Source organism: Cnephaeus nilssonii (genome assembly GCF_951640355.1).
Source record: "Cnephaeus nilssonii genome assembly, chromosome: 19".
Lineage (NCBI taxonomy): Eukaryota > Metazoa > Chordata > Mammalia > Chiroptera > Vespertilionidae > Cnephaeus > Cnephaeus nilssonii.
Window position 1 is genome coordinate 8,365,868 of NC_137090.1, and position 278,651 is coordinate 8,644,518.

General features: G+C 49.7%; 15 protein-coding genes across 27 annotated transcripts in view; 4 read left to right on the forward strand and 11 right to left on the reverse strand.

The window, feature by feature from the left end:
* Positions 1-662: 662 nt before the first annotated feature.
* CDC6 (cell division cycle 6) lies at positions 663-12,274 on the reverse strand. 3 transcript variants are annotated; one of them, XM_079798235.1, is made up of 12 exons: positions 12,145-12,274; positions 11,263-11,452; positions 10,070-10,351; positions 9,747-9,946; positions 9,328-9,503; positions 8,511-8,617; positions 7,921-8,060; positions 6,479-6,579; positions 5,243-5,307; positions 2,270-2,472; positions 1,691-1,831; positions 663-1,381 (listed from the first exon to the last, which is right to left on the reverse strand). In XM_079798235.1, exons 2-12 carry the CDS (start codon positions 11,438-11,440, stop codon positions 1,292-1,294), a joined length of 1,683 nt encoding a protein of 560 aa, XP_079654361.1. In that variant the 5' UTR covers positions 11,441-11,452; positions 12,145-12,274; the 3' UTR covers positions 663-1,291. The 3 variants fall into 3 exon arrangements, with proteins under 3 accessions (XP_079654361.1, XP_079654362.1, XP_079654363.1); XM_079798236.1 differs by lacking the exon at positions 12,145-12,274 and adding an exon at positions 11,967-11,982; XM_079798237.1 differs by lacking the exon at positions 12,145-12,274 and adding an exon at positions 11,810-11,916.
* Positions 12,275-14,790: 2,516 nt separating this feature from the next.
* On the reverse strand, positions 14,791-47,749 carry WIPF2 (WAS/WASL interacting protein family member 2). The gene is made up of 8 exons (XM_079798239.1): positions 47,606-47,749; positions 31,828-31,959; positions 27,951-28,083; positions 27,164-27,280; positions 26,176-26,832; positions 22,715-22,921; positions 20,540-20,641; positions 14,791-20,291 (listed from the first exon to the last, which is right to left on the reverse strand). The coding sequence occupies exons 2-8, from the start codon at positions 31,888-31,890 to the stop codon at positions 20,251-20,253; spliced, it is 1,320 nt and encodes a 439-aa protein (XP_079654365.1). The 5' UTR covers positions 31,891-31,959; positions 47,606-47,749; the 3' UTR covers positions 14,791-20,250.
* Positions 47,750-56,263: 8,514 nt separating this feature from the next.
* On the reverse strand, positions 56,264-70,477 carry RAPGEFL1 (Rap guanine nucleotide exchange factor like 1). The gene is made up of 15 exons (XM_079797094.1): positions 69,589-70,477; positions 66,764-66,839; positions 65,697-65,832; positions 65,405-65,502; positions 62,897-63,009; positions 62,476-62,643; positions 61,452-61,549; positions 61,215-61,337; positions 60,290-60,468; positions 60,067-60,157; positions 59,537-59,587; positions 59,110-59,197; positions 58,871-58,935; positions 58,447-58,501; positions 56,264-58,184 (listed from the first exon to the last, which is right to left on the reverse strand). Exons 1-15 carry the CDS (start codon positions 70,109-70,111, stop codon positions 58,060-58,062), a joined length of 1,989 nt encoding a protein of 662 aa, XP_079653220.1. The 5' UTR covers positions 70,112-70,477; the 3' UTR covers positions 56,264-58,059.
* Positions 70,478-73,674: 3,197 nt separating this feature from the next.
* Positions 73,675-91,937, reverse strand: CASC3 (CASC3 exon junction complex subunit). 2 transcript variants are annotated; one of them, XM_079796840.1, is made up of 14 exons: positions 91,692-91,937; positions 91,243-91,270; positions 90,881-90,918; positions 82,716-82,874; positions 82,491-82,630; positions 81,814-81,990; positions 80,974-81,665; positions 79,117-79,181; positions 78,521-78,635; positions 78,183-78,281; positions 77,742-77,956; positions 76,760-76,882; positions 76,512-76,576; positions 73,675-75,578 (listed from the first exon to the last, which is right to left on the reverse strand). In XM_079796840.1, exons 1-13 carry the CDS (start codon positions 91,920-91,922, stop codon positions 76,553-76,555), a joined length of 2,106 nt encoding a protein of 701 aa, XP_079652966.1. In that variant the 5' UTR covers positions 91,923-91,937; the 3' UTR covers positions 73,675-75,578; positions 76,512-76,552. The 2 variants fall into 2 exon arrangements, with proteins under 2 accessions (XP_079652966.1, XP_079652965.1); XM_079796839.1 differs by having other exon boundaries at positions 73,676-75,583.
* A 2,937-nt stretch (positions 91,938-94,874) lies between these two features.
* On the reverse strand, positions 94,875-106,324 carry MSL1 (MSL complex subunit 1). Of its 2 annotated transcripts, XM_079797332.1 has the most exons (9): positions 104,936-106,324; positions 102,047-102,270; positions 100,617-100,999; positions 98,659-98,706; positions 98,137-98,201; positions 97,444-97,511; positions 96,901-97,025; positions 96,661-96,733; positions 94,875-96,026 (listed from the first exon to the last, which is right to left on the reverse strand). In XM_079797332.1, exons 1-9 carry the CDS (start codon positions 105,701-105,703, stop codon positions 95,936-95,938), a joined length of 1,845 nt encoding a protein of 614 aa, XP_079653458.1. In that variant the 5' UTR covers positions 105,704-106,324; the 3' UTR covers positions 94,875-95,935. The 2 variants fall into 2 exon arrangements, with proteins under 2 accessions (XP_079653458.1, XP_079653459.1); XM_079797333.1 differs by lacking the exon at positions 98,659-98,706.
* An 18,014-nt stretch (positions 106,325-124,338) lies between these two features.
* NR1D1 (nuclear receptor subfamily 1 group D member 1) lies at positions 124,339-132,009 on the forward strand. The gene is made up of 8 exons (XM_079799171.1): positions 124,339-125,002; positions 127,635-127,970; positions 128,247-128,335; positions 128,439-128,583; positions 128,912-129,549; positions 129,858-130,043; positions 130,562-130,772; positions 131,525-132,009. The coding sequence occupies exons 1-8, from the start codon at positions 124,972-124,974 to the stop codon at positions 131,722-131,724; spliced, it is 1,836 nt and encodes a 611-aa protein (XP_079655297.1). The 5' UTR covers positions 124,339-124,971; the 3' UTR covers positions 131,725-132,009.
* Positions 132,010-132,175: 166 nt separating this feature from the next.
* On the reverse strand, positions 132,176-154,901 carry THRA (thyroid hormone receptor alpha). The gene is made up of 9 exons (XM_079799172.1): positions 154,694-154,901; positions 144,053-144,400; positions 141,529-141,596; positions 140,843-140,943; positions 138,888-139,035; positions 138,072-138,277; positions 136,987-137,133; positions 136,128-136,386; positions 132,176-135,629 (listed from the first exon to the last, which is right to left on the reverse strand). The coding sequence occupies exons 2-9, from the start codon at positions 144,103-144,105 to the stop codon at positions 135,379-135,381; spliced, it is 1,233 nt and encodes a 410-aa protein (XP_079655298.1). The 5' UTR covers positions 144,106-144,400; positions 154,694-154,901; the 3' UTR covers positions 132,176-135,378.
* Positions 154,187-185,299, forward strand: MED24 (mediator complex subunit 24). 6 transcript variants are annotated; one of them, XM_079799166.1, is made up of 27 exons: positions 154,187-154,511; positions 163,792-163,981; positions 164,070-164,152; positions 170,613-170,651; positions 170,958-171,031; positions 171,366-171,598; positions 171,743-171,799; positions 173,188-173,299; positions 173,455-173,605; positions 173,881-173,994; positions 174,536-174,583; positions 174,995-175,077; positions 175,366-175,452; positions 175,894-176,005; positions 176,708-176,886; positions 177,412-177,449; positions 177,867-177,949; positions 178,457-178,635; positions 178,755-178,854; positions 179,187-179,362; positions 181,769-182,033; positions 182,363-182,544; positions 182,721-182,811; positions 183,094-183,193; positions 184,044-184,124; positions 184,456-184,604; positions 184,792-185,299. In XM_079799166.1, exons 2-27 carry the CDS (start codon positions 163,852-163,854, stop codon positions 184,906-184,908), a joined length of 3,063 nt encoding a protein of 1,020 aa, XP_079655292.1. In that variant the 5' UTR covers positions 154,187-154,511; positions 163,792-163,851; the 3' UTR covers positions 184,909-185,299. The 6 variants fall into 6 exon arrangements, with proteins under 6 accessions (XP_079655292.1, XP_079655293.1, XP_079655291.1 ...); XM_079799167.1 differs by lacking the exon at positions 154,187-154,511 and adding an exon at positions 163,170-163,306; XM_079799165.1 differs by lacking the exon at positions 154,187-154,511 and adding an exon at positions 163,339-163,390.
* A 2,597-nt stretch (positions 185,300-187,896) lies between these two features.
* Positions 187,897-189,538, reverse strand: CSF3 (colony stimulating factor 3; the record flags this gene model as incomplete). Its single annotated transcript, XM_079798646.1, has 5 exons — positions 187,897-188,067; positions 188,365-188,511; positions 188,653-188,760; positions 189,123-189,277; positions 189,433-189,538. 5 exons carry the CDS (start codon positions 189,536-189,538, stop codon positions 187,897-187,899), a joined length of 687 nt encoding a protein of 228 aa, XP_079654772.1.
* Positions 189,539-196,053: 6,515 nt separating this feature from the next.
* Positions 196,054-208,149, reverse strand: PSMD3 (proteasome 26S subunit, non-ATPase 3). Its single transcript, XM_079798049.1, has 12 exons — positions 207,764-208,149; positions 205,401-205,591; positions 203,693-203,830; positions 202,129-202,265; positions 201,135-201,325; positions 200,870-200,973; positions 198,537-198,651; positions 198,317-198,436; positions 198,091-198,194; positions 197,678-197,833; positions 196,403-196,453; positions 196,054-196,232 (listed from the first exon to the last, which is right to left on the reverse strand). Exons 1-12 carry the CDS (start codon positions 207,978-207,980, stop codon positions 196,155-196,157), a joined length of 1,602 nt encoding a protein of 533 aa, XP_079654175.1. The 5' UTR covers positions 207,981-208,149; the 3' UTR covers positions 196,054-196,154.
* Positions 208,150-211,676: 3,527 nt separating this feature from the next.
* On the reverse strand, positions 211,677-224,698 carry GSDMA (gasdermin A). 2 transcript variants are annotated; one of them, XM_079798734.1, is made up of 13 exons: positions 224,636-224,698; positions 224,096-224,246; positions 221,575-221,793; positions 221,207-221,387; positions 218,085-218,250; positions 217,206-217,302; positions 216,648-216,695; positions 215,912-215,938; positions 215,313-215,333; positions 214,455-214,609; positions 213,863-213,977; positions 212,851-212,924; positions 211,677-212,188 (listed from the first exon to the last, which is right to left on the reverse strand). In XM_079798734.1, exons 3-13 carry the CDS (start codon positions 221,786-221,788, stop codon positions 211,946-211,948), a joined length of 1,341 nt encoding a protein of 446 aa, XP_079654860.1. In that variant the 5' UTR covers positions 221,789-221,793; positions 224,096-224,246; positions 224,636-224,698; the 3' UTR covers positions 211,677-211,945. The 2 variants fall into 2 exon arrangements, with proteins under 2 accessions (XP_079654860.1, XP_079654861.1); XM_079798735.1 differs by lacking the exons at positions 215,313-215,333; positions 215,912-215,938; positions 224,096-224,246; positions 224,636-224,698 and adding an exon at positions 223,213-223,231 and having other exon boundaries at positions 214,455-214,657.
* Positions 224,699-234,114: 9,416 nt separating this feature from the next.
* On the reverse strand, positions 234,115-234,918 carry LRRC3C (leucine rich repeat containing 3C; the record flags this gene model as incomplete). The annotated part of the gene is made up of 1 exon (XM_079798727.1): positions 234,115-234,918. The coding sequence occupies exon 1, from the start codon at positions 234,877-234,879 to the stop codon at positions 234,115-234,117; it is 765 nt and encodes a 254-aa protein (XP_079654853.1). The 5' UTR covers positions 234,880-234,918.
* Positions 234,919-246,231: 11,313 nt separating this feature from the next.
* ORMDL3 (ORMDL sphingolipid biosynthesis regulator 3) lies at positions 246,232-252,727 on the forward strand. Of its 3 annotated transcripts, none has more exons than XM_079797004.1 (4): positions 246,232-246,363; positions 249,587-249,785; positions 250,529-250,680; positions 251,092-252,727. In XM_079797004.1, the coding sequence occupies exons 2-4, from the start codon at positions 249,612-249,614 to the stop codon at positions 251,225-251,227; spliced, it is 462 nt and encodes a 153-aa protein (XP_079653130.1). In that variant the 5' UTR covers positions 246,232-246,363; positions 249,587-249,611; the 3' UTR covers positions 251,228-252,727. The 3 variants fall into 3 exon arrangements, with proteins under 3 accessions (XP_079653130.1, XP_079653132.1, XP_079653131.1); XM_079797006.1 differs by having other exon boundaries at positions 246,241-246,363; positions 249,592-249,785; XM_079797005.1 differs by lacking the exon at positions 246,232-246,363 and adding an exon at positions 246,605-246,921.
* Positions 252,728-257,092: 4,365 nt separating this feature from the next.
* GSDMB (gasdermin B) lies at positions 257,093-268,075 on the forward strand (the record flags this gene model as incomplete). The annotated part of the gene is given in 12 exon segments (XM_079798647.1): positions 257,093-257,161; positions 257,836-258,089; positions 259,033-259,142; positions 261,127-261,226; positions 261,228-261,290; positions 261,893-262,002; positions 262,671-262,693; positions 264,624-264,784; positions 264,906-264,977; positions 264,980-265,076; positions 265,446-265,516; positions 268,043-268,075. Coding segments are annotated over 11 exon segments (1,080 nt in total). The 5' UTR covers positions 257,093-257,161; positions 257,836-257,849.
* A 4,149-nt stretch (positions 268,076-272,224) lies between these two features.
* ZPBP2 (zona pellucida binding protein 2) overlaps positions 272,225-278,651 on the reverse strand; it is a gene marked incomplete at both ends in the record, with an annotated part of 6,838 nt that continues 411 nt past the window's right edge. The window contains 6 exons of the mRNA XM_079798695.1: positions 272,225-272,319; positions 272,908-273,088; positions 274,225-274,307; positions 274,855-275,073; positions 275,830-275,991; positions 277,290-277,415. Coding sequence (XP_079654821.1) covers positions 272,225-272,319; positions 272,908-273,088; positions 274,225-274,307; positions 274,855-275,073; positions 275,830-275,991; positions 277,290-277,415 — 866 coding nt within the window. The remainder of the gene's footprint in view (positions 272,320-272,907; positions 273,089-274,224; positions 274,308-274,854; positions 275,074-275,829; positions 275,992-277,289; positions 277,416-278,651) is intronic.

A 278,651-nucleotide genomic window follows, 5' to 3' on the forward strand; every position in this document is an offset into this window, starting at 1 on the left:
CCGAAGAGCTCAGGGAACAGACTTGGTCACTGGTTCTCAGACCATCCATGTCACATATGGTTTGCATTCCAAGGATTTGCTCAAGTTATAAAACTACAGCATCTCCCAAATGAATCCAACGTAAGCCTCCCCTTTTCTCAAAACGGCAGCCCCATGCCTGCACTCTCAGGGCAGTCAGTGCTGTAATGGTGCCCTCTGGTGTTCCCATCTCAAATTGCCATTTTATGTCACCAGAAAACAAACCAAGAGAGGAGTCTAGAGCAGTGGTCGGCAAACTCATTAGTCAACAGAGCCAAATATCAACAGTACAACCATTGAAATTTCTTTTGAGAGCTGAAAACCGACTTCTGCGCATGGGCCACGAAGTTTCAATCGCACTGTACGTGCGCGCCCGCGCGTGGTATTTTGTGGAAGAGCCACACTCAAGGGGCCAAAGAGCCGCGGTTTGCCGACCACTGGTCTAGAGTAACCATATGAACTAATTTATCTAACAAGACTAGAAGAAGGAAGGTTAGATAAAAATCCAACCCCAAACGAAGGCGTCTTGAGACAAACAGCTTCATCGGTGGGCAACAAGACTGTTGGGACAGTTTAGGGAGGAATTTCCACTACGAAAGCCTGAGTTCTCTGGAAATGTGATTGCTTAAAAAGACAAAGAAGGCAACTTGAAAATAAATATATTCACAATCTGTAGAGTTACATTCTGCTTACTACCCCCACTCCCTGGGGAGGGCCTAAGAAACTCAGTGAGTCTTTAAAATGTCACAATGTGGAAGTATCTGCAACGCGAACACAGGAAGCTCCAAAAAGAAAGAAATCCTTTGATCACGAAGTGTCCTCCACATCGCCACGAGGACTTGCTTATTTTGCTGGATCACCCTTTTTCATTCTTCCGATTTTAGTGCCAAAGTTCTTTCAAATACACCAATGTTTGAGGGAACAAAGAGGTAAATATATGCACATTCCACAACATAAATCTATATCCTTGCAAGCTTACTAAGGTAGTAAATATAATTTAAAAGGGGCTACTTGGTCATTTTTAATGCATAAGAATAGTAAGACCCTCATTTTTAATGCATAAAAAAATAACACTCCCCCCAAAATAAGACCCAAAGATGTTATATTCTGTGTAAACATTCTTGAATCTATAAATTAAAATGGATCACTTTCAAGTAAAAAAAGGATTGTTTTCAGACCTGAATATATTAAAGTACTAACACGAAGACTTTATAACGGTCTAAATAACACTGGATACTTTCAGGTGGGATATTAGTGTGAAAAATAAAAGAACTTAAGGCAATCCAGTAGCTAAGATATTTCCAATTAAAGTTCTGTCTTTCAGAGCATGCTCTATTTCCTTCTCTTCGATCTTCAAAGACACCTGGAAAGAAGAGAAAAAAGCTTTTCACAGTGGAGAACTCACAAAAGCGAAGTTTGTAGTACAGAAAGGTCTGCCATGTTAAACCGTTCTCACAAGAGACAAGCAGGTTCAACGCTGCTTTTTCAATGCCCCCCCCCACAAAAACCTCCCTCAGCCCCAGTCCCATCCTCACAGATCTTAAACTCTACGTAACCAGAAACAAACTGTTTATCTAATCCCGGTCATTTTAAACTCTTTCCTCTAGCAAAACACAAGTTCTCCAAAACAGGACAACTGAAAGGAATGCCACAAAGAAGCAGTTGGCTGTACCTTTGTGAGGCGGGCTTCCTTGTTTTTCTTTAGTTCTAGAATGCCCCTGGCCTCCAAGAGCCCCGCGAGGGACAAACACTCTGACTGGTCCACAGCTGCCACCTGCTGTTTGCGACAGACGTTACCGTAGGCTTCGTGTAACTGGGAGGAAACAAGGGAGAACAAGTGTTGTTTATGAGTCCTATCTCTTGTAGCCTATTTATAATCTTTTAAAAAATGTGAGTCTGGGTTTGCAAACAAAAGTTATCTCGATACCCGATCCTCCCTCTTTTCAACAGGATCCTTGAACGGGCGTCCTGTAGATACTGCCAAAAACTTCCACTGTCATGCAGGAAAGGGGCTTTATATTTCGTTGAGGCAGACATGGAAGGGGAGAAGATTAATGGTGAATTCTCAACCACAACCCAAGGGAAATAAAGTCAGCTGCCTTTTACATGGTTCCGGTGTTTATTCTTACGGTTAAAAATCCATTTTTAATTCCTATCAGCTGGAGCGCGATAGGCCTTTTGGAAAATATCTGCTCTGCAAAGCAGATTCTCACCTCTCCCCCAGCTCCATCTGCCGACATCCCCAACTAACCTTCCCCAGAGTGACCTCTTTGGTTTTCAACTGCCTGGTCAAGAGCAGCAAAGAGCAGACCAAGATCTTCTGCTGGAGAGGGAAGGAATCTTGTGCTCCTTCTTGGATCAACGTCATCCGGTCTCCATCAACTTCTGAAATGACTTGGGATATGTGACTAAGGCCAACCCGCTTCGGAACCAGTGACTCAGAGGATGACTTACCTATAAACAAATACATCGAGCGTAATTAGATTTAAAATGGAGTGCATTACGACAGATGATGCTAAGTTTTAGCTGAAGAAAACTCAAGTGCAGTCATGTAGGGGCAAAGCAGAGGTTCCAGTTCTGTAACTAGAAACGAAAGAATGAGACAATGCTGTCCTCACAAAGAGACCAGGATAACGTGGGTGACTTCAAAGGAGGCTTATCCTTTTCCTGGGCAGAATGGTGAGCTCTTTTGCCCTGCAGAACACAATTTATTCTCAGAGGGACAAAAACCCACCTCCTAAAAGAATAAGGACCAGACAAAGAACTACTGCATCCTGCCTTGGGGGTTCCTAATATCTCAAAGGTGAAGACGAACAGAACCTTGAAGCAGAGATGGCCATGCCCAGTTATTAAGGAAGAAAAAAGTTGGGAAAATTACCTAATACGTTGAATCAAACAAGGGGCTAGATGTGGGCAGGATAGTCAAGCCTATGTACGTCTTTGAGAGAGCCTCCACAAGTGACCTTTGAGGTTTGGTTCACTTGCCCAAGCTGATCTCTCCACTTGAGAAAATCTCATTGGATATCTTAGCAGATAGCACCATCTCAGAGGCCGGAGGTTGGGAAACAGCCAACAAGCTGCATGGGACTATGGCCTCATTGTTTGGAGATGCATGAATTGCAGGACAGGAGGGATTTGCTCGGTAACAACCTTTGCCTAAAGTTACTTCCTGAGATCGTGTGCAGTTGTCCCACAACCATTTGCTTCTATTTTATTACAACCAACGGGATGTTGCAGAGGGCAAACAGTAGTGGAGAAACCGGAGATCACTGATCAAGTAGCAGAATCGTAAGGCTGAAAGAATTTAGAGGCCTCGTTTTGCTCCTTGACCCCATGGCTGAGCCCACTCTAAAGCAATCCCAACAAGCGGTCATCTATTCAGCTTTTGTTTGAGTATCTTCAATGCTGGGGAACCCACGATGTGTCAAAAAAGCTCAGTCAGCCCTAGCTGGTTTGGCTCAGTGGATAGAGTGTTAGCCTGTGGACTGGGGGATCCCGGGTTCGATTCCGGCCAGGGTCACGTGCCTGGGTTGCAGGCTCAATCCCCAGTGGGGTACGTGCTGGAGGCAGCCAATCAATGATTTTCTCATCATTGATGTTTCTCTCTCTCTCCCCCTCTCCCTTCCTCTCTGAAATCAATAAAAGAACCATATTAAAAAAAAAAAAAAAGCTCAGTCAGTGCTACTTATTAGAAAGCGTCTTCTTATACATGGTGGGGCTAAAGTAAGTTTACAGTTGTGAGAACCCAAAACAGCGTTTATTCTTGTATTATTTTTGTATTAATTATTGTGTTATTTTATCTTTTTTATTGATTTTTAGAGAGAGAAAAAGGGAGGAGAGGGAAAAGGAGACAGAGAAAAACATCAATTTGTTGTTTCACTTATTTATGCATTCATTTGTTGATTCTTTTCTTCTTTAAATATGTTTTTGTTGGTTTCAGAGAAGAAAGAAGAGGGAGAGAAATAGAAATATCAATGATGAGAGAGAATCATTGATCGGCTGCCTCCTGCATGCCCCCTACTGGGGATCGAGACTGCAACCTAGGCATGTGCCCTGACCAGGAATCGAACTGGGACCGCCTACTTCATGGGTCAGCACTCAACCACTGAGCTACACCGGCCAGTACTGGTTGCTTCTTGTATGTGCCCTGACCAGGGATCAAACCCGCAACCTTGGCATATTGGAACAATGCTCCAACCAAGCCACTTGGCTAGGGCTGTAGTATTTTTCCATATGAACAACTGTAAACCTATTTTTGCCGCACCCTGTATATAGCTGAAGTCAGTCTCCTTATAGCTTTCTAGAGCCATTAAGAGCTAATCACAGATACCAGAGGTCAAGGAATTAGACTAGTCTAACAATTTACGCCAGGAACTTATAACCTATTTTAGCTCTGTGTGGGCCAGCAGTGCTCACAGGGGGTCACTGACACGTTTGGTAGCGAGAAGAAAAAAAAAGGAGATAATCCTAAGCACTAAGTTTGGCTACTTTTGAAGTATTTTTATTAATTTTCTTTCAACAAGGTGATGAAAAATAGAAAGTGTTCTCTGTGGCACTACAGTGCTAGAAACAATTTTAATAACTTTCAACCAGTGCAGGAATGAAGGGAGAAACAATCAAATCAGGGTGTTGGGCTTCTAAAGATTAACCCTGGATAACAAACACTGCCAGGTATGTAGTTCACGGCTGTTTTATATCTGCCACCGCTAAGGAAAAGGAAAATTAATTTTTCCGTTTTTGTAATAGCTTGCCGTTTCCTGCAGCAGTATCATCTTTACACCTCCACCCTCCTAGAATTGTTTAAAGGCTTGAGATATCCCAAGTTGAACTCAATTCTTTCACTGTCTGACTCTTATTTACCAGGCTCTGCTTTTACCTTCGCGGAGACCTAAACTGCATACAACTTAAGCTCCCAGAAGAGAAGCTGACCCAACCTTACTGTCTACAGTTCCCACTCTTAGAGCTTGAAAAGAAAATTTACTCTGTCCCAACCATTTATGTAACACTGTAACTCATTTCCAGTAATGCACAAAATTTAGTTCTGCAGGCAAGACTGAAATAAAGCTGACACACAGACACACACACACACAAAAATGGGTGTAGATTTAACCATGCTCATTACACCTTTCTAGCTCTTTCCTCAGAAAAGTTAAGCAAGCTTAAAAAAAAAAAAAAAGTTAAGCTTCTATTACAAAGGAAGATGGGAAGGAGATAAACTACTTACATTCAGACAGTGGTTTGAGGATAGTCTGGCTTTTGACATCCGACTCTACAATTTCAATAGCTCTCCTATAAAAAAATATTTCTAAAATTAATTTAGGCTGAGCCAAACCAAACACCACACCAAACCACTCAGCTCGAAAACAGACATATTAACAAAAAAAACCAAACACGTTTTATAATCTTAAAGCCCCCAAACAAAACTAGGCTAGGTCTCAGCTAAAGGAGACTTGTTGTCCTGAAATAATTCATAGACCAGGCAATTCGAGAACTTCAACACTACCGTTGCCTCTTATAGATGCCAAGTAGGCCATCATACGTTGAGCCAATGATAACATCTTCGATGAGGAGAAACGTCACGGATAGGAGAGAGAATACAGAGTGTGGGCAGTGGACTAAAGACGGCCAGTACCAGCCATCCACACCAGACCTGAAAGGGGAGTCCTCCGTTTTAGACACTGCCGTACGTGTAGGCTAAACCACACCAGCCGACAGGACTATTGCTCAGAGCTGGTTTTTACCCAAGCAGTTTGCTGACTAGGGGAAACTTTCAGATCCAGCCAGGATCATGCCATCTAGCAGTAGGAAGAGCCTCCTCTCCCACTGCTCTCTCCAAACTGCTTTGCCCACAGGAAGCCATAAGCCAGACCTGGATCTTCTGTATGGCAGTAGGGGGAGGTAGGACCAGCGGGCCAGCACAGCAAGTATCATTTTAATGGACCCAGTGCCCCTGCTGGGAAGGAAGAAATTTCATCAGTCAGCACAGAGGCTTTCCCCAGCAGGAGGGACGGGGGGATGGGGAGGGAGAGAGGTCTGGAGTACAACTGTGGGGACCCCTGACGGAAGGAAGGGGTGCTCACAAAAAAAGCAAAGGAAGGAAAAAAAATGTCTAAAGGCAAAGATGGTTCAGGTCCATAAATAAACCTGCTTGAGACCAGCTAATGGAAAAGTAAACTGGAGTCTTTTTTAATACAAGTGTAATTAACCAATCTATAATCACCACAGGGAGTGCCAGCAACATCTCATTTGTTCCTCCCTCGGTAGGTAATGGACTGATAATGTTTCAGACATTAACACGGTAGAAATGCAGAACTCCCCACTGAGAAACAAGTCCTCTTTTCTGAGCATAAAAAAGTGGCAGAACGGAGCCTCTTAAACCACATTCACTTGAGTTACACGAGAGACGATTAAACAGCATTTCTTTTTTTTAATAAAAGCAGCCACTAGAGCCATAACTCACCTGCAAACATCTAGTGCTTTGCGAACGTCTCCCGAAACAGCAGAGACCTTTCGGGCACAGAACTGAATTGCAGCACTGTCCAGGATCTGATCTCTGGATACCTTTGGACAAGAAACAGACGGGGACAGTTTGAACTACAAGAGCCCCCCACTTCGTAAGTTAGATCCCAGGCATAAATATTTTCACATTTAAGTCTATGTTTGATTGGCCACCATGTAGGGTCTAAGAGATGCCTTTTCTGCTTTAAAGTAAATGGAGATTTGCCCTGGCTGGTTCGGCTCAGTGGATAGAGCATCGGCCTGTAGAATGAAGGGTCCCAGGTTCGATTCCGGTCAAGGGCATGTACCTTGGTTGCAGGCACATTCCCAGTAGGGGGTGTGCAGGAGGCAGTTGATCGATGTTTCTCTCTCATCGATGTTTCTCTCTCATCGATGTTTCTCTCTATCCCTCTCCCTTCCTCTCTGTAAAAAATCAATAATATATATATATATTTTTTTTTAAAAAGTAAATGGAGATTTACTTATGAGACTGGTATATCCTATATAATAAAGAGGTAATATGCAAATTAACCCCCACGCCATCACAAGATGGCTGCGCCCACAGCGGAGGTGGGGTTCCCGTAACAAGCGATCAGCAGGGACCTGAGGCTGCGTGGCGCCGGGCTGGGGGACCTGAGGCTTGACGGGGGATCTCAAGGCACACCCCCCGCCCTGGGCTGGGGGACCTCAGGGTGTGCCCCACGCCCCGGTGCCGGGCCGGGGGACCCCTGGCCGCGCTCTTCGCCCTGGGCCGGGGGACCTGAGGGTGCACTCCCCGCCTGGCGGGGCTTGACGGTGTTGGGGGTGGGGCTGGCCAGGTCTGGATCTCGCCCAATGGGAGTGGGGCCAGTCAGGTCTGGGTCTCGCGCAATTTCAAGGCATGCGCGGGTGGGCGGGGACTTGACTCTGGGTCCCATGGTGCACCCCAGACTCTGACAGGAGGGAGATTTTCATATACATTTTACTAATTTTCTTTCCTCTCTGACACTTCTATTAATAGAGAAAAGGCAAATAGCAATATTAAAATATTTCCTCTAATTAATTCCCTTTTAATGTGCACGAATTTCATGCACTGAGCCACTAGTATGTTCATAAATGGAAAAAAGAAAGCAATCAGACCTTAAATTAGCAAAACTAAAATAAAACCTATTTGGTCATTTTCCAAAGAGAACGTTTTTGAAAGAGAAGCATTTGAGTGATTCCTCTCTTACTTTTATTTCAACACTGAGGCACCCAATAAATGGAGCCATGGGTGAAATTCTTATAAAAATGTTCTCCCTATGGCCCATAGGAACTCCATGGTTAGTAATGCCATCCAAACAAAATATTTTAGCGCTATTGTTAGATTTTTCCAACACTGGTGATCCAAAGAACACACAATTTGGTACAATGGTTGTCACTCACCTGATTAAGTCGATCCTGCAAGATAGTGGCTATCTGACTTCTGGTATAAGGTGGGAAGTTCAAAAGCCGTGGCCTACATTTTTCTCTAGCTTGAAGCCGTGGCAGAATTCTGTCTGTGAGATCCAAGGTATTAGCAATGCCTGTGGAGGAGATAAATAACACTAACCATCAAATCATCCTACAAGGAAAAATAAACCATCTGAAAGCTGAATAAAATTTCTAGTTATAATCCAGCGTTCCAATGGTTGCTTCCCACTTGCTGTCCCCTTGTCCCCACCCAATACTCATTAGGTAAGATGTATATAGTCAGCACAGAATGCACTTTTCAAGTTAGGATTGTTCACCGATAAGCAGAATCAGATACTCCAAAAATCAACACTGCACGGCTCTGAAATGTAGTATTATGTCATTTCTATTCAGACTTAACAAAACTGACTTTCCTTAGATGAAAATTACTATTATTTTAGAGTAATGTTCTTATTTTGATAAGAAAGCTGGTTTAAAATAAAATAATAGGTGATAAATAAACTAAAGAGATTAAAAAAGAATTCTTAAGAATCACCATGTAACAGTAACAACTGAGCACTAACCAATCAGCACCAATCGAGAATTGCTTAGCCATGGCCATTCAAACAGTGTGTACAACACATCCTGCCCTTTGCTGTCCAGCTGGTCCATCTCGTCCAACACCAACACACTACACAGAAAGAGAAACAATTAGTACCCGTGTCCACTTTCCTAACTCTCCAATCTGTTTGGTCTGGGCTGGCTCTAGGTCACATTCCTACAGCAGAGATCAGTTTGAAGATCATAATTTGTCCTGTCTCTAGTCACTGTTACAAATGATCCCACCTCCACCATCATGAGAAAGTATCATTATAGGTTTTTCAAGCACTTAGTTTAAAAACATTTTTCCAATTTAAAATTAGGTGTCATTTTCCTTTCTTCTTTCCCTTTAAGCTTATGTAACTACCATTGATAGAGCAAATATAGGGAAACTAGAGGCCCGGTACATGGGTGGGGTCCCTTGGCCTGGCCTGTGCGGATTGGGTCGAAACTGGCTCTCCGACATCCCCCAAGGGGTCCCAGATTGCAAGAGGGCGTAGGCCAGGCCAAGGGACCCCACAGGTGCATGATCGGGGCCAGGGAGGGCTCTAGGGCATGTCCGGCTCATCTCACCCAGTCCCTATTGGCCGGATCCCAGCAGCAAGCTAACCTACTGGTCAGAGCGTGTCATAGTGACTGGTCGAACAAACGGTTGGATACTTGGCATATTAGGCTTTTATTATATAGGATGTCTTTTTATGAACAAACCGATAAATTCAATTCAAGAGATTAGCATGTGAGTTTGTGTGTGAGAGACCTTGCAGATTTATAGAGAGCAACACGCAGCAGAGCCATACTTACACCATGGGGCCCTTCTCTGCAGTAAAATGGTTTTCCAGTTTCTTCATCATGTCCTTCCCAGCTGGCCTGGATACTCCTTCCTGACAAATTTCCTGAGCAATAGCTGGGAATACAGCCTGGGCCCTCCTCAAGGACATGCAATTCAGCATGATAGTTTTAAAACTTTTCAGCTCCTTCTAGAAAAATGCAAACATAGGAGTAATTTTAGCCTTGGACAAAGACTTGATGGAACCTGAAGTGTCTGAGGAGTTAACAGCGTACGAAAGACTAAGCTCTACTTTCATTTGAAAGATTTAGACAATGAAACTGAAAATGTCTTTTTTTGGGGAAAATTTCACGTAAGACTTCTACTTTTTCTTAACCTTTCATAACAAAGTGCCATTTTAGCAAGAGCATCATAATTCAGACTCTCAAAGTACCTTGAGGTCTTGCAGAATTCGGCTTAAGCAGGCAGTTTTTCCAGTCCCAGGAGCACCAGAAAGATAAAGACTTCCAGCTTTTTTCCCACAGATGTGCTCCCTCAGGAAATTCCTGATGACATCCATCTCCTTTTCCCTGGCAGGCAGCCGATCGGGGACAGCTGTATTCAGGACCAGCTTTGCTTGCTGGTAGCAAGTGCCTGTGCCAGACATGAAAGGACAATTAGATACAACAGAGGCGACTGAGAAGACCCGATGGGTTTCATCTGGGTTTCCCAGCCTCGTTTAAAGGCTGCACGAACAGCTGCTGTGAAAGAACGAACCTTCTTGCTTAAACAGCCTCACACACGCAGATTCCTTCTCTGGTGGACGTCTCTGCTCAGAATGTGTTGTGATCTCTTGACCTTTGCGAACAGAGGAACATATTTTGTTTTGGTGAACTCTGGCTTGTCTTCTTTTGCCTGGAGACTTAACTGTCAGCTGATTGTCAAATACCAGTTTGCGTCCCCTAGGTGTGTGTGAGTGAGGGGGACCATTCTCTTTCTTGCCCAGCTTTGGTGGAGAACAGGGTGATATACGGGGAGTATTGCATTGGTTGTCATCACCTGAAACACATGAAAATCAAAGCATGATCATTCGTGGCAGTGATTAGTAAAGGACTTGCAAAGATCCCTGCCTCCCCCAGAAAGAGGTGAACTCCTACCTCAGCCAAAGCCACCAAAATAAAACGCCTCTCATTTTAGAAGCAAATACTGGCCACCAGATGGCGACACTGAGTCTTACTATTGTTGGGTAGAAACCAAATGGGTTTTAGTGGGATGGTTCTAAAACAGGGTTTCTCAACTTCAGCACCACTAATACACAAGGCCAAATAATCCTTGGGTGTGTCCCCTGTTCATTGCAGAATATTTAGCAGCATCCCTGGTCTTTATCCATTATGCCAGTAGCACACCCCAGTTTCAACAACCAAGAATGTCTCCAGATACTACTATCCAATCACCCCTCATTAAAAACAAACTCTCTAAAACAAGAAAGGATTACCAACTACCTTTCTAAAACGAGAGCATCACCCCTGTCTCTTAATTTCACCACCATTAAGGCAAGTTTCAAAAATACTATACAGTACAGTCAATGGCAAGGTCACTTTTTTAAAAAGTTTTATTTTTTTATTGTTGACAGTATTACAGCTGTCCCCAATTTTTCCCCCACTTCCCGTCTCCACCCTGCCCCACCCCAAGCCCTCACCCCACCATTGTCTGGGTCCATGGACTATGCGTGCAAGGTCATTTAAAATACCGACAGAACTACGTTCAATGAAGACACTGACGATCAGGCCTATTAAATACTTGGGAAAGTGATCTTAACTCTGAAATTCAGTGAGAACGTAGCAACCGTCCTGAAAAAAACCCCAAAGTAAACGAGTGGTCTTCACAGAACTTCCCTGCTTCAAAGGACGAGGCATTCTTATTACTGAGTCAGGAGAGGCCACAGAGGGCGCACAGAGAGGGTCGCTTACCCAGACGTTTCCTGGGGCTGAGAGGCAGACTTTTTGCACACGGAGTAAGGGGTACGGCCTGGACCTTGGTCAGCTCTACTTTGGTGTCACTCGAGTCTTTAGCTTTGTCCAATGTCCGAGACGGCTTCTTTTTGGGAAAGCCGATGGTAGCCTGTGACTGGGATCGGGTTTGAGGCATGATGGCAACACACTGGGCACGGAAAAGAGAACAGGAAAGAAAGCCAGTCAACAAGTAAAACTGAAGGGAAAATACCTCACATGGAATTCACACCGATGGCCAGCCCTTATTTCAGACGTAAATGATAACAATATTTGAGCATCCAGTTCTGCTTCCCATCCAAATCTATGCAATAATAGCAAAGACTAGTCCACCAACTATGTGTACGAAGCTGTTAAGAACAGTTTGGGTATCGCCTCATCAAAGTTTCACAAATATAACTACCTTAGGGGTAGGTACCATTATTAAAATGACCCTGAAGACGAGAAAACTGAGAGCACAGAGGCCCGAAGTCACAGCGAACCGGGCACTCTGGCTCCCAGTGCTTACCCGGGGGAGCGATGCAAGAGGTTTATCTTGATTGATCTCGATCTCACTTCTAATCCCCTCACCCCAGCGCACCACCTTCCAGACTTACAGTCTCGCCCCACCCCACCCCCAGACCCCACTCAGCACCCAGTCTCCACCCGGCACATCTCCCTCCTACCTCATCTACGCACAACTGCCAGACTGCTCCGACAGCGCCTATCCCCGACCTATCTCCCGCGATCTGGGCTCCGCTCCGCTCACTGCACCCTCGGGCCTTGTCACTCAACGCCCCTAGTTCCCTGCCCCCAGGCCTCCCGGGGCAATCCTCTCCTCTCCACCCCGCAGGGCTGCGTCACCTCAATGCCGGATCCTTCTCTCCTCTCTCGCACAAGGCTCCAGGGATTCTTCACCAGCTCCTGAATAAACCGGCGGCAGCGAAGTCCAGACACATTCGCGCCAAATGTGCACAGCCGTAGCTTTCCGTCCTCCCGCCAAAGTCCGGACAGGTTTCTAATTGGCTGTCGCCTGAATGCCGCGCGCCTAGGCCAACGCCCACCCTCCCCACGCGTCCAATGCACAACCAATGAGAGAGTCCCAGGTCTCGGAGCCCTCTTAAGGCCACGCCTACTGAGCGGAGGGTACCCATCTACATCCGGGACCTCGGCCGGAAAGACGTGAAGGGAGCGACACTGGGTAAGGCGAACTGGTCACGCCGCAAAGCTCGGCGGGAGATGTAGTCTTTGCCGCACGCGACTCTATTTCTATGCCTTTCTCTCGATGGGAAGTACAAAGATGTGGTTGCTCCTTCTCAGGGCTGCACTTAACCCATTTTCGTTATCCTAATGGGCTACATTTTTAGAGAGCTACTATATAATACCTATCATTTTGGGGACGGTAGATGCTAGGAGCTTTTCTCAACCCTGCAAGGCACAAAACAAATGTGCATAGGGTTAATTAGGGGTCACAGCATCTTGTTGAAGGCTCTAGGATCCAGATTTCCTGACACCCAAACCAATTTTTTTGTAAAGTTCTACGCATGCATAACGAAATACACTACCCCTCATTATAATATCCCCCTGATTTGTATTTCAAAGGTGAGAAATAAAGCCAGGCATTTGCTTTTATTTTGTTAAAGGTAAGAATATATTGTGTACCTTCTTATCATTAATCCCGTTAATCAACAGGGAGTGGAGAGAATTATGACCCCTTCATTTAAAAAAATTTTTTTATAGCTAAACACTAGGGTTTCAGGGCCAGAGAAGACGACTATAGAAGAGGCAAGCTGAGCTTTTAATGAAAAATATAAATTAGAGCAGCAATTTATAGGCCAGCTTCCAAAGCTAATAACATAGCTAAGCCCCAGATTCTGTTAAAGGCCAAAACCCAATTCTAGGTGATGGTAAGCATTTATCTTTCATCCTTCAATATCAAATAAAATAGAGCAATAAAGCCGAGAAACAGGAAAGCAATATTACAATCGTCAGTTAATTGTAGTTAGTTCATATAGTAGATAAGAGCCAATACCAAGTGCTTAAGTGTATGCCAAGGACTGAGTTCAAGCATTTTACCTATGTCACCTTACTAATTCTCACAAGCACCCCATGAAGTTGGCATTATTTCCATTTTACAAATGAGGAAAGGGAAATAGAAGGGGTTGAGTACATTTTACCCAGGGCACACATTACTAAGTGGAAGAGCTGGAATTTGAACTGGGAAAGTCTGACAGGAAATCAAACTCTCAACCACTCAAACATGGGGGAGGATTAGACCAATGCAGGTTCTACAGTGGCCTTCTAAATAGGGAGAGATGGTTAAGGAGCACGTTTTGGGAAGGCTTTCCAGGAGCCGAAAACTGTAAGAGTGAAGAGATTAGGCAGCCATGACTATAAAGTGTTATACTAAAATGGAGGCTTTTAAAAATATATATTTTTTATTGGTTTCAGAGAGGAAGCAACAGCACGAGATAGGAACATCAATGCTGAGAATCACTGATCAGCTGCCTCCTGCACGCCCCCTACTGGGGGCCGAGCCTGCAACCCGGGCATGTGCTCTTGATGGGAATCGAACCTGGGACCCTTCAGTCAGCAGGCTGAGGTTCTATCCACCGAACCAAACCAAACCATTAAGGACCTAAAATGGAGACTTTTTGCCCAACTGGCATAACTCAGTGATTGAGCATGGACCTATGAACCAGGAGATCACGGTTCGATTCCTGGTCAGGGCACAGGCCTGAGTTGCTCTCGATCCCCAGTGTGGGGCGTGCAGGAGGCAGCCAATCAAAGATTCTCTCATCACTGTTTTTTTTCTCTCTCCCTCTCCCTTTCTCTCTGAAATTAATAAAAATATATTTAAAATGAAATAAAATAAAATGGAGGCTTTTGACCAGATGATATTTTTGATATCTTAATAGGGCAATAGAACCTAAAAAGCAACCTTCACTGCTCATATTTATTTTTATAACTGGGCACCTGAAAATTGTCCTTAGTAACTTGAAATGGTAACATGTGCCCAGCCAGCCTTAAGGGATAGTGAACAACCTCCCTCCGTTACATGGGAGAGGGAGCAGAGGTAGCTGTAAGTACTTAGCATACATATTGGAGCCTTGAAAACCCCAGGAAGGATAGCACTGGTCTATAAAAAAGCTTGCATGAGTGAATGACCACTGTAGCAGCAGGCAGAGAATCACAGGATGTCAGATTGAAAGGTCTCTAAAAGCTTACCGACTTGAGGCATTCCCTTTCCAATATTCCAGTAGCATGCTGCACACACCACCATGCGGTTTCTTGCTTCTGTGCCTCTGTCCTTGTTATTTCCTGTCTGGAATACTGCTCGCCATCTTCCTTCCCTGGCTAATTACCATGAAGCTTTTTTAAAATATATATATATTTTTTATTGATTTCAGAGAGGAGGGGAGAGGTAGAGATAGAAACATCAATGATGAGAGAGTCATTGACTGGCTGCCTCCTGCACGCCCCACACTGGGGATCGAGCCCACAATCCAGGCATGTGCCCTGACCGGAATCGAACTGTGACCTCCTGGTTCATAGGTCGACGCTCAACCACTGAGCCACTCTGGCCGGGCCCATGAAGCCTTTTAATAGCCTGCAGAGGTTTCTCTTGGTAGCTGTCCTGAAGTCTTCTACTAGATTCTGAGCTCCCTGGAGGCAAAGGCCCTGTCCTCTTCATCTTCATATTAGATGCCTGGCACAGAGTAAAGTATGCAATAAATGCTTGCTGAATGGAAAGGACATGCCTGCCAAGTGAGGCATCCACCTTTCTCATGAAGATTTTTGTGGACAGATACCATATAGTCCTTTAAATCTCACACACCTAAACCTAGAAGTGGAGAATAATCCAATTATATGTATAATACAATCCAGACTGGGCTCCAGTGATGTCAGAGGTGAAGTATTTTCCCCTCCAGTTACCCTCTAGGGTAGTTAGGATCCTGAGGTTGACATTTTAGTTCTCTTACCTCTGCAGAGTAATAGGAAGTCAGAGACAAGCAGCTTTCTTTACAGTGAGCCACACAGTTTGTGGCTGGGTTGGGGCAGGAAATACTTAAGAGGCACATTCACAGTGAGCAGCGGTGTCCCAGCAGTCATTAGACTGGGCAAACTACTGCCCTTATCAACTAATTCATACACAGTATCATGAGGGAAGGAATCAGATCACACTGGAAGGACCTGTCCGGCATCCTGTTGTACAAGTACATATACACATACACACACATTAGCAGTACCATCCCAATAGGATGGAGAAAGCTTATAGCATTAGGAAGTTGAGTGTCATTTAGGCAAGCTCCATTTGAGGGCTACTGAAAGTTACAAGAGTAACAAATCAAAATAGGTAGTTTATTAATCATATTAATAACGATGGGTCAAATAATCAGGAATTAGACCAATTTGGCAAGTATGGATGAAAATGAGCCTCATAGATTTTGATATCTAAAGTATGTGAGAGTGATTCATATACACACCCATTCTGAAATCAGTATGGGAAACAATTGCAAGACCTTTGCTCATGATGAGAGTGCAAGTTAAGCTCAATAATCCAGTGGTGATTATGTCAGCTGACCATAGTAAGCAGAGAATGTCTGGTTTAATTTTTACACCTGAAGTCAAAGTTCAAGAAAGCCTGCTAAGATTTCAACTTAAACAGTTGTGAAGAAAAACAGCCAACACCCACATAAAAACAGACACACACACACAATCTACAGGCTCTGCCCCCACCTTTGCTTCCATGCCTCAGTGTGAGAATCTGGCGTGCAACACAGGCAGAAAGAATCACAAGGGATACAAAGAAAGGACACAAGGCCAGGAGGCGTCCTGGGTTTCCTGAAATCATAAGCAAAAGGGAGTTAGGTGGCAAATATAAATAATGGCCAACTCTATCAGAACCACCCATTCAGAATGGCTACCCAGACTATGCTTTCCAAAACATAACAGGAGGGGAGGATAGAAAACCCTTAAGGAGCTGCAGATGCTTCTGCCCAAGTCAGTGTACCTACTTCCGGAGAGGACCTGGGGTCAACGACCACACAACCTGGAACATGAGGTCACAGGTCTCCTCCCCTCTCTATGCCACCACAGGAGGCGGGATTCCAGACAAGAGTACACAGTTCTCAGTTGTTGTTGTTTTGTAAGCAACATTTAATTAAACTGCACGGCATCCAGGAGAAACAAATGTACCAAAGAATCCAACCTGAGACCAGATTATACATTTTAGAGGGGGTTGGAAAAAAATCAACGCTAATTGGGAGAGGGAGCACTGTAATCAGAATACAACTCCAAAATAAATCATACAATAAATTATTTTTTAAAAGAAAACTGACACACATATACACACTCACACTCTTCACACATGCATTCTAGTCTTTTATTCAGTGTTGACTGACTTCCATGCTGGTAGTGTTGGGAAATGACGAAAGATAGATGTGAGAAAAGTAGGCATGGCCCCTCTGCCATCAGTAAAATGAGATTTAAGACATGTAGGGAACCCACTGATGTTAGAAACAAGAGTAGAAAGAAGGAAACAGCAGTTATCAAGGAAGATTTTAATTGCTTCAAAGAGGGAGAGAGGAAGAAAGCACAGAAATCTAACACAAGTAAAGGCACAATGAACGTGGAGTCGAATGGAACCAAACCCTTCCTTCAGTTAAACAGTTATTATTTTCTTTTTTTGTATGTTTTGAAGGTGGTTGTAGTTTAGTTTCATTTTGATGAGTCTTGAAGGCAGAGTTGTAATGCCTTCCACTCCCTAAGTGTAGGGTGGCCCAGAAAGCTACCCTAACTACACAGCCAGGGACTGAGATTTAATAGGGAAAGAAACTACAACTGGAATGTGAAGAATTTGATCTCTGGTTGATTGTAGGTTGGGTTTCCAGAAGGACAGACAGCTCAGTGTAGTGCCATCAAAGGGCCTCAGATGTCCTATACTCCACCCCCAGAGCTTTGCAGCAGACCCTGGAGTCACCCTTCTCCCCCACTCCCATAAGCACTCAGCCTACAGATTATTTCAAGTGACCAGGAGAATTAAAACACACCGCAACCTGAGTTGCTCTGTAGCAAGTCTATTTACAATTTTCCTCACCTCTCCCTGGAGGTAAATCTGGGTTTCAAGTTGGGAAACTGTGGGGTGAGGGGGTGCCCCCAGTGCAATGGCCAGTGGCTAGTCTCTGCCTTTGCCAGCTGGGAGGACTGGGATGAATTTCTGGAGACAGCAGCTTCACATCCACTGGGTGGGGTAGCCCTCGACCCTCTCTCTGTGCACCCAGGCTGGGAAAATAATAGGGCTCTGTTGCTGGAGAAAATCCCCATGACAGAGAAAACCACACCTGGAATATCGAAATGCTTTGATCCAGGTTTGGTGACCAGAGAAGAGGGGGGAAGGAGGGCATCTAAGCTCATTTAAAAACCTGGAGGCCACTGCCCTACTTCCCAGAAAGGGCGGTAAGAAACAACTATAGTATTAAGTTTTCCCCACTAGAGAAAAACATCATGAAACCAAACCCACACAAGGGCTTTTAACACAGTTTCCTGCTTAGTTGGGCAATGTCTCCTCCTTCTGGGAGGGGAGAAGGGGGTTAATGGGACTGGGCAATAGCCTCAACATGAGACCAGCCATCTCCCTCGGAAGAGACGACATTCCCATAAGCAGATAAAAAGCCATTTAAAAGGTGAGAAGTTGTAGTGCTCTTGCAGCCAGCCCACCTTCAATCTATATTACAAGCTTTTTACAACATACAAAATAGATCAATAACTATGAGGATCACATTCCCATTCTTCAATAGTAAATATACATGATAATAAATCTGTTATTAACAGAGGGACCAAATATGGATAAGGCAAAAGACATTTAAATAAGTACTGTGTCACCAACATGCGCTGAAGAAAATGCATCCAACTAGATCTAGACTGAGGCCTTTTCCCATGAGGCCAAGAAAATGAAAATACACCAATACCCACGTGACACAGTCCAAATGCTGGGGAATCTGAGCAGCAGGTCAAGGGGAGGAAGGTATCAGCCCCAATGAAAAGCTGTGGTTTGGCTTTTACTTGTGATACTTATTTTGATGTTCTATGTTTGAGGAAAGGGGGAAAAAATACATTTCTATAACATTATACAAAAGGCATCAACTCCCATTTCAAAAATAAATGGGAAGACTTCACAGTCCAAGTTGAGTGCTGATCAGCATCTACCCTGGAACTCTGCTGCAGTAGCCACTCTTGTTCTCCCTCCATTAGTGTCCCCTCTCTCAGCTCTATTCACTTCAGGATGCCAGGGACATTGCTGGGAGGTAACTACTAACAGGTTTGAAAATAAGAATGATAATGATTAGAGAAGTGAGATGACAGACCTAATCACTGTTTGTCAATATGGTCCAGGAGATGATCAAGGATAGCAGACCCCATACAAATAACCCAAGTTGAGCCCTCTCTCTTCTGGCACTGGGAAGACTTGGGTTTCATCCGGCACCACGCACAGATCCTCAGTCTATGATCCAATAGGCTGGAAAGGTCCCTAAAATAGTTCAAACCTGTGATGTAATTTTTTAACAGACTTTCCCCAACCATTCCAAAAAATCACCTTGGCCTCATTGCTCTTACTTCAAGCTTTGAGTAGCCTCTGCAGTTGGCAGCAGCAAACCAAACACCTGTGTGTGGAGCCCAGGAGCCCTATTCTGCTGTTCTGTAACTAGGACCTGGAAGACGAAGAAACAACATATTGCTGGCTGCCAAAGAAGGTAACTGGGCTGAGAGTCATCTCACCAAAGTCTTTGTGCTTCTTGGCACAGAGGAATCTTTGACTCAGGAGCCTCCTCACTGTTCTCTACTCTGCTGTTCACCCCTGCGGTCTTGGAAAGGCAAGGATGGAGAGAAAAGAAGAGGAAGCTCCTTTTCAGTCAGTGGGCTGTGAACTCTACACAAGCTTCACCTTCCCTTCTTTGTCACCATGGCGTACCCATCAAGGGGTGTAGTTTCTAGACAGGACTGAGTGGACCCCTGTCCTTCAGGGCCAGCCAGAAAAGACTGAGGTGGACGCAAGGTCTTACATAAGACCAAGACCCCAGCCCTATCTTCCTATCTCCCACCAGAAGTTTTTGGAATTTGTGAACATGGAATGAACAAAAGTGACTTTACTCTTGAGCGCCTGGGTGGTGGTGGGAGGAAACAGCATCCCTCAGCCTCAGCACCCTGAGGAAATGGAGAGGGGGGGAGGAGGGAGAGTCCCAGAGGACTCAAATGGCTCCAGGTCCCTTTGCTGCAGAGAAACTGACTAACACTAAAAGGCTCGCCAGTTTATTTACCCTCCCTTTTTATTAGATGTTTAGTTCAACTGATTAGTATTTAGTGTTTATATCCAACTTATCTCTGGAGTGAGGGTATGGGGTAGGGTAAGAGCAAAACCAAAATACCCCCGAAAATAAAGCAGACCCATTCCCTTGTCCTTTCTCAAACTTGACCTTTAAAACAGATCACTTCTCTGCAAACTCCTTTCTTGTTTCACTAAAAATGTCCCCAACCCCCAAGTCCTGGCCATGTCAGCCTCCTAAATGATAAAATATACCCGCCAAGCTTCCCCCAAAGTGGGTAGGAGGAGGTAGGAGTACCATTCTCCGCCCTGCCCCAACAATGAGTTAATTCATCACAACAAGGCACCTTTCCCCACAAGGAAAGCAGGCGACAAGAAGCTGTTTCCTCATCTGGCTAGCAGGGATTGCTAGAGGAGGGATGGACGCAGGGTTTGAGACCCTACTGTCAATATAGAGTCCAATCACCAAGTCCAGAAGACGAGATGCATAGATGGAGGCGAGCTGGGAGGACGCTTGGAGTCTAGAGGTTGGTTGCACTGGAGAAACACGTTAGGAGTTCTCATGCAGGTTTCAGGGGAATGGGAGGGACCATCTGAGAGGAGGAGAGGGTCCATCCTTTTCCTGAGGAACAGGACCAACCCAGGCTTCACCTGAGAATGGGTGGCAGAGGTGGGGCTCCACGGGCGGCTGAAAAACATTAACAATAAAAACCACATACACAAGACTACCCACCAGATCCTGAATAACCCAAACATTCCTAAAATGAGAGACAGGCTCTATAAGCTAACCTTTAACACTGAGGGATTAGGTTTCGTTTTTGTTTTTAAAGAAAATGGAGATGAGGAGAAACAAATTTTAAGAAAATTTCTAAGAAAAGCACACTGATTCTATTTTTTATGCAATTATGAAAAAACTTTCATGACTACTCGTCTCACCTCGGTTTGTTTTGCTGGGATATACTCTCTGAAAGTGTTTATATTCTTCTGGAGCAGGAAAGTCTTCTACTGGATGGAAAGAATACTTTGACTCAAAATCATCTACAAAAGAAACAGAATATTAATTCATTTCACCCTTCTGACCCTTCTTTGTACCACTTCTGACCCTCTGTGCCACTTCTGACCCTCCCCTTTTTGGTCTCCATTCATTCTGATGTACGTGAGGGCCTGCCTTGCCCACTAAACCAAGGTTTCTAAGGACAGCAATAGCATCGCTCTATGTGCCTTGTATGCCCAGATGTGCTCAAAGGCTCTCTACATTAAGGGATTAGTCTTTGGCCTGGTTGTTTTTGTTTGTTTGTTTTGTTAATCCTCACTCGAGGATATTTTTCCATTTATTTTTAGAGAGAGTGGGAGAGGGAAAGATAGAACCATCGATGTGAGAGAAACACGTTGATTGGTTGCCTCCTGCCGGGCCCAGCCGGGGAGGAGCCTGTAATCGAGGTATGTGCCTTTGACTGGATTCGAACCCGGGACCCTTCAGTCCCCAGGTCGATGATCCATCCACTGACCCAAACCGGCTAGGGCTTGACCTGGTTTTTAAAAATATTTCCACCAAAAATCAGGCATGTAACAAGAAAGGAGCACAGCTGTTTGAATGGGAGGAGAAAAAAATATAATTCTTTAACACAGCTACCTTAGAGACTATCACCATGGGATACCAACTGAACTGAATCTACGAATTGGTAGAAATTAACCTAAAATGGGAATATTTGTCACCAACGAGTGAGAGTTCTGACCAGATAATTCCCTTTTGGCCCAGGTTACCCTCATGTAATTCTGCAACACAGTGGGGATAGCCATCTCATGGCCCCGTGCCCTCTTTCCATGGCCCCTCTATAAGAAGGCTCAAATGCTCTATGGGTGTGGCTTGATGACATTCCAAAGGACTTGAAGCAAAAACCCTGGTCCACCTAGTCAGAATACACTAGAGAGCAAGGGTAGACAAGAGTGTTAGGTCTGAAAGGGATTGTACAGATCTTCCCAGGAGTCTAATGATACCTTTGGATAACCCATGAACACAGACAATAGGGTGGTGAAGGCGAGGGGCAGGCTAGAAGGGATCAATGGGGGTTAAGGGGGACATATTTAATACTTTCAACAATAAAGATTTTAAGAATAAATAACTAAAGAAGTTAAGGAGAAGAAATACGAGTTAGAGAGGTAGGTTAAAAAAATTATCTTAGGTGGGGCCTAAGATTCATTGATAACCTTGGAAAAGTTAATCTGACACACTCCTGATTTAGTCAACCTCCTCATTTCACAGATAAGGGAGGCCCAGAGACGTGAAGCAACTTCCTTAAAGTAACACAGCTAGTTAGTGGCTTTGGATTACTAGGTAAATATTTTCTACATAGTGGGATGTTTTTTGTGTGGCAGTTTTATAACTTTCTTCAACAATCAGCAGTTAGTTCTCATGCACATTAACTGTAGATTTTTAAAAGTGGTATGTAGGTAACCAACATACAGAGACTGCTTGGTGAATCTTCATCCTCACTATGGTATGGGACATTCCTTATTCCTTTGGCCCAGACAGCTTTGTTGAGTCTGGTGTCACTGTGTACATCCGGAGTTCCCATCTCCTTCATGGCAAATTTTTGCATCTCTTCGAGTGCTTCCTGAAACTCACTTCATGGATGTGCTTGTGAATGCTGATGGTCACTAACTCTTTGATGGCAGAAGGGGCCCTCTTCTTGCCACCCTTCTTTGTGGGAGCCATTATGCCAGGCCCAAGTTGGAAAGAAAAGTTTATTTTGTTTTTAAAGGGCCAGAAAGGAGCTCTCCTTCCTAGAGGAATACTCACTTCCTGTCTGAGTAATCCTGAAGAAGATGAAGTCTCTGACTTAAAGGTAACCACAGCTAATGATCCTTAGGGAGCAAGAGAATGGCTTTAGAGTTAGCATGACACCTGCTGATTTTACTTCAATCTATCCCAAAGCAACCCATGCTTAGAATTTACAAAAGGGAAGGAACATCAATGGATAGGGATTAGAAGTCAGATGTAAAGTCAGGAGAGGAACTGCTGTGAACAACAGATATAAGTGACCATTCCCATTCTACTGGAATTAGTAAGTCACCACAGGAACTATGAGACTACAACAGCTAGCTACTCACCCAAGAAAGATCGAACAGTGGTAATAGAATCTCTGTGGCCATTCCTCAAGGGTGGAGGAGGAGGAGGTGGTGGCCCAGCTGGCGTCCTTGAGGGTGGAGGTGGGGGCTTTCCTCGGCTCAGAGGTTCTGACCCGTGTCGGTATGGTGGTGGGGGAGGGGGAGCATCCCTGGCACCATTTCGGATCATGGGTGGCGGGGGTGGAGGAGCTGCAATTAAAATCCAAAGCAGTTAGGTTTGGCTGTAGAGGCTGTGTGAGCCTCTGAGCACCATGTTAAATATCATATTCACCCTCCTCCCATCCCTGCTCTACCAAAGTTCAGAATAAATGTGTGACTCTTTTTCATTTCCCATGACAAGTCAGTTAAGAACTCTCTGTATTCTTGATTTTTGTCCTGCTTTTCCATGTCTTCCTCCACAATTCTAATTCAGGACTGTCTCATACTTAGTCTGTTCTACTACAAAAAGCCTCCCAAATGTTATTTTTGCTTCTAATCTCTTATACCAATCCATTGTGTGCACCATCAACTCACTCATCTCCCCAAACTTGGCTCAAACTTTTTCAAGAGCTTTGCAGTTCCTACATCATAAAGTTTCAAACTCTTAGCTTCCAATCCAATTGGGTTTCCCCCAATTATCCTCTTTTTTTATACAGTAACCCATTACCTCAGTGAGTCTGATCTCACCTTGTACTCTTGCTTTTTTTTTTTTGGTTAATCCTCACCCGAGGATATTTTTTTCATTGCTTTTCAGAGAGTAGAAGGGAGTGAGGTAGAGAGAGAGAAAGTGAAACACTGATGTGAGAGAGACACATCCACTGGTTGCCTCCCTCCTGCAGGCACTCGGACACAGGTATGTGCCCTTGACCTGGAATCAAACCCACAACCTTGTGGTATGTGGGCCAATGCTCTAACCATTGAGCAATGCCAGCCAGTTCTCCTCTTCCTTTCTTGATTCCTAGGCTGGGTTAAGTACCCCTCGTCTGCACTCCCACCTCTGTATCTCAACCATTCTACTATATTGTACTATACTTATTCGTTAGATGTGCCACCTCCCAGTATACTGTATGTTCATTAAAGTCAGAGCATTGTCCATTCATCTAAGTACCCAACCACAACCAAATGTACAGCAGATGGCAGGCATTCAATCAACCTTTGCTGAATACACCAAATTACATATGCTTTGCTCTCGTGACTCCTCCACAACACTCGGGAATGCCATCCCTCTCCCCTTACTACCAAACCCTAGCTCTCCTTTAAGGTTCAACTCCAGTTTCTCTTCTCAAGGCTTTCCCAAAGCAATCTACTCTATTCCGAACTCCTCCTTCTTTGGTCTCCCAAAGCACTTATAGGGATGTCACTTTTTAAAAATAAATATTTTTATTGATTTCAGAGAGGAAGGGAGAGGGAGAGAAAGATAGAAACATCAATGATGAAAAAGAATCATTGATCGGCTGCCTCCTGCACACACACACCCTCCCCCCGCCACTGGGGATCGAGCCCACAACCCGGGCATGTGCCCTGACCTGGAAACAAACCATGACCTCCTGGTTCATAGGTCGATGCCCCCCAACTCCCTTAAGGGATTTCCATATTTTTATCTCCAAGTCCTCTCTTATTCCTGCATTTGTGAACTCATTCCAATTAGACTTTTACTTTCACCTTCCCTCCACCACTCCACTAATACCCAAAAAGATCCCATGTTGTTTGGAGTCCCCCAGAATGACTCCCATATTGTTGAGACCAATGTCATCTCGGGCTTCAACTTAACTGACCTAGCTGTAGGATTGGACACAACCCTAGAAGAGGTAGATGAGATTGTGTATTCTCTTTACAAAATAGCATGAAAGCACATAGTGAGGGAGACCAGGACAGCTGTCTGGGGCTTTCTCATATCCAGGAATTTGGGCTCACTCAGTCTTGGACTTTCTCCATCACTCTTTCTTCCTTTCCCTCCTTCCTTCCTCACTAGAGGATCTTTCGCAGCTTGCCCTGCTTGGCAGTCTTCATCTCTCTGACCTCTAATCTAGGAGGGCCCCCAGGCTTAGACATCTTCTCTATACTCTCTCCCTGGGTGATCTCACTCAGCACGTTGTTTTCAATATCGTTCAAGTTTCTCTCTCTAGCCCAGACCTCTCCCCTGAACTTCTGAGTTGATAGCCAATCACCAATTATTTCCTCTTGAAAGTCTAACAGGCATCTCAAACTTGAGTTGTCCAAAACCGAGTATCTTCCCCCAAACCCGCTGTGGTCCTACCCACCTGCCCAGTTTCTTGCAATAGCTTCATAAGTGGCATCTTTTTGCCACCTTCTTCCTGCAGTCTGTTCTCAACATAAAAGCTGATATTTTTATTTTTTTAACGTATGTTTTTATTGACTTCAGAGTGAGGAAGGGAGAGGGAAGAGAGGGATAGAAATTCAATGATGAGAGAGAATAATTTATTGGCTGCCTTCTGCCCACTGGGGATCAAGCCACAACCCGGGCATGTGCCCTGACCGGGAAACAAACCATGACTGCTCCTGGTTCACAGGTCAATGCTCAACCACTGAACCACACCAGCTTGACTAAGCTGTCCTTTTAAAGGTAAATATATGCTACTTCTCTGTTCCAACCCCTCCAGTGGCTTCCAATATTAAACAAAGTAAAACCCTAAGTCTTTACAAAGTCTTACAATGTTCTCCCGTGGAAATCTAGCTTTCTGATCCTATGTTCTGCCACTCTTCCCCTCACTCATTCTAGTCCTGTCTCAAGGTCTTTGCATTTGCTGTTGTCAGTGCCTGCTTAGTTTATTCCCATACTGTCTTCAGTCTTTACCAAATTGTTGCTTTATTAGTAAGGCCTTCCCTGACCCTAACCTCATCCCCACCCCTGCAATTGGAAATATCATCACCCTACCCCACCCCAGTTTATCCTATCCCCCTTCTCTGCTTTGTATTTCTCTAAAGCACCTACATACTATGTATTTACAGACTAATATATGTATTTTAAAATATATATATATATTAATATATTTTTATTGATTTCATAGATGAAGGGAGAGGGGGAGAGAGATAGAAACATCAATGATGAGAGAGAATCATTGATTGGCTGCCTCCTGCACACCCCCTCCTGAGGATCGAGCCCACAACCCGGGCATATGCCCTTGACTGGAATTGAACCTGGGATCTTTCAGTCCGGAGGCTGACACTCTACCCATTGAGCCAAACCGGCTAGGGCTTAAATATATTTTACTAATTTATTTGACTATATCGTAGAACAGGATTTTTTTTACATTTTCTATTTATTGCTGTTTCCCTAACAATAAAGTCTGACTCATAAAAAGGCATTCAATAAACCTGTTGAATGAGTAAGTGAATTCTTATCTTCAATCACTAAAGGAGAGCTCTGGGGGAAAGAGTGAAGAGAAAAGAGAAGCTCAACTCCCAGTGTGTTAGGAAAAAGAAAGGTGTTTGCAGGCACTTACCTGCTCCCCGACTGGGAGGCTCTCGGGCTGGGGGAGGTGGCCTATTACTCTGTAAAGAAGGAGAGACTGAAGTAGGTGGAGGAGGTGCTAGGCCTCTGACAGGCCCGGGTGTCTTCCTATGCAAAGAATTGTGTCTCTGTGGCAGCTCAGGGGCCGACTCATTAGTGGGACTAGAGGGTCCATTGGGGACCCCTGGAGGCTGACGGTAAGGCGGCGGAGGAGGAGCCAGAGACTGGCCACTTGGTCCCGTTCTGATATTCACAGGGGAAGGAGGTGGTTTGACTGGGGGTGGAGCAGGAGGTCCATCTCGACTAGGGTGAAGCCTTTGTCCGGGTGTGGGTGGCAAGGGTTTCTCTCTGTTGTAGGCTGGGGTTTTGTTGCTGTGCATAGGCAGAGGTGTAGGGGGTGCGTTGGCACGCCGCCCTGGTGGTGGCGGAGGAGGGGCAGAGGAGCTGTGCTTCATGCCCGTACTGCTGGTGGTGATAGGCCGAGAGAGGTCCGGTAATGAAGGTCTCTGCATCCGGGGCAGTTCTGGGAGTGAGGCTCGGCCGCTGTCTGTATCATCTTGAGGGCGCCCACTGGCTGTAGACACTGGAGGCCTTGGGGCAGCAGCTCGAGAACTGGGAACGTGCAGGGCTGGCTTACCAGCTAGGTTCTCTACAAACAGACCAGACAGCACACTGGGTCAATAGAGCTAGAGATCTGTTGCTTAGTATCTCTAAGTCACCCAGCCTCATTTCCTTGCACAGCAGCAGGGGAAGTATTTGTATAGCACTGGGTTTTAATCTGGCCCATTAAAAAATATTGCTGATATAAGTTGAATACATTTTTATGTAATGCCTTTGCTTTAATATACTCTCTAACTCCACTTCTGCTCCCTTTCCTTCCTCCCACCTCTACCACATTCCTCAACCCCAGATGAACCACTTGGGACCAGAAGGAAATGAATGCACTTGGGAAATATTGTAAGAAAGTACTTATCAGATACCTGAAACGTCCTTAGCTCCCACAGGGCGGAGCTTCGGCACTCCTCCTTGGAAGAGACCTCCCTTGGGCTGCAGGGCACCTGCTCCGGAGCCATAACCACCACCGCTTCCTTTGGGTTCTGGAAAGCATACCAATAGAGCTGTCATTTCATATGCTCCAAGCTGGTGACCAAGTTAATCCCGAGGAGAAACTCCTCCTCTATTTGGGTTCTAATTTGCAAACAAACCAATCTTGCTTTTGCCTTTCCATTAAAAAAATAAAAGTGAAGCCTCTCTGCTCCACAGCTTTATGAAGGGACGCAAGTCTTTGCTCTGATGAAAGAAAAACGAAAGGAACAAGGAGCCAACCTCCCCTTATTTGGTTGGGCCGGAGGGATAACCTGGATAAAGACATGTTCAACAGAGTCCTTTGGGCTCTGCTCTCATAGTCTGGGATTATAAGGGGCTAATGGCCAGGAACATGGGTGTGAACAAACTCTCCAGTGGCCTTTCAGAATGGACACTTGCAGCAATTATGAAATCATCATTGGCTTCAGCTGAGCGGTTTTTAGGCCTGTAGTGGTCTCCTCAGAGAACAGCCAAGGATGTGCCCTAACAAGCATAAGCAGCACTAGTGAGAGTAGGAGATGGAAGTCTTACTGAGAATGCTTCCCAAAGGTCAAAAAGATATTCCTAAGGGACGGGAAGACACTCAAGGGACATCCCAGGAAAAAACTCGCCCACTCAAGACCCAGCAATAAAAATGACAGCCCCGCCAAGTTTCCAAATCAGTCCTAGGCTTAGACTCACTCTCAATGACGGGAGCGCTCCGATCATTAATGTTGGTCACCTTCTTCAGCTTGGTCCCTTTGCAGATGTCCTGTAAGAGGGCGCCTCGACCCCGCTGCTCATCTCTACTCAGCTTGATCTGCTCTGTGTTTCCCTAGAGGAAGAGGAATATATAAGAAGTTCACCATAAACAGTCCCCTTCATCACAAGCTTGGGATAATGCCTTAAGCCGAACTGAGGGTTCCATGAGACGCCTATCTAACTTAATCAGATATATATGCCACACCTCACGCAATGGTAATGTACATTACCATTCTTGTTAGTCCTTTTGCTCCTATTGTACCTCTTATTCAGATGTCTCTGACTGGAGGCCTGCAACTAATACTTACTGAATACCTAATGCACTAGGCTTGTGTGTTAGATGCTTTAGATGTATCAGCATCATCAAGCAAACATCTACTGAACCCCTGCTAGGCTTTAGGTATTGTGCTAAGCACGTTACTTTCATTATCTCATTTAAATGTTGAAACATGCTATGACGAACTACAACAGGAGCACAGGGATAGGCAGCAAGATAAATGGCCCAGGTCTATATAAGAAATAACAAAAAGAATAGATTATTAAATACAAGATGTTAATAACAACTGGTAATTTTGGGGGGAAAAATAAAGTTAAATACATTCCTACCTCACAGCTTATTCTCAAACAATTCTAGCTGAATTATAATATTTAAGTGTAAAAACTACAGAAGTACTATATTAAAAAATTGCTAAGGGCAGAACATTCTAAACATGACAACTAAAATACAGGAAAAGAAAAGAAAAATAAATAAATAAAAAATACAGGAAAAGATCAACAGATTTGTTTACTACAAATTACTTATTAGGAATATAAGCAAATAAACAGGTGATATACTGGAAGGAAAAATCATCTGTGACAAATGTAACATATGATAGACACAAAGATAGTGTCCTAAATCTATAGAGCATTAACATAAAAAGATGACTTAGGAATCAACAGGATAATAAACAAAGAATATGAACAACACTATGTAAAAGAAATCAAAGAACCCAGCTGGTATGGCTCCATGGTTGAGTGTCGACCTATGAACCAGGAGATCACAGCTCGATTCCCAGTCAGGGCACATGCCTGGGTTGCTGGCTCAATCCCCAGTGAGGAGCTTGCAAGAAGCAGCCGGTCAATGATTCTCTCTCATCATTGATGTTTCTATCTCTCTCTCCCTCTCCCTTCCTCTCTGAAATCAATAAAAATATATTTAAAACAAAAGAAATAAAAAAGCCAGCAAAAATGAAAAAAAAAAATCAACAACAATAAAAAAGTACAAGGTAAAACACATTATCATTATCTACCTATGACACTGGTGAAGGTTAAAATTGTAACTAAAAAGGATGCTAGCTTTGCCCTAGCCGGTTTGGCTCAGTGGACAGAATGTCAGCCTGAGGACTGAGGATCCTGGGTTCGATTCTAGTCAAGGGCACGTACCTTGGTTGCAGGTTCCCTGGCCCTGATTGAGGTGCATGCAGGAGGCAACCAAACAATGTGTCTCTCTCACAATGATGTTTCTCTGTCTCTCCCTCTCCTTTCCACTCTCTAAAAAAATCAATGGAAAAATATCCTTGGGTGAGGATTAACAAACAAACAAAAAAATGCTAGTTTTTTGAAGGCAGGAACCACAGTGAGCAATGATATACAGTGCCTGGCACCTGGCAAATGTTCAAAAAATGTGTAGTATAACTAACTGCCCAATGGTGGTCATAAGGATTCAGGGAAACAGGCACTCTTTTGTACTACCTGCAGTTAGATAAATTGGTATGATCTTTCTAGAAAGTGGTTTGTGTGTTAAACACCTTTTAAAAGTCTAGCACAGGAATTCTACTTCTAGGAAATGACTTTAAGAAAACAATTGAGCCAAAACCGGTTTGGCTCAGTGGATAGAGCGTCAGCCTGCGGACTGAAAGGTCCCAGGTTCGATTCCGGTCAAGGGCACGTATCTTGGTTGCGGGCACATCCCCAGTAGGGGGCGTGCAAGAGGCAGCTGATCGATGTTTCTCTCTCATCGATGTTTCTAACTCTCTCTCTCTCTCCATTCCTCTCTGTAAAAAAAATCAATAAAATATATTTAAAAGAAAACAATTAAGTGCACAAACATGTTAATACTATAGCAAAAACACAGTTTATAATAGCACAAAACTGAAAATAATCTAGAAGTTAAACCAAAAAGAACTATGATAACCATACAATGGGATGCCAGATAAGCTCTTAAAGAAGTAAATATCTTTTCATGATAGTAAATGTTTACCACAATCAAGTAAAAAACATTATAAAACAATATATATAGCGTGATTCCAGTGTTCTCTTCTATATTAACCTAAGAACTTATCTCATAAGGTAGTTTTTAGAAATGACAATACTTTTCAAGAGCCTAGCAGTGTCTGGTGCATAATAAAAGCTCAATGGCCTTAGCTGGTTTTGCTCAGTGGATAGAGCGTAGGCCCTTGGACTAAAGGGTCGAGGGCTCGTACCTCGGTTGTAGACTTGTTCTCAGATCCCCAGCCCTGGTCAGGGAGCATATGGGAGGCAACCAATTGATATGTCTCTCTCACATCAATGTTTCTCTCTCTGTCTCTCCCCTCCCTACCACTCTAAAAGTCAATGGAAAAATATCCTCAGGTGAGGATTAACAAAACAAAACAAAACAAAAAAGTTCAATGCATAGTAGCTAGATTTCATTTAGAAGAGAAACCCACACACAGCAAATTTCTGGAAGGATACACACTGATACTAGCAAAAGTTAACTTCTGGTAAGAATTATTTATGTTTATCTGTATTTTCTAGTTTTCCCATAATCTCCTATATAATAAAAAGCTAATATGCAAATAGACTGAATGGAGGAACAACCGAACAACCGGTCACTACGATGTGCACTGACCACCAGGGGGCGTGCGCAAAACATGGCGGGCATCAGCATCAGATGACAGAGCACGGAACATGGCGGGCATCAGCAGCGGTGGGATGGTGGAGCAGATGGCGGGGGAGGGAGGGGACAGGGGGCCAGACCAGGGGCGAGCCTCTGGTGGTTACTGAAAATTCTTTGCTCCCGTGTGCTGCAGTCCCACCGGTGTTCACACCCGCTGCTGGCCCCGATCACTTGACGCCGTCAGTGGGTGCAAGCGTCAGTGGGTGCAAGCGGTGGCTGCTGGCCCTGATCACCCCTCAAGGCTTCTCCACCTCACCCAGCTCCTGAAGGGCGATCGGGGCTGGCAGCCACTTCTCACACCTGCTGCCAGCACCAGCCCCACTTGCACCCGCAGCTGGCACCGGAGCTGCCACTCACACCCGCTGCGGGTACCCGGCTGCCACCCCGATCAGCCCTGAGGGCTTCTTCGCCTCTCCCTGCTCCACTGGTTTTAAACATCCCATTACTGACACTTTAAGTCTTCTTGCTAATACATTCCATAAACTCCTTTCTTTCTTGATGGGGTGTTAGACTTGATGGATTTGGTTTTAAAATGAACTGATTTGGAGAAGATGAAATGGTAGCAAAGAATCATCCACCAGAAATTGCTACTCCTTTTCTCAAAGATGCCAAAGAAATGATGTACTGACCTTTAAGAACTAAGTTTTAGGAGGGAAACATCAGTTCCTACTCTGATGCCACCTGTCCAAATATCCACTTAGACTGACCCAGGACAAGAAAACAAGAAGCTATTATGGTCCTCAGAAGACTTCTCAAAAATCAGAACTAATTGATAAGACTTGACTTGTTTATTCTCCATCTTCCTGCACCACAAGTCTTTGAGAGTACGGTATGGCTTATACCAGGAAGCCTTAAATATCCATTAAGGTTTTGAGATAGCTGAGTGGAAGGATTACCCACCTGATTAAAAGTGGGAGGTGGAGGAGGACCAGGAGGGGGTGGAGGGGGAGGAGGAATTGGCATCCTTGCCCAGCTCGCAGTTGGCACTGCTCTCTCTCCGTTTTAATTTGCAGCTTTAGGTCACTCATATACCTGCAAATGAAATAAAAATTCATGAGAACTTTGCCATTACAGACACTGAGTACCAAGAGAACGAGGGGAATGGGCCTGACACCAGGGAAACTAAGCACCTCATTTACTAGTTCCACTGTGATATAGTCCAGGGCTTGGCAAACTTTTTCTATAAAAGGCCAGATAATAAATATTTTAGGTTTTGTAAGGCACATACAGTCTCTGATGCCTATTATTCTTTTTGTTTTTAATAAATTTTATTTTTTTAGGTTCAAAGCAAAACTGAACAGAAAGTACAAACAGCACTCATATACCCCTGCACCCTCCCCCCGCCACCCAACACACACACAAGCCTCTCCAACTATCTACACCTTGCAGTGGTCCCTTTGTTACAATAGAATCTATATTGACACCTCATTATCACCCAACGTACATAGTTCACATTGGAGTCCCCTCCTGGTGTACATTCTATGGGTTGTGACAAATGTACAATGACAACTACCCACCACTGTAGTATCATACAGAAGAGTTTCACTGCCCTAAAATAATGTGATCTATCTATTCCTCTGGCAACCACTTATCTATTGTCTCTATAGAATTGCCTTTTCCAAAATGTCATATAGTTGGAATCATAATAGGTAGCCTTTTCAGATTGGCTTCCTTTACTTAGGCATTTAAGTTTCTTCCATGTATTTTCAGGACTGGATAGCTGATTTGTTTTTAGCGCTGAGTAATATTCCACTGTCTGGGTGTACCACAATTTATTTATCCATTCACCTACTGAAGGATATTTTGGTTGCTTCCAATTTTAGCAATTATGAATAAAGCAGCTATAAACATACTTGTGTGGACATAAGTTTTCAACTCATTTGAGTAAATACTTAGGAGCAGGATTGCTGGATCACAGGGTAATAAACTGCCCAACTGCCTTCCAAAGTGGCTGTACCATTCTGCATTCCCAAGAACAATGAAGAGAGTTCCTGCTGCTCCACATTCTTGTCAGTATTTGGTGTTGTCAGTGTTTTAGATTTTGGCCATTTTAATAGGTGTGTAGTGGATCAATGTGCCAGAAACAGAAAAGACAGAAGAATTGGTATCTAGAGAAATATGAGGCTATGCACACAGCTCAGTGTTCTAAAATTTGTTAACTTCCTGAATTCATTCATTCATGAATTCACCTACCATCCAATAAATATTTATTGAGCACCCATCAGATGCCAAAGCATCTATCTATATAATATAAGCTGGAGCGACCTTTACAGCGTAACAACCAGAACGACCGGTCACTATGATGCGCACTGACCACCAGGGGGCAGACGCTCAATGCAGGAGCTGCCCCTGGTGGTCAGTGTGCTCCCATAGGGGGAGCACCACTCAGCCAAAAGCCAGATTCACGACTGGCGAGTGCAGCAGCGGTGGCGGGAGCCTCTCCTGCCTCTGCGGCAGCACTAAGGAGCAGCGAGCCAAGCAGTAAAGAGCAGCAAGCAGGTGGGCAGTAAGGAACGAGGGTTCCCGGACTGCGAGAGGGCGCAGACTGTGCTGAGGGAAGACCCCACCCCCACCCCGTGCACAAATTTCATGCACCGGGCCTCTAGTTGTTCTGTAACAGTGGTTCTCAGCTGGGTGATTTTGTCCCCCAGGAGACATTTAGCAATGTCTGCAGACAGTTTTTTTTGTTTGTTTGTTTTTTTGCAGACAGTTTTGATTGACACCAATGAGGGATGCTACTGGCATCTAGTGAACAGAAAATAGGATGCTGCTAAACATTCTATAACACATAGGACAGCCCCCTCCCCACAACAAAGAATTATCCAGGCTAAAATGTCAATAATGCTTAGGTTGCCCAGCTAGTGTGGCTCAGTGGATGAGTGTCAATCTATAAACCAGCAGGTCATGGTTCAATTCCCAGTCAGGGCACATGCCTGGGTTGTGGGCTCGATCCCCAGTGTGGGGTGTACAGGAGGCAGCCAATCAATGTTAACAAAAGTTATACTTGTAACATTTTCTATGTTTATTGGTATTCTCTATTTTTTCCCACAGTTTTAGTACAGTAAAAATATTTTAATATCATTAACCATTTAATGAAATGATAAGCTATTCACAATGTATTAGTAATATCAGATTAGAAATCAGTAGATATATTTAAAAAAAAAAAGAGGTTGTGCTCTCATCATTGATGTTTCTATCTCTCTCTCCCACTCCCTTCCTCTCTGAAATCAATAAAAATATTTAATACTAGTAATAATGCTAAGGTGAATAAACCCTGTTCTAGAAGCTGAACAAGTTTCTACAATCTTGGGCTTACAATCTAGTGGAAGAGAGAAACAAGAAACAAATATAATCTCATTATCCCAGTTACTGATAAGTAAAACACACACACCAGAAAACCACAAAGGGAGAATGTAGGGATAAGGTGAAGTATAGTGTTCTTTTAGATAGAAGTGCAGGGAGAGGAGGCCAGAGATGAGTGGATGGCTCATCAAAGAAGTGTCTCCATGAGCAGAGCAAGCTCTATGACCATTTGAGAGAAGAGCATTCCAAAAAGAATTAACAGCAAGTGAAAAGCCACTGAGATGGGGATGAGCTTGGTGTGTTAGAGAACTAGTAAGAAGGCCAGGGTAGCTAGAATACAGTGAAAAGAGTGGCAGGAAATGAAATCTGAGGCCTTACAGGTCATCCTCCAAATCCAAAAGTAGTATCCTTCTCTATTTAACATGCCTACAATACGCCGAAGTCTAAACGAACCAACAGCTTCACACCTATAGGAAACCATAAATTCAATCAGTGATTTCATTAATCCCAGACTGCTCTTGATCTTTTGGTTTAAGCACAACTAGGGACCTATGTACCAACTGGAAGCTTTCCAGGGTTAAAAGTTACCTGATGATAATCTGCCTTCCTGTTGACCTGCCCTTCAACTTTGCTCCTGGGAAGCAGTATAGCATGGGGAGGCAGAAGCTCATTACCACAGAGGCATAATGGCATCCAGCTCCTAAGCTAAAGAACCGCAACATGGGAGAAGAGCCAGAGGTACCTAAGAGTATTCACATGCCACTCCAGGAGACGAACCAACAGCAGGAGCCAAACAGATCCCTATAATTACATGGGAACTGATGTCAACACAGAATTATGAACACTCCTCCATGTGTTCTACGGCAGAATGCAGTAGAGGGTCTCCACTAAAGCATTTTTGGTTTAAAACACAAGGAAACAGACTAGAATAACTTCCATGTTATACAAAGTTTACTACCCTCCCCACCCCCAAAGGCTTTGTATAATGTGAAAATAATCCTCAGCACTCTTCTCTCAATGGAGAAGGTGCTACCTCCCCTTGAAATTCAATTCAGTCAAACCTCTGGTGAAAAAGATTTCTATCATGATGGAATTAATTAAAATTTCAAGGTTACTCCATGAAGGGGGGTGGGGGGGGAGTCGTATTTCCAACTGCAGGCATTTTTCAATCATGGACAATTCAACTATGCAGCAAATCTGATTGATCCAACAAGTAATAAAAAATCACATACCCACTGTGAATATTTAAACTGAAAATCCTAGGACTTCTACAACTAAACCTGGATGTTTTACTCTTTAGATCAATGATTTTTCAGTTACTAGCAGCACATAACCCTGGAAGACAAAAGGAAGGAAGCCGAACAATGATATATAACTACATGATGAAATCCTTTCACATATAATTTCTCTAATAAAAACATAAGTATACATCCCAATAATGCAGCTTTTTCTCCATGACTCTTTCCTCTCGTCCCAAATTACTTTTTAAAAGCCCTAAAAATGTAAAGTCAGGAATCTACTTATTCACATACTACTTGATGTGGTAAATATTAGGTACCACAGGTTATCCCCAAATACAGGGTAACCCAGGAGCCAAATCCTCTTATCTAAAGTGATGGCAGCCCTAGCCAGTTTGGCTCAATGGATAGAGCATCGGCCTGCAGACTGAAGGGTGGATTCTGGTCAAGGGCACGTATTTTAGTTGCAGGCTTAATCCCCAGCCTCGGTTGGCCTGTGTGGGAGAAAACCAATCTATGTTTCTCTCTCACCAATGTTTCTCTCTCTCTGTGTCTCCCTTCCACTCTCTCTAAAAATCAATGAAAAAATATTCTCGGGTGAAGATTAACAACAACAACAAAATCTTTAAGTGTTAAAAAAAAAAAAAGATTCCTGGATTTGGACAGTGAAATGATGCAGAAAGTAGCTCAATGTTCATAACTAATATTTCCTCCCCACCCACACATCCCAGGAACCAGTGGATTTAGAAATGTTGGCTAAAAAATGGAGTCACACAAGGCCAAAGTTACTACCATCAGCCAGCACTTAACTAGAGAAGAGAGGAATTAATCAGATGAAGAACACACATGCTAATTTAGAAATCCAGACCAAAGCTAGACAGACTAAAACATAGTCTGAATACAAAAGCAAAATTAGGGGAAGCATAAGGAGTTTGCCTTGGAGATTTAAGATAGCAATAAATGGTTTAGAAGTACCTTCTAAAACAATTTCCAAACTTGTCTGAAGTCAACACACAACCTAAGGCATTTGTTAAAAACAAAACAAAACACAAAGAGATTCCTGTGCCCTAATCCTTGACCTTCTAAAGTCATAAGTTTCCCAGAAGGGAGAATTGATATTCAACAATTCTTGATGGTAGGGAAGTCTGGAAAATACTAAAGGAGTATTAGTAATCAACTGCACAGACACTATCTGAATAGCTATCAGCAAGAAAAGGCTAATGAGTATATTGGCTAAACATGAATATGCTGCATGAATTTTTATCATAAAACACCATTAAAATTATGCTGAGAGATATTTTTCTTAAAGACATAAACAAACCAACAAACAAAACCCACACATAAAAACAAAGAAAGTAGGAAAGGAGAAACACCAGAAAGAGAGATGTCAACAAAATTTTGAAGCTGGAAAGCAGAAGCACTAGTAATAAATAACTTTACAGAAAGAAAAATGCTAAACACTTGCAGTGGGAAGAAGCAGATTCCTATCACAGAATTTCAGAAAAGGCTCAGAAATTGGAGGCACCTAGTACCTCTGGATGGAGGAAAAGAGGAGGGGCTAGAACAGGAGAACTGGCCGAAAATCTATATAAGAAATAGATTCCTCCATCCTCTTTCCCTTGCCCATACTGCCAGGCAGAAGACTGGAGAAGTTCAATCAGAAGGCCTCGGAACCAAGGCACAAGTCACAGCTAAGGGCAGGAGTGCCAAGTTGAAAATAGGGGGATCAAATAAAAATCTACCTTTTACTCTCCTCTCCCCCATCTCTCTTTTCTGCCTTGGCTCCAAAAACACCCGCTGCTGAGCTTATACTCTCTAGGCAAGAGTGGAGGATCCTCTCTGGGGAAATTGACCCACCACCAATTCACTCTGAAGTGGCGCCCACCACTTGATGAGCCAGGGCTCCATACTCAGAACAAGCGCCTCACTTTAAAAAATGAACAGGTAGACAAGAATTACCAGGCATATGAAGAAAACCTCTGACATAGAAGTAGGAATCAAAGTAAACAAAACAGAATTTGTGACAACATACAAAAATATGTATATACAAAATTCTGAGCTTCTCAGCTTTTGGCTCAGAGGAGGCTTAGGTGCAACTTTCTTTAGTCATCCTGAGTCCGGGTTCATCCAACACAAGCCACCTCCACTATCCATGCCACTAAAGTTCCGCCCCAACAGGATCAAAGTCATATACCTGAGGTGCACTGGTGGGGAAGTTGGTGCCACGTCTGCCCTGACCCCTAAGAATGGCCCCCTGGGCCTGTCTCCAAGAAAAGATTAGTGATGACATCGCCAAAGCAACCCATGAATGGAAGGGTGTAAGGATTACAGTGAAACTGACCATTCAGAACAGACCGAGGTTGAGGAAGAGCCTTCTGCCTCTGCCCTAATCATCAAAGCCCTCAAAGAACTGCCAGGAGACAGAAGCACAAAAACATTAAGCACAGTGGAAATATTCACTTTTGATGAGATTCCCCACACTGCATGACAGATGCAGTACCAATATTTAGCTAGAAACTCCTGGAACCATTAAAGAGATCCTGGGCTATAACACTTGATTCAATGCTAATGGAAGCAGACTGCCTAATGTGACCTGAATCTCTGCCACGTGGGTGTAACCAAACAATGTTTACCACACCAGAGCTTTACCCTACACCATAGGTCAAATATCTGAGGAACTTCCAGGTCATGACCAGAATTAATTGTAAAGGTAAGCACAAAAATAGAGGGGTAAATCTTAAAATAAGTTACCTTAGATCCTTATTAGGACTTGTTTTCAAATTAATGCACTAACTAAAAAACAGAAAATAACCAATACCTGTTAGCAAACGTCTTTAGAAGTTCTAAGAAACTATTAATTAGGTTAAAAAGTGATTACAAGCCCTGGCTGATTAGGCTCAGTGGATGGAGCGTCAGCCTGCGGACTGAAGGGTCCTGGGTTCGATTCCAGTCAGGGGCACATGCCTGGGTTGCAGGCTTGATCCCAGGTGGGAGGTATGCAGGAGGCAGCCAGTCAATGATTCTCTCTCATCACTGATGTTTCTCTCTCTCTCCCCCTGTCCCTTCCTCTCTAAAATCAATAAAAATATGGTTTAAAAAAAAGGGGGAAAAAAAGGTGATTGCAAGATGAGCTGACACCTAGTTATTGATGACAAAAAAAAATTCTTCTCACTCTAGGCTAGCCAAATCTCATCATATTACTAGCCCTCAACTTCAATGTGCCATTCTTCATTAGCACACCCCAAATATCTAGCTATACATATAAAAGCCTAAGTGACTGGATGACCAGCTGATAGCTCTGACACACAATGACCACCAGGGGGCAGATGCTCAACACAGGAGCTGTCCCCTGGTAGTCAGTGCGCTCCCACAACGGGAGTGCCGCTCAGCTGACAGAAGGGCGCCAGGCGCCAGGCTCATGGCTGGTGAGTGCAGCTGCGGCAGCACAAGCCTCTCCTGCGGACACTCCCCCTGCATGCCTGAGCAGCAGCAGGCGCAGCAGGGCTGGGATGAGCGGGAGCAGCATGGCACCCAGCCTGGGCTCGGGTTCCTCCCCAGCCACCTGCCACTTTGTGCACTATGTAGTGCTGTGCGGGATCGACGTGGACAGTGGGCTGGAGCCCAATGAGTTGGCAGATAAGGCTGGGCTGCAGTGGCATGAAGGTCCCCTGATCCCTGCAGGCCAGGCCGAGGGACCCTACCGGTGCACAAATCCATGCACCGGGCCTCTAATCTATATATATAAAAGCCTAATCGACGGTTCAACCGGTAGCTATGACGCACACTGACCACCAGGGGGCTGACATTCAACACACAGGTCTGGAAACATGGAACAGACTGATGAATCTCAGAGGGAAGGGGGAGGGGAGAGGGTGGGAAGAGATTAACTGAAGATCTTATATGCATACTAGAAGCCCTGCGCCCTCTCGCAGGGGGATGTTGGAGAGCCGGTTTCAGCCGATCCCCACAGGCCAGGCCAAGGGAACCCACTGGTACACAAATCCGTGCACCGGGCCTCTAGTAAAAGTAGGAAAGTATACACCGAGAGCAGTCAGAAGTAAGGCAAATCCAGTGATGACAGTCTCCAGTATGAAAAGGCCTAAAAGAAAACTTAAACAGATGTTCCATGAAATGTTGATCCAGACTTCACATGGAGAGAAGTGTCATGCCTTGTTTCAAAGATAATATATTAAGTCCCAACTCACCACAGATAATCTACTAACAAAGCTGTGACTTTTATTGTTGAGGAGTCTCTTCTCTCTCACTCTAATACCCTTAAGCCATCAAATACACAGATGTTCCTGGCTGAAATGCTAGAAAAATTTGCACATTTTTCATTCCTTGATCACTAGTGATGGGCAGCTAAACCAAGAGTCTAATTTAAGTTATGAAAATAGGGCAAGCTGATCCAATTACATAATAAAGGTACTAAATCAAACAGACCCATCTGGGCTTTAAGGAAGAGTACTGTGATTTCTGAAAAAAAGTCAATATACTTGCAGATAAAAATGCTTTCACGCTTTTTCATAATGGCCCTTGGGCTACTGATTCATTTGTATGTCCAACAAGAGCCATGTGTCATGTTAAGACATATGGTCTAGATGAAGGGTATGACAGACTATTATATTCACCAGTTCATAATAAGAACATCTGTGCTCTTTCTCTAGTCCCATAAGGCTTACCAAAAAAATACTCAGTATTCCCTAGAAGTAGGTTTTGTTTCCTAAATAGTAGCTTTAGCAAACTAACACTCCATCATCCCCATAATCTAAGAATTGCTCCCCAGGCCCTAGCCTAGTAGCTCAGTTGAGTGTCGTCCCCATACACCAAGGTTGCAGGTTCGATCCCTGGTCAGGACACATAGGAGAATCAACCAATGAATGCAAAATAAGTGAAACAACAAATCAACATCTCTCTCTCTCCCACACTTCTTCTATCTCTCTAAAAATAAAAATAAAAGAATTGTTCCCCAATAATCACTAATATCTAAACCAATTTCTAAGATCCTAAAATCTTAAGACCTAATCCAGCCACACAAGTTTAATTTGCAGGACCTAAAAAAAAAATCAACACTAAAACAGGATTTATCCAGGAAAATTCTTATAGAAAACTTGTTCCACTATATAAGCATCAAGTTTATTTATATTGATGGTTTAACATTAACACCAGTAAATTAATATCTGTGGGAAGAATTGACAGAAAGAAATCTCTACCATAAAGGTTGCACTCAAAATTCACTAAGCTGTTCATTCATTTTTGGAGAGCTCACACTCTCTGAAGCCTTGCCTCCTACCGCTCTGCTTTTCACTCCCTAAGCTCCCGACACACTGGAACTTCCTTCAATTCTTCAAAACAGCCATGTTCTTTCCCCCTTCAGAATCTTCACCTATGCCATGTCCACTACCTAAAACAGTCTTTTGTTCTCCCCTCATCCTTTAGGTTTCAGCCTTAAAAATCAATTCCTGCCCAGCTGGCATGACTCAGTGGTTGAGTATCGACCTATGAACCAGGAGGTCACGATTCAATTCCCAGCAGCACAAGCCTGGGCTGCTGGCTGGATCCCCAGTGTGGGGTATGCAGGAGGCAGCCGATCAATATTCTCTCTCATCATTGATGTTTCTATCTCTCTCTCCTTCTCCCTTCCTCTCTGAACTCAAAAAAAAAAAAAATCAATTCCTCACAGACCTTCCCTACCTACCCTCTTTCCCAATCAATCTGGGTTAGACTTCCAATTAGCTGTCTCCAAAGTCTTTTGTTGTTGTTGTTAATCCTCAATCAAGGATAATTTTTCCATTGATTTTTAGAGAGAGTGGAAGGGAGGGAGGGAGATGGAAGGGGCGGGGGAAGAGGCGGAGACAGAAACAGCCATGTGAAAGAGACATTGATTGGTTGCCTCCTGCATGCCCCAACTGGAGGGGTGGGGGGAAGGAATCAAATGTGCAACCCTTCAGTGTGCCAGCCAACACTCTAACCACTGAGAAACACCAGCGAGGGCTCCAAAGCATTCATAGCAAAAGTAGTTATTTGTTTAATGGATCTTCCCCACTAGACCATAATTGCATGAGTGCAGGGGCTGAGTCAGTTTTGTTCACTGCTATAACTACAGCACCTAGCCCGGTGCTTGGCACATAGCAGCTCAAAAATTCCTGTCAAGCCTTACCCGGTTTGGCTCAGTGGATAGAGCATCGGCCTGCGGACTGAAGGGTCCCAAGTTCGATTCTGGTCAAGGGCACATGCCCAGGTTGTGGGCTCAATCCCCAGTGGGGTGGTGCAGGAGGCAGCCAATCAATGACTCTCATCATTGATGTTTCTATATCTCTCTCCCTCTTCCTTTCTCTCTGAAATCAATAAAAATATATTTTTAAAAAATTCTTGTCAATTAAGTAAATAACAAGTCCCCCTCCCAAAAAAATCAGCTTCAGCAACTCTACTTATATGGGGTGGGCAAAAGTAGGGTGCCAAGGCCCATATAGCTTAGTTGGTTGGAGCATCATCCCGTGCAGCAAAGGGTCCTCAGTTCAATTCCCAGTCAGGGCACATACTCAGTTTGTGGGTTCACAGTAAGAGGGATTATTGGGAGAAAAAAGGGATTATGGAATTCAGTGTTCCCTATAAGCATAGAAAGTAGGTTGATGAATTTGTACTAATGACATAAGCACTGACTAAAGATAAATTATTTCCACTGAGGGGCCTCAAAAATCTAAATGGAGCTTAACTTGAATGCACAAATTCAAAAAACTAAAAAAAATTTTTTTAATCAATTATAAGAATGGGAGGAAAGCTACACACATTCCTTAAAATACAGATTTGCCCATTTGTGGAATATAATGAACATAAACTGATGAACAAAAATAGAACCAGAGACTTAGAAGCATCAGATTGTCCAATCTATGAGGGAAGGCGGGTGTGGCGGGGGGGGGGGGTGGGGGGTAAGAGATCAACCAAAGGACTTGTATGCATGCATATGAGCATAACCAATGGACACAGAGAGTAGGGGGGTGAGTTCATGTGCTGGGGCGTGGGAGCGGCCAGGGAGAGGCCAATGGGGGGGAAAAGGAGACTCATGTAATACTTTAAACAATAAAGAATTTAAATTAAAATAAATACAGCCGAAACCGGTTTGGCTCAGTGGATAGAGCGTCAGCCTGCGGACTGAAAGATCTCAGGTTCGATTTCGGTCAAGGGCATGTACGTGGGTTGCGGGCACATCTCCAGTATGGGTTGTGCAGGAGGCAGCTGATCGATGTTGCTCTCTCATCGATGTTTCTCTCTATCTCTCTCCCTTCCTCTCTGTAAAAAATCAATAAAATATATATTTTTTAAAATAAATAAATAAAAATACAGATTCGCCAAACTTCAAGATACCCTCAGGAAAGAAAGATCTGAGACTTGTTTAAACACAACTCTAATAATCACATTTGTTACCACAATCAAAGCCCTGGACCAGAGTTAAAGCCTTTGAATCTGGCCCCAGCTGGGTGGTTCAGTTGGTTAGACCAGTGGTCAGCAAACTGCGGCTCGCGAGCCACATGCGGCACTTTGGCCCCTTGAGTGTGGCTCTTCCACAAAATACCACGGCCTGGGCGAGTCTATTTTGAAGAAGTGGCATTAGAAGAAGTTTAAAAAATTTGGCTCTCAAAATAAATTTCAATCGTTGTCCTGTTGATATTTGGCTCTGTTGACTAATGAGTTTGCCGACCACTGGATTAGAGCATCGTCCAGTACACCAAAAAGGTTACAGGTTCGATTCCCAGTCAGGGCACATACCTAGATTGTAGATTCAGTCTCTGGTTGGGGGGGCATACGGGAGGCAACTAATTGATATTTATCTCTCACATCAATGTTTCTCTCTCCCTTTCTCTCTAAAAATCAATAAACATATCCTCGGGTGAGGATTTTAAAAAAACACACACACAAAAATAAAACCTTTGGATCCGAACCTGTTGAGTTTCCCAAACCTGCATATCAGGAACAGAATACACTGGACTAATGATGGCATGAGAAAGCCAAATCCAGGGCCACCAACAAGAGGATTTATCTTGGGGTCGCCAATGTTACAAGAACCACTGTCATATAGTACAAGAAATGATCATAATAATCCATCCCAAGGCCTATCAGAGGCACTGTTATCTTCAAAGGGTATTTACTAAGTAGATAATACTGAAAAGGGCATTTACTAAGTAGAACAAAGTATTTAGTACAGCCATTCTAAATTGTTATAACTTTGCCAAGCCTAAGTGGCAAGTTAGAAGCCAGTTCCTGGCTCTATTTGATAACTTATTTGCCTCCACAGGCTCTTTCCACATGTTAAGTCAAAATCTAAGACTGACACAGACATTAGCAAATATATCACCTTTTTTTCCTACTAACATTGTTTTTCTCCATAAAGTTCTATGCAGTATTTTAAATACCCTTCTGTAATATACCAAGCAGTGCCTGTGAGGTTAGCCTGTGGCTCCCCAAATTCAAAGGCTTGGGAGGGAGAGTGGACGAAAAACAAGTCGGAAATCTCTTTTTCTCTCTCTTCCTCAATACCCTGGTCTTTCAAAGCTAGACAAAGGCAATGATTCTGCATTTAATCACCAGATGAATAAGAAACAGATTTGAATTTAGGAAAAACATAAAGGAGCACAAAAACATTCAGTGAAGGGTACTGCCTCTATTTCCTTGCAGAGCAGGTCTCAGGATCTGCCAATGAGCCTCATTTTGACATGGAACACTCCATCTACTCTAATCCGGGGCATATCCCTCAAGAGACAGTCAGCTGGAACTCCGCCAACTTCTGCTGGGAGTTGTGTGAAGAACAGTAGCAACAAGAGCCTACTTTGAGCAGGAGATCAACAATCACACTCAAGAAGAAAAGAAGTTATTTGGCAAAGGGAAGTATGTTGCCAAAATGTTAGTCACAGCTTCAAGATGCCGGTTTGTGTTTCTGCAACTATTCTCTGCTTTGACATAATCCATTCTCTGGCCGGGAAACCCGCTCAGCTTCTGTCACCCATCCCATTTGAAGAAATCAAGAATCCTTTCAATTTGGTGGTATCAAACTGTGACACAGACAAGATGTCCACCGAAGACTAAAAAGGAGGGGGAAAATATGTAATTTGCCATTTCCACTTAGGACTGGCTCAAGTGGAGCGATGGAAAAACATAACAGGACAGGAAAAAATGGGAAATCATTATGTTAAACAAGCAGGCTATATTAAAAGCCTTCTGCCCCAGCCAGTTTGGCTCAGTGGATAGAGCGTTGGCCTGTGGCCTGAAGAGTCCCGGGTTCGATTCCAGTCAAGGACACAAACCCAGGTTGAGGGCTTGATCCCCGGTGGCAGCTGGTCAATGATTCTCTCTCATCATTGATGTTTCTATCTCTCTCTTCCTCTCCTTTCCACTCTGAAATTAATAAAAATGTATTTCTTTTAAAAAGCCTTCCCAGCCCTAACCGATTTGGCTCAGTGGACAGAGCGTCGTCGGCCTGTGGACTGAGAGGTCCCAGGTTTGATTCCGATCAGGGGCATATACCTTGGTTGCGGGCACATCCCTAGTAGGGGGCGTGCAGGAGGCAACTGATTGATGTTTCTCTCTCATCGATGTTTCTAACTCTCTATCCCTCTCCCTGCCTCCCTGTAAAAAATCAATAAAATATATTTAAAAATAAATAATAAAATAAAATAAAAAGCCTTCCCATAACTCTGAGCCTCTGTAATTTACTTCAAAACCTTCCTAAAAACAAACCAAAAGACACACTATAGGTTGAAATGACAGCAAAATATTAAGCAGGTTTTTACTCCCAAATAAGTGTACATACTTCATAGCATGCAGCTCTTCCTGGAGTTATTATGAAGACTATGGTTTGCTGAACAGCCTGAACCAGCAAGCCACAAATTTCAGAATTACTTCAAGAGCAATAGGAAAAAAGACTCAAGTACACCTGGTGACTATCAAAGAGCTCAAGAGGTCAAGAAAGAACATCTAACAATTTTCTCCTTAACAGGAACAGGATTCCTCTCTTCCCTTCTTAAAAGTAAAATCTGAAAATTCCACTGTTCTCAACACCTTCCGCCTTCCCCGGCATTTCCCCTTTGTGCTGACATGACATAACTAATCAGTATTAACTAAGTAAACACTGATATCAGGTGTACAGCAGAATTGGAAACTGCCCACCCTTAAGCAAATCCACGTCAGACCTCAGAAATGCCAAGACTTTCAGGAACACTTCTACACCAAACAAGTTCACCTATGGGCAAAGTATTTAGGGTATTATGCCCAAAGGAAAAGCTAAAACAGTCAAGATTTCAGAGGATTAACAATAAAGTTCAAATTGTCCATGAGCACACTGGTCTCCACCAACTGGTAACAGGGCCAAAGAGAATGGACCAAAACAAAAGGCTCAACTGTCTAAAACATGACACTTCAGTGAATTTTCAAAGCGATCATGAGGAAAATCAGTGTTTGTCAAGAGTAAAGTAATTAAGAAATGGGGGAAAATTTTTTTTTAAAGAGTAAACTATTCTGGGTGGCTAGACTGCATTCTCCCCTATTCTCCATCAACAGACCTCATTCACCCCAACTCTAACTTCCTTATCTCTATCTTGATGGCAGCCAATACAATGTAATACAATAATATGAAATTTATGGCTACTAAAAGTTGAGGATGAGAAAAGTTAAAAAAAAAAGGGGGGGGGGGATGAGGGGGACATGTATCAAATCACCAACTCTTCCCTAGCATAGAAATGCAGGAGGGCTGAGAGGAAGAAACCGAGAAAGACATGTCTTCTAAATAGCAGTCTCTCTCAATCTTGTTTTCAGAGATCACTTCTTTATAACCACTTAAGGATCCCATTTGGGAGCCCTGACCTGGTAGCTCGGTTGGTTAGCGCGTCATACCACGATGCCAAGGTTGGGGGTTCAAGCCCTGGTCAGGGCGACATACAAGAATAGCAACCACTGAATGCATAAATAAGTGGAATCCGTGTTTTTCTCTCTCTCCTTGCTCTCTTTCTAAAATCAGTAACTAAAATTTAAAAAATAAAGATCTCATTTGGTTAACACAACCTTGTAGGAGCCGTGAGGGACCAAACCTATATTTCAAAGGGGGGAAAAAATGAGACAGTTTAACAATTTGCCTCAAAGTTACTGAGTAAATCCATAGGTGTGCTAGAACAGTCCTTATTCCCTGCGGTTCTTTTGCGGTTTGTAAAAGGAGAAAAAGAAAAAAAATCACCGAAAGCACTCAGTAAATCATTCAGAAACAGAAACTGTAAGGCAAAAAAAAAAAAAAATAATAATAATAATAATAATAACAGCATGAAAAAGGAGGTGGATCTTGGGAGAGCCCAAAGCAGTAACAGATTATTCCAATCCCTTTAAAATTACGAACTGCAGTACACACCAGTTCTTCCAGTTTGTCACCCCAGTGTTATCTTTTAAGACTGTTCCTTCCTGATCAGTATAACTCAACCGCACACACTGCCCACGGTTAACGCTTCAAGCTTCCTACCTTCCCTCATGGCACCCCCTCCGAGCTGAACACGCCACTCCAGGTCGCGGCCAGGTCCATCTCAACATTGCCCATCCCAACCTGGACTCGACTGTGATTCCTGCTAAACTAACGCCCTCAGCGTTCCCTCTGGGGTCCACCGTTTCCCGAGTCAAACCTCTCAACCATTAGTTTTCACTCGACTCAATCCCAAAATGTCACACTGACCTCCCGACATCCGGAGCATCCTGCTAATTACCGCTTCCCAACAGGTCTTCCCTCCCCGGCTCCCTAATTTTGCGCACGGTTAGGTCGTTCCTCACCCAGAACTGCCGTCTTCCTCACCTTACCCAAAACTCAGGACACCCCCCCCCCCCTTAATTCCTGCCTCTCAATAACCTCCCTCCCCGTCTTCACGGTCAGCGTCCGCCCCACACCCATTCCCGACCACTCCCCCCACCAGGACTCCCCACGCCCCCTCTCCCCCAGGTCCTTCGGCCCCGCCCCCAGGCCCCTCTCTCTCCTTCAGGCCCCTCCTCCAATGCCCCTCTCTCTCTCTCTCTTGAAGCCACGCCCCAATCCCCCTCCCCCGGCTCTCCCTCCCACTCAGGTCCGCAGGTCATCTCAGCGGCAGACCCAGCCTCTCCGGCCCGCTTCCGACCTGGCCACAGCGGCTCCGGGAGCAGATCTTCCGCCGCCTCCTCTCCGACCTGGTCCCGTTCTGCTCGACCCCCGCCCGGCGAGCTCCCTTTCTCGCCGCCGCCGCCCCTTTTGCCAACCCGGAAATAGATCCGCTCCCACTGTCCCCAGCGTCCGCGAACAAAATGGAGGCGGGGGAACGGGAGCTCGGCTCCGGGGGCGAAGTGACGCTACGCGCGTGCGCGCCCGGAAAGCCCTCCTCCTGCCGGCGCACGTCCAAGCGGAAGCGGCCCGGTAGCCGCCATCTTGGGAAGGTCGCAGGAATCTCACCTACCACCAAAGAGCAGGGTTTGCAACTTTGGGTTCGGTTGTAATCACCTGGGAGCACAAACGTATAGTGATGCCCGAGTTGCCCTCCCAGAGATGGAATTAACTGGTCCGGGGGACGCTGTAGGCATCGGGATTTTTTAAAACTGCGCAGATGGATTCTCATATTTCCGAGGTGGATAAATCAGTGAGCTAAACAGGGTCTTGAACATACCTCTGTTTTGTCTTTATTCCACGGCGCGCATCCACATACACACCACATAATGTCCTTCCCTAATTTCGAGTTAACAACCAAGACCCCGCCTCGGTCAACCTTGCAAGGCCCCAGTAGTCAAGCTTCGGTTGCCATAGCAACGGAGAAGCAGGCCCCTGCTAACATGTCATCATTAGCGTCATCTTAGCCACCTGACCCGAACACCCGTGAACACCCGTCTCCTCTTCCCAGGGTCAGAGGTTCCCTGGCTCCAGGGCTGGGGGATGGTGCTTGCAATCTATTCCAGCTGCTTGAGTCCGGGAGAGGAATACTGTGCCCTCCCTGCTGGGGCTGCTAACTCCACCCCAGCCGACAGGATCCCTCCCTCGTCCACCCACTAAAGTACCATTCCACTGCAGCCGAGCCCATTGCCTTACGCCCTATATCTTCAAAATGCTCTCCGTCATCTTTCCCCTCCGGCCCCCCACTCTGAATCCGAAGTAAGGAGACAGGAGTAGGATTTAGTTCCCACTATACACTACCTGTGTGCCCTTGGAGCTCAGCTAATATCTATAAAATGGAGCTAACAGTGCCTGTCTCAACTGTTTCATAGGCTCCAATCAGGTAATGAATGGGAAAGCATGTGATAAGCCAGAAGTTGTTATTGTTTTTGTTTTCCTCGTGTTCTGTCATTAGTAGTGCTAAGCACCACCCACTAGTCAAGTAAATGTCCCAGCATTCATTGAGCACCTGCTGTGGGCGAGGCACCCGGAGATGGCTGCAGCGGAGGCTGAGACAGAGCCTCTGCCTCAGGGAACTCACCGTGGTGGGGCAGACTGGCATGTAAACAGCTACCTGAAATACAAGTCAGCATGTGATTAGTACTATGGGGACATATGGGCTCTGGGACATGTGAGGCAAGGGAGTGATTACTTCCCGCTAAAGAATGGAAGAAGGTTTCGTAAACAGTTTTAAACTCAGCTTTGAAGGATGAGTCGAATTTTATTATTAATCAGAGATGGCAAGGATCACATTCCAGACATAGGGATCGGTAGGTGCAAAGGTAAAGATTTTCAGGTATGTAGTCCTGCATGCCTGAAATCAGGGTGACTGGGCCAGGGAGATGGTGGATCTAAACTCCCAGCTCTTCAGCCTCATTTTTGTTCTGTTCTGTCTTTGCTCACTATACACTGTGCTTCCTATTACAACAATGCACCAAGTGGTTTCTCAAGGCTTGTGTGTGTGTGTGTGTGTGTGTGTGTGTGTGTGTGTGTGTGTTGGCTTTACTCTGCCTCATCCTCATTTTTCAGGCCTTAGCTCAAATGCTCCCCCTTCAGAGGGTCTTCCCTACCCACCACAGCTAATGTAAGCTTCCATTCTCTATAACATCACTCTATGATAACGGCAGCCACTGGGGTGGAATACAGGGACATCTCACCCAGATTTAGGGAGATATGTGTGGGCTTCATAAAGAAAGTAACTTCCAAGTGAGGCCTGATGGGTAAGTGGGAATTGGCCAGGGGCAGAGGGGAGGGAAAGCATTTCAAGGCAGAGGAAGAGTATGTGCAAAGAAGAATCATGGCATACTCTAAAAACAAAGCATTTTGGCCCTGATCAGCATACTCAGAGGTTAGAGTGTTGGCCCACACGCCAAAGGGTCTTGGGTTCGATTCCCATCAGAGCACATACCTAGGCTGAGGGTTAGATACCCAGCTGGAGCACATACAGGAGGCAACTGATCAATGTCTCTTTCTCTCATTCTCTCTCTCCTCCCTTCCTCTCTCTAAAGTCAATAAAAAGAGCCCTAGCTGGTTTGGCTCAGTGGATAGAGCAATGGCCTTCGGACTGAAGGGTCCCGGGTTCAATTCTGGTCAAGGGCACATGCCCAGGTTGCGGGCTGAGTCCCCAGTAGGGGGTGGGCAGGAGGCAGCCAATCAATGATTCTCTCTTATCATTCATGTTTCTATCGCTCTCTTCCTCACTCTGAATTCAATAAAAAGGTAAAAAAAATAAAAATAATAAATAAATAATAAAATCAATAAAAACATATCTTTGGGTGAGGATTAAAACATTTTTTGAAGAAAATAAAATAAAAACAGCATTTTGATGTGGTTAGAGCTAGAACTATGGGAGAGGCAAAAAGTTAGGTCAAAGAAGTAATCATAACTGTTTCACAGTACTTACCGTGTGCTAGACACCGTCATAACTTCACGTGTCTTAACATTTAATTCGGATCTTGCAGTGGGTTGAATAATGTCCTCCAAAAATTCACATTCATTCAGAATTTGACCTTATTTGGAACTAAGTTCTTTGCAGATGTAATTAGTTAAATTGAGGTCAGATTGAGATTAGGTCACATTAGATTAGGGTGAGCCCTAAATTCACATACAAGAGAGAACACAATGTGAAGATGGAGACAGAGATTGGAGTGATATGTCTACAAGTCAAGTAAATAAAATCTACATAACATGAACTCATTTTAATCACTTTAAAGTGCACAATTGAGTGGTTTTTAGTATAGTCACAACATTATGCAACCATTACTACTAATTCTGGGACATTTCCACCACCCTAAAAAGAAACCCTGTACTCATTACCAGTCTCCTCCAATTCTGCCCTCCTTCCATCCCCTAGCAATCACAATCCACTCTCTGTCTCTATAGTGGACATTTCATGTAAATGGAATCATACAATATGTCATCTTTTTTCATTCAGCTTTCACTTAGTATAATGTTTCTAAGGTGTATCCATGTTACAGCATGTATTCGTACTGTATTCCTTTTTATGGCCAAATAACATACCATTTTATGGGTATACCGCATTTTAGTTTATCATTAATCAGTTGACACACATTGAGTTGTCCCACTTTCTGGCTATTTTGAATAATGCTACTATGAACATTCTTGCACAGTGAGTTTCCTTTGGAGTGATGAAAATATTCAAAAATTGGTTGTGGTGATGATCGCAAACTGTGTGAATATACTAAAGGTCATTGACCTGTATACTTTAACAGGTGAATTACATGGTATGTGAATTATATCTCAATAAAACTGTTACTCAAAAATATGCAAAACACTATATTGTTTTGAAATGTATACATATGTAGTAAAAATTCACAAAAATGCATGGAAATGATACCACAGTCCGGAAAGTGGTTGCCTCTGGAGAGAAACGAAGAAGATGTGATCAAGGACAGGTACCAGGGGCCTGAGCTATAGGGTCATTTTTCATTTCTTAGGTTAAGTGGTGGAGAAACAGGTCTTCATTATGTTAGTCTTTAAACTTTTTGTACGATCAAAATATTACACAACACATTTAAAAATAATGTTTTTAAAAGAGTGAATGATTGGGATACACAGTATACAGGGTATCCTCCCCAAAATGTATACACACTTTAACAGCTGATAGCTCAATTTTGAAAATGAAATGTACTTTAATAAGCACTGCCTTTATAACTATTCGAAGTGTGTGTATACATTTTTGGGGACATGCTATATTTTCAAGATGCAAAAATTACCAGATACTAACTGCAAAGGGAAAAAAAAGTATATTTTTAATGGAGAGATCTGGTAGTAGCCCCTTAACCAGGAGTCAAGCTCAGATATCACTAATATAGGCCAACCTCTGGCTATTAACAGCATCACCTATAAAGTATTCTTCTCTAGAATATTAATGCTCCAGAAAACCACTAGAACTATGTTGTCCAACTGGGAGCTGCTAGCCACTTGTGGCTATTGAACAGCTAAAATGTAACTAGTCCAGCACTGGCTCAGTTGGTTGGCACATCATCCTGATGTGCCAAGGTTTCAGGTTTGATTCCCAGTCAGGGCATACATAGGAGTCAACCAATAAGTGCATAAATGGGTGGAGCTACAGATCTCTCTCTCTCTCTCTCTCTCTCTCTCTCTCTCTCTCTCTCTCTCTCCTCAATAAATTTTTAAAAATTGAAAAAGAAAGAAAATGAACTATTTTAGATTAAAAGAGAGTAAAGTGATATAACAACCAAATGCAATACATGGAACTAGATTGGATCAGGAAGGGTTTTTTAACGTTTTTTGAAGATATTTTTTGAGACAACCTGGGGAAAATAAATATAGACTAGAAATTAGATATCATAGAAATATATTGATTTTCTCAAGGTATGACAATGGTGTGGTGGATATGTAGAAGAATGTCATTCTTAGGAGATTCCCACTGAGGCAACTTACTTTCAAATAGCTTGGCAAAGGAAAAAGTGTGTGTGTGTGTGTGTGTGTGTGTGTGTGTGTGTGTGTGTGGAGAGACACACACCGAGAACAAAAGCAAAATGTTAATTATAGAACCTAGAAAGGTTTAAGAGTATTCATTGTACTAATCTTTCAACATTTCTATGTTTGAAATTTTTCATGATGAAAAGTTGGGGAAACAAGACAAAATAAAAAAGGAATGAATGGGAGACGAGGAAGTGGAGACAATAAGTGGAGTCAAGCCTTTGAAGAAGTTTGGCCATGAACTAAAGTGAGAGAGGGGACAGTGACTACAGCAGGCATGGTGGGTCAAGGAACATGTTTTTACAAATAGAGACTTGAGAGGGTTTAAATGCTAATGGCAAAGAGCCAGTAGAGATGGAGAGAATAAATGATACAAGTTATTCTGGTCAAATTTATTTCTCATCTTTGGGGATAGACTCTTTCAGACAGATTCAAGAGATCCCCAAGAAATGCTCTAGCGTCTAGCCCATTCTCCCTGTCCCACTCCTCCTCCCTGTTCCCAAGCCTGGTGAGAAAGTAGTCTTGGTGGCGACACCTACTGGATTCAAAGGGTATTGCTTAAATTCTTCACTCTTCTTTACCTTCACACCTGATCAGGAGGGCAGGCATCTTATTACACTGGTCTTCTCACCGCTCCAAATTATTGTCACCATTGCTAGACCAGCCTAGAAGGTGCAATGCTACTTAATAAGCTCATTCTCTCCCCCACCCCGCCCACAGAACCCTTGGACCACCTACTGAGTCTCTCGGCCACTCTCCCCACAAGGAAGCAGAACACAGGTAGGAAAGAGACCAGAAAGGATAGTCCCCTCAGCTATAGTCAGGTCACCACTGCAGCCTGGTGAGCACCAGGTGGGCGTTTCTCAGATACTCAAGATCCCAGGACTGTGCAGAGCTTAAACTGGGGCTCTGGAGTCAGAATAACTAGGTTCAAATCCCTACTAGCCATGAAACTCAGGGCTAGGGACTTAGCCTCTCTGTGCCTCTGATGAGAAACCTCTCCAGACCTTAGTTCTCATCTGGAAAATAGAGCGGAGAGAGCCAACCTCCAGAGTTTGTTGAGAAGATTAAATGAGAGAATGCACATAATGCCCAGCATAGCGAGTGGCCAAGGACTTTCCTCCAAATGTCAACTTTTATCATCACCCCTGCAAGGTGTTGGGTCTGATGATCGCTGAGATGGGGTGAGAGGAATAACCCACACCACTCCTTCTGCCCTCCTGATTCCCACTTCCACACTTTGGCCATCAGATCCTCTGCTGCTTCAAGACCCGGGTCATCTCTTCGAAAATTTTTTCTCTAATTGCGCCCCACCACCATCCCCAGATCAGTAGTGAATATCCTTGGCTTAATCCCCAGAGCACTTATCATCTTGTGTTTTATGGCTCCTATTTCAACCAACCTAATTTATTCATTCAGCAAATATGTATTGAGTGTCTTCTCTGTGCCAGGTACTGTTCTCGGCACTGAATAGTGACTGAATGTCAGACTCATGGAGCTGACGTTCTGGTGGAGGAGTGACCACGAAGCAAATACACAAAGAAGTATATATGATGTCAGGAAGCGATAACATACAGGAGGCTAAGGGGACAGAGAGTAAGGGCTGAGAGGGGGTGGGATCAGAGTGGTCAGGAAAGACTCAGGGAAGGGCAAAGATAAAATCCCTGAGACAAGAATGAATGTCATGTGTTTTAGGAACAGTAAGGTGGTCAGTGTGGCTGGAGTGGAGTGAGTGAGGGGACAGGGGGTAGGAGATGGGCAGGAGATTTTGATTTTTAATCTAAGGATTATCGGAAATGGGTGTTATGATCCGAATTGTTTCAGCTGAGGTATAAAATAACCACAGTGAAATGTATAAATCTCACATGAACAACTCAATGAAAACACACACACACACAAACACGTGCGCATACCATCCCCAGGTCAAAATACAGAACATTTCTATCACCACAGAGGGCTTCTCCATGCCCTTCCCAGCCAATGCTCTCCCATCCCATCGAATAACCATTCTTCTTACTTCTATCTGCATAGGTTAATTTTGCCCAATCTTGAACTTCTCTTAAATGGACTAACACAGCATGTAGTCTTATGTGTCTGGCTCCTTTCATTCAATATTATGTCTATGAGATTCACTCGTGCCAATAGTAGTCGTTTGTTCCTTTTTATTGCCATGTAGTATTCCATTGTAAGAATATACCGTGCACTAGCTCATTGGCTCAATGGATAGAGTGTCAGCCCTCAGACTGAAGGGTCTCAGGTTCAATTCTGGTCAAGGGCACATACCTCAGTTGCAGGCTGGATCTCCAGCCCCAGTCGATTCCCAGCCCTGGTCAGACCCATGTGGGAGGCAACCAATCAATGTGTCTCTCTCACATCGATGCTTCTCTCGCTCTCTCTGTCTCTCCCCTTCCCTTCCACTCTCTCTAAATATATATATCTCACAACTGGCTTGTCCATTCAACCATTCACCTATTGAAGGACACTTTTTTCCCCCCAATTTCTTTATCATGAATAAAACCACTCTGATCATTGGTGTACATGTCTTTTGGTGGACAGAAGCACTAATTTCTCTTGGATACACACTAGGTCAGAGTTGAGATGCATTTCGCTTCAGCAGATACTGCCAGACAATTTTCTAAAGAGGTTGTGCCACTTTGAATCCCACCAGCAATGTCTGAAAGTCCCAGCTGCTCCACATCTTCACTGACCCTTGGCAGGCTTCTCTTTTTCATTTTAGCCATAATGATCTGATTTAGGTTTTTAAAAGGGCACCCTGGCTGCAGCATGGAGAACTAACTGGCGGGGTTAGGGGAGGAGTGAGAGAGAAAGCTGAGAGGGCAGTAAGAGGCTAGTGTAGTCGTCCTGGGAAGCCATGAAGGTGGTTTGGACTAGGTGGTAATAGAGAAGTCATCGCCATGGTAATAGCGGGCCAATCTGGGATATACTAGTATTCTGGGACTGGCCGATGAGGTGAACAAGGTATGAGAGAAAGAGCCATTCAGGGTGAGTCCTATATTCTTTCTTGCCTGGAGAACCTGGGTGGCTGAGAGGAGCATTTTCTGACATCCAGAAGATCAAGAAAATAACATGTAGGACGAGGGAAGGTCAAGGGCTCCAGCACAGCTGTTTGCATATACAGTATCTCCTGGAGCGTAGGTTCTAGCTGCTCGTGCCTTAACTAACATAACTGGCAAATACTGGTTGTGTGAATGGTGCATGCTGTCTGCAGGGGACAGGTCTGGGTTAGAGGCCCAGGCCTGCCCTCTCGCTCGCCCTGTAACATGGACCTCAGGTTAGGACTGCCCCGCCTCCACCTTCCTCCTTACAGTGTTAGAATGCAACAGGATCCGGTAGCTATGGCGCCTGGACCATGGAAGAAATAAAACCTTCCCTCTTCCAAATGCCGGGCACAATGTGACATGTCTTAGGGGTTTGGCACCTTTTCCTCCCATCCACATTTTCACTCATCCTCACTGAGGATATTTTTCCATTGATTTTTAGAGAGAGTGGGAGGGAAGGGGGAGAGACAGAGAGAGGAACATTGATGTGAGAGAGACACATCGATTGGTTGCCTCCCACACCTGCCCCGACCTGGGCTGGGGCTCGAGCCTGCAACCAAGGTACGTGCCCTTGACTGGAACTGAACCCAGGACCTGTTAGTCCATGGGCCAAAGCTCCTCTATCCACTGAGCCAAACCGGCTAGGGCTCTCATCCACATTTTCAAAGTCATTCCAGAACCTTCTTGCTGCGGGGCCCAGCACACTGAGAGGCGGTCCCCTCTTGCCGCCCTCGGCCTCAAAGAAACAGAATGGAGAACAGCAGGAGGGTTGATTCATAAGACTTTATCAGCTTATTTCCCACCCAGCAGTTGCCGCAATGCCAACTGAGCCTGTACAGCACACACGGTTCACTCTGTTAAAGCTGCGGGCAGGGGGAGAGGTCTGGAGGCCCCGGGGAAGCAGCAGGGCAGGCGTCAAGGCTAGGGGAGGGCAGCAGCCGAGACTGGCCCAGTGGGCCCAGTGGTGGAGGAGGGTGTGGGAGCTGGAGTGAGAAGGCTGCTGAGAGGGGTGGGGAGGGAGGGCGGCTACAGGGAGAAGAGGGTGCATCTGCAGCTGCAGGGAGGAGGCAGGGAGCAGGAGGAGGGCCTTGGTCACTGTCTTTAAGGGACGGAGGGGGTGAGACGCGGAGGCTGCATCAGCGGCGGTGGGGGCGGGAATCCATAGACATTTTTTGCCGCAGGAACGAGACAGGCCACTGTATAAAAGGGACTGTACAACATAACCTATGATACACTGTTTACATATAATACAAGGCTCTTTCCCTCTTTTGAGTTTTAAAAAATAAAATTACAATTCCAGAGCTTTGGGTAAAAAATATGTACATCCTCAGAGCAGGAACAGCAGCTGCGTTTGCTGCTGCTGCCTCTTCAGAAGGGAAAGACGTGGTGCCAGGAAGGAGGGTGAGGCTGCGCCTGAAAACCTCACCCAGTAGCTGCCAGGAGCCCCTGCACCCCTCAGCCCGGGAGGCCCGTGATGGGAGAGGGAGGGGAGACAGAGGCAATAAAGGCATCGCTAGAGTCCAGTCTGCCTTTACAGTCTCCGCCGTTCCCTCCCCCGACTTCGGGGGTCTGCCTGCCCCCAGGGACAGGGATCCACCCCACCCCAGCTTGAGGGGGAGGACCAAGAGGGAGTCAAGACCGGGAAAAGGACAGATCATGTTCTTAGTGTCAGACACAGAGCCAGAAGGGGGATGACGACTCCCTCCTTAGCAGTGGGATACCCCAGAAGCAGGGGTGTGGGCAGCAGGTACCCCTAACTCCTGATATCACCTCGCCACATCCCACTGGAACGCGGAAGGCGGGTCCTATAGGCAGCTGAGGCCTGTGTTTCCCTGAGCATCTTTCATCCTCTCCGTGAAGCCCACCCGGGGACCTTCAGGAGGCCTGACTGGGGGGTTCCCCGAGGGCTGGCGGGTAACCCCTCCCACCTGCCGCTGCTCGCTGTCCTCACCAGCAGCTTTGCCCACCAGCCTGGGGGTGCAGGGCAGCAGGAGTAACTGAGCAGGGAGTGTGGGCGTGGGGAAAGCACCCACAGGCGCTGACCCAGGGGCAGAGTAGACAAGGGTAGCACCAAACAGAAGGATCTTCCCCCCCAGCACACACAACGCCCTGCCTCAATGACCAGGTGCACTTCTGCTCCTTGAAGGGGGGCACACGTACACGCACGCCCACACACACACACAGACACGAGGGCAATATAATATTCAGAGGGGTGCAGCCAGGGGTCCCAGCCCTGACCAGGGAGAACCGGAACAGGGGGTGGAGAGGAAGGCTGCCAGGCCTCCCCCAATGGAGGACCAGAGGGTGGGCCACTTTCCTTCCTGCTGGGAAAGAGGAGGTGGGAAACTCTACTCGGGGAATAGACCTCGATGGGAGGGGGCAGAGGAGAGAGCTCTGTGCCCCTTTTCCCTGGGAGGGCAGGGACCAGCAGAGTGTGGTTTGGGCTTGAAGGAACAAGGGGGAGAGGACCTCAGCAGGATAAACAGGCTTATGAGTCCCGGAGTAAGTCCATCCGACTCTTCCCCTTCCCGTGGGGCCGGAAGTTGCTCCAGGGGAAAGATGTCGGAGGTGGGTTGGGACATGGTGCAAAGTGCTTGAGTGTCAGGTGCCCGAGGACCCTGCGGGGGGCTGACTACAACGTCTGTTCTCACTGACTATTCGCCTCCAGCTTGTAGGAAAGCTCGAAGAGGAGGTTCTGGTTGTCGATGACCTGGAACTGGCGCACATAGGCCTTGGTCTGCAGGTGATGCGGGGATGCCTCCATATCCAGGCCTGAGTGTAAGGAGAGAGCTCATTAGGCTGCTAGACTCTTCTTCCTCTACACACACACACACACACACACACACACACACACACACTCACTGGCCAGAGGACAAGGGTGCAGGCTGGGATGGGTGTTGAGCAGGAGGGCCCCTGGGGAGGCCAAGGAGAGCATGGAGAACTGACGAATTTCAGGAAATAAACATTTCTCCCCAGAACCCTTCCGCTCAGTAAAAACTCGCCCTGTAACGCTCTCCGAACCCTGGGTACTCACAAAGAGGCCGGCTCCGGTATTTGCGGACTGTCCTCACTTTTTCAGCCACTGAATGCTGGGGGATGACAAGAAATGAGCCCCGAGAAGGTCAGATAAAGATGCTCCCCCCACCCCCCGTAACGCTCCCCTTCCTCTGAGCTCCACTTCTGTTGGTTTTGCTCCCTCCAGTCCCCAATTCTGGAGGGTCCCGAAGCACCAAAGAAGTAGGTGTCACAGGGTGCCAGATGAGGGGGAGGTAGAGTTGCCCCTCCCTCTGGGCTGCCTGTCAGCTTTGCCACCCCACCCGTGGGCGGGTTGCCACAGCGATGCCACCAGGAAGATAGTCGGGAGTCTGTCAGGCAAGCTGGGCACCATGGAGAAAGGCTGCTGTCTTTCGGGGGGTGCCAGGAGAGGGGGAGGGGCTGGGGTGGGCAGTGCCACCTACCAGTTTCTCGATATTCACCAAACCATCCACCAGGGTCTTACTCCCCTCATGCAGGAAAGTCAGGTCTAGGGGATGGAGAGAGAAACAAGTGAGTAAGAGGAGGCCCTTCCCCTTCCCTGGAATCCACTCAATCGTGGGGGGCTCCTCTCCTCTGGGCACTCAGCTGGAAGGGGGTTGGGAGGCAGAACTGGGGCATGGAGCATGTGGACAGAGGAGCATAATTTGGGAACAACTCTCACCTTTGAGGATCAGAGGCACAAAAGGAATCACGGGAGGTTTCATCTTGGAGATCACGTCTCGGTAGCTTTTGTGGTTCCTGCAGGGGTCCTGGCATTGCGCAGAAGAGGGATAAAGGGACAGATAGGCCCAGGGTACCCCAAAGACACCCCCCCATTTCCTCCCTCATCCCCCTGCCCTAGCAGGTATGGGTGTGAAGGGGGTGTGTCGCTGGGGGGTGCTGGGGAAGGTCTCCAATCAGGTAGGGGTGTGCTAGGGAAGTCTTTTCCGGGGAAAATAGGGGAGCAATCCTCCGGCATGGTGGGAAGAGAAGGGGGATCCTAGGCGCTAAAAACCTTGAAAGGGAAGCTTGAGGAAGAAGGTTTATGGGAGCAGAGGGTCTCTGGGGTACAAGTCCAAGGGCAGATAAAAGAGCCAAACCCCACTCACCGTCAGGTTCTCAAATTTGCGGAACAAGTTCTTGAATTTCCCTGGCAGCTTCTGCAGAGATGTGAAGGAAGAAGGAGCGTCAGAGTGGAGCTCCTTGAGTTTCAGGGGAGCCTCTGACATCCGCAGGGGGTAGAGGGGAAAGGGCCCGCGTGTCTGGCGGGGCTGGGAAGCCGGTGGGTGGGCAAGTGGAAGCAGCCCAGAGAAATGGCTGGAAGCAGCCCAGAGAAATGAATCATTCTGGGGAGACTGAGGCCTCTGCCATGCCCCGGGGCACCTCACTGAGGCTGGCTGCAACCGGACAGCCACGTGTGCCCCCTGGGCTGGGCTGCCTGCCCCCCCACTCAGGCGGCCTCCTTACTCATCTGCACAAGGACAGGGCCCATTAGCCAGTGCACCCCAGGGCTGTGTGGGCGCCTCCTTCCCATGGAGGTGAGCCCAGGTGTCAAGACAGGCTGGCGGCCAAGATCCCCAGGTGGGCCAATGCAGGGGGGAGGGGAGGGGAGGGGAGGGGAGGGGAGAGGTCGCATTACCTCCCAGGTGAGCCGCAGGCGGCTGACCGCGGCATTGTCCAGCCCCATGACCACAGCGTAGAAGGACAGCAGGTCCTGGTTCTGCTTGCAGCTGCGGGGTTGGGAGGCGGGGTCAGCGGGCGGTCAGGAGGCCCTGGCACCGCCCCTCCCACCCCCAACCCCAGGCCTCCGTGCTAGCTCCCCTGCCCCCCGCATTCCCCCCCCACCCCCCCGCTGCACTCACATGGCCGCGATCTTGATGAACTTCTTGAGCAGCTGCACGCGCTTGCCCTGGGCCTCGCAGAGCAGCACCTCGGTGGCCACCCAGTGGGTGACCTCGCTGCAGCGCTGCAGGAGCAGCTCCAGGTTGGCCGTCTCCCGCCGGCCGCGCTCCCCGTGGAACACGTAGTCCACGAACTCCAGCTGCACCCACGGTGGCGGCAGAGGGGCGGCCGGGGCGCGGGGCGTGTGGGTGGGAAGATGGCAGGGCAGGGGGCGAGGAAGGAGAGGCAGGAGGGTTGGGGCGGGAGGGGTAGAAAATAGAAAAGACGGGGACAGGACAGGATGCAGCAGAGATGGGGGGGAACAGCCAACATGAATAATACTCTCCCGTCTACTGAGCACGTGCTAGGTGCCAGGCACTTAACCCAGGTAACAGACATCATTATCGCTGCCTTGTTTTATTTCTTTAAGAGTAACTACTCAGCCGAAACCGGTTTGGCTCAGTGGATAGAGCATCGGTTCTGCGGACTGAAGGGTCCCGGGTTCGATTCTGGTCAAGGGCATGTACATTGGTTGCGGGCACATCCCCGGTAGGGGGTGTGCAGGAGGCAGCTGGTCGATGTTTCTCTCATTGATGTTTCTAGCTCTCTATCCCTCTCCCTTCCTCTCTGTGAAAAATCAATAAAATATATTTTTTTTAAAAAAGAAGAGTAAATACTCAAAAAATACTGATAAACCACGGTTCAGGTTGTGGGTAAGCAGCGCTTGGGCCCTGAGCCACCCTGCTAGGGGGTCTCTCTTTGCTGTTTCCTCCGATGAGGGGACAAAGGCTTTGGGAGGTTCTGGTGCTGCAAGTCGGTGTCTAACCGGGGTTTCTCACTCCAGGCCCCCACACTTGGCACGTTCCTCCCTCCTGGCCCCTCGCCCGACCCCAGCCCCAGGCCCACCTCGTGCACACAGCGGAACAGCTCCCAGTGGAAGGCCGTCAGGTGGTTGGCCACATCCTCAGGCTCCACTCGGTGGATCTCGGTGTCTCCAGGGGAGACCTGGATTTCCTCGGGGAGGGGCACCTGGTGGCAGGCAGGGGGGCAGGGCTGGGCTCCCCTCTGGGCATGTGAGGTTCTGCTCCCAGCCCCTCCCAGCCATCGCTCCCCGCCAAGGCCTTGTGAAGAAGGCATTCTCACCAGCGCCTCGTAGCTGTCCCGGGTGCAGGCAAACAGGTGGCTGTTGATGCCCAGCGTGGTGAAGACACAGTCTTCGGTCGGCTGGAGAAGGACTTTCTCTGAGGAAATACGAGCTGCTCGGCCTCAGGCCCGGCCCCCAGCCCCCTCACACCTCCCAGCCACTGTCGCCATCCCACCCAGAAACTCCTCGCCCTGCGTGGACATGTTCTAGACCCGTGGTCGGCGAACTGCGGCTCGCGAGCCGCATGCAGCTCTTTGGCCCCTTGAGTGTGGCTCTTCCACAAAATACCACGGCCTGGGCGAGTCTATTTTGAAGAAGGGGCATTAGAAGAAGTTTAAGTGTAAAAAATTTGGCTCTCAAAAGAAATTTCAATCATTGTACTGTTGATATTTGGCTCTGTTGACTAATGAGTTTGCCGCCCACTGTTCTAGACTAATGGGACTTGTATTATCACCAGTTGATGGTATACTTTTCTGACATTTTTCAAAGAATGACTTCTTTTGCATTGATAACCTCTTTTTTTGCTCCCAGTGTTCTACCACAGCTTCTATCTCATGCTTTCGTCCCTGTGACACTGGGAAAGCCGGAGTTTTTTCCTGTCTTAGAGGGAAATACATTGACTACATTGCAGGCTTTTTGCACGCCCACAAGGATTGCAGGCGCGCCCTGCATCTTTAGCCTCAAAAACAAAGCATCCTTAGGTACTCAAAGAGATTAAAGGACGAGATCCCAAGACGAGTAAGGCAGGCACCCAGATCAGCATCCAAGTGTCCTGGACCAGGGCTCCCCAAATTTAAATAGTCTGGGGATCTTGTTAAAATGCACATCCTGATTCAGCAGGTCTGGAATTGGGGTCTGAAATATTGCATTTTTAATAAGCTCCCAGGAGATGCTCATGCGGCTGGTCCCAGCACCACAGTTTGAGCAGCTAGGACCTAGAAGTCAGTTTTTACCCGCCCCAGGCAGGGGGCTTGTGAGTGTCTCCTCTCCTGGGGTCCCAGCGGGGTTCCTCCTGACCCTCACCTCCTGAAGAGGCCACAGCTACCAGGATGAGGGACTCCTCACGCCCCGCAGGCTCCTCCGAGTACTGCAGCTTCTCCGTCACAGAGCCCAGAATGTCCTGCACAGATGCCGAGAGGCGGCTGCGTATGGTCACGTAAGAGTGGTCAGGCATGTAGACGCGGCAGAAGACTGGGCAGAGACAGGAAGGTGGTTTTCATCAGAGGGCAGAATGGCAGCACTGGCCTTGTCCCCTCCGGGACACCGGTGTTCCCCACTCCATCCCACCCCTAACCCTAAATTGGTTGGCCTCTGAAAAAGATGCTGTAAAAGGGACAGGTTCTACTACACAGGGAGACTCCATGGAGGGTGACCAAGACCCAAGACCCCATTGGGCCCCCTAAGCCACTCAGGAAGCCCCGCCCCTCCTAATGCCCACACTCACTCTCATCAGAACCCCGGAAGGCCACTCGGGTCTGCAGACAGGAGTCTATCCGGCGGAAGTGGCGGAAGAGTGGCTTCACCTGCTTGTTGGGCGGCTGGCTCTCCTCTGGGATCCTGGCATGGACACAGCTGGGCATCAGGAAGCCCTGCCAGGCATATGGAGCACCAGGCAGGCAACATCAAACAGGGATATCAGAACTGGGTCAAGGATGCACTGGCATCAGGTTCAGAGAGTGGTAGAGGGTGTCAGAAGTGAGGACAATGGCCAGCAGGGGACAACTGTCCGAGTGACCCAAATCAAATGCCACTTCTTCCATGAATTCTTGTCTGATCCACCCCACCCACCAGGAAAGGTCATTTTTTAATGCTTTTTTTTTTTTTTTTTTTTGCTATAGGACAATGGGCTAACTTTTGTTTATGTTTGCATCTTATCTCTTCTACAAGATTGAGAGCTTTTGAGAGCTAGGATTCATTCTTACTGGTTTTGTTTTCCATCGTCCAGGCCTACAACATTGCTTTGGCACATGGTAGGTGTAGGTAACCAGCTGTTTGCTGAATTTTGCCAACAAGAACTTCACACTCTGGGCAGGGAAACAGATGTGCATACAGCTACTTCTAACACAAAGGCAGGTGCTAGGTGACATAACAAATATGCACGGAGAGTTACGTTGGTATAAGGGAGGGAGAAAGCTATTCCTAAAAGGGAAGGTCCGGGGAACTTTCATTGAGAAGATGGCATTTGACCTGGCTCTTGAAGGACAACAGGAAGAGAAGGGGGTGGGAGGAGGTCCTTCTGGAATAGACCATCTAAATGACAGCAGGAAGTTGGGAAAGCACAAAAGTTTAGGGGGTGGGATGTATAGGGAGTGTGGTGGGCATAGGGCTATGTAGGAGTTGAGATGAGAAGGATTAGCAGGAGACAGGCAGGGAAGGGTGTTGAATTCTGTGCTAGGATATTGCAACTTTTCTTGTCTTATAGGCAATAGAGAGCCATGATGTTTTTGGGAGGGGAACATGATGTCAAGTTGGAAAGATCTCTCTCTCTCTGGTGTCACTATAAGAAGGGAGAGACAGACACAAGACCATAGGCTGAAGCCTGGCCGGCATTAGCTCAGTGGTTGAGCATCCACCTATGAACTGGGAGGTCACGGTTTGATTCCTGGTCAGGGCACATGCCCAGGTTGCAGGCTCGATCCCCATGGTGGGGCATGCAGGAGGCAGCCAATCAATGATTCTCTCTCATCATTGGTGTTTTTATTTTTCTATCCCTCTCCCTTAAGCTCTGAAATCAATGAAAATATATTTTAAAAAAATAGACCATAAACTGAAGCCCTGGATTGGACGCTGTGGCAATAATCCAGGTGAGGGGTAATGAGGCCTAGATAAGGGGTGTGGTGGTGGGGATCGAGGGGAGAGAAACGGAAAAGGCCGAAGGTATGGATGGATAGATGGACAGACGGATGGGTGGATGGAAGGATGGATGGATGCAGTGGTATCCTAAAGCCAGTTCACATTGCCTCGTGAAAGCAGATTGCTAAATCTTGCCCACTGGTTTTAAAATAAAGCTATTTTTAAAAAGTGTGTGAACCCTGGCCGGGTAGCTCAATTGGTTAGACTGAGCATTGTCCCAATACGCCAAGGTTGCAGGTTTGATCCCCAGTCAGGGCACATATAAGAAGCAACAAATGAATGCATAAATAAGTGGAACAACAAATAGATGTTTCTCTCTCCAAAAAAAATTTTTTTTTAAATACAGTGTGTGTGTGTATGAGTTTCTAATCCTACAACCAAATTATTACCAAAAAAAGTAGTCTCCTAATTGTTTCACTACGTTTCACTATTATCTATGCTCTTCCAGTTATTTACATCGGTGGTATGTGTATGGTGAGAATACTATACAATGGCCTCTCCATCTCTTCCCAGCTTCACACTCAGTGATGTCATGTTGGTAGCTTGCAATCAGCCATGATGAGAGAATTTATACTATGAAAATTGGCAAAAGCTACAAAATCAGGATGGTTTGTTTTTTCCCCCTGAAGTACTGGTTGTTAAATATTCACTAGTATGCCATTGGAATGGGGGGGGGGGGGCAGAATATGACTGGAGCCCTGCTGAGTGTGATTCAGTTGGTTGGAGTGTCATCCCATATACCAAAAGGTTGCAGGTTCGATTCCCAGTCTGGGCACATATCCAGGTTTCGGGTTCCATCCCTGGTCGGGGTACACGCAGGAGGCAGTCAATGGATGTTTCTCTCTCACATGGCTGTTTCATGTGTGTGTGTCTCTCTCCCTCCCTCCCTCTTCCTCCCTTCTTCTCTCTGTGAAGTCAATAAGAACATATCCTCGGGTGAGAGGAAAACAGTGACTGGAGACAGTCTTTGTGCTACTCTCCAGTAAGAGAAAGGGACTGAAAGAAGACCATATTGGAGCCAGAAGGCCAGAGGCAGCCCCTGTAAGAGAGGAACATGGCGATTTCTCTCCTGTCCCCTTCCCCAACCCATTCCCCTCACTTTAGCTCCACTGTTTCCACAAGCTGGTGCAGCCTCAGTGTGTCCTCGCGGAGGTCCTGGTAAAGGGACTCATCCTTCATAATCAGCAGGTACAGATCCTGGGGAGAGGAGAGAAGTGAGGGCGTCACGCTCTGTAAGGTCTCCAGGCCTTCGCGCACAGGAGAACCATAGAAGCGAAGGCGCCCTGGCACCTTTTCCTTCCAGGACCCAGCTTGACGAGTATGGCTCCTTCAAAGGGGGCCCCCTTCCAGAGCTAAGTGCCTGCTCGCCCGCCTTTTCCTCCCAGGCCCACCTTGATGATGCGGCCGGCCCCCTCTTCCTCCTGCAGCAGCCCCTGGTAGGTGTCCAAGAAATGAAGGAGCATGGCTAGACAGGCCTGCTTCTGGCCCAGTCCCTCGGGGCCCTCCCTGCCTCCTGCCAAAACAAAGCTGACCCCCACGTTAAGGAAAAACCCCGGGGCGGGCGGACCTGAGGAAAGTGGGAAGGGAGACGGGAGGCTAAACCACCCCAAATATTCTCTAGGTTTGGGGCCAGGGAGAAAGGAGATCCAGGGGTCCCTGCAACCAAGACCCCCCCCCCCATGCCCCAGCCCAGAGTAGATAGGAATGGCACCCACTTGGCCACACCCAGCTCCCACCTCTGAATTTCACTTGAGGATACCCTGTCTGGACCAACCCAACCTAGAGCTAGGCCTAAAGACCCAGCAACTACTAGCCCACACCCGGAGCGCACAGCGGGCTCATAAAGGTCATGGTGCTCACCACAAACCTGACCACACCTGTAAGGAAGGCCTGGTGTTTCTGAGAGAGCCTATGATATTCTACCCAGCGGCCTGACATTTGCAATTAGGTCCTAAAATAACTCCGTGGGAAGCCCTATGCTTACAGGAGACCCTATGAAGAGCCCAGCCAGTGGCTCGTCTCTAGTAGACCCTACAGACGCACAACCATGACTGATGTTTACATCGGACCCTGTAATAACTCACTGGGCAACCAGATGTTTAGAGCAACAATTCAGCGAGCAGAGAGGCACTCTTAATAGAATAATAACACCTTACATTTGTACAGGGCTTTGCAATCTCCAAAGCACTCCCACATCTGTGATCAGATCTATCTCCACAGCAGCCCCGGCAGGTAGGCAGAGCAGATGCTATTTACCCCCATTTTAGAGAAGAGGAAACTGAGGCCCTGGGAGGTTAGGTGATCTGCGCAAGGTCACACAGCTGGTGGACGGAAAAACTAGGGCTGAAACCCAAGTGTGTTTTGTAAGGGAGAGCCTAGGAACTGACATCACAAATGGGCTGGTGGGCGTGGCTCCCTCCCGATCTTCCCTTTTGCAAGCTCCACAAAAGGATATTACTGGTGCAGCTCCTGCAGAAACTTCTCCGTGGGGAGGAAGAGAGAATGGGTGAGGACGATGTCATCCAGCAGGATATCTGTAGAGATCAATCGGCACCACTGATGTCAGAAGGGCACTTCCAGGATCCAAATGGACACTCCCCACCCCACTCTCTTGCCTCCAAGGGCGAGTTCTCCTTAGCCAGACTGGAGCCCCAGCCACCTGCCCCATCATGCTCTACACACACACACACACACACACACACACACACACACACACGTGTGTGAAGGTTCTGGGCAGCCGCTGCAGGGGTGGGGTTGGCAGCTGCCATGGCAGCTGGAGGGAAGGAGGGGGCACCCTTTGATGGCCACGCCCACTTCTCTTCAGTGTGTATGGGAAGCTGGTCAGATAATACACCAAGCTTGAGATCAGCCCCCTGAAAAGAGTTCTTGAGACAGAGACAACTTCCAAACGCAGAGGTCAGGGTCAGCAGGGTGTGTGTTTGTGTGTGTCCCTCCTCTCCTCCCCACTCCCTACCTAACAGCTTTGAGTTCCAACTGGGCAGGTGAGAACCAGCCCGACTAAAAGGGAGATGGAGCAACTGCCATTGCTTTGATCCTAAAGCCTTTAAAGAGAAAACCCCTGTGTCCTCTCCATGCTCAGAGATCGTTGGGTTAATGATGGAAAGGTGGAGGGGAGTGGCTCCTCCCAACACTTCTTTCCCCTCCACACCCCCAGCTGGGCCTGGCTCAGCCAGTCAGCCAGGTACAAGGTCGCCCTGACTTGCATCCAGCCCTGGGGTGGGGCAGGGCAGCCTGGCACACACAAACAGGCTGGGCGCAGGGAGGGAGCCAGGTGTCCTTACCCGGACAGGTTAGGGCCAGGTCCCCAGGTACTGCCTCAAGACAAAACCAAGGCTTCTGGCCTCCAATTCTAGCCAGGAAGGTGGAGGAGGAGTACCAACACGAGATCCTTTACTTCGACTCTTCCACTTCACAAAGGAGAAGAAACTGAGGCCCGGGGCTGGGAGGGACTTGCCTGGAGCTGGGCTAAGAACCCACAGTCCTGAATCTTTGATCTTTTCTCAATATGCCCGAGGCAGACTGTCTGGGTAGAACCAGTGGTCAAATGGGGCTGCTTAGACTTTTGAGAGACTGGCTAGTTTGGGGTACTGTCTGTAACTCCTCTCCTCCCACACACCCTGGGAGGGAACCAAGAGAGCGTAAGAGCATTGGGTGTATTGGAGAAGATCAGAGTGGCAGGTTAAACTGATTCTCATTCATTCTGGGACTGGTTTGGGGTTGTTCCCCAAACCAGTTACTCTGGGAATTGAGCCTGCCAGGCCAGATAATGCAGGTGACAGTCAATTCAGGAGTCCTTCTCCAGGAAAGACTGGGCAGAGTCTGTGGCACCCAGGCACCAGAAAAACAGTTTCTCCCTTGACCTCTCTGCCCAGCTACCCTGCTATGTTCTTAAAGAGAGTTAATAGCTCCCCCAACTCCGATGTCCAGCTCCAGGGATGAGGGACCAGGACTCGAGATGCCTAACGTCCTTCCTATACTCTTTATCCCACTGGCGAACGAAACCAGAGCAAAGGAAGAAGAGCACAGGGCAGAATGGGGGAGATGCTGCTGTGGGGGCTCCAGTTTGGCGTCTGTCTCCTCCAAGGCAGGCTCCGGTCCAATGCACAGCCTCCCCAGGGAATGTGTCATAGAGACACAGGGTGTGTAGCGTAGGCGGGAAGTTATGGTTAGAAGAGCTGTACGTGTTTGATATTTTTCTAATTAAATCCAAAAGGTGTCAGCTCCCCAGGGCAGCTACAGTCTGAGCCAAAGGAGAGGGCCCGGGTCTTGAGGAAAATCTAGGGGACTGGAGCCCTCTTCCACACACCCAGGCTAGGGCTGCCTGCAAGAGGTCTGAGAGCACAGTGGGAAACCCCCATCTTGACATTCTCAACCAGGGTCCCCAATCCCCAGACCCTGCTGGGCTTAGTGAAATGCCAAGAGCTAGGCCTCAAGACCCACACATCTTTTACCTTAGCAACTACCCAGCAATTCGGGGCCTCAGTTTCCTCAAAGTCCCCTTAGTCGGGGTGCTGGTGGGGAGTGGTGCAATAGCATCATCATTTAGGGAATAAGCCTCTCAGGGTGTGGTTATTATTTTTTGAAAGAGGCGGTGTGCTGAGGCCTGCCAGGGGAAGGGTGGGGGTTGGAAAGGCCCAGACCTCCCCCTAGTCGCCACAGGGCCCTGATGTCTGCCCAGTCACCTCTCCCCCAACAACATCTCTGAGTCAGCCCCCAACTGGAACACCTCCCTCCACTCCCAAGCGGCTAAGGACAATGCATCCCTTTGCCGGAGCCCCAAACCCAGCTCAGGCCCTGTGCCTGTCTGGCACTGCCCCACTGGTTGGGCCAGCCCTCTGCTCGGGGCTTCTAAACCGAATGGGGGGGACCCCTGGAAGGTCTTCCAGGCTTGGGCACCTCGGTGGGGGGAGGGGAGCACGGCTGCTCCGGGCAGCTTCCATCTTAGTGTGTCAGGCCCTAATTTTGGGCCCCAGAAGGAGGTGATCAACATCAGAGGCCCAAGAGTCTATGGATGCAATGTCCAGGGGAAAGGGAGGGCGGCTTAGGGGAAGACAGAGGTTCCGCTTCTGGTCCAGCTGTGGGTGAGGCTGCTGCAGGGAGCCAGGTGGCCCTGCCACTCTGTCCCTCCGAGGAGCCCCTACCCCACTTCGGCCGACCACTCAGCCCCACACCCCGGCTCCAGCAGAGCGCCACCCCCATGCTGCAAGGGCAAGGGCGAGGAACCAGGTGGCAGCCCCCTACCCTGGGATGGAGACCCCTTACCTGAGGCGGCGCTGTCCCTGGTGGCCCCGCCGGCCAGCCGCTGCAGAACCCGGTTCAGAAGATGCTCCGGCCGCTCGGGGGCGCCCAGGGGGGCCCAGGGTGGGGAAGTCAGGGGCTCGCCCGGGGACAGTTCGTCGGAGGAGTACGAGGAAGGGGACCGCAGCGGCCCCCCTCCCCCGAGCGGCCCGGGCCCCGGCACCTCCTCTAACTGCAGCCAACAGGGTCCCCCGCTGCCGCCGAGCTCCTCCGCGACCCCCGCCGGCTCTCCACCTTCCTCCTCAGGGGGCGGCTCCAGCCCCGGCTCAGCGGGGGGCTCCCGGAGGAAAGCTGGGAGCAGCAGGCGAGACACGCTCTGACGCCGCTGCAGTGGCCGCGGTCCCCCGGCTGAACCGCCGCCCCCGCCAGGTCCCCCACCCCCGCCGGGCCCACCGCAGCTCCCCGGGCCTCCGCCGGGACCTCCCGCCACCGTTCGCCCCGCCAGCTGCGACGTCTGCTTCTTCAGAAATTTCTCCAGCGGCTTCATGCCCCCCCACCCGCCCCTCTTCCCGGGGCCGCCGGGGGACCCAGGTGTCCCGGGCGCGGGCGGGGGGGCGGGGACGCGATGCTCAGAGCCGGAGGGGCAGAGCGGAGGGCCGTGCCAGGCGCCGGACCGGGGGCCAGAGGTGCCCGAGGCTCGCTGGCCCGAGGCCAGTGGCCAGTGGCCCGGGGAGGTGCCAGAGGGAAGGGGTGCCCGGCGTTAGTGGCCTCCCATGCCGGCTGCAGCCGGCCCGCGGCCCGAAGGGTGGGTAGGATGCGGGGCCGGTGCCCCGGCTCTGCGCTCGTGGGCCGGGCTGCGGCGGCAGAGGCAGCGGGCGGAGCGCAAGGCTGAGAGGACGCGGCGGCGCTCCTGACCGCGGGGAAGGTGGAAGGACTGAGACCGCGCCCCCTCCTCCAGTCCCCGCCCACGCCCCGCCCCTTCCCTTCCTGGGCCCGCCCCCTGGGCCGCGCGAGGCTTGAACTTGGGCGTTGGGGCTGGCCGTGGGGGCTCCGGGGGGCACCTGGGATTGTAAGGAGCTGCATGGGATTGGGTGGAGAGTTCAGAGAAGACGCAGACATTAAGGGCAAAGGAAGAGTGATACACCGATGGAGAGGGATTCCTGGCTCCGGGGCTTACAGAGGAACCTAGTGTCATTTCAAAGAATCAGGGCAGGTCTGTGGCCTGCATGCCTTGACTCACCTACCTGGACTCAGGTGAGACCTACAAAGATTGCTGATTGGATATCCATCACTCTCAACCCAGAGAGTTTACTCTGTTGACACACTTACAGGAATATGTGGTCTTTATCTCCCTTCTTGCAAGAAGGGCTGGGAAGGCCTTGGGTGGGTTGGCATTGGCCCTGGTGGCGGCACGCACCTAACCTTTCTGGCAGGGCACAATAGATGGTGAGGGCCTGGCCTGTGAAAGGCAGGTCCTGGCAGGCAGGTAGGAGCCAGGTGGGGAGCAGCAGGTTGTGGCAGGTCTAGTTGGGGTGAGAAGAGACAGTAGGCTGGGGGAGGAGACCAGCAAACACAAGGGCACCCAAGCCCAGCTGGCAGCAGAAAGAAGCAGGGCTGTGGAGATGGGTGACAAGCTCCAGCGCTGCCATCTGACATCATTAAGTATAGAGAGCTCCCCAGAGTTGACACAACCATGGAGTGGGGAAAGTGGTGCCAAATTTGCACTCCAAATAATCCTTATTCCTGATGCCTATGCCAGGAGCATTCTGTTCCTGAGGAGGAGGTGGGTAGAGAGACACGCTCAGTGTAAGCACATCGAGATTAAGGTAACAAGGTTGGGGAGTGGCACCAGGTTCCAGATGGGTCGAGGCGCCTTGGACAATGCCGCACCCACTTACTGTGTACCAACCAGGCAGGGACAGGAATGCTGAAGGCTGGGAGTGGTGGTAGAATTGAACAGGGTGTGCACTACTGGCATATCGGGGTGTGCGCATATCTGGTCCTATGTATGCTAGAGCATGTGTTCACAGAAATGAGCTTGCATACCCATGTTTGTGGATTTGGAAAGGGAACAGTAAATGGGAGAGAGCACAGTTTCGGCTAAGAAGCTGAAATAGAGACCCAAGTATTAGCTTCCTGGGCTCCCTTTATTAGATACCCCAATATCCCTGGGGTTAAGAGGGGCAACTGGCTGGAGTGGCTCGGAGCTCTCCAGGCATTTTTATGAACCAAATAAGAAAAGGGGAGGGTTCCACTCCAGCACATGCCACAGTTACCAGATTAAGCTGGTTGCCTTGGTAACCTCCTCTCTGGGCAGGATTTGGGATTGTCGGTTAGGAAGGGGGAAGAACTGGCGAGTGTGGAGAGTGTGGGGGCTGAAAATAAAAGGGGCAGAGAGAATTCTAGAGACTGGAAGCTTTGGGAGCAGGACCCCAGGATCCCTCCAACTACTCAATGATACTAGGCAGAGAGTAAGTTCAAGACCTTAAATCAGGGAGGAAAGCCAGTCACGGTTCTCCTTGAACAGCAGTGGCACTTACCCCAACTGCACACTGGAATCCAGGGGAACTTTTCAAAAACACTGGGAGCCCTGGCTGGTTTGGCTCAGTGGATAAGAGCGTTGGCCTGCGGACTGAAGGGTCCTGGGTTCGATTCTGGTCAAGGGCATAAGCCCGGGTTGCAGGCTCGATCCCCACTAAGGGGTCAGCAGGCAGCAGCCGAACAATGATTCTCATTATTGATGTTTCTATCTCTCTCTCCCTCTCTGAAATCAATAAAAATATATTAAAAAAAAAATACTGAGAGGGAGCCAAGATTTGTTATTTTTTAAAAATGTATTTTTATTGATTTCAAACAGGGAGAGGAAGAGAGAAACATCAATGATGAGAATCATTGATCGGCTGCTTCCTGCACACCCCACTGGGGATCGAGCCCGCAACGGACATGTGCCCTGACCGGGAATCAAACCGTGACCTCCTAGTTCATAGGTTGATGCTCAACCACTGAGCCACAATGCGGGGCTGTGGTATTTTTTAAAAGAAAAATAGGCAGGATTGAAATAATTAAAATAGGCAGGATTGAAAATTACTGCCCCAGAGGGACACCCTCTGACTGGGATTCTTTATCTTTCGCCCACAGGATAGCAGACGTGTGTGCTGACCCCAAGGGTTGAAGGGGTGGAGGGCACCTATAGTCTATCATGGAAGAAAATGAGGGAAAGAGGGTAGTATAATTAACAACTGTGAGGAGATGCAGGCAAGAAGCCCATGGACTTCCAGAAGGGGATGAGCAAGGCTACCTAAGGCCCATTCTGTCTGCCCTTACACTCTTTTCTACCCACTGAGAGGCAGGCTGGGAGGACAGAGAACCTGGGGGCTTTGCTGAGCTTGAGTTTCTTCTTGCTGAGCTGGTTACCAGGGCAACAGAGAGCAATGGGATTTGAGGAAGCAAGAGGCAAGGGTGAGGGGGGAAGTATCTTAAACCGCTCATTCCTCCTGCCAGTAACCACCCCCAAGGCTGCCTGGCACTATTTACATGACCCCAGATCAGGCCCAGAAATACCCATCACCCTATGGGGAAGAAGGGAAGCAAACGGATATGATTTGAAGAGGAATGGGGATAGAGGTGAGGAAAGTCATGGTCCTCTGGCTGTAACACCACCGAAGAGTGGAAGGGGAGTTCCAACTGTCATGAAGTTGTGCCATGATGTCCATGCCCCCCGTGCACAAGGATTTGTGCGACTCAGGAACAGACACTGCCAGCTCCATATTCAATTCAATTGCTCCCCCACATTGTGGATAGCTTCTGTAGTAAATTTCCACCCCACCCAGGGTCTGGAGGAAACAGTCAACTCAAAGGTAGGAACTGCCCTGTGTTCATCACAGGCCAAGTGGCAAAGGTAACTGGCAGCATGAGCCACAGCTAGCGGTCTTTCAATTGCCCCTCCACGCTGCCTGTACAAAGATTAATAGGAACCTCTTTCTTAGACTGTGGTCTTTGATACTTCAGTGCCAGGTTGAGTCTTTACTTTTCAAGAAGAAAGCTAGCGGAACCTCACCTCTTCTAGGACTTAGTACAGCTGTACTGACATGTGGCACATTATCCTGGGAAACTTACTTGCCAAACACAAAGGCAGGCCTAAGGGATATGATGTTCACATAGGTACGCAGCATCTCACTAATTTTTGTCCCTGACACTTCCAAACTAAGGGACTGCAGCATATCCTGGAGTCCATGTGGCAATGTGGTTTGGAAAGATAACTGATGGGGAGTAGACACACTTGTGGCTTCACAGGGGGTCCTCACCTCTGTGGGCTTCCATTTCACAAGTTTGAGCCGGCTCAAGTTGTGACTGACTCTGGGGAATTAAGAAGTCATCTTCCCTCCCTCTCAAATCAAAATGAATGCAAAAAAGGCAAGTTTACAGTCTAAATTTTATTATCTTCAAGTCACAATACTGATCACAAATGTGTACCCTTTAAAACAGTAACAACAACAACAAGAAATTCTTGCAACGAAACACAGCGGACCAACATAGACAACTGTCACAGTGTCTTAAGGTCTGGCAATCTGGGCATGCTGCCCACGGGCTTGAGGAGACATCTTCAGGTTTAAGGCAAAGGGAACAGCCTACCAAAGGCACAACCACCAGCTACCCCTGGAAGAACCTCTTAGATATTTCTTCCTTAAGGGTTACAGCTTGAGTGCCTCTCCTCCCTCCCACACACTATGGACTCAAGAGTGGGCAGGCCAGCTGCTTAAGAGAAGGAATACAAACAGTGACTACTTGGGGAGAGACACAGCTGCCACCTTCTCCCTCAAGTTCTATAGAAGGACAGACACAGTGGCCAAGGTACCCTTGGCAGACACAAGTGCTGCAATAATAGGAATCTCTTCCGCAGAGGCAGCAGGAAAGTGGTTCAGTGCCATGGATAGGGAGGAAAGGAGCTCTTGCTGCAAAAGTGACTGGCTTCCTTAGGCCTTAAGCCCAGGTGCAGTACCTTCTTCTGCTTGCAAGGACAGGAGAACTAGAGGAAAATAAGGTAGTAACACGTAAAACACTTGCAGCAGAAAATACATGAAAAAGAGCAAGTATAAAGGACAGGACAGATAGATTGCTTGCTGGATAATATTTGCCTCTAGAGAGATGCATTGGTCCACAGCAATTGGAAAAGGAGTGTGTTAGGAGGGATGGAAATAAGAAAAGCAGGGTCCTCGAATACCACTTACCTCAAAGACTGAGCCCTGAGGACTGTGTGAATACACATCCCTAAGGGGCAAAGGCTCTCACTCCACCCTCCCTTTCTCACAAAAACATTTGATTTGCCATCTCTCCCCACTGTAGAGACTCTATCCTCAGTAGAGGCCTGAAGACTACCAGAGACTACTGATTGAGACTCAGGCTCCTAAAAACTGAAACAAGAAGGGGCTCCTACCACAAACTTTGAGTTAGAGAAGTTAAGAGAATCCAAGTATATAACAAAGTCCAACCAAAAGTGAAAGGCCAGATCTCTGTAGATTTGGTGGGAAAAGACTAGCTGGCAATTCTCAATTATCTGCACTGTAGGGAAGAACCAAAAGGGAACCAGAGGAGCCAGCAAACTAGAAAAATGAACTTGTCTCATTTAAAGGCAGAGAAAGAGGGAGAGGGGGGGGGGGGAGGGGGAGAGGGGGAGAGAGATAAAAGACAAAACAAACAGGAAGGAGCTTCCCTGGGAGAAGACATTTGAATTTCCCAGGACAAAGTGAAGAAGAGCCAAAAACCTGGGTTTCTAGACGTAGACTAGATGTGGGCTGTCTGATCTCTGCTCCTCTGAGCACAGCTAACTCCAGCAGAGAGTGGAGATAGTAGGAAGTCCACTTGTTTCTCCCTGTCTCTAACAGAGCCTGTCCTCAGAGGAAGCCAGGGTCCTCCTCTTTCAGCTGCTTGTGGTAGGAGCCACCCTTTATCTTTGAAGCCCTCCTGGTAGTAGGCAGCCAGCTGTATTTCTCTTCTTTCCTGGGTTCTCACCTCTGCTGTTCTGACAGGCGTGGGGAAAAGGGAAGAACCACCAAGGTGTTAGTGGACCTTCGGGTATTTACGAGTTGCTTTCAAAAAGCCACATTCTAAATGTGTTTTAAAGTAATATCCCCCCAAAAAAACAAAACTCCTATAGTCTTTTTCCTCCATGACCTTTAGAATTGGCTCTAACTGTAACATCTCAAATTTGTTTTTTAATATATAACTTTTTATTTTTCAATTAGGCCTTACATTCAATATTATTTTGTATTAGTTTCAGATGTTCAGCATAGTGGTTAAACAATCATATACTTGACATAGTGTTTCCCCTGATATTTCCAGTACCCTTTTGGTACCACACATAGTTATTACAATACTAGTGGCTATATTCCCTATGCTATACTTTACATTCCCCATGACTATTTTATAACTACCAATTTGTACCCCCTCCCCTCTGGTAACCATCAGTCTGTTCTCTGTTATCTATGAGTCCGTTTCAACTTGGTTTGTTCGTTCATTTTGTTCTTAAGATTCCATGTAAAAGTGAAATCATATGGTATTTGTCTTTCTCTTTGTGACTTATTTCACTTAGCATAATACCCTGTAAGTCCATTCACACTGTCGCAAATGGTAAGATTTTATTTTATTTTTTTTATGGTGGAGGTAACACCTCAAATTTAGGTTTCCTTAATAAAAAATGCCCTCCTGCATTTTTTTTTTCTTGCAGCTTCCCAAATGAAATTCTGCCAAGTTAATAATGTTTTCTATTTCAACCCTGTTCAATGCAATCTCAAAACAAAGATGAGTGAATTTTGGGATTTCTTTAAGCCTCCTCCCATGATAACACATGTTTACAACTTAAAGAATTAATTAGGCGACTGTTAAACAAGTAAGCATGAGCATTAGTTTTAAGAATGTTTTATGAGAGTAACAGTAAGTTGTGCACTTACTTTTATATCATGTTAAGATTTAAAATATTCAGAAATTCATATTAACTGGAACCCCTGCTTACAACCTGAAATAATAAAGTTAGAATCTGTTATCAGGTAATTAAAAAAAAAAAACAAGAAAAAAAAGAAAAGAAAAAAGACAACTGTTTCAATAAAAACACACCCAGAACAGAAGGGAAATCTTCTGAAGAAAAGGAAAGCCCACTGATGCAGGATGTGCCCTAAAGCATGGGAAGAAGCTCTCATACCTCAGGTGGTGGGGGCTTGATGGTGACTGGCTGGGGAGTCCTCCGGGGTGGTGAGGGCTTTGGCTGCACCTGCTGCTGGGCGGGGTTATAGTAAGTCACTCCTCCATATACCTGTGATGGGGCCTGGACACCCCACAAGCCAGAAGAGAAAGTTAGGAATTAATCCAAACTATGATGAACAGAAAACATTAAACATTATTCAGGTGCAAAAAGAAAAGTATTACAGAATTTATAATTTTTTAAATCTCTAAGCTGCACCCCTTAAAAATAAAATGAATATTCATTTCTGTCTTACTATGCCTAATTATGCTCTGGTTCCAATTTCTTCAAAGTAGTGCCCAGCTTTCTCTAATTCCTACCATCAGTTGACAAATGGAAGAGGCTGAGCTCAGTGGTGACACTAGATACCAGATTGTTTCAACTTATGGAAAGTTAAGCAGTATAGGGAGAGATAGGGCTAATAAATAGAATAGTTTCTTTATGCTGTTGAATAAATGGCCACCTAAGACATACTAAAACACTTAAATGAAACACTATTAAAGAAATGGAAGAGCCCTAGCTGGTTTGGCTAAGTGAATAGAGGGTTGGCCTGCGGACTGAGGGTCCCAGGTTCGATTCTGGTCAAGAGCATATGCCCAGGTTGTGGGCTTGATCCCCAGTAGGAGGCATACAGGAAGGAGGCAGCCAATCAATGATTCTCTCTCATTATTGATGTTTCTCTCCCTCTCCCTTGTTCTCTGAAGTCAATAAAAATTTTTAAAATAAGTAAAATAAAATTAAAAAATGGAAGAGAATAAACAGATGATGGGCATTACATAAGCTGCATTTCCAGGTGCTGACCACTAAGAGGCATCTGGGCACCACATGTCAATTAGTGGCACTGAACTATTCTCTCCAATTTCTTGAGCATTCTCCCCATACCACAATCCTGTCTGATTTAAAGGATGTGTACCTATAAATATCTGTTCATTAGCCATCTCACCTGTGTATTAGGATATAGATGAGGAGGTGGTGGGGGAGGCAGTGCTCCTGGAGCATAAGGGTAGCTGGGATTACCAAAGTTCATGACGCCTGGAGCAGAAAAGTAAGTAGGAGCAAGCAACTGCTGAGGCGGTGGCTGTCCTGGAGACATGGACACTGGTGTAGGATAGAGGCCCGGATTGGGCAGAGGCGCTGGTGTCTGATGGGGATGTAAACCTGAACAAGGAGAGGAAAACAAATTAAAATAGAAAATGACCAGTTCCAGCATAGACAGGCTCGGGATAGAAGTCCTTAGGATGGACCCATGAGCTTTGTTACCCAAGTAGCCAGAGTGGCCAGCCTCAGAGGCAAGCAGCACTGAGCTCAGGAGGATGGGGTTTGTAAAGCCCCCAATACACATGCTCATGTACAGGAAGCACACAAGGATAGGTGCAATGCTTACCTGGGTGGGGAAGGTGCATTTCTGGCTGCACAATCATGCCCTGAGGAGGCAGTGGGGCAGGGCTGTCTCCATGGGTATAGATTGGTCCCTGGAACTGCACTGTAAAATAACACATTGGGATTCTCGTAAACTCTCATTCTTCATATCACATGGACAAGTCTGCCCATCTCCCAAACCCTTTCAGAGATGTTGTCAATTTTCCATGTGAAGAAAACACCAACCAGACAATGACAACCACTGTGAGAGGTCAGAAAGGAAAGCAGAAGACAGGAGGCTGGTCTATTTAGTTTGCTTCACCAAGCCAAAAAAGGTACCCCAACCTTAAGAAAAAAGCTCACGTGGATCATAGTAATGTCCCTCCATGATGCTGATATGCACGGGAGGGGCAGGGGGCTCTGGCACAGGTCTCTGCCGCTGAGATGAATAGCGTTTGGCTCGCCCACCCTGGACACCCTGAAATAAAGAAATAGGCCTGAGCAGAAGACTCTCATTCAAGTCCCCACCCTCCTTTATGTGGGACTTTGTATATGGCACGTGTTTAAAAATGAATTGAAAAATCAGTAAAAAACATCAAGATTTGAACCTAAACCCTCTACATTTCTGGAGACCCAAATTAAACAAAACACAGGTGCCCGAACGGCAGAGCTCAGTGGTTGAGCATCGACCTATGAAGCAGGTCTCAGTTCGATTCCCAGTTAGGGCTCATGCCCAGGTTGTGGGCTCAATCCCCAGTGTGGGGTGTGCAGGAGACAGCTAATCAAGGATTCTCTCATCACTGATGTTTCTATCTCTCTCTTCCTCTCTGAAATCAATAAAAATTTATTAAAAAATAAAATAAACAAAACATAGGTAATTGATTGGAAAAGTGATTTCAAAAGCTATTTCACGCATTCCCCCTTTCCCTCTTCCATCTGCCCCTTTTCCCCTGCTGTACCATTTCTTCCATCCGGTTAAACTGAGGTGGAGGTCCTGCTCCCATGTGTATGTGGTTGTGCATACCTGTAACACACCAAAAAAGTCACTGCTGCAGAGCAGACAGATGTGCAACTCAAAGATACCATCAAGAAAATAAAGTAAATGGCTTTCTGCTTATAATCTAATGGAATCCCTTTTAAACTATCTCTGCTTCCTGTCAATACCAGCATTGGGATATTTCCCCCATTGGCCATTACCTTAATACAGCAATAAAGCCGTTAAAATTTAAAAAAATTTACTTCAGTGAGAAAATACAAGTTCAACATTTCCCCACCAAATACTTTCCTGCACAGAATCACTGGGAGATTACAATAAGCACATTACATTATCAAACACAGTAAAAAAATATCAGCTCAAGAGTTTCTGAACAACAACTAGAAAGTGAGGAATGTTTTGTAAACCTACCCTAGCCACCAAAGTCTGGCCCGAAGCTTGGGAAGAGATTCCCTTCTGGCTGAAAATGACTCAGACCCACAACAAAAAAAGATTACATTTTAGAGACTGTTTTCCAATGATAATAAGATATCAGTGGAAAGGTATACTCCTTGGTCCAGATCAACTCCAGATCCAGTTGAGATGACACTGGTTTTTGCTGTTCAAAAACCATGCACACCAGAGAAGGATGCTGAAACTCCCAGGCTACATGAGGATTTCCAACCTTTAAGTTCAAATTAGATTTCAGAAACTAGGGAAAAGATTCTTTGATCTATCTGGTTGGAGGAAGACAAAGGATGGGCAAAATGGGTGGTAGATAGGTCCTAGTCTCTAGAACTGTGCTGTCCAATATGATACCTACTAGCCACATGAGGCTATTTAAATTTCAATGTTTAAAGTTAAAAGTTCAATTACCCAGACCTGGCCACATTATAAGTATTCAAAAGCACCATCATGCCTGGCTGGCATGGCTCAGTGATTGAGAGTCAGCCCATGAACCAGGAGGTCACGGTTTGATTCCCGGTCAGGGCACATGCCCAAGTTGCGGGCTCAATCTCCAGTGTGAGGTATGCAGAAGGCAGCCAATCAATGATTCTCTTTCATCATTGATGTTTCTTTCTCTCTCTTGCTCTCCCTTCCTCTCTGAAATCATTAAAAAATAATTTTTAAAATTAAAAAAATGCACCATCATTACAGAAAGTTCTTTTAGGTAGCCTGCCTCTACCTCTAGAAGATTAAGGAAATTAGAGAGACTTCCTTTTCAAAGAGATTAGAAGATTCCCATCCAAATTCAAATGAGTAAGTTTCTGCCTTCAAACTTTAACCATTAGCTCAGCTCAAATAAAAAAAACATTGCCTTCTTCTTCCACTATTCTACAGAGTGGTAAAGGATTCTGCACCTAGGAATTCATTTTTTTCCGCAATCCTCATCCAGGATGTTTAGAGGGGCAATGAGGGAAGAGGAGGAAGGGAGGGAGGAAGGGAAGGAGGGAGGGAGGGACGGAGGCATCAATGTGAGAGAAACATCAATTGGTTGCCTCCTATACGCACTCTGACAGGGAATCGAACCTGCCACCTTTAGGTGTATGGGACAACACTCCAACCTACTGAGCCTCACCAGCCAAGGCCAGGAACTCATTATTGGTTAATAGTAGGCAAGGTAGTAGAGTAGTCTTAGATAACAGATAAAACTGCTATGAGGTCCTTGGATGAATATATCTAGGAATACATGTTTTTTGCAGTTAATGAAAAAACACAGATATTCGTCAGACACCACATTCCTGAAATTAAGTCCAATGTCCTAAACCCAGTGTTGTAAAGGGGTGGTGGGGGGGGGGGGGGGGGGGGGGTGGAATCTAGTTACTAACCCTAAGGTACCTACCCCGAAGTTCGCGTGGTTGCAGGAATGAAGGTTGCCCTGGATTCCAATTCTGTTCTGTTATATTTAGTTGTGCCACGTCTTGCTCAAGTCCACTTGTAGCAGAATCCACTGGAGCCTCCCAGTTCCCAGTCTTAGCAGGTGAAGGAGGAGTAGTTTCTGGAACTTGAGGTGTGGGGGTCAGCCCTTCAGGTAGAGGAGGCATCTCCTCTGAAATCTTGACTGCATCTCCAGCTTTGACTCTGGTTCTTCTTACACGGGAATAGGATTTCTTCTCAACAGGTCTGTCAGGGGGCGGTGGTGCAGTGTCAGGAGCAGAAACAGGAGCTGGTATCTCTGAGGCCACCTCTTCCTTCTCAGGACTGCCAAGCACTTGAGCATCTGCTTCTGGAGACAGATCCCGCACAGGAGTTTGCTCCAGGCGCCGTGACCGGTAACTACTTTCATGTTTAACAGTCTCACCAGACCGGCCACCATGCTGTCCACCAGTCTCCATAGGCCTAAATCCAGCACGACCTTCCTTGAAGCTCCCAGATCGAGAGTAGTTCCTAGGAGCAGACATGCGACCAGTACCTGCAGCTTTCCTATTGACAAATGTCCTTGGTGGTAGGGTCCCCCCAGGACCCTGGTGGCGATGAGACTTGTTTGGTCGCTCACCAATCCAATTTGGATCTCTTTGTGGAGGACTCCCAAACCTGAATAAATGGAATAAAAAAAGTCTTAAACTGAAGGTCAGGAAGATGTCTCATATTCCTCACCCATTCAATTATTTGCTGGAATGGTATTTAAAAAAGCCGAGTTCTTTCTACAATATCAATAGTCTAGGCTCCAAAATTTCCTCACCTGGGTTTCCGGATTCTTCGGGGTTTGATGTCATCAGGATTGTGAGCTGAACGGATGTCATATCCATAAAGAGCAATGAGCTCCTGCCGGGACTTTGGGGCCTGCTCATCTTCCCGGAACTTGTCATGTTCCCAGCGACCCTCATCCTTCCACAGCTTTCGCTGACGCCCCTTGGGTCTGGATAAAACCAGGAAAAAGTGTCTTAGGTTGGCAGAATCTGTCAAGTAAAGATGTTCATGAAACAAACAGGGTTGGGCATGGAATCAGAAGAAACTTCATGTAGTCTTTCCATCTTTCCAGATTTAAAACAGGCCTCCCAAAAGCAAGAGTGAATCAGTACCTCAGGGCCTGCTGGGCTCAAATGCAAAAGGAAGAGAAATAAAGGTTTCACTTCAAACTACTCAGCACCTTGGAAACACCTCTACATAAGGCAGCCCATGCAAGTACTTCATATCCCAGAGGCCTTGAGCCTCAGATTAAGGAAGGCAAGTGGAGGGTAGGTGTGGATCCTAGTTGCTGCACCAAGAGTTACCAAATATTCTAAGCTTCACTTTCCTCATTTGTAAAGAGGTAATACTTACCTTAAAAATGTTATGAATGTAGGTAAAAGCACTCCAGCAAAGTGCCTAGCATACAATAAACACTAAATATATACTACAGTAACAAGTGGCTGTTACCTGACTTCCTCCTCCTGAGTTTGCCCTCGAAGATCATGCTCAAAGAAGAGCCCTTTCCGGGGTATGTATGCAGGGTTCTTCCGATCTTCGTCGTCATCCAAATGCTTGGATACTTTGTTCTCCACAGGCTCTGTGCTCTCCTGGAAGACAAAGGGCTCCTTACTCCCTCTAAAGCTGAAAGCCCCTCTTCCAGCCCCAAAATGGAGGCCTTTGATGGGTACTGACCTGTCCATCGCCACTTTGCCTCTCTCCCGTCACAGTGCCTTTGGAGTCAGGCTTTTCTTCTCCCTTTTCTTCTTTTGCTGAAGAATTAGCAGCATCATTGGCTTCTGATTTCAACTCCACTTTGGAGTTTTCCTCTTCACTGTACTCCCCTTCTTCACCCTGAAAAAAGTTTCCCTGTCATCTGTGGAGAAAGATCTGAAAGGTGCTTTAAAAAAAAAAAAAAAAAGGTTTTTAAAACATCCTCATTAGAGGATGTTTTTCATTGATTCCAGAAGGAAGCGGGGGGGGGGGGGGGGGAGGAGGGGGGAGGCGGGCAACGACACTGATGTGTAAAACATCGATCGGTTGCCTATTTACACGCTCCAACTGACCAGTGATCAAACCAGCAACCTAGGTATGTGTCCTAACTGGAATCGAACCCACAACCTTTTTTGGTGTATGGGACAACACTCCAACCAGGGTTGAAAGGTGCATTTTAAAGTTTTCCATTCTTTAGGAAAACATTTTCTAACAAACTTAAAAATTAAAAGCAGCCCTAGCCAGTTTGGCTCAGTGGATAGAGCGTCGGCCTGCAAAGTGAAGGGTGCTGGGTTCGATTCCAGTCAAGGGCATGTGCCAGGGTTGCAGGCTCAGTCCCCAGTAGGGGGTATGCAGGAGGCAGCCAATCAATGATTCTCTCTCATCACTGATGTTTCTCTCTCTTCCTCTCTGAAATCAGTAAAAATACATTTTTAAAAATTATAAAAAGTATTTTTACTAAAATTTCGAGAATAAGTGCACTGTATAAATAAAATCACAAAATATATCCACATATACATATATAAATCTATATTAGCTTTCCAGAAACATATGCAATCAACTTGTAACAGTAGCAGCCTCTGGGAAAGAAACCAGGGAATATGGATAGGAGGCAGAAAAGTGCCTAGCATACAGAGGGAGCTTAATTTGTATTGATAATTTCTCTCCTTCTCCATGAATTGTCTCTTAAACATGCAGTGCCTAATAACTATACTGTTAACTCAAATTGTGAATTCTCTCATCTCAAAATCGCTTAGAACAGAGGTCCCCAACCTTTTAGATTATGTGAACTCCCTTTCAAGATCTAAAATTTTCATAGATCTTATGAGACAGCAGCTCAGTGCAGTATCCACTAAGAAAACATATGACAAACAACTACTATACATTCAATATTTTATATTTAGCTGAGCTAATGGATTTGCAAACTCTTTGTAATAACTCCATGATTTCCTAAGGCACTATTATTCTTAAGTTGAAAATAGTGGCTTTGCCCTGGCCAGTGTGGCTCAGTTGGTTGGGTGTCATCCTGTAGACCAAAAGGTTGTTGGGTTAACATGTCAGGGTACTAATACACTGCGCTGCCACCTGGTAAAAATATGTGTATAACAGCTCTTATTCTCCTACTGGGTCTGACCTGAGACCTGAACCAGACCCTTTTGTAACTAGACCCAGGCTGGCCTCAGGAATCTGATCAGAGACTCACTGTCCGATTCCTGATGAGGCAAGATGCTCTAAGAGAGCTGAATCAGCCTGATTGGTCCAGACAAGCCAATTAATTCCTCTTCCCCATTCTTCTGTTCAGCATCTGGGCATTTTGGCTTCTAATGACTGGGATTAGATTTTCAGAAAGGTGATACTGGTATGAAACCCACAGAATTGAGGAAGACTGCTTAATCCTACCCACACTAAGCCTTTATCCATAGCTTTTTAACAACCAAATACCCTTGATCCCTTCCATTTTCCCTCAATCATAAGAAGTTTTCCCTCCTCTTGAGATGGGGATAGGTGTGTGGTAATCATTCAGTTCTTTCATTGAACCTATGTTCCATGCAGGTTCTGAAGCAGAAATTGTAAGAATCTTGCTTGGTGCTTTATGGGACCTTAATTAATATCTCTCTCTCTCTCTCTCTCTCTCTCTCTCTCTCTCTCTCTCTCACACACACACACACACACACACACACACACATACACACACACAGACTGAATTTACATCTTAAAATAGTATGATTAATAAGGGAACTTCATTTTATGCTCCACCTCCTCTAGTCTGTGGTAGAATGTCAAATGAAGCAACTAAATTTGTTCCCAGGGCAGGGCAGAAATATACAATGGCACAGTGCTGAGGAGACTCCAGATTAGTCAAAGTCTGATCTAACTGAAGCCAAAGTGCTACTCTAGGGTCACACAGGTGTTTGTTTTTTTAAATATATATTTTATTGATTTTTTTTTTTACAGAGAGGAAGGGAGAGGGATAGAGAGTTAGAAACAATGATGAGAGAGAAACATCTATCAGCTGCCTCCTGCACACCCCCTACTGGGGATGTGCCTGAAACCAAGGTACATACCCTTGACCGGAATCAAACCTGGGACCCTTCAGTCTGCAGGCCGACGCTCTATCCACTGAGCCAAACCAGTTAGGGCGGGTCACACAGTTTTGACTCAGAGCTAACATCAAAACCCTTTTCCAGAGACAAACTCCCCTACTGCTGATTCCACTTTAGTGAGCACTCTTCCCAACTCTAATGCCTAACTCTCCCCTAACTCAATCGCTTCCCTAGCAAAATTCTCACTGCGGTGGTTTTAGCTCATTCTCCACTCCACGTATTTCAGAGTAAGGGGTGGGTTCTTCCTTGCTCTCAATGTCTCTTCCAGATCCAACTCCTCCAGCCTCATTTTAAACTCCTGCTCCTCTGGGGGGCGCCTATCACCGGCCTATACCTCTATGCCTCTGCCTAGGCCCACCCTGTCATTAACTTTAATACTTTAGCAATGAGTTTGCAGTCTTCACCTCCACTTCAGCCAACCATTTCCACGGCCACACTCCAGACCAGTCTTACCTGTGTGGGCGAAACAAGGGGTTCAATGGAAAGTATCCTCGCCCTAGCTGGTTTGGCTCAGTGGATAGACAGTCGGCCTGCGGACTGAAGGTTCCCAGGTTTGATTCCAGTCAAGGGCACGTGCCCAGGTTGCAGACTCAATCTCCAGTAGGGGGCGTGCAGGAGGCAGCCAATCAATGATTCTCTCTCATCGTTGATGTTTCTATCTCCCTCTCCCTCTTCCTTCCTCTCTGAAATCAATTAAAAAAAGAAAGAAAGAAAGTACCCTCACAGGGTGATCTGATCATAAATTCCTAACTGGGCAGGTCATGGTGGGTAGTAACGCCTCAGACTTATAACTTCTTCAGTAAAAGGTTTATCTTTGCCTTAAGTAAGCCCTGTCCATTGTTTCTGTACATCTAGGTTAACACACCTTTGAATAAGCAACCACCCTCAAAAGAGCACATAATCTTGTTAACTATCTTGTAATCCAACCCCTCTTTGCTTTTCCCCACCTCCATGTAATCTTCCTTACATTCCCTCCTTAATTACAAATGCATAAAATAATCAATAAAACTTATTCTCTGGAGCATTTGAGATCTTGCTCCCTGGGATATGTCACCAGTTTGGCTCGAATACACTCTCACAAATTCTCTACAGGTTGAATGTTTTGTCAACACCTGGAATTGCTATGCAGTTTTTAAAGTAAACCTGCTTCACCTTTTAAATCCTAAATTTAAATACCCTAGACTTTGATCAAAACTGCCACACTTAGACCCTTACTTCACCCCATACACAAAAATTAACTCAAAATGGATAAAAAAACTAAATCTAAGAGCTAAAATGATAAAACTCTTAGAAGAAAACATAGTGGTTAAGCCCTGGCCAGGTAGCTCAGTTGCTTAGAGTGTCAACCGGCTATACCAAGGTTTTGGGTTCGATCAGAGCACATACAAGAATCAATCAATGAATGCATAAATAAGTGAAACAACAAACCAATGTTTCTCTCTCTCTCTCTCAAATAATAAATAAAAATTAAAGAAACAAACATGGGGCTAAGCTTCATGACTTTGGGTCTGGCATGGATTCAGCAAAGGCTTCTTATGTATGACACCAACAGCACAAGCAACAAAAGAAAAAACATACTGCACATCAAAACCCTCGTCTGTGTGTTGAGTGGTTAGAGCACCGGCCTGCAAAATGAAGGGTCACTGGTTTGATTCCAGGTCAAGGGCGTGTACCTGGGTTAAAGGTTCAATCCCCAGCCCAGCCAGGGCGTGTGTGGGGGTCAACCAACCAATGTGTTTCTCTCACATCAATGTTTCTCTCTTTCTCCCCCGCTCCCTTCCACTCTCTCCAAAACCAATAAAAACAAATTTTAAAAAAAGGACAGAGCCGAAACCGGTTTGGCTCAGTGGGTAGAGCGTTGGCCTGCGGACTGAAAGGTCCTGGGTTCGATTCCGGTCAAGGGCATATACCTTGGTTGCGGGCACATCCCCAGTGTGGGTGTGCAGGAGGCAGCTGATCGATGTTTCTCTCTCATCGATGTTTCTAGCGCTCTATCCCTCTCCCTTCCTCTCTGTAAAAAAAGGACAGAGTATCTGAATAGCCCTTTCTCCAAGAAAGTATGCAAACTGGCTGATATGCACAAGAAAAAATGCTCAACATCATTAGTCACCAGGAAAATGCAAACTGAAATGAGATACCATGTCATACCTACTAAGATGGCTGGAATAAAAAAATCAAGACAATAACAAGTGCTGTCTAGTATGTGGAGAAATTAGAATTCCCATACATTGCTTTTGGGAATGTAAACCGGTACAGCTGCTTTGGAAAACAGTTTGGCTGTTCCTAAAACGATTAAACAGAGTTACCAAATGACTCAGCAATTCCAGTCATAGGTACATTCCCAAGAGAAATGAAAACATATTTCTACACAAAAACTTGTACACTAATGTTTATAGCAGCATTACTCATAACAAAAAATTAGAAACCCAAATGTCTACCAATGGATGAATGGGTAAACAAAATGTGACCTATCCATACAACGAAATATTATTCAACCAGAAAACAGAATGAAGTTACTAATGCATGCTACAATTTACTAAAAACCAGCTAAGTGAAAGAAGCCAGTCACACCAGTCTACATGTTATATGATTCCATTCATATGAAAGGCCAGAATAGGGAAATCTCTAGACACAGAAAGTAGACTTGTGGTTGCTTAGGGGTAGTAGGCATGCAGATGGAGGAACTAGGGTAGGGGTGATAACTCAATGACAGGGTTTTTTCTAAGGTGATAAAAATGTTCTGAAACTGTGGTAATGGCCATGTATATCTGTGAATGCATTAAGAAACATAGAATTAGTGTGGCTCAGTGGTTGAGTGTTGACCCATGAACCATGAGGTCACGGTTTGATTCCCAGTCAGGGTACATGCCCGGGTTATAGGCTCAATCCCCAGTAGGGGGCGTGCAGGAGGCAGCCGATTAATGATTCTCATCATTGATGTTTCTATCTCTCTCCCTTCCTCTTTGAAATCAATAAAAACATACTAAAAAAAAAAAAAAACCATAACAAGGATTCCCATTCATGTATTTAAAGAAAACACACCATAGAATTGTACATTTTAAATGGATAAATTGAATGGCATGTCAATAAAGGGGTTTTTTAAAAACCCTGCCTATTATTTCTATTCTTACCCAGTTTTTCCTTTACCCTCTCACCTACAACTTGAGATATCCACTCCCTTGACCTTCCCACTTTCTCCCTATCATTCAGTTCTTTCCTACATTCCCTTTCCTCTCTCTAGATTCGAAGGCCCATTTACTTTAATCACTACTAATAACACTTCAATTCCCTTGCCATTCCCATGTGCTCAGGATTGGACCAAGTCATATGTCTCCTTTCTCTAGGCCTACAGACTACTGACCATCACTGAAAGGAGTTAGAAAAAACGCATCACGCATCAATGTCACCTTCAACCTCAGCTACCCAAACCTCTTTTAGTCTCACAACTCTTTTTTTTTAATTTAATATATTTTTATTGATTTCAGAGAGGAAGGGAGAGGGGGAGAGAGAGATAGATAAGAAACATCAATAATGAGAGAAAAATCATTGATCGGCTGCTTCCTGCACACCGCACACTGGGGATCAAGCCCACAACCCAGGCATGTGCCCCGACCGGGAATCAAACTGTGACCTCCTGGTTCATAGTTTGAAGCTCAACCACTGAGCCACGCCGGCCAGGTTAGTCTCACAACTCTTACCTCTACTCTCCACCAACCTCTTCCTTCATGTCTTTCCTTCTATTTCTCAGAGAAAACAAAACAAAAAAGGGAACACCAGCTTCTTCCCACACACCTTCCTTCCCACATCTCCATAGTTACAAACTAAAGATGTTCCCCTCGTCACATTCCTATTTCTCACGCACTCAGTCAAGAACCATCAGTACATTACCTACTCCCTCCTCTTTCCTTCCCTTTTATTCATTCTTTCCATCTTTAATCATACTTGAGTCTCCAACTTTAAAAAATAACCAACAAACCCTCTCTTAACCTCATAGGCTTCTTTCCAGCTACCATCTCTCTCTAGCCTCTCCCTTCAGAGTCACGTTTCTTTAAAAAAATTTCTTGAAGGATTCTGAAAAAATGGCAGTAGCATAGTTTTTGATCTCTTCAAATCTCCACATGAAATGAGAACTTCTAGACAACAAAATCAAAACCCTTTTAATAACACTTACAAAAAAAAAAAACTAGGTTACAAGGTATCCTAAAATAAATGCACATAACAAAGTACACACACACAAAAAGAACAAAGTACCAACAGCCACAAGACCTGTACCAAATTGGTGTCAGTGCCAGAGAAAGCAGAGAGAAGTAAGTGGATCTGAGAACAGGAGAACGCTGAAATAATCAACAGGTCTTCAATGGAAAGCAAAACTAAGAACAGTTGAAACTAGGAGGAATTTTACTGTCTCCGGTAGCATGTAAGCATACGGATCCTAAGGCAAGGAGGTCTAAGTGGGGCTAGAGCGGTCCAACCCCTCTGAAATCTTGAAATTGACCTGGCTACCAGGGCTCCTTCCTGGGATAGGGTCCCACACTGCAGAGAAATGGTTGAGAGGAAAATCATATTGAGCAGAAAAGGGATAAAAGAAATGAAGGAAAGAGAAGCTCCAAAACAAGTTAGCAGAAATAAAACAAGTTAGCAGGAATAAAAGCAGAAAATCTCAAAAAGCAAGCCACTATATATTTAACACTACAGGAAACAACAAAAAAAGGGAGCTCTGTGAAGTTAGAAAAAGCTATTCTGAGCCACTTCTAAGATACCAGAAAAACTAATTTTACATAAAAATCAACAGGAAAATATAATGGTTACATCTCATATGTAATTATTATGAGAAATAAAATAGAACAGCATTCCTACAGACAATAAATGCATGCCAGAAAGACATGCCCATTTATCAAAATTATAATTTCTATTTCAAAATGAGCCCTAGTCAGTTTGCTCAGTGGTTAGAGCATCAGCCTGCAGACTAAAGGATCCCAGATTCTATTCTGGTCAAGGGCCCATACCTTGGTCACAGGCTCAATCCCCAGCCCTAGACGGGTGTGTGTGCAGGGGGCAACCAATCAATGTGCATCTCTCAATAAATCGTTTTCATAGCAACATAATTTTTAAGTTGATAATTTTGTATGGCCCGCAAATGATGTTATAAAGATCCAAATGACCCTTGTCAGAAAAAAGGTTCCCACCCCTGCTCTAAATGAACAAGACCTTTTGGGCCCTGGTAATTCAGTTGGTTAGAGCAGTGGTCGGCAAACTGCGGCTCAAGAGCCACATGCAGCTCTTTGGCCCCTTGAGTTTTCAGCAAAGGCCAGCTTAGGAGTAACCTAATTAAGTTAATAACAATGTACCTACCTATATAGTTTAAGTTTAAAAAATTTGGCTCTCAAAAGAAATTTCAATCATTGTACTGTTGATATTTGGCTCTGTTGACTAATGAGTTTGCCAACCACTGGGTTAGAGCATCACCCCAATACACCAAGGTTGCAGGTTCGATCCCCAGTGAGAACACATACAAGAATGAATGAATGAATCAATGAATGAATGAATGATCGAAACAACAAATAGGTGTTTCTCTTTCTATAGTCAATAAATAAAATTAAAAATGTTAAAAAGACCTTATGTATCAGCTTTTCCAAAGCATAAAGAATGCAAAAGAAGAGTAACAAGGAGGTCATGATACTTTTGAACCACAGGCATATATATACATGTTTTTAAAATACAATTAAATATATACACCAAAGGAAAAAAAACTATCTCACTCACTTCTGAGTCTTCTGCACTTTCATAATCCGAGAGAACAGCTGAAAAGAAAACAGAAATATGTCAAGTAAAAAAAAAATAACAGAAATGATTATAATTACATTTCCTGACTGCTAAATATAATTTAAATCTGATATCAACCTATGAAGTAGGTAAAATTATAGTCCCCATTTACAGATGGGAAACGGGCTCAAAGAGTGACTTGCCTAAGATCATACTGCTAAAACGTTATGCTCTTTAGTATTATGCTACAAAGAGCCACTCTGTACCACTCTCCCCCCAAATCCCTAACATCCTGAGATGTCAACTGCTGGAAATAGGTGACCTGAGTTTTGGGGCAAAAATACCACCATGATGCTACTCACCATCGCCCTCGATGCCATCTTCACTCTCCTGAAAGAAAGAAGTCATGGGTTAGTGCAGTGATTTCCAGAGGGTGGAGAGCTGAAGACTCAACACAAAATGGTTAAAAAGGGAGATGAGGAATGGCACATCTTGAACAAGTAGCATCTGAGGGAGGTCCGGTCTCTTCGCCTCCGGCCCCGTTTCTGAATAAACATTCGCTGTCAATCCGCAGCGGCTCTGCACTCCTCCCACAAACCCCCAACCCCTCCTCTTCCCTGGGGGCTCCGGATGCAAACCGCCCTGGGATAGCCCTCCTCTACTCCAACACAATGTGCCTCAGCATCGACCACCAACTCTCAGCCTCCCATCATCACCTACACTCGCCTCCCATCATCACCTACATCCCGCCCCCGGCCCGCAAGCCACCCGCTCCGACCCACCCCGCCCCGCCCCGCCCGCGCGCACTCACACACTCAGACTCTTCAGCGCTCTTGGCCCCCCCGCTCTCCACCCGCCGCAGATGAAGGGCCCCAGCTCGGCCTCCGCGCTGGGAAGGCAGAGAGCCGCTGCCGCCGCCTCCAGTGCTACCGCTGCAGCCCCCGCCGCCCCGAGCCGGGGAACCGCCGCTGTCTGAGCCGGAAGCACCAGACTCTTCGTCCTCTGTGTCCTGCGAAGCGCGCTGCCGCCGCCGGTCAGCCATCTTACGGAGAACGGCCGCCCCCAGCCAGTTCCTGACGTACGCCCGTCGCAGGGGCCGCCGGGAGGCTAGAAAGCTAGTCCCAGCATGCTTCACGGGAGGCACTGACCGCCCGCTTTTCGGGAGCGGGGCGCGGGGGGCGGGCCAAGCGCGCTGCGGCACGTTTGCGGGCGAGCGGCATTACGTAATTGGTTACGTCAGGGGGCGTGGTGTGTCTCCTGACTTCCCTTTGGGTAGGCTCAGGGCGAGGGGGACCAGCGTTTGGGTAGCCTCTTTAGGCCGCTCGCCCGCCCGGCCATCTTGGGCTTTCCGAGTGGAAGGCGTCGACCTGTCACAGCTTCACTGCGGCGTTAGAGCTGTTGATGGTGTTTTTTTCGATTTCTTGTTTCTGCCTACGTTGGAAGCAAATCATTTTACTGCATTTGTCTGGTGAAATCACGAATCAAGGTAAACTTCTGAAGCAGTGCTGCATCATCAGGATTGCCACACCGTCCCATTTTAGGCTAAAGGGCGAAGGAAAAACCATGATGTCTGCAGTGAAGCTCGAGGATTTACTCTTGCACTTTCCCTTCGTTCTCATTTCCTCTTCATTCATGTATCTCTCCACCCCAGCCATCACCCCTCCCAAAGTGCAGGCTGGCATGATGCTAGTCTTACAAGATTTTAGAACTGATTTAAAAAAGAGAGGATTAGGAACCGTCATTGGTTCAATGTAGTGACATGATTTCCTTGTTAACCAGATGAGGAAATACTATGATTTTGGCAAGGCATTTGTCAGCACTGGAAAAAAATCAGTATACCAGGTGGAGCAAAAGTAGGTTTACAGTTGTGAGTACCCACAAGTTTATTCTTTTATTACTACTTATTAACTATTGTATTCCATACAAACAACTGTAAACCTTTTTCCCCACTTGTATTTTCTTTGGACCATAATAAGGACATACAAGATATGTGAGCTAAGTTATTAGTGCATCTACAAGAATACACCTTAATATGTATCAGAAAAAGGTCACTGTGGCACAGCACAGGATTCTGTCATGTGTAATATCTTACAAGTTATGATTAAGGATCCTGATGCTTATCAAAGTTACAGGCAATATGAAACTTAGAAGGCATTCTCAATGCCTTCAGAGACAGAACCAGGATCCAAACAGATCTCAACTGTTTAAACAAGTTGCCAAGTGTGACAACTTGTAAATCCAGTTCCAAAAACCAACTGCCCTAGTTCAAAATGATGTATGATTTAATGTTAAAAAAGAAAAGCCCGGCCAGCATAGCTCAGTAGTTGAGCATCAACCTATGAACCAGGAGGTCACGGTTCGATTCTGGTCAGGATCAGGTCACAAGCCCAGGTTGTGCGATAGATCCCCAGTAGGGGGCATGCACGAGGCAGCTGATCAATGATTCTCATCATTGATGTTTTTCTCTCGCCCTCTCCCCTCCTCTCTGAAATCAATAAAATATATTAAAATAAATAAAATCTACAAACAGAATTGTTTAATGCTTCCCAATAAAATAAATTGAAGCAGAAGTTCAAAAATTAACAGCCACAATAGTTTATTTACAATTGAACTCTTTATAAGATATTTACAAGACAACCAATTTTACACATCAGAAATGGTATCAAAAGTATGAATTACAACACAGACAACAATATGAAATGGGCTTAAAACAAAGCTGCAGTGGACAGACAAGCAATTTCTCTCTTTAATTTATTAACACTAGCTTAAACTTTGTTAAAGAAACAAAGATCTATGTTTTAGGAGAACTGCAGGGCCTTCAGTTGAAGACTGAATTTCACAGTGTTGTACCCTCATGTAGGGAAAAAATAAGATTAATTTTCCCCCCACACTCTTAACACACTGTAATTTCACTCTTGGAACTTTGCTAATCTACTCTCCAAAATCTTTCTCAACAAACCTCAATATATCCAAATCAAAGAAGAATTGATCTAAAAGAGGGGACAATAAAATAAGAGGTTCTAGGTAGAGGGAGAACCAAGGAAATAGAATCCAATTAAGTCTGGCTATTAGCACCTCATGGATTCCTCTTCATCTAGCTCAAGTTCAGAATCTGGGGAGTCCCCTGAGTAGGGCACAAACAAAAGATTAATTTGCTAACTCATACCCAAATTAGGAATCCAATAAAAATGCTGAAAATCAAGAAGAAACTGCGAGGAATCAAGGAACAAAGTAAAGAAACTAACTGGTCTTTTTCCTTCTTGGGCACATTTTAAACATAACATGGGTCAGAGTAGGAAAACCAAACAGCTTGCCATGTTAAAATGATGGAGAACAAAGAAAATCTGGCCGTTTTTCTGGAAATCTCCTTCCTCTTCTCAAGGTGTGAGACGAGAGCCCCTAGTGGAATAAGTCCTATTTCTCTCTATATTCTTGCAATGAAGTTCATAGCAGGTTCCCTTGTGGAGAGCCCACTCTCCTAAGCAGATGGAGTTACAAATGAAAACCCAAAGCCACAGACACATACACACACACACACACACACACACACACACAGGGAGAAATAAGAGCAGCAAGATCATCCAAGAATACTACATGTGCTGCCAGAATAATTCTTTTAAAAGTCAAACCCAGGGAGCAGATTAACATCTCACAAAAAGCTCTAGCAGTGGGAGGCCCCTGAGGAACTTATCTTTTCTTCCCACAATGGTATTCCATTCTCTCATGCTCCACTGATGGGCCGGCCACACACCCTACATACCTTGGCTTCTCCTCTAAAAGTGCTAATAATCTGGGGACATACTCTCTTCAAGGATAAAAGTCCCTATCTTCTAGGAGATTAGGCCCCTACTTGTTTTCACACAGTAGTCCTGAAGACTAAAGAAAGGCAATTCCTATATATTTAAGACCAGAAGTCTTGGCTCTATTTTCCTTCCAGATAGTTACACTGAGACCAAAGTGGCCTGGAGTGCTGGGCTGACATTTTTTAACAAAAGGGGTGTGTGTGGTGGTGGTAGTGGTGGGGGGGGGGGGGGGGACCAAGATGGTACACATACAAATCAGTTTTTACAAAGTGAATAGAGAAGCTCATTAGGTACATCTGTTTGTTTAAAGATGTAGACATTTGCCAGCCAAAGGAAGCACATATTTCCACATACACCCCCCACCCTCCCTAAATCTCTATCCCACCACCAAGAGCTCAGCTAAAAGGATAAAGCCCAATAAAGGAATACTTGAGAAGTGATGTGACACAAGGACATCTATACAGGTTCTGGCATGCCATCCCCAAATGTCAACTGCTTTCGTTTAGAGCCATAACTTGTCCAAAAGTAACCATCCCCATTCTATTTTCCAAAGATTTTATTTTTTGAGGGGTGGGGGAAGAAATTCAGTTACCCATTAACTAAAAAAAAACACAAAAACACAGCCAAACATCCTTTGCCACATGGCTATATCACAGAGTAGTTTTAAGAGAACTGTCTTTTCAGACATTTACCTACAAACTCTCCAAATGCTTCTACCCTGTGAAGATGACTTGCTTCATCACTTCAATTATTCCTCATCTGGTCCTTATGCTCACGGTGTTGGGTTTTTTTGTTTGGTTTTGTTTTAGGGTAAAAACCACTATACTCAAACTACATGGAAGGGTATACCAGGGCAAGAAGAGTGCCATGCAGCACAGATCTAACGGCAGGGGATGCTTTATTTCCACAAGTGTAATGAAAGAGCCCTTTTACCCCTTTAACATAGGCAAATGTACAGAAGCAGACCCTGCAAGCTTCCAAATCTGCCACCCTAGAGATTTAGCTTGAGAGCTCATTTCCCCAAAAGAGGAAAAGATATCCCAATCACCTTCTATAATTCACAATTAGCCCAATGAAAGAGTTTTTGTGAAATCAGAATGATGAAAACAAAACCAAGATCAAGGGAGTATGGAAGGGCATTATCAGTGAATAACATACATGAGGACACAGGTCACATATACAGGTCTCCGCCACTCTCTGAGAATGGCACGCTACAACTATCTGAAGACGGAAGGTTCTTGCCAGCACACAGTTATTTCCTACACGTCCGGTGAGGTGTTTGCTTCTTCTGGATCTCCAACCTGCATCGGCTACGCTCATCCAACCAGGGCAGCTCAAAATTCCTGGCAAAAAGGATAGGGAAATCAATGTCCAAGACTAGAGTGGGCATGAGAATAACTGAAAAATAAAACACAATGTCCCTCACCACTCCTAGCCCTGACTCCAAAGTCCCAAGTTTGGAATGTCTTTCCTGCCTCAAAGTGATTGAATAATTATTTAGAATAATTATTAGAATAATAATCTATTACTAACTTAAAAAACAAGTCCTCCTATTTCTGGGCTTGGGAATCTTATCACTGCAAAAGCTAGTTGCCCAGGTAGTCTCATTTCTGTCAAAGAACCATGGCTATTCCCTAAGCCAGTGGTCGGCAAACTGCGGCTCTGTTGACTAATGAGTTTGCCAACCACTGTCATATACTACCCTTTACCTCTTTGCACACAATATGCCACAACTGCCTAATCCTCACAGCTTCCAACTACACAGTAACATTTAGTCTAGCAGTGGTTGGCAAACTCATTAGTCAACAGAGCGGCAAACCGCGGCTCGCGAACCGCATGTGGCTCGAGAGCCGCAGTTTGCCGACCACTGCCCTAAGCCACCCATTCCCCTTATATCCAGGTTTTCATACAGTCTGAAAGGGAGGTGAAGTACCGGCTACCTGAGAGGGGAGGGGAAAAAGAACCCTTTATACTTACTGTGGAGTTAATTTTGGTAATGGTCGTCCAAATGCTACAACAGGCAAGAAGGGAGTAATCATCAAACTTTCAACTAGGGAAGAAAGCCAAATGCAACCTTGTTAGTGACGTAGTTGAGAAATGTCTGTCAACTACACCTGCTCCAACATACTGTTCATTCATTCAGAACAAGTTGTAGCCTAAGCCTTGTGCCCTTTTTCTTCGTTAAAAAAACTACTCTTTTAGATAGACAAAACTTACCATCATCTGGCTCAGGGAAAAATGAGGTAACCTCAGGCTCAGATTCCTGAATTCCTTTCTTTTTATACATTCTGAGCTGCAGCCGCTGTAAAATTCTTTGTTCCCTGATCCTCTGAATATCCCATCTGGGAAAAACAAACCAGACAAACAAAACAAACAAACCCAACATTACTGAAAACCTTCTCTATAAAAGCAACTCACACAATCCAGATGTTAGGGAGCTCTTTGCTGACTCTTCTTGATTGGGGGGACGGGGGAGGATATTAAAGAGAACTGCCTGCCTGGTTACAGAACACTGTTTGGGTCTAGCAGTTCAAATCATGTGCTGATGTTCAACAGCGAGTGGAACTGAGAAAGGGCACACCGGAGAAAAAGAAGCCAAACCTTTTACCTACAACAACTCCCACTTCAAACACAGATACTCAACCAACTGGGAAGCCAGTCGTTTAAGTGTTAAGAGATCCAGGACTCTCCACAGCACGGATGAGAGGTGTCAGGGTCCTAGGGCTCAGTGGTTCCCAGGATGACCATCTCTAGCCTCACCTTTTCCTTCGCTTTTCATCCAGCTCCAGTTTTGCATGCCGCTTTGAAAACACACTGTCATCTAGGTTCTGTGTAAAGAACAGAAGCTGATAAGCTATTTATCACCATGTGACACACATACACTAATCCACTTCCAGCTTCCAGGAAGGTAAAACCTTTCACCTTAAGGTCCCACCGGAGTCTGTGAGTTCTATGAATATTATGGGAACCTCCTGGTAACAGAATCAATAAAACACATTCTCCTTCCCCTCCCCCCACCCTTGTGGAATCTCCAAATTCCAAAGTCATTTCCATAACTTTCCAAAGTGGAAGTCACGTTACACTAAAACAACTCGTGAGACAGTCATAAACCCCCGATACTTGATAAGAATCAGAGTTTAAAATAAATATCAAACTTTTAAGAATCTAATGAGTTTGGAATATATAATTTTGTTGCTGAGTGGTGGTACATGCTAACTTTTCTACTTAACATGAACTCTAGCTTTGAACACTCCCTAACTAAATTATTTAACCACCTGTGGACCTCAGTTTTCTCATCTATACAACAAAGAGTTGGAGTGGATAATCTCTCAAGTAACCTTCTGGCTTTCAAGTTTTATTTAGCCCATTCATACAGTTATGACATATTCACGTTACACTCTCATTTTTACTCTGTCTCTCACTACCTTCCACTAACAGGTCTTGGGTACCTACCTCCAAAAGGTCTGAAGGATTTGGGTCCCTTAGAGGCTCTACTGAGTGGTCCCTCCAAGAAGGAACTAGAGAAAAAAAAGAGAAAAAGAAAAAGAAAGGGAGGAGGGGTGGAACCACTCTTAAATCCAAGATAACAAAACCCTCCTCCTATTCACTAGGACAAGAGGTCTCTCCCCAGTTAGACAAAGTTACCAAGTGATAGGAATCCATTCTATGGCCTCCCCTGAAGCCATATTCAGTGTCCTCGCTATGGTATAAAAAAACCTAAAATGCCATTGCAGTCTGCCAAACACAGGATCACAAAAAAACCCTAAGCCAATACCTGACAATTCATATAATGGATGCTATTGCAGTTCCTGAAAAACAACTGAAATTTGTAGTCATTTTGAAGTCTATAGTGTAATCATACACCAAGGAGTCTCACTCTCCCACATCCAGCTGATGGGGAACGCAGCTCCCAACCATCCACCATCCCACCCCCAGCCCCCCAGGCCCAACCGGCACAATTCCTATTCTACTCACCAGCCAAGACTGAAGTTTCTCCTGCAACACTTGATGGCATCAGACACCCTAAATAATGCAGGAAAGAAGAATCATCTCAGTGTAAAAAGAAAAAAAGCCCATACCCAAAATGGAGGAAAGGAGCATCACTGACGTTCTCACTAGGAAGCCATTTGGTTTTTTTGAGCTGTTCTTTTGAGAATTTCTCTCTGGGGGAGGGGAAGAGGGAACAACAGACAAAAGAAAAGAAAATAAGCCCACCACTTTTTTTTTTACACTGAGACGACTTCTTTTCTTCATTATTTAGGGTGGTTTCCCTGCAACAGTTGATGGCCAAGGATATCAAACCTTAAACTCAGAACATGGCAGGTGAGTAAAAGTTGACCCTATTTTTCAAATAAAAGATCAGTGTTCTCAAAACTTACATATGTAGTCTTCTTAAACAGCTCCCTCCTCCCTCCACACAAACTACCTTGCTGGTCCAGCCTGAACAACATGCACAAAGACTTTGGCTTCCTTAGAACAAGCCATTGAGACTTCCTCTTGAGACAGGGCATCAAGAATAAGGATTCACATGTTATTCACAGCTCAGGCCTCTCAAAGGGCTGGGATTCCCCCCTCCCCCCAATCAGACTCCTTCTATACTGCTTGCTATGCCCACAATCTCAGAGGTGCTTCAAATTTTCTGTACTAGGACAGATACAGTTTTCAAAAACAGCCAGTCACATAGAACAGCTCGGGACCAAGCTATTTCCCAATCCCGGATGGGAAGTTGCTTCACAGTTTCTCTTGTTACACAGTATTGCCATGACAGCAAGAAGGTTAACTTAAGGATGAACCTGTTCAACTGACTGAACCAACAAAAAACCTAAACCTAGGTCAGGATCCTGGTCTATTTCATGTACTCAAATGAGAGGCCTAAAGAATTTTAGGTAATTAAGAAGAGTAATCTATCTTCCCCACTTAATTTTGTAACCAGAACAGCCTGACAAAGCCTGGAGAATGCTCTTATCTTATTGGAATGGATTCCCATCCCCATCCCTGCTGGGGCAAGACACAGTGGTAGAAACTCGGGGCTGCAGCTCTATTCAAGAAGGCTTCCCCCACCATCACCCGGAGCACCCACAGTGACTGTCATAGACTAACATTACACAATTGAAGGCACATTGCAGTTACTGATTGATGTAGGAGATAGGGGAGTACCTCTGTGTGGAAGCCATAAAGAAAAAAGGGAATGAAGACCAAGGTCCCACACCCCACACCCTCCCCAAGCAGCTCAGATATCCCAAGATAGTCCTTATTGTTTGAAAAATAGTTTGTAGACCATTTTATTTAAATATATGAACAACCAATGGGCTACTGCAATCCAAGTAAACTCTTCACATTTAGAACCTTTGTGAAGTATAGTAAGATAAAGTAAGACTGTTGGTCTTTTGTAGATTCCTCCTGCCCCCCAGACCGGGACACAGAGATACAGATAAATGTTTATATAGTTAAAGAGCGGAGGCCCAGGTGAAATTCCCCACCCCAAGCTGGCTCCCCAACCCAAAAATTACCATTGGCCCCTGAGAACACCCAAAGACCACCCTCCCAGGTTTCACACAATATCAATTGCAGGAACAGTCGTGCATAGCAAAGTATAAGTTCTATGCATTTCACAGCACAGAAAACCCTTCTTTCAGAGGGCATGCAAGTTGCCGGAGATTACACCCCCAAGTCTGGTGCTCTTGTGATGAGCAACTTACTGGCAAACACATCTCCCAGTGTTGTAAGCAGGCAAATACATTGAGCACATTTTGCTGTAATTCCATCTATTTGCAATGCCTGCACAGTGTCTGTCTCTGGCTGTTAACTTACTCATTCTTGACAGAACTCTGCTTTATTGATTGCACTTTTTAAAAAATGCCAAGGGCATTTTCACACTTGTTAGCTTGACCGCCACCACTAGGGTATAAGAGCAAGTGTTCTCTATGCCTTACTTGCTACAGTCTCCTCCTTCTTTGGAGAGGATTCCCGTAATGGTAACGGTGATGGGGGAGGCTGGTGCCAACGACACAAATACATTTCTGTGGTGGAAAGGTACGGCAAATCTTCTATCTCACTTGAGAAGGCTTTCTCCTTGGGATGGGTGCTGGGTCCCTTCTGGGGAGTGGAGAGTCGTGGCGGGGTGTCCACTGAAGACCGGGTCTTTTCTGGAGTTTCTTGGCTCCTCAATTCCCGCTTACAAACAGTTTCAGATACGGAACCACAGGGCTCCTCTTTAATGGGAGAGTGCTTAGGAGTTTTTGTTTTGACTTTTGAAAATTCAGGAGCCAGCTTTTTAACAGGAATCTTTCTTTCTGTACTTCCAAATGGGGATTTCCTATTAGATAGGGGAGAAAACATAATACAGTTCATTGACTCTTGGATAAAACCCGATTTGATTTCATTTTGGGGTAAGAGAACTAGCTTGTATTCAGTATCTAAATATCTAGGTTCCTTTGACAGTCATAAGCAGGAATAGTCTCATGCTTAACAGTATATGTAATAGACCCTTAGTAAATGTTTATTGAACAAGTGAGTTTCCATGCTTAAAATCCTCTATAGTATTCTATTGCCTACTAAATCTAAAAAGGTCCCTATTTTATTCAAGACCCTTCAGCTAGTATTAGGTGCCACTACTCTGTGGCTTATTTCATTACTGTCAACCAAAGACCAATCTCTTATTTCTCCTCCCACCCTCCTAATCCTATACGACGATAGTTACAATCTCTATTTCTGTTTTCTTGCTATCTGGCTCTCTTTCTCCTACCACTACTCCCCCCGACCCCCCACTACCCCACATTCCTAGAATGCCATCTCCTTTTCTTTTTAGCAACCTAAAGTCTATACTTCTTTTTCAAGATCCATCTCCTACTTAAAATAATCTTTACTATTCCTGAATCTTACAAAACTTAGTTCGTCTTACTGTTGTCTATCTGCATATTTTATTGGTCGAATTCTTAGTTTTTAAAACTTATGCCATCCTTTCAGCTAATCTCTTTGAGTCTAAGGACAGTTAGATTTTACTTTTTTTTGGATCTTACTTTTTTATATCCACCAATACCTAACACAATGAAGGAATTTAACTCTTCCGAACTTGAAGTGAACTGCTGTAGTTTTCTTTAAGAAACTCAGCTGTCACATTTGTTGTCCATTCTCTTTATGATGTACTCTGCATTCTGTAATTACTACTGTGACCAAAATGTTCCTAACAGACTTTTACAGCATGCACAAAAATGTTTCAAGATACTTTCTCAACACAGAAGACCTCATAATTCAGAATGTGCTTGTAGTAAAACTAATTGATAAGTCTCAATCCCCTACTGCCAGTCACGGGAAATAAGTGTCCTCATCATGTCCAGACAGCATACCAAAGTTATCAGCACACCTTTTGTGGCCCTTTCCGCTCCGCCCACATGAGAAGGGCTTGGGAGGCAGAGTCTGGGATGTCTCAGAAAGCTCTGGCTGGCACTCCAGTTTAATTTTCTCAGAGAGCTCCGTTTCCTCTCTCTCTTCAGTTTCATAGCCCTGAAACAGCTTATGCCTTTCTTTCTCGTTATCCTTCTTTACCAGCTGCATCCGCCTTTCCATACGTTCAATCCGAGCAAGGAGCTAAAAGAGAGTGGCAAAATGCAGACTTAATACACAAAAAATTAAATGCAGGTACTTAGGCCATGGAGGAATCCATATGGTCTTCTACCTCTTTCCATGGACCACAGCAATTCAACTTATTTTTAATAGGCAGGCATTAATCTAAATAGTTTTCCTTACACACAACAGAGAAGACAAGGGATATTTCATTGCTTAATTTTAGGGGCTAACCTAGGGACGTGGGGGAATTTGTAGTTCATTCTTCTGAAACAAGATCCTCTTCATTGGGAGGGGCCACAACATGCCTTTTAAATGGCATGGTCTCTGCTACTGCTAACCATGTGGCTCCAAGTCAGCTTGGTAGTTTCCAGAATTAACCTTAGGTTCTTTTAGGAGGCCTTAGGGTTCTCCAAATCCTATCCTCTCTACCTATACTCAAGGGCAAAATCAAAAGAGTACATTGAGAAGGAATTAAAAGCTCACACAGTCACAGTGCCAATAGGGATTGCAGTGTTGTTTGAAAGGGGTCTGGTTGGGTGGATGGGTGTCATCTAAACAATGAACATTTAATTTGGAAGAATTGAAATAGAAAGTATTACCATAAATCCTATCAATGATGAAATATGCATACTGCTTTGCACTTGAGATAACAGAAGAAAATTATACCTATTTATCTGAATATTGACTAAAAGTAGTCTTTTAACTCTAAAGGGAGAACTACAGAATCAAATAGAAAATGGAAGTCTATTATCACTGAAAACGTCACATTAAAATGTTCTGAGAAAAGGTGCCAACTGTGCTACTTATACCCTATAAATAAGATCTTATTTGGGGTAGACAGTGATATTAATGTTGCCTCTGTTACATCTACTTAGCTGTACACAGATTTCAGTAGAGGCCAAACAACAACTGGAAAAAGAGAAACAAGCTTAAACAACACTAAGACTGCAATACACAACAGAAGCAGCGAATGCCAAGTTCACACTGACACTCTATCCTTAACTCACCTCACTTTTCCTGCCTAGGAAAATCTGCAAAGAGGCCATTACCTCAGGAACTGAGCAGAAACCTCCACCATCAGCAGAGCCCCTCTGTCACCATACTCTCATTTCATCCCCTTCTGTTTTGACTCGCAGCCTTAACATTACTTAACCACGGTTTGTGGGTGACATTTCCTTGGTTTCTTCTCCTGCTACCCCCCCCCCATGTAAGGATATGGTGTGTTGTAATTACAGTGCCATCACACCCCTAGACTGCAGTACAGTAGCTGAGCAGTGCCACCTCCATGTTGAGTAACTTCCACAAATCAACACCATGAGGTATTTTAGTGAAATCTACCCCAGCTCCCATTCCACCTTGCAGAATGCATTCTTCAATCAAACAGCCACTGCCTAATGCAATTCATTTGGAAAGCAAACACAATGAATAGCCCTCTGCTCCCTTGCTCAGCCCTTGGCACAAACAGAGAGAGAGAGAGGCGGGGAGAGAGAGAGAGCGAGAGCGCGCGCGCAGAGACTGCTGCAACCTTAACACAATTGTAGAAACCATGTTTATTTTTAGGCAGCTGCAAGGTATGCTAGCACAGTAATACCCCATCACCACAGCTTTTCTGATATCTCAAGGAATATGTTTCAGCACATGAGGTGCCCTTAAGGCGGCTCAGAAGTACAAATAAATAATAAATGACTTCCCCACTACCTTAAGATTCTAAAATATAGAGACTTTGGGGGGTGGAGGGGTCTACATAACACATTTAATAAGTTCACTTTCCCCTGATGCTTTAAACTCTTCCAGCCTCTAAACACCATTCTTTTTTTTCTTTTTTTAAAAATATATCTTTATTGATTTCAGAGAGGAAGGGAGAGGGAAAGAGAGAGAGAAACATCAATGATGAGAGAGAATCATTGACTGGCAGCCTCCCGCACGTCCCCTACTGGGGATCAAGCCGGCAACCTAGGCATGTGCCCTTGACCAGAATGGAACCTGGGACCCTTTAGTCTGCAGGCTGACACCCTATCCACTGAGCCAAACCAGCCGGGCTAAATACCATTCTGATACAAGGGAGCCGGTCACTGGGTCAGATTTTAGAACAGATTTCTATTAAAAGAAAAAAAAAACTGAAATCGAAAGCAGTAATTCTCTTATCATTATAGAAAACTGAAATAGGATTCCACTGGGGATCACCGCTACCCCTCTGCCAATTAACAGGCCTACCCCTCTACCCAAAGATGCTACAGCAAGTGGTTAGAGCAACAGCTGCTATGCCCCTCTCCTCCAGAATGCCTTTCTAGCGCAGCAGCTCTTTAAATTAACCCCTTCCATAAAGCCACCACGGATGCATCCCACCATCTCATTTTCAGCCCCTCACAAATCAGGTCTCTCCCCACTCTCAGCATCGTTCCCACAAGTCTGGTGCTGTCATTTTAAATTAACCCTTTGGCACCTGCAACCTTCCCTTCCCACCCACCCCCACACCCTCAGGAGGGTGCCCTTTAACCCTTCCCTCAAACCCAACGTGTCTGGGAGCCTGGCTCCCAGGGACCCGGCACCTAAGGGACTCCTCTGCTGGTGGCCAACCTCCTTACCCCTAACCCAGGGGGATACCTTAACCTCCTACAGCCCCCCTGGCCCCGAGCATGCGCACAACTCGCCCCCAGGCCCGAACGCCGATTAACCCCTCCCGTACCGTGTCTCTCTCGGACTTCAGCTCCTCGATCTCCTTTTCCTTGGCCTGCAGCTGCTGTTGCTGCTGTTCGATGAGGTCCAATTGCAGCAGAAGTATCTGTTTGAGGCAGGCGGCCTGACTGGAGGCTCCCGAGCCGCCGCCACCCCCGAGAGGGCTCTTCCTCGTACTCTTCCATCGGCCCTCGCTGGCCGCCAGCGTCCCGGCGGCGGCGGTGGGCGCGAGGGGTGGCGGCCCGGGCAGAGGTAGTGGTGGGGGTCCCGCCGGGTCCGAGGCGGTGGCAGCTGGGGCAGCCGCCCCACCCTTGTCCCCGGCCCAGGGCGTAGGCTCTTTGGCCGCCGCCACGAGAGAGCCGGTCTGAATGGGCAGCACCGCCTGATACTTGGGCCGGGGACTGCAGCCGGCGCCGGCGGCCGCGGGGTCCCCCCCGACGCCGGCTTGTTTGGTGGCCGGGGGCGGGCAAGGCAAGGGCACCGAGCCGCCCCAGCTCTCTTCCTGCTGCCCGGGGGCCGCCCCGGCCGGGAGGAGCAAGCCGCGGCCCTTGCCGCCGCAGCCGGCCGGGGAGGGCGCGGGGCTGCCGCCCTGGGCGGAGGCCAGCGGCGGCCCCGGCTCCTTGAGCTTACGGTGCCGGGGGAGGAAGTGGGCTTCGGCCGCCCCGGCCTCGTCCTCGGGCCCGCCCAGCGCCGCGGCGCGCTCGTAGTCCAGGCGCTGCTCGGGGTTGCCGCCGGCAGGGGCCGCGGCCGCCTTGAACACGGCGGATCTCATGGTCATAGTGGTCCGGAGCGGCGCGGGGCCCGCGACTGGGAGGGGGCGGGGAAGGGGCGAGGTGCGGGGGGTCGAGGGCGGGGGGGGAGGGGAGTTGGCGGGCTCGCCTCAGCAGCGCGGCCGCGGGCCTCGGCTAGCGCGGCGCCTCCGGGGCCCGGGCGCCATCCCGCCGGCGTGCGGACGCGTGGAGGCCGCGGCTGAGGCCCGCCGCCGGCCCACGGGGGCCTCGCCGCCGCCTCTGCTGCCGCCGCCGCCGCCTCAGAGGCAGGAGCTCGCCCCGAGCCGCCCCCGAGCTCATCCCCGGCGCTCGCTGCGGCCCCCCCTGGCCCGGCCGGGCCCGCCTCGTCTCCCCACCCCGCACCCCCCGTCCCCGCCCGGCCCCCCGCCCCGAGCTCGCCTCAGCCGCCCCGAGCCTCCATTTCCCCCCGCGCCTCCTCGGGAGGGGGTGGGAGGAATGGGTCCGCCCAAGGCCCTCCTACTCCGGGAGGGGGTCTGTCGCCTCCCTCGGGGGTCTCCGAAGCTCGGGGTCCCCTCCCCCACAGTCACCCCCGGCGCCTCAGCGTTTCCCTTTAAAAAAACGGAGCCGCTCGCAGCCGACTCTGCCGCAGCCGCCGCCGACCGGAGGGCGCATGCGCGGGGAGGGCCGCGGGCGGGAGCGAACCGGGAGCCGGGAGGAGGGAGGCGGGCGCGCTATTGTGCAAGGGGCTGCCGCCGCCGCGAGGGGGCGGGAGGGGGCGCGGGGAGGCCGGGGATCGGGGGCGAGGACGGAGGAGCCCGCGGAGGAGCGGGGTGAAGGTGGGCTGCGGGGGGAGGGAAGAAAGGGCGAGGGCGGCGACGGTGGATGGGGCCTGCGGAGGCTCCCAGGGGAAGAGGAGCGCGAGAGAATGGAGCTGAGAGGAAGGAAGGAAGGAAGGGGGCTGCGGGCGGCTGAGCCGCCCTTGGCGGGCGTGGACCCCTCGCCCCACGTCCCCGGCCTGCGCTCGGCGGTCCCTTCCCCGGGCCGGCGGCCCCTGCAGCCCTCCCTGCCCGCCTCCTGGACCAGAACCTGACTCAGTCTCCCCGGGGAGCCTGTGGGTGTTTCCCGGGGTGGAATTCCAGCCCCGCCACCCCCTCCGCTCCCCAGGAGCCCCACACCGCACGGGAGGACATGAAGTCCTTTGTCTCTGAGGGATCCAGGTCGGGAACGGACGAACCTCTGGCTGTCACGGGGGGTACCATCCATGATGTCCGCCCAGGGAGTTGGCCACAGCCTCCCTGGACTGGGTATGGCCAACCACCAACAGTTCTCTCCCAACGGCCATCTCCCAGCCTCTGGTCACTTCGCTCCCGCATCTGGGAGGCTCAGGAAGGTTGGAGCAGAAGAAGTCTCGGAAGGAATGTTTACCTTTCCTGGGGACAGGAACACGTTAGGGTTCAGCTTTGCTGAGCACTTCTTGTCATCTTTCAGTGCTCATTGTGTGTGTGTGTGTGTGTGTCTTAATTTCCAGGCAACTTTAGCCAGTAAGTCCTCCCAGAATTCGTCGTGAAAAAGCTTTTAGTTTTAATTGGTTGTTTTTATTTTCTGTTGATAGATATAGATATAGATATTTTTATTTTCAACCCGTATGGAGATGAAGACTAACATTCTTGGCCTAATGTGAAAGCCTCTAATTAAAACTCTGCCTCTGCCTTGTGGGCCCAAAGCATGGAGCACTGGAAATTTAAACACTGACTGGGTGTGAATGGTTAAGAAGCCAGGAGAGCCCCAGTCCCCTTCCACCAGACTCTGTGGCCTCAGGTCTGCAAGGGAAGTATTGGGATTAGGAGGGGTACCGATGAAGGGGGATGTGATGTGGTGGGAGGTGATTTCAAATGCTGACCTCTTCCAGTATCAAAACTTTCAATACCACCGCTACACTGACCAACTCCCAAATGTGTATCTTCTTCCTGGATGCATCCCCTAACTTCAAAATCATACATCCAACTCCCTAGGAGACATATCCACTTGGATGTCTAATAGGCATTTCAAACTTACATCTAAAATCACACTCCTGGCCCCAGCCGGTTTGGCTCAGTGGATAGAGCGTCGGTCTGCGGACTGAGATCTCGGGTTCGATTCCGGTCAAGGGCATGTACCTTGGTTGCGGGCACATCCCCAGTAGAGGGCGTGCAGGAGGCAGCTGATCGATGTTTCTCTCTCATCGATGTTTCTAACTCTATCCTTCTCCCTTCCTCTCTGTAAAAAAAATCAATAAAATATATATATTTTTTAAATTAAAATCACACTCTTGAATTTCCCCCACCCAAATCTTGCTTTTTCTTCAGCCGTCCTCTCTTTCTTTCTCTCCTTACATCCAATCAGTCTTCAATTCCACTGGCCTTCAAAATATATATCCAGAATCACATACCTTAGCAACACCTCAACAACCTTGGTCTAGGCCGGTGGTCGGCAAACTCATTAGTCAACAGAGCCAAATATCAACAGATATAACGATTGAAATTTCTTTTGAGAGCCGAAAACCGACTTCTGCGCATGGGCCACGAAGTTTCAATCGCACTGTACGTGCGCGCCCGCATGTGGTATTTTGTGGAAGAGCCACACTCAAGGGGCCAAAGAGCCGCATGTGGCTCGCGAGCCACAGTTTGCCGACCACTGGTCTAGGCCCTAACCATATCTCACTTTTTTATTGCAGTAACCTTGTAATTAGTCTCTCAGTTTCAACCTTTACCTTCCCCTACTTAAATCTGTTCTCAGCACAACAGCCATATCGATCATGAGTGAGATCATGTTTTTTTCTCTCTCTTCTAAACTCATGGTGATGGTGCCCTAGCTGGTTTTCTCAGTGGTTAGAGCATCTGCCCACAGACTGAAGGGCCTCAGGTTCAATTCCGGACAAGGGCACGTACCTTGGTTGCAGGCTTAATCCCACCTCTCCCTTCTACTTTCTCTGAAGTCAAATGGAAAAAATATCCTCAGGTGAGGATTAACAACAACAAAAAAAACCTCATGGCTTCCCATCTTACTTGGAGTAAAAATAAAATTATCATTATTTTGGCCTACATAGGATCTGGCCCCTGGTACTGCTCTCTGACTTCCATCCTACTGCTCTCCCTTTCTTTACTACCCCCTGCCACGCTCACCTCTTAGCTGTTTTTCAAACACACCTGCCACGTGTCTGCTTAGGTCTTTGCACTTGTTCCCTCTACCTGGTTCATTCTTTCAGATATCCTCTCTCTAAATATCTTTTCTAGCCACCCTATGTAAACTCACAGCTCCCCTCCAAATCCCTCTCCCCTTTTCTGCTTTATTTTAATCCGTAGAACTTATTACCATCTAACATGTAATTTACCTTATTTATTGTTCTGTCCTAGAGTGTAAGCTTCATGTTTTATTCACTGCTGTATCCTCAGCACTTAGAACCATACCTGGCGCATAGTAGGCACTTAGTAATAAATATTCAGTGAATGAGTAAATGAGCTGTTTAGTGATATTAAAGACAAAGCATCTACCCTTGACCTTGAGAGTGACAGTCATAGAACAGTATAGCATAAAAAAATAGTGACACCTGGGGAAGAAGAAAGTTGTCTAGGAGCACAGAGAAGAAAGAACATACTATCTTGGAAGGAATTGAGGAAATGACAACTGAGGTGGGTCTTAAAGACTGTAGGAGGACATTTCAGACAGATGAGAATATTGTGAAGGCCTGAGATAAAAGAATATATTGGAGCAAATGGGAGAAGTTGGCTGGTGTTTAGCTTGGATAGTAAGGAGTATAGGGGACAAAGCAGGTCAAGTGGGTTTTGAGACCAGATTATGAAGGTCTGAAGGCCCAGTTAAGGAATGGATAATTTATCAGCCAAGCTGTACCATCAAAGGTTGGCATTGCTCAGTGGTTAGAGTGTCGGCCCATGAACCCAAGGGTTATGGGTTCAATTCTGGTCAAGGGCACATACCTGGGTTGCAGGTTCTCTGCCCCAGTTAGGGCACGTGCGGGAAGCAATGGATTGATGTGGCTCTCTCACATGGATGTTTCTCTCTCTCCTCTCTCCCTCTCCCCCCTCCCTTCTACTCTAAAATCAATGGAAAAGATATCCTCCAGTGAGGATTAACAAAAAAATCCAGATAGTAGATATTTTAGGCTTTGACAGCCCTTCAGGTCTCCTGCACTATTTAACTTGGTCATTGTAGCAAAAAGAAATAGTGTATGAATGAGTATGGCTGATGATGAGTGGTTAATGTACTAGTATATGGCAATAGAGGGAATGACAGATGAGAAACTCAGTGGTTAAAAGCAAAGGCTCTGGTGTGAGACGAAGCAGGATATTTTCCCATTGAATTTATTTAAGAGAGTGGGAGGGAGGGTGGGAGGAGGGGAGAGAGAGAAACATCGGTGTAAGAGAGACACGTCGACTGGATTGCCTTTCACACATGCCCAGACTAGGGCTGGGAATGAACCTGCAGCCCAGGTAAATGCCCTTGACCTGGATTTGAACCCACGACCCTTCGGTGTGAGGGCCAGCACTCTAACCACTGAGCTTACTGGCCAGGGTTGGATTTCATTTACTTTTCATGTGTCAGAAACACTATTCTAGATTTTTCAAGTATTAAAAAAATTCTGAGCTTATTCTTAGCTTGTAGCACATACAAAAAACAGGCATTGGGCTGGATTTGGCACTCAGGTCTAGAGACCCATAGACCAAACTAGAATCTATTTTCAACAAAATGGGGGGCGGGCATTATAGTGCCCATGTAAGTCCATGCAGGAAGGCCTACGACTGTTTTTTATTCTGAGATTACATGCTTCCTATTGTGTGTGTGTCAAAACGTACTTTCTTTTGTGAAATGATGGTGATAGTAAGTAGCAACTAGTGAAGGTAGTTTTTTAATGTCCTTACTTGGCAAAATAAAAAGCTGGCAATCTTACATCTGTCCCCCACTTTTTTTTTTTTTTCTGGAACCTTAACAGCTCTAAAGTCCAGTCTAGGATTTCACTGCTCCAGACAAAGAAAACATGCTTTTCTCCCCCAAAGCCAAAAGGCTGGCATTTGGGGATTGGAATTCTGGTCTTAATTCACAGCATGAGGTGGATAATCCACCCGAAAACTGAAACCCGGTAAGAGAAGATCTTCTAGTAAGGAAAGAGAAATCTTGCTTCCAAACCGTGAGGTTCGAAGCCGTAGTAATCCTTGAACTAAGACATACAAAAACACTAGACAGCCCAGAGCAAAGGCCAAGAGGGAGAAAGTGGAGCTGCTAGCTGTGAGGGAACCTAGGAAATGTGTAGGACCCATAAATCAAGTTCCTAAACAATTCTCTGCCTATTTATTTCTAATGGGATAATGATCATTGCCTTTTGCCCTCTGGCTGAAGGTGCAGATGGAGTTGAAGACAACACTTTTACCATTCCTCTAGGGCTTTTGGAAAGGTGGAGTACGCTTTCTTTGACCTACATTCTTTGAAGGGAAAGCCTACGGTATGAAAAGAGCACGCAGCAAGCCCTTTACCTGTCTGGGTCTTGGCTTCCCCAGCCCCAGAAGAAAAGCCAGACCATCTTTAAAGCTCCTTCTGGCTCAAAGACCGCATGAAGCCGTGTTTTCCTGCTAACAGTGAGGCAGAACTAGGTAGTGAAAAGAGGAGGCGTGGCCCCACCTTCATGGCTCAGTGGTTGAACATGGACCTATGAACCAGGAGGTCACAGTTTCATTCTGGTTGGAGCACATGCCCGGGTTGCAGGCTTGATCTCCAGTAGGGGGCATGCAGGAGGCAGCCCATCAATGTTTCTCTCTCATCACTGATGCTTCTCTCTCTGTCCTTTCCTCTCTAAAATCAATAAAAAATATTTTTTAAAAAAGGAGGCTTGTTTTGGCTTTTTCCCAGGGAGAGAGGATTCATCTGCGCGGCTTCCTGAGTCTCTTGGAAAGGTAAACACGGGTTGCCCGGCTGGCATTAGCCCAGCCCCACATGGCACCACAATGAGACCATGGGTGGAGAGGCCACTTTTCCCTTCTCCGGAGGATGGGGGGTGGGGAACCAGCATGAAGCCACAGAGGTTTCCGGCTCCGAAGCTCGGCCCCTGCTCCAGAATTCTTTTTCCCAGACACCCTGCCCTGCATTCCAGGCATCCACAAGCAAGATGCTCCTGTGCCGTTCCCCTTCTCCCTTCTGCTAGGCCTCTCCGAGGGCAGCACACACCCTCCCTGCTGATTTTTTTTTTTTTTTAATCACAACTCAAGTTTGGGTGTTTTTCTTCCTTTGCCAGCCCCGCCAAAACTTTCAGTGAGCTCCACCTACTCCACGTGGACCTCCCTTCCCTGTCCCAGCAACCCCTGCGAGAACCCCACCCCCCAGCACGTGACCAATTGTTATGTTTCCTTCCTGGGGCTCCCTTTTGGCTGGCACCAACTAAGGATTGAACAAAAGTGCCCCCTTCAGGGTTAATGTGGAGCAGCAGCCTGGAGAGGAGAGGAAATCTGATGGAGGGCTGGAGTACAATAGGGGAAATGGGTGTTTCTGCTTAAAATGATTTCATATCCACGTAGCTCCTTAGTTAATAACATTAAGGATCACACAAAAGATGAGGCAAATTCAAGAGAAGGGAGATCATCAAAGATCTTTCTCACCTTCTTCTTGTCCCTGGCTGGGTAGCTCATTTATTTAGAGCATCCTCTCAATGTACCAAGGTTGAGGAGTTGATCCCCAGTCAGGCACATGAATCAACCAATGAATACATAAATAAATGGAACAGCAAATCAATCTTTCTCAAGTCAATTTAAAAAAGAAAATGACCTGGGGTCAAGTTGGATAAAATGTTAATCCCTAGTTGCAAAGTTGGTTACCTCTACTCCACCTCCATTTCCCCTAGAGTTCTTCAGGATGTTGGCAGAGAGAGCTGTCTGAGAACCCAGAGTTTTTTAATTAGGGGCTGGATAGCGGGAACACAGCCTCTCCTGGGGTGAGTGTTCTGCTTTTTGCCTCCTTCACTACCTTCCCTTCCCACCCACCCCCGACCCCCCCACAACACAAAGTAGTTCTCCCTCTATGGGCTCATACTCCCGAAGCTGACAAATTATTTCCAAAAGGGAGCCTCCTCTTAGCATTGAGAACAGTTGCTCTGGATGGAAGAACCCCAGGCGATCCTGTTGGAGGAAAGGGGAGTGGGCAGGACAGCAAAAATTAGTCCAGTGGGAAGGCTTGGTGCACAGAACAAGGGAACTAACCAGGAAAAGCTAGAAAATAGGTCAAGGGAAGCCAAACAGAGGGAACCGGTTTCCCTGGGAAAAAATTCTGACCTAGGCTTTGCTGTTTTCCTCCCCACTCCTTTTCCCCACAGGAGATGTGGGGTTGAGAGACTGGGTCGGGAACTGGGGTGATGGGAGGTATGTGGTTGGAGGCTGACTGGGAGGAAGAGTTGTATGTACATCTGACTGTGCTCAGAGAAGGAAGGGATTTAAAATCAGAACGATCCCTGGGCTAGTTGTCCCTCCCAAGTCATAGAAGTCATGAATAGCAAACAGCCCAAGAACTACAAAACTTGGGGTGCAAGAAGGGGACCTCAATGTGGCCAATAAACACGCTACTTCTGGTGCATTGGTGGAAGAAAATGGAAGGAGTCCTGGGGCAAATAGGGAAATAGTGTCCTATTTTCCAGGGAAACAGCCCCAAAGCAATCCAGCTAGAACGTGAAGGACTAGGGAAGGCGCTTGCTTTCCTACAACTCAGCCTCTGTCAGCGCTCCCATTCTCAGGTGCTATTTCCAGAGTCCTGGGCCCAGGGGAGGAAAGGGAGGGGGCCTGGTGGAGAGACAGAGGGAGACCCTATGAGCTCCTCCCTCAGCCCAGCTGCAGTTCCACATATTCACCACTCGGGGGCTCCCGAGCTCAACCACAGCCCCAGGGTGAGGGAGGGAGGGAGAGAGCGAGCGAGTCCAGAGGACAGTGTGAGACCTCAGTAATGACCCTGAGCAGAGAGGTGACCTAGGGGTCATCTGCTCTGAGACTGCAGACCCTTCTTGTGGCCGCTGAGAAGCATTCGGCCTCCACTTTCTCTCTAATAGGAACTCGTGGCAGAGAACCAGCTTCCCACCTCTTACCCTCACCCTCTTCTCTGTGACCATTTCCTCCCCTGCGCGTTTCCTTCCCCTCCCCCATCCTCGCGGTGGGAACACCAGCACCATCCCCCCAGCCTGTCAGAGTCCTGAGGAATGCTCTCACCCTGGCTGGGTGCCAAGCTGTGGACTTCCTGGGCTTTGGGGTGGAGCTTGGCTAAGGGAAAGCCCTTTGGACAGTGAGAGCCACCCTTTGCACAGCTTGCTTGCTCACCAGCTCGGGCTCATATTCTCTCTCTCTCTCTCTCTCTCTCTCTCTCTCTCTCTCTCTCTCAGCTCATCTATTATTCTCTGTCACCACCACCTAATTTCCTGCCCCCACAATAGGATTTCCTTGCCAGGGCAAAACATCCACAATCTGGAGGCAGTGGGCATCCTAAACACGGTGGGTTCATAGAGAGGGAAAAAGCACCTATTTCAGAACCTGCCTTCCCTGTTCCAGAAGGCCTGTAGCTAGAAGGAAAGGTTCCGCCGGCAGGGTCCCGAAGTCAGGGGTTTATGAATGGTAATTAGTAATGGTGTTCCTTACGGATCCTTTTCAGAATCTGTGGATCTAAGGAAGGACGTGTGTCTCTATATAGTACAGCCTGGGAGTGGGTTTCTGCATATCTGACCACCTCTACTCAGCCTCCATGTCCATGAAATAAATCAGCTGAAATCTGATTCACTGGTTCCTATCAAGCCCAAGGAAACCTTTCCAGCAGCTGCAGCAGACGGGGGTGGATTCAGCAGGAATGGGGAGCAGCAGAAACCACTCCCAAATCTAATGAATAGAGACCAGGCCTGTCAAAGTCCTCCGGCACCTATGCAAGGGGGTTAGAGAGTCTTCTGATACCATCTACACTCAGTTCGGTGGTGCCCCCTGAGTTGCTCTTTCTTCATGCCACTTTCCAAACTGAGGGTCCTTATGACTTATTACATGTTTTCAATTCTATAAATCCTCTCTCTTCTCCCACCCTGCCCCAGACATGGCCTTTCCCCTGAAAATCAGCATTCCTCGAGGCACCAAACAGTAGTCCAGATCTGACCAGTGACCACATAGTCTGGACCTCTGGCAGCTAAAGATAACATCTTGACCTAAGTTATGTTTCAGTTCCTGATCCCTAAGGTGGAACTATTCCCTGGCTACTTTCCCATGAAACTGGACAAAAGGACCCTGGAAAAGGCCTCAGAACTGCCCTTAAGACCTGAAGAAATGATTTATTACCTTTACCTTACCTCCAACCAATCAGTGTCCAGCACAACCCTTAACCCATGAGTCTTGTGACTTTGCCCTATGTAATCTGTAACCTACATGCCATTTTTTTTTTTAGCATTATCTCCCCATTCTTCTGGGGTGGTGCCATTCATCAATAAAATAGCTAATATTTCTCCACTGCAATTCTTGATGTTTAGTGTTTGGCTCTGCTGGCGCCAGGTGGACGAACTCTTTCTGGTCCATAACACTTTTGCAGCCTGCCTCTCTGACGTCATCATCTGCAGACCTGTGCCAGATTCCCCAGTTCCTATCTTGAGACCTCAGCCCCCGTCCCCTGGGCCTGGGGAGAGCTAATGTAGGTCACTGCAGCTGAGCCTGCAGGGATGTCTGCTCCTTGAGCCCAGAGCCTCTCAGGCAGAGAGGAAACATTGCAGAGAAGCATAAGAAAGGGCATTATGAGGATCACAGGAAAGTCTATTCCTCAAGAAAATGAGCAGGGAGAGGCCGGGAGTCAACGGGTCACACTTGAGACAGACAGTAAGGAGAGCTGTGCTCCTGAGGGGCTTCATGTGAGGGGGGAGGGAAGGCCTGAGGAGAGGGCTGAGCAAGGCTCCCATCCCTAGCTTCCTCCACTCTCCTAAACCCACCAACCCCCCCCCTGCCACCCATGCCCACCCTGGTTCTGTTTGCTTGTGTCAGGGAACCCTTCGGATCCCCCATTCAGCACTCTCCAGTCACTTAGCTGTCCAGGCTCAGGTCTCCTTCTCAGGAGCCTTTGTGATTTGCCTTGGAGACCCTCTGCTGCTGCTGGTCACAGTTTCTGGGTCTCAGGAAGCTGGAAAAGGCCAGGATTGTCCCCACCCTCCCCCATTGAAAGACTTTTTCCTGCTTGTTATCTGTTAAACTCATTTTGTGGGGTACTTCCAACCCTCTGGGACCTCATTCCTATTCTTGGCTCTCCCCAGCCATGCCTCGGAGATCCCAGGGAGTGTGTGTGTGTGTGTGTGTGTGTGTGTGTGTGTGTGTTGCTCATATCCTTTTAGTTGTGCATGGGAAGCAAGGACCTATGGCTGCAACTAGCTTGGGGTCCCCATGCCAGCAAAAATAGACAAGGGACCAATTTCTACCTCCAATCTCAAAACCATTTGAACCCCAATCCATTACTCTAACAGGATCCTCAGGGCAGGAAGAAAAGTAGGTAAGATGGAGAAAAGATAAACAAGTACAACTCACAATTACAACCCTAGCCTTCTCTTCCCCTTATTTTCTCCCCCGCCCCCCGCCCCAATACCTTCCCTTTCCCTTTCAGATCTCAGCTATTCCTCTTCCTACTACTCCTTTCCAGAATCCTTGCACATGGTAGGTAGGCACTCGATAAATGCTTTTTTCACTGATTCTAACTGTATCTGGTTATTCCCTCTGGCCAAACTTTTTTTATTATTTTTTAAAATTTATTTTAGAGAGAGGAAGGGAGATGGAAACCTGAGAGAGGAACATTGATTGGTTGCCTCCAGTACCGGGGATCAAACCCCAACCTGCAAACCTGGGTGTGTGCCCTCACTGGGAATCAAACCCACTACCTGGAGGACTTCTTAAAACTCAGATTGCTGGACCTGGCAGCGTGGCTCAGTGGTTGAGCGCAGACCTATGAACCAGAAGGTCATGGTTCCATTCCCGGTTAGGGCACATGGTTAGCGCACATGCCTGGGTTGTGGGCTTGATCCCCAGTGGGGGACAGGCAGGAGGCATCTGATCAATGATTCTCTCTCATCATTAATGTTTCTATCTCTCTCCCACTCTCCCTTCCTCTCTGAAATCAATAAATATATATATATATATATTTAAAACTCAGATTGCTGGGCTCTACTGCTGTGTCTGATTCAAGGGGGTCTGACAATTTACATTTCTAATAGGTTCTCAATTGCTGCTGACCCTGCTACTAGTCCTGGGGCCACCATCTTAGGGAACTCTGTTCCTCACCATGGAGACCTTGCTGGTTCCGCTTTTATATCGGTTTAGAAGGAAGAAACAGGTAAGACTTAGCAACACCTGCCTCCTGCTCAGCCCTCCACCCCAACCAGTCCAGGGATCTAAGAAAGGACAAGCGCGAGCAGAAGTCGCTCTCCGACTAATGACCCGTTCTATCTCTTTTTTAATAGCCCATTGACTCCCTCCTTATTGAAAGTCACTTCCCAAAAACATGTTTTGCTGCAGCAAGGGAGCACCAGGAATTTCCTGTGGCGAGGCAGCCCCAGCGCGGGGCGGGCGGGGCGGGGCGGGGCGGTGCTGAGCGAGCGCCTTCCCTTGGCTCGGGCAGGGCCACGTGCCCCACCCCCTCGCTTGCACATGTCTCCACCGCCACCGCCAGCAGCAGCCCGGCTGTTTATGAGCGAGTTGTTGTGGTAGAAATGGAGCAGGCTGCACATGCCCAGCCCATGTGACCCCGGCAGCCCGCGTGAGCCTCCGGCCAGCACAAACACACCGGGCCCTGTCCTCTGCTGGCCGGGGAGCAGGAGGAAGATGGGGAAGGAGTGAAGGGCACTGGGTGCCCTCCTGCTCCTCTCCTGCCGCCGTCTCCTTTGGTGCCTCTGGAGCCACCAGGGGAGCAAACACGCGGGAAAGAAACATGGCTTTTCCAGGCATAGCCTCTTCCCAGGCAGCCCCTTGGCCTTGACACAAGCCAGAGCCCTCGGTCCCAAATGGACAAAGGGCCGCCCCAAGCCAAGAGCACAGACTGGCCCAGGCCAGCCCTCGAGCTGATGTGCTCCTGTCAGCCCAGAGGCAAGACCTGGTTTCCCTGCAGCCCGAGCTCCCCAAATAAGGCTGCCTGGTCCCCCCTTTGTAGGAAGGAGGACACCCCACAGAGATGCAGCAAGTGTCCATTCCGGACTAGAACACGGAGAGTTCAGGGACCCGGGGGGGTCAGGGGATGAAGGAATGAAATGCGGGCTCTTTCTGTAGGGTGGGTCTCTGCAGTCAGTGGACAGGAAGGAGAAAGTCCTTCGGCCAACTGGGGATAGGGAGGAGCTGGGAGCAGGGTGGGGGGTGGGGGGAGGGGATCTGGAAGAACTTCGCACTAACCCGGGTCCAGCTGGAGAACAAACACGGGTGCAAACGGCAAGTTCAGCCTCCATCCCTCAGGCAAGTGTCCCCTCCCACCCGTCCGGCCCTCCCAGCCCCCTGGAATCCTCTCAGCACATTAACCCCTGGCTCCCCCTTCCTGCCCTCGGCTTCAGCCCCCCGCCCAGGACCCTGGTTCGGAGCAGCAGTGCCTCTGACTGGGGTGAGAGACTGCTGGAGTCAGGCGGACAGTAGGTTAGCAGGAACAAGCACATAAAATGAGCACGACCCACATTTCCTCGTGGCACCAAAACTTCGCAGATCCTGCATTGCAGAGCTAGCGCTTTTTTCTTTTTTTTAAATCTCCGCTGGGCCCCTACACACGTCTGAATTTTTGCAACCAGCACAGATTTTTTTTCCAGGGTGCAAATGCGCATTCTAATGAGACAAAGCTCCTTCCTGTGGCATTGAAAATCTCTTTGGCAAATTGCTTCTCCCCTTCCTCCCCCCCAATTTAGAAGAGGGGGAGGGATCCCAAATTGGTCTCTCTCTCTCCTTCCCCCCGCCCCTCTCCCCCATGATACTGCAGTCTTTCCAGCCCAACTAACAGCTGCAGACCAGGGGGGAGAGGGATGAGAGGAGGGAAAATTAGCCTTGTTCCTTCTTTCCATTGCAGGCTGAGCTGGCGGGGCTGGGGTTGCTTTATTTCCTGGGCAGCCCATTGCACCCCCCCCCCCCTTCCCTTCCCATCCCAGCCAGTGTTTATGTAAGCCTCCCAGAAGCTACACACGCCTGCCCAGGCCATGGCTCCTCCAAGGTCCATCCTGCTCACGAGGACTGTCATGAGCCTCCGGCCTCCCCAGGCAGCTGCATGAAGAGCTGCAGAGGCCAAGGGACTGGGGAGAGATGCTGGATAAGGAGAGGGTTTGAGACAGATCTCATCTCGGGGTAAGGAATGGGAAAGAAGGCAGGCACACAGACGCCTTCCCCCCTCCCCCCACACCCCTGCACGCTCCCCACACACATTCTCCTGCATCTCAGTCCTACAGAGGCTCAAGGACAGCCAATGGCAGGTGCAGGGACCTGGAAGATGACACCAACAGTAGCAGCATAGCAAAGGCTGGAGAGGATGGCCCTGGCATAGCATGTAATGGGTGCCCTTGTCCCCCAACCAGGAGGAGGAACCCATGCCAGAAAGAGGGCAATCTGGGGGTTGATTAGCCTGCCACTGCCAAGGACAGTCCATGCCACCTCCTGGATCCTGTGACGTAGGTAGGATCCTGGGCTCTGAGAGGGGGACCCTCCTTCAGGTTCCCCAAATGATTTGCTGAAGAACCATCCAGGATGGTAGGTGGCTTCTGAAGGGGTATTTAGAGAGGTACACGTCTCTCAGGCAGGTGAATGGGGAAGTGGGATGTTGTTTCCTTAGGGCTTGTTACACAACCTCTGTGTGTCCTTGGTGGCTTTCAACACTCTCACTGAATCAATCCATTCTTAATACATACCTTGTAAGGAGGCACCATGGCTCTCTTTTTAAAAATATATATTTTATTGATTTTTTACAGAGAGGAAGAGAGAGGAATAGAGTTAGAAACATCGATGAGAAACATCAATCAGCTGCCTCCTGCACACCTCCTACTGGGAATGTGCCCACAACCAAGGTACATGCCCTTGACCAGAATCGAACCAGGCCGACGGTATATCCACTGAGCCAAACCGGCTAGGGCGGCACCATGGCTCTTTAAAGGGCCTGGACCTACCTGCCCCTCTCCCCTCATCACCAGATCCCAAAGTCTGGGAGAGGAAGAGTTCAGACGCCTGCTCCAGTTACCTCTATAGCAGTCTACGTGAACGTTTGTTTGTTGCCTCCTATGCTGGCCACCTTCTTCCTTTACCACCAGCCCAGGAGAAGGCAGGAGGGAGAGAGGGAGGAGTTTAGGGAAGAAGAAATGTGGCTGGAATTAAAACAGAGCTTCTGGGAAGCTGAGGTACTGTGAGGGCAGGAGCACAGATTGCTCCAGGCTTCTCTTCTTGGAGACACACCTCACTTCCAAGCACCATCATTTCGCAGAAAATACCAGGATGAGCCTCTGCTCAGACATTCCACCAGAAGTAATCATTCTCTTCGGGAAGGGCAGTCTTGCTGGTGGAAGGAGTTTCATCCTCGTGCCTGGGGTGGAATTCCCAGCATTTGCCATTTTCTTTGTGCTGTTGATAGGGGTAGTTCCAAAAGATAGCTGGGAGAGTGTTAGCCCCTCCAATAATCTCCATCAACTCTGCCATCCTTTGATGCGACATCCTTTTTTTTTTTTAGAATTGATTTTAGGGAGGGAGCGGATTGATTTTAGGGAGGGAGCGGGGGGGGGGGGGAGAGAGGGAAACTGAACATCAATTTGTTGTTCTACTTAGTTGCTTCTTGTATGTGCCCTGACTGGAGATCGAACCTGCAACCTTGGTGTATCAGGATGACGCTCTAACCCAGTGGTCGGCAAACTCATTAGTCAATAGAGCCAAATATCAACAGTACAACGATTGAAATTTCTTTTGAGAACCGAAAACCGACTTCTGCACATGGGCCACGAAGTTTCAATCGCACTGTACGTGCGCGCTCACACGTGGTATTTTGTGAAAGAGCCACACTCAAGGAGCCAAAGAGCCGCATGTGGCTCGCGAGCCGCAGTTTGCCGACCACTGCTCTAACCAACTGAGCCACCCAGCCACATGATGTGACACCTTCTTAATCTTAAGTAAAATGCTATGCAAATACACTTCCAGACAAATTGCCCAGTCTCTGGAGCATTCTGGGCAAGTTAATTAATATCCTTAAGTCTCTGATTCCCCATCTCTAAAATAAGAATGAGACCTATAGCATAGGGTTGTTTTGGATATTAACCAAGGTAATAGCACAGTACCTGACATACAGTTGGTACTTAATACATATTTATTATTTCCTTTCCTTGAAAAAAGGAGTAGTGAGGTAGAGATAGAATTTGAGGCAAAGCACATCCATGGGACCCAGTAGACTTTGCCTCACCCTCTCTGTCTCCCATCTCTCCCAAATAACAAATTAGCTCAGACTTTGACCCTTCCCAAGACATCAAGGCTCTGGGAAGGTTAGGGCAAGCTAGCTGGCCTTTTAGAGAACCAGAAAAGGATCTAGGAAGGCTGGGTCCCTGATTCTGGGACATCCCAGGTTGTCCCAGCTTTGCATCACCTGGGCGGGCAGGTTTTCCCCCCGGGCAATGGTTTGCTTGGTGAGAAAGGAGGGGGAAGGGAAGGCACCTACTGAAGCTTGACCTGGTTTGCAGCAAGGACCCACCCTCAGTCAGTCTGTCAACGTTGGCCCAAGATTTAGGCCACCCAGGATTCGCACAGGGCGTTGCCCTGTTACCTGGAACAACCTACTGACAAGGAGAATAGTTCTTGGATTAAACACACACATCCACACACACTCACACCATTCACACTAACACACACACTCTGGCCAGAACTGAAAAGCTCTCAGTCCACTGCCTTCTCTATCTTTGCATCCTCCCAGTCCAAAGAAATACAGGAGAATTAAAAAGACATATTTGGAAGCACACAGGCACAGGGTACAACCCTGTCCCTAAATGGTGAGGTCAGTCCCCAGAATCCTGGACTCTGAGGAATCTGAGTAGAAGTGTGTGCAACCTGGAGCCAGGGCTGTGCCAAGTCTTGGACATGTATCGTTTTCCCACGGTTCCAATCTGAGTAGTGTCTATTAAGGGTCCAGTTCCTTCTTGGGCTGAATTTGGTTATGGGAGGAATGGTGTGTGTATGTGTGTGTGTAGAAGTGAACTGGAATGTCTAGCTAGCAGGAGGGGTGGGAGGCTGTGTTGAGATGCACCTGTTATTGAAGGTCAAGATTGAGGTCAAAGAGAGGCCAAAGGTAGATTCTACCCCAGGTACCCCAAAGCCATACAACCAAGCCTTTTCTCCATCCTTTTGGTGGCTCTGGGTCCCCTAGTTTCTGTCCTTATCCCAGCAGCTGTTGGCAGAGAGAGGAACCAGGTGAATAGATTAGAAGCTTCTGGAGCCAAGGGCAAGTCCTGCCTGTCATTATTCTGTATCCTCTACAATGGTAGAAGGAAGATCCCAAAGGTACTTCTTTGTCAGGGAGAAAAGGAGAGCCCTCTAAGAAGTGCAGAGGAAGGAGGGAGCAGAGGTAATCCCCATCTTATGCCTCCTCCCTCCCAGCCTCCACCTTCATACCTCACACAGATTGCAAAACAACCCAGCTTCTTGCCAAGTGTTAGGCTGACTGAATTTCAGCTCGAGCTGCCTCTGCTTCCTCTTCCCTCTCACTTGTTGCAAAGTCAGGGAGGGAGCCTTGACCCCTGGACCGCCCCCCCTCCAACAGGGATAAACACCAGCGAAGTAGAACAGAGGGTGGGCCAGATCGCCAGAGCAGCAAACAGAGCTGTGGGCCTTGGGGAGGATCCAGGGCAACTAAAGGGAGTGTGCTGGTGGTGGTACTGGGGCTGGTAGAGAGCTCGAGGTCATGCCAAGGGCTCTGACTTTGAGTACAGCCCTGGCAGGTCCTTGGGCCGTGGCCCTGGCTCTGAAGGAGAGTCAGAAAGGAGGCACAGAGAGCATGCAGGGCCAGGCATGGCAGCTCACCTTCCAGCTTTCCCTCCGGAGCCCAAGGGGAGGAGGGAGAGGAGGTGGAGGCTGAGTTCTCAACCAAGTTTTCCTGAAAAGCCTCTTTCCTTGTTTGTCCTTGCTCCTCCCAGGCCCTCCCACGCTCTGCTGCAGCTTCCCAGCTCTGGGCCAAAGGGCCAGGGCAGGACAAAGGGGCCAGGGCAGGACAAAGAAGGGGCCAGGGCAGGACAAGGAAGAGATCACGGCCTTCTCTCTCCCACTTTCCTTAGGGGCTTGGGAACAAAGCTAAAGCCCCAGCCATTCTAGTGAGTCATTTTAGGGGGCCCATCTTTTACTGGGAGTCAAAGTCTACTGGGATCAGTGGTAAGGCCACCACCCCTTCAGTCAACCTCACAGTCCTCTCAGCTTACTCACTTCCTTACTACCCAGCTATTTTCTTCCTGGTGCCCACACTCCTTTTCTCTACCTCTTTGGCGGCTGTCATGTACCCAAGCATCCATCAATGCTACCCCAGGAGCTGCTTGTGAACAAGTGGAGAAGGGGGGGGGGGGGGGAATCTCCCTAGAATCACTGGGTCTGCGGAGGAGGAATTAGCAGGAAGTAGCAGGTGGGCCAGGTTCCCTTGGCTGCTTGAAGAGGTTCTGATCTCTCCCCATAACCCAAACCCTCAGACAGGATAGACCTCAACTTGAGACCTGTTTTTACCAACTGGGCAATTGCTGCTTTGAAGGAAGATGCTGGCTGTTCCTAACCTCGATTCAGTGTTTCACTTGCACACCTGCCCATCTCCCAGTGTTTAGGGCGGGCAAATTAGCAATGGATGTCTGACCTTGGGCCGGTCCCTTCACAGCCTCACTTTCCTCATCAGTAGAGGAGGGTAAGATGCTCTTAACCTTGGGTGTTCCCTTCTGAGTTACCTTCTGTGGAATCCACAAATTACCCTCAAACACTGCAGGGGGTGGAGTGGGAGTGTCGCTGTGCTCCCAGGCCCCTGCCTCACCTTTGGCCTCGTTACTTTAGGACCTCAAAGCACTTTCACCATGAAGTTCCCCTTCCTTGTCCTTTTTATTGCACAAATAAAGGGAAATGACTCATCCCAAAGTCACCTCAAATGGGTGGGAAGGTATACAAGCAAACAGGGAGTCCCAAGGGGCATCTTCACCCCCCACTGCAACTCCTTTCCCTAGGGGTGCTCTCCCTAAGGGGAGTAGAAGGGGGAAGGGGTCACATTTCCTTTTAGTTTTAGGACTTGGCCCTGCAGCACAAGTTCAGCTTAAGCTGCTAACTCAGGGATATCTCCCTCCCTTACTTGTCTTCTCTCCCCGTGTCACCAGTAACCTCAAGGCGAGGTCAGTTCTGCAATCACGTGAAGCACTCACGTTTGCAAGGTCTGCAGAAAAGGCCTATTAGTTTTGATCTCCCAGGGAGCAGCGAAGCTTGCCAGTCCCTCCCCAGGAATTCACATGCCTCTGCCATACAGGCTTTCCAAACACGCCGCCCTGACTCTTCAGCGCACCCCACCCACCCCGCTCTCAGCTCCTCCCCGTCCCAGCGAGAGCTTTTCCAAGGCAGAAAGGGGTAAACACACGCAGTCCGCCCACTTTACCAGCGGACCACAAATCCCGGCAGCCTTGGCGCTACGCAGGCGCACGGAGCTCAACGTGCCTGCTGCTGGAAAAGTGTGTCACTGGGGCACGAGGCGCTCCCTGGGATCACATGGTACCTGCTCCAGTGCCGCGTGCGGCCCGGGAATCCTGGGTTGCTGGCGCCTGCGCAGAGCCTTCTGTCCCAGGGAAAAAGGCTGGGGCAAAAGGCGGCTGAGATTGGCAGAGTGAAATATTGCTGCCGAGGGAACGTAGCAGGGCACACGTCTCGCTTCTTTGCGCCTGGGTGCCCTGTTTCTCCCCATCACCTACTTACTTCCTGACCGCAACCTCTCCCCCTCTGGGACTTTTGCACCGGGAGTTCCCGATTCGCTATCCTGCGGCGCTGCGGAGCCGCCGGGCAGTGGCACCGGTGCACTGCGGAGACCCGACCCTCCTCGCTACCTGCCTTCTAGCCCGAACTGCAGGCTGATTCTCTCCGGCCCCCTTCCCCCACACTCTCTCTGCTCTTCCCATGCAAAGCAGACCTCCGCTGCCTCAGCGTCCTCCCCTTCTGCAGGGCTGCAGTCCGGCCACCCCAAGACCTTGCTGCAGGGTGCCTCCACTCCCTGCGCTCAGTCAGTGCCCAGGGGGAGACGGCGGCAATTGCGACCTCCAGTTTGTGTCAAGGTCCAGTTTGAATGACCGCTCTCAACCGGTGAAGACATGACGACCCTGGACTCCAACAACAACACAGGTACTGAGATGACTACCATCATCTTTTCTTTGTCACTTCTCCTCACTTCTATGTCTTAGAACAAGAGGAACTTTGTAAGGGACTGGGGACTCCCTTCCCCCCCGGGGATTTACTAGTGTAATGGGGACCATAGACTAGGATTTCAAGAGGGTTTGTTTGTTTGTTTTTGTGTTGTTTTTTTTTTGCCTGGGAATGTGTCCCGAGACGCCCTACCCCCACCCCTCAGAGTCCTAAAGCTCTCATTAGCCCGAAGGATCCCGGGCCGAAGGAAATGGAGAAGGGGTTACGTGTGGTGAGATGAACAGTTTAGAGGGACTGGGAGCTTTGGAGCAGTGCCCCTGAACGCCCCCATCTACCCGCCTCCTGTAGCTGTGACATGCCTGGCCTTCTCGGAAAGAAGGTCCCCTCCTTCGTCTCTTCCTCTTCCCCTAGTTTCCGCAGGCAGGAAGAAACCTAAGAAGCACTGGGGTGATCGGGACGCCACGGCAGGAGGGGCTGGGGCATGGGTCAGGTCTCACTGGGGAATCCGCAGCGGCCGTAGGGAGCGGTACTTGAGAAGCTGGGCGAGTGGCGCTGGGCCCCAGGAGGACACCCACGGTGCCCGGGTGGCCCGGAGGGCTCACATGGCTGCAGAGCCGGGCCCACGTGCTGCGTTTGTTTTCATTCAGCAGCAGCCGTGGCCACCACCTCATTGGTCGTTGCCTCCCGGCCTTGTTACATAATGAGCTCCGCCCCCCGGTCGCCCCGGCAACGCGTGTTCCCTTTTCCCCTCCCCTCTGTAGTCCCCGCCCATCTCGCGTTCGCTGCCCAGCCCAGGACCCGGGGAGGGGCGGGACAGAGGCGGTGCTCCTGCTGTCGATTGATGGGAAGCGGAGAGGGCGGGCCCTCGAGTTCCGGGGTTCCTCGTTGGGGAGCCACGTGCAAGAGGCACACGTGGAGCGGAGACGTGAGGCCGGCTGAGGGCCCGACTCCCGCCCCGCCCCGCCGAGATCTGGGTGAAGCTGGGCTGACTCACCCGCCTGCCTCCTTTTCCTGTCCGCCTGCCCGGGTTCCCCCTCCTCCCCATCACCAAAGCAGAGTAAGATGGGGCCATCCCTGACCTGGCTTGGCCTCCTGTTTACACTCCTCAGGAGGATCTCACATTTAGCCACCCTTCTCCTCACTCCTTTCCTCTTTATTCTTTTTGCACCTACTCACTGCACTGCCTTAAGACTCAGCTTCTCCGCATTCCAAGTTCTTTCTGTCCCCCAAGCATCTCTTTCCTTAGTCCTGCAAACATTTATTCCTCACCCCACCAGACAAGCAGCAGTTTGCTTCCTAAGGACTTCCCCAGCTACAACTACATTCCAGAATAATAACTGAAAGGATATTAAGTCTCTCTCATTTTTTTGTTTGTTTGTTTTACAGAAAGGAAAACAGACCTAGAGAAGGGACTTGATTTTCTCTAGATCACAAATCAATTTGGTGGTGATAGATCTAGAACTAGACTCTTTTGAATGTGCCCCTCACTTCCAGGTTAGAAGGAAGTCTTTTTAGTGAGTCTTACTCCTCTTTGGGGGATGGGTGAACTAGGTCAGGTTCATTTACCATCAACTAAATACCCCATCCCCCCGAATTAGCCTTGAAACTGTAGGAGCTGATCTGTTGTGCAACTATTTTACAGGGAGCTGCGTTCACCCTGGCCAACCTTGAGCTATTTTAGGGTTGCCCTGCCCAGCTTAGTGTGTGTCAGTGGGTGAGCAAGACATGTGCCTCTGGAGACACAGTAGCATAGCCTGTGTCGGCTTACACGTGTCCTGGGATCCTCCCTTCTCTCACCCCGCCCATGGCCAGCCAAACTAGGTGCTTGGCAAAGGCGTGGCAGACAGGTCACCTTTTTCTCCTGCTGATTCCACGGGAACACAGCCACCTGGTTAGCAAGTAATCAGATGGCCAAAGTCCTGGAGTGGCCAGAGAGCCAAGGTCATTGTCACCAGGCTGAGAGATCTGGAAGGCTGGACAATTTGTCCTTCACATCCACCTCCTGCAATTTGCACTGCTGTTTCCTGGATTCAGAGAGTCCACTCAGGCTAGGGCTATTGGAGGCCAGGGGAACCAGACTGGGCAGGTTTGGTACCTTTGGAGAATACATCTTCCACTTTGGGGGGAATGTGACTTTAAACTTTCACATTCCCCCACTCTCCTCGCTGTTGGCTAGCTGCCCCTCCATGGCCTCATCCCTGGAATGGTCTTCTGTTAAAATCGGCAGCTGTTTATTTTGGAAGACTGGGCCTTATGAATGGGTCTCAGCTGCTCATCCCATCCTTAGGTCTGCCCCGGACAAGTCATTAGCTGCAGTCAGTATTTCCAAGGAAGGCTTCCAGGGCAGGGGGCGGGGGCACATATGTGAGATGACCACAGGGGTCGTGCTTCTAGGGAGGTACCTCACACCCAAGCAGAAGCAAAGGGTCGTGGTTGTTGATTGGCTATGCCATATCTAGTATGTGTTGGGGGTTGCCTATTGTGGCTCTTCTGGGGTGCCACATGGTTAACTTCTGGTTTGGGGGAGGCAGAGGGGTGATGAGCAGGGTGGTGCCCTAAGACCATAGACATATGGCAGCTGACATCCCCTCCCCTTGTGTTCTGTTGCCAGGTGGCGTCATCACCTACATTGGTTCCAGTGGCTCTTCCCCGAGCCGCACCAGCCCTGAGTCCCTCTACAGTGACAGCTCGAATGGAAGCTTCCAGTCCCTGACCCAAGGCTGCCCCACCTACTTCCCACCATCACCCACTGGCTCCCTCACCCAGGACCCAGCTCGCTCCTTTGGGAGCATTCCACCCAGCTTGAGTGATGATGGCTCTCCCACTTCATCTTCTTCATCCTCCTCCTCCTCCTCCTTCTATAACGGGAGCCCCCCAGGTGGTCTGCAAGTGGCCCTGGAGGACAGCAGCCGAGTGTCCCCCAGCAAGAGCACCAGCAGCATCACCAGTGAGTACATTTCCGGATGATGGGGGGAAGGAAGGTGGCAGACCTCGGTTGGGAGTGGGTGTCCATGGGAAAGTTATTCGCAGAGCCTACCCTGGCCTTGGAGGTTTCTCCTAGAGTTGCATCAGCTGCTGTTGAGCCCAGTCTGGTCATTTGAGTGCCCCCTCGATACCTGGGCTCCTCCTCAGTTTTTCCCCCAGAATCTCCAGCCCAGAAAACCTCCATCTCTGACCACTCAGACATCCCTCTTGCTCACCGGCTGCCCCTCTCTTCCCACAGAGCTCAACGGCATGGTGCTCCTGTGTAAAGTGTGTGGAGACGTGGCCTCGGGCTTCCACTACGGTGTGCATGCCTGTGAGGGCTGTAAGGTGAGGCAGGTTGGGGGTAAGGGCAGGGGCAGGTGACCCCCTCCCCCAGGACGCCTAGGCCTGGCCTAGATGGAGATGCTCACTCGCTGCCCCTGCCTCCTAGGGCTTTTTCCGCCGGAGCATCCAGCAGAACATCCAGTACAAAAGGTGTCTGAAAAACGAGAGCTGCTCCATCGTCCGCATAAATCGCAACCGCTGCCAGCAGTGTCGCTTCAAAAAGTGTCTCTCCGTGGGCATGTCCCGAGATGGTGAGGCAGCTCTGTTGCCCCTCGAGCATTCCCCTTCCGTTTCCGAATTGAGCCCTCCCTGTAAAAAGTCCCAAACTGAGACACATTATACCGGGAGTCCCATTTGCATAGGGGACGCCCATACTTCATCCTCTTGGGTAAACACCCTCTGGTCACCTCCTATCGAAAGCCCTACTTGGAAAACCCCCTCCATGGGTGTGGCCTTGCTGGGTTTAGTTTTGATGTGGAACCCCAAGCCTCAGGGTCTCGCCCTTTCAGGAGGAAGGAAGGAAGAGAAGCATGTGAGTGTGTATGAAAACTTCCTGACACTGCTCTCATCCTGTCACAGCTGTGCGTTTTGGGCGCATACCCAAACGGGAGAAGCAGCGGATGCTCGCTGAGATGCAGAGCGCCATGAACCTGGCCAACAACCAGTTGAGCAGCCAGTGCCCAATGGAGACCTCGCCCGCCCAGCACCCAACCCCAGGCCCCATGGGCCCCTCACCACCCCCCGCTCCAGCCCCTTCACCCCTGGTGGGCTTCTCCCAGTTCCCACAACAGCTGACACCTCCCCGATCTCCAAGTCCTGAGCCCAAAGTGGAAGATGTGATATCCCAGGTGGCCCGGGCCCACCGAGAGATCTTCACCTATGCCCATGACAAGCTGAGCTCACCTGGCAACTTTAATGCCAACCATGTGTCAGCCAACCCTCCGGCCACTACCCCACATCGCTGGGAAAGTCAAGGCTGCCCGCCTGTTCCCAATGACAACAACATCATGGCCGCGCAACGTCATAACGAGGCCCTGAATGGTTTACACCAGGCTCCCTCCTACCCTCCTGCCTGGCCCCCTGGCCCTGCCCAGCACAGCTGCCACCAGCCCAACAGCAATGGGCACCGTCTATGCCCCACCCACGTGTACCCAGCCCCAGAAGGCGAAGCACCTGCCAACAGTCCATGGCAGGGCAACTCCAAGAACGTTCTGCTGGTGAGGGCACCAGGGGTGAAGTGGGCAGGGGGCCTGCAAGGCTGGATTTAGCAAAGGGCAGCTGGGTGTGCCCGGAGGCTAACACAAGAATATCCTCTTCCCCGGGGAGGATGCTGAGCCCTGTAGCCAGGGCTCTGCCTGGGGAATCCCCGATCTCCACCTGGCACCTGATTGCTCCTTTACCTGAAAGACCCATCCTCGGGGCACAGCCTCTCACCCAGGCCAAATCATGGGCCCACACCTGTGGGGGGAGCTCATCTGAGCTAGCCTGGCTGATCCTCCCCTCCCCAAATCCCTTCCTCCTCCAGGCATGTCCAATGAACATGTACCCACATGGATGCAGTGGGCGAACCGTGCAAGAGATCTGGGAGGATTTCTCCATGAGTTTCACACCCGCTGTGCGGGAGGTGGTCGAGTTTGCCAAGCATATCCCAGGCTTCCGTGACCTTTCTCAGCACGACCAGGTCACTCTGCTCAAGGCTGGCACCTTTGAGGTGAGTGACCCTTGGTGCTCCCCACTATTGACCTTGGGAAGCACCCAGCAGAAAATTTGGCTTCTGGGGCAGGCAGTGTCTCTGAAAGGCTTTGGAACCCCCGTACCTTTGTCCTTAGACTCTGACTGAGGAGGGAGGGGGCAGAACGTCTCTCACTCCTGCCTCAGGAGGCTGGGCCTTCTGTCTTCTCAGCTGGGGTCTAGTCACATCCCATTGCCTTACAATAACCCTTTAGGGCACATTGCTACCCCCCGTTCGAGGCCTGAGCAAATTAGTTTTGGTGGAGTGACTTGCCCAAGGTCACAGGTAGTGACTAAGTTACGACTCAGATTGAGGCCTGTTGGATTTCAAAGCCAGTGTGGGATGTTCTCCATCCTTCCACCTGGTCTCCCACCTCCCAGTACCCACTTGGAAATGATCCCCGCTCTTTACTGAGAGATCCAGTAAACCCTTCAGAAAACTAGGGGTGATTCAGCAAGTGCTCCTGCCACCTCACCCAGGATGACTTCCCGCTTTAGGTGCTGATGGTGCGCTTTGCGTCGCTGTTCAACGTGAAGGACCAGACAGTGATGTTCCTGAGCCGCACCACCTACAGCCTGCAGGAGCTCAGCGCCATGGGCATGGGCGACCTGCTCAACGCCATGTTCGACTTCAGCGAGAAGCTCAACTCCCTGGCGCTCACGGAGGAGGAGCTGGGCCTCTTCACCGCGGTGGTGCTTGTCTCTGCAGGTAAGCCAAGCTTCCGCCTGCACCTGACCCCGGGGAGGAGGCGGACGCAGTTCAGTTGAACACACCTTTTATGGAGTACCTACTCTATGCCAGGCCCGGCACTGGGCTCTGGCGATACAGACATGATTCAGACACAGTCTAGCTTGGGAGACAGACTCATGCCCGACTAATTATAAAACAGTGAAATAAGTGTCACAGTAGAAGCATGAACCAAGGGCTTAGGAAGCACACACAGCTATTTCTGCCTGGGGAGCTGGGGAAGGAGGTGACACTTGAGTGGGGCCTCAAAGGACAAGTGAGCTATTGCCAGGCAGAGGTGGGGGTGGGGGTGGAAGCGTGGGGGTGGGGGAGGCATTCAAGCGGAGGGAACTACCGAGCAAAAAGCAAGGGAGCCTGGGTAGGTTTGGCCTGTTTAGGGGAGGAGAGCGGCCTTGTGGGCTGGGAGGTGCCCAGCCCTGCTGAGCCCATGCTCCCAGCTCTCGGGCACCTCCTGCTCCGGGGCAGAGGCCTGGGGGGAGGAGTAATGCTTCCCTCCTCCTCCTTCCCCTGGGCCCTCCGAGGGGCTTCAGGGAGAGGCTGCATTGCCCGCGGCATCCTCCTGGCAGACCTCGGGGTCCTCCTGGCAGACCTCGGGGGGGTCCTGGCAGACCTCGGGGTCCTCCTGGCAGACCTCGGGGGGGTCCTGGCAGACCTCGGGGTCCTCGTCAGAGGAGCTCAGGGAGCTCGTCTCACTGCTGTCGTCTTCCCCACAGACCGCTCGGGCACGGAGAATTCCGCTTCGGTGGAGCAGCTCCAGGAGACGCTGCTGCGGGCCCTTCGGGCTCTGGTGCTGAAGAACCGGCCCTCGGAGACTTCCCGCTTCACCAAGCTGCTGCTCAAGCTGCCGGACCTGCGGACCCTGAACAACATGCATTCCGAGAAGCTGCTGTCCTTCCGGGTGGACGCCCAGTGACCCGCCCGGCCGGCCTTCTGCCGCTGCCCCCTTGTACAGAATCGAACTCTGCACTGCTCTCTCCTTTACGAGACGAAAAGGAAAAGCAAACCAGAATCTTATTTATATTGTTATAAAATATTCCAAGATGAGCCTCTGGCCCCCCCGAGCCTTCTTGTAAATACCTGCCTCCCTCCCCCATCACTGAACCTCCCGCCCCCGCTATTTAAACCACTCTCTCCCCTCTAATTCTCTGGCCCCCCAATGTGTTCTATCCCTGCCTCAAATCCAATAGTTCACAGCTGAGCTGGCTCCTGTGGTGTGTGCTTGTTGGGGGCGGGCTGGGGAGGAAATAATGCCGAGGCTGGGGGCACACCTCTCCATCTGGTCAGTTTGAGGGGTGGGTACTCTGCCAGCAGATGGGAGGATACAGGGAAACAGCACACAAGTCTAAGGGGGGCGCCCACGGGGGTTATTTTCATCATATATTTATTACATAAATATATAGTAAAATAGACGAGCAACAATTACCATAAAAATATCTTTCTTTAAAATCCTGACCCAAAACACAACGGGGTGAAAAATCGCACATAACAGACATACTGATTGTCAACATGGGGCAGGAGTAGGAGCCCCCCAAGTCACTCCTACTGGCCCCACCCCCGGGGAAGGGAACTACCTCCTTCCCTGTTTCTGGCCACGACCCCCCTCCCCCCACCCCAGCACCAGCTTCTCATACATTCAGTAGCGCCTCCAGGGAAGTGTCCCCCTCCCCCCACCCAGGAGTTCCCAGGGCAGGAATTACTGTCCCTATGGAAGGTGTCTGTCACACGCCCTGCCCTCTCCCAGCCCTGTAGACCCGCCACCAGGAGAAGGCATAGGGGCTCCTCCACCCCCACCCTCCCCAAGTCTGAGCAGGGAGGAGGCTGGATGAGGTATGTGTGTTATGAGTGATAGGATGGGGAATACTGAGATGGAGAGGCGATGGTGGGGGTGGGGTAGTGGTCATGGCTCTGGCACCCCCTTGTCCTGGCCTGGACCCCTCATTCTATTCTCAGCAGCCCCTCCTCCCACCAATACTGCACCTGCTGCCCCACCCTGCCTGCCCTAGTGCCCCGGGCCAATACTGGGGGAGGCATGCTAAGCACCCACTTCTAAGCCATCCCCCTCATTAGCACCAATGGCCCCCAGGAGAGGGCCCTGTCCCCCACTTCCAAAGCAGGGACTGGGACAGCTGCCTCCCTAGAGCAGGTTTGTGGCACTCCTGAGTCCCCCCCCAGCTCCTCCCCCACCACATGTACTCACACATTCACACAGAGAAATGCACACGTACACCCCACATCACAGAGTGAGGGGGAAGGGTCAGGGGAGGAGTGGGGGGTCACAGCTCATATGATTGGGGTGGGGTCGGGGGGTTCCCAAGTGCCTGTAAGAGGCCAAGCCTCTTCAAGGCCTTTTCTCCACCATGTCCATGGCTGAGAATGGGGAATGGGGGGCGGGGGGAGGCGGGGCTGGAGGGGTGGGGGAGACAGCAGACAGGTCAGGAATTCCACTGGGCCCCCAGGGGTGGGAAGGGGGTACAAGAGGGCTTGCCTAGAGGACAGGAGGAATACAGGAAACAGCCCCAGGAGAGAGAGGGGGAGAGACAAGACAGCAAGTGCAGCCCACAGGCCCCCGGGGGCGGGGCCGGCACAAGCACAGGTGACAGCACAGGTGACAGCGGATGCTCTTCTAGGCCCTCCCCTCTGCCCAACACCTGAACAGCAGGGGAAGGACATGCCCTGGTGGGCAGCATAGCATTGCCTCTGTGTGTGTGTGCGTGTGTGTGTATGTGTGTGTGTGTGTGTGCAGGGGGCTGTGGCAGGCTGAGGGTCAGGGTGGGGTGGCAGGTTCCCCACAGCTTAAGACATTTTTGCCCCAGTAGTGCAAAGCTCAGGAAGCCCTGGCACCCCTCCCCCCTCCCCCCTTCCCCATGGCTTCCGGGGGCATCTGTGTCCACCCATCCATCCCTGCCGACATGCAGCCCTGAGCCCGGGGCCCTCTGGTCTGCTCTGCCCCTCCCCGCCCTCCCCCTGGCCCCACCCACGGGAGAGCTACCTCCTCGCCCCTCTCCCCTGCAGAGTGGGCGAGAGCCCAGGGGAGGAGGAGGGTAACTGACCCAAACGCAGACCAACAGAGCGCTCTACTCCTCACCACGAGGGTGGGAGGTGGCTCAAGCCGAAGTCCCTGAATTAGAGAAAAGAAGAGGGGAAATGGGTCCGGGGCGGGCGGAGGGGCTGGCTGGCCTGAAGAGCTTCAAAGGAAAAAGGAGGAGCACCAACCGCCCCCTCCCCAGGGGCCCCGGACTAAGTGCTATTCAGCTGAGCATCCCGTCCCTAGGTGCCTGCCCACCCGGAGTCTGGGTTAGTGCGGAGACGTGGGGGGAGGGACGGAGGAGGGCAGAGGTTAGAGCGAGCCCAGGAGACACGTGGGAAACAGAGTCCTGAGGGGGCGGAGGCCCCGGGAGAAGCCCGGAGCGCGCACACCCTCCTCGCCCTAGTGCGGAGCATCTGGATTGGAGCTAGTACAGCAGGATGTGAGGAGGGTGGGAGCTTGAGCCACAGTTTTTCCTGTGTGGGTGCCAAGGTGCAGAAGGAGTGGGGCGGGGGGGGGGGACGGGGGGACGGGGAAGGGCAGGGAGAGGCCCCTGGGGCTGGGCACTTGAAAGGGGGAGCTGTGTGCGGGCAGCAGGGCAGGCTGGTGAGGGGCCAGCTGGCATCCAGCGTGAGAGGTAGATGGAACTCAGCGGGCACGAGTGGCAGAGAGCAGAGGAAGTACTGGGGTGGGGGTGCCAAAGGGGCACAGAGGGAGGGGCAAGGCAAGGGGTGGGTGGCCAGGACCCTGTTGTGTTAACTCACAGCTCTGATCGGCGGCCCTACCTTTAGGGACCTTGTGTGTGTGTGTGGGGGGGGGGGGGCAGTTCTCTGATTTGGGGGGAAGAGGGGTGGTTCTCAAAGTGCATGGGGGTGGTAGGGGGGTCCTCCCCTCTGGCCAGCCTCAGTTAATAACTTAATATTATCTCTCTCTCTCTCTAACAATCGTTCGCTCTCTCTTTTTTTTCTTTTTCTCTCTGTCTAGTTTTTCTTCATGTATCTTCTCCCCTTGCCTGGTTTCCAAAGTGCAGTTAGAATGACTATAATTTTTAACCTCCGGGGAGGAGCCACGCCAAGCCCTTCTTTGCACCCAGGCATCTGGGGAAGCGAGAGGCCCTTAGCCTGGAGGGGGAATCTAGGCCAAGGAACTAGACGGGGCCTCTCTCTTGGGTGTGTGTCGGGGGGGTGAGCTGAGGGCCTCTCCCCCCGCAACTCCACATTCCTGTCCCCTACAGTCAAGATGGCTTGTCCCCTCTCGGTTCTCCCTTCCTTCCCCTACCTTCTCAGAGGACGGGGCCCACGGTCCCCCCCAGCCTCCCACACACTGTCCTTTCCATAGCAAGTTCATCTGTGGCCCTGTCCCAGGGCTGGAGGCTCTGAGGAGGGACGGGGTGGTGCGGGTGTGTGTGGGAGCTGCATCTATCCGAGGACGAGAGGGAGGAGAGAAGAGGTGTGGGGGGGGGTCTCCCTCAGCCCCCAGCTCTGCCCCTTCTCTCCAGGCTCCTCCCCACCAGCTCCGCACACCCTCTGGCCGCCTGAGGCTTTAGACTTCCTGATCCTCAAAGACCTCGAGGAAGAGTGGGGGGAAGAGTTCGGTGGGGCACTCGACTTTCATGTGGAGGAAGCGGCTGGCGTGGCAGGCCCCGATCATGCGGAGGTCAGTCACCTTCATCAGCAGCTTGGGCCAGAAGTGCGGAATGTTGTGTTTGCGGTGGTTGACGTAGTGCTCGAACGCCAGCAGGTACGCCTCCTGACTCTTCTCGATCTTGTCCACACACAGCAGGCCCGAGCGGTCTGCGGGGAAGGAGAGGCATGAGGGTGAGAGGGTGAAGACACGCCGCGGGGCGGGGGGGAGGGGGGAGTAGGCGTGGGTAGGAGGAACAAGAACAGCTCCAAGGCAGAGGGAGGGTGACGGAAGGGATGAGGACAGAGGGACAGACAGGTGGGGAGAGAGGAAACTCAGCAATGGGGCAGGACTGGGGGCAGAGAGAAGGGCTGGGGGCAGAGAGGTGGGGTGGGAATAAGGGTAGAGAAAGGATAAGGGGGCAGAGATGGGAAAGGAGCAGGAGAGGGATCCGGAGGCAAGAGCTGGGCCTGGGGAACAGAAGAGACGGGGATGGGTGACAGAGCAGGGCGCAGGGGACAGAGGGTGGGCTGGGCGATGGCGATGGCAGAGGTGAGCTTGTGGGACCCAGAGGTGGGCTTGGGGGCGGCAGAGAAGCTGGTGAACGGAGCGAGCCCGGGGTTAGGAAAGGAGGAGCAGAACAGCCCTCCCAGCCGGCCAGCAGGTACCTGTTGACATTAGCAGCACGGCCTGCAGCAGAGCCACTTCCGTGTCGTCCAGGTTAAAGGCAGAGAGTGACTTGCCCAATTCAAAGATGGCGTCGGAGACGACGCCCAGGCCGCCATTCTTGAGCTGCTCCCGCTTGACAGCCATCTCCCCGCTCAGCGTCAGGGTGTCGCTCTCGGGGTCATAGCGGACAGCAGCCCGCAGGGACATGATCTCCATGCAGCACCCCTTCAGGAGGATGATCTGGTCTTCGCAAGGCAGCTGTGGGGCGGCAGGGCCAGGGAAGACTCAGCTGGCCCTCGCCAAGCGTGTCCCCCGGGGGGGTGGCCCCTGGAGCTGCGAGGCCACGCCTGGCCTCAGCCAGTAACAGGTACTCGGCACCGCTCCCCTTGCGCTGGGCCCCAGACTTGCCCTATTTCATGAAACCTCACAATTACCCAATGACATCTCCATCCCCACCGCAGATGAGGAAACAGATGCGAGGGAGCTAGGTGACACGGCCAAGGTCATTCAGCTGGTTCGGCAGCCTGTCCCCAGCGAGTGCTCTTTAAGACGAGAACTTGCCTGGAGTTGGGATGGCCACGTAGAGATGGGGGAGGGGGGCTGGGAGGGCTTGAGAGGAGTGGTGGAAACCCTCTGGTTCCTTAGGGATCAGGTAGCCCAGAGTGAGTGTGACTGTGTGTGGGGGGGGGGGGGCGGGGGGGCGGTTGGTGGAGGGCGCAGGGTGTGCATTGATCTAAAGGAACCGTTCCCTGCCCAGAGAAACTCAGATGAGCAAGTGCCGGGACTGAGTGACCCGGGGAGCAGGTCTAGGTTTCCCTCCAGTTTGTCACCACATCTCCCCTCCCATCTGCCACTCACCTCGGAGAACATGGGCAGTTTTTTGGCAAAGTCCACCACACGGGTGATGGCCGGGGTGATGATCTTGGTAAACTCGCTGAAGGCCTCTAGGTCCACCTTGTCTCCGTCCGGCATGGAGACGATGGGTGACTGGCCAATGTCATCCGGCTGGAGGGAGGGAGAGGGGGTCAGCCGGGGTGGCAGACCCCTTCCTACCTCTGAGGCTCCCTGCCCACCAGGGGGAGCTCCAAGGCAGCTGGGGGAAGAGGGGCCGCCGGTACCTGGGACTGCTCTATCCCGGGCCCAAGGCTTCTCCTTCACCTTGGGGCAGAGAGCAGACCAGAGCCAGAGCTCCAAGTCTGCTAATAATAACAATGGTCATCACAGTAGCCGAAGTAATGTCATAAGAATAGAAGCTATATTTACTGAGTCTTGACTATGTGGCCAGGCATTAGGCTAAGGGTTTTACACATAGTATCTCATTTAATCCTCACCACAACCCTATAAAGAAGGTGTTGTAGTTATCTCCATTTCACAGATGAGGAAACTGAGGCACAGGGCAGCTAACTGAGAAGCCCAAGGTCACGACTAGTAAGTTGTAGAACCAGGCAGTCTGATTCCTGACCATTACAGCACACTGTTCCACCCACTGGCATACCTTACCAGGAACCAGACCGCCAGCTTCCTGCCGCCTTCCACCATAGACAACCACCTGACCATTCACTTGGTACTCGGTTTTGCCAGGGCCTAACACAATGCCCGGCACCCAGCAGGTGCCCCAAAATACTGTTCCATGACTGTGTCCTCCCCCACTCCTCCCAGTTGCTGTGAGCGAAGAAAAGAGGAGAGGTCAGCCCTGCCAGAAATCTGATGAGGAAGGAGAGGCCCCGTCCTCACGTAGCTCCCAATCAGGGGGAATAGGCAGGACCCAGATGGCAGTCACACACATACAGGTGTTCAAACCAAAACCACCAAGGTCTGGGGAGTGCCAGCTTTGCGCTAGAGCAAACCAAGAAGGCTTCCTGGAGGAGGCAAGACTCTGCGCTAGCTCTCCTCTCCCTGGCACCTCGCTGCCCCTCCCCCCCCCCCTCGCCCTCTCTCCTTACCAGGAATTTCCGCCTCTGCTTCCAGTGGCTGCCCTGGGCATTTGTGCTGCGGTGGGCCTCCGTGGCAACATGGATCAGATCCCACTCTTCCGGAGTGGGCTCTGGTCGCTGCTGCAGGGATCGGATCATCTCCTCCTTCCGCCGCCGCTCCCGGTTCTGCTCGATCAGCTTGCGCTTGGCCACCCGCTTCGAGTCATCTAGAACCACTGTCAACAGGAAGACACAGGCCCTTGGCATGGCCCTCTCCACAGCCCTCTCCGAAACTGCTCTGCCCAGCGTACAGGGTGGGGACACGGAGGGCCAGAGAGGTCGAGCGACTTCCGAGCCACCTAGCAGCTGCGTGGCACCACTGGATCATGAAAACCACTGGGACTTCAACTCCACTTGGGGCTGATCCAGAGGCACAAGCCGGTTCTGGTCTAAAGGGTCATGGCGACAGCAGTTACTAGCAGACCCTGCCACCCAATCCCTAGGCAACGAAAGGCATCCTCACCCCAGAAGTGGGGTGTCCTCTCTGGATGGGGTGCTCAGGACTTCTTCCTACCCAACAACTCCCTCTAAGGCCTGGAGTGGTGAAAGGCAGGTGAGCACCGGGTTCCTGCGCAGGACCCGGAGAGGAAGGTTCCTGTTCCCCGGGGAGGAGGGCAGCAGGGACCAAGATTCTGAACCTTCATTTCACCATCGGCCTGGCCTGCACTGTCACTTTGCCCTGTGGGCCCTGAGCGTGCCTTGGAGGGGAGCTGCCCTATCTGAACTCACCCCCACCCCCAGCCGCCTGGCCCGACTCCCCCCTCCCCGCCCCCCCCATCCCCTTACAGTCCATGGCCATGCCCACGGCGATGCACTTCTTAAAGCGGCACAGCTGGCACTGGTTGCGGGTGATCTTGTCGATGACACAGCAGCTGTCATACTTGCAGGAGTAGGTGGGATGGAGGTTCTTCTGGATTGTGCGGCGAAAGAAGCCCTGGGGTGGGAGGGAGACGGGGCGTGTTGTCAGTATGGCCTCCCCTTCCTGAACGGACCATGCAGCGCACTGGGGGGCGGGGGGTTAGTGAGGGAACCTGGCAGCTCCTGAGGCAGCGGGCCCAGGACACTGGGCTCTGTGAGGACTGAGAGGACCTAGGAACGCACGCCCTCAGCTCCTCCAGCTGCTTGGGGGGTGGGGGGGGGGGGTCGGGGTATGTGGGGAGGGGATGGCAGAGGTGGGGATGATGACTGAAGTATGGAGATCTGGGCCTGGGAGGGTGTGAGGTCCTGCGAAGCCTGAGTAACAGCAGTACTGGCAGTGCAGGAAATACCCGATTTCCATTGTTTTGCTAAATGACCCTGACCCCGAGACCACTCTCATACATGCTGCCTGTTGCCCATGCAGGTGGCGTTCACGAGATAAGGAGAGGGGGGTGGTCAGGACGTCGAAAGAAGGCATTGTGTATGAATCCTAGCAGCGTTAACACAGCATTTTCAGGTCTACGTATCACGACGAACGCCCTCTACGTGCCAGGCCCTGCCACGCCTTTTCTCCGGGGCATCGTCACATTGAACGCCGGTGTCAATCCCACGGGGTAGGCGCTGGCCCTATCTCCATTTTGCTGGCTAGAACACTGAAGCTTGGAGAGATTTAGCAACTTGTCCAAAGTCCCTTCATTCGCTTGAATTGCCCAAATGGCTGAATGGGTGTCAGAGCCAGGACTGGTCCTGAGGCAATGGGTGCTCCAGGTCCCTGGACCTCGCTCTGACCTACATCAGACCCTCTGGGGGCGGGTTCAGGCACCCCTGGCCTTTGGGATGCTCTTCTGGAACTCGGGTCCAGGTCCCTGGTCTAGGTCACACTGCGTGTGTCGCCCCCAGGGATACGGCACGGGGACTCTGCATCCCTGGCGGTCTTGGTTTGGTTGACACCAAGAAAGAAAGGAACTTGAAGCCTTAACGTATTTTAAAATATTCCTGTTTCCTGGAAGGTTTACATTTTCAGGAGGTGATGATCCCAGAAAAAACCATGCAGGTTGAAATGTCCGAAGGGAAATCTAATGAAGCCGCCCCCTGGCTCCCCCGCCCCCCAGGTCTATGAACTTGTTCCCTCTGCCCGGGGAGACCCTGCCGTCCTCCTCTCTCCTGGGCCCCCCCAGATGTTCCCACCCCAGCTCTGGTTCTCACCCTTTCAAGTGCAGTAGAGGCAACTGGGGGACCTGTTCCAAGGCAGATTCTGGGCTCCACCATAAAAGGTTCTGCTTGGCTAAGGTTGGCATGGGGCCCGGGGATCTGAGTGTAACTAGGACCGCAGGTGGCCCATGAGCCACATTTTGAAAAGCACTGATGTTGGTTTCAACTGATGTCTGTCTCTCTCTGGTCGGCTGTGAGCAGCTTGAGGACGGGGCCCAGACTATACTCCTCACACCTAACACACTGAATGGGTGACGGTGGCTGGCATTGATTGAGTGCTTCTTTGGCGTCTGCTACTGTTTTAAATACTCCCTGTGGATGCTCGCGTTTCGTTCTCCCAATAGCTCTGTGAGGTAGGTAGCATGATCATCCCCACTTTATAGATGAAGAACCCGAGGCTCAGAGAGATTAGGCATCGTAACCGACGAGGGGCAGAGCAGGGATTATGAATGGGCAAATGGATGAATGGATAAGAGAAATGACGATGTAATAGGTGAGCTTTGGGTTACATGTTTGTAGAGCCATCCGTTGTGCTGGGTGCTGAGAGCCGTAAAAAGCGTGAGATGGGGGCTCAGGCAGTGGGGGAGGGGCAGGAGCTGGCTGGTCCATACCTTGCAGCCCTCACAAGTGATGCAGCGGTAGTGATAACCGGTTGCCTTGTCCCCACACACGACACACTGCTCGTCTTTGTCCAGGTAACTAGGGATATACCCTGGGAGGGAGGAAGGGAGGCAGGCAGGCAGGCATGGCTTGGGCCCCTAGCAGGGAGGCTCTTACACTTTCTGCATTCCCCGACTTTTCTTTCCTGGCCCAACCCCTAGCCCAGCCTCCCTGAAGGGTAGGATCCTGGAGACACATCAGAGGTTACCTTGTCCATCCCCTTCCCTAAGAACATGGAGAGTCCCAGAGTCCTGTTTGCCCACTCAGGGCCTTTCTCTCGCTGCGCCCCAGGGGCAAGGGGGTGCAGGAGAAGCAGCAGCCAATGTCAGCAGCTCATCTCAGGGGGAACACAGCCCCTCAGCTCTTTAGCCCAGGCTCTGATTTGGGGGTGGGGTAGGGGTCTCAGGCAAGAGGGTTATGGGAGAAGGGAAGAGGCCCTCGCTGACCTAATCCATCTTCACGGCTGGGGCATGCCCACATCACCCTTCTCACCTTCAGACAAGTCCATCCCAAGCCCTCTAGGGGGCTCTCCCCTTGGGCCACAGCAGCTGCGGGCACACGCCAGGCTCCAGAAGAGCCCTGGTCTGGCTCGGTGGCGTTCAGGGCGGGGAGGAAGGGCACACTCAGCCAGGCTCACCTGACATGCTGGTTTTCAGGGAACATTGGCCGTTCTTTCTTTTTCGCTTTCCATCTGGTGACCTGGCACTGGATGGGGGCAAAGTGGGCAGAATCACAGAGCCGTCTCGGCAGCCCCCTTCTCATCCAACAGGCTTAGATACCCCCCCAGGCCCGACTCCCTGCCCCTCATGTCCTCATTCTACCTCCCACCCCTCGGTCAGCTGACAAAACTGACAAGGGTCCAGCTATCTAGAAGCTTCAGAGAGAGATAAGGGGCTTGGCTGGGGCACAAGCATGTTCTAGGGCACACACACACACACACACACACACACACACACACACTCACACAGCATTATAGAACCTTAAACACCCATAATCTACAATATCCACATATTTAAGCCTTCAGTGCATGAGACATGCAGAAAGAATCTTCAGGACATGCTTGGAGTTATATAACCTTTAGAACACACACACACACACACACACACACACACACACACACACACACACCTATGCAACACAAGACCACTAGATATGAATCACGATGCAGCCTTCAGTATAAACCCAAGCATGGTAAATAAGCACCAGGATCTACATAACTACACAATTTTTAGGGCGTTCTCAAATGTGTTATATGACCTCCAGGATGTGCCCATGTGTTACACAACCCTCTGGACAGACACCTAATAATACTCCTCCCTTCCCCCAGTAAACATGTTGCTTGATTTCCAGGTCATACACGCATGCTACACAACCACAGGGACGGAAAGCAGAGAGTGCCCAGCAACTAGAACCCAGAACCAAGAATATGAGAGCACGAAAGGCCTTCCAGAGTCACCCTGTCCCCTCAGCTCTTTTCACAGAGCAGCAGACAGAGCCCCCCCCCCCCCCCTTGTGCTTGGTGACACTGAGCACTGCAATCAGCCGGGACAAGGACCCTGCGCCCCTCCATGCAAGGTATTAGCAACCCACAGCCACTGCACACATGTCCCCAGCGTCTCCACATACATGTTACATAACCTCAGCACACACAGGTTACATAAGCCTGCCACATGCGTGCACGGGTTGTATAACCTCCCACACCCACTCTCCGTGTGGCATGTTGCGGGGGCCCCTCCCCTGATGCAGCTCCCAACATACTGACACAGTGACCTTGGTCAGGGTCATAGTCAAAGACAGCTCTGTGCGCCACACTCCCTGGAGACTACCCCTGTCTGATTACTACAGTGTCGGGAAGGTCAGATCTCCCTCCCCGCTCCAGGAGGGGAGGGTGTGGGGGAACCCTGAGCCACCGAGGGCCCCAGTTGAGCGGCCCGGTTTTCAGCAATTATTAGATTCACAGCCTTTGGGTGCAGTCCCAGGGACAGCCACGAGGTGGCGCAGGGACATGGGGGAGGGGAGGATAACGGGCAGGGGTGCAGCTCTGGGGGGACCGGGATTCCAGCCTTTCCCTGCTTAGAAGCAGATTCTTCCAGATTCACAAGGTCTGGGCCGGGAAGCACAGAGGTTGCCAGTGAGAGCTACGCAGTGACACGGACACGCCCGATCTTTTTCAGAGCCCCCCCGCCCCCCGCCGCCCTGGGGTGAGTCTTTCGGGAGGGGAAACTCTAGGTGCCCTACCCCACTGACAGCCCCATCCATTCCCCCACCCCTCCAGAGACCCAGTCTTGGGCCCCAGGGCTTTGCCTGGCCAGGCTTCTGGCCTCCTGGCTCAGAATCTGGTCTCCTAGGCAACGGCCACTCTGCTCCCCAGAACAACCCATCCCCCACCCTCTCCCTGGCCATAGACACAGGCTGTACCCAGCTCCAGGGGCACCACGCCAACTGGCACAAAGTTCTGTGCCACTCGGAGTTAATGGGAGAGGTAGAGACCCCTGGGCTCCTCCAGGGTAATGCGGACCACAGGGAGCCATTCCCAGCAACGTGTGAGGGGCTCATGCCTCCTCCACCGGTGAGCAAAACCTTCACAGTTGGCATTCACTTCCACTTCCTGGGAGGAGCCCCATGGCAGCGCCCGCCCTTGCCCATGAACAAGGAAGAGCTTGTGGGGCTCCCAAAAGGTTCCAAATATAAGCATGGGCTAACGAGAGTTACTGGTGCCTGTGCCCTGATCTGTCACGTCACGTGCACCACGGCTTGTGGACCGCACACGGGTGGCGATGTGAGCAGGCTGGCAGGGAGAGGAGGCAAATGGCGAGACTGTTTGCATTCCACGTGCTCAGGTGAGGGCGGCTGAGGGGGCACGGGGGGCGGGGGTGGGCATGTGAGCCTGCCCAGTACTGTCCAGGGAGGGGCCGTGTGCCTGCCTGGTGTAATTCCTCTGCTCCTTGTCACTCCCCCACTCCCAAAGGGGCATCTCTCCTCCAGGTGCCTAAGCCCCGTCACATGGGCACATGACCTCATCTCCTGGGCAAAGGTAGGCAGCAGGCGGGCTGGCCTGGCGTCCATTCCCCCCAAGGCCCCAGCTCAGCTCGCTTGTGCCCAACCAGGTGACCACGCCTGCCGGCTAAGAGTTGGCAAGACCTAGTTGCCGGACCCATTACCTGTTCTCCTCTGGGTCTGACCCACACTCCACCTTGCTTGGCTTCTGTTCCATTCACTTTAATTCCATCCAGGATGCCCTCCAGCACGCCAAGAGACTGGGTGGGCACAATGGCCCCCCCCCGGCACACCCACAGACTGCCCACCCCCTGCCACCCAGGCCTAGGGCACAGCACCCATGGTGCCCGCCTCAGCACGTGGCCTTTCACACCATGCCCTGCGCCCCAAGGGGGGTGGGCGGTGAGATAGGCCAGGGAGTGGCAGGTGGTAGGGTTGGGGGGGAAGCTGGGTCCGTGGGGGGGAGTCCTGGGCTGGGGGAGTAGCTTCGGAGTCTTGTCCTGTCGAGGTCCCTGCAGAGAGAGGAGAGAGGCAGGGGTGAGGTGGCACCGTGGTGGAAAGCAGGCCTTTGGTGGCAACATTTGGGGGCTCTCTGAGCTCACAACAAGATGGCGGTGGGCATGGAGGGCAGGCACGGGGAGAGAAGCAGGAGAACCCCTCCGACGGACAGGTTTTAGTAGGCAAAACCGGAGATCCATGTCCTAAGCCCCAGACACGGAAAGGGGTGGAGGGAAAGAATGAGATCATCCATGTACCATGTCTCAGTCCTCACATTCAATCAAGTATCTGGCCCCTAACAATGTCTAATAAATGCTCTTGTTACCACTCATCTAGCCAAGTTTTTATAAAACTCACCATACTATAGGGCCAGAGGGGGCCAGAGATGAGCAATTTTCAGCCGAGGCATGGAAGGGCGGGGGGTGGGGGGACTTGTGAAGGAAGGATGGGGTGTGGGAACGGGTGCCTTAATGGAGAGAGATACTGAAGACCGTGGGGCGCTGACCTCCCCGGCTGCTGGCCGACTTGTGACTCCAACCCGGCCTCCCAAGGACTCCAGAGCTGTCCAGAGAAGGTCCCAAATCACACTTGCCCAGTCTGAGGCCCAGACACCCCAGGAGCTGAGCCGCCACCCACCAGGATGGCAAGGGGTAAAGGAAAGGAAACGGACCCGCGTTAACGTCACAGACGAGGAAACTGAGTCTCAGAAAGCTGGTCATCCCCTCAAAGTCACAAAGCTAGTGAGCAGGTGGCTCCGGGCTTAAAACCTCGACGCCTGGCATGAATGCTTGTCTTGTTCCAATACCGGGGGGCCAGGGCCGTGCCAGTCCGGGCCCACCGTTTCCTCCACCTGCGCCTCTGACCACAGGCTCCCGACCTGAGGCTTACTGTCTGCGCACACAGGCAGGTGTGGGCATGTTCGAGGGGGACAAAGGGTGCAGTTCCCAACACACAACCAACCTTCATCCAGTAGCTGCTGCACCAGAGACCTCGCCCCTGGGCCCTCCGCCCCACCCCCAGGAGCTGATAAGGAGCCAGAGTAGGAGGGGAAGGGGAGATAAGTCAGGCCATGGGGCAGGGCAGTGGGGCAGGGCCCCTGCCCCCAGGTGAGCCCTCCGTGTAGGGAGCGTGGCAGGAGGGCAGAAGCGTGGCCCATTCTGCCTCGGATCCCCCCACAGACCAGGACTGGGCACTGGGGGCTGGACAGGAGACGGGGGGGGGGGGGGGGTGTTGTGAGCGGGGAGCCTTAGCCCAGAGAGCCGTCAAGAAAGTAGGTCAAGTTTTTCTTGGCTTGTGGAGAAATTCCTGTTATAAATTTATAATGGCGTAGCCAGCCCTGAGGGGTGGAGGTGGGGGGAGAAGTAGGAGTGGGGTGGGGATGCCCAGGGCCTGGGCACTGGGGCCTGCTGCTCTCGGCCAGGGCAGTGAGGGTAAGGGGCCAGGGCAGTGGTGGGGTTGGGCTGGACAATAGAGGGCTATTTTCTGCCGCCTGTTTCCACTTCTATCTGTGCCCAACAAGGCTTCCTTGGGTCTGTCTGTCTGCATCTGAATGTCTCTCTCTCTCTCTCTGGGTGTCTCCCCATCTCCCCCCCAGGCTGTGCCTCGGTGCTTGGCACACCCTGGCTGCAGTGCTGCCCCCGCCTGTCTCCTGCCCACCTGGCACGCTGCCACCACTTGTTTACAGAGGCTGGAAAAATCCACTCGCCAGCAGGAGGCCCAAGTGCCCCTGGGGAGGGGAGGAGGCAGGCGCAGGAGTGGGCACGCTGAGAGAGGGGCAGCCCTGGGGAGCAGGCCCTGGGGGCAGACGAAGACTGCCGGGGTGTGTGTGTGTGTGCAAGTGGGTGTGAGCAGCTGTGGGCCAGGCCTGGCGGGGAACACCAGCAGCAGCCACATGCCACGGGCGATTCCTGCCCCGGGCCATAGCTCTGGAGGACCCCTCCTCCCTCACCCCTGCCACTGCCAGTTGCTACAGGGCACACCTGGGGCAGTGCCAACCTAAGCCACCATGTTTATTTTCCCTTCCCCCTCCCCAGCCCAGCCTTCACTCCACATGTGTCTGGGCACTGCCAAGGGCTTGCACGTGCCCGCTGCGGGCGGGGAAGCCTCCTTCTCGGCCTCAACTCTGCGCTGTGCCGAATGGCGTCCGGGTGCCCGTCAGCGCGACCCAGGCTACACCGCGCCCCTGGCAGTGGGCAGAGGAGAAGGACACTGTCCTCACGGCTGAAGGCACCTTGGCCTGGCATCTAGCAAGAAGCTGGGGATTCCTTGTCATCTCTCTAGGGACACACCTGGGTCTCTGAGGTGACACAGCAAGTCAAGGGCCCAACATTCAGAGAGGCACATGCCACGGCTCATGCCACGGCTCATGCCACGTGAGCCTGTGTTCGCTGTGGGCAGAGAAGGGTCAGTGGGGAAGGGGGCAGGGGTACCCACCCTGAAGGGCAGCCCCTCTCCCCTCCTCCTGGAGTCCTTTCCTTTTTCTTTTTCTAACCTGGAGTCCTGCTTCATCCCCCCAGCTCCTTCCTGGCACCGAGGCTCAGTCCCAAGGAGGCGGAGGGGGTGGAGCTGTGGGGTTCTCAGTCCAGGCTGGACAGTCGGCCAGGAGGACCCACCTGCCGGCTGGCCTGGCCACCCGCTCCCGTTGTCAGATAAGAGCGGCCGGGTGGCAGTGCGGGCGAGGTGCCCGCGGAGGGGGGAGCGTTTCATTAGGCTTAAGTGCTTCTGCAATGGGGGGGACAGACAAGCGCCCAGTGCGGCATCCGCGGGCGCCACGCCAGGTTCCCGCTGCCAGACGGTCCCCCTCCGCAGTCCTGCGGACCCAAGGCGTTTTCCGAAAGGCCTCCTGGGGCTGCCAGAGGGGACCCTCTGCATCCGGGCTCTAGCCCCCAATTCCATACTCATGGCTCTCCTGGGTGTCTGCTCTTGGCTTGGGCCCCACCTGTCTGGGGCCCCTAAACTTTGTCCTTCATGCTCTAAAGGAAGCCCAGCCCTCCTCCTTGCCAACCACAGAAGGAAAGACACCCTCACAGAGAGGGGGCCCAGACAAGGGGAGAAAGAGGAGGAAGACTGGGGGGAAAGATGATGGGGGCGAGTGGACGAAAGACGAGGAGGGGTAAGAACAAAGAGCAGAGCAGGGATGGGGTAGAGGGGGGACGCTTAGCAAGTACAGGGAAAGGAAGAAAGGCAGCAATGAGATGAGGTGGGGGATGGGGAGAGAGGGAGGGGGGAGAGGGGCGAGGTAGAGAGGAGGACAGATACGGGGAGGAGAGACAAATGGAGGGGGAGACAAAGAAAGAAAGGTAACAAAGAAAGATGGGGGGGGTTGATTCATGCCCTGCCTAAGCCCCACCCCATGGAGGCTGGGGGAGGGGGAGTAGAAATGGTTTCCACGGTGACAGCTGGTTCTTGGTGGCCTGGCATGTGGGCTATTAATAGTGCCGTGGGTAGGTTCACACCTCCCTCTCCCCTTCCCCTTTGCCTGCTGCTAGGGTGGGGGGAGATACTATCCCCCCGACTCCTAATGATCTGGCATTGATGTGCTGACCCCATACCACGGGGGTCAAGAAGGGTGATGCTGAGGGGCCCAGGTGACTACCAAACCCGAACCCAAACATACACACAGGCATGCACAGGCACACACAGGCATCTGTGTGCAGACACGGCCGCCCCTGCTAGCGTGGGCTCCCATGGGCAGCCACAGGCACCAACAGTCCCTGGGAGTCTGGCGAAGGTGGAGGCTGCAGCAGCAACACAAGCCCCCCCACACTGAGGGGTAGATGCCCCTCGGGGGTGGGACCTCATTTTCCTTTCCCAGGTCCCCCCTGTTCTACTCTCAGGTATGAACTGAGCAGGACTGCCCCACCCAGCTCACTGCTATCCTCGTGCCAGGAAGGAGAGGAGTGAAGGCGGGGAGGAAGGTACTGTTTGGCAGGTGTGAGATGGCAGAGGAGTACACAGACACAGGCACCGGCTTGGCAAGCGGGAGAGAGGGAGGGGGGGAGGGAGGGGGGAGGGAGGGAGGCCCAGGAGGCAGCACTGCTTGGTGGGCTCCCTCTGGGCACCCATGGGGTGGGGTTCTGGAACCTAAAGGCAGTGACCCTTAAGTCTGATCTCCTAGCCACTGTGGGACCCTGGAGGCTAGAGAATGGGAAATGGGGGTGGAGGGGATTGGATCAACAACGGATCCTGTCCCCCAAAAGAATAGAACAGGAAACTCCCCCCTGTAGGTCAGAGACAGAAGGACATAAACAGCAGCCCTGACTTGGGCCAGATGCCCAGTATTCACATCAAAGACTGCCCCCCCCCCCAGCATAACCTCACCCACCTGCTGCTCCACCCTCCCTCCTCCTAGCCCAGCCCAGCTCCAGTCAGGCATCAAGGTGGGTGCCCAGGTCTAGAGGTCACCCCCATCCCCCACGCCCAGCTCCTTGCCTGCCAATCCCTAGAACTTTGTGTCCCCTGACCCAGTTCCCCTCGGGAATGGGAGTGGAAAATGCAAGTCGCCCAGAAAGCAGAGCTAGGAGCACCCCCAGCTGGGCAGGGCACACTCTCCCCACCCTCCCCCAGCAGCCAGGGGTAATTGGAGCTGGGTGCTGGGGCAGCTGAAGGCTGGAGGCATGAGTGTCACGGGGCCACGGCGCTCACTGGCATCACGGGCACAGGGCTCGGGGTCCTCCCTTCCCCACTCCCCTCTTCCACGGAGAGAGGAAGAGGCCGGAGAAAGGAATTGTCCCCCAGCCCCGGGGAGCGCCGCCCAGGAGGGAAGGAAATGGTGGAAGGGAAAGGCAGGGATGTTCTTCTCCCAGGCACCCCAGGGAGGTGGAAGCTGGCCCCTCCGAGGGAGGGAGGGGAAAGAGGGAGGAAGGGAAAGGGAGGGAGAGAGAGGAAGAGCGAGAGAGGGAGGGAGAGAGGGGACAGAGAAGGGGGGAGAGGGAGAGGGAGAGGGAGGGAAGAAATGGGGAGAGAGACATTAAAAAGCGTGTGTGTGTGTGTGTGTGTGTGTGTGTGTGTGTGTGTGTGTCTCGCGCGCGCGGCACGCAGGCCGTGCATGCAGTTGGGTCTCAGGCACACACACGGACACGTGCAGACACACACTCACCCCGCATGCGCAGAGCGGCGGCTCCTGTGCTGTTCCACAGATATGCAGAGCCCTCCCCGGCCCACACATGCACAGAACACGCACACATGGACGCGCGCACAACACACCCACTCACGGATGTGTACCGAGACGCCAATAGCCACCAAAATCTCGTCCCGTTTCCCTTTCCCCGCCCACGCGCCCGGGGAGAAGAGAAAATGAAACAGGCAGCTAAGCTCGCTGAGCCGGGGGCTCGTCTCTTCCTCGCAGGAGGAGGAGAGGAGGAGGAAGAGGGGGTGGGCGGGGGGCTTGGTCCAGCCAGGCCGCCCTTGGCTACGGCTGGAGGGTGTGGCTGTGCCTTCCGCCCTCCTCTTTCACTCCAGTCCGGGGTCCACAGCGCCAATGCTCCCCCCCCCCCCCCAAGGCGAGGGAGCAATGGTAGCATTTTCTGGGCACCAGTAAGTTCCATTTTGCTACCCGTGTCTACCCAGACTCCGTCTGACCCCTCCCTCTGGACCACCTCACACAAAGTAAACAAAAGTTAGTTCCTCTTTGGCAGCCTTGCTTGGGCCTGCCAAGGAGGAGGGCTGTGCCATATGCCCGAAAACCAACCGTAAGCCCTGGGCCACACACCAGCCCCAGAGGCCTCCATGAGCCACTGAGAACCGTCTCTCAGGTTCCAGCAGCAAGGGTATCCCCACCCTGGAGGGGGCCAGGCCCGGGGAGGGCAGGAGAGTCCACAGGTGTTCCCCACAAAGCCAGGAGGCACCAGGTATGGAGCGCAGGTGTCACCCATGGTGCATTATTCACCCTCGCTCAGAGTGCGGCAGGCATCACTGTCTGGAGATGATGAAAACCCAGGCCCAAATTCAGCACCTGGTGGATGGCAAACACCCAGCGGCCAACTCCCAGCCGGTTCTCTTTCCGCTGTGGTCACTCGCCTCCCCCCACCAACATCCAAACAGCCCCCCAAGCTCCTCTGCAGCCATGAGAGCAAGAGTTGAGATTGGCTCCCCAGGGGCCCACCATAGGGCATCCGCCCCGGTAGTCTTGCTGCACCTTGGAGGGGAAGAGCCGAATCAAAGGAATTTGGAGGAGAGAGAGGAGTCTTATCACCGGCTTCACAGAGGGAAAAGGCAACCAGGGCAGGCCCTGGGTCTCAAGGCAGCATGCCCACCAACACTGATCCTTCTCAGCGCCACCACCCTTCACACAAATGCCCCCTCCATGCAAGGCTGGGGAATCGGGGGTCTGTCAGCCAGGGTGGGTCCTGGTTGCTCAGTCAATGGTAGGTAGCCGGGTTGCTGGGTCCCCAGGAGAGAGGAAGGGTGCTATACCCTACAAGTAAGGAGGGTTACGGAGAGGAGCCTGCTTTCCTTCTTATTCTCCCCCCTTCCCCCGCCCCCCATTCCTAGTGCTCAGACTTGCCCCAACAGCGATGCACTGATGCCCAAACATTCATGCATGTGCCCCTGACTGGGGAGGTGTGACCCAGGCTGAGATGCCAACGGCTCCTTTTAAGCAGCAGCTATAAGGCGAGGTTCAGAGAAGCTCGAGGTTGCAGAAACTTGTAGAGGAGAGAATGGTGACACAAAGGCTGAGGAGTCTAGAGATGAGGGACCCACTATGCCCACGGAGCCCACCTTCTCTCATTCCTGCTCCTGTGATGTCTGGGAGCTTCTCCAAGAAATCCAGGGGACCCCAGGCCCACGGGCTTCCCCATTGTAACAGCTAACACATACAGTGCTTGTGATCCACCACGCACTTGTTAAGAGCATTTTCATATGTTCTAAATCCTCTGCTCCTCAAAAAACTGAGTGAAGTAGGTATTACCATCTCCAAGTTACAGCTAATGCAGGGGGTAGGTTAAATCACTTGCCCAAGGTTATGCAACCAGCAAGTGGCATAGCTGGGATTCAAACCCAGGCCACCTAGCTCCCAACAAGTCTGTGCTCTTAACCATTATAGGATATTTATCAGCTGCTGGAGGGATAATACCTTGGTCCCTGTGACCAAGCCTCCGTTTTCCCTTCTGTAGCAACCCATGGCTCCTCTATGGTAGAATCACTACCAGTGCTTCCTCACCCAAACAGGCCACAGCTAGAGGGGAGCAAAGCAGACATGCCTGGTGTCCCCCGTTCAGATTCACTCTCTGGAAAAGTTGCCCATTCTGCTGCCCTGGGCTGGAGCCTGCACCTCACTCAGCCCTGCACATATAGTCTGGGCAGCTGTACCCTCAGAAACACACTCCGAGGCTGGGCAAAGAGGACACAGCTGTTGGGCATCTCTGAGGTGGGTCTCAGCTGCCAGGGGTGTGGAGAAAGGCCGCTGGAGGTCCTGCCAACTCTTGCCACTGCCCATGGGGGTGAGTCTCTTCCAGTGGGTGAGTGAGGTGAGGGGCTCCTTCCCGGCCTGGTTGGAGCTAGCCTGCTTGGCGTGCATACCCGGGGCTTCCACCCATCTGGTGTCTCCTGGCTGAGCCTGGCAGCCTGAGAGGTCAGCATAGGCTGTAGGTAACCCCCTTCCCTATCCCCCGTTCCCAGCCCCCAAAACTTGCTGGCCTGCAGCTGCAGCATTGAGGAAGTGCAGGATGTCCTGAGCAGCCGCTGAGCCCCCTGCCCCCCCCCACCCCAACCTCTCCATGACCCCAGAGGCAGGGCAGGCAGGGACTGAGGGGCGGGGTTTGAGTATTAACAACCGGAAAACTATGAAGACCATCCATGCCAGTTCCCAGCTCTGAGAAAGGAGGTTGTGGCAAAAACAGACAAGAACAGGGGTAGACGGGAGTAGTGACAGGGTGAGAGTTACAGTCTGGCAGACACACAAGGAGAGGGAATCAGACACAGCAAGACAGAGCAACGGAGAGATGGCGTTAGAGAGAAATTCCAAGTCAAAAATACACATCACTCACCCAGACACTCACCAGCATACAGCCCGGGGAAGGCCTCCAAGTTTAGACAGGAGGGCAGAGGTGGAAAAAGGGGCCAGACTCAGGCTGAGAGGCAGGAACTCCGCTGGGGGAGAGCGAACTGCCCCAGGAAAGGCTCAGACAAAAGATCCCAGCAGGGGCAGCTAGATCCCCCCACCATTTGCTTTTAGGGTGGGGAGGGAGATTCTTGAAGCTCCTTCCCCCAGCAGCCAGGACAACCCCAGCTGCTGGAAGTCACTGGACACTGCTTCAGGCCCATGACTCCGCTCTCTGGAACCCCCCTGTCCCTACTCTCTTTGCTCTAGTTTCTCTGTCCCTCAAAAAAAAAAAAAAAAAAAAGAAAGAAAGAAAAAAAAAAGAAAAAGAAAGAAAGAAAAAAATAAAATAAAGCTAAACCTTGAGGGAGAAAATGGAAGGAAGCTTAAGGGAAAGAGTCCATGACTATGTGTGCATCTGGGGATGGCCTGACTGTACAGTTACTGTGCATTTGCTGCTGGGGTTGTCTAGGCACAACTGCTGGTGTGGACCTGGGCCCTGTGAATGCCTTCTGCACCTGAGTCCCTGGGACTGTGTGCACATGAGTGCACCTGTGACTGGAGTTCCCACAGTCAATCAATTAACAAGTATTTACAGAGCACTTCCTGTGGCAGGCTCGGGGCGGGATCCTGAGCTCCTGGAGTAATTCTGCCAGGTCTCACGCTCATTATCTAGTGCCGTGGGATGACAAGCGATAGAGACCTAGAACGTTACCACGAATGCATTCCTTGCACCATTATGCAGGAAAGTCCTTTCACGCAAAACACATTTCATTTTTTTGGGGGAGCAGGGGTTTTGTTGTGTACAGAACCTCAGAGATCCACAGTAGGAGTCCAAGAAAATACTTGTTGCTACATTGTGTATACATGTGTTGATGTGTAACCACGGTTTGCTTTGACTGAGTGACAGCGACTGTTACGGCAGGCGATAATGCCTGTGTGACTGGGCTCATGCGAGCACGTGTGTGCCTGTGAGTGACAGGGTCTTTTGTAACGTGTGGCTGCGTGCAATTGCCCCGTGTTCATGCATGCGTGCGATAGGGACATTTTTATGTGGGTGACGGAGACGCCTCCTTGCCCCTGTGTGTGACAGCATCTCCGTGTGACCCTGTGCGTGAGTACGTGCATGGGTCGGTCCCCCGTGGGTGTGTCCCACCCCTCTGAGCGCCCCAGTGCAGCAGCAGCCTGCCTTTTCCCTTGTCCCCATGTGGGTGTGTCCAGCAGCTCCTGTCCTTGAGTCTGCCTGGGTGTCCCTGGGCGTGCATGTGGCTGTCTGAGCGGGCATACCTCCGTGTCTGCATGTCACATTTGCTCCCCCCTCATCTTGGACAACAGCCCTGTTCCTTCCTTCCCCCTCCTAGGGCCAGAGCCATCATTGCGAGGTGGGTTCCCATCCCACCGGCTGTCCTACGGGGCCCTCCACCCTGGAAATGGTGGCTCTCTCCATTGCCCGCCAGCCCCAGGCCTTTCTTTCCCACCGGACAAGGGAGGGCCCCAGGCAGAGAAGGGCCACCAGAGGAGACACGTTGCAAGGGGAGGGAATAAAAAACGGGGGGGGGGGGGGGCACGCACAACACAGGTCCATTCCTCCCTCTTTTCTCCAACAACCCTGGCTTGCAATTCCCCTAATCATTTTCGGACCCTCAAATACACTCCCCCACCCCCAGCCACGTTTTTTGCAATTAGGAGTGTTGCACCCGGAGAGCCATGCTCAATTGGGGAGGCGGGTGAAGTTGGGGGGGGGGGGACGACTTCCCTCTCCCGGGGGCCCTGCAAGCTCACCACCCCCACCCCACTATTACCAGCCTCCGCAACTGGAGGCAGCTTTGCAAAGGCCACTCGGCCTCAGAGGCTAGGGGTGGGGGCCGCGGGGGGGCAGGCCTCCGGCGCACCGTAAACAAACCGCGGCGCGGCGGGCGGGGGCGCTCGGGCGGGCGGCCGGCAGCGGGGCCGGGCCCGGGAATGCGCAGCAGACGGGCCGGACAGAGGCCAGGCGGGCCCTCGAGGGGGAGGCCTGGACGCCATCTCCGCTGGCAAATCCCGGGGCCCACCGACCTCCTAGCAACACCTCCCTTCCCAAGGGCGTAAGTTGCAAGCTCCCGGGCTGTGACAGGGTCACCGGGGCGTCGGGGTAGGCTGAGGCTGGCGGCGGGCACCCCCCGGGCGCCCCCAGATCGCCGGGGAACTGGCCGCCGAGCCCCGCGGCTTTGCATAATCAATCGCGAGGTATTTGCATATTAATGCCCCCTCGCTCCCTCCCTCTTACCTCGGCGTGGCGCGCTGGACCGGGCTGGGCAGCGACGCGGGGTCTCAGCGCCCCGTGCGGGGGGCGTCCATGGGGGGCCGGTAGGGCCCGGGCCGCCCGCCTCCTGCGCCCGGGTGTGAGTGCGAGTGAGCGCGGGGGGGCGGGGGGCGAGTGTGGCGGCCCCGCGGCTCCTCCGGCAGAGGCGGCGGCCGCTCTTGGCTCCTCCCTTCCCCGCCCCGCTCCGGCTGGGGCTCTCGCTCGCGCGCCGGGCCGGCTCGCGGCTGCTCCCTGCAGGCCGCCTCGCCGCCGCCGGCCCGCGCCCCCCGCTCCCTGCCGCGCCCCGGGACCCGGGCCAGCCAGCCAGCCGCCCGGCCGCCCCCCTCCCGCCCCCGCCGCCGCCCCGCTCGGACTCGCCGTCCCCACTCCACGGCAGGAGTGGCACTTGGTGACATATTTCGAAAAAGATGTCATTTAAAGACCAGCCGTTGCCCGTGGAAAGAATGGGAGGTTTGGGGGTTTGCATTGTGGGGGTGAAGAAGGGAGTATCGGCGAGCCTGCCCCTTGTAAGAAGGGAGAGAGATTGAAATGCCAAACCCTGGGAGGGGGGGGGGGGGCGTTAGAGTTTGCTTCTGAGTTCGAGTCCCCTGCCGGTAAGTCACTGTGTGACCTTGAGCAATCACCCCCGCTCTCAGGCACGGGGGGGGGGGGGGGGGGGGCAGAGCTTCCTACCCGAAAATGCGAGGCTTGGGCAGGTGAACCCTGAGGTCCTTTTAACTTCCATCATCCCGTTTGTAATCCTCCTGGAGGTTTACTTGCCGTGGCCTCCCTTCCTGTCTAATTTCCGAGACCCATTGCCTCCCCTTTCCAGTGTCGCCCTCTTCCAATACAGGCTTTCTCCTCACGGCCACCTGCCATTTCCTCAACCACCTGGCCGCCTGCCTGAGCTGAGGAGCGGGCAAGACTTGCCCTTACCCCCTCGACTCTCAGCTTCACAGAGGTGGGACTTCCTCCCGCGTGTGCCCCCACCAAAGTCCAGATGGTACCGGGGCCCATCTGAGGAGGAGGGCAGGCTGCATAGAAATGGATTCCCTTCCCCACGGGAGAGGTCTCCGCCATCGAGCCCCGCCACCCATGCACACACACACACACACACACACACACACACACACACACACCTGCATTCATGGACATGAAACCAACCCAGTGACGCCAGAGCCCCTTTCATCTCGGGATCTCCCAGCGCCAGGCAGAGCTCTAATTACTCCAGCACCCCCCCTGGCCCCGCCGGTTCCCCTGCTGTCATTAGCCGAGTTTACCAGCGGGGGCCACAGCCTTCCCACGGCTTTCAGGGCGGGGCACTGCCTCCAAGGTCTGCTCCTGGAGGGGTGTGTGTGTGCTAAGGCGGTCTGTCCCATAATCACTCAGTGTACACTGAAAAAAACATCACTTGCTAAGTGTGGGGTTCTGGCCAACAGCCTATCCGCGGCGGGCTGCCCGGGCTCACCTCCGTCTCAGCCACCTGCATCCTCACTCTGTTGCAGCCCTTCTCTTACAGGGGGCAGTGGGGTTTGCAAAGCGTGGGGGAGAGAAGGGCGCCTCTCTTGGGAGCACCCTGGAATCGTGAGGCCTGAGAAGGGCGCCTGGGATGCATCCCACGGGCTGCAGAGCGGAGAGGTGGTGATGAGGGTCTGCAGGGGGCGGGGTGGGGGGGTGGGGAGCAGCCTGCAGTGTGGGGTAGTGGCAGCTGCAGTGGGGAACCGAGGCGGCAGTGTGCAGAGTCAGCATGCAGTAAGTGGACCTGTGGGTTTGGCCTGGGCGCGCAGTGGGCATGCAACAGCTGCAAGGTGGAGCAGGAGGCTGCACCGTCCAGTCAGAGCAGTGTGCACGCCGAGCAGAGCAGCAAGGTGCACGGAGGGTGGCTGCTGGGCATCTGTGCCACCTCCTGATCAGGTTTGGCTGAAACCCTTCGGAGCAAGGCTGTGGTGTGCAGGGTGCAGGGTGCATGCTCTGCCCTGTGTGGAAATAAGTCTTTGGGGATAGGGCTGCCCAAGGAGTTGCGAGAGAGTCCCAAAGTGTGGGATAGATTTATGAGACGAGCTACATGTATACTCGGCATCAGCCAGGCAGAACCAGGAGGCCGTGGAGAGGTCTAGCAGAGATGTGGATTAGGGGAGGATGACAGATTCAAGAGGGGGAAGATAAAAAGAAAATGGCTATGGTTTTGTCTCCCCTCCATACTGGCTTCCCTCACCACACCCTCTATGACAACAGGCCTTACAGATATTGCGCGAGATAGACTTTTAGAAATTCTAGACCCAGAGCCATAGAAAATGAAGTGAAGAAGAAGAAAAAAAGTTTAAAAATGTGAACAATAAAATGGCAATAGATATCTATCAACAATTGAATCTAAAAATCAAATGAACAAGAAATCTAATGAACAAATTAAACTGGTGAATGAAATAGAATCAGAGGCATGGAAACATGGAACAGACGGATGAATCTCAGAGGGAAGGGGGTAGGGGTGGGGGGTGGGAAGAGATTAACCAAAGATCTTACGTATGGGCACAGACAGTAGGGTAGTGAAGAACTGTGTGGGGCAGGGTGGGAACCGGGTGGTATGGGGGAATGGGGGGAAAAAAGGGGGACATCTGTAATACTCTCAACAATAAAGATTTAAAAAAGAAAAGAAAATGAAGTGCTTCCTGATCCACTCTCCCTCCTCCCCCCCCCCCCCCCCCCGCCTCAGGGGCAGAGTGGGGTACCTTGAACTCAAAGACAAGAGTTCACCATTCCTGTCTCCTTACCTCTCTCCCTTCCCTTGGCTCCCACTATGGGCTGCTAACAGACCTGGGCAAGGGCAGAGTGAAGGGCACGCTGCCTCCAAAGCGGATGCCAGGATCCAGCCCGGGTTTGGGCTCATAGCCCCCGCCTCTGGGTGGTGTCAGCTCCCTTTCCACCGCACTCACCCTGCCTACCCCCAACTCTGGAAGCTTCTAGCCCTCCTCAGAGCTGGTTCATCACCAGCTCCTGTTTTCTCTTGGCTGTGAAACCCCCACCTGCCTGTCTCTTCCATCCCCCACTCCTGCTTCCGGGACCGAGCCTAGAGGGGAGAGGAGGCGGGTGGGGCCTAGGTGAGGAGGATAGAGACCCTCCAAAGGGACGTGCCCGGCAGTCCCTCTGCTCTTAGATGTTGGTTGCCATGGAGGCGGCAGGAACAGCCTGTTCTCTGGGCTCCCGTGGCAGCAGCTATACCAGGCCCCTCCCTCTTTTCTTCCTTTCTTCCCTCCCTCTCAGATGGTTGCTAGGAAGCACCCCAAGATTTCTTGAGGGTCCCCCCCCCACTAGAAACCAGGGATCCAGATATCTTTCTGAAGAGCTTCCCCTAGAAGCCTTGAAGCCAAGACCCCACACAGCACCCTCCAGCCCTGCGAAGAGCAGCCTCGGGCTATTTGGGGGAACAGGGAGGGGCTCTGTGTCTTGGGCCTCAGCAGTTCCCCTGCCCCACCTCATCACGACCTCCTGGGCTCTGGGTGTGGCAGCAAGCGATGAGGTGTCCAGCAGAGACCCCTGACTCTGCAGACACAGCCCAGCTTTTGGGGCGTTCTGGGAAAACCACCAGCTAAAAGAACCTAAAACCCACGTGTTTCTTCCCCCTCAGTGATCTTTCAATCAAGAAAAGATGGAAATAGAGGAAAGAAAGAGGGGACAGTTTATGGGAGTTGGAGATCATGCAGTGGAGATGAGAGCCGGGGAAATTAGCAAACAATTGTCCTGCTAAAAATAAAGTGGGCGCTAGCAATCCCCTTTGTCCTATCAGGTCCCCTGGTTATGGGTCACAAACAAGGGAATCAGGGAAGGGATTCTGCCTAGGACCTAGGTTGAGCCTTGCTTTGGATAGCCGAGGCAAGAGGAAAAAATGCCTACACCTTCTCCAGGTTGTCTTTCAGGGTCCATCCTGCTTTTATTCATTGATTTGACACTTTTTTTTTGAGAGAGAGAATGAGAGGAAGGGGGAGAGATGTGAGAAACATAGATTGATTGCCTCCCATACATACCCCCTCCAGGGATTGAACCCACAACCTGGGTATGTGCCCTGACTGGGAATCAAACTCACCACCTTTTGGTGTAGGCCCCCACTGTAGGGGATGATGCTCCAACCAACTGAGCCACCCACACCAGCCAGGGCAACACTTTTTTTTTTTTTTAAAGCATTTAATATGTAGCAGGTATTCCATCCCCTAAAGTTCCCAGCTCCTGGTTTCACTCCCTTATAGAACCCCCTCATCCTGCCTTTGCCAGGAGGAAAGAGAAGAGGAGGGAGGGGTAGGGGGCAGTCTCCTTTACCATAGAGTTGGGTCTTACCATCCAGCAGCCCTCCCCTTTCAGTTAAAGGCTGGCGTGGAGGCCAAGAGTATAGAGTGGCACTTACAGTGCGGAGAGGGAAGGCCTTCTTTGGGGTGTGAGAGAGGAAACCGCTCGGAGGATGGTTCAAATTCTGCCTTTGACTGTTCTGGTTGGTCTCTCTCTGGACCTCTGGTGAGGTCAATGGGAAGACAGAGAAGTGTGGGGGATCCAGGAGCTGTGCTGAGGTGGGCCCACCATGTAGGCGCCCCCCCCCCCCCCGTCCTGTTCTCCCCTCCCTCAGATAGATAAAGAGCAGGCAGTTTGATGCGGGGACTGGTGAGCACAGGAAACTGGTTTGGAGCCAGCTGTGTGTGAGTATGTGGGAACGGCTCCCGCTCTTTCCCCATCCACCAGCTGCCACTGAACTTGCCCAAGCAAGCTTCCAAAAGGAAATATTCCATTAGGGGAGCGGAATGACTCAGTTTCCCTCTGTGCCTTATATCCTTACCGAGTATTTCAGGGTTCCTGGGCCTAGACTCTTTTTTTTTTTTTTAAATATATTTTTATTGATTTCAGAGAGGAAGGGAGAGGGAGAGAAAGATAGAAACATCAATGATGATAGAGAATCATGGATTGGCTGCCTTCTGCATGCCCCGTACTGGGGATCAAGCCCACAACCCAGGCATGTGCCCTTGACCGGAATCGAACCTGGGACCTTTCAGTCCACAGGCTGACGCTCTCTATTCATTGAACCAAACCGGCTAGGGCTGGGCCTAGACTCTTACCCATTTTCCTTCTACTTCTTTCTAGCCTAGATAAGGAATGCCCCTGTCCCATTGGGTACCCAAAACCCTGTTCCTCACAACCACTTACCTCACTCCAAGCCCCCATTCTGGCCTAGCTCCTTTTCTGCCACTGCTCCAGTGATACCGTGCCACTCTGCCTGGCTGGCTTCCACCTGCCCCTCTTCTCTCCAGCCAGACCCCTTCCCCGGCCCGCCCAGCCAACATGATGAAGAGGTTGGGGCTTAGGGCTAAGAGAGCAGAGGTGGGAGCTCAGGCCCTAGCAGTGCTGAGGGAGGACAGACAGCAGAAGAAAGTGGAGCAAGAAGAGCTTTTGGGAGGGGCTGTGTCGGGGGAGGGTTTCCTTGTACCCTCAAAGGGGATGTCAGCATCTCTTCTTCCACGTGTCGGAGGGTTATCATGGAGTCCTGTCCTTCTAGTCAGGAAGCCAGAGAGCTTGTGGGTCATCGGAAGCTACTGTGATGTGGGGAGAAGAAGTGATGTATGGGAAGGCTATTTCTGATATTCACAGACTAGGAGACAGGACAAAGTAGAGAAGCTGAAGATACTCCTTGCCCAGAACTAAAGGAGTCCTTATGTTCCCGTGGGAGTCCAATCCTTGGGGGAACCCTGCCACGCCTAGAGAGAGGGCTGCTGGTGAAAGGTGGGGGGTCAGGGAAGGCAGCTGGCCGGACTGCAAAAGCGACCTTGCGATTGTGAAGTGGGAAGGAGCTCCCCCTCTCCCTCAACCCGGATCTGCCAGGCTTCCTGCCAGAGGGAGGTGGTTTGAGCTTAGAACATGACTATCCTCAGGCCCAAATATTCCCCACTTCCACATGGACTGGATCCAACACCCACTAGCCCAGTCAGGAGCAGTCACAAAGTTGACAGCTTCTTTCCCAGAGGGGCCGTTTGGCTATGAGGGATGGGACAGGAGCTGCAGGATCCAGGCATGGCTCAAGGGGGAGTTCCTTGGCTGGAGTAACAGGAAAGGAATGAGAGGAGAGGGCAGCAGGCAGAGGTAGAGTGAGGGGCCTGGGAGAGAAAGGGATTCCAGGTAAGTGAGAGACTACAGACAAACAGGGTTTGAGGCCATCTCAAGTGTGTGTGTGTGTGGCTGTGGGGAGTCTGGAGGTCAAGTGTGAGGAGTCTGGGTTCTCCCTCCTTCCTGCTCTGGGAGCTTTGGCTACACATATTTGGCAGTTGTTCCCCAATGGTATCACTTGGGCAGGCGCAAAAGGAAGCAGAATGGAGGGTGTGTGTGGGGGTGCATTGGGAGGTAGAAAGGCCATCAGGATCCCTAGCCAGCTTGGCTCAGCAGATAGAGCATCAGCCTGCGGACTGAAGGGCCCCCGGTTCGATTCTGGTCAAGGGCACATGCCTAGGTTATGGGCTCGATTCTCAGTGTGGGGCATGCAGGAGGCGGCCGATCAATGATTCTCTCTCATCATTGATGTTTCTATCTCTCTCTCCCTTCTCCCTTCCTCTCTGAAATCAATAAAAATATATTTAAAAAATAAAAAAGGTGATATTCTTATAAAGAAAAAAAACAAACACAGAAGGAGAAAAGGAAGGCCATAAGCAGCAATGACCTTAGAGGGATGTGATCTGGCCCTCGTCCAGCTGCACTCTCCCCTTCGGAACAGGAGTCCTTGTCTCCCTGTTTAGACTACGCTCCAGATACCCAGGATCCTGTTATTTCTTGTTTCAAGGCCCACACGTTTGCTTCCAGAGCCTGGGTGGGCTGCTCCCCCAGATTCACTTTCCTGAGAACTGATTTGCCACTGAAAGGGTGGTCAAAGAATGGTTGTTGGGAAATATGAATGGAGGTGGGACTCACGGACTAGGATGTCAAGCTCCTCAGGCTATGAGATGGAGAGCTGAAAATAGGAGTGGGGGACACTGGGCTGTTTATTCTTGTCCCTCGTTGTAAACATTAGGGACAACCTGTTCACAGGACAGAGGAAGGATGAGGGCTGTGTATAGGGAGACTCAGACATTGGAGCCAGAAGTAGGTAGCATTTGTTTGACTTTTTACTGAGGGGGAAAGAAGGGCCAATGCTGGAAGCCATGGACATAATTATCTACAATATGGTTCCATAGGATAAGCAAGACAGCACATTTTTAAATAAACTTAAAAAAAATTTAGCTCTAGCTGGTTTGGCTCAGTGGATAGAGCGTTGGCCTATGAACCAAAGGGTCCCAGGTTCGATTTCAGTCAAGGGCATGTACCTCGGTTGCAGGCTCCTCCCGGGCCGGGGTCCTTGTCGATGTGTTTCTCTCACATCAATATTTCTCTCTGTCTTTCCCTCTCTCTTCCACTCTCCCTAAAAATCTACGGAAAAATATCTTCGGGCAAGGATTAAAAATGTATGTATATTTTTATTGCCCAGCTGGCATGGCTCAGTGCTTGAGTATTGACCTATGAACTAGGAGGTTGAGGTTTGATTTCCAGTCGGGGCACATGCCTGGGTTTCGGGCTCTATCCCCCGGGTTTGGTGTGCAGGAGGCAGCCGATCAAGGATTCTCTCTCATCATTGATATTTCTATCTCTCTCTCTCCCTCTCCCTTCATCTCTGAAATCAGAACCTCGACCTCCTGATTCATAGGTCGACACTCAACCACTGAGAAACACCGGCTGGGGCTAATAAACTTTTTTTTTTAAAAGAATAGTTTTAGATATATAGGGGAAAATGTGAAGATAGTAGTGGGTCTCCACACACCCCAAGCCCAATTTTCCCTTTTGTTAACACCTTACATTAGTATGGAACATTTGTTACCATTACAATGGAACCAGTACTGATACATTATTATTTACCAATGTCCATGCCTTATTCAGATTCCTTAGTTTTCTCTTAATGTGCTTTTTCTGCTCCAGGGTCACACCCAGATTGCCAAGTTACATTTAGTCATCATGTCTCCTAAGGCCCTCTTGGCTATGACAATTTCTCAGACTTTCCTTATTTTTGATAACCTTAACCTCAGTTTCCTCCTTACTTTCCTCCTACGTCTCCTGGTATTCAAGCAGTCTGCAAAGCCAGGAGATTCTGGGAGGACTGCCAGAATTGGGGGTGAAGTGGTGATGTGTGTAACTGAGGAAGCCTCAATGTGGCCTGTGGAACACGAGTGTGGAAAGGAGAACTCTGGTAGTAGACTCAGAGGTTTAGGAAATAATAATTTTTGTTTAAATATGCCAGGAAAGAAGAAACATATTGCTAAGGGAACGCCACCCCCTTGCTGTGCCTACTAACTAGCGGGTAATGAAGGAGTGGCAGAATATTTAAATAACGAGTCGGCAGTGACGTCATTGGGCGAGGTCTGAAGGCGAGCGGCCTTTCGAGAGCCCTCCCCCCTCACTCCCCTGTGATGCCTCAGCTCCTACAAGTCCTTCTCTGAAGGAGAGAAACGAGGCGGGCTGACTACTTATCGTCCACGCTAGCTCAGTCCGAGAAACTACAATTCCCAGAAGACCTCGCGGCGTGACCTGCCTCTTGCGGCATTGGCTCATGTATGTTGCCCCCAGCCAATAGAAAACTAGCTCTTTGATAAGTGCCAAAATGGCGATGCCTAGGTCTTAGAGCTAAGTGGTCCGGTAGGCTTAATTTGGGGCGGTGGTGGATGAAAAGGAAACGGGATGATAGTGTCAGGGTTGTGGAAGATGGAGGAAATGGGGGGGGGGGGGGTGTTGTCTAGATTTGGAGTGGTGGTGCCTGCTGAGGGACGGAGCCAGAGCTGAGGGAATAATTAGGCGACCAGAACTGGCTTAACCCTTTGCTGTCCTCTTTACTCTTTGTATGAAAGCCCCTTTGACACCCTCGTTAGCTTAAGAAAGGATGGTCCAGGAGGGAAGAACCTGGCAGGATCCTTACCACCCTCTCCCCCCTCTTTTCCTTTTTGGTTCTGTCTCCCTTAAATCTTCCTGTAGCTTCTCCATTTCATTCAGGTCCGCCCTCCCCCGTTCTTTCCCTCAGCATCTCCTCTCCCCTTCTCTAGCTCGACTTCTCCCGCCTCCCAGCTGACCGCCACCGGCCCCGGCTTCCTGAGAGTGCAATCATGAAGGTGGTGAACCTGAAGCAAGCCATTTTGCAAGCCTGGAAGGAGCGATGGAGTGACTACCAGTGGGCAATCAACATGAAGAAATTCTTCCCCAAAGGAGCCACGTGGGACATTCTCAACTTAGCAGGTCTCCAGTGCAATAGGAAGGAAGGATGGGAGGGCTACACCCGGAAAAGTTGTGACCACACGGTCTTACTTTGTGATTCCCCTTGCAGAAGCACTGCTGGAGCAGGCCATGATTGGACCTTCCCCCAATCCTCTCATCCTGTCCTACCTGAAGTATGCCATTAGCTCCCAGGTAAACTGCCCCACCGGTTCCAGAGAGTGAGGGTGTGAAGATATAAAAGGCGCAGGGTACCGTTGTGGGCTCATACACCGTCCAGGTGAATTTGTTGGAATATATCACTTCTCTGAGCCGTAGTTTTCTCATGGAAAGAATAATACTTCATTAACTTATTCTACAAGAAATATTCACGAATGTTTGTATGTGCCAGACGGTGCTGTAGGCCCTGGGGATATGGCTCTGAACAAGGTCTGATCCCAGCACCCAAAGAATTTAGTGGGTAATGCAGATATAATAAGCCGTCAGTCACAGGATAGGCTTATGATAGTGGCTGGGACAGGGTACTGTGGGAGTACATGGAAGGGGCACCTAATCCATTCTGAGCAATCAGAGGGATGCGATGTTTAAACCAAAACATGAATGTTGAGTTAGCCAGGCAGATTGATAAGACTGTACATAGTGTTTGACAGTATTTCCACACATCTTTGCCAATGCTGGATAGAATCTTGCAGATTTATTTCCAGAGAAGCAAAAAATAACGTCATGTTATATTATGTATTTCCATGATTGTGATGTTGAGCATATTTTTATATGCATATCTTCTGTGAATTACTTATGTATACCATTTGCCCATTTTTCTATTGTTTGATTGTTTTCTTTATTTTTTTGGTAACAGCTTAATTGAGCTATAGATCACGTACTATATAAATAGTTTACCGATTTAAGATATACACTGAGTGGCCAGATTATTATGATCTCTGAACGAATAATAATCTGGCCACTCAGTGTATATCCTATAGAATAAAAGGCTAATATGAAAATTGTCCCCTCGACCAGGAGTTCGACCAGCAGGCAGGCCGGCCAACCGCCCATGTCCCCTCCCCCTGGCCAGGCTGGCCGGACCACACCCATGCACGAATTCATGCACCAGGCCTCTTAAATCGGTAAACTATTTATATATAGATATACACACACACACTGAGTGGCCAGATTATTATGCATTCAGAGATCATAATAATTTGGCCACTCAGTGTATATCTCAATAGTTTTTAGAATATTCAGAGTTGTACAACTATTACCACAATCAGTTTGAAACATTTTCATCATTCCAAGAATTCCTACTGATTTTTAAGTGTCTTTTAAAATAATATATCTTGTCCTAGCTGGTTTGACTCAGTGGATAAGAGTGTCGGCCTGTGGACTGAAAGGTCCCAGGTTCTATTCTGGTCAAGGGCATATGCCTGGGTTGTGGGCTTGATCCCCAATAGGGGTGTGGAGCAGGCAGCCAATCAGTGATTCTCTCTCATCATTGATGTTTCTATCTCTCTCTCCCTCTCCCTTCCTCTCTGAAATCAATAAAAATATATTAAAAAAGCAATCTATCTTGTAATCCTTATCTGTTGTGTATGTTTTCAATTTTCTTTCTGTCATCTTTTTTTAAGTTTGTTGATTTTTATTTTCTTAGCGTGCAGAAGTTTTTAAAAAATGTTTTTATTGATTTCAGAGAGGAAGGGAGAGGGAGAGAGAGATAGAAACATCAATGATGAGAGAGAATCATTGATCGGCTGCCTTCTGCACACACCCCTCCCCCACTGGGGATCGAGCCTGCAACCTGGGCATGTGCCCCTGACCAGAATCGAACCCAGGACCCCTCAGTCCGCAGGCCAATGCTCTGTCCACTGAGCCAAATCAGCCAGGGCAGCATGCAGAGGTTTTTAATGTTTCTGTTGCCAGATTTAGCCTTTTTTTTTTTTTTCCCTTTGTGGCTTTTGTCTTGCATAAGGGGTTGCCTGCTCTAAGGATCAAAATATATTTTTCTCTAATTTTTGCCAACACTTCACTTTTATTTTTTGTTTCTTTTCTCTGACACAGTTAAAATTTATTGCAGTGTGAAACAGAGATCCAAATTTATTTATATATTTTTTCAGACAGATGGACAGTTGGCTCAACTACCTTTATTGAATAGACCATTATTTGTCCTATCCTAAATTTTCTTGTAGGCAAGATTCCATTTCTTGACATTCTAGTTTATTTTATTGGTATATTGGTCTTTTCTTGCACCAGTACTTTATTGTTTTAATTATTGTATCTTTATAGTATGTTTGATACCTGGCTAGGCAAGTCTTCCCATAGTTTTTATCTCTCAAAAATTTCTTGACCCAGGCATTTTCATTGCTAGACAAATTTTAGAATCCACCTAAGTTCTTTTTAAAGTCCTATTATATTTTGATTGGGATTTTCTTGACTTTGTGGATTTGGGGAATTTGTGGATTAACTTTTGAAAAATTACTCTGATTGTAGTTTGAAGAATGGGTTGAAAGGGGGTAAGACAAGGCAAGGACACAATTTAGTCTGAAATATTTTTGCTCTAAAGAACCAGATAGTAAATACTTTCTCTTTTGCAGGCCATATAGTTTCTGTCACTACTGTTCTGTCATCATAGCTTGAAAGCAGATCTAGATAATATGTAAATAAGTGGGCATGCCTGTGTTCTGATAAAACTTTATTTACAAAAATGGTGGATAAGCCAGATTTAGGTTGTAAGCCATACTTTTCCAACTCCTGATTTAAGCTATTGTAGTAATTCAGGAAAGAGATGATACTAGCATAAACTTGGGAAGTGCCAACCCTGGCTGTTAGAGCATTGGCCCGAAAACCAAAGGATCTTGGGTTCAACCTGGTCATGGGCACCTGGGTTGCAGGTTCAATCCCAGGTCCCAGCTGGAATGAATGTAGGAGGCAACCAATGGATGTCTCTCTGTCTCTCTGTCTCTCTCTCTCTCTCTCTCTCTCCCTCTCCCCCTCCCTCCCTCCCTCCCTCCCTCCCTCCCTCCCTCCCTCTCTAAAAATCAATGAAAAAAATATCCTTGGGTGAAGATTAACAAAAAAATAAAATCAATTTTTTTAAAAAACTTGGGAAATGGCAGCAGCAAAAAAAAAAAAAAGATGAATTCAAGTGCAGTGTAGCGCAGTTGGTTGGGCAGCGTCCCACGCAACTAGAGGTTACCAGTTTGATTCCTGGTTGGGGCACATGCCTGGGTTTCAGACTTAATCCCCTGTAGAGGGTGTGCATTCATGTTTCACTCTCCCATTGATGTTTCGCTCTCTCCCTCTAAAAATCAATTAAAACATATTTTAAAAAAAAGGTGAATTCAAGAACAAGTTAGGAAATGACATGAGAGAGGATTTGGTGATTGACTGGAGGAGAAGTGTGAAAGAGAGGAAAAAAATCCAAGTTAGTGTCTAGGTTTCTGGTTTGGAGGAATGGCTGAATGATGGGATCATACGATGAATGATGGGATCGTAGGAAGACAGTGGGAGTAGAGTGGGACTGTTAGGTTTGGGGTGCAGATGAGGGGTGGGGATGGCATGTTTGATTTTGGCCTTGTTACATTTAAGGTGCCTCTGTGGGCTATCAAAGAGAAGATACTGAGTAGGCAGTTGAACATACATGTGTGGAACTTAGAAGGAGAGGCCTAGACTAGAGCTGTTGATTTAGGAGTCATTGTCTGCAGATGGTAATTGAAACTATGGCCATGGGTGAGATTGCCCAGAGAGTATGGAGAGTGAGCAAGGAAGGGAGTGACCAAGCCACATTCCTGAGGAACCCATCACCTTCAAGGAACACATACAGGAAAAGAATTCCTCATAGGAGCCTCAAAAGAAGGGGTCAGCGAGGAGAGAAGAAAAGAAAAGCGAGAGAGCGGGGTATCAAGAAAAGTCACAGGAGGAAGGAGAGGAATGAAGAATGAGGAGGTGTTTCCTGGTGTTAGATGCTGCTGGGAGGTCATTGAGATCAGAACTGAGAACTGTCCATGGGGTGTAGCAACAAGAGTTTGCTGATGAGCTTAATGAGAGGATTCATGCCGTGGGAAGGCCAGAAGTGATTGGAATGGGTTGAATTGCCAACGGGAGGTGGGGAGGTAGTCAGTGAGTATAGAGAACTCTTATGCCTGTGAAGAGCAGACGAGAGGGTGGTGGTTAATTGGAAGTGTGAGGTCTGCGGGAAGTTCCTTTAAAAATAGAAGAATCTTGAGATGTGTAAACACTGATGGGGAAAGCAAGAGGGATAAAGAGGCTGAAGTAGCAGTGAGAGAAATAAATATACATGGAAGACCTTCATGACTTCCAAAGTGCTGTGCACAATTAGTCACTTATTTTTCCTTCAGAGTCAAGAGGCTCTTTGGTCCAGTGCTGTGCTCGTAGAGGTACTGAGGAGCAGTTGGGGTGTTGACTATGAAGAGCAGAGGAGATCAGAGAGCAGCTGTGGGGTCAGTCTGGGCTGGCGAGGTGTGTAGTGGCCACATAGACGGTCTCCATCCTTGGGCTGCTGGTAGTTTAGCGCTCCTGCGTTGATGGATATATTACGACTGGAATAGGTTAAATCCTGCTGTTAAAACAGTTCGCCACGTGGAAAGTATTTTTAGGTCTCTAGAGTAGGAGTGCTTTATTGATACTGTTGGCAAAAATTTACTGAACAGAATCCTGAATTTGGAGACCATATAAACATATAACCAATGACATCCTTCAGAACATACAGAATTGGGGGTGTCTCTTCTGGTAGTTTGGGGTCCGTTTCTCGTGGGGACATCCAGCTCCCCCTTCAGGTTGGTATCTAGCAAGGTTCTGTTCTCTGCCAAGCTCTTGCTATGGGGACATCAGTTATAAATAAACAAACACTCGCCTGGAACGTTACGGTCATCCTGCCCAGGCAGGCACCCAACTTTCTGATCACTGTCAGACACCAGCGTTGGCTTCCCGGTGTGTCCTGCTGAGTGTGGCACTAAACACTAATTGTGTATTTAAGTCTTCTGTGTGTTTTGCACCTGTTCAATCCAAGAATCTTCGTTAAAGATGTCTGAACAGAGAGTAGTCTATGCACATGATGGGAAAATAAGACGTAAAAGGCATTGCCATGCATGTAAAGTTCACCCGACTAAGGTCATCGAGGCTGACTTATCTTTCTTCTTAAATCTTTGGAAAGTTCTGTTTTTCTAGTGAAGAAAACCAACGAGGCAGGTAATTAATTATCTTGACAGTTTCTGTCATTGTATTTTGCTTTTTTATTTGGTGTATTGTGCCACTAATTTTGACTGTTTTCTGTAGTATTACTCATTTTATCAGCATGCTATATTATTATTTTTTTAGAATATGACAACTTAAAAGATTTTTTGTAGGGTTTAATTTCATTCAGGACAAAGTATTTCTTTTTAATTATATCTCTGATCTTATGGTGATAAGTAGGTTTTACTAATAGAAATTTGTTTTAAGGTAAATTTCCCCCCCCAGAACATTAGTTTCATGACATCTTAGATATCATAATGAAAGACACATCAATAACGAAAGAGAATTCATCAATCCAAAGCAATAAAAACTTACGGAGGACCCACGACCTGCTGGGCCCCAGGTTGGGTTCTAGAGAAACAGATAATACATTTTTAAATTCTGTTTAACTTTAAAAAGCCACATGTGGCTAATGGCATCGCTATTGTCCAGTGCAGCTTTAGAAGCTACTTTGGGAAATGCTGATCTAAGGGTGTGTTCTTACTTATTCATTCTACAGACATTGTCAACAAGTTCATGGGTCACCGAGTAAAAGCATCCTTATCCTCAAGGAGCTTCTAGTTCGGTGTGTGTGTGTGTGTGTGTGTGTGTGTGTGTGTGTGTGTGTGTGTGTTGGGGGGGGGGCAGCAGGCACCAGCTGTGCAGTGATGGGCACAAGGGGATTACTTGGACACAGGAGGATTTCAGCTTTGGGTGGGAGGTTGGGGTTGATCAGAGCAGGTGTCCTGGAGGAGTCCTCGAGAATAACTCCAGAAAAATGAGTAAGAGGTGAATAGTGGAATTCACTACCTATGTCAGGGTGCAGTTACCACATAGTCACTGCAAGAAATGTGTGCTTGTCTCCAGTTCTTTTTTATTTTATTGATTTCAGAGAGGAAGGGAGGGAGGGAGAGAGAGAAACATCAGTGATGAAAGAGATTCATTGATTGGCTGCCTCCTGCACGCCCCCCCACTGGGAGTCAAGTTCACAACCCCAGCATGTGCACTGACCAGGAATCAAACCGTGACCTCCTGGTTCATAGGTCAACGCTCAACCACTGAGCCATGCCAGTCGGGCTGTTCTTGTACAAACAAAATCACTCTTGATAGAAGTTGTAGGAGTAAAGGAACATATCCATTCTTCTGTCCACTGGCAGTTAAACTCTCTCTATAGTGGACTGTGAAACATGGCACCTTTGAATACCCCAAATCATCTTCTGAATGGGTTTACGCTTATGATGTCATTTGCGGTGAGTCTGATAGCGGGAAGAATGGAGACAATGCCTGGTGTTTTGTCCATTTAGTGGGTTGAGGAAGGCCTCTTGAGGGGTTGAGGTTTTAGGAGAGCTGCAGCAACTTGAAGTATCCGCGCTTGTTCGCTCAACTGCGGAACACCAGTTGTCTGAACTTTATCTTTCTTCTTTCCCTCCAGATGGTGTCCTACTCCTCTGTCCTCACAGCTATCAGTAAGGTATGATCATAGCTACTCACAAGCTGGGTGGGGGCAGGGGAAAAGATATGGTCATGACGGAGGGGGCCCCACCTCCTTGAATGCTTTGATCATGTGACCACTGAGGCTGGACAGGCAGCCCACGATGCCTCTGGCTGGCATAGCTGCCTTTCCCTGGAAGGGAGAGCATCCTGGGAAGCGGGGGCTGGCAATTAGCCAATCTCCAATGTTGAAAGGGTGCCCATTGTGAAACCTGAGGTGGGAGGAAAGATGAGTGTCCCATCTGCCTCGGGTGAGACTGTAGCATCACCTCTGTTCTTTCCACAGTTTGATGACTTTTCCCGGGACCTGTGTGTCCAGGCTTTGCTCGATATCATGGACATGTTTTGTGACCGACTAAGGTAATAGGGGTGAGAGGCTCACAACCTCCAGCACTAGCTTAGTGTAAAGTATAGAGACTCTGTGGCTTCCCACACTTCTCCCCGCCTGCCCACCCACACCCACCATCCCCATCCTTTTCTCCTTAGTCCTTAGGACAGAAATGCCTCTTCTCGATTTGGAGTAGCTCATTTGAAATCTTGTCCAGTGGAAGCCAACAGGGCTGTCTTCCCTGGGACTTTGCTAGCTTCCCAGCTCTCTTCCCTAGTAGGGGAGTGCCAGGCTCTCTGGGGAACGCGGGTGTGGGTCAGATTTCAGCCTTTGGAGCAGAGACAGATTTCGCATCCTTTCCCGTAGCTGTCATGGCAAAGCGGAGGAGTGCATCGGGCTGTGCCGGGCCCTTCTCAGCGCCCTCCACTGGCTGCTGCGCTGCACTGCAGCCTCTGCCGAGCGGCTCCAGGAGGGGCTGGAGGCTGGCACTCCAGCTGCGGGGGAGAAGCAGCTTGCCATGTGCCTGCAGCGCCTGGAGAAGACCCTCGGCAGCACCAAGAACCGGGCCCTGCTCCACATCGCCAAGCTGGAGGAGGCCTGTATGTCCCCTCGTCCCCCTGAGCCCCACCTGCCGCTGCTCCCATATCCGGTTCTGTAATTGAGAGGGGAGAGGCAGGATGGCATCCCACTTTTTTCCAGGAGGATCTGAAATCATCCCACTTCCTTTTTTTTCTCCCCATAAGCATTGCATACATCCCAGGGACTTGGGCAGGGTGGCACCCGAGCCAATCAACCAACAGGTATTTACTGAGCCTTATTGTATGCCCAGCACTCTGCCAGGTGCTGGGGGCGGGAGGGCGGGGGGCTGCTGAAGGAGCATGTGGCAGGGTCCCTGCCTTCAACCAGGATACATGCCAGTGGGGAGCAAGACTAGTGTGCGGTATACTTGGCAAAAATGAGAGGACAAGGCAAGCACATGATCCAACCTTGTGTTTGTCTCCATGTTACTGATCATCTGAAAAACAGATGACTGTGTTTGAGCATTGCCTAACACGTCCTTTAGACATGATGCCTGTCTGCTGCCAGGCCTACTGGGCCATACACCTCTCGACTCAAGTGCACATGTTAAACTTTGGAACTCTCCAGAGTCTGCGATCAGACAGATCGCCTAGTGGGAGGGAGGGTTCTGATATTCCGGATGTGGGGCCCGAAGGCCGCAGTCTTGCTGCGGCTTAGGACCACTGAGGATGTATATTTCTCCAACAGTGAAAATCCTAGAATGGGTTACCTCCAGGTCTTCAAGGCCTGGTTGAAGGACTTGTTGTAGGATTAGTATATTTACTACTTTCCAAAACATGTTTTATTGCCTGTGTAAAGTACAGGAAGGTGCCCACGATGTAAAAACGGGCTGTGCTGACAGTTTCTTACCTATTTTGAGCACTTGACAAATGTTTATTGGCTGCAAAATGAATGAATATTTAACTTAATGGATCTCAGGTCTCACCTCCCCCATGCTAGTTGGTGCCATTCTTCATCATTTGACCCTCTGGAATTATAACTAGGATAAGTGACTTATAATTAAGTGCTAAATCATGCAGTGTAGACCATGAATTCGGGCATTTAGGAGAGATCAGTGGGTTGGACCAGTTGGGTAAGTTGTTAAAGCAGCTGGGGCTTGAACAGAGGCTTGAAGGCTAGTGAGAGTTGGCGAGGTGATGAGTGGGAGGGGCGTTTCCGAAGGGAGGACAGCTAGAGCCAAGGCCCAGACCGGGTGGAGGATACGGGAGGTGGTGTAGGAGTCCAGCTTGACTGAGTTGGAGAGTGTTGGCTATTTGCAAGGCTGGCACACTCCTGAACTGACCTGTGGCCACCTCCCTGTTCCAGCCTCTGGACTCCCCTCCCCGGCCCCACCCCTGTCTCTCTGCCACTGCGTCTCTAAAGTCAGCTGTACGCATCCCTACCAGTCAGGCTTCTGAGATTAGTTTCTAGGGGCTTCACTGTTGGTATGCAGCCTCCTTCTAGAAACAGCACATGCTGCCCCAGGCCCCCAGCCTCCATGTCACCCTCAGGGGAAGCCTCCTTGCGTGGTTTGGTGGGCCCAGGGGGTGCCAAAGTTGAGGAGTTTGGGGCTACCCTCTCCCTCTCCTCTGTTTCCCATCATGTTCCTGCATTTCCTTTTCTCCGCCAGCCTCCTGGACAGCTATTGAACATTCTCTCTTGAAGCTTGGGGAGATCCTGGCCAATCTCAGCAACCCCCAGCTCCGGAGCCAGGCTGAGCAGTGCGGCACTCTCATCAGGAGGTACCCAGCTCCCAGGCCGATGGTGGTGAAGGGAGAGGGGAAGGCCCTGGGTGGGGGTGGGTCGTGTGGTGCCTGGCCCCAACCCTTTTGCCCTCCCCTGCTCTCCAAAGCTTCCCAACTCACCAGATCCCACCCCTGTGTCTCTGTCCTCTCAGCATCCCCATGATGCTGTCCGTGCACTCGGAGCAGCCGAACAAAACTGGCTTCCCCACAGTCCACGCGCTGGTCCTGCTCGAGGGCACCATGAACCTGACAGGCGAGACCCAGCCCCTGGTGGAACAGCTGATGATGGTGAAGCGCATGCAGGTGGGCGGGCCGCAGTTGCTTCTCTGTCCCCCAGGCGGTGACCGTTTGTGTGCAAGAGGGAGGATTCTTCTGGTCCTTCTGGGGGACATGGGGTTTCTCCTCTTCATGGTGGAAAGTGAAGCCCTGTCTCATACGGTTCTGCCATCTCACCTCACGTCCCTGGCTCTCATGTTCCTGTGTTTCCCAGTCTGTAACCCAGCCTGATCCCCGGGGGCCTGCAGAGGTGAAGGGGGAATGGGGCCCCTCTAATGCCTTGCCCTTGGATCTTCCCGCAGCATATCCCCACCCCACTTTTTGTCCTGGAGATCTGGAAAGCTTGCCTTGTGGGGCTCATCGAGTCTCCCGAGGGTACGGAGGAGCTCAAGTGGACAGCTTTCACCTTCCTCAAGGTACCTGGGACCCGGAGCAGCAGGAGAGCCAGTCTAGGGATGGTTCTCGGGAAAAGCAGCGACTCCCTGGGCCTTTGCCCTGCGATTCTCCCCGCTGGCGTCATGCCCAGCCTGCCGGGTCCCCCAGCACTAGTTCCCATCGATTCTTTTCTCAGAGTCCCAGGGCCATATTTAGCTCGCTGGCAGGCTCCTGCTGTTTGTTAGCACACAGGTGCTCTTCAGCTCCGTCTTCAGCCAGATTCCTACAGGGCAGTCACAGGAGCCAGGGAAGTAAGCCTTGGTCCTTGAAGTGGGGACTCCACTTTTGCTTATGGCGTTTCCTCGTTGGGCCAGCCGACGAAGGGTCCCTGTGTCCTGTAGGCTGAGGGCACCGGGCACGTAGGTACCATTGCTTTCTGATTTGGCTTCTAGAATGCTTTCCCCTTCAGGGCAGGGGTGTTCCTGTCTCTCTGCCCAGAGCAGGGGCCAGAGGGGGTGCCTTCAGTTCTGGGTGGAAGAGAAGAACTTGTGCTTCCTGTTTTCCCCCTGCCTCATCCTCTAGATTCCACAGGTTTTGGTGAAGTTGAAGAAATACTCTCATGGGGACAAGGTGAGTAGAAGAAATGAGACGGAGGGAGCATAGGAGCAGGTAGATCCTTGTCTCTGCCCTGGAGAAGCAAGAGCAAGGGCAGGGTCACTTAACTGGGCAGGAGTGTGTCCTTGTTCCTGTGGGAAGGGGAGTGTGTATGTACCTGAGCATCTGTGTGCACCACACATGCACCCAGTCTCCAGAGAGAAGCAGCTAGCTGCTCAGGAGGCAGGGTTGCCCGAGATGATCAGGACCCGGGTGGCCATGGAGGGTGATGCCCCCAACCCCGCCCGCCCCATAGTCACTGGAAGCCAGTGGGTAGGCACGGCCGACTTGTAGGCTTTATATCCAGCGGCGTCCTGGTGAGCCTGCAACGCTGGCTGTGGGTGGGAAAGAAGACTGAGGACCCAGATGGCATTTCTGGCTCTCTAGGACTTTACCGAAGATGTCAATTGTGCCTTTGAGTTCCTGCTGAAGCTCACACCCTTGCTGGACAAAGCTGACCAGCGCTGCAAGTACGAACTCCCCTGCCCTCGACTGGGAAGTGTCCTGGGCTCTCCCACTGCTCTTCCTGCCAGACACGCCTCAAAGGACTGTCTTACTGTTCACCCCCCTGGGCAGGAGCAGGAGGCAACCGCCGCTTAGTTGCCGAGTGCCCAAGCCCCTCTCCCCTCTCCCTTCCCTCTGGCCCTCCAGACGTTCTTCATCCTGAGGGAGGGAGGACCCGGGCTGGGACCCTTGCTCCTGCCCCTCGGGGATCCCTGCTCTGGGCCCAGTCCCCTCATCCTCTTTCTCCCTCACAGCTGTGACTTCACGGACTTCCTCCTTCAGGAATGTCGGAAGCAGGGGCTTCTGTCTGAGGCCAGTGTGAACAACCTGATGGCCAAGCGGTGAGTGTGAGCTCCCTCGGGCCGGTCCAAGCACCCTTTGCCCCCCCCCCTCTCCTGTCCAGACTGGGCTCCTGGGTGCCTTTCCCCTCCTGTCTAGAGTTTGGGTTGCGGGGGCCTGGGGCCAGGAGACACTGGTTTCTGCAGACTAGGGTTTTGCCCCCTGAGGTACTGTGCTCTGACTCTCAGCCTCCTTCGTGATCCAAGTCAAAATCCTCAATCTTCCTCCAATCTTAAATGAACGTTCAAAACGGTGTAATGACCAGTGACCGAAGGAAGCGATCGCAGTATTGGATACGCTTTCCTAGGTGTCACCGTGGCGCCAAAGGTTCTCCTGTGCTTTCCACCGTCTCTGGGCCTCTGCTCCGGGGCTGGACAGGGAGCACGGCAGGGACTGGTCTCTGTTCCTCTTCTCTTTTCTGGGCCGACTGGGTGTGGCCACAGCGCAGCAGACCGGGAGCACGCCCCCCAGCAGAAATCGGGGGAAAACGCCAACATCCAGCCCAACCCTGGGCTGATCCTCCGAGCGGAGCCCACTGTTACCAACATCCTCAAGGTGAGAGCGCCCTTCCCCTGCCACCAGGGTCGTCTCTTCCCTCTTTCCAGTTTTCCCTCTACTTCCAGATAAACACTCAGAGGCCAGAGGCCTCTCTGTCTTCTGGCTTTTATACTTAGTTACTTGGGAAGTAGAGAAAGGGGGAACGCAAGGGAAGCTGCCATTGAGACTAACATTTGTTTAGCATCACTTGTAAGCCAGGCGCTGTGGTAGGTGCTTTCACTTAGCTCGTCTTGTGCAGAAACAATGGAGAATTTCACAGCAGGGACCTCACCTGCCCCGGTCCTACCACCCTTGTCCCAGTTTCGTTGTGAGGGATGGTTTGGAGAGCAAGGATAAGATTTATTTTTTAAAATTATTTTATTGATTTTTTTACAGGGAGGAAGGGAGAGAGATAGAGAGTTAGAAACATCGATGAGAGAGAAACATCAATCAGCTGCCTCCCGCACACCTCCCACTGGGGATGTGCCCGCAACCAAGGTACATGCCCTTGACCAGAATCGAACCTGGGACCTTTCAGTCCGCAGGCCAACGCTCTATCCACTGAGCCAAACCAGTCAGGGCTAAGGATGAGATTTTAGAAACTGTTTTCCAGATTGGAATCAAAAAGACGTAGATTAAGTTGCAGGTCCTGGTGTACCATTGAATGGAGACATGCAGAGAGAGAGACTGTGGCTAGGCTGTATCTGGGGGGGTCTTCAGTGTTCTTCAGGACTTGATTTCCTGTCGTGTCCCCAGACGATGGATGCAGACCACTCCAAGTCCCCGGAGGGGCTGCTAGGGGTCCTGGGCCACATGCTGTCTGGGAAGAGTCTGGACTTGTTGCTGGCTGCAGCTGCTGCCACGGGGAAGCTTAAGTCCTTTGCCCGGAAATTCATCAAGTAAGGAAGGCCGAGCTGTGACCAGGGCCGGGGAGGCATATCTGAAGTAAGAAGGAGCAGGATGGGGTGGGGCCCTGGGGTCTGGGTCTCCCAGGATGCTCAGGCCAAGGCAGAGCTTCCAGCTGGAGGCCGTGGGGGAAGGGCCGTTTCATTGGACATCCAGCCTCGTTGCTCTTCGGCTGAGGATGACGTGGAGGAGTTCCAGGAGGTGACAAGGCGGTGAACGGTGGCTCGGAGGGGTTCTGTGTGTGCCCAGGCGTTAACCAGGGGCTCTCCGAGTCTGTAGACTTATTTTTGTTAACCTGGAATTTGATCTATAGAAATTGTTCTATTCAGTGAGCCATACTCTAGGTTTTGGGAATCTTTAAAAACAACGTTCTCTTTTCTGTAGCAATGGTGTTCATTTTAAGTTTAACCTGTAATTGGGACTAGTGAGTGCCTCTCGGGGTGGGTGTGGGCCCCCATCCCCAGCTGTTACTCCGCCCTGGCCCTGGTTGATGCGGCCTCTCTCCATTCCCTCCACAGTTTGAATGAATTCACGACACACGGCAGTGAAGAAAGCAGTAAGTCAGCTCTGCGCATCCCAGGCCTGGTTGGCACTGAGGCGGGTGTGGGGGGAGCTCAGGAGGGAAGAGGATGCCTTTTGTGGGTCCTGGGAGGCTCTTCTCCCCTGAGTGATGACTCATGAAGCCTGTGGGAGGCTTGAGAGAGGGTGATGCTGGGAAAGGGTTCTACAACCACCCCCTTGGCCCCCCCTTAGGATTTGGTTGGGTACTGGGGGGAAAGAGGGTATCAGGAGTCTGATTCCAAGGAAGGAATGATGTTCCAAATGAGACTCAAGAAAAGGATTCTGAGCCTCAGAGCTTTGAAGGAGACACTGGCTCTGACCTTCCTTGAGGTGAATCCTGACCCCCTCCTGACCCAGACAAGGGCGTTGGGCCCTGCCCTGGGCTGCGGGTCAGCCTTCTCATCCTTCACAGCCAAATCGGCCTCCGTTCGAGCCTTGCTCTTTGACATCTCCTTCCTCATGCTGTGCCACGTGGCCCAGACCTATGGCTCTGAGGTGAGTGAGAGGAGAGCAGGCAGGATTAGGGGCACTGAGTGGGTGGGGCAAGAGGGAAGGAAACAGCCAATATCTCTCCCCCCTGTCACCCCTCACCTCCCGCCCCACCTGTCAGGTTCTTGGTGCAGAAATCAGGCATCCACATGCATATGAGCCTAACCAGTGGTCACGGACAACAGGGGGGTGGGGGCATGTGTGGGGAGGGGTTTGGGATGGGAATAGGGGGATGAGGACAAATATGTGATACCTTAATCAATAAAGAAATATAAAAAAAAAGAAAAAAGAAATCAGGCATCCACCCAGAGACTTTAATAGAAGTTAACAGATGCCCTCCTGGTCGCATCCCAACTCCTTCAGTGCCCGATTCCTGACCACTAGGTGGCAGCATAGCCCTCATCTTTCCCCTGTAGCTGATTTGTCCCTGTTCTCCAGGGGACAGATGGGAGCAGGGAGCCCCAGGGCATGTGCTCCCCACTCAGCTGGCCCGTGACTCGCCTCCTTTCCCAGGTGATCCTGTCTGAGTCGAGCACAGGGGCAGAGGTGCCCTTCTTTGAGACCTGGATACAGACCTGCATGCCCGAGGAGGGCAAAATCTTGAATCCTGACCATCCCTGCTTCCGGCCGGACTCCACCAAAGTGGAGTCCCTAGTGGCCCTGCTCAACAACTCCTCCGAGATGAAGCTGGTGTCAGTGGCCTGGGCGCCCACTCCCAGGGGCGGGGGTGGGGGTAGGGGTGGGGCCGGTCCCTCTCCCCAGCGCCCCCTCGTTCCCCTGGTGATTCTTCTCCCCCCGCCCGACCTCGCAGGCAGATGAATTGGCACGAGGCCTGTCTCAGCATTTCAGCCGCCATCTTGGAAATCCTCAACGCCTGGGAGAATGGGGTGCTGGCCTTCGAGTCCATCCAGGTAGCCCCCCCCCCCCCCCCCCCCCGTTTCCAGCAGCCTTCTCTCTTCCCTGGGACACAGAGCCAGTCCTTGGTAGATTGTTATATTTCATAAGAACAAGGAGACAGACCCTTAAGCCAGGAGCTCCTGTGTGGATGTTGATCTTCCTTGTAATCATAGTCCTAGCCACTCCGTCCCACCCAGGTGACTGGGAAGTCAAACTGTGGTGAAAAGAGGTGTGGAATGTGGCCCAGAGCTTCGCCTGCTGCACTCGGCTGCCCGCAGAGGCTGTGGAAAGTGAGAGGCAGGGAAGGGGAGATAGTGGCCCCGGTCACACGTTTCCCCTCTCTCAGAAAATCACAGATAATATCAAGGGGAAGGTATGCAGTCTGGCAGTGTGCGCTGTGGCTTGGCTCGTGGCCCACGTGCGGATGCTGGGGCTGGATGAGCGGGAGAAGTCGCTGCAGATGATCCGCCAGCTGGCGGGGCCATTGTACAGTGAGAACACCCTGCAGTTCTACAATGAGAGGTCAGTGACCCGCCCCTCCCTTCCGGAATGCTGCAGGTCTGTGGTGAGGAGCGGCACCTCCAGGAACCGATATCTGACCCCTCTTAACCTTCCCAGACAGGCTGCTCACTTGCTCACTCACTTCCTTGCTCGCTCACATTCCTGGTCACGTATTCACTCACTGACTCAGCAGCAGTTTCGTGTCTTATCTGGCACCTGCTGTGCCCAGAAATACAGACCCCAAACACCTATGGTTCCTGCCCTCAAGGAGGTCAAGTTCTGGAGAACTAGCTTGCCACAAGAACAACGCCATTATCTTAGCTGCGTTACTGTCTAGAAACTGTGAGCCCATCTGTAGATCTCACAGGCCTTGGCCCTGCCCACTCCCCTCACCCCCCACCCGGCTGTCTTCTGTGATGTTTTTCTGCCTTGGCTTTTCATAGGCTTCCAGAATCTCCCTGGCGACTTCAGCCATGTTGAGTTCAGTGGTGCTGGTCCATTCACCTGTCCAAGAAGCTTTTTTTTATTGTGGTAAAAAAATACATACTCTGAAATCTACCATCTTAACCATTTTTTATTGATTGATTGATTTTGGAGAGAGAAAGGGAGAGAAAGAGAAGCATCAATTAGTTGTTTCACTTATTTATGCATTCGCTGGTTGCTTCTTTTTATGTGCCCTGACCGGGGATTGATCCCACAACATTGGCGTATCAGGACGATGCTCTAATCAACTGATCTACCCGGCCAGGGCCCATTTTAGCCACTTTTAAGTGTAGAGTTCAGTAGTGTTAACATGTATATATATATTTTCCATATATATGTTATTCATTTATTATATAACAGTGGGAAGAGAGATTATTTTTGTTTGTTTGTTAATCCTCATCTGAGAATATTTTTTCCATTGAATTTTAGAGAGTGGGAGGGAGAAAGTGGATGGGGGGGAAGTGGGGGGGAGACATGGATATGAAAGAGACACATTGATTGGTTGCCTCCCATATGCGCCTCAACCGGGGCTGGGGATCGAACCTGCAAACCAGGTACTTGCCCTTGACCAGGAATCGAACCCAAGACCCTTTGGTCTGAGGGCTGACACTTTTTTTTTTTTGGGTTAGGGTTCTGAAGGCTGACACTAATCACTGAGTGAAACCAGCCAGAGCTGTATATTCACATTGTTATAAATCAGAGCTCCAGCATTTTCATCTTGCAAATCTGAAACTCGTGCCCATTAAGCAACAACTCACCCTCTCCCAATCCCAGCTTTTCATAACCACCATTCTGCTTTCTATTCCTACGAATTTGACTACTTTAGATAACTCACGTAAGTGGAATCGTACAGTATTTGTCATTTTGTGACTGGCATATTTCACTTAGCACAGTGTCCCCAAGGTTCATCCACATTGTAGAGCATGTGAGAATGTCCTCCTTTTTAAGGCGGAATAATATCCCACTATTTGTATATACATTCCCTGTTTGCCTGTCCATTTATTAGTCGATGGGCACTTGGGTGTTGATCACCTCTTGGCCGTTGTGAGTAGCGCTGCTGTAACATGAGCCTGAACCAGTCGGTCAGTGATGAGGTGATGCACAAGGTGGCCGTCAGGATGCCGTCCACGGGAGAAGTGGAACACCGAGCTGAAATGGGGTTGGGAGGGCTTATGAAATCGCACCTGTTTCCCTTCGCCTCTTTCTTGTCTTCCCTCACCATCCTCCCTCCACAGTAATGGAGTGTTTGCTCTCCGCGCTAAGCCCCCGACTCTGTCTGCTGAGGAATAGTGGGAAATCTGTGGCTTCGTCATGCAGGTCGAAGCAGTGGCTCTGAGAGTCACAGGGACTTTCCCAGAGCCACCGGCGTTCCAGGAACAGTTAGTCTCAGGCCCAGTCTGTATTCAGAGTCGAAGACTCTTCACGAGAAAATTCCTGGATACACACTCAAATTTGCCCAGCTACCGAGGGCCGAGGGCCGGGAAGAGTCCCGCGGGGCAGCCCTGGGCCCCGGTCCTGGAAGTTTACGTTGGTAGGAGGCCCAGGCTGGGTGGGGACCCCCCTCAAGCACTCAGCCCAGAGGGAAGTGATTGTTCTTACTTATGCCAGGGGATTGGCAGGCCAGGCCTGGGGGAAGAGGGGAGTTGGAGAGAGAAAATACAAATACATTGCTAGATAACCTGGGAAAGGAAAGCGCCCCGCCCCCACCCCCACCCCCCATCGGCTTTGTGCCAGCAGCGAGAGTCCTGCCAGGTCAGGTCTGCTAGGGGTTTCCAACTTCCTCTTGTCTCCTCCCTTAGCATAGAATGGGGTTAATTACCCAGGAATGTTTCCGTAACCCAACTCCTTGGAAATGTCTGACCTGGGAGTTTCCTCCCTTGCCCTCCCCACCCCAGCTCTTGAACCCCTGTTGCCCAAGCCTCAAGTTCTCTCCCCCTCCCCCAGGGTGGTGATCATGAGCTCGATCCTGGAGCACATGTGTGCTGACGTGCTGCAGCAGACGGCCACGCAGATCAAGTTCCCGTCCACGGGCATGGACACGATGCCCTACTGGAACCTGCTGCCCCCTAAGCGACCCATCAAGGAGGTGCTGACAGACATATTTGCCAAGGTGCTGGAGAAGGGATGGGTGGACAGTCGCTCCATCCACATCTTTGACACCTTGCTGCACATGGGAGGCGTCTACTGGTTCTGCAACAACCTGATTAAGGTACTTGGGGGGGTGGGGGTGGGCCAGACACATGGGCCAGCTGGGGAGCAGGTGTCCTCAGACTCCAGGAGACACCTGAGAAGATGCCTGACATTTTCTCATCCTCTGACTTCCCAACACCTAACCTGGTCAGCCGGGCCTCTCAGAGTGTCTATAAAGTGCTGCGAGAAGCTCCTTTAGAATAGAGGCTGGTCCTCACCTGGGGAGCTGCAGGGCAGAGGGAGGGATGGAGCAGTAGCGGGGGCTCCCTGCATGCCCTCCCAGAGAGCCAGGCTGGAGTGGCAGGGGTGTCAGAGCCCTCAGCTCCCAATCCCCTCCCCGTCCACTAGGAGCTGTTAAAGGAGACGCGGAAGGAGCACACGCTGCGGGCGGTGGAGCTGCTCTACTCCATCTTCTACCTGGACCTGCAGCCGGTGACCCTGGTCCTGCTGGGCCACATCCTGCCGGGCCTGCTCACCGACTCCTCCAAGTGGCACAGCCTCATGGACCCCCCTGGCACCGCGCTCGCCAAGTAGGAGTCTGCAGAGCTTCCTGTCCCTGTAGCCCTGAGTCAGGCAGCCTTACCTGGGGTCACCCAGGAAGTGGGGCTGTGGGGAGGCCCTGTCAGATGGGACCTGATCACCAAGGGCACAGAGCCCCCCTTGGGGTCCCTCTAATTTTACTTCTTTTCCTGGAACCCTTTGCCAGGCTAGCCGTCTGGTGTGCCCTGAGTTCCTATTCCTCCCACAAGGGACAGGCGTCTTCCCACCAAAAGAAGAGACACCGGGAAGACATCGAGGTAGGGGGTCCCTCCGTCCACTTATTCACGGGTTTGTTGAGCAGACTTTCCTGAGCCTCTTCTGGTGAGAGGCGCCCTCCCAGGCCGAGCAGCCAGGCATGCTCCCTGACTCCGGGGAGCCTGGCGGCCACACGTCCGCAGTGATGACTGTGAGCAGGTCTCACTAGGATTGGAGGGGTGAGGAGAGGGCTGGGATGCAGCGGGAGGGGAGCCCCTCTGGAGGTGCTGACCGAGGCCCGTGGGGACTCGGCTCTCCCCCTAACCGTGAATTCCCACCCCCAGGACTACATCAGCCTCTTCCCCTTGGATGACATGCAGCCCTCGAAGCTGATGCGCCTCCTGAGCTCCAATGAGGAGGATGCCAACATCCTTTCCAGTCCTGGTGAGTGTGGACAGGGCTGGGCAGCGACTCCTCTCCTGGCACTCGGTCCTCTGGGTGTGCTGCGCTAGGCCCCGGCGCAGGCATCTTTGCTGGCGGTCAGAGGGGGCGGGGCAGGAGTTTGTCCCATTTTGTCTCCTGGCTGCTGTTTCCCACCCCCAGAGACACCAGGGTTGCTGTGGGTCCCTCCCGCCAGGTGGAAGCTCTTCTGCCCGGTACAGGCCCAGGGGCACGGGGTTCTCTTCCCCGCCCCTTACTTCCCACAAGGACCAAGTGAGTCCACTGCCTGGGGCAGTCTGTGCCGCTGACTCACCAGCTCTGACCTTCCTTCCCCCGACACAGGCCCTGAGGCTGGAGCAGGCCTGGGCTGGGACTCGGGCTGCTCCCCACTCTTCCTGCCGGAGAGCAGCCCTCCCCACCCGACTTCCCTCGCTGTCCGTGCCCAGGGCTCCTTCTGTGGCACTTGCATTTTGCCGTTTCTAGAGATTTCTCTGAGGCTTTCTGGGGACCAGGGAACCAACTCTGCGCCTGAGCAGCAGGTAGATGCTCGGTCTGCCGCCTGCAAACCCTCTGGCCTTGGGCTAGTTACTTAGCATCTCTGATCTCGGTTTCTTCGTCTGGAAAAGGGAGATGCGAGGCTGAAGCGGCTGAGTCTGTGCAGCCCACAGAGGCCCCGGGCGCCTGGCGGTGTGGCCAGTGTTAGTTCTGTCTCCTCTCCTCTGGGCATCTCTGTTTTGGGGGCCCTCGGTAACTCTGGACCCAAGGACTCCTCTGCGGGGCCCTCCATGCCCGATGCGTGAGGGCTTCCCCGGCAGAGGGGCCTTGTCCTGAGCGCTCTCCCTTGGCCCCACAGCCGACCGGTCCATGAGCAGCTCCTTGTCAGCCTCCCAGCTCCACACAGTTAACATGAGAGACCCACTGAACCGAGTCCTGGGTGAGTCCTCCCACCCCCACTCCTGAAACGGGGTTCAGGCCTGTCAGCTGAAAGAGGGCCTCTTGGTACCCCTGCCAGCTCTGTCACATCTCCCTGCCTCCGTCCTCCTTCTCCCCTACTTGCTAGCTCTCCCGTCTCCCCCAGGCTCCCAGGCTGTGCCTCTTCTGACTCACCCCCAGTTTCCCTTTTACATCTCCTCTTCATGACACCCCCATCTTGGGGGACACTCAGCACTGCTCTCCTTTCCCTTTTCGGTCCCACCTTCTCCCAGTCTAACCCCTTCCCAGACCCTTCTCATGGGATTCTTCGCGCTCTCCCCGTCCGCACACAGCCAACCTGTTCCTGCTCATTTCCTCCATCCTGGGCTCGCGGACTGCCGGCCCCCACACGCAGTTCGTGCAGTGGTTCATGGAGGAGTGTGTGGACTGCCTGGAGCAGGGCAGCCGGGGCAGCATCCTGCAGTTCATGCCCTTTACCACGGTGAGCACTTCCGTCTGGGGTGGAGCCGGCCCACCTTCCAGGTCAGACGGGGGCAGCATGGCTTAGGAGAGGTTGGGGTTCAGTGGCGAGCCCTCAGAGTAGGGAGGGGGCCTCCTTTCTCCCGAGACATCGCACCCACCACGAGGTGGCCCCAGTGAGCAGCTGTCTGTCTGTCTGTCTGTGGCAGGTATCAGAACTGGTGAAGGTGTCAGCCATGTCCAGCCCCAAGGTGGTTCTGGCCATCACGGACCTCAGCCTGCCCCTGGGCCGCCAGGTGGCTGCCAAGGCCATTGCTGCCCTCTGAGGGGCTTCGGATGGCCGCAGGGAGAGTCTAGCCCCAGGCGCCTCGAAAGGGGACAGTGCGGAAAGATGAGGCATCATTGCTCATATCCACATGATGTAAGAGCCCTTGCTAGCTTCCAGATCCCTCCCCTGTCCCTGACTTATGGCTCTTCAGATGTCCCCATCTCTTTCATCATTTCCTCTCCCTGCTGCCGTTGCTGACGAGTGTGAGCAGCCTGGCCCCTTAGCTCAGGACGGTCTCCCCGCCCCGCTCCGCCCCGCACCTGTGCTCCCTGCCTCCTCCCAAGAGGCACTTAGGTGCGGAGTGTGCATATGTATGTATGTGTATATTTAAACGTTTGGCAACACATGAGGGACGTTCACGTCAGCTCACTTGTAAATAAAGGTCCTGTGGATCCCTTTGTAAGTGCTGTCAGTGTCTCTGTCCGACCGTGGCCCGGGAGAGGCTCATCCTGGGGGTGGGGGTGGGGGTGGGGGTGGGGTGAGCAGAGGAGGGCTGGCCTCGGGGCCCGTGTTTGTCCACTCATTCGGGGCAGGGAGGGCTGGCCCACCACCGCCTACACCCACCCCCAAAAGTCAGACTTGCTCTGAAAAAGGTGAAGTTTTGGCTAAAGGCCCCACGGGCGTTGGGGTAGTGTGTCCTGTTCTGATGCCCAACCCAGACCAGCCCCACCCAGAGTCTGATCTGTCCCCCAGAAGAGCATGGGGGCGGGGGGGGAGGGGCGCTGTGGGGTGGTGAGGGGCAGGAGCTCTGTTTAACGCTGCCTTGCCTGCTCCATGCGACTCCAAGCCCAATTCCTTCAGAACTGACTGAGGGGGAGGACCCTGAGCCACACAGCTGGGAGGTCCGGCTGGCTGAGCCAGACGCTGCTCTCCAAGGAGCCACATGCAGAAGGGAAGTGAAGGCTGATGAGGACGGGGAAGCCTTGGGAGGGGGAACTGGGCACTGGTTGGCCGGCTGGACTTTCCTGGGCGTGGTGGAGGCACCTGGGAACCACATGAGCACCGTGAGCTGAGGGCACAGAGAGCTGTGCCCTGTGGGAAGCAGCCCCTCCCTAGCTGCCAGCTCAGCCTCAGCCCAGGTGCGAGACAAGCAGGAGAGCAGCGTGTGAGCAGCTCCCTGCCCGGGCAGCGGCAGCTGCGGAAGGAGAGAAATTCAGAGCCTGCGATTAGAGTTCCGACCCACGCAGTCACCTAGACTCCGCCTCCTGATCTGTACAAGGTACTTCTCTTTTAAAAACATGCATTTTTATTGGTTTCAGAGAGGAAGGGAGAAGGAAAGAGCCATAGATACATCAATGATGAGAGAGAATCATTGATCGGCTGCCTCCTATACACCCCTGCTGGGGATTGAGCCTGCAACTCGGGCATGTGCCCTGGCCAGGAATCAAACCTAGAATTCCTGGTTCATAGGTCGACGCCCAACCGCTGAGCCACACTGGCCAGGCCAAGGCACTTCTTTTTTATTAATCATCACCCGAGGATATTTTTTCATTGATTTTGTAAAACTTTTTAAAAAAGTGGTTTAATGATTATGTTACACATATGGCAAGCAAGATGAACATATTTTTTAAAGTATATTTTTATTGATTTCAGAGAGGAAGAAAGAGGGAGAGATAGAAATATCGATGAGAGAGAATCATTGATCAGCTGCCTCCTGCACACCCCAGCCTCCTGCACACTGGAAATTGAGCCTGCAAACCAGGCATGTGCCCTTGACCGGAATCAAACCTGGGACCCTTCAGTTCACACCGGCTAGGGCAAGGCACTTCTTAATGCTATCTTTGTAGGCACCTGTGAGTGTGGATGGGCTGGAGTTCATGGACGATGGTAAACTGCCTGGCTCTGCAAATGTTAAATGCATCTGGACGGTTAAGGTTCTCCCCGAACTCCACACTCTCCTCTCCTGCTAGCAGTGTCCCATCTGCCTCTGTCTCCCCACCAGGCTGTGCTCCGTGAGGGCAGGACCATGCCTGCCTGGCGCACTGCTGTGTCCCTAGCATTAGCCTCGCGCCTGCGCAGAGTAGGTGCAAGATGCATACGTGCTAAAGGAATGAACCCTGATGAGCCAGAGGACTGCCCCTCCTCCCTGCACCCCTCCTCCCCCTCCCTCTGCCCTTGACTGCCATTCAACTCCCTGCCCCCCAGCCCCTGGCCAGGCACCAGCTGGACTCAAGAAGGAGGAAGAACGTTTACTAGAGACAAACACTTTATTAACATGAAGTTTGGCTACAATAAGAAAGTAGAGGCTGAGAGTGAACAGTTGAGCTTCCCTCTCACCCATCACATAACCCCCCTCCTCTTTTCCCGCCCACATTGCCAGCCCCACCCAGCAAGGCAGGTGCACGACCCTCTGCACAGCCCTTAAAGGAGGCAGAGCACTGGCCTGGTGGGGGTGGTGTCCCAAGCCTATGGGTGTCTATAGGGCATCCAGAAAAAACAAGAGATACGCCACGGGCATCAAAACATGCCCCCCAAAATCTTAAGAAAAATTAGATTACCCAACAAATTTGTGGGACCCCAGGGCCAAGCCTCCAAGCTCAGGCTGCCTCTGCTGGGCTTCCTGCCCGTGGGGAGGAGACGTGAGGGGAAGCAAGGCCTGGCATTCACACGCCGCGCTGAAGCCAGAGCGAGGGAGGCCTACGGGGACCCAGCTGCGAACACGGCTGTTTAAATATTAAACAGGGCTGTCTTGTCTCCCACGTGGGAGAGTTTCTGATGCTTCCAAGGGCCCCACGTTGGGTACCCTCGGGGCCGGGGGTTCAGTGCCCACCCCAGTCATCGGAGTTAATACTTGGTATTTACCTATCGACCTCCCAGTCCAGGGGACAGGAAGACGGGAGCTTTCTCTGCCACAGACAGAACGACACTTGGAGGGGAGGGAAGGGCCCAGGAATCGGAGACTCCTCTCCGCTCCTCCCTGTCTTTAAATATTAGGTTTAAATAAATATTAAATAGCGATAAATACATCGGGTGGGGAGGGGCTTGCTCAGGGCTCGGAGAGGTAGCGCAGGACGCGGAGGGCCAGCTCCAGGAAGCCCTGCAGGTTGGAGGCCACCAGGACTCCCCCTGCCCGGCGCTGGAAGGCCGAGGTGAAGGTGAAGGTGGGCACGGTGCCCTGGGTGGCCGGCACGCCAGGGGCCATCCCCAGGTCTTGTATCTGCGGGGGAAAGGACAAGATTAGCCAGCGGCCCTGCCGAGTGGGCATGGTTATCACAGATGACTAATGCAAAGGCCTGATGAGGGCGGACGAGCACATGGTTGAGATGGAGCCGGGGCCTGTGACCCCACTCCTGCCCTCAACTAGGGGAGCGTGGGAAGGCCAGCAGCAGGAGGGTCCTGGGATGGGGTGGCAGCTCCCTACAAACAGCCCCCCACCCCCCAGGTTGCCAGCACGACCTTTAGGGACCAGCTCGGTCTAGGTCCCTAACACTTGGCGCTCCCAACCGAGGCTCACCTGCTGCCAGATGTTGGTGGCAAAGTCGGTGATGTCCAGCTGCAGCATGTCCAAGGTGGGGCCCACCTCGGGGGAGATTCCTGCCAGGGCCTGCAGGAGGCCCTGGTAGAGGAAGAGGCCGCTGTGGAGCTGTCCCAGGCAGCCTGTCTGCGGAGACGGAGTGGGAGAGTCAGGGGGTGCCGCTGGGATGCTCCCCTCAGGGCCCCAGCCTGGAGCCTGGAGCCTGGAGGTGGGGGGCCTTCCAGATCATCCTTCCCCTCCCCGCCCTCCTCCCCTTCCGACACTCACCAGCTGCAGGGCCTGGCTGGAGCAACTGCCCAGGGGAACGTGGGGGATGCCCAGAGAGTGCCTGAGCAGCACCAGCTCCTCGGGGTGGCACAGCTTGTGGGTGGCACACTGGGGCGAGAAGGATGCTGAGTGCAGGGGACTTCATAGAGCCAAGCTGTCCCCCATCTCTCTGAGGTCTTCCCCTGCCTCCAGTCCTGCCAGGCTCCTCAGCCCATTCTGCCCTCCACTTCCATCCTGGCACGGTCCCCAGAGGGTCTCCCCCGTTTCTTCCCGCCATTCAGGGCTCCCCTTCTCCTACCTCCCTTCCCTGTCCCCGTGCCTCTCTGCTCCCAGGCCCTCCTGATGCCCCCCCCCCACACACACACACACTTCCCTTCCCCTCCCTCGGCGCTCTCCTCGGTCCTCTTTCCCCTACACCCGCTGGGCAGCATGTGTGTGCCCGCCCTCCTTGCTGCCAGCCCCTCACTCACCAGCCTTTGCTGCATGACCAGGACATCAGCCTGGAGCTTCCTCACTTGCTCTAAGCACTTGAGCAGGAAGGTCTCGGGCAGGTGGCGGGCAGGGCCCAGGGGAGCAGCTTCCTGCACCGTCCAAAGTGCACTGTGCCAGAGGAGCAGCTGTAGGGCTGGGAGCGGGCGGACGGGCTCAGGAGCTGTTCTCTCCACTCCCCCCAGGGCCCCGTTCTGGGGACTTAGGGACCACCAGCCCCTGGACCACTCCAACCCGCCTCCCCTGCCCCAGGCAGGCGGCTCCCGGATGGATCCTGGGCAGGACACTCACCCATCAGCTTCATGGGGCTCTGTGCAGCGAGCGGGCTCAGCAGAGTCTGGCTGGGTCTGCAGGCTCGGGCTCTGTCAGGGACCAGCTCTGGAGGGCCTTTATACATAAGCCCATGGAGGCCCGGGAGGAAATTACCTGCGACTAAGGCTTAGTAATAACTTCCCAGGATTTATGCAAATTTAGTGTCCAGGACAACAACGAGGGGGAGTTGAGACAAAAAGCTGTTTGCGAAAGTTTTGTGAAATCGTGGAATCCCTGATCCTTCTTTGACGTCTGTGCCCCCTCAAACTCTCTTCCTCCCCTTGGCCCCACCCAGGCCCGAACCGCCGCAGGGTGTTTGCACAGAGCCCTGAACAAAGGCTGAGCCCAAAGCCTTGGAGGCTGGAGTCGGGTCAGACTGCTCCGAGACTGACCTCCAGGCAGCCCCACCCTCTCTCCTGGCAGATCTGTGGGGCAGCTCCCTTTGCCACTTTCCCCTGGGATAATCAAGCCACCTGCTCTCTGCCCCTAAATTCTGAGAGGGAAGAAGCTAGTCGCCCCCATTCCTACCCCCCAAACTCCCACTAGGCTGCCTTCCTGAATCCTCCCCTGAGAGGCCAGGGGCCGGGGATTAGGGACATTAGGGTCTTGCCTCCTGACCCTCTGCACAGCTTGATGGCCAGCATCCCAGGCTCCTGTCCTGCACTGATTAGCTGGGAACTCCCCAATCCCCCCCATGACTCATTCCTTTAAGCCCCTGGAATCCTGGCAGAGACCAGAGGAAACCGGATGCCTGTCCTGAATGAAGCAAGACCCTTTGGAGGCTCTGGGTTCACCTAACCCTGCCCTTCCTCCTCCTCCCGCACTCCCCCTCCCTGAACAGGGTCCCAGGGCTTTGGAGTTCGGGGTCTGGGACACGTGGCTTCCCAGGCCCGGTGCACTGCCAGCCAGAGCGCGTGTGCTGCCCCGAGGTGGAGTGGGCTGCGGGTGAGAAAGAGGAGACTGCCCTGGCTTTGAATCCGCAAACCATGCCATGTTGGCACTGGAAGGAACCTAGGAGACAAATCTGACCTCAGAGAGCTTAAGTAGCGTGCCAAGGAGCAGAACGCAGATCTGCCCTGTGAACTGGGCCAGAGAGGGAAGTGCCTTGTCCCGGGTCATGAGTTACAACCCGGGCCTCTGCCTCGGGCCAGAGAGCTTTCCCCAGGCCGAGGGGCCTACCCAGGGCAGTCTGACCAGGCACACCAAGGCTGTCCATTTCTGTCCCAATTTACTCTGAAATGTGCCTGCGAACAGAGGCATCATCTTCACCTGAGGAGTGGGTGTGTCTCTTTGGGTGAGGTCATTTCTGCAACAGGGGTGCCCCCTGGTGGTCATAGCTGGCAGGGTCTTCACCTGCTGATTTGTTCACATCCTGCCTCGGGGCCCCTGTTCGGTGTGGAGCAGGCATTGGCTCCCCACCTCCACTTTCAGGTAGGCATTCTGCCACCATGCACTGACTAGACCCACTCCATGGGCGGGGGGCTGGGAATTCACATTGACAAACACGACCCCTAAAACCTCCGGAGAGGTCAGCCTGCCTTGGCCAGTGTGCCGAGTGAGCAGAGCACGCTATACATCGTCCAATTCCTCTCCATAAGCCTATTCGGAGGGAACTAGAGCCCTTCTCCCTTTTACAGAAGACAAATCTGACCTCAGAGAGCTTAAGTAGCTTGCCAAGGAGCAGAACCCAGATCTGCCCTGTGCCAAAGTCTTAAACTCTTAACCATCAGGTCTCTTAGCCAGTGTCTGGCCTTCCTCACTCATGACAAGGCCAGGGCTAGACCCAGGCTTCTTTTACCTTCACCTGCAGTCCAAGGGTGTCAGATGTTTGGTTCAGAAAAACATGTGAATTCTAAGAAGGGTGGCCAGGATGGTGAAAGGACTCAAGATCATGATGAAAGAAAACAGGCTGTTTCATCTGGGGAAGAGGAGGGGTCGTTGGGTGGTCTCGGGGCTAGAAGGGGACCGGAAGTGGAGGCCACCGCCGGTTTTCAGCTCAACAGAAGGAAAGTGCTTTCTAAGGGTGTGAGATGTTGGAGGATGGAGTGGGCTGCTTCCAGAGGAAGTGAGGAGCTGCCGTCCCAGGAAGCGTCATGTCATCCGTCCCGTGGGGAGAAAATCTGAATGCTGGCTGGCAATTATGTCAGGCACTTCTCTTACACTTCTGTCATTTCTTTTTTTTTTTTTTTAAATAGATTTTTATTGATTTCAGAGAGAGGGAGAGAGAGATAGAAACATCAATGATGAGAGAGAATCATTGATCAGATACCTCCTGCACACCCTCTACTGGGGATTGAGCCCACAACCCAGGCATGTGCTCTAACTAGGAATTGAACCGTGACCTCCTGGTTTATGGGTCAACACTCAACCACTGAGCCACGCCGGCTGGGCTCCACTTTTGTCATTTCATCCGATCAACCAGGCGGTAGGATGTGGATTGTTCTGTAGACAAGGGATGGCCTCGGAGAAGCGAAGGGCCTTGCCCAAGATCACCGTCAGGGGAGAGCCAGGCAGATTTGCTTCCCAAGCACCCGTGGCTCCCATCACGTCACCTTCCTGTTCAGATGGCTAACGGTTCAATCGAGACTCCTGCCCAACTCAGGGGAGAAGAAAGACCAGGTAGAGGGGAGAGAGGCGAGAGCTTGTCACTGGCCACGCACACACAGGCTGAGCTAGACCAAAATAATCGTCTGGCAAAGGGTCTGGCTCCAGAGACCCCGAGTTATCCATCCTTCCAACTTCCCAAAGGCTTTCCCAGGTATTTCTCAGTGTCCAGAGCGGGCACAACGTCCCCTCCTCATCCTTCCTGCTTTCATCTGGCCCTGGGTGTGGAGCATCTGTATACAGGCTCTGGAGTAACTGATTTATTGCAGTCTTGGCCAGTGGGCCAAGATATGTACACCCTGAGTTAAGAATGGGTTTTCCATTTTTAAATGATTGGGGGGGGGAATAAAAAATATTTCATAACACGTAAAATTGTATGAAATTCAAACCCCAGTGCTCATAGACAATGTATTTGCATATTTTTATAGCCGCTTTCAAGAAGGGCGGAAGTGAGTAATTGTCACAGACCGTATGGCTCACTAGCCTAAAAATGTACTATCTGGCCCTTTAAGAAAGCTTGCACGCTATGTATACGGTAACATGCGTGTAAGGAGACAGGCAGAGATGTTGTTTGCAGCATGGCTTGTAATAATAAACAGATGCTCACCAATGGGAATGGCTGAATAAACTGTGGTCCATTCATAGCACATATGCCTCCCTGCCACCCCCTGACAAACTCCGAGAGGAAAGGAGTTTTATTCCATTGTATTCTCAGTGCCTGGAACAGTGCTGGGCTCGTATCAATATGATTAGACCTCAAAACAAATACTGAGTGAAAAGAGCAAGTTACATTCATGTGATACATCATTTACAAAGATCTAAAGACTCAAAACAACACCATATATATTTTATTGATTTTTAGAGAGAAAGAGAGAGGGAGAGGTAGAAAAATCATCAATGAGAATCATAGATTGGCCACCTCCTGCACGCTCCCCACTGGGGATTGAGCCCGAGACCCAGGCATGTGCCCTTGACCAGAATCGAACCCGGGACCCTTCAATCTGCAGGCTGACACTCTATCCACTGAGCCAAACCGGCTAGGGCAAAACAATACTATATTTTGTAGCAAACGTGTGAAAACGGAAGCTGGAAGGCTACCCACTGAGTCCATCAGTGTCTGCCTGGGAAAGGAAGGGAAGGGCCTGGGGAATGAACAAGATGGGCTTCCAATTCGTTGGTAATATTTTTACTTGGGTTAAAAACTTGACACAATAACAAAATGTTAACGTTTATTAAATGCAGGTGGAAAGTACATGGGTGTGGAGAGCAGCTACAGCGTTTGGACAGGTTCTCGGACTAATGAGAGGGCACGATCCTCTCGTGGCAAAGCCACGTGTAAGTCCCAGCACAAATATAGCCAGGGCTATAGCTGTAAGCTTGACCTTATGGTCCGAACCTGTGGTCCCACGTGGCTGAGTGATATGGGCCCTGGGAGGTGCAGCAAGTAAACAAAGCTTGATCAGGTGCATGTAATTAAGTAGATTCGAAACCCACGAGAACATTGTAAACATCTTGACCACGCCCTTACTTTGCCTTGTGGAATCTGGTTATAAAATAAAGACTCGGCTTACAGCCCATAGCACTATCGATCTCCATCAGAGAGGGCAGCGTGCCACCTAGCCCCAGCTTTATTCTCTTGTCTGTCTTTTCTAATCTTTCATCACCCGCCTCAGGTTCACCCATGGCCATGCTGGCGCGGCTCACATGGGTATTTGTTATGTTATTCTTTGTATTTCTCTGTCATTTTTCAATTAAAAAAACAAAACTGGAAGCTGGACAACACAGTGGGCTCTCCAAGCATGAAAATGACACTGCTTCTCCAGGGGAAAAAAGCCAAGCTGATGGGGATGAATTACAAGAAAGTTCCGGACAGTTGAGCAGACAAGGTGAGCAAGAACCAGGAAATCATGTCGAATGACTCCAAGTCTACCTTCTCCAATCCGCTACCAAGTAAATAAAGGGTCCGAGGCACTTTGGGCCAGGCAGTTTAATATTTATAATTGTGAGGGTGGGCACCATCAGGAAGACTTTTAATTCCTATGAGACATGCTAAGCAAGTAAGAGCCTCAGGGGCTGCATCTGTCCTCTGTACACAAGTCCCCTCATCAGACACTCAAAAAGGAAGTCACTCTCCGAGGTCAGGGAAAGTGGTGAGGGCCAGGACAGCCTCGTGAGGCAAAACCCAACCAACCAGCTGCTAGAGCCACGGACAGGCTGGAAGAAGGCAGCGCAGCCTGGCGGAAGGGAACCTGATCTTGGCACCTCGCAGGCAGTTTACTTCCCACCTAAGCCCGTCCAGGCATCCGGCATGCGGGAAGGACATGCCAGGTGCTCACCATTAGTCCCCCGCCCCATTCTTCCTGGAAGGGAATGAAAGGTCTGTTAGGTTTTTGAAGTGGCCTGTAAAATGGGGAAAGGATTAGAATCCTTAAAAGTTTGGGCTCTGGCCGGTATGTCTCAGTTGGAATGTCCTCCCAAGCACCAAAAGGTGGCAGGTTCAGTTCCTGGTCAGGGGACATACTCAGGTTGTGGGTTCGACCCCTGGTAGGGGTGTGCCAGAGGCAACCGATCAATGTTTCTCTCTCTCTCAAAAAAAACCCCAAAAACATCTTCCACGGAGACGTTGGGGGAAGTGCCATTTCTCAAAGCAAACGTGTTTGCACTTGAGTACATGGGAGGCGGCAGAAGCATGAAGGAAATGGGCCAGAGCACTGTGACCACGGCGGGTGGGACCGGCGCCCAAGCCAGGCGCCTAAAACATGCCTTTCATGGAAATTAGGGATCTTGGGGGATGAATCCGAAGTTGGTGATGAACACAATGTCCCTTTTCCAACAAACAAGACTTTCTTGAACCCAGAGTGCCAGCCTAGGGAGGCCCTGGGAAGACACCAACGCCCCGCTCTTAAGAACTCACAAACCAGTTGGGAAGGCTTTCGCTCCAACTCCCTTTTCAGGAATTATTTGATTACGGAGTGGTCTGGAAGCCAGGGGGTTAAACGCCTGGGAAGCCCAGGGGATGATGTGTAGAGAATCCCTCCAGAAGTCGGGTGAGCACGCAGGAGAGGAATTCAGTTAAGGAGGCAGAAAACCCCAACGCATGTTCAGTTGACAGAACTTGGCAGGAACAGAGTCTGTGCAGCGATGACCCCGGGGCCAGCCGGAGAGCACGGGAGTAACTCAATGCCCCACGGGGAGCCCTGCTATTGGCGGCCGGGAGACGGAGACGCAGGCCTTTCCCTGGATGGCCTTTCCCCACCATCCACAGCTGGCAGGGGTGGGCTGGGGGCCACAGGGAGCCCCCTCCAGCCTCACCTCTGCTCTCAACCTGCGGTTGCCTAGAGGGAGACCCTCCTCTTCTCTGCAAACCTCCCCTGAGAGTCAGGCTCGCCCGCTCTTTAATCCCCTGGAAGTCTAGATTCCTAATGTTAGAGCCAGGAGGTCACTGAATCCAATCCTGTCAGATGTGGGGAAGGAGCCTGAGAGGTTTAGGGATTTGCCCAATATTCGAGAGCCAGTTAGATACGAAACAGAGTAAACCCAGGCCTTCTGACCCGAGCTGTCTCTCCACCCTGCCCTTGCCTTCCTCATCTCGAGCTGCGGTCCTCAGATCACACCTGGGGCTAGGACCCCAAGACCAGGAAAAAACCCTGGCCTGTCAACATTGCAGGCATGAGAGCAAGCACAGTCATTACCTGATGCACAAAGAGCTTTGGAGAATTTTTTATTGTTTAAAAATCATAATTGAAGCTTCAAAAACATACAATCCAACCCATGTCCCAATTCAAGTCCTCTACTCCCTGGAGGAGAGCACAGGTCTTTTCCCTCCCACCTTGATGCCCACACCACTAGCCAGGACCCTGCCCTGGGGAGGCCACCTGCCCGCCCTTGGCCCTCCGTGTGCTAAGTCACGGGCTGGGGAGGGGCCCTGGGGCGAGGTGGGGGTGGCTGGCTCTCTACATCCCCCTGCCCCCCGCCCCACAATACGCAGTCTGTGAGCTGTGTGTGGGAAAAGGGGCCAGTTCCCTGGGCAGGGGACCCCAAGGGGAAAAGATAAAGAGCCAGTCCCCACTCACCCCACCCCTCCCCAGCCCCCCAGCTCAAGGGAAGCTGTCGTCATCATCTTCTGCCATTTCCTTGGCAAACTCCAAATCTTGCTGCTCTCGCTCTCGCCGTTCCTGGGCAAAGAGATGGCGTGAGGGCTGTGCGGCCTCTCTCACTCCTCCAGACACACCCCAGGCCAGGAACTGCCCAAGCTTCACAGCTGCCCCAGACCTTCCAGAAACCCCCTTTCCGTTCTGCAGGGACTTCTATCTCCCAGTCTTCCCCACAGCAGAAGGCAGCTTACCTCTGCAGACTCCAAGTCCTTGTTGTATGATTTGGGAGGAAACCTCATGGCCTGAAACAGAGTAAAGAGAGGAGAGCAAGATGAAGTGGAGGCATTCACTTAACACACATTTATTGTGCTCCTTCTGTGTACCAGGCACCAAGACACAGTAAGACAGGCTATTCAGCCTCCAGTTTAGTATAGCGGGGGAGCCAGGCATGGAATGAATTATTGCAATACCATGTGGTAATGCTAAAGAGAGAATTAGGAGACTCTGGGGGTATAAATGACTAACCTCTGGATGTCAGTGAGGGGGAGGAGGAGGAGGAATGGACTGGTTGTGGGAATGAAGGAAAAGCAGTCTGGACAGAAGATGCAATGTGTGAAGAGGTCTGTCCTGAGTTCAGTGGGGGAGGAAAAGGGGATAGGGGCCCTGGCCGCTGTTGCTCAGTGGTTAGAGTGTCAGCCCGTACACAGAAGGGTAATGGGTTTGCTTCCCGGTCAAGGGCATGTACCTGGGTTGCAGGTTCGAGTGCTGGTCCTGGTCAGGGAGTGTGCAGGAGGCAACCCATTAATGTGTCTCTCTCACATCGAAGTTTCTCTCCCCCCGCAACCCCTCCCTTCCACTCTCTCTAAAAAATCAATGGAAATGCATCCTCAGGTGAGGATTAACAAAAGAAAAAAAAGAAAGGGGCACAGGGAAAGAGGGGGGGGGGGGGTAACAGTGTGTGTCGTGGAGCATGGCTTCTGCCCAACTGTAAGCAAGGCCAGTGATATCCCTGGCTTCCAGCGGGAAGGAGACCAGGAACAAACAGAAGCCAACAGTACAGGCGCCTCACTCAGTGCCTGACACAGGATAAGGGCTCAACAGCCTTTGTGGGACTAGATACCAGCCCTGCCTTTTACACAACTTGGACTTCACTAAGTGCCTTAAGACAGTGATTTCATTTAATCTCATCAACCCTGTGAAGCAGGCAGGACAGGTAATATCGCACTATCAGCTGCACAGGTGGAGAAACAGAGCCTCAGAGAAGGCAAATGACTCCAATTTGGAACCAAATCTAGAACCCTAAACTGCGAATCTCTGTCCTCCTCGGCGACGAGACCCCTTAAAAGCAATAGAAGGTGCTACAGCCCCATAAGCCAAGTTCTTTGTCCCCTGAGGCCCCCTGTCCTCACAGTGACTTTACCGAGACGGGCTGGGAACTGGGCCCCAAACCACACCAATCTTCTCCGAGGAACCCACGTGTGAAGGGCTGTGTTGCCGCCAGCTGGCGCCTGCAGCCGAGCGCTCACCTTGACAGACATGTTGTGGATGTCTAGGCAGAAGGAGATGCGCTGGTGGAAGGCGAGCTGGGGCTCACGGGTGGAATAGATATCGATCATCTCCTTGGACTGCACGTAGCCCTTCTCGTGGTTGATGCTGGCCTCAATGACGCCGTCCCGGATGGCCTGCGGGCCCCAAAGGGAGGGAAGGTCACCAAAGAGCCCGCCATCCTCAGTCCTAGAACATCTTGTCCCATCTCTGTCTTCCTTACACTCTCATACATTCACTCACATACACACACTCTCTGGCAGCTTCCTGCAAGACTAGCACCCCTAAAAAGCGGGCCACTGCTCTACCCACACCCCTTGGCCTACTTCCTCCCACTCCCATCCCCTGAAATGAGGCCGGAAGGTGACAACTGCGGCCCCTGGACCAGCCCCACCTTGGCAACAATGAACTCCGCGTCCTCCGGGCTATCCAGCTGCAGCTTCTGGGCGATGTCAGCCAGGGAGATTCGGGAGTAGGAGAGGCTGATCATGCGCACACCTGGGGAAGGAAGGGGTGGTGGGGTGGGCGAGCACAGGCCCTTCCCTGCCCATGGACACCCACAGGGTTGTCCCCGTCCCTGGGTCCTGCTCCTCCGGCGGCCCCTCGACCCTGATGCACACCTGTCTTAATGACGTTGTGCCGTAGCCGGATGATTAGGGTGTAGGTCCCATCTGCTTGAAACTTCTCCCCAAACTGATCCAGGACCTGGTTGAACTTGGCTAGGTTTCCTGTCCTGACAGCTGCAGGGAGGAAGAGGAGTGGGTCAGAGGATGCAAAGGACACACACATCAGAGGCCACAGGCCAGGGGTCTGAAGCTCTGGGCGGGGCACTGGCCTTACCTTGGGTCAGAAGGAAGTAGGGCATGAGTGAGCGCTTGAGAGATGGCTGACGGAACTGCAGCCGGTCCGGGATCTCCCCCAGCAACAGCTCCACCACAATCAGAAGCTTGTGCACCTGGCAGAGTGTGACACGGGAACACAGTGGGCAGGGAGTCCCCCAGGTGGAAGAGAATGAAATGGGGCTTCAATTCAGTCAGACATCCTGGGAAACGGGGACATGGCACTATGATTAGGCCCATGGAGACAGGACAAATCCCTGAACCTGCGCTGGGCAGGGAATCCAGGCTCCGCCTGTGGAGTCAGGTACTGGGAACATCAGACCCTCTGACCACACTTCACCCCATGTCATTCCATCCGGCCAGTCAGCACACACACTGCTCTAAAGTGGCGATGCTCTAACCCCCCAGTACCTCGAATGGGACTATATTGGGAAACAGTCTTTGAAGAGGTAATTAAGGTAAAATGAGGTCATATGAGTGGGCCCCAACCCACTATGACTGGTGTCCTTATAAGAAGAGATTAAGATACAGCCATGCACAGGGGAGGCCATTTTGAAGACACTGGAAGAAGATGGCCGTCTACAAGCAAAAGAAAGGCCCTCAGAGGAATCTAACCGCTGACCCCTGACCTTGGATTCTGACCTCTAGGACTGTGATGAAATATGTGTCTGCTGTGGAAGCCATCAGGCTGTGCTCCTTGGGAAGGCGGCCTGAGCAGACGAAGACCGCAATGGATGCTGGTGAAGCATCCCGGGGTCAGAGCTGAGCCCTGAGAGCAGGAGCACCCCCGGAGAGCATGTGGCTCCTACTATGGATGAACAAGCTTCCAGAGTGTTCTGCTGTGGACTCCATGGTCACTTACAGCCAGCTTCTCTACTGTGCTCTTTACCCCACTCCTTCCCGTCTCTTCCAAGGCCTTGACCTTTCTGCTCAAGTTGGGAAGCTCTCCCAACTCTGCTTCTTTCCCTCAAGCAACCATAGCATCTCTTTCCTGCTCCCTCACCAGCAGTCCACGGACCTCACTCCAGCTCTCTCTGCTCCTTCCTGCCACCCGGCTCCACCAAAGAAAACACGGAAACCTTATTCTTCTCTAGTGAAATCTGGTTTGAAAACACTGCTTTACCTTTCAACGTCTATCCCCAGTACGTGGACGCAGCCTATATGTTCATCATTCATTTTTAGTGATTTTTACAAAGAACTTTAGTATATATCCAGTATTGTAAGCAATCTCACATTCTGCACATGTACTGTATGTGTCTGAAAAGCCATTCCTTTCTGTGAAAATTCTTCCCATCTTTCAAAAACCAGATAAAATTTAACATTTTTCTTTAAGATCTCTTTAGTTATTTGACCAAATCAAACCTTCCTTTCTATGAACTTCTGAACAGAAAACAAACCAATTCTCCTGCCACACTGACCTAATCATTGTGTGTTTTTTAAAAAAATATATTTTTATTGATTTCAGAGAGGAAGGGAGAGGGAGAGATAGATTGAAACATCAACGATGAAAGAGAATCATTGATCAGCTGCCTCCGGCAGGCCCCCTACTGGGGATCGAGCCTGCAACCCAGGTATGTGCCCTTGACTGAAATCGAACCTGGGACCCTTCAGTCGCAGGCCGACGCTCTATCCACTGAGCCAAACCAGCTGGGGCTCATTGCGTGTTTTTAATCTGTTCTCTTTCAAGGGCACTAGGGCACTGATATTGTGTTAAGGTGGGAGCATGGCTTATAGTTGGGAAAGCTGAGTCCAAATCTGGCTACTAGGCCCTCAAGCCTTTCTGAGTCAAATTCTTTATGTATCTCTTCCAGGGCAAATACCATTTCTTATCCTTCTTTTCTATTCCTCACAGTGTCTTAATACCAAGGCCAGCACTTAAATAAAACAAAATAAAAAGCAAACAACCCTTAGTGACTGATGGTTCTCGGAAGGGTGGATGGGAGAGGGGGAGGAGTGCAAGGCTTATCTTCACCTGAATCAGCCACCTTTCTGGAGGTTTTCTGGGGCCCCTGGCCACAGGCAACACTGCTCCCAAATGGGCACCTAAGGGACCAGGTAAGAGCCTGAGTTTTACCAACCATCCATGCCCAGGACTGGAATGACCTAGGAATCAGGACACTCTCTACCTCTCTACCAAGAACACTCTGAACATAAACTGCCAGAGGTGCAGGTGGCATCTGCTTAATGTGCCCTGAACAATGTTGTGCACAGGCATCTGATGCCACCTCTGGGATAACGAAGACTAGGGAGCCTTCCCTGGCCCCCTAAATAGGGAAGCAGAACTAAAATGTCATCAGATGAGCAAGTAGCAAAGGGATGAGAATTGTTGCTCACAGTCTGTTTGAAGCCGACAGCTGTGTGCTGAGGGGCCTTGCGAAGGGCATTGGTCATCGTTCTCCGGGCCTCTGAGTATTCCAACTGGATGGCTTTGATCCGCCCTGGGTGTGGAGAAGAGAAGAGTGGGTCAAGAGAATGGCACCCTCCAAGCCCCCTTGAAAACCAGAGTGCCAAATGCGTCTCTTTGCACCCAATTTTTAGAAAATTTGCACCAAGTAAGCCTGAGACACCTTCTGGCTTGGGGGTTGGCCCCCCTGCTCACCTGTGTAGTAGAGGTACCTCGCCCACTCATTGTTGTTGGCCTGCTCAGGGAACACGGACTTGGACACCAGCTTCTCAGCCTGGTCGTACAAGCTGTAGTGTAGGTAGTTCCGCAGCAGGAGGTTCAGCAGGGTGGCCTGCCCGTCTGGGTCATGCCGAAGGGTGGCTGTCCGGAGCCGAGCATGTAAGAAGCTTCAAGAGGGAAAGAAAAAAAGTCAAAGGTCTCTTCAAACTGATTTGACCTCCCTATTCTTTCTCAATTCCTAAAAACATGATACAAATTGCTTTTCTGATTATTCTCAGAATATTTAATGAACTATTCTAGGTCCACAGAAAGGACAGAACTCTGCTCTCGGAGTTTGCATTCCAGTGGGGGAGACAGAAAGCGATCATGATGAACAAGTGTATTATGCTGCACGGAGAAATCAGGGTAAGTGCAATGCAGGTGGGGAGGATGGGGCTATGATTTTAATATGTTTTATTGATTTCAGAGAGGGAGAGGGAGAAAGAGATAGAAACATCAATGATGAGAATCATTGATCGGCTGCCTCCTGCACACCCCCCGCCCCCCGGGATCAAGTCTGCAACCCAGCAGGTGCCCTGATCGGGAATCGAACCAGGACCTCCTGGTTCATAGGTCAACCACTGAGCCACGCTGAAGGGTACCACTGCAGGTTTCAGAGGAGTGAAATGTTTTCTAACCTGTCATCTACTCTTTAGCTATCAATCAGCCCTCCCTTGATGTGGGGTGAAGGGAAGAGACTGGGGGGACAGTTCTTAACCAGCCGTGGTCATCTCTGTTTCTTCATCTAATATCACTCTCTCTTAACCCCTCCTATGGCAGGGCATGGTAAGGGCATGTTAATCACCGCCCCCATTTCCTGCTGGGCACTTTACATCTACCAGCTTATCACCCGCTGCAAGTCACGGCTCTGTGGGAGTGACCGACCACATCTCCGACCTAGGCCGAGCCTGAGACCCTGGGCCACCTGTACCTGCGCACCACATCCAGCTTGTCCAGAAACTCATAGACCCGGGCGTGGTAATAGTAACACTTTGCAGCCAAAAGGTCCAGGGCCCGGCGGTTCTGAGTGCTGATCTTCTGCATCAGATCATCAGAGATCTTCTGTGCCTGGAGAGGCAGCCGAAAGAGAATTAGTTCTTCAAAAAGTTAAACATGGAGCCATCATAAGAGCCAGCGAGCAATTTCCCTCCTAGGCATATATCCAAGAGAACTGGAAACATTTGTTCACATAAAAACTTGCACACAATGTTCATAGCAGCATTATTAATAACCAAAAAGTGGAAATAACCCAAGTGTCCACCACCCGATGAATAGATAAACCAAGTGTGCTATATCCATGCACATTATTCAGCCTTAAAAATGGAGTACAAATACATGGATAAACCTAGAAAACATTATGCTAAGTGGAAGATGCCAGACACTCTTATGGAAAATCCATGAGACAGATCAGTGCCTGTCAGGGGCTGGGCAGGGTGAGGGGAATGACTACTAATGGGTACAGTGTTTCTTTTTGGGGTGATTCAATTGTTCTGGAGCTGGTGATTATAGCTGCACAATATTGTGAATATACCAAAAAGAGTACACCCATTGTACTCTTTAAAGGAGATGAATTACATCTAAAAAACCTGAAAAACAACCAGTTGCAAGAAAAGGAAAAAACCCCAGGGAATTGAGGAGTGGGACCTATAATTTTTCTTTTTTTTTAATCTCACCTAAGGATATTTACCCCTCATTGATATCATTCCCCCCACTGATTTCAGAGAGGGTGGGAAGGAGGGAGGAAGAAAGGAGAAGAGAGAGAGAAACATCAATGGTTTGCCTCTCACACCCACCCCGACCAGGGCCAGGGATCGAACCTGCAACCCAGGCACGTGCCCTGACCAGAATCAAATCCGTGACCTTCTGGTGCATAGGACGAGGCTCTAACCCACTGAGCCATACCGGTGGGCAGGAACTGTCATTTTTTGCATGTGCTCTTGGGACAGTGGCTATGACCGACAAAGAAGCTGGTCCCAAGTGGAGGAAGTGGTGACATGATGTTTCTATCTCTCTCTCCCTTTCCCTTCCTCTCTCTGAAATCAATAAAAACATACTTAAAAATAAAACATTTAAGAAAAGCGTGAAAGCTTACTATGTACAGATTGTGCTAATTATTTTTGAATATATTATTTTATTTAATACCAACAACAATCTTGTAAATTAGGCATTGTTTCCCCCACTTTACATACAACTAAGGGAAGTTCATTTGTGTAAGGTACAGCTGGGATTTGAACACAGGTCTTTCTGTCTCCAAATCTCCTACTTTCCCCCTAAGAACCCACTAGACTGGTATTGTGCCATGGCCAGGTACACAGAATGACCACTGCAGGAGTTGTGGGATCTTCCCTGACCGCGGGGTAAGGTACATGCCCACGGGGGAGAGCTGGGGGATGGTTGATAACCCAGGGACTATCTCCATTTTCTCACGAGAGGCGATCTCTCCCGCAAACCCCTGGCAGCGCCTGGGCCACTGGATCACCCTGGGAAATCAGTACCTCCTTGTAGCGCTTGCTGTTCATTAGGAAGATGACCACGAGGAGCTGCAGGTAGGCTTCCACTTCGGGCAGGAGGGGCGCCGAGGCAGCTTTTCCTGTCCGGGGACGGAACTGGAAATCAGCTTCTGTGTCCATGGGCTAGGAGAGGACAGGCGTTACCGTGGAAAAGCTCAGTCACATCAGTCAACCAGAAATGTACTAAGCGCTCACTATGTATTCAATTGAATGCCTAATATAGGCCAAGATTTTCCTAGGTGCTGGGGATAAAAAATGAAAGATGACAGTCTCTTTCTAAAGGGAGCCAAGGAGGCTGGCCATACAATAGAAAAGAAGGTGACGAGAGTGTAACAATTTTACAGAACGCAATGGGGACAGAAAGGATGTTGTAGGGCCTCTCACAGAGCCAACAATCTTGGTGGGAGAGTAATCCACTACACCTGGAACTACGACAAATTCTATCAGTCAGGGTTTAATAAAGTGATAGAATTTTAGAGATGAGATCAATAATAATGAGACAAAAAAAACCTTTTTTGTATGGGAACAAAAGAAATTTTGGGGAAATGTACTTATACACAGTACTTACTTTCAGATTTAGTCACCAAAACTGGAGTAATGTGAACAGCTCAAAAAGTGACCAAGTTGGGTGAATTTAGGGAAATAAGGTTAAAAACATTCCAGGTGGCCTGGGGCTTTTCCCCTTTCCCTGACAATAGATTCTTTATCATTCCACTTCAAGGAATTTTCTGAGCTTTCATGTCTATGGAACAGACTAAGTTTATAGGATTTTAGGTGGCTGAAGGTCAATGATGTTTTAGGGAGATGGAGGTGGCTGAAGGGTCAGGACCTGGATTGTGTGCCATGAGTCATAAGGGCGATTTCACAGCCAGAAAGGAAGAGGAGAGGCTGCTCCGGGCAGAGAGACCACTACCACTATCAGACCACCTTCCTCAGCATCCACTCCGTGTCAGGCACCATACTAAGCGCTTTATGCATACTCCTCCCCTGCCACTGCCCCCCAAATCTGTCCATCACATTCAACAAACGAAGAAAATGAGACACAAGGAGGTTAGGCTACTTGCTCAAGTCCCACAGGTACCAAATGGTAGAGTTGGGATTCAAATTTAACTCTACCTCCAAACCCTGTGCTCCAGACCCCCGTTTCACACGTCCCCCATAGTGAACCTCAGAGGCAAAGAGGTGGGGGCACCTTCTCCTAGGACAGTGGTCAGCAAACCGCGGCTCGTGAGCCACAGGCTGCTCTTTGGCCCCTTGAGTGAGGCTCGGCGTTAGAACCACTTCTTCAAAATAGACTCGCCCAGGCCGAAAACCGACTTTTGCGCATGGGCCACGAAGTTTCAATCGCACTGTATGTGCGTGCCTGCACGTGGTATTTTGTGGAAGAGCCACACTCAAGGGGCCAAAGAGCCGCATGTGGCTTGCGAGCCGCGGTTTGCCGACCACTGTCCTAGGACAACGGAGATGCCATCCGATTGGAGGAGAGGTCTGTGTTGGGGGCAGTAGGAAATGAGTTTGGTGGGAAGGTTCCTGACTCCCAGCTCCTGTCCCTGTCTCGGAAGGATGACACTACAGGGCAGAAGGATGGTGCCCTTGGCCATGGGCAATGGCTACTAAAATGGGCCGCTTTGCTTCATTTCTCTGCTGCAGCAGGTGACAAGACAGAGCTTTAGGATGCGCCTGACTCACTCACCTCTTCCAGAAAGGGTAGCAAGAAGTCTCGAGTGGCATTGTTTGAGGTGAAGAAGCCATGCACAGCCTTATAGAGAACATAGTGGTTGAGGCGGCGTGACGTGGAAGGCAGCATCCGCAGGGCCCTCAGGACGTATCGAGGCTCCTTGCCGGAAACGGCCTTCTCCAGCTGTTTCACATGCTCCTTGATGTCTGTGAAGGACCAGAGGAAAAAATGTTACTTCCAACTCTTTCATCCCTCCCTACCCCCACCCCACTCCAGGCAAGTAGTTCTAGGGAGCCTCTTACAAAAGGGTAGAACGTGGCCAATCACCTCTTTTGCCCTAATAGGGTTCAGCAATACTTATGGATGCCATACAGGGATTTTAAGACATCACCAAGTGCCAAAGAAAAATAAAGCTGCGGTAGGGAAAGGGGTAGAGATACGAAGAAAAAAAAAGACGAGAAACAAAACAAACTCATGGATATTTATCAGATCTCTAAATAAGAGAAGACTTTCCAAATGTAAACAGTGGGAGAAATCACACACACACACACAAAAAAAACAAACAAAAAAAAACAAAAACAAAAACTGATGAATTTGATTTCAATAAAAGAAAAATATCTGCAACAAATGTGACCAAAGATGCATATTCCGATTCTACAAAGACCTTGTATAAATGATTAAGATAACTATGGGGCAAACAGGACATTTCTGCTGGTATAATGTAAACCAATACAGTTTTTCTGGACAATGCCTATCCAAAACCTTAACAACATTTACCCTTTCAACTCAGGCATATTGATTCTAAACTGAAGAAAAAATTAGAAAGGTAGGTTAAAAACTTGGGCAAAAGATGAATGCTGCATACCTATTTATAAAAATAAGAAACTGGACACACTTAAATGTCCAATAAGGAAATGCAATCAACTAGTCGTTTCTTCATCACCTTTGTATACTTAGCATAGGGTGCCTGGGCCACATTAATAACACGATATAATGATAACAGCTAATATGTACGGAGGGTTTACTACGTGTTCATCATGCGCTAGGCGCAGTTCTAAGCATCTTCGTCTTCACAACAACCCAACCAAGTAGATACTCTTACTCTCAGGGAAAGAAACTTACTTTTTGAACTTGTATTCTTAGCCACTATATCAGGTAGTCAGTACATGTTTCATTGAATGCTATGTTTGCGGATATGTTAAATAAAAGCACACCAGACCACCTGTATTAAGCTATGCCTGTTCCAAACTATACATATAACTCGATCTGAATTACAGGAGAGCAGCTTAAAAATTCACAGGAAAAAATGTTAACCATGATCCCCCCTCTCCCCCCTGCTACACTTCAGACTTCTCATATTTTCCAAAATTTCTACAATGAACACGAGTTACTTTATAATAACAAAGTGAAGTATTTATAACAAACATGTACATACTTAGTAGGTAATGCTGAGCAGCACCTTTGCTACTGGCTATCATTATTTTAGGTAAAAAGATCGATATTAGCTGCTAAGCCCATTGCCCAACCTACTTAAGAGTAGGGAGCTGATGCACTCAGCACTCTCACCCCCTCAAAACACCACCCAGAAGCGTAACTGCGCTTACTTCGGTGTGTTTGAGCTAGTGTCTCATGCACTTGAGAGAGAAAACCCAAGAAACTGTCCAGTCCCACTCGATCGGAAACGGGGGAAACAGCAACAGGCTCAGAGTGAGGAGGAGAAACGTGAACTGGGAGGAACAAGAGCTTGACTCGGAGGAGAAGGGAACTCCGATGGAGAGTGTTAGGAACTCAAAGACGATAGCTAAAAAGTTGAAAGTGTGTCATGTATTTAAAGCCTTTAGAAACAGAGTAGGAGTGAGGGCTTGAAGGGAGAGGAAAAAAGAGATGGGATCGTTTGAGCACCTGAATTACCGAAAGGAGGAAGCAAGATACTAGGTAGGAAGGGCTCTTTTAGAGGAGTTTGCTAAGGTAGCTAACACAACAGAAACCTTAAAACAAGGGCCAGTATCCCGCGTCTTCCTGACCCCCTTTACACACATAAACACAAACAATGGTTTCTAGCGGGATCAGTCGTACACATCGGACGCGACAGAATCGGGATGTAAATGTGAGTTAGAGGGGAGGACTAAGGAGGAGTCTACACACCCAGGGAGACCCAGTCCTGGATGCAATGCCGGGCGGGGTGGAGGTGTGTGGCGAGGGAGGAGTCCTGAGCCCGGAGTAATTGGGGTTGGGGTTGGGAGTGTCAGGGTCGTGGGGGCGGGAAATTTTTTTTTTTTGGGGGGGGGGCGATCCTTAGGAACCAGGGGTGGTGGAGGCTGCGCTGGGGTCCCAAAGAGAAGCTGATCATGGCACGTCCCCGGCCCAGACTTTCGTACCCTCCAAGGTGATGGTGTCCAGCTCTCGCTGGGAGTGCTCAGTCGCCGTCGCCGTCTTCCCGTCAGCCTCCCCCGTTGACCCGCTACCCGCCGTCGCCTCCTCTTTCATCTCCACATCCTGGGGGGTCGGGGGTACCGGCGGTTCCTGTTCCCCTCCGCCCGGCGGCGGCTTCGCCTTGTCCGCGCCGCGGCGCCGCGCGGAGCCCTCCTGCTTCATGGCACACGGGGTCGCGGCCTAGTCCGGGGACTGAGGCCGGGGCCTCGCGTGAATTCTCGCAGCAGAGAGCTGGAACCAAGTCGGGCCTGCACACGAGCGCGGGATCGCTACGGGCCGCACGATGACGGAGCAGCAGCAAACCCTTTCCCAGCGCGGGGCCTGCTGGGAAACGCCAGGCCCACTGGGCCGAAGGCCGAGTCAACAAAGGGGAAAGAAATCAACAGCCGAGTGCAGGATGGGGGCGGATCTGCGAGGGAGGAGGGGGGAGGAGCCTGTTTAGGTTTGTGGTGCTTGCTTTGCAGTATTTAAATGTGGGTTTTCTTCTATCTTCCTCCGGAGTGCATTTCTGTGCTTGTCCACGAGAGGTCCCCACAGGCTCCAAGCTGGGTTTCACCGGACTCGGCGCCTCAATTAGCGAGGAGTGCGTAGGACCTGTGGGAGCGCAGGGCGTGATGACGTCACGAGCAGCCCGGCGGGTTTCTGCCCAAACTCTCTCGATTTGCCCCCGGCTGAGTCGCCTTCCAGGTCCGCGAGGCTCACCTTCAACGGCTGCCCAGTGCGTGCCGCGCGAGGGAAGAAAAGCTGCGAAAGCGGGATGTGGAGCTAGGCTGTTGGGCTTAAAATAAAACCGAACCATGGGATCCAGCCTTCCTTATCAGGTTTTTAGCTAACGCTGAAAATAAGGCATAAAAATCTCTGCAGCCTGGGAGGGTGGATAGGGGTGGAGCGCATTTGCGTACAATCACTCCAGTTTAATAAAGAGTAGGGGTCCACGCTGTATGGCCCGGGGCTAGCGCTCTGGGGGGCGCCGTGGTAACGCACAGCTGCAGAAGGCGGTCTGCTGGAAGCTGTGCTCCCTGCCGCGTGTTGTGAAGGAAAGAGGCTGGAAGCCCCTACAGGCAGAGGCTTCAGGGAGTCCTTTGGGGCGCTGGTGGGCATCCAGTCAGACCCTGTAGTGAAATAGGGACCAGAATGATAGTGTACCTACGGAGAGCCTGAGACTCCCCCCGGGGAAGGAAATTGGATCAGAAGTCCTGTCCACTTATTTTACAAAGGAATCGCCCAGTGATTCTGCAGGAGGTGGATACATGTTCTAATTTCCTAAGACAAAACAAAAACTTCCTACCCTCTTGGAACTTTTATCTCTTCCGTAAATGGAAGTCCTAAGTTTTAGATCAGGTCAGACCACACAAGACAATCTAGCTGTCTTGTAAGGTCGTAGAAGACAGAGAATATGTTTTCACTATCTTCTCCTCTAAATTTATGTACGGTATATAGAAAAAATTCTTTAATTTTTTTAAAGTATTGATTGATTTTAGCGAGAGAGAGGAAGGAGAAAGAGAAACATCGATTTGTTGTTCCACTTATTTATGCATTTACTAGCAACCTGGTGCACAGATTTGTGCACATTGAAAGAAAATTAATTAGAAGGTGGCTGGCAGGGCGGGACTGGGCGAGAGGGGCCAGACACGCCCTGGAGCCAACTTCCCCGGTCTCTCCCCAGTGTCTTCCGAGTGAGCAGGGTCCCTCCAGCAGGTAGGGTCCCTTGGCAGGTGGGGTCCCTCAGCCTGGCCTGCTGGGATTGGGCTGAAACTGGCTCCCCAATATCCCCCGAGGGGTCCCGGAGTGCAAGAGGGCACTCTGCAAACTTGCTGTCGTACAGGGTGTGGAATGCAAACCCAAGAGTTCAGTAAACCAGATTTGGGGCGACAGTGCCCCAGCAACAACATAACCCATGGCTGAAGGTGGAATCGCACGGCTGGCGAAGAATCGGGTTCCCTCCTCTGTTTTCGGGGTGCATCACTCAAGAACCTCCGCTGCCAAGTCACTGCAGCTTGGCAGCTCCTGCATTGAGCATCTGGCCCCTGGTGGTCAGTATGCATCAGCGACCAGTCAGATGGTGGGAGGGACACTTAGCATATTAGCCTTTTCTATATATAGATTGGTTGATTCTTGTATGTGCCCTGACCAAGGATCAAACCTGCAGCCTTGGTGTATCCAGACAATGCTCTAACCGACTGAGCTCCCTGACCAGGGCTTTACCACACCCTTTTCATACTATTGTACCAAGTAGCTCGTGCACTAAACAGCCACTTGCTAAATGGAAAAATGTGTGCTCCAGTTTTAGGGAACATGCCTTGACCAATTCTCCCCTAACTATCCCCCTTCCCCGTAGGGCTCGGGAATGGATAACAAGACTTTTGAGTCATCACTGGAATAAACTCATTAAAGCCTCTTCATAACGCCATATCTGTAACTGAAGGTGGGCGAGAATGGCAAAGGAAGAAAACAGGTGAGCTTCGTTGTTCATCTTTACAAAGTTACCCTTCTGGATAGTTAGGGTGTTAGCTCACCTCTTTATTACGTTTACATCATAAGATTAGAACAATCAAGTCAGCAGATAACTACTCAGTATGTCCTTGAGCAATAGAGTGAGGCCTTAGAACATGCCCCAGATTGGGGGAGGATGGCTTAACACCAAGTCTTTGGCAGTTGGTCATGAATTCTTGGTGAGTGAGGGAACTAATCAAGGCAAGGGGTGGCTAAGAAGGGGAAGAGTTTGACTCCTGGGGCCAAAAACCTTGGAGAAATTATTCCACCCACAAAACTATTTTAAAAGGGGTTGGTGAAAGATATTAAAACCAAGTTTTAGGCGGAGGAGGATGGTATAAATCTAGCAGTTTTATGAGATTGTAACATCCATGTTAGCATGTCCATATGCAAGTCTACCCATATCACTTCCTCCCACAACCACCCTGAACTGAGAGCAGAAGAGGAAAAGGTGAAATCAGGAGATGATAGCATAATTTCTTTTTTTAAAAGTTGTTGGTCAATATATATATTTCAGAGAGGAAGGGAGAGGGAGAGAAAGAGAGAAACATCAATGATGAGAGGGAATCATTGATCAACTGCCTCCTGGATGCTCCCCACTGGGGATCAAGCCCGCAACCTGGGCGTGCGCCTTGACCAGGAATCAAACCTCAACCTTCTGGTTCATAGGTCAATGCGCAACCACTGAGCCACACTGGCCAGGCAGGTATCTTTTTTTTTAATCACCCATTTGCATTTTAAATTTTTTATTCATTTGTTTGTTTTTAGAGAGAGAGGGAGAGAGAGAGAGAAACATCGATTTGTTGTTCATTTCATTGATTGATTGATTCTTGTATGTGCCCTGACTAGGGATTGAATCTACAACCTTGACATATTGGGACAATGCTCTAACCAACTGAGCTACCTGGCCAGGGTCTATCTGCATTTTTATCCAATAAACTTGAAAATTGTCTTACTCTTGTTTGGGGTTTATGCAATGTATCTCTAGGTTTTTGCTTTTCCTAGTCCCTTAACCCAAGTCCAGAGGACTCCAAAGGCTCCTCTCTGAAGACAAGCTGCTTTGATGATATCTCACTTTAGAATCTAGATTCCACATTCTATGCCCTCATAGTTCTTCTCTGAGTATCTCCCAGCTGGCCTGAGGACAAATAGTATTCATGTACATATGATCTGTATGTAGTATGACAATGTCTATTTTCTTTTCTGGCACAAGTTAAGAATTTCCTTATGATAGATTCTTTAAAAAAAACACACCAAAGACATTTCATCCAAAGTGAAATATTTTCCATTAATTCCAGTAAAGCTTGATTTTTAAAAGCACAAGATTGAGGAATTGGGATAGAAAATTAATTAATTTTGGTTTTGCTGAAATAGTTCATAATTTTTAAAATCTGAGTGTTTCTACTCTCAGAGGACTTAAGCATCAGTGGATGGATGGGCTTAGCGGGTAGCAGAGCTACAGGGGCAGGAGGAGATGTAGAGTTGGTCAAGTGGAAATTGGTTATCTTGGGGGATCAGCTAGGGTTTTCATCATCCTCGGCCTGGTGGCTATGAAATGCCCTTGAATGTTAAGGACATAGCTCAGTGAGGTAGGGGAGGCATTAGGGAAGCAAGAAGCAGATGGAAAAGGCAAGTTAGGAGGCCTTGGTCAGCAGCTGCAGGAAGGAGAGGCCAGCATAAAGGGCACAGAGGTGGGGGAGGGTGTCTGGGTCCCATGTGTATTGGGGGCCGGATCTCTGCACTTCCAGGCCGCTCAGCCCCACTAGGGCCTCTGTGAGGATCAGTTCCTCTTCCCCAAGGGAGGCGAGCAGGTTAGATTGCAGGGGGAAAACACCCTCTTTGTCATGCAGAAAATTCTGTTCCAGTGTGCTCTCCACCTGGAAGGAACAAAAACAGCATGAAAAGAAAGAACTGGAAACCTCTTTTCCTTTCTCCTAACTCATAAAAACCACAGATGCCTACCTTTCTCTTATTATAACTCCTTTCATTACATTACATTCAACTCCACCTGGGCCTTTTTTTTTTTTTTAAACATTGATTTTAGAGAGAGGCAGGGAGAGAGAGAAACATCGATGGAAATGCCCTGACCTCAATGTGCCCTGTCGGGGATCAAACCCGCCACCTTTTGGTGTATGGGACGATGCTCCAACCAACTGAGCCACACTGGCCAGGGCCCATCTGGACCTTTTAACAACCCTGTACAGAGGGCAGCTCATTTGTTTTTAGCCCCGTTTTACTCAGAGACATTAAAAGATGAGTTCACATCACTTGGCTAGGACTAAGCAAAACCAGAGTGTCCTGTCTCTCCTCCCACGATCAGGCTGAAAAACCCAGATAATCGCCCGGACATCGACTCTTCTATCTCTAGTTGTGAAAGAGCAAAAAGGAGGAAACGAGAGAAGTAAGAAGGGGCATGAGGGGCTGGGATGAGACAGAGGCCCTCCAGGATGGTTCTGTCAGGAGGCGACGTTTGTCTCTTTTCCCTGGTTCTGGCTGACTCCCTCCCCAACTCTCCCAGGTATCTGCTGCTTATTCTCACAAGTTTCAGTTGCACAGGCAGGATCTTTTTCTCCATGGATTTCACCAGCAGCTTCTGTTGGGCTTCACTTAACTCTGAAGAAAGAGCAGAGAAAGACATGTGTGTTGTTGGTGCATAGGGAACATAGGGAACTACAGACTCCACATGGGTACATGTCCAGCCTTTCAGCATTAATTAATTCATCCAGCCAGCCACAGGTGGATGCCTGCTCTGGGCCAGGCACCTTTGCTGAGTGTGTTCGGTAAATATGTACTCCCTTCACTCAAGGAACCTGCAGTCTAGTGGGGAAAACAAAGGAATGTGCAAATACAGTACACAGTGTTAGGGGAGCCATAGCGGAAGGGTCTACTTTGGTCTTGGCATTTGATGGCAGACTTCTTTTTAAAAATATATATTTTTTATTAATTTTTTACAGAGCGAAAGGGAGAGGGATAGAGAGTTAGAAACATCAATGAGAGAGAAACATCGACCAGCTGCCTCCTGCACACTCCCTACTGGGGATGTGTCCACAACCAAGGTACATGCCCTTGACCAGAATCGAACCTGGGACCCTTGAGTCCGCAGGCCAACGCTCTATCCACTGAGTGATGGCAGACTTCTTAAGAGAGCAAAGGTCTCAGCTTATACCTGAAGGACCAGAGAATTCTTTTAAGTGGGGGAAGGTTTCCTGCAGAGCGAAGAAGAGAATTCAGGGGGCAAGATCAGAGGATGTTACCCTCTGAAATGAAAGCTAACAAATATCGATAACATGTGATAAGATTAGCTATACGTTATCCCAACCTCTGTTTGCAAGACTAGGCCATCTTCTCAGACTATCCAAGGTGACCAAGTGAATCCTTAGGCATGAGACCAATTTTTAAAAATGTAGATATATAAGCTACTTAATTGTGCTATAATTTGCCTGGCATTCATTCAATTACTTATTCATTCATTCAAACATTTGGGAATTCACTCAGCGATTCACTCCTGTCACCAAAAGGGTGTATAAATGAAGGCCTTATTCCTTACTTACCTGTTAGGGCTCCAAGGAAGTAGAGGATGGCGCCCATAACCTCCTTGGATATGAAGACATCTTTTGGGAGTGCCTCCAGCGTCACCTCGTGTCCTTTGTCTAGAGCCCCTTCGAGCTGTGAGGGAAGGCGGGTGACTAAGATAACACGAGGAAGGGGCCAGCACGGTGCCTGGCACATCACCCCTTGACATGTGTCAGCTTCCTCCGATTTCCAGATTTCTTTTTCAAGGTATCAAGTCCTGAAAATACTGGACTCGGGGGTTCCTTGGTTCCTGAGCCTTGCTTCCTGGAAAGGAAAGTTCCGGCCCTCTTCCAAGAGAGGGCCCTGCTGGCCTGCTGCCTCCCCCGTCCATCAGGAAGGAGCATGTGCCTTGGAAACTGCACTGTTTGTCCTTCTCCAGAGGCACCAGGGCAGCCTGGGGCACTTGGCCAGCTTGGGGAAGGCATCCGCTGTCGAGTCCCCTGGCCCCTGATCACCTTCTGCCAGTGTCAGATCCCCCCCTACCTCCCCAGCGGCAGCTGCACCAAAAACCTCCCTTCTCCCAACCTCCCCGCCCCCCCCCCCGCCTGCCCACTTCCACTGGGACCTCACCGTGAGCTCCAGGTCTTGTAGCTCCTTTTTCTTTCCTAGAAGTTTGCTGAGGGCCGTGAGCAAGGAGCTTTGTCCCACGTGACTCAGCTTCTCCACTTCTTGGGTCTCTCTTTGAATCTCTTCTTTGAGTGTCTTGAAGTCCTCATGCATCTCCCCTGTGGGGACAGTAAACGTGGCAAACAGGCGGCTCTCCACCTGGCACGCTCCCCTCTCAGACAGCATTCTCCCTGCAGGCTCCTTCACACACCCTTCACAGGCCCCGTGCTCTGCTCCCGGCTTTAGGCTGGCCTCTCTTTTTTCTTGACCAAGGAATGCAATTATGAAGTTATCCATTAGCCCTGACTAGAGATGCATACGTGTGTGTGTGTGTGTGTGTGTGTGTGTGTGTGTGTGTGTGGCCATTAGGGGTGAGGAGGGGCCCAGGACCCACAGTACCATCTAAGCCGCAGTCATTCTCCCTGAGCTCCCAGGCCCCACCAGGGATCAGCAGACAAGTGACTTCCCTTTCTCTAAGACTGGCTAAAAGTTGAGAAGGGAGGTCTCTTTCCCCTTCTCCTGAGTTAGTTGGCAAAGAAGAATGACTGGTGACTGAGTGAAGGCCAAGATGGGACTGCTCCTGAGGTCCGTGGGTGGGTCATAGACAGGGATGTGGGTGGGATCAGGGTTGACTTGAACCTTGGCCTGACCCTGTAGGGACCTGGCATCCTAGGAGAAAGTCCAGCCTGCTTTGGAGAGACTGGCTTCCTGGCAGTGGCGCCAATCCCCACGACCTGGGACTCAGCTCTTGTCTTCCTCTCCCTCCACCCCAATGCTTCTCCTACACCAAAGTCTTGGGAGAAAAATCACAAAATTCCTTACCAACATCAGATGCCTGGATGACTGAGAAGAAAAAAAAAAAAGCAATGATAAGAATGTAATCCTCCCAAACAGTAGCCATACCCAGGCGATGAAACATTAATGGGGGGTTAGGATACCTAGCCAGGCGATGAGGTTTAATGGGGGGGGGGGGGGGGTTAGGATAACCAGCCAGTTTAAGGATACTCTTGTCCCATTTGTGGGAGGCAGGAATGGGTCCGGAGAAAAGCTAATGCAATGGGAAAATGGCACCTGGATTGAGTTGTCAACACTGTGACTCAGCTGCTTCCGCCCCAGGTGCTGGGCGGTGGGTGGAGTTGCAGAGGTGTGTGTAATACCTTAGAGCTACTGAGGCCCTGGAGGACAGCGGTCTGGTCCGGTCCAAGGCATCAGCCCACCTGGGCATCTCATGCAGAGACTTCCCCTTTCCACTGCTTGTCCCCGAGCTACTGGCATTTCTGCCATGTTTCAGGGACGATTGTTTGCTGAGATCTGCTCTGCCATGCTCCCTGTCAGTCCCATGGAGGAGGTAATAAAACAACAACTGGAGTTTTAAAATTCTGAGTCAAAAACGTTACAGTGAAATGGCAGGAAACACTTACGGATGAGCTTCTCCTCTTCTGGCTTTTCTGAAGACAGAAACAATGCACGTATGTCAGCATAACACCTACTCATGCCTTTTAATCTAGAGCAGTTGTCAAGGCAGCTTTATCAGTGATCATTATAAAAACACACAGAGCCAGGCCAGCTGGCCGGCATGGCTCAATGGTTGAGTGTCAACCTATGAACCAGGAGGTCACAGTTCAATTCCCGGTCAGGGCACATGCCACAACGGTCAGGGCATATGCCCGGGTTGTGGGCTCGATCCCCAGTTGGGGGTGTGTAGGAGGCAGCCCATCAATGGTTCTCTCTCATCATTGATGTTTCTATATCCCTCTCCCTCTCCCTCCCTCTCTGAAATCAATAAAAATACATATTTTAAAAAATATCACACACACACACACACACACACACACACACACACATCCCCCACACGGAGACTATGTTAGCTCATCTGCCCACAATTTGAGAACACACACTGACTCCATGTCTTATTTTTGCTTCCAATTGTGCCTTTCAGTCTCTTTCTGTTTCTCTGTCCCTCTTGGGTGGTATTCATAGGCCTTAATCTGTCTTTCCTAGAGTTCAGAATAGGTATTTTTAGGGACTTGGAAAACCAAACCGGGGCTCCCTGGCAGGGGGACTATGGTGTGTGTGTGCTATCAAAGGGCACGGTCTTTAGCAGATACGGTCAGGGTAGGGCAGAAGATGTGGGGAGCCAGGAAGCGTCTCACTCACCTGCAGGAAGGAAGGTTTGCATGTTATCGTTGTAGATATGCGGAATCTCTGTAAGGAGCAAGAGAGAGGAGAGCAGGAACCTTAAACAGCCGCCCCATCTTCCTTTCTCTAGTCTCACATCTGTGGGCTCTCCTGAGGGCTGGGACCCTGCCCTCAAATGCCTCGCTGCATCTTTGGCTCCTCCTCTCTTGCTGGAAGGAATCCTTTTCCCCTCTGTAAATCCTTTCCTGTGATAACAGTATCCTCTCCCTTGCATTCGAGTACTGCTTTCTGGGTCTGTTTCCTCCACTGGCCACAGACTCCTTGAAGCTGATTGCTCTCAGCTCCCTCTCCCCCGAAGCTAACGCAGTGCCTAGCACACAGGAGATGCTCAGAACCGGGAGTCCCTTCACTCTCTCTCCAGGGAAGCCCCTGCTGTTCTATTCCTTGAAGTTGGACCACCGTACAACACACTGGTTCACTAATTCCCTGACATTGCCACAAGAGGGGACCAGGATGTCTTAGCATTGGTGCAGGTGATTCTTGTCTTGAGCGGAGAACACGCTGGTGTCTACTCACCCCATTCATTTTCCCCTTTGACCAACAGCTGTCTCACTCGAAAGGCCAGGATGCAGCCCTTGGGGATGGTTACCGCCTCCTTGTGGTTGATGGATCCCTAGGATGAGACAGTGAGGATTTGTGAATGTGCAGAGATCCTAAGTATGAGACATTGGAAGTGGGGGGTGAGGGTGCAAGTGAAGGGCCTGTTTGAGGGCCTTTGGGGAGACAAGAAGTTGGGAACCCTTCACTGGTGTCCCTGTTTGCCTTTCTACCTGGTCCAGGCTCCATGGAGTGGGCTTCACAGCTCTTCTGCTCATTTCCACAGGTCATCCCACTCATGATCTGTATCTCCCTTCCTGGTTCAGACACATGAAGGAACTGGGCAGACCTGTGCATCCCTGTCCCACCTTAGAACTGCCATCCAGGCCTTGGTTCCTTCTTCCTCTTTGCAATCTGTCCCTTGCTCACCTCCTTCAAGAAACCTTCCATGACTAACTCCTACTCCCAGTTCCAACTCATCCCTTGAATATTTATACAAAATAGACAGAGGTATCCAGAACATTACTTATTTACATTGAATTTTCCAACCTATGTGTCAGCTCCATGAGACAGAACTTTCTGAGAACAAGGATGTCTCTCCTGTAGATGGGGAGCACCATGAGGGAATACCATGACTGTGAGTTTCCCCTTCTCTGACAGATCCCTGTGGCATGTGGCACATTTGTGTCTGGCCAGCAGGGAACTGTATCTTGAAGAGCAGGGAGAAAGAATAGGTCCTTGATAGTGTCCTGGATGGGCACTGCTGGGGCAAAGTCAATGCAGCCTCTGTGGAGAGGCTGAAGGTAAGTGTGTGTGTGTGTGTGTGTGTGTGTGTGTGTGTGTGTGTGTGAACCAAACCTGTAGCCCCAATGGGGCGAAGAAAGGGAGGGAGAAGACACCCTCTGCCTTGCCGGCTCTCTCTAGAGTGACCTCCTGCACAGTCTCCACCACCTCCATCACCACATACAGGTTCTCTCCTCGACCTCGCATCTCTTTCAGGAACGGGTGCTCTGCTGACAGCTTCCTGTGGCGGGAGAAACATAAGGGAATCGTCCAGAGCTTCTCCCCGCCTGGGCCCTGGCCTCCCCTTTTCTTCTGTCATTCCCAGGTGCTAGGCAGAGCGGTGTCAGGGAAAGAGTGGGGACTCAGAGGAAAGACCGAGGTTGAAACCCAGATCGCTGCTGACAGCAGGGCCGCTCCTCTGTCTCAGTGGCCTCATCTGTAAAGTGAGGGTAATGACACCTTCCTCCAGGTGCTGAGAGGAGACTGGGCACTCATCCGGCCCAGGACAGAGCCTCGTGGTTGCTTCTTTCTCTCTTTTCCCTTGGCCCTGGGGTGGACTCCCTTCCCTTTCCTCCCTGTTCTTAGCTCAGCATCTCTTCTAGGGGCCTTTCTCTCCATCTCTTACCCTCTCTCTTGCTGTTAACACCAGTTTCCCTCTCTACTTGCCTACACACATAAACATGTCCTTTGATCTTGCTACTCCCTCAAATTGCCATTGTTCCTTTCCTTCACTTCATTGGCAAACATGTCAAAAGATATGCCTAACCCCCTGTCTTTACTTCCTCCCCGCCTTCGCCAAAATTCTTTGTGTTTTGGCTTCTGTTTCTACTCCTCAACGGAAGTCACAATGACTTCCCACTTACCAAACTCAAAGGCCTTTCCTAACTTCGACCAACATTGGACCCTGCTGTCCAAACGGAGCCTCCGTGAGATGCTGTCTTCTGGCTTCTGATCACCCGCTGTCGCCCTGGGTTCTGCTCCTGTCTTTCTGGCTTCTAAATCCTATCCATTCTGTCTGCATCACATTTGCCCTAAAATTTTATGTTGTCTAAGATTCTGTTCTCAGTTCTCTGCTCTCTGAACTCCCACCCCATTCCTTTAGTTGTAACCTTTATGTGGCTGATCACCACAAATGTATTTATCTCTTGACTTCTCTCCTGAACTCCAGACGCTCATTTTCAAATACCTTTAACATTTTTAAAAATTGAGGTCTTGTTGACATATAACACTGTACTAGTTTTAGCTGTATAACATGATGATTTGATATATGTATACATTGAGAAGTGATTACCACAATGAGTTTAGTTAACATCCATCACCACACATAATTACAAATACTTTTTTTTCTTGTGATGAGAACTCTTTTACGATCTTCTCTCTCTAGCAACTTTCAAATATAGAATACAGTGTGGTTAACTATAGTCACTCCAAGTACCTATTGACCACTCTCACCTGTTGTCTCAGTGGAGACATGAATTCAAAACATCCAAAAGGAACTCACAATCTTTCTCTCCAAATACGCTTCTACACTCGGTCTTCCTGTCTTTATTAATGTCATTAGTTGAGTCAAATATCAAAGTCATCTTGGGGTTTTTATTCTTATATATTTAATTTATTTATTTCAATAAAAATTATATATATATTTAAGGTGTACAACACGTTTTGATATACATAGAGAAATGATTATTATAGTCAAGCTAATTAACATATCCATCTCACAGTTACCATTTTTGGGTGTGTGTGGTGAAAGCACCTGCAATCTACTTTTAGCAAATTTCCAGGCCACAATATAGAATTATTAACGATAGTCCTCACACTGTACATTAGATCTATGTTAGCGTCGTCTTTGACAAAACCCACTCCCTTACCCTGTAGTTGGTTGGCAGGTCGTGTCCATTCTGCTGCCCCAGAGGCCTTGCACCCATTCCTCCCTCTTTGCTCTGACTGCTTTTCCCAGCTCAGGTCCTCACTTGACATCTCCGATGGACCGTGGAACAGCGTCTTGCCTGGTCTGCCTGCTTCAGCTGCTTCAGACCCCTGTCTCTTGTGCACTAACTAACACTCTTCCTCCATCTGGTTAGACTGATCACGACACACATTAGAGCATCGCCAGGGGCCCTCTGGTGCCTATAGAATAGTTGCGTCTCCTTGAGCAGGCACCTGGTTCCTGCATGTTCTGGGCCCACCCTAATCTCCCTTTGCTCCACTCAGACCTCTTCATGGCCCCTGTAAGTTTTGCGATTTCTCACCCACGTGCCTTAGTAATGCCCTTCCCTCGGCCCTGGATGTCCAATTTCTACTCATCTTTCAAGGCCTAGATCATGGGCTGTGTCCCCTGTGAACTCTGTCCTCCTTTCCCCAGCTAGAAGTCCCCCTGACCTGCCACAAAACTTGAACAAACCCCTCCTATGGCACTCACCACTTCTTGCCTTGAATTCTGGTTACTGTTATATACTTTTCTCACACTCCTAGATCTCAAGGTTCTTGGACCAAGATGTTCTAGTGCACCCCAGCACCTAGTAGGGTGCATTGCCCTTAGTAAAGCTATATAAATTTTACTGGATGATTTCTCAAGCACCCCAGTCCTTCCTTCCTGCCTCCCTACCCTTCACCTGCTTCTTTCAACCACTACTTAACTACTTAAAAGTCAGTTCCCCTGTCAAACCAAACATCTGAGGTGCCCCGCATCAGCATGGCATCTGCCACACCCCTTGTGCTGCTGGGGCAGCAATCCCAAGGGCTGCCCTGGGTGTGTGGGGGCCAGGCTTGAGGTCATTTATGAGCGCAGAATGCTGGCTCAAGCTGCAGTGGGGAGCAGTTAAGGACCTTTTCTTTTAAAGCGTATTTCAGAGAGTCTTAGGGTAGGAAGGAATCCTTGAGATTTCCATTCAACCCCATCATTTTTCAGGAAACAAAACTGAGGTCCCAAGAGCAGAAATGACTTTTCCAAGGTCATAGAGCAAGTTCATGTGAATACACTCATCCTCATATATGTGTGATGGGGTGGTGGTGTGGTGGTGGTACCAGAGGTAGTGGAAGGACAGGGGAGTGGTTAGAAAGTGGCCTGGAGGCACCCATAGGCCAGAGCATCATCTTTAAGAGTTCCCCTGCGGTGATCTTCAACTCTGGGACCAAGGCACCCTTTCCATGCAACACCCTACCCCATCCTGGTAGCCCCCCTCCCTGCCAACTCTCACCTCTCCTGGTGCAAGGTCTCCAGGGCCTTGGGAGCCACACTGAGTGTCTGGACCTCCAAGGTGCTGCTCCGAGACAGTCCTGCAGTCCCTGTCACCTTGACTGTCCTTGGCACATCCACCTGTCCCTCCACTCGGGCATCCAGCATATTCTTAAAGGCAAAGTTCCCAGAGTCTGTTGGATCTGCAGGAGGGAGCAGACGAAAGGGGCTGGGCCGAGAGGCATCTACCGGCCATCTCCCACCTTCTGGTGAGAACTTCGGGCTAGATGACACCTAACCACATCTGAGTAGAGGGAGCTTTGGGGTCCTCCTCTTAGGGTCATGCCTGAGCCCCCTCCCTCAGCCCCCAACCCCACACCCGAGGCTTACTTGAGGGTGAGCTGCCAGGTTCCAGCACATCCAGGAGGGTGTAGTCAGTGCGCAGGTACCGGGCGCCCCAGAAGAGCGTGCTCTTCCTTTTCCTCAGCACCAGGCAGAAGGGGTGGAAGCGCTTGAAGTCTATGAGGCTGTCCAGGGGTGTCAGGTCCCCTCGAGGGTTCAGCTGTCTGGTCAGGGCCCGGGTGACATTTTCAAACATGGTCATTGTCTCTGGGGAGTGAGGGGGGAGACAGAAGAGTGACAAGTTGGGAGACCAGGCCATGGGAAGGCCCCTGCAGAGAGAGATCACCCTTAGGATGCCTGGATTCTTGGAATGTCTGCGTTGAAAGGAACCAAAGGATTCTTCATTTTATGACGAGGAAGCGAGGCCTCGAGAGCTGAGACAGCTTGTCCAAAGCCACTGGCTGGCTCGAGAAGCCAGCCCTGCCTTTTCTTTGTCAAGGACTCTTCTCAATCCACACACATTTTATTCACGAACTTGGAGCCTGGCCGGAAGTCAAGCTCTTCTCCCACAGCTATGCCTACCTCATCGTCCCAGAGAATTATGACAGCCAGGACCAGGGATGCCAGGGGATGGAGGCAGCCACCACTGGTGCTGAGAGCCTGGGGAGGCAGTTGCCCTGTTTTGGGGGTTGGAGTCACTTCCCTGTACCCTTACTTCCCTGTGCCCTCCTCCTGGCTCCTGGGTGTGGGAGCCACTGCCCTCCGGGGCCTGCCCAGCAGATCCAGGCATTTCGCTGCTCTTTGCCTTTGCTTCCCTTCTGCTTACAATACCTCCCTTCCAATCTAGAGTCACTGGTCATCCTTTAAGACTTCATTCAGGTCACCTCCTCTGTGATCTCTTCCCTCAGTCTTTCAGACAGCTAGTGACTCCACCCCACATCCCCCAAACAGGTGTCCTTCTGAAACACCTGCAACCTCATGTTGTTATGATCTGTTCACCTGACTCTCTGACCTACTCCACTGTGACCTCCCAGAGGGAAGGAAATGGCTGTTAGTCATCTCAGCAGCAGCAGCAGCAGCAGCACCAGGCACAGTGCCTGGCACAGACTTGGAGCTTGGCATATGTGTGCAGAAAGAATGAATGAACAAACGAATGAATGTGGCCCTGGGAGACATAAGCTGAGGTGAGAGAGCCCTAAAGAATGTGGGGCCTGCAAGAGCCTGAGGTTCATACTCTTAGGTCTCTGTCTTTGAGGTTCAAGTCCAGGTGCACTGGCTGGGCAGCCAGCTGGCAGAGCCAAATTATCCCCGTGGGTGGAAGAGGATATACCAGCTGGCCTGGAATTGCTTCATCTCCCCTGTAGGCACTTCAGAGAATCATGGAAGCAGGAGGCAGTGCACAGATGTATGGGCTGTTCTGCCAGCCACATGAGCTCTCCTCATTCCTAGGAGGGCCAGGATGGGGCAGGACCAACTCCCGGGCCAGCCAGACTTACCTGGGAGGGGCTCGAATGACTGCAGTCTCCTCACCAGAGAGGTGCTCACAGGCTCCCTTCGCTCCCCGAGGCCAATCAGGATACCAGCCCTATTGGGCTCTCGGGGACTCCTAGGCCCTTCTTGACCCACCCCCGTTCTTGTTCATCCCTCGAATAGCTCCTGCCTTCTCCGCTGTCATCAAGCTCTTACCAGGGAGTGGTGCTAGGTCCTGTCCGGCAGCTGGGTCTGGGGTGAGGGCCCGGGGCTCACTTGGTCTGTGGGTTGAGAGAGTGACTGTCCCTCACCAGGACAGGCTGCTGCTTTATGTGTCTGTGGAGGTAAGGATGTAGGCCTGCCCCAGTGACCCCACCCCTCTCCCACTCCACTTCCGGGAGAACAGCATCAACCTGTTCCACATGTGTCCTGCCCCAGGCAGGTGCCAGCGTGGGTTGGGGGAGCCAAGGCCAAGAGAGAGGTGGCAACTGAAGGTCAGCCTAATGGGCTGAGAGGATAGGAAAGAAGGCACCTTTGGTAGAAGAGCATGGAAGATGGTGTGTGTGTGTGTGTGTGTGTGTGTGTGTGTGTGTGTGTGTGAGAGAGAGAGAGAGAGAGAGAGAGAGAGAGGAGGGAGGGCATCTCTGTTCTGTTATCACGGTCATCAGGAAGCATCTAGGATTTATGGTGAGACCTTGGGGGCATGATAAGTGGATAAGAAATCCTGTGTGTTCACAGATTCCAGCATAGAGCAGAGCAGCTGTGAAGTGGCCCTCCATCTTTCTGCTAGTCAGCCTGCGCGTTACTACCTAACTCCATTTGTTTTCGTTACGTACATGTATCTACGGCGCTGCTAGAAGCATATGTCTGTGCAGGCAGAGTTGGTTTTCTGTTATTCTGTGTTCAGCATCTCTGCTCCTCATGCAACACTGTATGTACACATACACACACACTTATAGGCAGAGGCATATGGAGTTAGTGGAAAAACCAAAATGTGGTGTCTGCTGTGAGAATTTCGATGTCTCACCATAGGTCACTCGAGTCTTGCTCTTACCTTGAATCCCTGCCAGGAAGGAACTTTAAAGGGGAACTTACACACCTGGGGAGGGCTCTGGATGACACTTACAGGCCCGGCTCCTCGGGCACTGGGCTGTGTCCGTGTCGGTGTGCACGGGTAACCTGACTGCAACTGAGCATTTGTGCTCCACCTGGAGGCTCTCAGCATCACTCACCAAACAGGAAATGCAGCCCTGAAAGCCACGAAGAGTAAGTTAGGTCTTCCCTGGAGGTTTTCTTGAGGGGATGGTGGTGAATGGAGAGCTTAGACCACATCACACTCAATAAAACTCCCTAAAAACTTAATTACTCCACCTCCGTCCCAAAGTCTCACTCAATATGGCAGCTCCTCCCAAATCTCTTTTCTCTATATCTCACACCAAACAAGCACGGGCCCCTGCTGGGTCTCTGGTCCCTGACCCCTGTCTTTTTGCTCGCCTTCCTCCCTAGGCCCTTCTCTCATACTTCCTCCTTCCATAGCCCTAAACTTTACCCTAACCTCACATCCCTCCCCCCGAGGGGAGGCAGGTAGGAGTTTGGACATGTAGGAAGGTTGTCATTCGTTATTCGGCCCCTTTCATACCTGCACATGTATGTAGAAATCTGTTGTGTGTATAATATCCTTTCCATCTCTATGTTTTCCTGGATTTTCACCTCTTCTTCTCTGTATCTCTCTCTCTTTTTAAAAATATATTTCTTTATTGATTTCAGAGAGGAAGGGAGAAGGAGAGAGAGATAGAAACATCAATGATGAGAGAGAATCATTGATCAGCTGCCTCCTGCACACCCCCTACTGGGGATCGAGCCCACAACCCAGGCATGTGCCCTTGGCCGGAATCGAACCTGGGACTCTTCAGTCCACAGGTTGACGCTCTATCCACTGAGCCAAGCCGGCTAGGGCTGTATCTCTCTTTTTAAAAAAATATGTTTTTATTGATTTTAGAGAGAGAGAGGAAGGGAGAGGAATAAAGAGAAAAACATTGATGGGCTGCCTCCTGCACGCCCCCTATTGGGGATCGAACCCTCAATCCAGGCAAGTGCCCTGGCCGGGAATTGAACCAGTGACCTCTGGGTGCATGGGATGGCGCTTAAGCAACTGAGCCACACCGGCCAGGGCTATATCTCTTGATCAGTGCATTGATGTATATAGTCCTGGGCTGTGCAGTCTCCCATGCCTTAGCTCCAGAGTAGGCAGCCCCACTCCCAACCCTCTCACCAGCCACCATTGCCTCAGTCAGACTTTTGGGAGTTTTTCCCCCAGTGTCCACGCTCCTCCTGGTCAGGGCCAGGGTGACATTTTTCCAGTCCAGCTCATCTTCCAAAGATCTAGAGAGCAGTGGTTTCAAGAAGCCACACATGTGTCTGCTCTCTCTGAGACAGACCCCAGAAGCCCATATACCCAGCTCTCACCCCTCTGCCCCAGAAGTTTTGCTGCTTTTATTTCTCTTGCCCTCATTCATGCCGAACTCTACCAGGCCTGTCCTCATTCTCTTTGTCCCGTCCCCACCCCACCTCTGACACATTGAACCATTCCTCAAATTGCCTAATGGTGTTCCAAGCAGGAGGCTTTCAGGGTTCAAGGCAGAGAGAAAAAATATGGGCTTGTGGGGTGGGGTCAGCCAGGTTAGAGGTCTTGTGCTTTGGAATAAAAGTATCCATGTCAGGCTTGCCCCTGTGCTTCTTCTCCCACCCATCCAGGTTACCCTGTCTTTTTTTTACCCTGTCTTTTTATAACAACCCCCCCCCCCCCACATACACCCATAGTCTTAGGGAAAGTCCACAGAATCCCTTTAGAGTTCTTAAGATCCTGGTTTGTGTTCCAGGGAATCTGGGGACATATTTTTTAAAAATATATGTTTTATTGATTTTAGAGAGAGAGAGAGGAAGATAGAGGGAGAGAGAGGAAGGGAGAGGAAGAGAGAGAGAACGAGAGAAACATTGATCTGCTGCCTCCTGCACATCCCCCACTGGGGATCAAGCCCTCAACTCAGGCAGGTGCCCTGACGGAAAATTGAACCAGTGACCTTTTGGTGCATGGGACGTCACTCCAGCAACCGAGCCACACCGCCAGGGCTGGGACATATTTTAAACTGCGCTGGAAGATGTTTAAGTTTGACTCATACGTGAGAACTCTTTAAGTCCATTCGAAGTGACTTACTGAGGTGGCGGTGCCTGGTGCTGATGCGGTGGCAGACTTTGCTCTCTTTCTCCCTCTGGTGGTCAATCAAGGCAGGTAATGGCCGATAATCACCCCTGAAGTCCACTCCAAGCTTTTGATTTGAGTGTGGTTGCTGGGCGATGGGGATCCAGTCAGGGAACTGACTTAGGGGAGGAAGCCCCAGCAGCATTCTCTGGGAACCTTAACGCCTCCCAGAGTGACCCACAGAGTGCTCTGCGGACATCAGACAGACATAGATATTGGGACAGGACGTTACTTCCGTACCCCTTTTCCTTTTCATTGCTGTTGACTTTCTGCTCAACAAGGGGCCAAAGAGGAAAGAGAGTGGAACTTGGCACGGGCCTGGGGGAGATGGTGAGTCTACTGGAGGTCAGGAGGGTGGAAGGAACTAATCCTGGCAAGAACAGGAAGAAGCTGGCAGTGATGGGCGCGAAGGTTCAGGAATGTGCCTGTAAGATATGGAGCCCCCTTGCAGGATGTGGGATGGCTGGAGTACTTGGGGGGAGTTACCCCTCGCACAGACATACTTCTATATCTTCTCTGAGTCTAAGAAGATGAAATAGTGAGAAAGGAAAACAGGCTGGGATGGAGGGGTGACTGTCTGGTGGAGAGGCAGGAAGAATACTCCCCAAGGTCGTTGAATTTTACACTTCCCATGGGAGGTTGGAAGTTTTGGGGTGCAGGCTGCATATTGTGAGCTCTTCTTCCATAAATGGACTTCTTTTCTGAGCAGAGTAAAACCCCCAGACTCCTTTCTTATCCCTTAAAAACACTGAGATTTCTCCCTAAATTCCCAAATTAGCTTGGGAGCCCATGACAGCTCCAGACTCTGTGCCGAGCAGACTCCGTTCAGTGTCTGTGACTCCAAGTTGTGCTGAAGAACTGAAGTGATAAACATACCTGTTCACCTCGAAGCATGTCAAACTCAGCATCAACCCTCAAGATGTCAGCCCCCAGCCCTCCACTGCCGTCCTCCTGAAGAGGCGGCTGGAGCGGGTGTTGGCTCTTCTGTCCGCTTCATGGCGTTGCTCCTCAGCGAGGCTCTTCTGCTGGGACAAAGCCCCCGGATCCTTGTTAGAGAGACGGGGTCCCAGATGGAGCTTCTGAAGCTCTGCCTCCAAGAACTCTTGGAGCTGAAGCGCTGCCCCATTTCTCCATCTCCCCCAGGCCCGTGCCAAGCTCCACTCTGCTTCCCCCAGCCCTGGTTGGGGAGAGCCAGGTGTTGTCGCCTAGTACCTGGAGGAAGGAGAGGGTGGCACAGCCGTCCCAGAGTGATCACAAGGCATCAGGCACCCACACAGAGAGGAGTCCATCCCCTCGTGTGTCATTATTAGGACTCGCCACCTCCCCTGCAGAGTCCCTCCGGGGCGTGGGTCGCCTTCAGCTTCTCACCCCAGAAGCCTCTGACCAGCTTGAAGAGAAGACAGAAGAGCACTGCCTCCCCTGGAAGGAATTCTGGTCCAGGATGGTCTCCATGGGGACAGCAGAGAGTAAATGGCACAGGATGCTTTGCATTTGGGGAGGGAGCCGCCAGCTTCAGAGGTGTTCTGCAGTAAAAATGTAAATTTCAGCCCTGGCCCCCATCCTTGACCTCTCTGCCCATTAGTTCTAGAGTCGAGTGGCAATGAGCACGGATTAAGAATCTGGAGACCTGGGTCTCTGGAGAGAGCTCTGCTAGGAGCCTGCTGTGTGGCCGGGAAGTACTGTCTCTGGGCCAGAGTGCTCATCTGTGAGGAGGTGGAGCTGGGTGAGCTCCCGCACCCCCTCTAGTGGTCAAACTCAGTTTTACCATGGTTGTCATCCTTCGACCCTCGGACGCCTCACCCGCTCCGTCGGTAGGGGAAGGAACCCCTTCTCCATGGACATGGGAAGCAAGGAGATAGCAGGAGAGGCAAGGGCATACTCTCCCTCTGGTGGGCAGGGGATTGTAATGCAGCTCTGGGAGCTGGAACTAACACGTATGTGTGCATGTGTAGGTGCATGTGTGTGTGTAGCGGGGGGCAGCAGATCCACTCTTTCCACTCCGGGAGTGAATGAGAGAAGATTCCGTGAAAGATGTCTCCTCTTTATTTTAGGAAAAATAGATGTGGAGTAGGTGGGCTTGCCCCTCTTGCTGTTTCCTTGGAGGAGGGGACAGCGGGGTTTGGACTCTGATTCACTCTGCCTGTAGCTTGGTAGGAGAGCCAGCTCCACAGACATGCAACCTGTCAAGTTGCACATGGCCCCATGCTTGGTTTAATGTTGAATAATTCTTAGAACTTTTTATTTTTTAAACATATATATTGTTTTGATTCAGAGAGGAAGGAAGAGGGAGAGAGAGATAGAAACATCAATGATGAGAGAGAATCATGGATCTGCTGCCTCCTGCAAGTCCCCTACTGGGGATCGAGCTCACAACCTGGGCATGTGCCCTTGACTGGAATCGGACCTGGGACCCTTCAGTTTGCAGGCTGACGCTCTATCCACTGAGCCAAACCGGCTAGGGCAATTCTTAGTATATTTTAAACAAGGCGCCCTGTATTTTCATCTGGCGCTGGAAACCGTAGATTATGTTGCAGGTCCTGCTTGTTACCATAGGGCCTAACCCATTAGGCCCGTTAGTCCCATCAGGGACCAACCCCATCCCCACTCCTGACCCCACCACGGAGAGCTTCCGGCAGGTAGAGGACGTTTCCAGCCGGTACGAGATTGAGTTTCCTAGAAAACTCCCGCCGTCATTGGAGGACTGAGTCTCCGGCCCCACCCCTCGGACTCGGTGAACCACTGGCTCTCTAAGATCTAGGGCCTGATCCCCTTGTCAGAGAGATGAGGAGTGATCAGCTGGCAGAGGGGGAGCAGGTCTCCCCGTTCAGAGTGGGGACACCTTAGGGAAGGGGTCCAGTCTCTCCCTTAGCCTAAAGAAGACTCCTTCGATGCGGGCTGAGATCTCTCTGGACCAGGAGGTCGGTCACGCCCCATCCAGCCACACTCCGCCCAGCCCCGCCCCCAGCCGTCTTAAGCCCCGCCCCCAGCTTCCTTAGTCCTGTTATCACCTCCCGCGCCCCGCCTCCGGCGCTCACTGTCTGTCCCCCATCACTTTAGCCCCGCCCCTGACCTCCCCAACTCCGCCCCATGCAATCCCGGTCTGTCCCGCAGCCGTCCTAAGTCCCTCCTCTCGCCTCCAGGATCCTGAGGTCAACCCCACAGCCTTCTCCTGAACTCTCATCTCTCCGCCAGGGCCCCGCCCCCACTGTGTCCTCCAGCCCCGGCAGCGTCCAGTCCTTTCCTTAGAGGCCCGCCGTTCCCAGGCCAGGCCCTTCAGCACCAGCAGCTCCTCCACCTCGTCCTGCAGCGCCAGACGCCCCGTGTGCTCCAGGGGGGCCGGCGCAGGCCTGGACTGAGCGTTGAGTACAGGACAGTGGTGACCAGGACCCTCCTCACGCCACCCCCTCGACGTGACTTCACCCAGCGAGCCCCGTACAGAGGCCCCTTCTGGGGCTTGGGGTCCTGTGCCCTCCCTCACGTACCCCTCCCCAGGGCATCGAGTCTGCAACCCAGGCGTATGCCCTTGACCAGAATCGAACCCAGGACCCTTCAGTCCGCAGACCGACGCCCTATCCGCTGCACCAAACTGGCTAAGGCTGCAATGCTTTTTACGTAAATACTTTTAATAACGTCCCTGCCGGCTGTCAGGTTGTTGTTTCTCACTGCTGTTATTCTGACTGTAATATACGTTTTGCTGCTTCAGATGTATTGCTTCTAACGTGCTGTAGGCAGGAAACCATAGTTCCAAAGTTATTAGAACTCTATGTAAAGTAAGATTTTTAAAAAATTGGTAAAATAAATAAGTTCTGGGTAAGAGTTCCTGTGAACAAAGTCCATGAGCCTTGGCCGGTGTTTGCTTTCGATGGCCTTTCTGGGCTCACATGGCCCCTGTGCACACCTTGTCACCCTGGCTGTCATCACTGATACACTGACCTGCCAGGTCCCCAAGGATGGGCACCATGGCTTTCTCATCTTTGTGTCTGCAGTGCCTGCCACATAGTAGTAACTCAGTAAATGTTTTTCGAATGAATGGGTGGACTTGTGGCGGCATCTGTTTTGGCAGCTTGGATGTCTTCTCTGCTTTGTTTGCTGCATTCCTGACTTGGGGCAACATCCCTCCTGGGCAGGAGAGAGTCCCAGAGAGATGAAGAAAACCTGTTTCTAGTTGGAACTCCCCTTAGCCTAGTGGGGAGGCGCAGTCCCTCCCCGTGGGAGAAGCTGCCTGAGTTCTGCTGGTTTTGATGCTGACATCCCTCACTCTGCAGGAGAGCTCAGCGTTGCACCCGAAAGGTCTGCATGTTGAACCCAAGGCAGGAAGGGTGGGGCTGCGCCCCACCCTGCTGCTCCTTAGCTGCCTCCCTCAGCGCCCCGGTGCTCAGTTTGCTCTCGGTTCACTTCCTCTGGTAGAGAACGAGACTTTGTAGGTGCTGTAGTCTCTGTGTCGGGGGTAGTCTGGGTCTCATTAGGTTCAGAGCTCCCCAAAGAGAAAGAAAGCTGTTTACTCCATTAGTTTGGGGGTGCCCTGAGAGTTAAGTTCAGGTCGCTGCCCCTCTGACTTGGGGCTCCCTGAGGGCAGTGTCTGCTTTCTCCACCCCTTCATAGGGCAGGAAGACGCTGGTGGTGGGAGGGCTGAGTGAGGGACTTCTTTCTTTTTTCAAAAGTATATTTTTTTTATTGATTTCAGAGAGGTAGAGGGAGAGGGAGGGAGAGATAGAAACATCAATGATGAGAAAGATTCATTGATCAGCTGCCTCCTGCACACCCCCTACTGGGGATCAAGCCCACAACCCAGGCATGTGCCCTTACCCGGAACCGAACCCGGGACCCTTCAGCCCACAGGCCAGTGCTCTATTCACTGAACCAAACTAGCTAGGATGCAGGACTTCTTTCTCCCACCTTTACACACAGCCTGCTGGCTGCAGGATGCCGCCTGGGGAAGACAAGCCGGGGTCTGCCTCAGGCCTCCTGGTTCTTGCTCAGAGTGGGCCAGGCGTGTGGCTGGGTTCTCTTGGCACCTGCCAGCTTTGTTCTTGGCTGCAGCACATGGGGTCTTGAGTGCAGCCCACTCCTCCTCTGCATGTAGCAGGCAGATGGGCCGTAAGCAGACAGCAAAAACGAGGCCACCCCGCTGCCTCGCCAGGGCCTGAGAGGCATCTCGGAATATGGGTCCTGAGTCCTGGTCCCTGGCAGAGATGAGGATGGGGGTGAAACCAGTGATGCCACCCCTTCCTGCCTGCCCTGTGGGAAAGCACAGCCCGCAGGTCAGGGCACTGAGGAAAGGGCTTAGGGGGTCAGTGACTGTTGTTCCAGGTGGTGCATCCCTGAGTCTGTGAGGCCTTGCTCTGTCCAGTCTCCTGTGATGGGCTGAGTTGGAGCTGCAGCTTCTGAAGCCCCCCTCCCACCAGGTTCTGGCTGGGGTGAAGGGGTCTTTCGCTGGGATGGGAGCCAATGGAGATCTCCCCTGCCACCTCCCCAAGTGCCTACTTGCTCTCCCTCTTCCTTTTCTCCTGTCCTTGCTCCACAGAAGGAAAGGAATTTGAGCCAGAGGGGACCCAAGGGGGTAACTGGTGGGAAGTTTGTTGTCCAGGGCTCCTGTCCCATCCTGAGCTCACCGCTGAGATTTGGGGGTAAGTGTCAGGGTGGGGGAGCTAACGCTCTGCAGACCTGAAAGGTTTGGTCTCTGCTGCTCAGGATGACAGGGAGTCTAATGAGCCTCTAGGAATGGGCCCCAATGGTAGAGGCACAGGGCCCCACCTGTTCCCCACCCTTCCACCTCCACAGATCTGTGCAGTCTGTTTCCCAGAACCCAGCGAGACATGGTCCAGCCTGATTCCAGTAGGGGGTGGGTGAGCCAGAGTGGGGCTGAGAGTGGCAGGGGAGGGACTGATGGAGGGTTTGATAGGGAGGGGCCAGGATTCCAAGGCCCAGGCCAGGGTGTGGCTGGGGTGGACGGTCAAGGCTGCAGCCTGAACCTTCCCACACCCTATTCCTTCCCCCACCCCTGAAGTGGGGAGGCCCAAGTCTCCTGAGACAAGAGGATGGGTGGGGTGCCCCGGGTTTTTCTGACCTGAATCAAATTGAGGCTTCCTGGATGATAGGAGAGCTCAGCCTTGGATCGTTGGGAGGAGCCTCAGGGATGGAGAGAGGAGGAGTGGAGAGGGGGGCTGGAAAGGAGACCAGGGCATCAGGATGGGTCAGAGGGACCAGGGGAGGTGATGGATTTCTCCTTGAGTGGCCACCCAGTCTGCCCCAGGCTCTGCCCCAAGCTGGGGGAACCCTGGTTCAGTGGTTCTTACCTTCAGCTTCTACTGGGGCTCCTACAAGCTTTCCCAAAGCAGCTGTTTTCTCCTTGGAGGCCACATGGGCAGATCACTCTGCATGGGGGCAAGGGACAGGGTGTGCTGATCCCTCTGGGCCCCTTGAGAAGCCTGTTTGGTGATAGGGATCTCTCATGTAGCCCCCTGCTTCAGCCAACTTGGTCTTCACCCTCTTACCTCCCCACCAGGAATTCTTTCATTAACTTTGAGCACATCTAGTTTCTCCTACCCCCTGCTCAGACTCCCGCGGAGAGAAAAGAAGATTGCAAGATGGCAATAGCTTCCTCTCCCTTTGCTGGAGACTGCTAGCTGATGACTGATGTCCAGACATTGCCCTCTTCCCGCCCTCCCTGCAGGCCCCCTCCATTCCCATCCTTCCCGTTTGTCATCATTAATTCATAGGCCCTGGCATTTCTAGTAGATAAACTCTAGTGCCAGGAGCTGAGTGCCTAGTGCCAGGTAGGAAGGGAGAAAGGAGTTGGCATCCAACCCAGCAGGAGCACCCCCACCAAAGGGGTGGTAGCGGTGATGGTGAGGCTCTCAACACCTCCCCCCTCCTCAATGCTAGGAAATGAACAATAAGAAAAAGACCAAGGGCATTAACAAAAGTGACTTTATTGAGTTGTCTTGGGGTGATGTTCTGGGTGTGGGAAACCTTCTAATCCTCCCCACCTCTGGCTCCAGCTCCCCAGTGAGGGACCCATCCCCAGCTCAGGCATAGAGGAGACCACTACACCCCCAAGGGAAAGAGTTCAGGAAACCCTTCAATGTATGAAGGAGAGAGCAGAAAAATGGGGAGCCTCTGGAAAAGGAACCATGGGGCCCTAAGCCAGGGGTTCCCCAAAAGAGGACCTAGGGAGAGGAGCCTAGAGAGAGGCAGAAGTGAGGGGAGAGCTTCTCAGTAGAGGTGAGAGAGAGGAGGAGCTCACAGGGTCCTTCTCCATCTGACTGCACCCCAACTTTCTGACCTCACCTCCAGCTTGGCCCCTCCATCTCCTTGCCCTCCTTTGCAATCTCTATTTCAGCTCCAAGGTAGGGCTTGGTGCTGCCCAGACTTTCCAAGTGGTTCCACATCTTCTTTGCTTTTGTCCACCCCCTTTCAGTAGGGTGCTTCCTCTTCTGCCCGAAGCCCTTAGCATTCTGGAAGAGTCAGCTCAGACCTCCATGCAGTGAAACCTTTGAGATCAGCTCAGCCAGGCAGAGGTTCCCTCCTCCGTATGCACACAGCTGTCTGCCCTACCTCTGAGTGGGCACACGTGCCACCTACATTCTCTGTTCTGTCGTCCCCCCTCACCACGGTGCACTCGGGAGCTTTGAGTCTTGCACAATCTGGGCTCAAAGCCGGCACCCAAAACTCCAGGCACCAATAATGGTGTTGGCTGGAAGAGAGCGATCAGGAGTGTCGGAGAGACAGAGGAGGGAGGGGGGTGGGATTTGGGGGATGGGATGGGGCTGCAGAGGAGACAGAGGGGGTCAGAGGACAAGAGAGAAAGCCCAGGGGAAAGAGTGTGGGGTGTGGGGCCAGCGGAGTGGACGTGGTCATCAGACCAAAGTGCTGAGGGTGGAGGAGTCCTCGGAGCGCACCGGCAGCACGGGGGCCCTCTTGAGGGGACGTCGGGTCTCATCCCGATTCTGCCACACATAGTGGGCCAGATAAGCCACCACCAGCGCCAGCCAGCCCCCCATGGTGACCAGCAGGGCCACATCTGTGCTCCGCCGGGCCCCGCCCCGCCCCGTCCCGCACAGCTCTTCCTCCCCGGCCAGCAGCAGAAACTCCTGCCCCACGAGGTCTGGTCGGGCTCCAGGGCCACACACGATGCCTGTCCCAGTGCCCGGTGCCAGCCTCACCTGTCTGAGAACCTCCTGGAGGGCACAGTCGCAGCGCCACGGGTTGGCAGACAGGTTCACGTGGATCTGCAGCCCCGCAAAGGCCTCCACGGGCACGGAAGCCAGCTGGTTGGCAGAGAGGTCGAGGTGCCGCAGTGTGCCCGCCAGGCCTTGGAAAGCAGCCCCTGAGAGGTGGGCAAGGACATTATGGGACAGATCCAGCTCCTCCAGAACAGGCAGGTGCTGGAAGGCACCAGCTGGCACCGATGCCAGCCGGTTGGCATCCAGGTAGAGCTTGCGGGTGTCGTTGGGAATGCCAGTGGGCACAGCAGTCAGGCCTGCCTGGCTGCAGCGGAATGTCCGCTCACCAGCTTCCTCTGCCATGTAGCAGCCCTGGGGAGGTACCTGGGGGCTGGGCATGGTACCCCCTGTGCCCATCACCAGCAACAGGGACAGGAGGTGACTGGCTGGTGCGAGCATGGCCACAGATTGGCATAGTCCTGGGATGGAGTAGGATCTGGGGAAGAGAAAGTCCCATAAAGGAAGAGTGAGTCAAGAGAATTCCATTTCCCACTGCCCGCTCTCCCTTCCCGAGGGCTCCCTGTGGGGAATCTGTGAACTGGGGACCTTCCTTTGGGGGATCTCACAGGCCGGGCAACTTTTTTGCTTTCTCTTTGGGGTTTAGGGCTCCTCATTCAGGCCCTTTGGGTAAGAAGTCCCCTGGGCCTGAGACTCTTCTAGACTCTCTTTGATTCTGGAGGGCTAATCTATGAAGTCTCTTGGGCCAAGACCCTGTTGTCATTCTGGGTCTGGGGGCTTCTAGGTGTCTGCTTCTGCCCACGTATGGGTTTTCCTCAGTGGAATAAAGTCTTTTCCCACCACCTGACCTGGGCGGCTGCCAGGCGGGCCAGGTAGGCACCAGAAGGCCGGTTGGCACTAGAGTGAAGGATACAAATAGGACAGGTTGGTAATAGGATTTCAGGGCACCCAGCTAGGCTAGGCGACTAAGGGCCCACCTCAGTGCCCATCTACCCCTTTTCCTGCAGCATCCACCCCTCTGCCTGCTCCAGCTTGGTCTCCTCCACCCCACCCCTTCCTGCCCTGTCCCCTCTCTCCTCTAAGCCTCTCACCTCTGTCGTGGGGAGAGCCTTCTCCTAGGCTGCCCCCTCCCGGAAGCAGCCTCCCTGCTGCTCCGCTCTGGAGACCCACTTCCTTCTCCAGAAGTCCTGCTCGCTCATAGCTGCTGGAAGTTGGGGGCTGGGACCCAAGAGTATTGGGTTTCCTGGCATGTGACTCCGGGCCCCAGGTATCAGATACCTGAGCCATGGCCTGGCTAGACGATGCCAAGAGAGGGCAGATCCTGGACCCTGATGAACTCTGCCTGGGGAGACCAGGCGCCATGTCCATTCCCTGCCTCGGGCTCCCCTCCCAAGACCTGATGCGGTCATCTCCCACCCCTCCTCTCTCAGCCGGGGAGGAGACCCTTCCATTGCCCAGAGCCCGGCCTGGCCCGGCAGAAGGATCCTCGCTTGGCAGACCTACGGGCAAAACTGGGTGGGCTCAATCTCACATCCATTGCCTCCAGCTCCCCCCAACTCCAGCCCTCCCCCCACTCTCCGTCTCTGCCCTTCTACTGCACCCTGTAGCAAACTTGTCTCAGCCTTTTCCTTGGAAAACTTGTCTCACCCTGGAGGACTTCCTTTTCTGCTCCTCACAGGGTGCCCAGCCCTCTTACCTGGCAAGGGGCACTGTGGTTCAGTCTTAGTTTGTTCTCTGCACTGTTGGTAGATGGCCCCTCTAGGAGTTGGAAGGGGTTCTTCAAGGTGCCCAATGTCAGATACGGTTGTCTACAAGTATTCCTGCCGATTTTATGTTCTGGATTGGAGCTGACTCCGGTTCCCTCACTTTGCTGGGACACTCGGTTCCAAAGTTGGTACTTTTAACTCTCTGTCACGCCTGAGAGCCAAGGAGGGCTGGGACACCATTCCCCAGGGCCTCTTGATCCCACCCATCATTTGCAGCCCAAGCCACCACGTTACATCACCATCTCCTGATGTTCACTGGGTAGTGGAAGAGTGGGGTGTCACAGAGATTTGCACAGAGGAGGCTGCGGTCATATGCTGTGGAGAGCTCCCTGAGAAGGAAAACCTTGCTGGACTTTGTAAGAGACTCTGGGTGACCAGGATCGGACACAATGCAGGACCCAGTGCACAATGCAAATGTGGGGCCCTGTGTTCCAAGACTGTCCCGAATGTCACAATAGCCACAGCAGATGGCAAAACCAAGTACAGGGCCCTTCTGAGCACAAGGTGTGGCACCCTGGGCAACTGCACAGGTCACATGCCCACAAAGCTGGCCTTGTGTAGGTGACCTTTGACCAAGCCATTTCAGAAGTGTACCAGGGGGCAGAGTCAGATGGTAGGATACCGGATGATGTCATCTCTGGGGATGTACTGACCACTGACTCATTCTTGTGACATCGACAGGGCATTTCTCGCACTCACATTTGTCCGAGGAATCAGGTAAGCTACGTTGTCTACCTTTGGGCAGGGGAAGCGAAACATTTGCCTGCGGGTTGCTTGTCGGTTAGCCCAGGCGCTGTGCCATTGAATGAATACCGCAGAGTCCATTTCGGAATTGTAGCTGCATGTGGAACGCTACCCCTCCCACTGCTCTTCTCTCACACCGGGCAGGGTGGGTAGCTCAGGCACAAGAGCTGAGCCTGGCTGCTGATGGAGAGAGCTGCCTCCTTTTCAGACTAAGGCGGCTGCCAGGAAAGGTTGGGACTGGGGTGCCCAGCACAGAAGCTGTAGGAGCAGCGGTCTGTGCTCACAGGAGAGGCCACCGGAGCGTGGATGTGGTTAACGGAGGGCCGCTAAGTGCAGTGCTCAGTGTGAAAGGGAGACCTGAGCGGAAGGAGGAGCCACACCACAAGGGTTGACAAGGTTGGAAGAGAAATTCCTCTCCGCCTTTCATTCGGTGAGGATTTCCTGCGAGCCCCATGTTTCAAGCACTGTGCTTGCCGAAGGATATACAGACACTGTTCTTAAGGTCCCAGATCTGTAGCTGTGGCTAACCCAGCCTGCACATTAGAATCCCTGGGGGAGGAGGGGGGGGAGGAGCTTTCAAAATTTGGTTCTGCCTGGGCTTCACGTGGACCAATTAAATTAAAATTTCTGTGAATGGGGCCTAGGCACTGGTATTTTTCAAAAGCTCCCTGGGTATCTCTAATGTGCAGCCTGAGATGAGAATTGCTGGTCTGAGGAAGACATGGACATATGGACACTTGTCTCCACAAAGCCTTAATGTGATGGCTGCGTAACTGACGTGTGTACGGAAGCTTTGAAGCTCAGAGAGAATAAATCTCTGGGGCAGAATCTGCTGGCTGTCTACTCGGTATTGTAGGGGAGGCAACATTTTACCTCTACCCTCTTAGGGCTTTTCAGCCAGGCCTGAGAATTAACCTGACGTAAGACAGATTAACAGGTGCAAAGCATACACATTTACATACCTTTTACATGACATGAGAGCCCTCATAAGACAGTGAAAACCCAAAGAAGTGGAAAAACATAAATACTTTTGTCCTAGGTTGAATAAAGAGAGGCAATTGTAGAAAAGTAGCTAAAATATACGAGGCTAGAGGAAGATTAGAGTTATTTTAACAAGGTCTGTTTGTGTAGAGTTCTCTGGGCTTTGACTCCCCATTGAAGAATGTGTCCTTTCTCCCAGTACAGGGAGAGCATCTTTCACATGGCAGTTTCTGTCTCCTGTTTTCTGGAAGAAAATAGGAGATAGGAATGCCCTTCTGGTTTCTGGTTTTTGTTTGTTTGTTGTTGTTTTTTTTGTGTGTTTTAATGTGCCTTTAGCTCAAAATAATCCTTATGCCTAAGTGGCATATTTTGGGGTGGCCTATTATGTCACCCTTCAGTATCCGTTCCTTACCTCCTCCATTGATGACATGTACTGATTTGGGGGTTGCAATGTACTCAGTCTGTCATGAGAGAGCCTGATTGGTCCTTTCAGTTTATTAGAAATCCTGTTGCCCACTTTTCCCAGTCACCATTGCAGCTGGGGTGGCCCAATTCTGATCAATAATATCTAAGTGGAAGTCTGCTCAAGAGGTTTCTGAGACTGTCTTTGATTCACTCATAAAAGAGGATGGGCTGTCCTGGCTGGTGTGGCTCAGTGGTTGAGTGTCGACCTATGAACCAGGAAGTCACAGTTCAATTCCCCGGTCAGGGCACATGCCTTGGTTGCTGGCTTGGTCCTCAGTAGAGGGTGTGTAGGAAGCAGCCAATCAATGATTCTCTCTCATCATTGATGTTTCTATCTCTCTCCCCCTCTCCCTTCCTCTCTGAAATAAAAATATATATTAAAAAAAAATAAAAGAGCATGGGCTGAGCCCTCCCCTTCTCCCTACAGCTTTCTCCCTGCTTTGGACACGCAGGGTCAACTATGGCCATCTGTGAGCTTGGGGCAATAAAACAGAAAGGAAAGGCCAGGAGCATCATGGAGATATTGGCCTGGATATCACTGAACCACTCAACCAACACCAGCAACCACCTACCACTGGACTCATTAAAAGTAAACCCCTGGGGGGGGGGGGATAAAAAAAAAAAAGTAAACCCCTGTTTCAGTGCTTCTGAACGTGGCTACACATTAGAATATGTGAGGTTTTGAAAAACACTGATATCTGGGTTCACCACAGAGATTCTGATTAAACAATTTTGCATGCTTCTGGGGATGGACTTTTAAAACCTCCTTAGATGACTAATGGCACCTGGGTCAGACTCATTCCTTTGCTTGGTATTTTCTGTTGCTTTCAGATGACATCATTCTTATCTGATACGACTAACTTTTCCAGGCTAACAGGGAAAGCTTCACCAGGAGTGACATTTGAGCTGGGTGGTTAAGGTCGAGTTCATTAGCTGGAACATGTGCAAGAGCAAGGGAGCATGAGAAGGCCTGTCTTCTCCTAGATTGTAGAGGGAGCGGTGGGCGTGGTAAAGGCTATGGTTGAACTGGAAATGGATCAGGTCCTTGTGGCCTTGTATACCATGTAAGAATTGGAACTTGGTTTAGTAGCTGATGGGTGGGTTTTAAAATTAGCTTTTATATTTGGGTCACTTTGCTGGCTATGTGGAGAATGTGTGTGTGTGTGTGTGTGTGTGTGTGTGTGTGTATAATTTAAAAAAAATATTTTTATTGATTTCAGAGAGGAAGGGAGAGAGAGATGGAAACATCAATGATGAGAATCATTGATCGGCTGGGTTATCAATACATTCCCCACACAGCCTGACTGGCATGGCTCAGTGGTTGAGTGTTGACCTATGAACCAGGAGGTCACAATTCCATTCCTGGTTGTGGGCTCGATCCCCAGTGGGGGTTGTGCAGGAGACAGCCGGTCAATGATTCTCTCTCATTGATGTTTCTCTCTCTCTCTCTCTCTCTCTCTCTCTCTCTCTCTCTCTCTCTCCCTTCATCTCTGAAATCAATACAAATATATTTAACAAAAAAATCCCAACACCAAAGTGCCCTATAACCTGAACTGAGAATGTACTGATGGAAGAAAGACCAGTCATTATTACAACAGTCCAGGTGGGAGATGCAAGTGCCTGCATGGAAGCCATGGTGTGGGACTGAAGGAGCCATGAAGTGGGTGTTCCATTCTTTGCCATGACCTGTGGGGTGCATAGGAAAACTCATGGGCCAGGCTCAAGACCATCCGACATTTGTGGCACTGGGTACATCCTTTCCCAAATCCCCTTGGGCCTTTGGTTCTCTGGACCTCACAGTCTCTGAGATCCCTCACAGCCTGATGTCCAATGCGCCTATGATGGTGGGGCAGGGGAGAGGCTGAGGCCTGGCAGGCCTGGCTCCCAAGTTCAGGGCCCAGGAAAGTGGGCCCCTCAGGTCCCCACCCTGGGTGGGGTGAATCACAGCTTCTCCCTTCAAGGGCAGTAATTCCATGTCCCAAAGCTGTGACCTTGGAGAAGAGGAATTCCACAGGCCTCCAGGCCCCTGCCTGCCTGAGGTAGCCCCAGATCCGGACTGGATAGAGGGGGATAGTTGAAGGGAAGGAGGAGGGCTAGCTACTTTACCTAACAGTTAGCCAGGTACACAACTAATGCCAATGTTCTGGGCAGTTTCCATACGAGGGGCAGCTAGGGCCTCTGCTATTCTTGTTTCTTGTGGAAAATGGCAAAGCATTTACACACCTCATGCTTCCATCCTTGGATACTTTCTCAATTGCTCAATGCACTCCTGGCCCTCTGAGGCATTGGGGATGCAGAGGGAAGTAAAAGGCTCCCTACACATTGGGGAAGACAGACGTGTGCACAAATACGGCCACCTGATAGCCTATGGGAGGGTTCTAGCTGATGTGTCAACAGGAGTCCGAGGAGCCCAAAGCACGAAGCAGTGGACTCTGCCTGGACAGTTGGGGAAGGCTTCACAGAGAAGGTGACAGGTGAGCGAGGCCTGGAGGGATGAATAGGCGAGACAAGAGCAAGACGGAGCAAGGTGGGTTCTGAGAGTGGAGCTCAATGGAGCTATAGTCTTGGGTGTGTGTGGGAGTTACCTCCTCCAGCTAACATCTACTGAGAATCCACCATGCGCAGGAAATGAAACTATGAGTAAGACAGGGAGCAAGCACCCTCTCAAGGAAAGTGGATGCGTAATCCATCACTTAAATATAGCACCCTCAGGGCAGGACAGAAGTCTTTCCAAGGCACCGACAGAAACACAAGGAATGACCTTTTGGGAGAAATGCCACTTCCCAGCTGTGTGGACCTTGGGCAAAATATTTCAACTCTCTGTTCTGCAGTTTTCTCGTTTGTGAAGTGGGGACAGTAGAAATACCTACTTCCCAGGGCTGTGTTGAAGTTTGTACATGTAAAGCCTTTTGGGCGGTCCCTGGAACACAGCGAGAGCTAAGTGACATGAGCTGTGATTGTTACGGGAAGGAGTTGGCGTCAGGCGGGGGAAGAAGGGCCGGCTAGTAATGCAATGGGAAGGGCACCAGGGGAATCTTTTCTGAAAGCTACTGGTTTCTAGGTATTGCCCTTTCGATCTGTAATATTACGTGTTCTAAGCTGCCTTTGCCCCTATAGGAGAACATATCAATTACCCACATTTAAGAAAATACAGATGGAAGGGGTCATAAAGAGCAGGCCTGCTCTTGGTTCCAGAGGGAGGTTCTGGTTCCCAGGCCTTGGCTCTGGCCCTGGAGGCCCTGTCTGGCTCAGCCCCTTTCCTCTGCAGCCCAAAATAGCCAACCACAGGGCTGGGCCGAGGGGAGGAGATGGAGTGCCCACTGGCAATGGTACCACCCCTGCACCTCCCCCATTTCCCACCAGCTCAGTAGCTCTCACTCAGTGCTTATCTGCTTAGCATCATGCCCCCCTCTTCACCTCGGCCACCACGTGACTGGGGTGCCCCCACCCAAACAAAAACACGACCGCCAACACAATAAAGGTTTTTTTCTTCCTTGCATTTGCTCTGGGAGAGACCTCAACACCTCCCCCCAGGAAGGAGCCGGGGGCAGAGGGGGACCAGAAATGAATTGAAGGGGAGGTGGGGGTAGTCAGAGTGGAGGGGTACCATTCTTTCCCCCAGAAGTGTGTGGGGGGAAAGAGCTGTTTCTTACACCCCACCTCCTCACTTCCCACCACCGCCATCACCCTGGAATGTGTTCCCAGTTTGTCTCCCGCCCATGTTTGCTATCTCTGCCCACATGGGTGTATCTATGGCAAGCAGAGGCCATGCCACCCCGCCAGATGGAAACGCCCCAAGGCTGGGAAATGCAGCTGTCTCAGCGGTCTGAGGCACTCGCAGAGGACAAGGGAGCCCGTGAAGGCAGCTTACTCTGCGTTCAAAACACAAATACATTTCATAAAAAATTTAAAGCTGACAAGCTCACATTACACAAAGTTTGAAACCAGAGAATGAAAAAGATCACCCCAAATCTCTCCCTCCTAACACAAGATCTGTTTTTATTTTGCTGCATTTCCACAGGCCAGTAAAGTAGATGCTCAACTATCATTTAAAGGTGGAATGGGTTAATACGAGGCAACACAGACAGAGCACTTACTATGCGCCAGGAATTGTTGCGAGTGCTTACCTTTGTGGGCCCGTTTCACCTTCACAACAGCACGAGGTTGACAATAGCATGACTGTCACCATCTCCATTGGGAAACAGGTAACTGAAGCACAGAGAGGCTCAGTGAGCTGCCTAAGGGCACACAGCTGGTAACTACAGGAGCTGGAAGTTGAACTCAGGCAGTCTGGTGCCAGGATCTCACCAAACACTTTATTTTTTAAAATCACAGTGGTTAATGCATGTGCGGGCTTACTAAAACTTCTTATGGTCAATTTCAAACATTAAAAGTAGGTAAAATGGCCGAAACCAGTTTGGCTCAGTGGATGGAGCGTCGGCCTGCGGACTGAGGGGTCCCGGGTTCGATTTCGGTCAAGGGCACGTGCCTTGGTTGTGGGCACATCCCCAGTGGGGGGTGTGCAGGAGGCGGCTGGTCGATGTTTCTCTCTCATCGATGTTTCTGGCTCTCTGTCTCTCTCCCTTCCTCTCTGTAGAAAATCAATAAAACATATTTTTTTAAAAAAGTAGGTAAAATGATATAAACAATCTTATATCCCCATCATCCAGTTTTTATCGTAATCACCTCATGGCCCATCTTGTTTCTTTTATTCCTCCGCATCCCTTGCCCGGAGTATTTAGAAGCAATTTCAGTCATCATATCATTTCATCCACATATATTTTGGTATATATCTCCAGAAGATAAGGGGAATTTTTTATTTTAAAAATTATCACAATACCATATCATGCCCATGGACACAGACAATAGTATGGTGAAGGCCTGAGGTGGGGGCTGGATAGAAGGGGGCAAAAGGGGGCAAAATGGGGGACATCTATAATGCTGTCAACAATAAAAAAAATTAAATTCCTTAATATCAATTTGAACAGTCAGTGTTCAAATTTCCCTGATAATTTAATATTTTAAAAAAATAATGTTAGTTTGCTTAAATCAGGATCCAAATATATTGCTTAATTTATTTTCATCTGTAAGTCTCTCCCTCTCCTATGTTTCCTCCAACTTATTTGTTAAGGGAATTGGGTGTTTTCCCAAGTCATTCTTTTTCTAGATTTTGCTGACTGCAGCCCTGGGGAATGCTCATGCTATTTTCCCCTGATCTTTTCATATAACCTAGAATTTTCCCACACTGCCACATCGTTTTCACAACCACTTACTATATGGCTTCATACTGTTCCATCCAATGGATACATTATAATATTTTTCTTGGGCATTTAGGTTGCTTTTGGTTTTCCACTATTATACATAATGCTGGAGGGGGTAGTTCAGTTGGTTAGAGCATTGTCTGGATATGCCAAGGTTGCGGGTTCGATCCCTAGTCGGAGCACATACAAGAATCAACCAACGAATGTATAAATAAGTGGAACAACAAATTGATCTCTCTCTCTCTCTCTCTCTCTCTCTCTCTCTCTCTCTCATCCTTCCTCTCTTTCTCTAAAAATCAATAAATAAAATAAATAATGCTCTAATGAACCTCCTCACATATAGTAAGTACATGGGGTGCTACCAGAAATGCAGTTCTGAGGCCTGAACGATTTTTCAGCCTCTTGGCCCATATTACCAATTATTTGTCCAAGGGGTTGTGCATTCCCCAGCACCCCATAAGAGTGCTGCCACTCATCCTGAACAGTACTTATGCCTATTCATCGCTCAAGGATGTTTGGTGAAGACATGGTAATTATGAGGGCAGAGAGCTACAGAAGGAGAAGGATGATGACAGGGACTCAGGCTACATTAAGCAGAAAGTGATGCACAATTTACCACAATCCTAGAGTGAGTCAGAACTCTATTCATTTCCATTGTGAAAAAAAAAACCTTGATAATAGGAGTTATTAATAGGACATGGCACGTCCAGTTATCTTTCCGTTAGACTATGCATTAGTCAGAACCTTATTTGAGATGTGGGTCCAGTCTAGGTCAGTGAACTTCACTGGGAAAGACCTAGACAGCTCCATCAACTTGAAGGAGGTTGGGAGAATCCCAGAGAGAAGTCAAAGTACTCAAGTAGGCTCCACTTTTGGGGGTGGGGGGGAGGGAGGAAATATATATATTCCGCCCGGTGCATGAATTCGTGCATAGGTGGGGTCTGGCCAGCCTGGCCAGGGGGAGGGGACATGGGCGGTTGGCCGGCCTGCCTGCTGGTCGAACTCCTGGTCAAGGGGACAATTTGCATATTAGCCTTTTATTATATAGGATATACACTGAGTGGCCAGATTATTATGCTTTCAGCGATCATAATAATCTAGCCACTCAGTGTATATCCTCGATGTTTCGGAGGTTTCTGTGGGAAAGACAACGCTCAGTTGTTTGCTTATGTCTTCAGAAGGCTGACTATAAGGAAAGGGGCCTTCAGGAACCAGGAGAAACTTCTGTAGGACACAGGGAAGAACCCTTTCAGTCTCTGGGGTGATTATCTAGCCTTGGGATGAGTGCTCTAGGGCCACAGGCCCTGGAAATATTTGAGAAGCAGCCTGTTCTCCTGCTCCGAGTGACTCCGATATCCACCTGCTCAGTGCCCACTAGGTGCTCCCGGGGCCCCACTCCAGGTGTGTGACATCTGCTTCCTGGCGGCCCTCTGGAGAGGGGTGGGTGAGGTCTGAAAGGAGTACTCCCCAGACTGCCTGGGCCAGCCTTCTCCTTCTGTCCCCTCGCATTCACTTCAGTGTGTGTTCATAGCCAGTCCGGTTGGCATGGCATGACATCATCTGGTCCTGCTATTCCAGCCTGCCATGCACAGTGGACTTAGAAAGAAGCTGGGCAGGGCTAGAGGAAACTACTCAAACAAGGCCCTCTTGATGACTCAGGAGACCTCAAGAGCCATTTAGTTCAACCTCCTACAGAAATAGCTTTCTACAATGCAACAGATGCTTTACATACATTCTTTTGAATTTGCACAACCTTGGAGGGAAGGTTTCACAAGTGTGGAGTTAGAGATTGAGACAAGTTATTTGCTAGTAAAAGAGTGCATGTTAAGTCTACACGGTAGTAAAATCTGTGCCCTTGCATGCAGATGTGTACACTGCAGGCCAGTGAGCTGGAGCCTCCCACCCAAAGCCACACGTGCCAACCTGGGACTAGAATTAAGGGTCCTAACTATTGTTCAAGGAATCCTCCCAAGACAGGCATCCTCTTCTGACGTTTAACGTGGGAGGTCAAGGATGTGGCCAGCCTGAGCCACCTGTAACTGAGTAGCCAGGCTCTGGACAAATGCTGCCCACGGGTCATGTTCTCTGCTCTCCAAACTCTCATTCTAAGCCGGCTTTCAGGAAGACGGAGCAGGACAAAGGGCTGCGCTAGTCCGATTCTGGAGGAGCCACTCTGGGGCCGGGGTGGAGGCAGCGAGGTGTTACTGAAAAACTCTGACCTGAGATCAAATTCTGGGTTCTAGTCCGGGTTGGGACCCAGCAGGGACCTATGGCGAGTCACTTAAAACTCCGAGTTTCCTCATCTGCAAAATGGGGGATGTGTAAACTGCACTTGAAGCGGGCGCGGACGCAAAAGCAGTTATTATGCCCCAAAGCAATACCATCTGATCTTCGTATCGCGTCCTATGGAAACGTCCGAGGGGCCCAGCGAGGCCTCGCCTAGAGAAGGTGGGCGCCGGGAAGGGGACTACAAGTCCCAGGTGGCGTCGGGAGGGCCGGTACTAGGGCAGGGGGAGAAACTACAACTCCCAGGAGGCATCGGGCAGGTCGGCGCTGGGCGGTGACGCCGCGAGGGCCGGCGCCGGGCGCTGATTCGGCCGAAGGGCCAGCGGGGTGGCTACCGCCGCGGGTTGTTACTAAAGCAGCGGCCCCCGCCCCCGGGCACCTCTCGCGGGCCCTCAAGGGCCCTAGACCCCCGACCCCGCACGGTGAGTCCGAATGGGCGGCCCCGGGTGGCCGAACTGGGAGGCTCCTGGCGCTAGACGTGGGGCGGGAAAGGAGGTGGGAGCTGCCGGGGAGGCGCCCCGAGCTGGAGGGGACCGGGGCCGCGTGAACACGGAGGTGGGGGCGTGCGTCTGCCCGCGGGATACCCAAAGGCGAAAGTGGGGGCGGAGGCCGGGGGTGGAGCGCGGGGAGGAGCGCTGGAGCTCAGGCTCGGGGTGAGGGGCCCGGAGCGGCTGGGCTTCGGGGATGAAGGTTTGGCCGCTTCCAGGGCTGGGTGGACGCGTGGAGGTGGGGGTGAGGCTCCGGACCTGGCCAGGCTCCGAGTGCGAGGTCCCAGGCCTGGGAGCGGAGGGGGAGGTCCCCCATTCGGTTTGAGGTCCCCCATTCGGTTTGAGGTCCCACTCAGAAAACCCAAACAATAGTGAGGACTCCGCCTCCGTGCTTCACCTTCTCCCCGGGATAGTAGGGGTTCGCCCTAGTATTCGCCTTCTTTCCATTTCCACCGCCCTCCGGAGTCCGGGAAGCAGGGCCCGAGCTAAGAGGTAAGCTACTGTGGTGAGGGGTGGGCAGAATGAAAACGGCATTGTGGCGTGCTGCCAGGGACTCCCCGTTGGGGTCCATTTGCAGGTTTAGATGTTTTGTGCTCTTCACCCAGAAGGGAAAAGGTTTGTTGCTTAAAGGGCTGCCCTACTTGAGCGAGAGAATGGGCATTGCTCACCTGGCAGCTGCCCTGGGACACACTGTGGTCTTGGCTTAGGTGTTTGACAGACACGCTGGGCAGGCATGTTTGTGTGTGGAGTCAGGGGGAGGGGAGGGAAGTAGTCGGGAAGAGCTACCAGAAAGAAAGTAGTTAACAGAACAGAGTTGCTGGAGGCTCTCGTTTGAGGCAGGTTATGAAACCACTTCAGGGGCTGGCACGGGCGGCCACCTGCCAGCTGTGGCCTCGGAACTTTTCAGCCTCAGCTGCTGTAGACTTGCTTTACCTCCACCAGCTTCTCTCCCCCCCCCCCCCCCCCCCCCCCGCATCTCTCCTTCTGGGCTGGGGGCAGCTGGTTATTTTACAAAGGGAAGTGAAATGTACCCTGAGTCACACACAAGGCTCAACAAGAGTGCTTCCAGGCTGCCAATCGTTTTCTTAGTTTATTGATCTGGCCTGTCTTTTTTGGAGGTTGTGGATCTCCTGGGATTCGTGTTCTCAGGGCAGAGAGTGTTCAGGTTCAGGAAGAAGCTTTCCAGAGTGTCCGTTAGGCCCTAAGTGCAGGCCCCTCCTGAACTCATCAGGCTTCATTGGATGCCCAGTTTCAGCCAGAAAGGCGTGTAGAATGAGCTGGGATTCAGTAAGACTCTTGGCACTCCTGGACAAAATACCAGAGAGGGCTAGGGGTCTCTACTTCTGCACCTTGTAGGTCTAGGTAGGGGAGTAGTGGGGAGGGGCAGCAGCATCTGGTAGACTTGAGAACTGTTTCTCCTTAGTCAGTAGTAAGTCCTTCAGAGCCCTCACTTCTTAGCCAGCCCCAATCTCTCTCCACCTACTCCCCAAGGTGGAGGCTTTTGCATAGTTGGTTCCCAGGAGCTGTGTTAGGGTAACTGAAGCCCCAAGCCCCTGGGAAGGTAAACAACTGAGCCAGTCCAGGTTTTCTAGTTCCCTGGGCTTCTGTTGGGCCCAGTTAGCCAGCTTAATGCATCGGTTCTTCTAGGATGCACCCTGGGTCATCTCACGTATGTTTGCATATTGGAGAAGTGGGTTGTGTGTCACATTTCCCCCGAGGTCTCTAAGCTTCGAGTTGTCTGAGAAGAGGAAACTTGTTCCCATTATCCTGGACCTGGGGAACCGATCCTTGAGAATTCTGGCGCCTGTACAGGCTTGGCCGTGATCCAGTCAGAGATTGATTGCAACTGAGTCTGAGGGGGTTCGTTGCAGCAGGGTTAGGATGTGGCCTTCTGGGCACTTCCAGGACACCCCCACCTGGGACCCCTTTCTGAGTCCCCAGGAAAGATGGGGCTGTAACCATGGTGATGACCTTAGGGTCTTTCTCAGGCAGGACCTTCCCTCAGCTCAGGAGGTGAGCCAGTACAAAGGCACCATCTGTTCCACCTCCTGCTGGTCACAGGGCCCTCAGGGATCTGGGGACAGCGGAGCTCTGGACGAGGGACTGCTCATTCCCTTCCTTACCTGCATCTAGGAATGCAACCGAGCTGCATCGTCACCTGGGCACCAAGGGCAGTCCTCCTGGTCCCTCGTGCTGCATGCTTCTGCCATCAGAGCTGGGCAAGGGAAGGCACGGGGCTCCTCACACCTGGAAATAGGTGCTGGGAATGGAAGCGGAAGTGAGGATGGGGGGGGGGTAGAGGGAAGGGGGCAGGAGAGAGGCCGCAGGTATGGTGTTGTGACATGGAGAGGGGTATGTTGATGTGGGTTCCAGCTGCTGTGGGAGCTGTAGATGTTGGCTGTGTTCTCTGTCCTCGCCTCTCTGGTGGGGAAAAGGGTGGTTTGGCAGCAGAGGGGGTGGCGTCACGAGGGTTAGCCTGAGCTGCTGCCAAATGGATAAAACATCTGATTGGGTTTTGTGTCACCAAGAAGGAGGCTTCCAGGTCTGGGCAAAGGTTGATCCTAGTCTGTTGTTTTCTCTTTTGTTCTCTCCCACCCTCTTTTTATCCCGTCAGTCCTCCTGGGTCTGGATTGTAGACCCAGTACTGGAGAATTAGGGGAGATGGGTAGAAGCAATGACCCCCCCCTCCCAAATATTTCATCCAGTGATCTCCTTGCAGGCCCTGCCTCTTTTTATCCCATCTGATGAGGAAAGTGGGAAAGGGTTAGATGTCCCATATCAGCCCTCAGTGAGAGCCCAGCAGGGTTTATGCTGAGTGGTTCTTAGGGTGCAGGCTTTGTGGGAAGGGGGCTCTGGTGAGAATGCTCTGGAGGATGAGACTGAGGGAGGGGCAGTGTTTCTTTGCTCTGGGGCTGGATGCTTCTTGACCTGTCCACTCAGGCAGTCTGCTGGAAGGGGACTGTCCTGATGGGTGATGTATGGTGTTTATCCCATCCCAGCATTTGGGAAACGTATAACTTAAGACTTTCTCTGGCCTCCTTGTTTATGAATCAAAACAGTAGAACTGCCTGGAATTCTTGGGGAGAGCAGGATTTGGAGGGTGTGAGGGGGCAGAGAAAGTGGTGTGACCTGTCTCACCTGTGCTGCGTGTTTGCAGAGCAGCGGCAGGAGGGGGCAGCAGGATGAACGTGGGCACGGCACACAGCGAGGTGAACCCTAACACTCGGGTGATGAACAGCCGCGGCATCTGGCTCTCCTACGTGCTGGCCATCGGGCTTCTCCACGTCGTGCTGCTCAGCATCCCCTTCGTGAGCGTCCCTGTCGTCTGGACCCTCACCAACCTCATCCACAACATGGTGAGGGCCTGCCTGCTGCCCACCGACCGTGTGAGCTGCCCTTTGGCGGGACCGAGGAATAGAAGGGGCCCCGAGACCTGGGCCAGAAGTCAGGGTGACATCTGATAACATCTGTCACCCCAGTCCAGACCAAGCTCTCATCTCTGACCCACGCCCCCTTCTGGGTTCCAGCCCTGTGCACTCCAGTAAGAGGACTGAAATCTGCAGATTTGTCCCATCTCCAGGATGGGGTAGCTTGTGGACCTGGAAGATGGTTCATCGAGAGCTGAACTATGGGTCCCAAAGGGTCCCCGGGACCCAGGTGCCCTGCCTGCAGCAGAAATGCCCCTTTCCCAAATTAGGATCTCACACCATCTTGACTGGAGCAAAAATGCCCCTTTCCCAAATTAGGATCTCACACCATCTTGACTCTTGCCTCTCTCTGCTCCCTCACCACCTGCCTGCTACCTTTCACTCTTTTCGTGGCGAGGCAGGGGCCTACTTCCTGCCCATCAGCTTGTCCCCTCCCAGCTGGCACGGGGAGGCTACCCCCTTCCATGTGTCTCCTCATGTCAGGCCTGCCCTCTCACCCTTATTCTCCTGCCAGACTCCCAGCTGCTTCATCCTGACTTCCAGCCCACAGGCCCCTGCGCACCAGAGGGAGGCTCAGGTCACCCAGAGCCCACTTCTGTGACTAGGGTGGAGGAGCTGAGCTGGAGGGCCTTTTGCCTTTTGTGTCCTCTAATGAAAGCCTCTCCCTCCAGGGCATGTACATCTTTCTACACACGGTGAAGGGGACACCCTTCGAGACCCCGGACCAGGGCAAGGCAAGGTTGCTAACCCACTGGGAGCAGATGGACTACGGGGTTCAGTTCACAGCGTCTCGGAAGTTCTTGACCATCACGCCCATTGTGCTGTGAGTGTCCTGGATAGAGGAGGATGCTAGTAGGCAGGCCAAGGCCCCGGGGGACCCTGGGGCCCCACCAGGTCTAAAGCCCTCCAGTTTGACTCTTAGCATAGGAATGAAGAAGGGAAGTCGGAGCATCCCTGGCCATATGCTGGGCTCAGGCCTTGTGCCTCCCTGACCCTTTTTTCATTTGGGGTTTCCTTCCTGCCAGTGAGGTAGGTCCACAGGCCTGGGGTACAGCGAGGGCACTGAGTTGGGAGGGGCGTCTTTATTTGGGGAGATCTTGCCATCTTACTTCTGTCCTGGGGCCTTTGCCATAACTTCTCAGCTGTCAGGAATTTGCCTCCCCCACCCAGGGAGTGAGGGAGGAAGGGGTCCTTCAGACGAAGTCTTACACCTCTCCTTAACCTTTTCCACCAGGTACTTTCTCACCAGCTTCTATACCAAGTACGACCAGATCCATTTCATCCTCAACACTGTGTCTTTGATGAGCGTGCTCATCCCCAAGCTGCCCCAGCTCCATGGAGTCCGGATTTTTGGAATCAATAAGTACTGAGGATACAGCCTCTTTCCCTGTCCAGATGGCAGGAGAGCGGTAGAAGCCTGTGCTGTGTTGCTGAAGACAGAGGAGTCTCTGGATACTGCCAGAGATGGGGGTTGAGCCTCTGGGCCCTAGTTTCCCCCCTCACTTCCCCCGGTAGCCGACTTGAAGTAGCTTGTAGCCGGGTTGGGGTGGGACCTCCCCCCACTCCTCATCCCCCGGACTCTGACCTTCTGATTTTTTAAAAATCTTTTTCTTTTGCCTTTTGGATAGAGACTCTGAGGGGGTGGTCATGGCATGAGCTGGGCTCCAGGCTGAACACAGACCTGTGAGCTTGGGACAAGAGGCCAGGGAAACCCCCTGCTCACTTGCTCATTTTCAGACCGCTGAAGCACTTTAACCCCCATGAGGGTACGGTACAGCTTCTAGATTGTTCCACTTTAGTTCTCCAGTTTTTAGGATGACTCGCAGTGTGTGCTTGTATTTATGAAAGCCAGTGGGTGATGGTGCCTCATCCCTCTGGTCGAGGACGTCTAATCAAAGCCTCATGCTTCTGTCAGCTCCCCTACAACCCACCCTGGGTAGTGGGTGGGAGTGGGGAGGGTAAGGAGAGGGTTGGTGGGGCTGGGCATGGACGGCCTGGTCCCAGAGGTGCGGGGGCTCGGGCTGCTGCCATCCTGCCCTGGTGGAGGCGAGGAGGGGTAGGAGAAGGGGTGGGCATGGTGAGTTGAGATTCAGAAAAAGGGGGGTCACATAGCAGCAGAGATTGGTGGGAGGGAGGGAAGGTGGGAACAGAAGCTAGATGTCATTCTTTGGGAAGTGGTCAGAGAGGGGGGCAAGCTCGGAGAGTTAATGTACCCATGGCATGAGGGTGGTAATAGGAAGGGAGACTGCCATGGGTTTGAAGCTCCTGGGTTGGTGTGACGGGGTGGAGATGGGTGTAAGAGGCGATTACGTCGTTAAAGCCCAGGTCCAGTTTGACGCTGCCTTCTGCAGTATTGTGAAGGGCGTGGGGAAATGGACAGAAATGGTGAATGGTGCGGTCCTTCACCTCACAGCCTCTCTGTGTAGACGGGCGCTGGGGCAGGGCCTCTCGTGTGACATGCACGTGTGGGGCTATTGAGGCCACCCCAGGCGGGTCGGTGGGCTGCAGAGTCCTGCCTGGGCCCTGCTGGTGCAGGGCAGGGAAGGAGCGAGGCGTGGCAGCGCTGTCTGCTCACCCTGAGGGGCAGAGAGGTGGGCAGGAGCCTGAGCGTGGCTGGGAGGAGCCGCCGTCTCCTTCCCCAATCGCACTAGGGTCTGTGTTACTTGTGAAAAGGTGTGGGAGCCCGTTCCCCCTCCCAGGGCCCTGAGGAACGAGGGGAGGTCATTGGCTCTGTTTTCTGCCTCTTGGTCCCCCAGCCCCACCCCATGTATCATAGGGATCTTTCACCTCAAAATCTTTCTAAGCCAAGTGTGAATAGGATTTTTACTCCCTTTGTACAGTATTCTGAGAAATGCAAATAAAGGACAATGTGTTCCTGAGTCTGGCCTCTGCTTCCTAGAGGGCCCTGGGGGGAGGGGCAGTGCTGTGTGGGAGCCTCGGGTGGGCCATCTGCCTGGATGGTGGAAGGGGCCCTGGGACTGCTGCTCTCCCTGCAGTCGGTCCCCAGCAGAGCTAGGAGCTGTGAGGGGACAAAGCCACAGGCGGAGAGCAGACTCTGTTCTGAGACTGCCTGGCTGTTCGAACCTCAGGACAGAACTTCCAGACTCCACAGGCTGGGCTGGCAGAGAGCTGGCTTACGCCATGGCCAGGGAGGAGGTCAGTCCAGCAATGGCTTCAAGAATGAAGCCAGAGTCCGAGGGGTGCCCCATCTTTTCCTCTGAATGCCTCCCCGTTCTGACTCTCCCCCTAGTCCTCCCTCTCTGGAGGGCTGCACCTCCTCCTGGCCTTTGTGTCTTAGAGGATCTTCATGCTTCTTCCCCCCCCCCCCCCCACAGGTAAGCATGAGTGGGAGGGGCAGAGGTAACCCCCAGGATTTAGTTAGGCTCACATGGCCAGAGAGGGAGTCCTTTAGCAAGGGAACTTATCTCTTTGAATTCTTATCTCCAAGGTTCCTAGCATTTCAGTTTATTCTGAGCAGTAACCATCTGCTATTCCCAGGACAGGTGCAAAGTCCTGGGTGGACGGGAGGAGCTGCCCCCGGCAGCCTGGGCTCCTCTCTGGCCCTGGTCCAGCATCACAGTCCTCGGAGTGGGTGTCGGGTAGAGTACAGGATCTTTGCTGAAATCCACCTACTACCACCCCTGCTGCCCTGAGTGTGGCTCACACAGCACTGGGAGGAGAAATGCAGCCACCTGGGCTCAGTCCTGGAGGTGGGTGCCCTGGGAGCTTCCGGGGACCTGCAAGAGTGCAGTCAGGTGAGGGCTTGGGACACATCAGCAATCATTTGGTTCAAATCCCAGCTCTGCTGCTTATTGGCTTTGTGGCCTTGTCAAGTTAACTTCTCTGAGCTTCAGATTCTCCCTCTGCTGTATAAAGATAATACTTCTTGCTCTAGCCGGTTTGGCTCAGTGGATAGAGCATTGGCCTGTGGACCAAAGGGTCCTGGGTTCGATTTCGGTCAAGGGCATGTACCTTGGTTGCAAGCTCCTCCCCAGCCTGGGTCCTGGTCGGGGCACATGCAGGAGGCAACCAATCGATGTGTTTCTCTCACATCGTGTTTCTCTGTCTTTCCCTCTCTTTTCCACTCTCTCTAAAAATCAATGGAAAAATATCCTCGGGTGAGGATTAACATCAACCACAAAAATAATGATGCTGTGAACTTAAAATGTGAAAATATCTCTAAAGTAAAAAAGATAATACCTCTTAATGCTATTGTGAGGATTAGCACAATGCCTGGCATGCAGTAAACACTAAATATGTGGTAGGCATATTAGTATTATTAATTACTACCATCATCATCTCCTGAAATGTTCTTTCGGAACTGAGGGAGGCAGGGGCCGGAAGACAGGCAGGCTCACGCTGGTGATTATCTCTGACCAAGGGATTGCCTCTGACCAAGGAGTGGAGCCAGGGTCCCTCCCCGGGAAAGGAGGTGGGTGAAGAAGACAGGTGGCACCTGCCTGAGAGGACCACCTGGGAGCTTGTGTGAGGGGGCAGCGAGGCTGAGTCCTCCTTTTTGTTTTGTTTTTTTGTTAATCCTCGCCTGAGGATATTTTCTCATTGATTTTTTTTTTTTTTAATTTATTTATTTATTTTTTTTATTTCTTTATTGATGAAGGTATCACATATTTGTCTTCGTCCCCCCATTCCCATCCCACACCCCTCCCCACACATGCCCCCACCCCCCTGTTGTCCTTAACCGCTGGTTAGGCTCATATGCCTGCACGCAAGTCCTTTGGTTGGTCTCCCCCTTTACCCCCACCCTTCCCTACCCTCCCCCTGAGGCCCGACAGTCTGATCCATGCCTCCTTGTTTCTGGGTCTGTTCTTGTTCATCAGTCTATGTTGTTATTTCCCCTAGATGAGTGAGATCATGTGCTATTAGAAATACACTTATAAGAACCGAAAATGAGACAAGCAATAATGGTTATGGTGACAGGCAAATGAATCAGTGTGTAGTGAGTTTTTTTTTCTGGGCCAACAGTTCTTTTGAGACCCAATTTCAATGTCCAACAGTTCCTTATGTGTACATGTCAGCACTGACATTTCAGTTCTGGATGGTGGACAAATGGTGGTAATGCAGGTCCGACTCTGTCCGGTTTGGTCCCGGGCAATCTGCAGTGATGCACAGCTGCTAACTGCTAGTATGGGAAGGCCACATCAGCGTCTTCCGTCTCTGGACTGCTTCTCTTCTGTCTTCATGGCTGGAGTAGTCCTGTCGATTCCTCTCTTGCTGGAATCCACATGGTCTCGGAGTTGTTTTCTGAAAATATACAAACATATTCTCGACCAAAGGTTAATAAAGGAATATTTTCTATAAATTTGACTGGGGATCCTTTTTCAATTTTTGCCCAAATGATTTTCCTCTGGCTTGTTTTGTCACCTTGTGTGTTTTTCATGGGTGTCTTGCTTTTAGCCTTACAATTAATTTTCTAACGTATTAATTTTCTAGATGTAATTTACTTACAGGATATTTTTCCTTACATGATATTCCTCTACTATCCCCTCCTTTTTTGATTTAAATGTTAGGAGGCTTTTGAAAATTTTATAATGTATTCTTGGTGGCTTTTAAATTTTAATTTTTTGCACTATAATATAGCTGTTTTAGGTTCATTATATGGTGCACACTTTTATCATGAGATGAAGTACCAATAAAAATTTTAGTTGACTCTTTAGGAACACCTTTTTGTCTGGTACAATTAATTTTTCTAGAATATTCACTTGTTTCAACTAGCCAATTTAAATTTGTCTGAAAACTTGACTACTATTTTACTGTCAAATTTATTACTCTAACAATAATCTTGTTTTACCCTGTAAATATTGGTGGAAGGGATTATTTGCCTTCTTGAGTAGGTCCTGAGCATTCCTGGTGGTAGGCTGGATCCCATTGATTTTTAGAGAGAGTGGAAGAGAGGAGGAGAGGCAGAGAGAAACATTGATGTGACAGAGATACTTCCATTGCCTGCCTCCCGCGCACACCCCAACTGGGACTGGAGATCGAGCCTGCAACCGAGGTACGTGCTCTTGACTAAAACTGAACCTGACACCCTTCAGTCTAAGGGCCGATGCTCTATCCACTGAGCCACACTGGCTAGGGCTGAGTCCTTCTCTTTGACCCTGCCTGTCTCTACAGGTGTTAGTTACTGTTGCTGTTTGAGTCTTCAGTGTTACCCACCATTGCATGGCATCCGGGTAGCTGGTTCTGGTGAGATCACTCGTATCCTTAACACAGCCGTAGCCATTGCCTGCTGGCCCTTGGTTCGTACCACCCATATTCTATTTATTCCAAACTCACTGAATTGCATGGCCTAGCGTGCCTTGTTCTGCACCATTCCCTGGCCCAAACTCACCTAATCAACTAGAATATGTGTCCGTTAGAGATAAAGCTATGCATATGCCACCTGCTCCCTGTATTCAAAAGGAGAAAAGGGTTTCTTACCTTTGGCCTTACCTGCCTCCAGCTCAGCCATAATGCGGCATATCTAAAGGTCTGATAGGTGGGGCACCTAGCTCTACCCAGCTTTCCAGCTCCTTTCAATTCCCTTGTTACAGCTTCCTCAGACACAGTGGGCAGGAATTGTGCAGAGATCTTACAAAGGGGATTCTCACAACCTCCATTTCTGGTGAGTAGTTGAGGACAGAAGAGAGGTGGGTGGCCTCTGACATGGGCCTGTGGGCCCTGGGCACACTGCCTTTCCAGACACCCAGAAGAATTCCTAGGTTGGGAGTGAGGTGAGAGTTGGACACCATGATGGGGACAGGGACAGGAAAGAAAGCATGGGTGAGCAGGTGGCTGGCCAGCCAAAGGGACTTAAGGGAAGGTGGTCAGAGGAAAGATGGAGAAGTGGAGCCCTGGCCCCAGGAGGGAAGCCAAGGAGCCTGAGGAAAGGGAAAGAGCTCTTAAAGGAGTTGTTGAGTGATTGATGGAAGGGGAGGGAGTAAGAAGGATTTAGAGATCAGAGAGCCCTAATGTGGTGGGGACAAAGAGCTGCTGCTGAATAGAAACGGGGAGGGAGCAGCTGTGTCAGACTGGACTGGTGACAAGCCTGTGGAGGGGCCCACAGAGCAGGGGAGATAGAGCGGTACAGGGGCCAGCTTTAGACCAGGAGAGCGTGAAGGGGAGAGTGGGTGGGGGGAGATGCCCCAGGTGGAATTTTGGAATTCATTTTATTTTTTAATTTTTATTTTTTTAAAATATATTTTATTGGTTTTTACAGAGAGGAAGAGTCAGAAACATCGATGAGAGAGAAACATTGATCAGCTGCCTCCTGCACACCTCCTACTGGGGATGTGCCCGCAACCAAGGTACATGCCCTTGACTGGAATCGAACCTGGGACCTTTCAGTCCACAGGCCAACGCTCTATCCACTGAGCCAAACCGGTTAGGGCTGGAATTCATTTTAGTTTACCCAGTGTAAGGGGACCCTTCAGAAGGTGACCTGAAACTGAGGAGAGAGGACCTGGAGGTGGGCTGGCCGGGGTGCGCAGCTCCAAGCCACTCTTGCACCCAATCCTCTCTTCTGTTTCCTTCTGAGGCCGACTTGTTGGGAAATGGTTGGTAGGGGCACCCATGTAACTGCCTTGCAGAACATAGCAAGGGAGCGAGGCCCAGGAGTCAGAACCAAAGGAAGAAGTAATCAGTTGCCCCTCATCCCTCCTGGGTCCTCTGCTTATCAGCACTGGTGAGAGTCTAGGGGATGGAGGGCCTGCCTTCCCACCCCTCAAGGTCCCTCTGGGCAAGGGGACAACTATGCTGTGGGAGACGCAGAAAACAGGTCCGACTTTCCATTTGGGGCAATCACTGCTCCATCCTTCCTTCAGAAGGATTCCATGAGGGACAGAAACAGGGAAAGCAAATAATCCCAAGTCCTGGTTGGCCTAGAACCTTTGGATCTTCCTTGACCCCAACCTGCCTAAGGTAGTAGATTAAAAAACCTGAGCGAATATCTCCCAAGCTGAAATTGGCTTCCTTTTCCGAGTAGGTCCAGGCACAATGCCCAGCGTATTTAAGACAATTGCAAGAGCTGTGGTCCAAGAGTTGGATGCTGCAGGCGATATGATTGAAGTCAGAAGCGTCCTTGATGCTGACAAGTTTCATTGTTTCTGTCTGGTGATGGGGACAAATACACGCCATTTCTACAGAACAGACCTCACCCTGGAGGACATACTGGAGAGTGACGAGGGTGAAGGGCAGTGTGATGAGCTGGATTTTGGGCTTCCAGGTCAGTATGAGGTACAGGAGAGATGGCCAGACAGGAAACCTGGCCCCCTCCTACTGCGCCCCACCCTCAACTCCCCATTGCCAGCAACCAAGTCAACCAGTCAACAAAGATACTGTAGAATTTGTATGAACACATCCGCATAGGATATGGGAATGGGGAAGTGGAAATTTATTTTTCTTTAAAAAATGTATTTTTATTGATTTCAGAGAGGAAGGGAGAGGGAGAGAGAGAGAAAAACATCAATGATGAGAGAGAATCATTGATTGGCTGCCTCCTGTACACCCCACACTGGAGATCAAACCCACAACCCGGGCATGTGCCCTGACTGGGAATCGAGCCCTGACCACCTGGTGCATAGGTCGACACTCAACCACTGAGCCACACTGGTCGGGCAGAAACTTATTTTTCTTGGAAACTATTCATAAATAGTCTTTCTTTCCCAATTTTCCCTTTGTAAATAATTTGTTTTAAAATTAGCTGATGTCTTCGCATGTGTTTATATGTTTATCACTTAAGTGGGTACATAAGTGGAGGTCATTTGCTTAGTGGTTAAGAAAACACGCAGGCTTCAGAGCTGGGGACATCTGGTTTCTAAGCCTGGCTCCACCACTTACCAGCTGGGTGACCTCTGAACAAGTTTGCTTTCTCATCTGTCAACTTGAGCAAGACTGTTGCAAGAATGAAATGAGATAAATTACGTAAATCATTTATCACAGGGCCTGCACAGAGCAACACTCAAAGTTCACCAAGTCATTCTGCTGTGGCGGTTATTATGATTACTCCTTCGTGTTCCCTGGAGATCATGACTAAGTGGCTGGTGAGCAGAACTCACCAAGGGCTTGAGGGGGCTCGTAGAGGAGTATGTTCCACCCCCTGCCTCCACACTTGGCTATTCTTGGGGTTTTCTGGATTTGAGGAGCCCCAGGGTAAGTGTTGTTGCACCCTCACTTGAAGACATACCAGTGTCTCACACCTCATGGAGAGGAGTTCTACAGCTCAGACGCCTTGGCTGTCGCCCAGTTGGGTGTCATCCTGAGACGGAAGAGAATTCTGACAGTCCCACTGTACGGTTTTAGAGCACCTGCCATGCCAGGCACTGCTGTCATGTGACCAAGAACAGTGTCCAGATTACTCGGAGGTGGCGGCTGTTTTCATATTGGAGTTTACTAAAGCAACCGGGATGTTTTGCCACGATCATAAAAATTTGACTAAGTCAGTTTAACTTCCTTAAAGGGAAAGTCTATCTGTTTGCATAAAACATTCAGAGGGAGAGGTGAAACCAAACTTTTTAAAAAATCCATAAGAATGAATTGGTAATTTGAATTGATTTTTAGCAACTTGGCCTGCTCCCTTTTCAAGTGGTTATTTTATTTTTTAACTACATGGTGCCCATGGTGTTAAAGTGTGCATAGGGTTTGTTTGTTTTTACTACCTAAAGTCCATACTTCATTGAGATTATCTTAATTTACTTAATATCCCTTTCCTGTTCCAGGACCCCATCTAAGATACCACATTACCTTTTTTTTAAAAAATATATTTCTTTATTGATTTCAGAGAGGAAGGGTGAAGGAGAGAGAGAAACATCAATGATGAGAGAGAATCATTGATCGGCTGCCTCCTGCACACCCCCTGCTGGGGATCAAGCCCGCAACCCAGGCATGTGCCCTTGGCGGGAATCAAACCTGGGACCCTTCAGTCCGCAGGCTTACACTCTATCCACTGAGCCAAGCCGGCTAGGGCCCACATTACCTTTAGTTGTCATATCTCCTTAGGCCCCTTTTGGCTGTGACAATGTCTCAGACTTTCCTTGTTTTTTATGATCTTGATATTTTTAAGGGGGATTCGTCAGGCGTATTGTAGGATGCCTCTCTATTGGTGTCTGGTGCCTTTTTCTCATGGTTAGACTGAGATAATAATGGGTTTAGGGAAGGAAGACCATAGAGGTAGAGCTATCCTCATTACACTATATCAAGGGTACGGACTATCAACATGACTTTCACTATTGATGTTTACCCTGGTCCCCTGGCTGAGGTCGTGTTCATCATGTCTCCCCTATAAAATTAGTCTTTTATCCCCCTTCCTATGCTGTTCTCTGTGTGCATAAGGCTTGCTTTTTCTTTCCTCTCTGATAAATATTTTTTATTGATTTCAGGAAGGAAGAGAGAGAGAGAGAGAGAGGGAGAGAGAAACATCAATGATGAGAGAGAATCATTGATTGTCTGCCTCCTGCATGCCCCACACTGGGGGATCAAGCCTGTAATCCAGGCATGTGCCCCTACCAGGAATTGAACCATGACCTCCTGGTTTAAAAGCTGACGCTCAACCACTGAGTCAAGCCAGCAGGCCAGCCGGCCAGGCTAGAAGGCCTATTGTTTCTAGGGTGAGGCGAAGTGGTGTGTGCATATAAAGTTGGGGGGCAGGGTACTAGACAGATAGAGGAAGGCCAGAAGAGGCGAGGATGGAGGTCTTCCTTGAGGGTTTGGGTTACAAGTACCAGAAGTTCCATCAGGCTGTTCCTTGTCACAGAATGAATTTCCTTGTGGAGTCAGAGATGCCTCCTGGAGCCTCAGGGTGTTCAGCGCGGCCGGGCCCCAGGAATCAGTCTGAGGAGCTGGAGCCCCTCCTCAGAGGAGGGAGTGTTGTGGGCTGGGCAGATGCCTATCTCAGTGCCGTGGGAAAGACACATGCTTTGGACTCATGCAGAGGAGGACTTGAATACCAGCTCTGTACTTATTAGCTGTGTAACCTCGGACAATTCATAACCTGTCTCTGAGCCTCAGTTTCCTCGTGTGAAAATGGGTACATTTCTGCCCACATCATAGGGTTGTGGTGAGGGAGAACTGAAATGGCGGGTGACGGAGCTTGCAGTGCTGGTACGTTCTTCCATAAATGCTAGTTGAGCTCCCTTCCCACTTTGCCCTCTCTTCCCCCACAGTGGGCAAAGTGCACTTTCATCTAAAATAGGAACTGGCTGATGGAGAGGGAAAAATGTCCCTGAGAGGTGGGGCCCCTGAGATCCTGAACTCTCACCCCCCACACTCTGTCCAGGGAAGCTGAAGAAAAAACTACCCACTTCGTTCTATCAATGCGGACAAGGGGAGAAGACCTGAATCTGGTGACAGAAACACTGGAAACAACAAAGAAGGAAAGAAACCCTGACGAGTGAGTGGCAATTTAAATTTTGGAGCCCGCTGAAGTTTTTCAATCTTAGGGTCCTGGGGGACAGGGCCGGGGGGGGGGGGGGGAGAGCCAGCCTGGCCCACCCACGGCGGGTAGAGAAATGCCAGCCCAGACTCCAGGCTCTTCAGCTCTTCCTCCAGGCCTCCAAGTAGACGGGCTTGCTCCTTAGCCTTCTTAGGACTTCCCTCCCTGCCCAAGAAGGTGTGTGTGGCATCACTAAGTTCCTCCCCTGGGATCTCTAGTGACGCCCTGTGTTCATCTGCTTCATAGCGCTTCCCATGGGTCACCATTACATGGGTGTTTTTTTTTTTGCTAATTCATTGTCTGCCTCCCTTTCTAAGACATAAGAGGGCAGGAGCCGCAGTGCCTGGAACAAAACAGGTCCTCAATGAACATTTGTTGAACGTACAGGGGAAACCACATGAGTTTTGAGGTCAGATGTAGGTTCAAATTTCAGCTCTGTTAGTTTTCAGCTGTGAAACGGACTCACCTACTGACCCTCTCTGCGCCTCAGGTCTCTCGTCTGTAAATGGGGCATAAGATCTCTACCTCCCCCCAGGATTGTTTGGGAGATCAGGCGAGATAACTGTGTAGAGCACCTAGGGATCAATTAACATGAGCTCCTTTTTCCTAGCACCAGAGGGCAGTGACCATCCCCCCAAAGCTGGTCCTGGGCTGTAGAGTAAAGCAGCTTGTCTTCCCCAACGTGGGAAGGGTGAGTAAGCAAGGTCTGCTGGGGGCAGGGTGGGTGGGGAGCTTCACACATGAGTGGAAGGGGGGTTGATTCAGCCAGGCTCTGTGTCAGCCTGGAGGGGCCCTGGAGAGCTTGAAGGTGCTCACCAGGAAGGAAGAGAGCAGGCTCAGGGCTGGGAGAAGGACTGAAGCTCCTTGCTCAGACACCACTGAACCAAGGATCTGCTCCATCATGACACTAATCCTTCCCCAGAGGCTTTAACTCCCATCTCTCCCCCAGTATTTGTTATTTGTTCTTTTGTTGTTAATCCTCACCCAAGGATATTTTTTCCATTGATTTTTTTGGAGAGAGTGAAAGGGGGGAGGAGGAGGAGGAGGAGAGAGAGAGAGAGAGAGAGAGAGAGAGAGAGAGAGAGAGAGAGAGACATTGATGTGTGAGAGACACATCAATTGGTTGCCTCCCACACGTGGGATCGAACCTGCAACCAAGGTACATGCCTTTAACTGGGACTGAAACCCGAGACCCTTTGGTCCTAGGGCTAACACTCTAACCACTGAGGAAAACCGGCCAGGGCTGTTTATTTTTTGGGGGAGGATTGGGAGAGACTAGAAAGAGGAACTTAGAGAAAACTGGTCTTTCTGATACTGGAACCTCTCTCTCTCTCTCTCTCTCTCTCTCTCTCTCTCTCTCTAGTCGCTTTAGATATTTGTTTCTCCAGAAAAACAAAATCCTTTCCAGAAGGTGAATGAGCTTCTGGGCCTCCTGTTTTTATTCTACATTGGGCAAGGATACTGTTTTTAAAAACAGGATAACAAATAACGAATGACCTGGAAATATAGTTATTAACACTAAGAATGTAATAGGATGCCCCAGAGGTGGGGATGTGGTAAGGGCAGGAGAAAAACGTGCCTGTGGGAGAAGTAGGTTGGATTGCATGTTAGCGTAGCGTTTCCAGACTCGGACAACATTGGCTTGTTTTGTGTGGGTCAGTGTGCTGGGTCCCGGGGTCACAGCCCCAGGAAGCACTTTTGAATTACTTGGCCAGTTCTCACATGGCAGCACTGGACTGCGGAGTCCGATGGCCTTAGGCTCTAGTCCTGGCTCTCTCACTCATTAGCTCTAGAGCCTCCTGAGCCATGGTTATCCTGACTTAAACATGAAGGGGTTAGACCAGAAGATCCCTGTGATTCAGAATGTGGCTTCCTCTGGAATTTCAGAGTCTTTCCTGGATCCCAGAAGAATTGTACTGCCTGATAGACCTTGGGAAGGGATAGTGAGGTCTAGATGTGGTTGAAAATTCAAAAAACTCCCAGAAGTTGTAGAAGTTACAGGTTCAGTCCTGGCAAGGCCTTGCTAGCTCAAAAGAGTGAATCTCTGTCATTCTTATGTGCCGTAACAGAAGAGTCGGGAGATAGATGCCAGTCCCTGCTCTGACACATGTTTGCTGAGTACCGACAGCATGCTACACCTTCTCTGGGCTTGTTTCTTTTTCAATCATCTATGTATAGTCCGACGGCTGCCTATCTCTGAGGATGTGGGAATGGGTCTGCAAATATAGTGCTTGTCATTTACACACAGTGAGGAGGACACAGGCTCCCTGGCATGGGCAGTGAGGGCTCAGAGTCCAGGAATGAAAACTTTCATCACTAGGAAGAGAATATCAACAGGGGGCTGGAGGTGACCTGAATACTCTCTGAGATTACTTTTCCTTTCTTTGCAGAGGAAGATGGTCGTTCATCTTGTTTAGGTAAGGATGGGAGCCAGCTATGTTCAGGGTGGCTGCACCCTTCACCCTTGAGCCCTCTGGCCTCAAGGACTGGAGCTCAGGTGGGGTGGCTGAGTATGTATGTGTGTGTGTGTGTGGGGGGGGGGGCGGTTGAGGGGAGAAAGGTAGATCAGGGCCCAAAGCAGGTTTTAGCTTTAGTCTGGGGGTTGCATCTGTCTCCTCTAAACAAATTGGTTGAGCATAGACATCACCTAGGGCAGTGGTCGGCAAACTCATTAGTCAACAGAGCCAAATATCAACAGTACAATGATTGAAATTTCTTTTGAGAGACAAATTCTTTAAACTTAAACTTCTTCTAATGCCACTTCTTCAAAATAGACTCGCCCAGGCCGTGGTTTTTTGTGGAAGAGCCACACTCAAGGGGCCAAAGAGCCGCATGTGGCTCACGAGCCGCAGTTTGCCGACCACGGACCTAGGGGAACTTTAAAAGTAGTGATGCCCAAGTGCCACCTCCGGAAATTCTGATTTAACTGATCTGGGGGTATGGCCTGGGCATCAGGATTTTAAAAATCACTTCCCAGGTGATTCTCATGTACAGTCAAGGCTAAGAACCACTGCTCCAACTTCTTCTAAATTCTCACTACTCTTAGTGTGATCTAAAGACTGCACTTTGAAAGGTAAGGACTCAATAAGCTTGGATTTCCTGGAGGTGGAGAAGAATTTGGGGCTGGTACTAGACTGGGGGTGAGCTAGGGAGATGGAAGTGGGGTCAGCGGGCAGCAATTATGGTGGGTGTTTGGGAAGAAAGATGCTTCATTTTACCAGGAAAAGATTAGAGGAAGGGAACAGAAGTGTTCTCCAGAAGAAACATAGACGAAGAATAGGGTCTTGGTAACGGAGCTTGTTGGGCTGGGTAGGGTGGGTTCTTAACTGCTGCCTCAATAGGAAAGTCTTTGAACTTGGAGGATTTAAGAAACATGAAGGAGAAGGTGCAGGACACAGTGAGAGGTCTCCAGGATCTGACTGAAGAGGAGCGAGAAGATGTGCTAAGCTACCTCACTAAGTGCCTCACCACAGACGAGGAGCTGAAGGATCTAGATGAAAGAGTAAGAGGCCCTAGAAAGAACTCGGGCAGAGAGAGGGAGAAGGCGAAGTGCAGGCAGCAGACACACTGCAGACAACCTGCTCCAGAGGGACTAGTGCTCACCTCCCATCTCCTGGCCACAGGTGTCTCAAGTCCTGACCTCTGGTGAGCTGCAGATGGAGGGCCCAGCAGGCCCTCTCCTGAGTAGCCTTTTTAATGCTGCTGGCATCTCCTGAGTAGCCTTTTTAATGCTGCTGGCATCTTGGTTGAGGCACGCGCAGAAGCCATTCTGGAGTTCCTGGGAGCCTTGAAGGGTGAGGAGGAGTCTGGATGGGTGCTGATGTGGAGGACATGCTGAGCAGAGGGGTCTGTGGGGAACCAAAACTTGGGAGGAAGGTGGTACACATTGCCTTTACCTCTTGTGAGGAATAAACCATCACATTTCAGAAACCAGCCATCTTCCCCAGACCAGGGGCTGAGGGACTGCCTCCTCCTCCCGTGTGGCACAGTCTCTGACCTCCTGTAGGCTAAGAGGGAAACAGGAGCCACAGCAGGAGCCCATTGGGAATACTCCCATCTCGCACGCCCAGGAGCTCTCTGGAACCTCTTCTCATGCTTGTCTTGGTCTGATCAGACACTGAAGCCCTGTCCCACTACGTGCCCCTCCCTCTTTTTACCCTCAGAGCTGTCTGAGGAGGAGGAGCTTATGGCTGAGACCCTAAAGAAGGGGACCCTGCCCCTGTTGAAGGACCAGGTAAGAGAGTTTGGGCTGAGGGCCAGACCCTGGGCTGAGGGTCTTAGTAGAAATGAATGCCCATGCTTTCAAAGGACCCAGAAGTCCCAGGATTTTGTCCCTTCTGACTTTGTAGTTCTTTGTCAGCTCATGTCCATCAAGCTGGTTTGTGGCAATTACCTGGACATATAGTTTCCGGGACAATTAGGAATGGGCAAGAGAGGGGGGTGTATTAGTCACAGGATGCAGTTGGCACCATCTTAAGTGCCAAACTGATTGGTTAGCAGTGCCTGTCACTATGCTGAAAGTAGCAGGCTCTCCAGGCCCGCAGGGAAGAGGGCCATGCTGAATGACTGTGTCTGCTATGGGCTCAGGGTTCAGGGGTATGGCCAAGTATAGCCATTGCTGGTATATTTCTATGTTTCTAGCTTTTACAGCCTGGTGGATTTCCTTCCAGGTGGAGTCTATCCTGGAGCAGAACTGGGGTGAGCAGCCCTGTGATGTGGGCTGTGACCTTGAGACTCTCTATGCCCTCTAAGTTGCTATCTCCATCTTGCTGCAGCTGAGTGAGAAACCTGCCTCTGTGCCTTCCTGTTAGCTCTTTTTCCCCCCAATCCTCACCCGAGGATATTTTTTCCATTGATTTCTAGAGAGAGTGGAAGGGAGGGAGGAGGTGAGGAGAAAGAGAGAAACATCAACGTGAGAGACACATTGATTGGTTGCCTCCCGCGTGCACCCCTAAGGGGGCTGGGGAATCTGCAACCGAGGTATATGCCCTTGATCAGGAATCAAACCTGAAACCCTTCGGTCTGCAGGCCGATGCTCTAACCATTGAGAAAACTTAGCTTTTTAACCATTCTCCCCACACACCTCTGGGTGCTCCCCTCCCAGTCCATCCTCATCCCCCCACAACCCTCCCCATGTCACCAGAATGAGGTCTTTAGAACAAGCAGCTGGCTCTTCTTCGATACATCCCATTCCCTACATGATAATGTACAAAACCAGACTGGATTGTATGCACAGACTTCTTATTAAAAGTGGAAGATTGATCATATTTATTTCCTCTCCTTCTTGAAACTTCACTAAATGACAGTAAAGCAATGGAAAAGACATAAACCCACAAGAATAAAGAGAGTGAGGCAGAGGTAAGGGATTTCAACACATCTTTGGAAGCTAGAAAGTCATTACAGGAGTGCAAGCCGGGAGGTGCAGGGCTGAGGGGTGCTGCTTTTTCATCATAAGCCTTTTAGTTCTATTTAATATATTTTTAAGACAATGCAATTAAAAGTATCAGACATATGCTTGTTATAAAAGATTTCAAGTATTTCTCAAAGTCAAAGTTGTTCCTCTTTTTCATCTAATATACAACCACTATTAACATTTTGAGGTATGTTAACATTTTTCCTGTGCAATAGCTTTTAAAATGGTCATTTAAACATGAAGCTAGCCCTAGCCGGTTTGGCTCAGTGGATAGAGCGTCAGCTTACAGACTGAAAGGTCTAGGGTTCGATTCCGGTCAAGGGCACATGCCCAGGTTGTGGACTTGAGCCCCATTGATGTTTCTATCTCCCTCTCCCTTCCTCTCTGAAATCTATAAAAATATATTTAACAAATAAATTTAAAAAATAAACATGAAGCTAGGGTGATATAACAGATTTGTTTTGTATCTTTTGAACTAGAGTTATTTTTTTTCTTTTAAGTTTGTAAAAATATTATATGCAACAGGAATTCTCATAAGTGCTGTTGGTCAACCACTTTGGAAGACTAACAGTTATCTACCAAAACTAAACATATGCCTATGACCCAGCAACTCCACTTCCAAGGCATATACCCAAGAGAAATGAGTGTATGTATTTACCAAAAGACAAGCATATACAAAAACGTTAATATAAGAGCCACACTGAAAACTCTTCAAATGTCCATTAACATTAGGATGGATACATATATTGTGCTATATTTATATAATAAAAGAGAACAAATTACTACTATACATAACAACATGGATGACTCTCACAGACATAATGCTGAGCAAATGAAAGAACATTGGTTTTTTAAATTTATTGATTTTAGAGAGAGGAAGAGAAGAGAAGAGAGAGAGAGAGAAATATCCATTTGTTGTTCCACTTATTTATGCATTCCTTGGTTGCTTCTTGTATGTGCTCTGACCTGGGATTGAACCCACAACCTTGGCTTATGGGGACAATGCTCTAACCAACTGAGCTACCTGGCCAGGGCAAAACTCATAAAAAGCATCTACTTACTGACAAAATAAAGAAGCTCAAGCCAAAATATACAGTAAGTGAAAAGGAGACCTAGGAGATAAGTATCAGAACACTAACACAATTTTACCCCAGGTAAAGGCGATGGAGATCTGCAAATCTGAGTAAGTTGGGACTTCACTTTGGCCAGCCTTGTGGTCCAGAAGTCAAGGCCAAGGACCCATCCAAGATGGGGAGTCCAATAAAAGGAGACATTCTCCATATTAAACTGGAATCTCATTAAGGTAAGGGTGAATCAGTAAACCCACAGCCCTTGCCTCACCCGCAGGAAACTGTGGGGAAGACTTTTGGGATCGAGTGAAGAAGAGGTTTATAAAAAGGACAAAAGTTCTGAAATATTGTGGCCGTAGGCTAGTCTTTTCACAGAACTTAGCCTGCATTTTCATCATCTGGGTGTTTCAGAGTATCTCAAATTGCAGACTTAGTTTATGAGGGAACAGGATTGGTTGTGTACCCAGATACCTGTCAGAACGAAACACAAATCTTTTCTGGAGAAAATTATTTTCATTTCCACAAAAAAACATTTAAAGAACAGAAGTGGTTCCCAGTAAAAGATAACAAAGCATACAAGGAAATGACACTATGAGCAAGAATAAGCAGAAACAACAAACAGCTCAGACATAGATTCTCATGCATAAACAGACACTTGATATATGGGAGAAGTATCATTACAGATTAGTGGGGAAAGGCTAGACTTTATTTATTTTTTTTTACTAGCATTGCAGGAAATGTTAAAGGGAGTGCTTTAAGAAGAAGAAGAAATTGAGAGTGAGAGGAACATACATCAAGGCTAGACTTTTCAATAAATGGTCCAGGACAATTGGGTAACCACTTGGATAAAAAATGAAATTTGATTCCTACCACCCAGTATATATAACATTTCAGGTATATTTCAGACCTAAATGTGAAAGGCAAAATTATAACTATATTAACATTATTAGTAAAGACTTTTGTTCAATCAAAGATATAAAGAAGTGCCCTAGCCAGTTTGGCTCAGTGGATAGAGCATCAGCCTGAGACTGAAAGGTCTTGGGTTTGATTCCGGTCAAGGGCACATTGCCAGGGTTGTGGGCTTGATTCCCAGTAGGGGTCGTGCAGGAGGCAGCCAATCAATGATTCTCTCATCATTGATGTTTCCATTTTTTCTCCCTCTCCCTTCCTCTCTGAATCAATACAAATATATTTTAAAAAAGATATAAAGAAGTGAAAAGATAAACCGCAGAGTGGGAGAAAATATTTAAAACATGTAACTTACAAAGCAACAGTATCCAATATAGGGAATTTGTACGAATCAATAAAAAAAAAATGACCCAATAGAAAAATAGACAAAAGTCTTCTACAGAATTTCTTTTTTAAAAGAAAATCCTAATGGCTAAAAAACACATGAAATGATGATTAACCTCATTAGTAATCAGGGAAATAAAATTAAAACCACTATGAGATGCCAGTGCTTATCAAATTGGCAAAAGGTTAAAAGCGACTATCACTTTTCATGAAGATTGTGCCAAGAGCGAAGAAGGAAGGCTCTGGCCCTCCCAAAGCCAAAGCTGAAGTAAAGGCTTTGAAGGCAAAGAAAGCAGTGCTGAAAGGTGTCCACGAAAAGAAAGAAGATCTGATGTCATCCACCTTCTAACGGACCTAAGACACTGTGGCTCCGAAGGCCACCTAAATATCCTTGGAAGAGCACCCCCAGAAGAAACAAGCTTGACCACTAGGCCATCATCAAGTTGCCCCTGACTACCGAGTCAGCCATGAAGAAGATAGAAGACAACCATACATTTGTGTTCCTTGTGGGTGTCAAGGCCAACAAGCACCAAATCAAACAGTCAGTGAAGAAGCTCTATGACATTGATCAGGCCTGATGGACAGAAGAAGGCATATGTTCAACTGACTATGATATTTAGGATGTTGCCAACAAAATTGGAATCATCTAAACAGTCCAGCTGGCTAATTCTAAATACAAAAATTTTACACTGTGGAAAAAAAAAGTAACAATATCAAGTGTTGTTAAGTGCCTGAAACTTTCATATACTACTGCTGAGAAGGTAAATTAGTACAATCACTTGAATACCAATTGGCATTACAAATGGAAGATTTACTACCCTATGACCCAAAAATTTGACTGCTGGTATAAACTCTAGAGTAACTTGTGCGCATGTGCATCACATGTGTTGTACTTTTCAAAAAATATGTTTTTATTGATTTTAGAGCTAGAGGGAGAAGGAGAGAGAGAAATATCCATAAGAGAGAAACATCAATCGGCTGCCTCCTGCACTCCCCCAATTGGGGATCGAGCCCACAACCCAGGCATGGAACTGAACTGGCAACCTCTTGGTTCATGGGTTGATGCTCAACCACTGTGCCACACTGGCTGGGCATCACAGTTTATTTATCCATTCTATTGTAGGAGAACGCTCAAGTTGTTTCCATTTTTTTACTATTACAACATCCTACTGACAAAAATTCTTAAAAGTATATATCGCCTGGCAGGTGTGGCTCAGTGGTTGAGTGTTGACCCATGAACTGAAAGCTTGCTGGTTCGATTCCCAATCAGGGCACTTGCCTGGGTTGTGGGCTCAATCCCCAGAAAGGGGGGGGGGGTGCGGGCAGGAGGCAGCCGATCAATGATTCTCTGTCATCGTTAATGTTTCTATCTCTGTCTCCCTTCTTCTCTGAAATCAATAAAAGTATGTTAAAAAAAAATCTGAACAACTCACCAAAGAAGATATACAGATGACAAATAAGCACATGAAAAGATGCTTAGTATTGGATGTTATTAGGGGATTTAAAATTAAAAGAACAATGAAATACCACTATATACTTATTAAAATGGCTAAAATCCTAAAACTGAAAATACCAAAACTGGTGAGGATGAGGAGCAACAAGAACACATTCATTGCTGATGGGAATGCAAAATGGTAAACCAATTTGGGAGAGTTTGCCAGTTTCTAACAAAACTACACATAATTTTACCATAAATCCATTAATCATGTTCTTAAGTATTTACATGATTAAGTTGAAAACTTACGTCCACACAAAAACCTACACACAACCCTGGCCAGTGTGGCTCAACGGTAGAGCATCAGCCTGCACACCTAAGGGTCTTGGGTTCTATTCCTGGTCAAGGTCATGTAACTGGGTTGCAGGTTGATCCCAGGCCCCGGTCTGGGTGCGTGGCACATGCGAGAGGCAACCAATTGATGTGCTTCTCTTACATCAATATTTCTCTCTCTCTCTCTCTCCCTCCCCCCTAACTTCCCTTCCTCTCTCTCTAAAGGAAAAAATCAATGGAAAAAATGTCCTCAGGTGAGGACTGACAACAACAAAAACATAAAAAACCTTCACGCAAATGTTTACAGCTGCTTTATTCATAATTACCCAAAACAGGGAGCAACCAAGATGTCCTTCATACATCCATACAATGAAATATTATTCAGCAATAAAAAATTATCAAGTCACAGAAAGACATGGAGGAGCCTTAAATATATATTGGTAAGTAAAAGAAGCCAGTCTGAAAAATTTACATGCTGTATGATTCCAAGTATAGATATTTTCAAAAAGGCAAAATTATAGAGACAGTAAAAAGATCAGTGGTTGTCAAGGATTCTAGGGTGAGGGGGAGAGATGAACAGATGAAGCACAGGGGACTTTTAGGGTGGTGAAACTATTTTGTATGAAACTGTAATAGTGGATGCATGTCATTACGAATTTGTCAAAACACATAAAACTGTATTACACAAAGAATGACCTTAATGTAAACCATGTACATACAGCTAATAATGTATTAGGATTGGTTCATTAATTGTGACAAATGTATTATACTAATGCAAGATGTTAATAATAGGGGAAACAGGAGGGGTGAGAGTGTGGACTAGAGCGAGTATATGAACTCTTTAATATCTGCTCAGTTATTCTATAATATAAAACTGTACTAAAAAATAAGGTCTATTAATTACGTAAAAAATAAGTTAAAAGCAAAGGGACAAAAAGAAAGAACTTTTTGCTCCTAAATACAAAAGTCATATATATATATATATATGCTTTTATATCGTATAAGTAATTTCAAGCAAATTTATATATGGAAAGTACAAAGTTTTTATTGTATTATACTTTGCTACTCTTCTTGACCTTAATATAGTCTTAGGCACAGAGCAACAGATTCAGTTTGTAAACAACTAAACATATTTCATTAAAAATCATCCACTAAATACACATTCCTTTGTACAATGGAGATATTAGATTAAACGCCTTCTTAGAAATGCCATGTCAACTATCTTTTTTTTCTGTTTTAGTTTCTAAAATGTATGCTTTCCAATGTTTTGGTCTCATTGATCTTTCTTAATGGAACTATGATGCTCTGGGATGTGAACAAATCTTATGTCCCCCACTTCCACAAGCAAGTAGCAATGCTTTTACCTCTAGTCTTCATATTGCAATTTTTGTTTGAAGTTTATGGGCAAAATTTAGCTCCATAGGCAAGGATGGAAATGCAGGTGTGACAAGTAACATCAGCATCTGGACTAAAAGTCCCAGGACTACAAACCACTGCAGAGGAAAACACATGGAGTCGATTATTATAATTTCAATTAGAGATATTTTATACCAATAGTATAAACCTGCCTTTAATAACACATCATTTCAATATCTATGATATATTGAGTAATGTTCTGTCAAGTTAAGTTATAGAGAATATTTATGAATTTCAAACATTGTAATTTAATGATATTAAGGCAGGAGAAAGTTAGAATCCTATCTTTCCCATTAGTATCAGCATTTTATAGTGTCTTCTGCAGTGCCCCATTTATGAGTTCCTATTCCTAATTCTCTAGTTCCTATTTCCAATTCTGTTTTCTAGGTAGGACCATTCTGTTTTCCTTCGCAGTATAGTAGCTTAAGTCAGAACACTATAGAGATGTTTTATAATATAAAAGAGTATATTAAGAAGAATTGATTGCTATAAAGATTCAATTCAATTATCCTAAGTGAATTATTAATTTATTCTAAGTACTCTAAATATATATATATAAATTTTAATTTTATTGCATTTATTGGAGTTGGTTAATAAAATTATATAGGTTTCAGGTATACAATTCTATAATACATCATCTGTAGATATTTATATTTTATAATTACCGCAACAGGTAGCACAATTACTGTGTAGACCTTCATTTTTTCCAAAGCCTGAACGACAGCTATCCATACGTGCCATTTGAAAACTGTGGTCCATAAAATGCATAGCTGGTAGAGTTTTATTATAGTCATGGTAGAAAAGAAATGCTTGGCTTCGGAAAAATTCTGCTATTCGATCTTTTGCCTAGATTTTAAAATAGCAGTGAGAAGTAAAATGACTAAACTGTGAAGCAATTTCTCCTCCTGCATCAGAGGCAATGAAACGTACTATCAGCACACTCACGCCATCCATGTTTTACACAAAAGATGAATTCCTGAAAAGTTATGTTAATACTAAAATTAGCCTTGACCTTATCAACTATTATTAATTCGTATGTACACTGGTTAAGAAAAATTAACTTGAGATTAATAAACACTTGTTTTGAATTATTTGCAGCATGTCTATTCCATTTTTAGATAATATTATTTCTAATTCCAAAGAACCAAGTAAAATGGAAACTAAACGTTTTCTTTAATCAGCATTACAAACAAATGAATAAATTTTATTTTATTTTTTTAAGCATAGAGTTTAATAAGGACTAATATAAACTCAGTGCTTCCCATGAATAATATAAACGTTATGGGCTCAGGAACTAGATCAGGAGAGTGAAGAGATTTTTTTAGACTATGCCCTTAGCCTCTGAGGATGGCTGAGGAGACATGAACCGATCTGGCCAGCCGGCCGGGGGAAGGGACCATGAGGCGTTGGCCAGCCGCAGGAGGTTGGCTGTGGGAGCACACTGACCACCAGGGGACAGCTCCTGCATTGAGCATCTGCTCCCTGGTGGTCAGTGTGTGTCATAGCTACCTGCCAGTCATCCAGTCGGCCGGTCATTCAGTCCTAAAGGTCACTTAGGCTTTTATATATATAGATCATAGGTACAGTTTTGAAAGAACCACTGGTTTAACCTAGGATGACCTGATTGTGAGGTTGTTCTTCAAGCTGCTGCTTAGTTAACATTTGGGAAACAAAAACCAGGGACCCATTTTCTGTGACAGAAAAACATATATTAACCTAGGGAGCTATATAATATGTACTATTCCAAAACAAAGCATCTTGAAATAGCCAAGACTCACAATCTCAGTATAAATAACCAAAATCAAAAGTCAATAATACTTTGTTTTTAAAATAAAAGAATAATTTAAGTCTACTTCCGTAGAATGTCTTTATTATTGATAAATATTCACAACATGGAGAAATAGATTTTTGAATTAGTTAGAAAAATTTTAAATAGCTTGATTGACTATTCAAATACTTTCCCCTTACAATGAAATTCTCACCTGGAGGATATTATGATTAGTGATATTTTCACAGTCAACAGCTTCATCGCATGCACTTTCCCACTGTGGTACAAAAGCATGAACTGGAAAGGAAAAATGTATCTTCACAAAAGGATTCTAAAAAGTTCCAAACATTCCAATAAAGCTCTAAATACTGAACTCAGTAGTATGAATGGGTGCATGTGTTGAATCTATCTGAACCCAGTAATAAAGTTGCAAAAACTGAATAATTTATACATTATGATTTTACTCCATCTGGGGGCTAATGGAAGTAACTACAAGGCTTTAAAATAAATAGAAATAAAATAAAAATAAAAATTTTTTGGTTCCTCCCTTTTATTAAGTTCTCCAAAATCCAATTTAAAATTCTGTGAAAAGCTATGGTAAATATTAGCTGCACAGTTAAAAGCCATATTTATAAAAATAAGCAACCATATATCACAATTGAAGGTAAATACTGTAATGTGTTAATTTTTTAACCAGGCTAAGACTAACAATATATTTTAGTGCTTAATAAACATTTAAGGCCTACTATTTGAATGCTCACATTAATATGGTAATTAGTTTTGTAATCTGTCATGGTTCAAGATTAAACTCATAAAATTAAAGAAAAGTTTAAAAATTTTTTACCTTGAAAGGCTATAAATAATTCAGGTATGAGGCCATGTTTTGGAAGTTTGACAAAATGGCATTTATATGATGGTTGTTTGATACGGCAAGACAAATCAGAAATTAAATTATTCAAGATTTTCTTCAGCAATGTAAAAAGCAGTTCATTATATCTTCCTACACAAGATTTTGTGGTAAAACGTACGGCCATCTGATATGAATAATCAGGTTCCCGATAGGCTTAAAGAAAGATGAGAATAAAAACAATTGTGTCTAACATTAATTATCTGTAACAATTTTCAAGTAACATGTAATAGTAAATTCATCAATCTTGAAAATCAGCATAGACACTTAACTTAGCCAATAAAATGTTTTATCAGTTTGCTCTCATAAAACTATACAAAACTAATAACTTGAATGAAAAGAATATTATTTTCATCTGATATAGTATCTACTCAGTACACGTAAAGTATTGGCTTCAGTGGGCTGGCTATATATATGTGTTAAGGAAAAAATAAGATTTGGGGAGGGTCTTCATTGGCAGAGTGTCATTGTTGTCAGAATAGCCAATGAAAGGGATCATTAATTTGCTTTTATAGGATTAAACATCAGTTTTTAAGATACCCGTCAAAATTATGACAAAGTAGATTGCATACCTAAACAATGGGAAGTGGGAAGCTGAAAGGGGATCATTTAGTATACACTATCTTGACATTAATTTAAGAGTTTGCCTGGTCAAATACACCCAGAATGCTCTGTAAAACATAATGATTAGATAGGGTATCCCAAAAAATGTATACACACACTTAGAATAATTATAAAGGTGGTATTTATTAAAATACATTTCATTTTCAAAATTGAGCTATCAGCTGTTAAAGTGCATGTACATTTTTGGGGGATACCCTAGATATGACAGACTCATTTTCACTAAAGAAACCATGCACTTAATTCTAATCAAGCTAAGCATATTAAGTTAAAATGTGCCTATATTCTTACCAAACATCATAAAGTCATATCTATTCTTTACCATCTTTTCTTTTTGGGTTTGTACTTTGATAATCTTATAAGAAAGAGTACATGAATAAAGTCCAGATAAAGACTCCAGAAAATCTTTCACCATCAGCTTTCCTGTTTTAGTTATATTTATTCGATAATTTCCTAAACAGAAATAGTAAATTACTTGGTTATTTAATATATAACAATTCAAACATTATTTAGTAAGCTTAGGGTTACAAATAAATACAAAAATGTAAAATTTAATGGACTATTTTAACTTTAAGAATTTGACAAAATCTTAGTTCTGTCATATTACTCTTTGGAGAACCACAGGAGATAAATACAGCTTTGAAATAGGTTTTGGTTTTCTTTAATTCATTTCTTGATGCATCTAATTTCAATTGGTTTATACCAATCATTCAGTAAATAAAATTACACTGCCCTATAATGCTATACAATTTCTTCACATAAGACAGAAATTAATATTTATAATCCACGGCACTCTTCTAATATCATGAAAATTACATATTAGATACCTCATCTCCTTTTACAGGTGCTATAAGGATAAATTTTAGGTTTTACAAATTTTTTTAACTAAAACAACTCTGGGAAGTGGGGTGCAAAAATTACTGCTTCAGTTTTTACGTAAGGAGAAAATAAGGCACAGACCAAGATATATGATTTGTCTAAGTATGGAGCAAGTGGAACTGCAATTAAAATTCAGCCCAGCTGTCATAGCTCAGTGGTTGAGCGTTGACCTATCAACCAGGAGGTCAAGGTTTGATTCCTGGTCAGGGCACATGCCCAGGTTGAGGGCTCGATCCCTAGTGTGGGGCGTGCAGGAGGCAGCCAATCAATGATTCTCTCTCATCATTGATGTTTCTATCTCTCTCTCCCTCTCCCTTCCTCTCTGAAACCAATAAAAATATATTTAAAAAAATTAAATTTCCATTTGTTTATTCCAATAAGTGACAGTGCTTTTCTAAAAACACTAGAGGCCCCATGCATGAAATTCATGCACAGGGGGGTGTCCCTCAGCCTGGTCTGCACCCTCTCCAATCGGGGACACCTCAGGGGATGTCCAACTGCCGCTTTAGGCCCGATCCCTGTGGACAGGCAGTCAGACATCCCTCTCGCAATCCGGGACCACTGGCTCCTAAACGCTTACCTGCCTGGCTGCCTGATTGCCCTAACCTCCTCTGCCTGCCGGCCTGATGCCCCTAACTGCTCCTCTGCCAACCTGATCGCCCCCTAACTGCCCTCCCCTGCCAACCTGATCCCCCCCTAACTGCCCTCCCTGCCGGCCTGATCACCCCTAACCACTCTGCCTTGGCCCCCGCCACTGTGGCTTTGTCCGGGAGGACGTCCTGAAATTGTCCAGTATAATTAGCATATTACCCTTTTATTAGTATAGATGTTCACATCATTAAAAAAGAAGGTATTAAAATCAAATAATTTACCTGTTAATGGCTTTTCATCAGGCCCAATCCATAAGTACGTGGGGTCCACTGTTTCTTTTTTAGCAAGTTGTATATCCATACAGACAAGGAATGGGCTATTTTGGTGTAATTCTACATATATCTTCACTGTGATAAGATAAAATAATATATAACTACATTACATAGCAAAATTAACTTAATAAATGCAATACCTACCATTTTGTCCCAAAGATACTCTGATTAGTTCTTTTCAGATTTCACTATTTTTAAAATCAGCGTATCATTCATGATAACATTTAGAATGCTAAAGCCCTTTTTGTTTTTCATAGTTTTATTTATTTTTATTCTCACCCGAGGATATTTTCCCATTGATTTTTAGATAGACTGGGAGAGAGAGAAATATCATATCGATGTGAAGAAACACAAGGATTGGTTGCCTCCTGCACATCTCTAACCAGGGCCCAGGCAGGGGAGGAGCTTCCAACTGAGGTAGGTGCCCTTTATTGGAATCGAACCAAGGACCCTTCAGTCTGCACAGACCTTCTATCCACTGAGCCAGGCCGGCTAGGGCTCTTTCTCATAGTTTTTAAAACTAGTCAGTACTTTTCTTTTTCTGTGATATTATAGTTTTGCTTATAAAAATGTACACAATACAATGTACAAGTTCAGAATTCACTGCAATCATCATTATTTGAAGGGTTAGTGGAATCGGTTTAAAGATCAGAAAAGGACTTGGGTTTGGTGGCGAAACTATCTTAGATGATCATTGTCACCCCTAAAGGAAACTTGATATTTAACTATAAATGGGAACAATAATTAAGCCTATATGGGGCATACTAGGTCGATTTTCTGCAATTAACCTATTCTGTTTCAGATTTGGTGGGAGCAGCAATAATCTGCTTGGAATCAATGTGGCCCAAGTTATTAATGTTAAAGCCTGTTGAATGCCGGGTTCTGAACATACAAAGAAGACTCCGTCCTACAATGTGGTGGTGTCAGGGAGGGGCAGAGCTCCAGACATCGAGAGATTCCAAACATGAGACATGCTGTGAACCGGCCCAAAGTTATCTCAAGTTAGCCATTTGACTAGTTTTCCTTGGGGGATGTGGGAAAGTTTCATCACAGTGATAAAGGGCATTTGAGCTGAACCGTAAAAGATGTGGAGCAGTTCTAGATAAGCAGGGGGAGAGATAAGAGTGTTGCAAAGAGAGAAACTTCCAGTCCTGGAAATGACTCCTCTGAGTCGGCCTGGTACGTTGCAAAGGAGCAGAGACACCTGTGAGTGAGGTGGCATCAGAGAAAGAGATCTGGATCGAATCCTAGCTCCTTATCCTTACGAGATGTGGGGCTTTCGGCAAGGTGGCATAACTAAGGCGGAGTAGG

What these genes read in the sequence shown, in the direction of transcription:
- GSDMA (XM_079798734.1), bottom strand. Translation starts at nt 221,788, where the DNA reads ATGACCATGTTTGAAAATGTCACCCGGGCCCTGACCAGACAGCTGAAC. An exon ending in TCGCCCCATTGGGGCTACAG is followed by an intron (nt 217,303 to 218,084) that starts GTTTGGTTCACA and finishes GTCTCATCCTAG; the next exon opens with GGATCCATCAACCACAAGGA. An exon ending in TGCCTGTGCAACTGAAACTT is followed by an intron (nt 212,189 to 212,850) that starts GTGAGAATAAGC and finishes TGTTCCTTCCAG; the next exon opens with GTGGAGAGCACACTGGAACA.
- PSMD3 (XM_079798049.1), bottom strand. Translation starts at nt 207,980, where the DNA reads ATGAAGCAGGAGGGCTCCGCGCGGCGCCGCGGCGCGGACAAGGCGAAG. An exon ending in CGGAGTTCATTGTTGCCAAG is followed by an intron (nt 197,834 to 198,090) that starts GTGGGGCTGGTC and finishes TGGGGCCCGCAG; the next exon opens with GCCATCCGGGACGGCGTCAT. An exon ending in TCCACAACATGTCTGTCAAG is followed by an intron (nt 196,454 to 197,677) that starts GTGAGCGCTCGG and finishes ACTCTGTTTCAG; the next exon opens with GCCATGAGGTTTCCTCCCAA.
- MSL1 (XM_079797332.1), bottom strand. Translation starts at nt 105,703, where the DNA reads ATGACCATGAGATCCGCCGTGTTCAAGGCGGCCGCGGCCCCTGCCGGC. An exon ending in TTTCCCTGAGCCAGATGATG is followed by an intron (nt 96,734 to 96,900) that starts GTAAGTTTTGTC and finishes TTTCTTCCCTAG; the next exon opens with TTGAAAGTTTGATGATTACT. An exon ending in TTACCAAAATTAACTCCACA is followed by an intron (nt 96,027 to 96,660) that starts GTAAGTATAAAG and finishes CCTTTTTGCCAG; the next exon opens with GAATTTTGAGCTGCCCTGGT.
- WIPF2 (XM_079798239.1), bottom strand. Translation starts at nt 31,890, where the DNA reads ATGCCAATTCCTCCTCCCCCTCCACCCCCTCCTGGTCCTCCTCCACCT. An exon ending in GAGCGCTCCCGTCATTGAGA is followed by an intron (nt 27,281 to 27,950) that starts GTGAGTCTAAGC and finishes TATGCTTTCCAG; the next exon opens with AACCCAAAGGAAGCGGTGGT. An exon ending in GCCTCCCAGTCGGGGAGCAG is followed by an intron (nt 22,922 to 26,175) that starts GTAAGTGCCTGC and finishes TTTTAATTGCAG; the next exon opens with CTCCTCCACCCCCGCCACCC.
- THRA (XM_079799172.1), bottom strand. Translation starts at nt 144,105, where the DNA reads ATGGAACAGAAGCCAAGCAAGGTGGAGTGTGGGTCAGACCCAGAGGAG. An exon ending in TCAGACCCAGAGGAGAACAG is followed by an intron (nt 141,597 to 144,052) that starts GTAATGGGTCCG and finishes GCCCCCATCCAG; the next exon opens with TGCCAGGTCACCAGATGGAA. An exon ending in TCACTTGTGAGGGCTGCAAG is followed by an intron (nt 139,036 to 140,842) that starts GTATGGACCAGC and finishes CTCCCACCCCAG; the next exon opens with GGCTTCTTTCGCCGCACAAT.
- MED24 (XM_079799166.1), top strand. Translation starts at nt 163,852, where the DNA reads ATGAAGGTGGTGAACCTGAAGCAAGCCATTTTGCAAGCCTGGAAGGAG. An exon ending in TTTGCCCGGAAATTCATCAA is followed by an intron (nt 176,887 to 177,411) that starts GTAAGGAAGGCC and finishes TTCCCTCCACAG; the next exon opens with TTTGAATGAATTCACGACAC. An exon ending in CCCAGACCTATGGCTCTGAG is followed by an intron (nt 177,950 to 178,456) that starts GTGAGTGAGAGG and finishes CTCCTTTCCCAG; the next exon opens with GTGATCCTGTCTGAGTCGAG.
- RAPGEFL1 (XM_079797094.1), bottom strand. Translation starts at nt 70,111, where the DNA reads ATGAAGCCGCTGGAGAAATTTCTGAAGAAGCAGACGTCGCAGCTGGCG. An exon ending in TTCATCAAGATCGCGGCCAT is followed by an intron (nt 60,158 to 60,289) that starts GTGAGTGCAGCG and finishes CCAACCCCGCAG; the next exon opens with CTGCAAGCAGAACCAGGACC. An exon ending in GCAAATTTGAGAACCTGACG is followed by an intron (nt 59,198 to 59,536) that starts GTGAGTGGGGTT and finishes GCGCAATGCCAG; the next exon opens with GACCCCTGCAGGAACCACAA.
- CDC6 (XM_079798235.1), bottom strand. Translation starts at nt 11,440, where the DNA reads ATGCCTCAAACCCGATCCCAGTCACAGGCTACCATCGGCTTTCCCAAA. An exon ending in CAGCCCCAGGAAACGTCTGG is followed by an intron (nt 10,352 to 11,262) that starts GTAAGCGACCCT and finishes CATGTGTTTCAG; the next exon opens with GTGATGACAACCAATGCAAT. An exon ending in GCAGAGAAGGGCCCCATGGT is followed by an intron (nt 8,618 to 9,327) that starts GTAAGTATGGCT and finishes CTTTCTGTGTAG; the next exon opens with TGTGTTGGTGTTGGACGAGA.
- ORMDL3 (XM_079797004.1), top strand. Translation starts at nt 249,612, where the DNA reads ATGAACGTGGGCACGGCACACAGCGAGGTGAACCCTAACACTCGGGTG. An exon ending in CCAACCTCATCCACAACATG is followed by an intron (nt 249,786 to 250,528) that starts GTGAGGGCCTGC and finishes CTCTCCCTCCAG; the next exon opens with GGCATGTACATCTTTCTACA. An exon ending in ACCATCACGCCCATTGTGCT is followed by an intron (nt 250,681 to 251,091) that starts GTGAGTGTCCTG and finishes CTTTTCCACCAG; the next exon opens with GTACTTTCTCACCAGCTTCT.
- NR1D1 (XM_079799171.1), top strand. Translation starts at nt 124,972, where the DNA reads ATGACGACCCTGGACTCCAACAACAACACAG. An exon ending in ATGCCTGTGAGGGCTGTAAG is followed by an intron (nt 128,336 to 128,438) that starts GTGAGGCAGGTT and finishes CCTGCCTCCTAG; the next exon opens with GGCTTTTTCCGCCGGAGCAT. An exon ending in GGTGGTGCTTGTCTCTGCAG is followed by an intron (nt 130,773 to 131,524) that starts GTAAGCCAAGCT and finishes TCTTCCCCACAG; the next exon opens with ACCGCTCGGGCACGGAGAAT.
- CASC3 (XM_079796840.1), bottom strand. Translation starts at nt 91,922, where the DNA reads ATGGCTGACCGGCGGCGGCAGCGCGCTTCGCAGGACACAGAGGACGAA. An exon ending in ACTCAGGAGGAGGAAGTCAG is followed by an intron (nt 81,991 to 82,490) that starts GTAACAGCCACT and finishes GGTTTTATCCAG; the next exon opens with ACCCAAGGGGCGTCAGCGAA. An exon ending in TTAACCGGATGGAAGAAATG is followed by an intron (nt 78,636 to 79,116) that starts GTACAGCAGGGG and finishes TCTTTATTTCAG; the next exon opens with GGTGTCCAGGGTGGGCGAGC.